Source organism: Bactrocera neohumeralis, chromosome 3 (assembly GCF_024586455.1).
Source record: "Bactrocera neohumeralis isolate Rockhampton chromosome 3, APGP_CSIRO_Bneo_wtdbg2-racon-allhic-juicebox.fasta_v2, whole genome shotgun sequence".
Classification (NCBI taxonomy): Eukaryota; Metazoa; Arthropoda; class Insecta; order Diptera; family Tephritidae; genus Bactrocera; species Bactrocera neohumeralis.
In genome coordinates, this window is record NC_065920.1 from 5,099,023 (window position 1) to 5,343,759 (window position 244,737).

The 244,737-nt window shown below is 37.5% G+C and overlaps 3 protein-coding genes and 1 long non-coding RNA gene across 5 annotated transcripts; 1 reads left to right on the top strand and 3 right to left on the bottom strand.

Moving 5' to 3' along the window:
- Window positions 1–42,671: 42,671 nt before the first annotated feature.
- Window positions 42,672–164,400, top strand: LOC126754124 (uncharacterized). 2 transcript variants are annotated; one of them, XR_007666259.1, is made up of 7 exons: window positions 42,672–43,054; window positions 108,414–108,558; window positions 161,996–162,231; window positions 162,291–162,521; window positions 162,632–162,723; window positions 164,087–164,211; window positions 164,290–164,400. It is a non-coding gene; the product is annotated as an uncharacterized LOC126754124 (long non-coding RNA). The 2 variants fall into 2 exon arrangements; XR_007666258.1 differs by lacking the exon at window positions 164,290–164,400 and having other exon boundaries at window positions 164,087–164,254.
- Window positions 100,706–103,116, bottom strand: LOC126754094 (protein escargot). The gene has a single exon (XM_050465993.1). The coding sequence runs from the start codon at window positions 102,800–102,802 to the stop codon at window positions 101,180–101,182; it is 1,623 nt and encodes a 540-aa protein (XP_050321950.1). The 5' UTR covers window positions 102,803–103,116; the 3' UTR covers window positions 100,706–101,179.
- On the bottom strand, window positions 160,508–161,661 carry LOC126754117 (putative odorant-binding protein A5). Its single transcript, XM_050466028.1, has 2 exons — window positions 161,490–161,661; window positions 160,508–161,335 (listed from the first exon to the last, which is right to left on the bottom strand). Exons 1-2 carry the CDS (start codon window positions 161,622–161,624, stop codon window positions 160,856–160,858), a joined length of 615 nt encoding a protein of 204 aa, XP_050321985.1. The 5' UTR covers window positions 161,625–161,661; the 3' UTR covers window positions 160,508–160,855.
- Window positions 164,401–165,939: 1,539 nt separating the features above from the next.
- Window positions 165,940–167,583, bottom strand: LOC126754116 (putative odorant-binding protein A5). Its single transcript, XM_050466027.1, has 2 exons — window positions 167,414–167,583; window positions 165,940–166,666 (listed from the first exon to the last, which is right to left on the bottom strand). The coding sequence occupies exons 1-2, from the start codon at window positions 167,555–167,557 to the stop codon at window positions 166,187–166,189; spliced, it is 624 nt and encodes a 207-aa protein (XP_050321984.1). The 5' UTR covers window positions 167,558–167,583; the 3' UTR covers window positions 165,940–166,186.
- Window positions 167,584–244,737: the final 77,154 nt, after the last annotated feature.

The window sequence follows — 244,737 nt, forward strand, 5'->3', positions numbered from 1 at the left end:
ACTCCTGGCTTAGTTAATTTAAATCCAATGTTTTTTTTTTAATTTCCATTAACTATTTTTGCAGGTAGCAGAGCTCTTTAGCAGTGAATACAGTGTTAGAGTTCGGTTCGAATGGGTTAGGTTCGGTTCAACAACTGATCACGAAGACAAGGATCGCAGTTGTACTACTATATATAGTCTCTTGAAAAGCCAGAGAATAGAACTGCTTAAATCAGATCTTATAGTTAGTTGAGTTGAGTAATAAAAATCTGTTAAGGCGTTTTCTATCTGCTCCTACCAGCTCAAGGGGAATTTTTTTTGGTTTGAATAAATTTAATTTTAAATTTTGAGAATTCGAAAGTCTCCAAAAACCTAGCTTAATCAATAGTACAAACTGCTTTTATAAAGTCTACCACTTCTCTGGGCGGAAGTGGCACACCTTTTCGTGAGATTCGATTTAATTCCAACCTACTTCTAATCTAACCTAACCTATGTTTTAAATTTAGCTGCTGTTATTTTATTGTACAGTTGCTATATTAAGAGAGAGAACTTCAGCGGACACCTCATACTCCTGAGAACTCACTTCAAAAAAGCCATGTTAAAAAAGTTCGACGTTTTTCCTTCAGGAAAGCGTTGAAATGCAAAAAAAAGTAGCCGGCTTAGTCTAGAACTTCAAAATTCTCAAAGAGATCTTTTACTTTTTAATTGTTAAAGAGCAAATTCATTATTAAACATCTCAAAGACAGTTTTCCTAAAATACACTAAGAATGTTAATCCCTTAATTTCTAAGCGTCAAAATTGTTCCAGTCTTGCCTTATTTGAAATGAGTTTTAATGCCTCAGTTTAGTGCGTGGTCACGTTCATTAAGGTATGCCGAGGCAACACATATACCAACACTATAAAAATTGAGCCAACTGGGGACAGCAGAGGCGAGCATCCTGCGCTTGAGCTTCATTCGAAAATTGCCGCAGAGCAAAAATCAAATTAAAACAGACCAGAAAACCAAAAAATAAAACGAAGGAACACAAGCAACAACAACAACTGCTAAGGCCACTAGGCGAGTAACGAAGTGGAACTCAACACAAACCAATGCAGGCAACAACAAAAACCAAAGCAGCAGCGAAGCGAAATAAGCTTTCAAAACCAAAAATGGCATAGCCGCAACACAGCAACAATAAAAACAACAAACAAAAATAAAATAACAAAGAGTCCGCAGACACTTTATGCAACGACGACGATCGGCGACAACGACGACAGGCAGCCAGCAATGGACGTGGCAGCGAGCAAATGAAGTGCGTGGGCGCAGGCGCAGGTGATTTTAATCGGTTGCCAGGAATCTGACGCAAACAGGTGAATAACCAACTTGGGCTGCATGCAAAGCAGTGAACAAACAACAGACCGGCAAAGCACAACAACAAAAACAAAAATAATAACAATGATAATGAAGCTGCGCACAAAATTAAATCAAGCAAACGAAAGAGCCGCGAGGCTGCCGAGCAGCCAAGTACGGCATGCGAAAGATGAGCCATAGCCAATGATCTTTAAAGAAATTAATAAACAAAAAAAGCGGAAAAAATCCAAATAAAGTGTAGAATCACGAATTTCGCTGCGAGATATGCAAAAAAGCACATTGCAGCAAATTGAATTTGCGGCAAGCACACTGCGTTGCAACAGCAGCCAGTCCACAGCGGCAGCAAAAGAGTCAGCATAAGGGTAATATTATGGATAAGGATGAGCTTGCTTGTTAAGTATGGTAGCAGCCACAGCAACAACAACAGCAATAGCAGCAGCAGCGGCAGTATGAGCTTAGCACGGTCCGACATTGAAGAGGATCTCAGCGGCAACGTTGTGGTATGTAGTTGGTGAAGAAAGAAAAAAAAAGAAAACTTCGCAGTTTCGCATAAATTTCAAGAATTTTTTGAACCTGTCGTAGTGGCGATGGCGATATGAGCATTTGCCCAAACGAAGCTGCAGGCTGCTGGCTAAATCGGACTTTTAGTTGGCGTCGAAACTCGTGCGAAGCGCTTAATCTGCATATACAAGCCATAAAACAATTTCCATATGCGCATGCGCAAAAGCGAGCGCGTAACAACGCGTCAGAATACAGGCGTATAACAAGCATAGCGCGAGACCAACTATCCGGCAATGCGAAGAACTTGCTCAACTATGATTCTAGTGTGGTATGCATTCACATTCGGATTCGTATTCGTTTTTGCATTCGTATTCGGTCGGAGCTGCGCTGGCTCTTAGCGATGATCTACTACATGGTGGGATAAAATCGTAAGGAGTGAGGTCCACGGCCGGCTTGCAATAAATCGTAAGGAGTTAGATCCACGTCTGCAGCTAGATACCTTCCAATTTTAATCTGTCATTCTAGGTGGTAAAGTTAAATTGGAAAAGTTACTTGGAAGATAGTATCATCTCAACATTTCTATTCTAACTGTCCCCACCTTAGCAAAAATGTAGGTTATAATACATCCAGGTGTATTAGCAAGAATAGAGGTATATCGCCATAATAGATTTTGTTGGGTTCAAATAGAATTATCGAAACACGTACTTATACTTATACTTATACTTATACTTATACTTATACTTATACTTATACTTATACTTATACTTATACTTATACTTATACTTATACTTATACTTATACTTATACTTATACTTATACTTATACTTATACTTATACTTATACTTATACTTATACTTATACTTATACTTATACCTATACTTATACTTATACTTATACTTATACTTATACTTATACTTATACTTATACTTATACTTATACTTATACTTATACTTATACTTATACTTATACTTATACTTATACTTACTTATACTTATACTTATACTTATACTTATACTTATACTTATACTATACTTATACTTATTATACTTATACTTATACTTATACTTATACTTATACTTATACTTATACTTATACTTATACTTATACTTATACTTATACTTATACTTATACTTATACTTATACTTATACTTATACTTATACTTATACTTATATATACTTATACTTATACTTATAACTTATACTTATACTTATACTTATACTTATATATATACTTATATACTTATACTTATACTTATACTTATACTTATACTTATACTTATACTTATACTTATACTTATACTTATACTTATACTTACACTTATATTTATACTTATACTTATACTTATACTTATACTTATACTTATACTTATACTTATACTTATACTTACTTATACTTATACTTATATACTTATATACTTATACTTATACTTATACTTATACTTATACTTATACTTATACTTATACTTATACTTATAATTATACTAAACCGATAACCACATACACATCTACATCCCCATCTACATATATCCAGTTCAATTGAAATATCCATACCTAAATCTATACGCATCATCCACATGATATCCACCTCCTACACCCACGCATTCGCTGCATCACTAGCAATATTTTCACCAACTCGTGCTCGTATATATTAAGAATTCCGGCAGCCTACAATATAAACAAATTCACCATTTAGCCACCGCCGATACTACGGCCACAATCAGCACTCGGCCGTTCGGTCGACGGTTGGAGAGAGACAGTGCGGCGGCTTAACTGCTACGCCACGCAGTAACCTTGATCCTTGTCAAGTGCAACGAAAACATAATAAGTTCGCTCGTGCAATGGCAGCAATTGCTGCTACCCGCACTGCCAATTGCGGTTGCTGGTTACGCTTTGTTCGTTCGTCGTCAATAGCCGTTTCGCCTCATTTACTCAGGCGCGTCCGCTTTTATTTTTCGCTTTTCCTTCAATTTCTGCTTCTGCCTACTTAGCCGTGCCGTAAGATTTTTCCAAAGGCTGTGCCTGCATTGCTGACTGCGTTGGCTTTGTTGGCCATCATCGACTGTCGGTTCAGCTTGCCGTTGCATCTTCTGTTCTGCTGCTTGCTCCGATTTAGCTGGTGATTGCTGATTCTAAACTTAGCGTTGGCGCGTAGACAGCCAAAGAAACGCTGCGTGGCTTACGCACTATTTTTATGCAAATTTTTAATTTGTGATTTTCGATGGGTTTTCTAGTTTGTGTTTGTTTTGGCATTTGCATCATTAAATTTAGCATTTTTGGAAAAACAAGTGTAACCACACTCATCAATTGCGATTAGTATTGCTGCAGGTAGCTGTTTGGAGACATATTTTTGCTTCGTATGTTATATTTAAAAGAAATTCTAGGAATGCATCTAGCTTTTTAGAAGCACGAGGCAGTTCTATTAAGTTCATATATCCATCTCATTGGATTGTTGGTATTGAATTGAAAATCAAAAAACAATTAAATTAGAGTCACATTCAAATGTTCTGAAAATTGCTGCCACGGAGGATATCAAGACTAAACTCTTCTGTGTTGTATTGGCAGTTTGGAGGTTGAAGATGAAGGTATTTAAACGCAGTTCGGAGAGTTTATGCGTTGTTTTTCTAACTGTCGACAAACATAGAATCCCTGGCGCTGACTAGAGACCACGAAAAAGCCAAAACTGTGGCCCTCATTCAGCAATCCCACTCCGAAGGGCGCGAAGACTGTCTAACATTCCATAAAGCTGGTCATGGTTTTTGGAATTCACAAGCTACTCCTGCACATGCAGAAGCATTGAAAAGCACATATACATAATACAGGAAGTTTGCACCTCGACCTAAGGTATATTGTGCCCTCCCTCAGTCCCTGCGACTCACATAACCCCAGCACATTGATTATTTCCAATATATTTCTGGGTATCATTGAGGCGATAAGATCCCTCTTTAGAAAAATGGATCCAAGGCATTAATCTTGCTCCGAGCTGCTCCCCATGGAAGAGAGAGTGGAGAAGGACCGGCATTGGCAGCAGGAAGCAGGAATGCGCCATGCCAAGCTGATTCTAGGAGGTGCAACCTCTCAAGGCTTAAGGAAATAATCAACCTTCCGTGACAAATTCTGTCTCCTCGTCGCGCTCTACACAGAGTACTGCAGGCTCAGAAAGCACTTGTCTAACATGGGCATAATCTCTTGCGTAAACTGCCGGGTCTGCGACATGGAACAGGAAACCCCAGTACACCTGATTCTGGATTGTCCAGCAATTTGCAGAAGCTGGCTTAAGGCCCTAGGTCCCATCCACGTGGACAGGGACCACATCACTTCAGTAGCGCTCAGCAGGCTTCTGGAATTATTCCGAATGCTGGACCTTGTTGATCATATGTGATATAGGAAAGGGCACAATAGACCCTAGGTCGCAGTGCAATACCTCATTATTAACTATCTATCTATCTAACAGACTCAAATCTCTACTGTACTCTACTACTTAGGACCGATTATATTAGGTATGTCAAATATTTTCCAAATATTTCTCAAGTATATTCCATAAATCTGTAATAGGATATGTTAGATAAGGAGGCCGATCCTAAAGGAGATCTCAATAGGACAGGTTAGAACGCCGTTCACTTTTGGTACCTGTAAACTCCTATAAACTGGATCATAAGACCCTTACGAAACGACAAAGCACTTTGAGCCTTTCAGTGAGTCAATGGAGGAGAAAGGGCCTGGATGTTTCAAACAATTTGCTTAGCCTTAGCACATAAATACTTATTGGACAGTGTCCAGCAGGAGCTCTTACGATTGCGGCAAGATGAACTTAACTAGCATATATTTCGTCCGAGTTGACTTTTGCTTTCACTTTTTTTTAACTTTTCAGGGCATATCACTTTACCGATATCATTCTTAAAGGGTATTGCATATAAAGTGGCGTTTTCAGCGGCAAATTGCGAACTCTTCAAGAAAGAAGCTTCACTGCAACGGCATTCTCAGCTATCTTCAGTTTTGAAGGTCTTCTTCTTACAGTATGAAACACTGCTCCTTTTGACTTTACCCCTCAATTATGATTTTTTGCAGTGACGCTATAAGATAATTAAACTTTATACGTGTAAATTAATTAAACAAACACTCAAAATTCTCAACTTCTTCAAAGAAGTTACAAAAAACGTGAGGAGAGAAAAAAACAAAAAAAAAAAGAACGTTGGAATTCCTCAAAAACGCTGGACAGCGGTAACATGTCAAATTTACTCATTTCTCCAGAAAACTGTAAACTGACCGCCGACCAAGCCGACCAACGCCGACATGACGTTCACACACACAAACACACATTCATGCGTAACGAAAATTGTAGCGAAGATCTGCCAAAGTGGCGATGCATTGCATTATGCATGCGTGTCAGCTACACGCATGCGCGCTTGTAACAAGTCACGCCTTTTATTGTTTCAACGAAAAAATGTACCACCAACACAGCAGCCAGCAACACAAAAATTATGGTGAAATATAAATAAAAGCAACAAAAACCACTATTGTACTTATGAAAAAGAACAAGCTAATAAGAATAAGCTCACAGAAGACTGCCGAAAATATGCTGAGACAGTTGGTTGCCAGCGCTCGCCGTCGCCCCCGCGCAAGTCACACACTCACAGGCCGAGCGGTGAATGCGCATTGTGTCCTTTGCGTATTTTAGCTGCAATGTTGCTAAGGAGGCGTATTGTCTTCGGCATCTGCGCCGGTGATGATGCGCCTGAGTGTGCGCATGCGCAGAAAATGTTGTTAAAATGCAAATTAAATTATACGCGTACGAAAAGAATGCAGTGCCAAAACCCACAATGGCAAACGCACACAAAGCGACGGACAGACAGGCGGACGCTGCGGCTGGCTCGGCGTAGCCTGCGATGAGTAAGTAAGAATCGAAAGCGTTCAGGCTGTTGCAAGGCGGTAGAACATCGCTAGCAGGTAGATTGTTAGTTGGACGACGACAACAACAACAACAACAGCTTACGGATGCTGTTGCCGGTGAAATCGCCAAATTTGGTACAGCTGATAAATCAGTGCAACAAAAGCTTGCTACACCAAATTGAAACGCCAATGCGCAACAAAAGACTTAAGCAACGAACGTGTTATGGAAAAATCCGTTTACTAGTTGGTCATATGTTTTCGGCTGCTAGTTGGATTTAAATCACCAAAATGCGAGCAACGCTCCTATTTCTCACTGTTAACTGTATACAACTATTTTTGTTGTTATTTCATTATTCTTTGTTTTGTTTGCTTGTTGTAGTTGTTGCCGGTGACTTATCAGCCGCAAATTTGCATGGAACAAAGCACAGCCAAGTGCCAGCTCATTGAGCCGGCACAAACACACAACACAATGCCAATTGAAATCAACTTGTTGTACGTGAGAGCAATTGCCGGCGATTGTGTTGCACCGGGCTGACAGCAGGAAAGGTTTCACATGCAAACACACACATCAACTGCACACATACTAAGCACCTACAAACACACCTCTGCCTGCTTATTTTTGTATGAAAGTTTGTATGCTTATTCATGAGTTGCATATTGTTGCTATAGTTGTTGTTGTACCACCTGCAAAGCGTTTGTAAAAATTCAATTAATTGACGACAACATGCGCTTGCTCGAAATTATTTGGCAAAATTTTGCGCACGCGCGCACGTTTACCGCTCGCAAGCCAGCGGAACGATTGCTTCAAAGGCAAAATAAAATATTTTGAAGTTTAGAGATGGACAATGCATATCGGGATCGAGCAGTTAGTGATAATAATGCAGAATTTTCTTTAAAAATTTGAAAGAATTCATGTTGACTTTAGAGAAAGAACCCTTTGAAAATGAACAAGAAAATTGGGAAACCAAAGATTTGTATATTGAAGGGTTACACGGGTTTACGGGTTTCAAAAAATCGAACTTTTTTATTGTCTTACTAAATTTTACAATGCCTCTAGAATATTGGCCTAAAATTTCAAGCCTTGAGAACTTATACGTTCGAGGCTAGCCAGGCTTAGTGTCCCGTCTTTAACGCGTTTTTCTCGAAACTGTGTTTTTGAAGTCGGTTGGTAAGATTTCTCGAGCACTACTCAACCGGATTTCATGAAATTTACATAGGTCTTTGAGATACAATTGTTAAAAAACTTAGACGAAGATTCTTTTTCGATTACAACTATTTGAATAAAAATGTCTTCCAAAAATACAATTTTCAGTTTTTTTCTTCAGCCAAGTTCTAAGTTAAGGTTTTAACAAAAACACGTATATTTTCACTTTAGATGATCCTGTAAGGAGTTATCCTGCCAATGCGGGCGCATCTTTTTTCCGAGGGGTCACCAGAAATGGCGTCGCAATGGCCGCCTTTAAAATATTTCTTTAAAAAATTTCAGAATTTCATTGTTAATGTTGAATGGTTGTAACAATAAAAAATTCTAGTAAATTTTTTCATTTTTTCTTATATGAGAAAAAAATTACTTTCCTACACTAGAGGTTTTTTGTTTGAATATTAAGGTTTTTTCAATATAAGAGGAAAATAAATAGTTTCACATGTAAATGTGTAGTGTGTGGCAAGTAAGAAGGCAAGTTTCTACCAAATTTCGTGAAAGAATGTATACGAAAAAAAAACTTGAATTTTTCACATCAATTTTGAGGTTATGTGACAATGATATATAAACTGAAGCTACCACAATGCCATATAACATTTTTCTATAGGACTGGCAGTTGTGATGGAAATCGATATAAGCCCTCCTTAACTGTTAAGAATTCAACTGCACCCCTCTCCTTTCTTTTCCCAACCTTAGATCGCCCTTAAACCAGTTTTACGTTAATGTCTGTTATTTCACCTTTCTATACCGATGGGTTTTATGATTTTTTTTCAAAAATGATTCACACTGGCCTAAAAAACTTTATATACAAAAAAAATATCCAAAAATTGCTCCCACAGCTAATTTAAACCAAGAAGGAAGGGTTCAATAAAGTCAAGTGCCATGCCATTATCGAATTTTTGAACTAATGTAAGCCTGTTAAGTTATGAAAATGATTAGATCTAATGTTTCGAAAGTTAGTCTTTAGACATTTTCCGGGCTTCATAAACGAAGCTTCGAATATAACCGTAATCATTGACCTAAGATCAATTGTGCCCATCATGCATAATAGCAGGCAGCTGAAAAGTCAAGCCATCATTTCGTTTCAATCAAAACATTACAAAACCAAGTGATTTCGGGATTTCTAATCGAATATATAATAGCAGCAATATCTTTTACAGAATCATACAAATAGCAGTATCGTGTAACGGTGCCCAAATGCAGTTCAACTAAGAAATCAACTAGTCAACGGCAGTGAATGAAATCGAAACGAGCAACGCTTGTTTAAAGCAATTTGCTTGCTAGCAACATCTAAGCGCTAGTATACATATGTATGTGCATGCAACTGTACCAGATGCACATATGTATGTATGTGTGCGCGGCACACATCAGCGCCGTTTGTCTAATCAACGAAACTCAGTCAATAAATCGTAATTAATTAACGATTTCGACGCGCGCTGCGATTTCATTTCGATTTTCGCCCGCGAATTGGGGATTTGCATTACAGCTGCATTGTTTTTGTTTTCTCCAACTTAAATATATACGTATATATTTTTACATATATGTATGTATGTATTTATGTAGCTGTAAGTGTCTTTTCTTTTTGCTTTTTGGTGAAAAGTTGTGAAACATTTTGAATGGATATGTTGTAAATGAAATCATATCACACTGTGTGGCGGCAACAACAGCAACAAACATTTGGCATGTGGCTAAAGCTAGTTAAATACATACAAGCGTATATACAGACGTGCTTTTACAATTTAAATGCTCTGTGGTTGGCTCTGTTTGTGACTGCGCTGGTTTGTAGGTTAGTGCCAAGCCCCCGAAAAATTCAAACTGTAAACACAAAAACACGTAACGGCCCACTGAGTGAAATATGTAAAAGTCTGCTAATCTATGTATGGGTATACATACATATGTACATACATACATATATGAATTAGTATATAAGTACATATAAGCTAAACCATTTTTCATACCTGCCGGCGCTTATTCTCCTTAAACATATTTAGCTTTAGCAGTTGCGTTTAAACACGTTTGCCGATTCGATATAAATTAATCACAAATCAGCAGAGTGTCAATGAATTTTGCAATTTCTTATTTTGTTGTTGAATTCGGTGACACTACATTTAGTTTATGTGATTTTCTGGAACAACTGCACAAGTAAATGTTGTATCTAATCCAGTTTCCCACGACTAGTTATCAATTCATATTGAGACTTGTGGTTTATTTCGATACTTAAATACAAAAAATAGAGATTCACTGTAATGAATTCTGAAATCTCAAATTTGAAGTGGCTGAAATATAAATTTACAACATACTTAAGGGGGTATTGTGGTCTAGAAATTTAAAAAAATCGATTTTTTTTTCAAAGTTTCAACTATTCAAGAATATGTTACAAGAGGATTTTTCAAAAATAAATTATTTTCGGAGATATATGCATTTTCTGACCCGACATCCAAACTGAACGATATATAGTTTTGAAATCGCTTTTTCACTACAAAAGTTATTTTTGTCGTTTCGAATAATGCCACGAGAGCTCAGGTTCTACTGAACGCAATTTTTACAGAGTCTTCTTTAGAGGCTTAGTCTATAAAAAGTAGTCCCATCCCAAATTTTTATTTTTAATCTTTAAAAAATTCAGAAATAGCCATAAAATTGATCCAAAAAAACTTTTTTCAGGCAGTCGCCATTTTGTGAAAAAAATTTTTCCCACTTTTCCATAGTTCCGGCCATTGCGACATTCTAGATTAATCATCTTTTTTTTTGTTTCAGATAACTAGGAGGGTTGAAATCATGGGTATTTCACGAGAAATTTTTCAAATCAGAGAGACCAGATTTCTCACTCTTAATTTTTGATAATATTTTAACTATTTTTAGGGCAAATTTTTTTCTGTGACTCTTCTAAAATTAACAAATAACTAGTAAAAAATGGATGTTAAAAATATTAATTAAAAATATCAAGTTCAGGCATATTCAGTTCTATTTGGAAATGATCTATAATCGATATGACAATAGATATATAGTTTTGAAATCGCTCACACTACAAAAGTTATTTTTGTCTCCGTTTCTGAGTCAACGAATGAGCAAATCAGAGGGAATGAACCATTTCGTAGGAAATGAGAGTTAGTCGAAAAAAATATGACCGCGACAAGATCATTTCAAGAAGCTTTCAAGAAATATTTGTAAAAACATACACTGCTAAGCATAGTTTGACATTAGAAAAAATTAGAAGCTGAAGGGCGGCCGAAAATCAAACAAGATATGTCGTATGTAGGAAAAACCTATTATTACTTAAATGGTTACATTTGCATGTGAGAGCTAACGAAACCCGTGAACCGATTTCATCTAGATCCAGTATTTTTAAATCAAGAGAGCCAGATTTCTCGAAAATAATATTAATAACATTTTCGGCAAAAATAGTAGTATGACTGTCATGACTTCTGTCCAAATTTCGCATTAAAATAATTATTAGCGTTTAATACATACTCGTCTTTCTGAAGTATTCGGTGCATTCTGTGATTTTTACGAATAGAAAATTTATTCAACAAAGAAGTTACATTCAATTTTGACGGAATCAAATTTCTGGTACCAAAGCTTTCAGTATATGGGAAAAGGCTTTCGGTGATAATTGTTTCTCCTGACTTCACCTGACTTAGCTCCGTGTCACTTCTGGCTATTCAGCAAACTCAAAAGATCGTTCCAAGGAACACATTAAACATGGATCGATAAGCACTACGCATTGAAGGCTTTTCCGGAAATTCGGGGTGTTGCTAGGTTGTAAAAAAAACGTTAGCACAAGTGGGATTACTTTGCAGGGGACGATAGTGATTTTGAGAAATAATAACAATAATAACAATTTTAAGTTTATGAGGAAATGTACTATTTTTTGTCCAAAGTAGTATATAGTTTCTAAATGTTTTTAATTTTATGCCGAAAAATATTTAAAATTAATTTGTATATAATTTTCCGTCATTCAATGCCTTTGTTTTTTTAGCTTTATCTAGTGATTATACTGAGGTATCGATCAGTCTGCTTTCTTAAATTTATAGCGAAATCAAAACAATTAAAAATTTTAAGCCACAAAATACTATATTATTTATGAAATAAAACGATCAGTATTTATACAAAAACTGCAATTAATTCTTCATACCTGCAATTAGCAGCTTTTGCGCATCTCCTTCTAAGAATTTTTGATATAATCAAAACAATCTTCCAATAATTGCCTGCTTTGTGCTCTTCACTTAAATAATTGTATTCGCCAAATTGCCGCAATAAATAATTTTGAAATTCTGCTCATAATCACCCCATTCTTGCCAATCAATCAACCTAACCACAAAACAAGGCGCTTATCAAAATGAATATTGCACAACAATGAGCAATATGCAAATAAGGTAGCAAATATTTATTGCTTGTGTAATTATTATACAAAAACAAAAAATTAGATACAAATAAAATAAGTGCTTAAAGGTGAACAGGTAACAATGCATAATATTTGGTTGGTCACGGTATGCCACATAGAAATGGACACTAAATTAGTGACGTGAAGCAAAATTGAATTTTTATTGATTTGTGGGAAATAATTTGCATAAATTAAAAACGATTTACTAAAAAAATGCGTATCTGCAAATTAACTTATTTTATCAGCTTTTACTTAAATACTTGAGATATTATTATTTTTTTACAAAATTAAAAATTGTTGCCTACAATTAGGCGCACTCACTATTTTATCATAGACACACACCCAATTGTAATTCGAAATTTGCAATTTATATTACTAATATTGTTACGTTACATATATCACTTAGTCTGGCTATAATGCCTTCCTACGAGGTGTAATAGAAAAATATAAGCTTTAATATCGCTCGCAATATTCGCGCTTAATTTCAATCAGATATTTTTTTTAAATACCCCACTGAGCAAAGATTTACACCATAAAACGAGTTCAAGCGGCACGTAGAAGCAATCTGGTTGGTTAAACTGAGATTTATCGAGCTTTTTATGCAATTGAGACAGTAAATATTTTGTTAAAAACAATTTTAAATATTTCAAATAGAATTATTTTTTTTATTAATGACTTCTATGTAAAATTTATATGTTGTGGAAAAGATGTGAACAAAATTTCTGTTTAAAACTAAATTTTTAGAATATTTTGGAATTATTGGGATTTAAGAATGTTTTATATTTTAGTAAAAAAAAAAAGTGCAGACCTAAAATTTTTCAACCGTTTTATTCTAAAGTAATAGACATTTCTTAAATTTATTCAATAAATTCTTAATATTTTTGGATAAAAATGAAAATATAGTAAGGGTTCTTTAATAGAAAAAATAATATCACCCAGCCCAACAAAAATGTTGCACTGTGTCGTCTCTAACATTTCCTGCCACTTTGGGTATCAAAATAAATATTTTGAATTTGAAATGGCTTTCAAATGACTATAATACAACAAACTCTGAATGTTCAGCGGTGCAGGGAGCGGGTGAGCTGAACATGGATTATGGCAAGCAAACCGAATAGCGACATATAAATTTTGTTATGAATATTCTTGGAAGTGCAAAACGATACAAAGCAAAAAAAGGCGAAAAGAGGAAGTGCTAATATGTGTGCGCGGCGAATCTATGTGAACACACATGACACATAATAGCATATGTATATAACCATATATGTATATAAGTATATATATGTATCGCTTGTATCTCTGCGGCTTGGCAGCCGAAAAAGCGAACGGCGGACAATAAATGAAATTTGCCACAGCGCACATAAATCACGGCGATTGCATGAATCGGGCAGCCAGCGCATTGTTTCAAAAAGATTTCTTGGTATTTCGGCTGCTGCTGCTGCAGAGCACAAAAAACACCAGCAAATGACAGAGCGCAAACAAAAAACGAAAATGTCGACAGCAATGTGCTCCAGCGGCAGCCAAGTGGCGATGCGCGCGCAATTTTTAAACTTTGCCAATCGTTTCAGTTGCTGTCAATATGAATATACAAATACATGCACATGTGTTTGTTTTAGCAAAACTCGTATGTGTTTGTTGGCAGCTCCAGCCGCTGCTTGCCACCGTTTGCCCGGCTTTAAGTGTTGCTGCTGATTATCGCCCAGCAAAAGGGTTTTGCGAAGGTGCAACAAGTGTTGCATGGTGCGCTTTGCTATCTCCATATTTGTTGCTGCTTGTTTGTTTTCGTATAAATTTCCAAGCAGATTCACTTGCCGCCAAATTGGCACGTTTAAGTACACATACACACATACAGGTGTGTGTATAAAAATAGTAGCAGCTAGCAACTCGCCAGAGTCGGAGGCATCTGTTGCATAAATTGTGGTATTTGAATATGGTATTTATTGGTATGTGTGCATGTGTGTAGGTGTTTATTATACAATGTGAAGCGCTCGCTACTTTCAAATTTTCGCATACGAAATAGTCGGCGAGGAGACTAGAATAAAAAGTAAAACATATAATATTTACATATATGTACGTCATCGCTTTCTATTATAAGAGTTATGTAAGAGGTATTGTTTATAATAAAGTTGGGAAACTTAGAAAACAACATACTATATACTTCAATTAAAGAAAAGTTGCATAATGTACATATATTAAAACAATTTTATTTAATAAATTAAAATTAATATAAATTAAACTTATTTAATTATTAAAATTTATAAATTAAACTAATTAAATATTTTTAATTTTTTATAGTTTTAATTAACTTTTACTTAAAATTTAAAAATATTTAAAAAAATAATTTTTAAACCAAAAAAATATATTTTTTTTTTAATTATAATTATTAATAATTAAAGAATAAAATTTTTATAAAGTAACCATTGAGAATTCTTTGAAACAATATATATAGTTATATATGTACTTTTATGAAAGAAAAAAATATAAAACACTTTAGTAAAAAAAGTAAAATTTAGTTAAGAAATTTAATTTTTTTTGTAATTTGCACTAATTAAAAGCTTACATGTTTTTTAAATTTTGGTTTATTTTTTTTTTTTTAATTTTAGAACACAAAAAAATTATGAATAATTTTAAATTAAAATATTTTATTAATTTATTTCAGTTAAAATTGTAATTCATTAAAAAATAATTATTAATTAAGTTTTTTTTTATTTAAAAATTAAAATTTTATAAACTAAAATTAATTTAATTAAAAGTTTTTAATTTATATAATTTAAAAAAATTATTATGACTACAAAAACCTTAACAAATTAATTTATAGTAAACAAAAATTTTAAATTAATAATACTTAAATATTTTATAAAGTAAATATCGAGAATGCTTTGAAACAATATATGTACATATGTATGTATGTAGTTTAATTAAGAATTTGAAATTTATTATAATTTTTACTAATTAAATACTTATTTTTTTTAGTAAATAATTATTTAAAGAAAAAAGCAAAAAATTTTAATAATATTAATTAAAATATTTAATTAGTTTATATAATAATTTTAAATAAAATAATTTATTTTAATTAAAACTAAATTAATTTTTGAAATTAATTAGTTTAATTTATTTAATTATTAATTATTATTATTATTAAAATTAAATTAATTAATTTAAATGTCTTAATTAATATTATTACAATTGTTTGCTTTTTTCTTTAGATAATTATGTATTAAAAAAATAAACATTTAATTAGTAAAATTATAATAAATTTCGAATTCTTAATTTAATTAATTTAATAAATTATTAATTAATTTTTTAAATTTATTTTTTAGTTTTAGCAATTGAAAATTTCATTAAATATCAAATCACACTTGAATTTTAGGAAATATAATCTTTCCATTTCATATAATTTCTTAATAAATCAATATATCTCATCTTAAAATTATATAGACCGGCTATTATAGATAAGCAAATACTTATTTAGAAATTTAACAAAAAATAGTCTAAAGGCGTTAGATTTGACATTTTCTTGAGAGAGTTAGTTTTCAGCCATAGAATCGCGAGCTGTGTGGCATCAAACCACATGACAGACTTAAAAAAGTTAAGAGTTTTAATTTTTATGCGTTTTTTTAGCAATTTTTTACTTATTTAGAAATTATTAAACAAAAATACAACTTAAGTATATTTTAATATATCTTATATATTATTTTTTAAATATCTTATATTTTTTCATCAAAAGTTGCACTAAGTTCTGCCTCAGAGTAGATTAGGTTATATTAGGTCGTGGATAAGATCTTCGTACCAAATGTAACACAGCCTACTTGGACTACTTTGAATGCGAGTATTCTGTGGCTTATCATAATATTAATTTCTATAGGAAAGAGTCGCGAAATCAATCTGGTAAGCCATACTGAGTGTAGTTTCGTAGACCACTCTTCGAAATTATGTATCTTTTAACCTAAAAGCATCTCAGGTGCTATTGAGATGATTTGTGCACATCAGCTTGGTTTGAGGATTGCTATCGTGACCTTCGCTTTTTAAGTAATATCAAAGGATATTAAATGTGTGGAAGAAGGTTGCCTGAGTCCCCTTTTTTAAACATGAGAAGTCCAAAGAATTTTCGAAGAACCAGTCTAAGACATGTAATGTCGATATTAGTTTGGGATTCACCGATAATAATAAAAATGATGGTTATAACTTAACCTCGCTATTATGTCTTCACTATAGACCCTTCAGAGAAACAGCCTAACTAAATGAAACGATGTTATCGCTGGGAAAATGTTAACATCCCCGTAATCTTCTCGGAAAGGTCTAAACGACTCTTACCACCATTTTTTACACCAAATTATGCTCCCATAATTTCAATATGTCACCTTTAAAATATATTATACTAATGTACGAATAAAAGTATGGAGGAATAAGAAAAATGGCTGCTCTTCGCCCCAAATGCGGCAATTTTGCTTATCTAGACACCCATTGAGCCAGAAATAAGTCTCATCGCTGAACAAAATTTGGCTAGAAAACTTTGAATCTTCTTGGAAGCTTTCGAAGATTGAGCGGCTTCCATTCTGGCACAAGCTGTATTTTGTTAGTTATAGACATCAGAATATATATACTTTATCTATTTCTTAGTTAAATGCATACGTTTTTTCCTATAACAAAGCTCTGCTGGCGGTTGATGGAACATTCAATTAGTCAATTTTCAACGCAACCCCAGGCAATTCTTTAAAAATCTCTAAGGCATTTGAAAATGTTATTCAGTTTCGAGGAATGTTTATAGGAGATGAATGGTACATTTTCTAGTAATTAATTACTCAATACCATATATACATATAAACCCTGAACAATATATTAAAAAGGGGCAATATGCAATATGTATCAAAATCAAACGAGCATTTCTTTAGCAGCTGAGCTTTGTTTGTATTTGTTTTATTTTGTTTTTTTTTTCTTTTGTTTTCGTTTTAGGTTTTTAATTTGTTTGTTGCACCCAGTTATGTGCTGCGGGCGTTGCACTGGTCCGCTTGGCTCCAGTCAAGTTGAGTTGTCTGCCAACGCGGGTGGAAAAAGCTCAAGCAAACCATTAGTAAGGTTCAGGTGCACAGTTTCATAAACATTTCGACACAAATATGTATTTATTTCTCCAACTTTTTTGACCACTTAGTTTCAGCTCGCGGCAAAGAAAAGTGTGGGAAATTTTTGAAACTAGTTCATAAACTGTTGAAACATTTTCAAAACTATTTATTACATTTAACAGCATTAGTTAAAAAAGAAAAAAATATTATTTTTGGATATCATTTATTCATTAAGAACTTTGAAATGGTGAAAATAATAATAATAATATAATAATGCAGAATTGTTTTCTTTGGTTGAATGGAAACTTATTCTCAAATCAAATCAAAATTATATTGAACAATATATTATTATTAAATATTGTTACCATACCAAAGTCATTTCGAGTGCACTAAGCTTAACAACAGCTCACTGTGCCACGCACTTGCCGCTTGTCTGCCACGCCTGCGCAGTGAGTCGCGAGTCGCCCTCAACTGCCGGTGCAACAAATAAATTGCGCGCATTACTGGTGCCAACAGCAATATTCAGCAAACAACAAAAACATATGTTCAACACTTAGAAAAAAACTATGCACCAACAAAAAACACTCACGCTCGTGTGTGTGTATGTGTGCGTGTACGTTGTTGCACTTGTCCATATGCGTTAGAATGCCACTAATCGATGCGTCGATGTAGCGCTATTACCGTGATTGCTGCAACGAACTGTAAACTTTGTTGCAAAATATTGCTTTCGATTTTGTTGTTTTCGCCTAGTTTTTGTTGTCGTTGATTTCATTATTATCGTTGTTGTTATGGCCACTAATAGCGGCGAGAAGCATTGCTTTAGCCGAACACCGAACTTTGTTGCTGCATTTTGTTTTGTTGCTGTTTTTGTTTTTGCTAGCGCGCTTGTTGCTGCGGGTGTTGCAGTAATTTTCGCATTGACGTGCTGCACCAATCCAACTTGCTGATTATCGTTTCATTTCTTTGGCGTTGCCTGCACTTGCTTGCTCGCTGGCACGTTTTTAACCCTGTCGCAAGTTTATTCCATAGAAGGTAAATATTTTGTAAAACATTAGACCCTTCAACGGTCTCTCTGAGTAAGAATTAATACCTATACTATTCGATCGGAGTGAAATAATACAGATTTCCATTTTTTGTCTACCGACCTAAACTACTATCGATCTATGAGAGCAGAACCCAGACCTAGAGACAGAAGCCGAGAAGACAGAGACAGCTTGATTGAAATACTACTTTGGTGACTCCGATAAGACCTTCGTGTTCTAGCTAGTTCATCTACTTCACAGCTCCCAGGGATATCACTATGTCCTGGAATCCATTGCGAGTTTATCGTGAAATAAGATTTTAGATCCACTAAAAGATCAAGGAATTGTAACGAAACCATAAGATACTCTTGTGATCTCAAAGCCGCCTCGTTAACTGTATATAATACTAGATCCCGCGAATGTCACAAACATGATCGACACTAACACATTCCCAATCGAACTTCAGACTTCCTTACTTTTCAGCCTTACTGTTGCTTTAGTTGCCGTTTGCCCCTTGGGCATTGCAGCATATTGAAAAGTGGAAGATGGCTGGATAAGCCAAAATAAATAAAAGGCGCATGGAATGAAACGCGCATGAGCAACGAAAATCTAAACGATTTTGAGAAAATCACATCGGCGCGGTCACGCGGCCGCACAAAATAAATGCGCTGCGCAGGTGTATTTGTATCCGTAGGTGTGTGTGTGTGTGTGTTAGGGTGTGCGTGCGACATGTGTGTGCATGAAAGTGTTCTTATAATATTGTTGTAGCTGCTGATGATCGCCGCGCTGACGTTCAGGTTTATCATTGCATCGTTGCATTGCGTCGGTGTCGGCCTCGGCGGTCAATTGAGTGCTTACCTTCGCTGCAAGTCGCTTTATTGGTGTTATTTTTTCCATTCTTTAATTTTTATATGTTTGTTGATAAATTTGCTGCCGGCACTTGAGGCGTTGGCAACATCATGGTATCCACCTGTTGCATCGAGCTCATTTTTTATGGGTTTTACTGTTGCCCGTGGCGCAGCAATTGCCTGTGTGTGTGTAGATATTTAACTGTGCTCAAGCGCGTTATGATTTTTCTGAACACAATATTGTTCACATATAGTTTCTTATATGTTGACCAGAAAGAGTCGTAAGGTAAAATAAGTGAAATTCAGAATACAGATTTATTATAAGCGATCCAACAAAATTTTCTCGAAAAGAAAAAATAATAATAAAAATAACACATGCTTGCATGTTCTCTTTTGAATTATATAGTAAGGTGATAGAAGTATTTTTGATTTCGAGAGATTAGCGTATTACCCCTTCAAAGGTCTCCTTTAGGTTTTTAATAATAACAGACAGATTATTTAGATTTTCAGATGCAATTTTGAGCTTAACATCGTTACAAAGAGATTTTGTAAATTTTTCTATATAATTCTCTCGAAACTGTAGACTTTTGTTTATATCTGATAAAAATCTGTGCCTTAGAAAATATTTATGGCAGAGATGCTTGGTGGTTGGAGAATGTAGACTAGAAAATATTCGCTTGGTGGTTGGAGCCTTGGATTACACTACGAAATTCTGCTTTCGTAGAAACCATCTCGGCAGAGAAGCCATAAAAACTTTCACTGACTTTGTCTCACTCCATATACTATTTGGATTCAATTCTTCAAACATTGCAAACGCAGAGCTAGAGTTATCCCGAGAATCTAAAGTGATCCTTGGGCAACTATGTTCTGGATATTGTAGCAGGTTAAGCTCCTACTTATCCAGAATCAATCCCGAGATACCAAATATATGTTTTCTTGACTCTAACCATCTGCTGGCAGGCCCAGCGAAGTCCAGTTATCTAACTTCCCTATCTCTAAGGTACGATCTCTTCGAAACAGCTCGTTCCTAGGACCGTCGTTGTATGATTTTGATGCCAAGCTACCTGAACCTTACCACCTAAGCGGGAACTAGATAACCGCCACACCAAAAACAACAACAACTACTAAGAAAACTATAGTGATCATGGAAAGAATTTTTGCATAGTACTCGGTTATTATCGGTTAAACAATTCATTCAGAAAATCATTGAAGACGGTTACTTGATATCTGATCTGGAACTCTGAATTAGTAAGGAAGATTCAGTATGCCTGCAGTTCCAATACAACAGATGGATGGTGTTTTGGTTCGAGCTCGAAGCTATCGAGACAACGTAGGAAGAAAGAACCCGAACTTTTAAGAACCCAAACTAAATAAGTTGCATTATTGACAGCCAATCTCACATATTTTATAAACTTTTCATGAAAACTTTAGACCTCGCTGAAAGGTTAGTATTTTCGTTGACCAATAGCTGCCAGCCTTGAAGTGAGAAGGAGAAAGATTAGGAGCAGCGAGAAGCACGAAACCGGCGGAACAGTTGGCGTGCAGAAGACATTAAAAGCAGATGCTTGCCAAGCAAATTGCCGACGAAATATGCAACGCATACCAATGTTCAATGCGGAATAATAATGAAGTGACGGACGGCCAGTGCCACGCTGCACAGGGAATCGAATGAATTGACTGAATGTTGCAACAGCAACAGGTCGCATGATTGAATCGAAGAGAATTGGACAGCGCAGTTGTCAGAGTGGACAGAGAAGGAGATGATGGGCGGCTGGCGCGACTCTATGTGTGCATGTGTATGTGTGTGTGTTTTGGGGCTGTAAAGCACTTAAATGCCGCCTGTGTATGGCGTAGTTAACAGCCATAATAACAACAACAATAGCAATAATTTGGAGGCAAGTAAAGTGGCAACAATACACCGGCAGCGTGCAACGCTTTATCGCCGCCCAGCAATGCAGTCAATCAGCGGCAATTCAATGTGATTGTGGCAGGTTGAGCCGCGGCATGTGATTGCCAATGAAATGCGCCGTTTTTTGCTGCTTCTTCTTACAAACGCATGCCATTGATGTTGTGCTGTAGTGCATTGCTGTTGTTGCCGGTGTGTAGCATAATGCACAAAAGCGCGAAATAACAACAATACGAACAACAATAGACACAACACTCACTCATGCTCATGCCAATCAATCAGTCACTCACTTTAACGCGCGCGCGCACACGCACGGACACACTCGCGCGGTACGCGCATAAGCAATGTTGCAGGTACATTGCAGCGCTTGGCATTGCAACATGGGAATTTCTCGCCGCTATGTTGACGTTGATGCTGTGCTGCTTTTGTGAAGATGGTCAAGTGTAATGGTTTTTTCATGATATTGCACTTAAGTGCATGGATAATAACAATAGCACAACAAAAACAACAAAGATTGGTTGGTAGCTTGACGCAGCACGCTTGCGGCGGGCGAAATTTCAAACGTTGACTTCAGCTTGCAACAAGTTGCGTAGGTTTTCATTTAATTGTTGCGCCGTAACAAAAACAAAAATCAGCCAACAACAACGAAAACAATACAACCTAACACCGACGTTCCACCAAACAACGCTTGTTGCTTACGGCTCGCTTCCACTGCCCCTCTTCCCTCACCTTCCGGCAAGAGTCAATTTCAATAATGCGCGGACCAGCAGGCAAACTACCGTCCAAACGCGCGGCCAATCAGCTTGACTGCGCTGCTCAGCTGACCATTGAGCCCGCTAAGGCTGCTGTCAGCATGCAACACAGGCATTCCAAGATTTCACTAATAAAAGCAATTAAGCGAATTGTTAGCATTCTTCAATGCCTATTACATAGCAATGTGCATTGCACGCTGCACCGGCTTCGGCTGCTGCTGCCAACCGGCATTGCAGCATGGCCAGCGCTTTGTAAGCTTCCTCGGGCTGCGCGTTCGTTGCTGAAGTCTTTTGTTGTGCCTCCTCTGCGGCGGCGGCAGCGATGGCTGCTTAGGCAATGCCGCGCATAATATAGCCGCAATTAAGGGCAGCAAAACGTGAGCAAAGTTTGTATTGAAACTGTCCGAAAGAAAAAAGTATCTGCAATTGCATAGGAAACAAAAGAATTTCTACAATATTTTATATGGCGGATTAGCGGCATTCGCTGCGGTGAACTTCGTGAGAAATTATGTCATTCTGAATTAGTGGAACGTCTCGTCTATTATAACGTCGTTTATTATTATTTCTTTCATAAACGAGAAAAATATGTGATTATTATGAGCGCTTAAGAAAACAAAGTATATATTGGGAATATAAGCGTTAAAATACGTTTTTGAGTTTAAGGTATATATTTTTACCCTGAACAGGTATATTAAGTTTACCATGAAATTTGTAAAACACAGAAGAAAACGTCTAAGGAGTATATACATATATAAATTGCACATATCCTTTTCTCATACATAGACGACCTTATTGTTGAAGTTGTGGCTAAACACCTAGAAGACCTCCGGAGCAAATGCAATGAGATGCACCCTGGATGTATGATGCCCACTGACATCCAGGGTGACGAATACGGGCGAGTATACAAAATATCAGAGTCGTCTATAGGGGCCAAAAATAGAACGGAAAGTAAACAAATTAACAATATGGGAGGAGCGGTAGCACACATCACTCAAAGGACGGTGGAGTTAAAGACTGATACCGGACATCCTGGATTTCCACCTAACTCTAATACTAAATGGACATGGGTACTTTAGAAGCTACTTTTTCAGATTCCACAATGATATTAGTCCGAACTGTCCTGAATACTACACTCTGTTGTTGTTTTACGGTGGAAAATTTGACTACATTCTTGCGTCAGTCGACTGAGAACTGGAAAACTGTCAGCGAAGCGGCAACCACATTCATGACAAAACTGAGACATATATAGCAGAGTAGGCGTCCGTCAGTTCGTGCCATTGGGAGTAGATTAGGTTTAGCGGATTGAAGTTCCGCCCTCCAGCTTTTGATTTTCTACTTAAAAAAAGGGCAAGGGCATAATTTTCGAACAAATTGTTCACATGGGATCACTATAGGATATAGCTGTCATACAAAATTGCCGACAAAAATGAAATTTCTAATATGAAATTTTTGTATGGAAATCTCTTTTATTTGTTAAATTATTGCGTAAGTAAAGATCGTTGATGGATATTACAGCCTTAGTGCAGTCGAATAAGACCAAAGATTCAGCGCTAAGAAGTTGTTTGTGCTATACATATATATATATATATATACAGCTCCAACATTCAGTTGTCATATGGCAACTGATATTCATCATACTAAGTATTCTGCCTCTGACTTTGCTTTATCTAAGCTTTAACGAAAGCTCAATAAAGTTGAGTGAAGCAAGCTCTCATTCAGGAGATATCTCTCCATATTTTAGTATAGTTTCGTTTGTTGTCAATATAGACGATATTAAAGAATTTTATTTATAGTACCACTTAGAAATATTCTATACTTCTCTACTAAAGTCTTCACTCTGCTAGAATTATATAATTTCGGAATCTGCTTTGGAAAAATTCAACGGTATGGAAATTTGTCGTACTGATCGGTTAAACGATGAGAATATTTCAATAACCGACAACTGAAAAAGGATTTTTCAAGTTAACGGATAACAAACGGGTTCGTCGTATCTTAGCTGAGACTTTTAATGTATATACTAAATTAGAATTATAAGCATTTCTTCAGAGTAGATAAGAATTGGGAACCCTACGACCTTCGGACTGATGAAGTTGACAAAATCCTTTAGCGGATTCGTCATTGTGATTACCTCGCTACTTCATCTTGCTTTTGCCAGCATTTTAAGAAGTAGATGCTGCGCTGTCTCCACCGCAGAACCGATAATTTTCAATCAACCATTTTTTCATTTTATTCATGTTTAAACTCAATCTCCAATATAGACGATAGATATCACTACTAGCTGTCTTAATTTGTCACTGGTAATTCTGATATTCTGCTTAAAACTTTTAAGGCTGAATTTTTTTGGAAGGAGCTACACTCAGCAAAGTCAATGTATTTGTAGTTCATACCGATCTATTTCGTCTTCCTTCCTAGCTTTGCTTTATTTTTATGCGCACTTCCAACAAAAATTGGCTCAGGTATTATCAGCTTGGCTGTTGCCGCTTTCCCAACCAGGTAGTCGGTTCTTCGTTTTCAACTATACCCTTTGATCGCAAACAGCTAACAGAAATTATCGGAACTAGATGAAATTCGTACCAAATATGGACCCAACTAAGTCTGCCAAGCAACTCGAAACTGTCTGTACCTCTGTGCTCTTACATCCTCTGAGCTAGAGTCGGACGAGTGTCTTGATTTCAACAATAATTCGTATGACAGATTTTTGTAAAGTTTTGGGGCATCCTGCACATCCATGAATATCTCACTAGGTTGGAAGTTTTATCTAGCAACAAGCTCTAAATATCGATTTACTCTGAGAAATAAAGGTTATTTTTCGTCGAAGAAGCTAAAAGTCATGTTTGTGCCTATGGAATTGTGACAGAAATGAAGGTGACATGATTCGCAATGACTCGGGTTGGATTCGGATAGGCAGTTATGAGGTTTAAGTCCCCAACTTTCAATTTAGATGAGAAAATATTATATTAAGTTTAAAATTTAGTATTATATCCAACATTTCCAACATTCAACATTTAGGTATCAGTTCAGAAACAGAGTCAGCGTCGTATTGAAAGTTCAGCAACGCGGTCATATAAAAGTTGAAAAATGTCAAATTGCCAAAGTTTGCGCATTTTTCAAGCGATGACAATCTTTTGTTTTCACTTCTTGTGAATTTCGCGCGCATAGCCACCAGCCACCCCACCGCCAAGCGGCAGCCGCCAGCTAAGAAATTGGCCGATATTTAATGTTAAGTGCCCGTGGCAACCTCGCAGCAGTGCCACTGTGGCAATATCTCTGCCGCCGACGTGGCATTGTAATTGTTATTTTTGTTGCTGTCGCTGTTGCTGCTGCCGCTGCTGTGGTACATTTTGGCTTAAACAAGTGCACAGCAGGAAGTCTTTCATTGTTTCATTGTGCCACATTAAATACATTTGTTGTGTGCCACCGCTTGTTGCCACAGTTGCGCACACAGTTGCCGCAATAAAACGCACAGCCATTTATAATTTACGTTTGCGCTTATTTATGCGCATGCGCGGACTCACTGCCTGCGCCTGCGCTTGCGCTTTCGTCCGCTATCAGATCGGGGTAGCCGCTCGACGACATGTCCAACATATTAATACAGACTCATATAAATTCCGCCGATTTAACGCGCCACATTGTTGGCATTGAATTCAAGTGCAGTGCTACAACAATAACAACTGCGAAATTTGCATATTTAACTTTGCTGCGCGAGATGTAAAGCGATTAAGCGTAAGGGCTAACTATAAGGGGAGTACTATCGCATTGGATGAAGATCAGCGGCATATAAATGTAGGTTATGCTTTGTATGCTATGCTGAAGAAGTGGCATATTGAAGCGTCTTCATACATACATGCATTGATTTTTATGTCTCGAAGAACAAACGAAACGTGACTGTGCTCATTTACTTTGTATTTGTATTGTTGTAGTTGTAGTTACTTTTGAGTTTTCCTATAGATAACACAAAAAGTGATAATACTAAGGAATCTACTTGCCTTGACGCCCTCATGTAGTACTGTGCTGTGAACAGAAGGGGACTTAGTAGGCTTTGTTCTGCAGTTTCAAGTTTCTAGAAATCCTTTGGTTTTGAGGGCTCATTATCGAGCATATCGGAGGATGAAGTCATGTGTAGAAGTTCATGCATTCTTTTACATATGGCTCAAGCAGCTCACGACTTCCGGTCCTAGACCAAGTATTCTCTGGGTAGCCAAAAAACATCCGTTTGAAGGCGAGTTAAAGTAAAAAGACACGCCATTTGAGAAACGGCCCCAATGAAAAATTACCAACTGCCTCGGATGGGAGACCCCCCTTTTGATGACGACCATGGCAGACGAATTAAAGATTATGATTTGAGGGCAAGAACGTCCGGTTTCTTAATTGAGAAGGTGCCGCTATCCAGCTGCTTGATGTCCTCGTTAGAGTCACCATCGTACAAGAATGCGATGGATGGGACAAGGACTGAAGCAAGTAAATCCTTGTGGCATTTACTACAGTGGCCATATAAAGGAGCGCCAATTCGGTGTGAAATTCGTGGTGGGAGAGAGACTCCGTCGCTAAGTTCTGGCATTCTTCTCGTTGGATGACCGTCTAGCCACAATCCGCATCAAAGCGAAGTTCTTCAACATATCGCTGATTTGCGCTCACGCCCCAACGGAAGAGAACGATGAAGTGATGAGCACTTGGAGCGCACCTACGTGCGCTGCCACCGCCACTATGTCAAAATCGTCCTAGGTGACGTTAACGTCAATATGGGAAAGGAAGTTATCTTTGGCACAACGGCAGGTATATTCAGCCTCAATGATGAAACATCCCCAAATGGGTGGAGGCTGATCGACTTCGCCGGAGCCCGAAAAATGGCTATCTGTAGTACTAGATTCCAGCATAGAAAAATTCACCAAGCTACCTAGCTGTCTCCGCATCGAAACACCACCAACCCGATCGAACATGTTGTGACCTACTCGACTTGCACTTCTGCTCTCCGAGAGCACTCGTCAAAAACTCGGTATAAGGGAACTGTGAGACGGCATTTCAAGCTCCTTACGTACAGCTGCAACCAAAACCATTTAGTTTTCGGAAAATGCAAAAGTACGATGAGAAAAAGAGAGAGGCCCAAATGCGTGAGTATGAAGAGCTTGACAAGCTGGCCGACAGGGGTAATGCTCGAAGATTCTACGAAAATATGTGGCGACTAACAGAAGGTTTCAAGATCGGAGCATACTCTTGTATAACCCCTAACAGAGATCTAGCGACTGATGCCCAAAAAAAAACTAAAATTATGGAGAGAACACTTCTCCAGCCTGCTGAATGACAGTGAAAATATAGCGCCAGGAAAAGGCGACCCCGATTCCCCAATCGATGACGATGAACCAGGTTGAATGATTCCAAGTTAGAAATTCCCTAACTATACGTCAATACATTGAGAAAAACATGGATTGTATATACGACGACCTGGATAGAAGCATGGTAAAGGGTCATGTACAAAACGGTAGATGAAGTACATAAAATTCCTACTGGTGGTCGATAGATGAGACTGTAAGAGCATGATCAGAATACTAACTGACGCAGAATAGGGCTGATAGATCGGGAAGATTGCAGGAAATGTCCACAGCAGGGCACCAAGGAAGCAAAAATCTATTATAAGGCCAGTGTTTTAAATAGTACTTTACAAACACTGATCTGCAATTCTTGAAAGTACTTTAAAAAAATATAGCAAGAAAAAATCTTCAAAACCACGCAATCAATCTAAAATGCCTAAACTTATTTTATATTCCTGCATTATCAACAATTGACCTTCTGGCGTTTTGAGGTTATGTAGCTATGCCTCAATATACATATTTGTACTTGTAGACATACTTTTTGCACAAAGTGTAGCATTGAACTAGTAAGATTTATGGCAAATATGATAAGCCACACAATTAACTAGGTCGTTGCGACAAGCAAGTGTGCATGCCACGAAGCACATTGAATGCCGCAGAGAGGTACCTTTCGCAAGTATTTTGCATAAATACATTTTTATTGCTGCAATCCCCCGCAATAAGTGGCGCAGACGCAGCAACAAATGAAGGCCACGAGGCAGCAAGCAGACATTTTACTTATTTATTTATTTACGTCTTTAATTTTCTCTGCTGTTTTGCCGCATGCCACAACAGCGCCTTGGCGTGGCTTTTCTTTCACCGTTGCTGTTGCAAGAGCAGATCTGAGCGGCGGCAATCATTTGTTGGCATCATTTCAATGCATTCTTAGCATTTTTATGATTTTATTAAGTGAGCGCTTTCAATGCTGCGCACACACACATACAAACGTTGGCGCGCGTGCGCAATGAGTTAACTATGCAAAGCGATAATAAAGCTGAATTTGTATGAAGAAATGTATGTGTGTATGTAAGTATGTGTGTGTGAGTACTTTTCCTCAGCGCATTGCTGGCATTTTATTGCTTTTCTGCTTCAAATTCGAAAGCAATAATGAAAATAATATCTAAAGCACTGCAACAACAAGCTACTTTATATTGACTTTTGTTGTTGTTCTTGTTGTTATGTGTATTTTCTCCATCGCTTTTGATTGATTGATTATAATTTTCTCCATGCAGGCAACCAGCTCATATGACTATATCGCTTATATTATAGTTTATTGCTGTAGTTGTTGGCGTATGTCAAAAATATTCAGAGTGCGGGCGCGTTGCAAGCATTGAAGCTGCGCTTGGGTTGGCGGAGGGCGTACAAGCTGACAAAAATATTTTTTCCACTTTTTTGTTGCTTTATGGAATTATGCTGCGCAGCTGCAGCTTGGCAATTCTGCGCTCCATAACGCCACTTTCTTTGTGTGTGAGTATCGCATTGCTTCTGGTTCAATTATTCTTCGATTTCGTGGCGGAGCGCTTTCACAGTTTGACAATCAGCCAGTTAGAAAGCAATTACCCGGTGCTTGAATATGTAGATTGCGGAGCTTGTGTGTTTGGTTGCACCAAAATGTGCATATAAACTGTTTTTAATCGAGAGAGGTTTAAAAATAAATTAATTGAAGAAAAATAATAGAATGGTGTGGACTAATTGGAATATATATGCGTAATTTTAAGGTATATTTGGCTTTTGTTGGAGCTCCGCCGAGCAATCAATTATTTTGGATCAATATATTTGATACAAAATAACAGTAAATATTACTAATTTATTTGAAGTTAACCACGAAACCGTAAAGACAACTTTAATACCAAAACTCAATGATAACATAATTGATAAGAAGATGTTAATAAATTTCAGGACCAAATTTATGAGTGTTTTCTTGTTTCCCAGTTTCGACAAAATCTTCAAATCCTCATTGCAAGATTTATGATGTAAAGAGATCTTAGAAGAATCCTACCGACAACGCACGAACTTCCTCCTAGAAAAAAGTCATGCTGAGCTTTTAAACGACTTTAAACCATTTCTAGACCCCTGAGTTTACAAAAGCTCTTTTGTGACCACCTCTTGGACCTGAAAGCTTTCTCATTAATAGTGAGTTGAACAAAACAAGATCTTCAGAGAAATGAATTTAATTAGTGACGAATAAGATTTTAAACAAGGTTTTAAAACAACAACAACTGAAGAATATTACTACCAAAAAGTCATGATGAGCTTGAAAAAGACTTGAAACCATTTTTTGGCCCGAAAGCTTACAAAAACTTTTTTGTGACCACTTCTTGAACTTTAAAGTTTTCTCGTTGGTACAGTGGGTTGAACAAAATGGGATCTTAAGAGAAGTTAATTAGTGATTAACAAGTTTTTAAAAAAGCTTTTGAAATAACAACAATAACCAAAGAATATTAATAGCAAGAAGAATGAGCTTTCAAACGGCTTTAAACCCTCCCTAGACCTGAGAGTTTAGAAAAGCTCTTTTGTGCCCAACCCTTGGACTTGAAAACTTTCTTGTTAGTACTGTGAATTGAAAAAACGAGATCTTCAGAGAATTAAATTACTGACGAATAAGCTTTTAAACAAGCTTTTAAAACAACAACAACTAAAGAATATAACTACCAAAAAGTCATGATGAGCTTTCAAAAGACTTTAAACCCTTTCTAGAAGTGAGAGTTTATAAAAGCTCTTTTGTAACCACCCTTTGGACTTGAAAACTTTCTCGTTAGTGCAGTTAGTTGAACAAAATTAGATCTTCAGAGAAGTTAATTTGTAATGAATAAGTTTTTCCACAAGCTTTTATTAAGCTATCCAAAAAAAGCACAACAAACTTTTAATGAAAACAATGTTGAAAAAACGCTTTCTTGGAGGTTTTTCGTTAACAATATACATCTCCAGACCATTGACCAGGGATTCTACAATATATCCAACTAAAAGTAAAAAAGAAACCATTGACATCAATTCCAGTTTTATTTAGCGTCACAGTTGCCTTACCTCTCTCAATTCCTTCGAAAACAAATTCGAACTTCAGACGGGCTTAGGTTCCTATTTTTGTCGAACCGATTACAGCTTGATAGCTTTTTCTTCAAAACATTTTAGATATCGGTTATTATGGGTTAGGCTTTGAGGCGCTTTGTTATAGTCGAAGGAAGCAAAGCCGGGATCCGGAAGTTTACTCTGCTAAACGTATCTTACTCCCAACTCAAGATTTGGTTAAGAAGCCCCTTAGCTCCTTATTTTTGTCGAGCTGATAACTGTCTGATAGCTTTTCTTTCAACATATTTTAGATATCCGTTATCATGGGTTATGTTTTGAGACGCTTTTCTCTATAATAAGATGAAGCATGAAAAGTTAGGTTCCAGAACTCGCTAAGCTTAACTTACTTCCAACTAAGGACTCTCCCACGGTTCGGTTAAGAATTACTTCATGAAACAGTCTTACTCCTGAGGCTGATAAAATCATCTCGTTATCCTACTATGGACTGTACAATTTTCTATGACAAATAACGTTTCATTCTTTCATTCTTCTGTGTAAATCGGCTGGAGGTGAAATTAGCACTTCCGCAGATTTGGGAGAAGCTTAAAGCGCTTTATCGATACCTCAGGATAGTTTGATCCATATTAAAAACTTTTTTCGTGTTAAATGGTCAGCAGTTACAGTAGTCCGATTGTGTTCCTCGTAATCTATATTGCCGTATTTTTAACCTAACACACATGCGTATTTGTCAAAGACCGTTAAAATTGGGACAAGAAGAACTCCGCTAAAAACAAGTAGTTCTATTTTTGTCAAACTGATCTCGCAGTCGCACAAGTTTTTGCCGTTGATCAGCGCATTATTTATTGAATTGAGCTGGATTCTGTTAATTTTTAAAAATTTTGGGTCTTGTTTAGCTTTACTAAGTATTGATAAACTCGATTTGGCACTCAGGGGTAATCTGAAAAGCCTTTGTCTAATGATGTGGATGTAAGAGCTTGAAATGTAGTAAGGGCTAATAAAAAACTGTCATCTTTTTAGTATCCTAAAGCTTTTAGCTACTTACAAGAAAGCTTTCAAGTCCAAGAGGAAGACTCAAAATCCTCCTTTGGTAAACTCTTTGTGTCTGAAAATGGTTTAAAGTCTTACTAATGCTCACCAATCGCCATCGTTACTAACGATAACTAGGTCACTTACAAAAAAGTGTACGACTTTTGCCTAAAACTATATGACTCCATATACTATTTTTTAAATATTTTAAAACAAAATTCACATAGCCATATTAATCACCGACCAATTAGTGTCAGTGCAGTTTAATGAGCCTCCGCAACAACAAAAAACACAAAAATAATTATTTAAGATAAATTGCCTGCGAGTTAACGTGCTTACAATTTTTGCTTACAACAACAACAATACGTAATAACATAAATATTTCCTACACTTGATCAACAAAATTTATGAAAAAAAACTGCAATTGGGATGAAAGCGGTTTGTCAAAAACAAATATGCAACAGCGCAATCAATCAAAATGCCAAAAACAAATCACCACACGCCCCAAACGCCGACGCCGCCGCCCAACACACAGTCACGACTTGCTGTGCAGTATCATGCAAGCACCTATATAGGTTCCACACACTGTGTGTACATATGTATATGTAAGTGTTGCAAAGCACAATACAGAACGTGTGTCGGCTGCTGCGCATGCGCTCGCGCTTGTTTACATTGCCGCTGCGCCAGCAACAAGTTGACAACGTAGCGGCAATGAACTGCACAAAGTTGAATGGGAAGTGCAGTTGCTGCCCACTGACCATGCAAAAAAATAATAAATACAACAACAAAAAGAACTGCATTGTTAAAAGTGTAGTAGTCGTTCCGGCAACTGTCATTGACACACGAGAGCCGAGCGTCATTTGGCAAAACGGCATGGAATGAAACGCGCGGCGCGCTTGGCAGACACCTGTGCCGATCAAGGAACGCGACAAGGCATTGTGGTGCGGAAAAAATGACAAACTAGCAGAAACAAATAATTAACGAGAATGCATAATATAGAACAAAAATAAAATAACAAAGATAAAAATAAGCTAAAAAGTTTTAAAAAATTGAAATGTTCTGAAAACGTGTTCTACCGGCGATGCAAACCGTAGGCTCGGTTCAAAAATCAATTGTATAAAAAGCCAAATCCAATACAGCTGCAGTGAGAACTCTTTTAGTCAGGCCGCCAACGGTGGCTCTGAACTTTGCAGCCGCACCGCTTTGACTTGGTGTGGTGCCGCGCGAGTGGCATGCAACAAACTTGCAAAATTATGCCAATTATTGGCAACTAACAAATAAGACGGCTGCGTAGCAAGTGATGCTTGGAGGGAGTAAGAATTAGCTTACCATACTTCATAGATCTGTTACCGTGGTCTGGCTTGCCATAGTGAATGTAAATATCAACGCCACATTTTGTCAACAAATATAAATATATATATTTTTTTGCACTTCTTACCAGCATTCAAAATGTATACACAATATCAATGAAACCCTGAGCGAGTGGCGGTTACGGTAGTTTTCTTTGCGTAAAATTCTTTAAACCCAACGTTCAATCCGGTTGAAAGTTATTTTCAAACGACGAAGAGCCGTAAAAATAAACTTATGAAACACTCTGGCTTACTCTCTCCGAGGTGCCGAAGAGCCATAAAACTGAACTTGTGAAACACTTTGATTTACTCTCTCCGAGTTAACTCTCTTTAAAGCAAATAAATGAGCTTTGTTTTTAAAAAATTCTGCAGTTTAATTAGATCTTCGAACACCTACATTGAGTTTGATTAGAGGAATTTTAAATCGTAAGAAGTAATGTAAAAAGAATGTATATATATTGTAGATTTTATTGACCAGATGTTTAGCATTAATTCCTTTTCGCTAGTTCCTAGAATAGCATTCTGGTTTCGAACTCGTAGCGAGGTGCCTGTACGTAGAGTACTCCGTTTTCATTGCTGTCGGCTATTCGTACCCAAAATGAACCCAAATATTTATCGGGATAAGGACTTTAGGCTAAATTTCTCTGAAAAATCATTCCAAAGTATAAATTGATAGGAGGAACTGAGAAGAAAACGAGGGCAACTGGCAGAAGATCTAGTTTGTTAGAAAATTATCTAACGTCATGAACCAGATTCATTAATTGACCTCCGCACTGCTTTCCGATTCAAAACCCTTATGAAATCAGCTTATCAAAACATCAATTTAAACACAAAGCCTCAAATGCCCCCAATTAGCACATGCGTTGGGCATAAATTGTCACCCTGTTCACAAAATGAATAAAATAAGAATTAAGTCGAGAATATCGCAAATGTTGTTGTATCACCAGGAGCGCCACCGTAAGTCATCAATGGAACGACTGCTAGCTGCAAATCTCCAACTGCCGATTGCCGACAAGAACACCGCACTGCAATACCACCCCACTAGCCCCACTACTTGTGCTACGCCCCTGCATCACTGCCACAACTATTGGCAAGCTAATGTCACAGCAGTGACGGTGGCGTAGACTGTTGTGCGGTTTCGCCTTGATTTCGCAGTGATTTAACGGTTACAGTTGTCAAATTAATGACATTCATTTGTGGTGCGGCTGGCAAGTTGCAAGATGAAATGCAAACGGTAGTTTTATTGGCAAATTATTGTTGTTGCTGTGTGCAGTCAATTAGCAAGGCGGACGCAAAAACCGAGAACTGTACGGAAAAACTATATTTTTTGTTGCTATCTATGTAAATAGGCGCATGGCAGTTAGCAACTGTAAGGCAAAGCAAAAAAAAACAAAAAGAGGTAAATTTGCTATAATTTTAGCTAGAACAAAGTGCCACGGAAAGCCTTACTGCAATGTGACAAACACACATATACACACACCCAATGAGGGGGGCACAAATATCCACCTTACTGCGCCGCACGCTCTGACACACCTCGGTGTCTGGTGGCGCGGTCGCAGCCGCCGCTAATCTCCGTGACTGCGTCAGTGGCTGCCAGTTAAGACAGTGGCAGTCAGTCAATTAGACTGTTGGCCAACAAAAGGTTAAAGGTGCGGCATGCGACTAACTGCTGCCTGCCTACCTGCTCGAGTGCCATTCGTTAGGTGCACTATCGGCGCTGCGGCTTGGCAGCGGCAACAATCACGGTAGCGGCAGCATGCGATCTGCGGGTGCAGAGTGTAGCAAAATTGCGAAAGTTTGCAGGTTACTAAGGCCGATTGCAGTCAGCTTTGCAAATAAGTGGTCCGTAAGTTATGTCGATTGAGTGAAATATTCTAGAGAAAGAAGAAGCATGAATTTACGTTTGGTTGCAAGGAATTTATTGCCGATGCTTAATTGCAGCAATAATTATTTCTTATAATTTTGTGGGTATTTCGTGTTTGCTTCTTTTTCACAGAAATCATGTCTAGTTATGGCTTCCACTGAAATATTAATTATAAAGATTGAAAAATATTGCAAAATATTATCTCATCTCAGGTCACCAAAACGCTCCTATAAAATCTAGTCTAAAGGCTGTCTTCGATTCACCAAGCGTTAAAGAACAAACTATATCAGCTGTTAAAACAAACTTAGCATCATAACCTTAATTTGGAATAGCTTAGGTAAATATGTTGATCTCTCTTGAGGCCACCAGAATAGCTTTAAACGTTTTTCCGTTGTGAAGCATATAACTCTAAGCTATTGATCAAAAAGACCGCCGTGCATCGACTAAGCGCCTAAACCCAATTCGCAGGGTTTATTAAAAGTATGCCAACCGAGCTCAAAAATGACTGCGAAATTTTTTAGATGTTTCCACTTCATCATCCTCAGTGCACAGATTCCAGTTAGAGCGCCTAACATTGCGGCGATGAGAGCCCTGCCAAGAGCTACCAATTCAATTTCGTTCGCACCTTAGGTTAGGTTAAAAGGTCGATCCTGACAGGGATCTCACTTGGAAAGTTTAGAGCGCTGGTCCGTTTTGATAGTTAAAACTCCTATATAATAAATCATAAGACCCTTACGAACAAAGCACATTGAGCCTATTTTGGTTCGGCGAAGGAAAATCTGCCAAGATGCTTCATTCTCAGTCTTGTAAATGCTCGACAATTGAACAAAAAGCACCTGGATGTTTCCTCCGTCAAGATTTTAACCTATCCATGATGCAGTAGTTTGATGCTATGTCTGGTGAAGGCAGGATGTTGTTTACATGCTTTGAGCGCACAGTTAGTGAGCTCAGCGCCAGTATTGCCGTTTTGCAGTCGGATTGAATGCTCACCTTCCTGAAAGAGGCTTCACTTAGTAGAAGTACATCTGCCTACACCTCAGTAGTAGTCTGAAAACCACTATAGTGGCCCAGTAGCCTAAAGATAAGATTGACGGAAAGCTGCTTACAGAAAACGCCCTCTCCAATCTTCCCTCCTAGCTTAAAATAATCGTGAAAAAGCTCACAACGTGTATTCTTCAGTGATTTCTTTCAATCCACATACATATCTCCCGTCAGTATGTGAGCAGCGAAGAAGCTGCCCAAAGTGGCCTCGGCGACGCAGTGATCCAAGTTTTCGGAAATGTAGTTATAATGAGAGAATTTTTATTTTATATATAATATCTAAGATTTATTTGGATAGAAAAGCACCATCAAGAACTTATTCCCGAACTAACGTACTTTGACGTTTTATCGTCTTTTACACGCAGAATAAAAGAAAAGTAACCATAAATCAATCGTTGTTTAGCACAGCGTCCCAATCTAACCCACAAATATCTGGAATATCACTAATATCAAAATTAAGCATCCTTTATAGATCTCTAACTCCTCTTTTTGGAATTTTTCTACACAATTATAAATATTCACACTTTAGTAGGGAATTGTTTTCGAGCGAAAGATAAAGCTACAATACTAATATATCAAAGATGAAAGCTTTCAAAAATATGAAAGCGCTTCCGAAAGCTATCCTTAGGTATAACATCTAAATAAGCACAGTTGGAAGAGTGTTAGGCTTTTTTGTTGTCAAAAGTCAATATAGCCAAGAAATATAAAGTTAAAATAAATATTTGCTACTATACTACGCACACACACAACTAAGTTTCGATAGTTCCACATATGTATGTACTTTGCAAAAATTCACATGCAAAGAAAATCATAATTTAATTGGTTTAAAATATTGCAGATCATTTACGAATTATTTCCGCGTACCTGTTGGTGGTCCTTAGCCAAAAAAGTACCAGACCAAAAATAAGAAAAGCATAAGCTAAAAATTGGCAAAATATTATTCTTTCATATCGTTCAAGACTTCTCAAGCAAATCATTAAATTACTTTCACAGCATTTCGCGCTAAAACAATTTTCTGTTATTAAAGCCATACTAACACCAATGTAAGCCTTTCAACGTTTTAATATTGCTTATGCGAGCTATTGTTTCGTTAAGTATCGGCAAAAAAAAACGTGAACAAAATAAAAACAGTGACTCGAAAGTTGTAAAGAGTAATGAAATCGATATACAAAAGGTTAGGTGCTGCTGAGTGATGAGGTCATAGCCGGAGCTATCACCTGTGACGTTTGGGGAGGAGAAAAAAATATATGCACACACCTGCATATGTATGTATATACATATGTACATATGTATTGGTTTTGTGGTTAAAGTAATGAATATGTGTAAATTTGGCAAAAGAATTTTAGAAATAGAAAAAAAAAACAAAACAGAAATTAAAATATTAAAAATAAAAGAAAAAAATTAAAAATAAATTAAAAAACCAAAAAATAAGTAAAAGTATATTAGAAAAAAAAATTTTTAAAAAAATTAAAAAAAAACTAAAAAAATAATTTAAAAAAAAGTAAACAAAATTTTCGAAACTAGTTTCTGTTCACATACGTATATAGATTTTGTCTCTCGATTTTTTTACTTTTTTCTATAAAACTGAGCTTTTTAATAATAAAATATATGCTTGCTTGTTACATACATATTACCTGAAATTTGTAGCTATTTTTGGAATATATTTTAAAAATATATAATATCGATTTTTTATATGCATTATTTTTCCAGATTTCGCATGAGGTGAGTATCTTTCAAGCCACGCGGTATGATTGTAAACAACATTAAGCGCACAGTTGGTGGTTGGCCCACTGACTGAATGGCGCACTGACGAATTAGCCGACTGAGACTCGCCGCTACACCAGCTGACTGATTATGGCTGGTGTTAATTTCTGGGAGTTCCCATTTCAACTGTCTTACGAGTGCAAATGATACAATGATGCCACATACATATGTACATACATACATACATATATAATTATATACCCATACTGTTTTCCGTGCTCATATATGCCACTCAAAACAACAAATACTAATAAATAAATAAATGAAAAGAAAAAGGTTCACCAAAATGGTACGAATTGCCGTTGACTTATTGTTGAGAGGTTAAGGAACTCTGACGCTGATTGAATGTTGAACTCACTAAATGACTGACTGACTGCTGTACTGACTGACTAATTGTCTATACAATGCTAAACGTTGCAGCGACAGGCTGACTGACATATTGAAAAAAATCTCAAAGGCCAGTTTTTTTTAATTTTTTCTGCTCTCCAGCAGTGCTTACGGCACCACACTCCCCTCGCCGTTGAATGCGCCATATTTTATTGCTTTGGTTTTTGTTTCAAATTTCGTATTATTATTTTTGTAAATTACTTTGGCTTGCCTTATGCTTCAGCTTTCTTCGCCGCACTTGATCGATTGTTTTTTTACGCTGTCATGTTGTTATGCGGGTGGCAGCAGCTGGACATTTGCGGAGCAACGCTTCATTTGAATGAAAGCGCGGCATTCCAACGGTCAGTGCAATGGCAGTGGTGATGAGTCAGGCGTGTGGCAGTGTATACAGCCAGGCATTTGTGTGGCTTTGAATCGGAGTTTATTTAATAGGCCTTTCGTTTGTGTTTTTAATATTGATAGAAGGGAAGAGTCTTTCATTTTTATACTCTTGCAACATGTTGCTACAGAGTATAATAGTTTTGTTCACCTAACGGTTGTATGGATCATCTAAAAGTAATAGAGACAGATATAGGGTTATACATATATAAATGATCTGGATGACGAGATGAGTTGAAATGAAAGTCACTGCCTGTCTATCCATCCGTCCTTCCGTCCCTTCATGCACGCTGTAACATGATTAAGAAACATGTAACATGAAGAAGAATGAAACTTGGTATACGAGTTCATTGACAAAAAAAGTCCATAAAAACCATAGTGACCGGTAATCGGACCTCTGCCACGCCAACAAAACGTCGTTAACCCAAAACGTATAAAGAAGGAATAAATCAAGATATAAATCTCAAATTTGGCACAAGGAAGATGTGGGCGTGGCTAAGATATCCACTTGGGCAGCTGTGAACGCTGATGTAAAACAGTTATAAATGGTGGGACGAATCGACGAACCGCTTTGAGCTTATCACTAGTTACTTAAAACAGTTAATATGGGTTCCAATTAACTCATTAGGTTCCGTTTAAGTATGCTTATAAAGGTGTTTCGACTTCAGTGGGAAGAAAATGGATAGTGGAACCGAAAGATTCCAGATGTTTCCACCTTAAATTCCTCGATATAACTTTAGAAACTAGAATCCGACACGACAAGATTCTTAAGCTCATCACATGGATGGCTTTTCGACAGTATCCAAGCAAGTAGTTCAGAGAAACTCTTACGTTCTACTCTAAGAAAAACCACACAGTAGTAGTTGTAGATTCTATCGGGATTCGACCAAAATCAAATGTTCCAATATCATCTCTCAACATTGCACCAATGAATTTCTTGCATCTATTCCTATTTATTTCCCTTAAATGCTACACCAGATAGTAATCCTAATAAAAACCTGTTAGCTCCCTCTTGAGACCCTGCGTGACTACATGCTGACTTAGCATGTTGATGCTGCAGTGCTTGCAACAACCTGATGCCGCGCAAGCATTTAACTACTGCAAACGATACCATGTATTACTGTAAGCTAGATTACATTGATCTGCTGCAAACGCCATATGTGCAGCGCTCACTGGTCGCTTGTAATCTAAATGCTCATATCAAAAACGCATGTTTACGACTTACAACAACGTCTGCGAGTCGCATTAAAAACGCCAAATAAGCACGCAAGTGCAAACACGTCAATGCTGCGACTGGAAGAAGCTCCAATGTTTAATAAAGGAATATGCAAGTGATAAAAAAGTCAATGCTGCGCTATCCGGTCCAAAGCAGCAAAATCTCAGTCTACGAAGTGCATCGTGTAAAGGGGGTACAAGTGTAGCGGTTTCTTGTTTTTGTTTTTTATGCGACATCAAAGTTGTTGTGAGTAAATTAAGCGGCAGTAACTCAATATATTGGCCACTTACACGTTAATTTAAGCACAAATTGAATTAATAAACCATGTTTAACATAGCCGAGTGTGCGGTCTGTTGTTGCAAGTTGCACCGTCCGATGGCCGAAAACGCGAAACGATTTATTAATTTATGCACGAATCGCCTGGCAAATGCCGACAAATACGAAGTTTTTATGGTCATGGCTATGTGTGAAAGAGAGCAGTGTTGCCAGATTTGTAAAGAGATAAAATCGAGATTAATGTTTGAATAATCTTTGAATATGGAATGTCCGTAATACTTAACGACAGGGCCTTAATCATGAAAAATGCGGATTATTTCCGATTCTCACACCGGATTCCGCCTATCGGGGAACAAGCTGGCGAAATTCGCTCATGGCATGCAAACGCTTTGCCGGAAAATTTTAAGGCTATAAGCCAAGATTAACTAGATGGGTGGGTCTGAAGCCGATAGTTACTTATGCAAGGATCGCGTGGCAAAAAGAGCCTGAGAATCACACTTGACAGTAAAATCCAGTGGTGGAACTCTGCAGTTAACCTCAAAAAAGTAGCTAGTCATTTAAATATGTCCACGCACAACTCTTTCGTACCCATGAGAGTATTCTTTAAACAGAGATCTTTGCAATAAGTCGATGTTCAGAAGTAAACTATTCTCAACGATAGTCAAACGGCACCCAAAGCGATCTTACCACACTAGATTAAATCGCCACTGGTTCAGAAGTGTTAGAAAAGCTCTTAGAAGTGAGTGGTAATGGACAGATGCAGTATTAAGACCCTTGGATCCACATATCCAAGTACGGAGCACACCGCCTGTATGGCGTCTAGTAAGATTCTGTAAATAATTAGAGCGCTGGGCTTATGTGAATCCGTGTGAAGGAAGAGTACAATATACCTTAGGTCAGAGTACACTCCCTAATTTAATTCTATTAAATTTTAGGTTTGGCTCGTACTTCCAGGTTTTGAGTTATTTTTTGATACCATTCAAAACAAACTTCGAATATCAGTTAATTTCCACCCACCGATTTCCAAACGGGTGGCAACTCAATGTTCTAAGAAAACGCAAAGAGCGGGAGAGTACAGCGCGACGTGTGTTAATCGAACAAATGTGCTCGTTAAAATATGCCAACGCACGAACACATACACACACACTCACGAAGGAAAGACCAAACAAAAGTCACCTTCTGGAGTAAGATTTACATGCACTCCCCCTGCCCTACGCCCGACACGCAGATGCAAATTTGAATTTACAAGCACGTAATATGAAAACCTGTGCAACAAACTTATACCAAAAGCATAACAACAACGTCAACAAAGCGAGCGGCCAAAAGGCGATACAATTTCACAGTCGCCCTACAAATTGTGGCAGCATGTTGCAAACTTTCTTGTTGCATGTGCGCACAATGTACATTGTTGTGCGCCTGTAATTAATGTTACTCCTCTTATTTTAATTTACTTTTTACTTTTTTTTTTTGGTTTTATGCCTTGCCCTGTGTGTGATGTGTGGCCGAAGCCAAAGCAAACAGAAAATTGTGCGTTGTGTGTGCAAAAATGACGTGATTGAGTTGAATGAATTTTGGCGGCGGTGCTGCTTTTGTAAAATCAAAAGCCGCACATGCAACATGTACGAGTGGCAAGACTGAAGCGGCCAAAACAAGCAGAAAATGACCAGATGCCAGCGGCATAGGCAGTGCGGTAGATATTAAACAAAAACTTTATGAACAACGAAAAATTAGAACATGTTCAATGCGCTGGACAAAATTTACATGAACATGTCGCGATTGGCGGGCACTGTGTTGCTGTTTGCGGGACTGGGCCAACAGAGCTCTGGGCTAACGCTTTGCGTACCTGATGATTGCGTAAGGCCCTCTGCACGACTTTGGAAGTGAAACAATAAATATAAAAAAAGAAATAGTACATATTTTCTCTTTATCTCGAACTATTATGGATTTTTTAAGTATGAATATAAATTTTTTTAATTAAAAATTCGAAATTTGTGACGATCAGCCAGTCTGGAATTATCAGAAATTGAGTTTTTCGTACACTTTGTGACTCCTCTAACGATATGCAATTGATGGAGTTGAGAAAAAAGTTGCTTATTAATTTTAAACTAGGTTTACCCCATAAATTCAGATAGTGTGTTTAATGTACATAATTATTTTAAGACAAACATATAAATTTTACATACCGCCTTAAACATTGTTCCTATCCATTGTTGACATTCCGGCTGCAGCAAAACAAAATTTAATTTTCTTCTACCAAACACAGGAAATTTAACAAAGCCATTGAAATCTACTGCACTTTTTTACACACACACTTCTTTCACCATTTAAGCATACATTTATATTTCTCACTAACACCACGTCACACATTGCACTTTTTTACACACACATTTTTCACCATTTATTTAAGCACACATTTATTTTTTTGCAAAAACACTACATCACACAAAGCACCAGAAACATAAACGGGACTTTAGTGATGAAAATGTTCAAAAAAAATTATTACGAGACGGATATTAAATTACTCGTGTTATTATTATTGAAACACTTTCCGAATATTTTACGCCTAACTTATACTCCATTAAATTATTTATTAAAACAATAAATCACAGAACATTTCTCACTTTAACACATGTCTGTTCAATTTACTCACACTTTTCAGTGACAACACCTGTTAACTTCCACAACAATGCACAAACTGAGAATGTCATTCACTCATCGTTTTTCTTTAAACACCCACACTCTACACTACATCATCACCAAAACATTAAATTTGTTGTTTTTAAGTTTCTCACGCGCTCTTAAATCCATACAAAAGCAGTGCATATGATTGTACAAACAAATACATATAAATACATACAAACATATTTACACTAAATGCATGCAAACGCAGCAGTGGCACTCGGTTTTTCGCGAGCACACGCAAATGAAAGTGACGAAAAGTAAAGGCAAATATTCTTTGTTATATTGCTGTGCAAAGCTACTTACATATGTACTTATGTAAGTATATTGTGCTGTGAAAAAGTGAATATTTAATATTTAGTGTAATTTTAAATCAATTGGCTATTGCAAAAGAAGTTAATAATAAATATATTTAACAAATAAATATAATATAGTATAACTTCATAGTTCACAAAATGAAAATATGTGCAGTGACATAAAAGAAAAAAATCGCGTAAATGTTGTTTTCGTTGTTGACTCGGTTCGGTTCTCAGTGCTCGGTAAACGTCAGTGATGCGAAGCTTGCAATGCATTGTTGTTCTTTTATGTTAAATCAATGTTGCTTGTAAATAAACCAGCAAACATGCTGTGGCATGTTAAAATAGCATGATTTTTATTGTTTTAAGTGAACTAAAATGTTTGTGATTAAATTTTGATACATACACTATGTAGTGTATGTGTTTCAAAAGGTTTATGAGTGCAAATGAAGAAAGTGAGTGCTGTTAAAAGTATATTCGATAAAATTGCATTAAAATGTGACAACATAATAACATTACTGGTAAGTTATTTAATTTTTATACAATGTAAATACGAATTATGTTCCTTTTTTACATAAGAATTTATATAAAACGTCATATTCGAATACTGATTTTAGTAATATATGGCGTATTATGTTTTTTTGCAAATTTATTTAATTTAATTTTATTTTATTTTATTTATACATACATATGTATGTATGTATATAATTGTTGTTGATTAAATACATACTTATGTACATATATATGTAGGTATGCATTCAAATATGATATCTTCAGTTTGATTATGACAATGATTTTAAAAACAATTAAGTTTCAACGCATGAACCACAACATTACATAAATATTATGAGTTTGATACCGATAAGCAAAAAATCATTTCCATTAAAATTTATTCCATTAAATTTTATTAAAAGGTGGCAACAATTTTATCACATTAAATTTGTAAATCAGATGGAAAACCTACCTTATAATTATTGACCAGTTTAGTTTTCTTGTTCTAGTAATTTTTTTTATTTAGTTGACTACTTCTCAATATTTTCTCTTACATTAAAAAAAGGGTATCCGAACATGTGGCTTAAATTTTTTGATTTTTTTTAAATTAGTCCAGTCTATTTTTAAAATTAATTTTTAAAAGCAGTCGTAAACTTGGTTGCTTGAATTCATTGTGGCTTAAATACAATTGACTAAACCCCTAATCGATTTGTAAATACACGAGTACAAAATAAATTGTGCGTGGTCGTTCTCTTAGGAGTAAATATCCCACAACTACACAATTTTAAATGTCATTTATTGCTTGCAACAAATGTAATTGACATAAGCGGCGATACCCTATCGACCTGTATTAGCCAAACAAAATGCCACACTAATGCGTGGCCAAGCAAAACAACAACTCTTTCGCAGGAGCAAAGTGCAGAAATAAACCCACAACATAAACAGTTAAATGGGCCATTTTCGAAGCCTAGAAAAAATAACAAGGGTAAGACAACTTGGCTAACAAGGCGGCGCATAAAGTTAGACTGACTGTCTTGCTTGAATGCGTCGCAGAAAAGTGTTGGAAAAACAATAAAAAAACTAGAGGCATCAAATCGCTGCCACAAATCGCCACAAACTACAAATTGTGGCAGTGGCAGTGGACGTTGCTAGTTTACAGTTAACAGCATTTATTTACTAGACTGAGTTGGCCGCATGCAACGCACAATTTAAACATATTAAATGCATGTTGAGATAAATTTCTGCTCAAACTTGAAGAAAAATACATAAACGAAAAAAAACTTCGAACTAATGGCAAGCAACAACAAATAATACAGACTTGATCGCATTGTGCGTGCGCAAAACGCACCTCTTGTGAGCTTTTTGCTTCAATTTCGAGCGCTCGAGGCACAGCAAAATTGTTTATGCCGCGCCATTAACTGCATAAATACGCGCAAATAAATGCGGTTGCATGCAACAAAATACATTTTTTGTATTTCTTACTATTTTATTCTGCTTAGTTTGGCGCTGATTTTCTGCGCTGATTTTTCATGCCGCCTTATGTGGCAAACAGCAAGTTGCGCACACGATTTTTTTTTGGTGCGCAAAAATTAAATGAAAAATTTGTCACAATTTATGTCATAACGATTGCGTGTCCATAATAATAGTTGAAAGAGTGCGGACATGGCGGCCGAAAACTCGACGAAGGCGATAAATTATAAAATTGATCATGTCAGTAATAAGCGCAAACAGGATCAGCGTCGGCCACAGGCAGCACGCAGACAGCGCCGGCGCAGGTGCGGGGCGACACAAGAATACTCGTGCATATGCGCCACATCGCGACCGCCCGGTGGCGTCAAGCAGGAAGGCAGTGGCAGGCAGAATTTGTTTATTGATTGTGGCGGTGATTTGCTGCTGGCGGCACGCACATGTTGCAAGGATTTGTCGTAGACAAGAGTGGAAAAAATAAATAGGCACACATTACTTCATTTATGTATGTATGTATGTGTGTATGAGTAACGGAAATTCAATTAGTCAAAGCATAAGTCTTTTCACACTTCGCCACATATGCCACTAATACACATACACGTAAATAAGGCTCCACCGCTTTCCGTTTAGACATTGGCGCTTATCGTACCCTGCTCCCACCACTCCGCTAGCAGCAAGTACACGAGCAAACAAATGACCGGATTTGAAATGTGAAAAGGTGCGAGGATTATTACCGTTGGGGCGCTGATAGCGTTCGTGCGCTGCATACCGGGATTAGTGGGCGTATCGGAAAGAGGCGCAAGCTTTGATGTTCTCATTAGGTCTGCGTCTACGTTTGCGTTGTTCCCGTTGCTTGCGTTTGGAGCCAACCATAAGCTCTACCTGCATCTGTTTGAATTTCATTGGCGCTGGTGGCACTGAGCACTCAATTATCGGCATTGATAAAGCACTTGCGAATATTTGAGTGGGACAAATAGAGGCACACATGTGTGTTGCGTATGCAACCCTGCCATGTCGTTGTCCAAATTGGCATTCTCAGCGGAACGCACAAATGACACGTTAAGCTCCGCTTGATGGCTCAAAGGCACCTTGAAAGCCTTTTGGGGTTATTAGCATTTAAATGGTTTTCACTTTTTCCCCTTTTTCGGTCGATGCGATTCTGTTCATGCTTGCCACCGTTGCTCTATATGCGGTTAATACGTGCAGGATTTTCTTTACAGCTTTTAATTACAAAATAAATAAAATTCAGGTTAATTATAATGGTGGGCTTCGGAGACGCCTTTCACTGATGAAATTTCGAAAAAAGAAGAAGTCGCTTTGATAAGAGTTATTAAAAGGAATAAGTTTATTAACGTAAATTGCCATGTTTCGCGCCATTGGCGGTGTCAAGAACTAAAAAACAAAAAAAAAAAAAACTTTTGAAAAATTATTAAAAAATGTAAATACGAAGCACTTTTGGTACTGATTGTTGGAAAAAAAGTATTTTTGTTCGAAATCGCCTGAAGCTGCTGTTATACTAAAATGCAGTGGCTTTGGTTATTAGTCGCCAAACTGAGATTTGCTTATATAAAATAAACAAGAGTAATAAAATTATGTACATCTTGTCATAAAAACAAAAAAAGTTAACTTCAGCTGCATCGAAGCTAAAGTACACTTCACTACCGCTATACATATGTACGTATAACTAAAACTGAAAACGTAACTGGTCAACGGTAATTAATGCATTCCAAATTTCGTGAAGATAAGAAGCTCTCTTACGGAGAAAAGGATGTGTGCAAAATTTCAGATCAACATCTCATAAACTGAGGCACTTGTTTGCGTATTCATGCCTATAGATGGGTAGATAGACAGCCGAACATGGATAAATCGACTCAGTTCAACACGCTGATCGTTTATATATACTTATATACTTATAAGTTAGGCTCTCCGACTTTACCTTCTGAGAGTAACTAACTTTGTGTACCCTGTTCTTCTGCTTTACTGACACAATAGGAAACCTCCTTGTGTAAAGACTCGCTTGGTATCGAATGGCGAGGAGAGGTCTTTACCATTCTGACACACACTTAGTGTGTTGACGGTGGGCTTCAGTCTTTCACACACTACTATCGATAAAACCTTACCACATCTTCCTTTTTGTGGATTGGGCAGAGCACACTTAGGTTCCGATCGTCGCGCATGCTTTCATCCGACCATATCTTGCAAAGAAGTTGAAGCAGGCACCTTGTCAGCTTTTCGCCGTCGTATTTGAGTAGCTCGGCCGGTCACCTCTGCCTCTCTGTTGTTCTTTAAGCAAGTAATTGCTGTTCGAATTTCATCAATTTCGGGAAATGAAAAATCTATTCCATCAGCATCTATTGGGTAATCGGTTTCGCCATCTCCAGATATCACACTTTCACTGCCGTTCAGCAGAATGTTCCCTTCATAACTTCAGTTAGACCCTGTTCAATTATTACAGATATTTCATTAAAAATTCTAAGTTTCTATCGACTCGAGCTGTACTAGTTTGACTTTTGAATGTCATAGGAAGTTTCAAACTTTGCCCAAATTTTTTGTCAAACAATGCAACAAGAGCCGTTGTCTTTGCTTTCGTCGCTTGTTCGTGATTTATTTAACAATTTTTGCCATGCCAGATTATAAAACAATTGCTACTGTTCACTTATTTCCCAACACTTCAGAAAATATATAAAATGTGCTTAGACTGATTTACGAGGCAGCAGGTTGTTTGCTAGGCTAAAAAGGGTGCTTCAATATGTTTGAGAGCGGTTTAAGTGATATTTATAAGAGAATAGTTAGACTGTGAAGACAGCTGTTGAGAGTTTTATAAAGGGGAAGTTTTACTCACTCTTATGTCTGCCGAATTTTGAGATCCAATAGTGAAGAGTACGATTGAATAGATTGAAGTTATGGAGAGAAAATCAATAGCAAGTAATTTCTATTAGTTTTATGTGTCCAAATAAAACTTGTAGGTTGGTTCTAATTTTGCAATTTATAGTCTGTCGAGTTTACCTCAAATGTAATCCCGAAATGATCGAAAAAGCATCATATCGCACAACAATCTGGCTTGAATCCGAGAGTGAGCATAGAAAATCGTCGCCTTCCAAATGGATCCTAATATATGCTCTTTTGTTTAGGAATTATGGGTACATATTTTTATGGCTTTATAACAAGGAAGAGGTACTAAATTGCCTCGTTCTGTAGAGTTTAGTCTTGCCATATTTTCAATAGCTTCTAACACTTCATATTTCAAAAATGTGTATGTATGTTAATCCTAGTGAATCGCTAGATAGTTAGCTTTGAAAAAACTGCATCTATAGAAACTCCTACTGGTTGACCCTGTGCATTCTTGGAGACACTTTGATACACTCAAACGTTTACATATATGTACATATATACATTATATACGCTATATATAGAGGAATTTACTCAATCTGCTCAAATTCTTTTTGGCAGTTGCAAGTTCAAGCTGCAAGCCGGTCAGGAGGCACGGTTAGCCGGCCACCAAAAAGCGCATGCTTGTTGAATGAATCACGGCGGCACATAAAATAATGTGTATGTGTATGCGTGTGTTTGTAAAATTTGCATAAATCGATATGTTTGCACTGAAACCGTTTGTGATTTTTGTTTTTGTTCTATATAACACTTGGTGGGGTCCGTTGCGTGTTATTTCGAACGTTCGACATTTGCTCGCAAGTGTTTGGCTTTGCAGTTTTGACATTTTGCTTTACTTTTGTTTGCTCATATCTCTTTGATTTTTGTGGCATTTCGGTCGCATTAGCGCGTTTAAATTTTTATGATTATTAGTCATAATTTGGTGTGAAAACTGGTTGTCGAGAATGCTTTGAAAGGTGGTGTGTGCTACTTGCATATAAATATTTTGAATAAATAATTCTTTAGAGTTTTTTTTGTTTTTTTTTTTCGTTTACATATGAAGATTCTAACTGCTACCTGCCGAAAAAATTCTTAATTATCCTTTGTTTCATCTAAATAGCAGCTTCAAGTGCCACAAATTTATGATATCATTTGGCCTGCACTTAATATGCTTATTGCAAAGCTCTTCTTAATGAACTTGAATTTGGAATAATTCAGCTTTAAAAATAACACCAATTTGGCTTTATGTTGCCGTCAAATAAAATTGTATATATGTATGTGCATATACATATGTTTGTTTAAAAATTCAAAAATAAAACTTAATCAAGCGAAATCACATTTAATGGACTTGTCAGTGCCACAGACATGTCCATTAATTATTTTTAATCCCATTTATGTGCACCGATTCCCGAGAACTACAAACACATATATACAAAAGTAAATATGTATGCATAAGCTTGTACACTTACAACTGCATGTGTTCTAAATAATCGAAAAAATCTTCAAAGGAATGTCAGATATTCTAGTTACGTACAGTTGGCAACGCTGTAACGAGCGCTGTGAGCGCCTGAAAGCATTAACCTGTTGCACAAAGCACACACGCAGCGCTACCTGACCAGCTCTGCCACTATATATACATCCATCCATACATTCATATGGAGTAGGTGTGTACACAAAATTTTTATTTTTCAAGTGACATGCCGCAATCCAATTGAATTCCGCTTGACTTACTTTACTCTACTTTTATTGTCTATCCATTTTTTTACTCTACATATGCCTTATGTCTTCAATAAATTCAATAAAGTGTGTACTTTTGTTTATATGCCGCTAATAAAAACATATCAGTCAAAATAAAATATTAAAAATTAAAAATAATATTTAAATCCTCTTTGAAATGCGTGGCGAAATCGTTTGATGTGGGAAACGTCAAAACCTCGACAAGTGTCGGACTAAACAACATCACCAATAAGTGAACACCAATCAGAATGTCTTCTAAAAAAATATTGCTTATCTGATTTGAATCGAGTAACCCAGCAAATAAATACAATTACCACCTAAAAAATGTTTTTGTTTGGCAATGAGAAAGTTTGAGAGTTAAAGTTACACTTTGCCGTCAGCATGTTAGTTGAGCATTTGCGTCGATCTTCTACACTGGATAAAAATATTAAACACATTCAGTCGTAGAAAGTTTGTTCTGCCGAAGAGTAAAATCAAAATTAATGTTCATAAGACCGCATCAGTCCGAAATACTACCATTTTTCTTTTTCTACCTTTGGTATTTATCTCTGCTCTGGAGCTCTGCTTCATCCGTTATCACAAGTCTTGGTATATTGGCATGCCTAGATACCTGTTCTTAGAAAACGTCTGCGGGATTTACAATAAAAATACAATGCTGGAATGACTTGACTAAATAGAACTCAGTCGTCTGTAGAAAAAAACGTAGATCATAGTATAGGTTGGCTTAGATTAGGTTACGTTATGAGGTCGGCCCTAACTGGGAACTTTTGCTATGTCTTGCACATTCTAAACAATGGAGTAGAGTCTGGATGTTTCCAACTCACCCTCCCTCATACAATTTTGACAACTTGCGTCCGACATGACAAGCCATATCGTATGAATGCTTATTGAACAATATCCAGTCAGAATCCCTACTATTGCGGCAAGATGAACTTTGCTAAAGGCAGATGGTTCGGAAGATCTCCTGCGTTCTACTCTAGACCAAAGAATTTTGCAGACGAACATAAACGGTTCGGGTAGATCATAGAATTGAAAAGAGCAAATCAGTCAAAAGTAATGAAACGGTTGCCAAATTACTCCTAATATCCCATAGGGCATGGCAAGTAAATTTGGAAGACTTATTTCCTTAAAGAAGGCTCTATCGTTGAGTCAGCAATATTTTGGAACTTCTACTGACAAATTCATGAAACCCAACTAGACTTATCTACGTTTAATTTTATGTTTGCTGGGTAACACTTTTGGTCCAATCCACCTATCTCTACGTTCGTGTAAACATACCCACAGGTTCAATTTACTTCAAACGGTCCGAAGTAAGATTAGCTTGCAGCAAAATGGAAAACAAAAGCTTTTGCACTGTGCTTTACTAGATTTTAATCCTTTTATTGATTTCTCTGTCATTTGAGACCTTTTCTTGTTACGTTTTGAACGTGTTTCTAAACACCGGTCTGTCATGAACCAAATCTTTCATACTGTCTAGTAATGTGAATTTTTTCAGCTTATCAAATTTCATAAACTTTTGCTTGATGGTCATTTATGAAGTATATTTTTACCACACAATTTTTCTGCTCTATTTATTCCTCCTATTTTGGAGATTGCAGTGACCTGCTATTTGTTGTTAATTGGCGGCGACATGTGTAAAATAATGTTGCATTGTTCGTTTGACATAATCATTCTGTTTATTTTCGTTTGCCTGCTTACCAATCGTAGAAAACTTGTTGCATTAAAAACAACATTGTCGCCAAACTTCAAAGAGAGATTAAAAGTGATGTTTTCGAGAGAAACATCTAAACCTTTTTTGCTCTTTAACTCCGTGTTGTGGACTTGTGGTCAGTGAAGTGAACATATGATAGAAAGTTTTGAATAACTGTGTTTTTGGATTAGGCGTCACCCAGCTGTCCGACCAACGTTGTATATATTCATTGATGGAATTATCAGTTACCTGTATCTCAAATTTTGTCAGGTGATGAAGCTTAATATTTTCTTGATAATCACAACAGAGTCAATAACAAATCTCTCAATACCCAACAAATGCGTGTGCTACGGCATTAGTGCTGTGGCATTAGAAAGGATGATGAAGCTTTCAAATGTCGTGGTAATGTCTGAAATTCGAAGAGCTATATGTTCGTTTCACAAGCTTTCGTTCTGAGTAAAGTTGCTTCATATCTTTGTTCGTAGTTTGTTTTGTAAGTATACATGATGAAGTTCCCCCTGATGCTCATTACCGTCTTCATCAACTTCATTAATTTTATTGTAGTTTACTTTAATTTTTTTTTTTTTTACAAAATATTACATTTTGTTTTGACATTTTGTGCTTTCACGTTTTGATGAGGATTTACAATTTTCAAAGCTTTTAAAATTTTTATCCCAGCTGGATTAACGGTTAATGACGAAGTTTTTTACAGTGGAGATGCTTATATCTGGTTAAAATTGGTTTACTAAACAAATATGTTGTTTCTTTGTTTCATGACTTGAAGGCCTCATTTCGGGAGACCAACCACTGCAATCTACAGTCTTGTTTGATTCGCAGTAGGCCAGCGCAAAGAATGTCTTTTTTTTGTGTTTCTTTTTTTATTGAATTGGCACTTTTTATGCGGTCCTGTATTCTTTACAAATGGATCGAATGGAGGTGAAGAAGAAATATTGTGGTTCATCAGAACAACGCCAGGCCGCACACATCAATAGCAATTCGACATAAGCTCTATGATTTTTGTTGGGAGGCATCAACCTTATAGTCCGGACCTGTCACTATTTGCTTACTTTCTTTTACGGTCAATTGGGAATGATTTTACTGGTAAAATATTCGCCTCAAGGGAAGCTTGGACTGTCTCAGTTTTCCGGTAATAAGAACGAGAGTATCTACGTATATGAGAAAAGTATTAGGAAATTACTTCTAAATGGCAACCCAATATTGAACAAAACGATATGTATTTGAAATTGGATCACTGCAGCTGTGAACTTGTTGAACATGTTGAGAGGCAAAAATATTCCAAAGAACGCCGACGATGGAGGCAGAAGTTCCCGACCAGTCAGAGCAATTTTTCGAATTTTCGATTTTCGAAACCCAGATTTAAATCATAATCCTTGTTTTTATGTTGAAAAAAATTAAATTAGGTTGCTTGTATATGACTAAGTATAGTCCAGTGCATTTGAAACTAATTATGGTTCCAGACAGGTCCACATATTATAATAAAGTGATATCGTCATCATTTTAGACGATCTATTGATATTTGGAATTTTTATATTAGGAGCTATAGTTATTATATTCTTCGATGAATTCTACACATGTTAACTTAATGAGATTCCATAGACCTATAAAGTGTTGTGGAGAGCTTTAGACGGCATATTGGTCGGTATATTGATAACTTAAAAACAAAATCGCGTAAATACTGTAATATTTTACAAGCCAGCCTCCATTTCAATCTATGTGCAGCAATATTGTTTCCTAAGCCTGTTCCAGAAACCAAATATATGTATAATAAAAAATTTTTAGAAGTAACAAAATATTTCTAAACCTTTGGATGTTTCGTTATTGCGCAATATTCGTGGAACTTTTACTGGATTTCTTTTTATTCTTTTTTTCTCATTTCTCTATTTTTTGTATATTCTCTCAGACAGCTTCCCCTTTAAGTTCGCTTGATTTATTGTCATCTCAACTCAAGAATTTACCGGCAAAGCAATAAATTTCGATTGTTGTTATTGTTTAGTCTTAATATATTCGTACTTACACAGGTCGGTAGAACTCAGCAGTCACTTTTTTCTTTCCACCTTTCCATTCAGTACCTGCGAGACTTCTGCCAAGTGCTTAAAAGAAAAAGGTTTAGCTTATAAACTCATCATGAAAACGTAAGGAAAAAGTTTCGCTTCTCTTTCCTTTTTTTGATTCCGCTTTTTATTTCACTTGCAAAACTTTAACACACATTTATACAAACAGATACACCGCCGCATAAACGAAAAGTTGAAAGGTTAAAATGTGGGAGTCACGATTTCCCCACACATTTCACACTCTACTCCCCCCGCTGGCATGCGCTCTGCCGGCTTGCGCTTTAAATGAAGTTACTAACCAAATGGAAATGTGTGTTTGCCGCTCTGCATGGATATTTTTGGCAGGTAGTACTTGAAAGTATGCGCCTTTGGCCGCAGGTACCGTTGGCATTGTGCCGTCACTGCTGCCTCCTTGCCTTAACTTGTCAGCGCCGAACTGTTGTTCAATGGTCAAAGTGCTTGGTGACCAACGGCAGTGCATCAAGCCGGTGAAATTTCTGGGCGGGAAGTGGTGATGGGCGCGGAAATGTCTACCTTATGCCCGCAGTAGTCGATTGCCTTCGCGGGCAATTTCGCTGCACTTGGCTGTCCACTACGGCTGCTTATCGATAAATAATTTAGCCATTATTACAATATTATTATTGTATTATTATTATTATTGCTATTCCATTACTACAAATTCTATGCGCGTTCGTGAAGGTCCTCTTGCCGTTTGTTCTTGCGGTGGACTTTTTATTTATTTTTATTTTGTTGTGATTTTTGATTTATTATCAAGGAATTCAGTTTATGTATGTACATATATTAGATAGAAATTGTAGTTTGTAGTTTACGTTGTAGATTTTTATATTTCTTTGATCAACATAGAGCTTGTGACATACTAATATTTCTAAAATTTATGACCCTATATGCTTTTAACTACTCTCGAACGTTTAATTTGTTTGATTTGAACCTTTCCACCAAATTTGAAGTTAATCCAGCACTCTTCATTGATTTTCCAGAGAAGATTTAGATCTCTCTAAGAGTTCGAGCTGTATAAGGAATTATATATGTTGATAATTATCATACTTTTTCCAATTATTCAAACAACGTGTAAGTCCTATGAAACTCATTTTTCAAGGTAAATTTCCAAACAAGTGGCAATCTTTCATTTTTTTTTTGTTTTCAACAAAACGTTTTAAAGCACCTGCGCTTGTTAAAACTATTACTTAGTAATGTTATTTGTAAAAAAGAAAAATTCAAACAGGTGGCAACATCCAAAAAACTCAAACAAGTGGCAATCCTCAAAATATTTTTTGTTTTAAATCGCACATTTTGTATGATTTTTTATTTAATAAATTTTTAAATAATTTAGTCGAACAGGTGGCAACTCTATTTTTTGGTAAAGGAAAATTTCGATCAGTTTTTAAACCTAAAGAAGTTTCATTTCAAAATGTGTTTTCCGGAATTTTAAAATATTCATAAGAAATGCTTAGATGTACTATGTAACTTGAAGAATTCACACTATGTCAAACTTCAAACAGGTGCCAACCTTCAAAACCTTTTTTGTTTCAAATCGTCCATTTTGTATGATTTTTTTATTTAATACATTTTTCAATAATTTAGTGTAGCAAGTGGCAACTCTATTTTTGGCACAGGTATTATTTCAGAACTATTCAAATCGATAAGTTTTTATGCCTAAAGAAGTTTCTCTCTCTCTCTGACGAGTCCCCACTATGTCGATTAAGATCATCATACACCCCAACCTATGTAAAAGAAACCGGATAAAAAAGTAACGGACAAAATATAGCAATAGGAAATAAAGCTCCGTATGAGCTTGGTTTGGGTGCTTTCAACGTAAATACTGCTCAGCATATCTCAATTCGGTTAGGAAGAGCTATTCTTTCAACGATCAGTGATATAAAAATATCAATAGAATTTCGGAGATGTGAAACCTTCTATGAAAAGTCGAACCTGTTTCATTAAGAGTCTTTTGCACAAGCTGCTTGTCTGTGTCCCTAGCAATTAAAATACTACCGTTAGCAAATATACGTATCATGCGACTGCTTCTGCTTGAACTTCGTATCCATCGCCGCAGCATGAAAATAATTCACTGTCAAGGCAATTTGTAGTGTTAAATTGGCAATCGCAGGCACAAACAGCAGCGGCTACCTCGCATGTGCAGTTAGATGACTTACCCTTTTCGCCGCTCTTTTGTTGTTTTTGCACAGGCACCACCAACACGCCAAGTAATTTCTACGCTGTTTACTCTAATGCGCGTGTGTCGGCGTTTTCGTTTTTATTATTTCGGTGATTAGGTGAACAAGATAAACGCTTGAAACGAAGCCGACATCACGACTACACCGAACGGCCAACCGACCAATAACCAAACACACATCGGTAGGACACTTCCACTAAGTGTCGGCCACAAGAGGATGAGCAGCAGCAAAGCTACTAACTGCTCTGGCTAGGATGATGATGATGATTCGCCGTTACGACTACAGCTTAAATGTTGTTGTTGTTGCTGCTGACGATTACAGCCAGTAGCTGGCAACAACAGTCAGCTCTAACAAATCGCACTTTTATTGGTTACAACTCACTTAAAGTGGCCACCGCGGCCGAGACGTCAAGGCGACGTCGAGACGCGCGGCATAGTGCCACATTTCTCTTGCCACCCCGAAGCGCAGTGAGATTTATGAACAAACAAAAAAGACTCTAGCTTTTCTCGCTCTTTCACTAAATTAGCTACAACGCCAATAAATACAACAAATAAGACAAAATTAAAGTTTTATCCAAAGAAACAAAAACAAATATTTAACTTTTTTCTACTTCGTCTTACTCGCATTGCCGCCAACATTTTATCGATCTGCAAGTGTTCTTCCCGGCTGCACTTTGAGTTAGTAGGCAAGTATGTGGCGTGCAGCAGTCGCCGTTGCATGCAGCGTGTCCCAATATCAAAGCTCAGCCGAACTGCTGAACTGGCGAACTTACCCGCCGCTGCCCGCGCGACCTTAAAGCAAACACAGCGCGCTGATCTCAATTTGAAGATTTCTCGCCGCTCTACTGACATTGAGATATTCAGCCGTTGCTTTTACCTTTGCTACCTGCATTTTAGCGTTTTTGTGGGGTTGTAGGTTGCGGTAGAAATCTTTATTTCGTTTTCGGTTTAATTTGTTGCTATTTTGCTCCTGATTCTAAATAGGCTGAGTTAAGAAGTCGAAATGATTAGCGGCTTGATTGTGACTTTCGTTATGTTGCATGCTACACATGTAGTCTATAATGCAAGACACGCCATTTTTAGTCATGGAAACTCAGTAGTTTCGTTAGAATAAAGAATAAAGGTGTCAATTTTTGATGATCTTCTGAGAGTGTAGCGAGTTTATAAGAACGTTCCTTATAAAGTCTGTCTACTGCATTATCAATTAAACTTGGTCTTGGCCTCGCAAATGCGGTACAGTCAAGAAGGAAGTGTCATCTTATTCCATATAGCTTCTGCAGATGGCCAGAATTCTCAGCCTTAAGGCCTAACTTCTGCTTCTGCGACAGCGCATGTACCGATGGTGGCCCAACGCTGGCCAAGCCTGGCTCAGCTATTTAGTAAAAGAAGACAAGAAGATACATGAGCACCGACCTTCTTGCTAGATTATCAGCTTTACAGCTTTCTGCAATTCCGCTGTGATCTAGCACCGATACCAGTCTTATCACAAAAACACTAGATCCTATTGATAGCGGGGTTAGTCACTCTTTGGCCAACCCTAAACGCACTGTTAATGAATTCAAGGATAGTGTCGTCGCTCTATAATCTGAGTAGATGGCCACTTCTCTGAAGTCTCTGAAGGAGGCTGTAGTCTGAAGCAGTAAATTTACTGCTACTAAACACCTCTACCAACCATCCAACCAAGCTTTGACCCAACCGTAATGAAGCACTCTTCCCCTCTACTCCAGCTGCTTCTTCCCAGCCACAACTCCCTCGCCTATATATGGGTCGAGAAGGAGCCGACAGAGTTCGGTTTGGCACCATGATCCAAGTGATCGGGTATGAAGTCAAAGTGAGTGAGGATTACCGAGTGTTCAGAGAAGTGTTATTTCCTCTATGATGCTATGAGTCTGATGGCAACTTTCACAGCCATACACCTTCCAACGATGCCTGCAAGCAATACGAGTATGCGCAAGCTGGCGTTAAGTGCTATGTTTGGAGTGGCCTTTAGTGCATCATACATGCTTTTGAACACCGCCCGTTGGACGCCCTCGAGTTTTTTCGCTAGTGCGGTCTTTTCCAGAGTCCTCCACCACAGAAAGACTCCATAGACTATAATGAGTTTAACTATTGTGTCGTAGAGCATGAGGACCACTTTTTGATGAAGAAAAGGTATGACCTAGGATTTTTTGCCTATTCTGACCTCTTTGGATCAACTTATACACTATTGAAATTGGCGGCATCATTCCGCTATACCTATCTTGAGATCTTGTTTGAAGAAAGGTGTTAATAACTCTTTCCTCACGTTTGTTTACCAAGTATATTAGTTGTCCTAGTCTAATCACCGTATAATTAATTTCATAACAGTCAACAATTTTGCTGCCTAATTCGAAGTACCAACAGCATTAATCGAAATTCAGATATTTTCTTAGCTTATCTCGTACGTAAGGTCTGGACGTAAAATATCTGGGTAATTTTTTAAGAATATCGTTTCTAGTGCTTTCGTTGTCACATTGTGAGCGAAAAAGAGAACTAACTAATGTTTTGAAAAAAGCATTTGTCTCCTTCAACTCCGAAGAGACTTAATTGTCTAAGATAAAGAGACAAAGATCGCAGAAGTATTTCGCGCGCCGCTCGAAACCAGTCCAACAGCTGGTATGGTTTGTTCGTTTCGTGACTCTGTAACTCTTTTTGAACTGGTTGAATACCTCATATACTGTATTGTGTACCAAAGTTCTTTGTGTCGGTTTTGATTTTGAAGCACTCGTCCTCACTTAATATACGTTAAGGGGGTATTCTTGTCTGGGATTTTGAAAAAATCGATTTTGTTTTTGCATATCTTGCAAGTTTGGACCTTCAAAAATATGATATTGGAAGGATTTTTCAAAATTCGACTTATTTTCGGAAATACAGCCGATTTTGGGACGTGGCGTCCGTGTTCACTAGAATTGTCTCCTAAACTTTAAACGCGTTTTTCTCAAAACTGACTTTTTCGGAACGATACCCACGATTTCTCAGGTTCTACTGGACCGATTTACTTGAAATTTTTATAGAGTTTTCTTTATAGGCTTGTCTATGGTTGGAACTAGCCCCATCCCATATTTTTGTTATTTTTAATTGCCTTTTTTTACGACACTTTAAAAATTACCTGAAATTCATGCTTCTAGACCAGAATACTCCCTCAACTATAGAGAAACCTTCAAAAATTGAAAAACATTGTCACGCCAGATCCTTTAGGTGTCGAAACCATAGCATGTGTGTGTTGTTGTTGATCTGTAGCTTTTCCTTTATGGCAGGCTCATTACAAATCTTACCAAAGCTCAACTCAGTGAAAATATTTGAGAAAACTTTATATATTTTAAACTTTCACACGCTTTTGCAGTATTTTCTCTGTCATAATTATGTTAAGTATATATTGTTCACAGATACAGTATACATATACAAATGTAAATAGTGCAAACTAGAGTAAATAATTTCTGAAATTGATGTGTGTAAATTTGTAGGTGCCTTTGTGCAGGTTTTTGTTAAAGAAGAGCATTATTGTGAGGGTTAACTACTGGAAATCTGACGAAATTGCCATCGCACGACATGATTATCATTTTTGATTGGTACGTGCAACTGTTGGAGGGACAGACATATATATATACAAATGTGTGTACTTATGTGTGCAAACAGTGGAATGCATGCAACGCGACGAATGTGACGCTGGAGCAAAGTAAACAGAGCATAATTCTCTGTGTTTGCTGTTGTTGTTGTGTGAACATGACATTGACAATGGGCAACAAAGGATTACTTTTCCACTTTTGCTGCAAAAATAGAGACAAAAAATGCAGTGCTGCCAACAAATATTGCAATATGAGCGTTGCTGCTACTGCCAAGCGATTGGCGCGAAAAAACTCGAACGAAAAAATGTGAAAAAAATACAATCGATTTTTCGGCAGCGATAAAATGCAGACACCAAACGATGGGAACCGGCATTTGCATAGCGCAAGCGCAAGTTGTTGACGTGCAACCAACGTGTTGACAGGCCGCTAGTTGGCGGCTGATCGTGGTGGTGGTGGGTGCAACAGGGCACTGGCATAGCCACTGACAAGCCGTCCACTTTATATGGAAATGAGCCTGCGAATGTGGCAGCCGTCGACAAGTGTCAGGCTTGAGAAAATCGTTAGCGCTAACTCAGCAGGATAAGCAGCGCAACAACAATGCCAACACTTTTTTTTGTGCTTTTCGAGCGTCAACTGAGGCCTGAAGTGCCCATTGAAGATCATGTTAAGTTGTCAGTTGGCGTGCAACATGACCTCTGCGCCTTTAATATGCAAAAGAAAATACAAAAAAGTATTTAAAAAACATTCACATAAAGTTTGGCACTAAAATAAACAGTTATCACAAAACAAAAAAAAAACAAAGAGTGTCATTCCTTCGTTCATTGGTTTGTCAGTGCGGCGCGTTTATTTCGGCGCCTGTGACTTATGCATTCCATTAACGTAAAGTCGTGTCCTAACGCTTAGTAAATATTCATCTTTCCTTTATGTTACATATAGCAAGCCGTGTGCGTGTGTATGCAACAGCTGCAGCGAAATGTTGCACGTTTGAAAAATGCCGTTTACATGCTGTTTATTGCATGTTTTTCGCTTGTAAATGTCCTTTTCGATGTTCACTTCCATGGCTCTTCCTCCCACCTGCAACACACCAGCATTTCTTATACCCTCTCCACTCACCTCCACTTCCTCTGTTGAGTTGGTCACCTTTCTTATTTGCTTGTCTCGTTCTGCTTTGTTTTTGTGCATTTTCACAAAAATCTCACATTAACGCTGCTTGTGGCAAGTTGCTGGTGCTTGCAACAACGCAATATTCGCATTATGACATAAGTTGCACGTTTTTGTTCGTACACCATATTGTCAAAGCACGTCGTCAAAGTGTGATTTCAGCCATAACGCGACAACAGCAACACCTAGCAGCAAAGCACATCAACACTTTGACAACGCGTGAAAAAGACCGTGAAATGTCTGATATTGGTTGTTTGAAAATGTAAAAAGAGTAAATAAATAGCTGGTCTCGATTGACACTTAACGCTCACAATAAGTTGCCTGCGCACTGTGGTGTGTTTCTGATACGAGTTTCACAAACAATTTTTTCTTCAATAAAATCTAAAACCTGCGATAAACTCTTCCAGAAAGTTGTACATAAGTAGAAATCTATGATGATATAAATATTTGATGGAGATCAAATTCCCCGAAATCAGATCTGACGCCTATGTTACTTCAAGGCCACATCAAAATGGTTTGGTAATGAACTAAAATGTATCTTGATTTGTTGTTGTAGCAGTAGGTGGTTGACAAACCTTGGACAGATAAAAAAATCTCGGCCGATTGTCGTCGGAACGGTCTTTCTTTGTTCAGTCCATATCTCGTAACTTAAGCCGAGTGATTATCCTCGCATCGCAGCCAATAGATCCCACGTGAAATGTTGAATCTCCAGTTCATTATGATGCCGAAATCTTCTTAATATTCTCTTGTTTCGATGACTAATTTATTGAGATGGCTAATAACGAACACAGCTAGTTCGTCCGGTTCTCCAAAGGCATAACAGTCGAGATACTTTAAGCTGAGCCTAGCAAAAACTAGACAGTAGAAATGAAGTTATCGAGATAGGAGTGCTTCTTTCTCCAGACAACTTTGACCCTTAAAATTATAAGCTTCAATGCGACAATATGAAGATTTGCTCTATGCTTTGACTATGAAGATCTCACAGCTGGCCAAAATGCTGTGTTTTTAGCTACCGTATATCGAACTCGCACAAAGCAGAGCCATCATGCGCTAGACCGTAAGAGGATAGAGTAACTCCAACTAATTCCCAATCTGATGATATTGTGCGAAAGTTTTCGTCAATTTAGCTAAGGTCTGATATCCAATCAAGTCTTAACTTTGACTAGTCTTTAGCGCACAGTCAGCGAGCTTGAAGCTTACGTTGCCGCTCAATTATTCCCGACCCTTGCGTCATAGAAATCGGTCTGTAAATTTCTCCACCTTTTTAATATTTTTAAATATATGAAATCTTAATTTAGTGATCCAAATGAAAGGCCGTTCCTTTATTAATGTTTCATAAATAACTTTGAAGACACATTTCCTCAAAAAGGCTGTCATATTGTCTTACCTTATAAGCAAGAATTTTGGCTTTATTGTAAAAACTCTAGGGGCTATGAAGTAACAGACTTGATTCTTTATGAAATTCAGTTAACCTTCCAAACAATATAAACACAAATTAACGATATGGATAATGTGTGCTACACTGCGTATGAGTTATATCGCGATCGATTTTGAACTTTACTTGCTAAGAGAGTTGTTTCTAAGAAATTTAATCCACCAAAGCTTAACTCGTAATCCTTTTGACATCTAGCCAAGGACAGCGGTCTAAGGGTTATCTCACCACCATAAGACAGGATGCATCTAAGCGGAGACATCTGGCATTCATCTGTCAAGAGCAATTTGTCACTTGATACATTTGACACCTGTCAACCAGGAGCCATTTGACAATAGAAATTTGACAACTGTCTGACAGATATCACTTACAACATATATATGACCATTTTGATTTGATCTACAGCCATTTTGATAATCGTGTTCATATTTATAACATAAACTGCATAAACTTTTGAAATATATCGCAGGTGATTGTAAAGGAGCCCATAAAGAGTAAAACTTGTATCATTTACAACTTTCGACAGCCGGATTACTGTGATATGTACCGCCAGTATAGTTTAATTAAGCTTAATATGAATCAGTTTACGTATACGAAATTTGTTCCCATATCCAAAACGATGCCTAGTGTCGCTAGCGCTTTGATACTAGTTTCTGTCAATACCTTATTATACTGGAACCGAGTTTTTTTCGGCCAATATCGGCGATGTTTTCGGTAAGCTTCCTCTTCTAAGCGTTTGTAATAAGAAACGATGCCATTTTAGTTAAAGAAAAGGAATCAAAAACGGTTATTAAAACCACTGTATCAAATGGCTCCTTGCGCGCTGCCATCGTGACTTAGCCACTTGAAAGCTGAACTGCGGCTGTGGTGCAATAAAGAGGCGACACAATGGCTATGTTTACACAGCTTGCATCAAAATGCGTTACAAAGCGACAGTTGTAGCTATTAATATTTCTTCTCGCTGCTGCGCTTGTTGTAGTTAAGGCTGCTGTTGTTGGCAACGCATCCCTGCTGTTAAAGCCGCTGGTCGCGTTGCACGTTGCGCATGTCCGCAGGACCAACAGCACTATTCCGTAGAGTAAGAAAGCAGTGAGATGCGGCTTAACTGCGCCGTCGCCGACTTAAATAAACAGTTTTGGCAACTCTGTGTTTTTTTATTTCACTTCGGCTTAGCGCGGCCGCGTGAGTCAAGTTATGAGTGCAATAGTAAATGTATACATTTCATACAATAACAAATATGAGTTTTGGCTAATGGTTTCCTTTACTCTTGTTGGTGTTGTTGTGAGTATCTTAAAATCGTGTAAAGTCAGTGTTAATATTAAAATTCGTTGTTCATGTGTTTTATCTTATTTGCAGCTTGTGAGCTTTTTGTAAGCATTTATTGTGTTGCGCTTGCCGTTGCCTACCAATATAACTGTTGTCTCAGTTTTTCTTTTTTTATAATTTTTTGACTTTTTTGGAAAAAAAAAATATTTTTTTTTTGTTTTTCCCTTTTTTTGGGTTTTTGTTTGCTTTGATCTGTTTATTACGCTGTGAATTTTCAATGCTCACTCAGCGCGCACATTGCCATGAAATAATATCGCGTTCAATTGCCCGATTCGTTCGATTTGTTTTATTGTCTTTGCGTGTCGTGGTGAAAGTGCACGTTTTCCTTGTTAAACTCATCGACCCGTCCATGCGGACCAAGCGTGCCGGCAGCCGTCCTACCAAATCGACCGTCAAAACGAAAAACAACCTGTTAATCTAAATATCTCACTCACAGAAATACAATAATTTGAAAAATATTTCACTCTAACTACACTTCAATGATTCCAATTGCCGCGCTAACGATGCAGAAAACCCACAAAAACAACAACAAAAGACAAAAAAAAAAAAAAAAAAATAAAGCTAACAGTGCCTAACCACGTTAGTAGCCAGAAGATGAGGGCGAAGCGTGATCGGAAATATTCACTATAAAAGTAGAAAATAATAAGAAAACTGTAACAAATTGCAATGATTCGACAATTGTAGTTGGGCAATAATAACAATAATCAAGTGGAACTGTTTGTTGTCTCGATAGGGTTGCCTCCGCACGCCCGGTTGTTCGGATATGATCTTTTGAATTACTTCAGAAATGAAATGAAGTTTGTGCGGCATTAAAAGCATGCTCATGTGGGCTGACTTGCTGGTTATATAAGTATATATGTACATATATATAGAATAAATAGATATTTACTGGCAGGTGGACCACTTATAGAAGCAGAGAGTGCGCTTAATAAGCTCTTTCGAGTTCACAAAGTTGTTAGATTTTTTTGTATTGTATTTTCCGGAAGATGTCTGAAAATTATTTCTTCAAGTATGCTCATGACTATTAGGAACAAATTGTTTTACATAAAGCTTTTAAGCCGATAAAAGCTCGAAAGCGTTTAAGCTAGTTTTACAGGACGTCAAATAAGTCAAAACATGTTTCATTCTTTTAAATAATCTGATCTATATAAGATCTTTCGATCGGGTATATCCATAAGTGATATTAACAAACTTCGATTTCCCGAAAACTAGAGGGTACATTAGGTTATGATATTGTGGTGATCCAATAAGCCGCACATAGACCAGTTTTGGTTCTTTGCGATACCAGATGGATTTTAGTAGATCCAGAGGTGTAGTCGTCCGACAGGATCCCTGCGCTTGACGCGAATTTTATCAGTCCTTCAGTGTATCATACCATAGGGACCCCAGATGCTTACAGTGCAGTCTTTCCAATGCGAGCCAAGTGCACATGTATACTCCCGGGTGGCCTGGTCGATCTGTGAGCCCTTCGCGCGGTGTGTCGCCACTATACAGTGACCAATTAGTATTCCATTCATGTTCCTACCATCTCTTCTATCGAGGCACCCAGGTAACTCGTTCCATCGGGTGTTGATTTTCTTTACCATGCTTCTGTCGAGATCGTCGTATAGACAATGCATGGGTTTCCTAGTGTTGATCACGTTTCGAATGTTAGCTGTACACTATACTTGGAAATCTCGTCCACTATTTCATTACCCACGATGCCTTTGTGGCCTGGCACCCAGTAGAAGTGAAGTTGCTTACTTCTGGGAAACTAGAGAGGGGCGATTCGAACAAACTAAACCAGCTAGTTTATCAGACTGGTTAATCTTAAGGTATAATCTTGCGCTAACACGCTTAAACGGTTAACAGAGCCCAAGCTCATCCATATAATATCATTCTACAGTACAGTAAGGCCTGATCCACATTTCCGAGTTCTGGGCATTACTACGGACCGTCGTTTCTAGCTATCCTAGTGAGATTCTTTCCGGCCTGATTCCCTAACCTAAACTAAGGATTAATTCAGCTTTAGAATTATTAATGTACACTTTGTAATATGTATGTAAAAATGTAGAGTGGGTGACTGAAGTGCCTTAAAGAGAAGAAGAAGAGGTACTGTTTTCAATAGCATTTTTTTGGTAGAATACGCGTGAGTCGTACCAAGCATATTATGTTCAAATATTCTGTGTAGGGAACCCAGAAAAGGATCACCCTTTATAAAAATTCGCTTATCTGACAGATTTTCAACATGTGTACATCTGTTGTTCTTTTGAAAATGCTTTCCGCTTCTTAAGGACTTAGTCTATATATTATAAAATATATTATAATTCCTTGAATTTCGTAAGGAACCTTTTATGACCACTATACTGTAATTTTAGCGAACTTGGTTCTCTCAAACATTCTCCATCATACTACAAAACAAACACACACATGTCGTCGGTGAGCTTTCAAATTACCTTCCCCAAGCTGAACCAATTTACGACTCACAGTCTCACTCACATATATCAAAATGCTATTTGTACCTGTCAATGGCAAACGGTTTCACTTCGATTTTCTTTATGAGCCGCAGCAATTGCAGCACATGGAATTTCTTTTATTTGCCAGACAACTTTTACTTTATTACAATTTCTTATTATTTTCTACTCCCAATTCCACTTAAATGAAGCATTTCATTTTATTTTATAGCATATTTCTTGACTGTCATTTCTAAATTAGAATAATAAAAACAAATACCCCCATCAACTGAAAAAAATAAAAAAAAGTACCGTACAACGGTTCCCAAGGTGTTCGCCAGCCAAACTTGCCGACCGTCTGACGCGGCTCGCCTGTCCGGCTGGCTTGGCTGGCTGCTTGGTTGGCCCACCGGTTAACTGAAAAATGCTACCAAAATGCGGGCATTTCACTTTACACAACAGCCAATTCACCAATTATTGCCATGTCATACCGCCAACAACAACAATAATAGGCACCGACCGCCAGTCAAGACGCTCGCGACGGTACTCGAATGCTAAACGCAGGTGCTGCTGTTCCAATATCGCTTAACAACCGGCAGTCGGTGGATACGATGAGCGTGCCGCATAGTAACCTAAAAGCAACAACAACAACCAGCAGCATTTGCTAGTTGCGACCATACAGGCAACCGCCGCGCCGAACCACTTTAGCCGTCGCTCTATTGGACATATTCAAAATAATCGAAATCGCTCTAATGAAGATGAAGATCACTGCTACTGTCAGCGTAATTGAAGTCATAATTGTGATCTATGGGTTTGCGGCCGCCACAGACGCTCCACGAACTCCGACTCAACCACAGCCATGAAATGTGCTGTGTGCTTACCCCCACCTCCACCTCCACCGCTGTAGTAGTGTACGCGCAAGCGCTATCGGTCAGCAGTTTAATGGAGAAATCAGCTTGGAGTGTTTGTTTATTGTGTGTGAGTGCGTCTTTTTTTTCATTAGAAATCTTTTATATTTCACTTTTTATTGTGTGTGGTGTTTTACTGAAATGGAGCATTTGCCTGCTGGCGGCGGAAAACACAAACAACCACACATTGCGCTGTGAAGTGCTTACAGACGTACATATTTACATACACATATATGATCCACATCGCAAGCGACGCAGCTCTGCATGGCTGTTGCTGACTTTTACTGCTGCTCACACCGCCGCCATATGACAGTCACCGGGGTGGGTGGTGGTGGTGTTGCAGTCGCTCGCTTCATGCCGCTTTGCGTCGCTTTGAGTGTACTTAATGTAGCACAAAAATCATTTCATTGGCATCAGGTTACTGTTATTTTTTCAAAGTGTTTGTGATGAGTGCATTGTTTGTGTTGCTTTTGTTTTTGTTGCTGTTACTCAAGTTATTATCGAAAATATCGAAATTTCTTAAGTCAATAAGTAGGTATGGTAATTTTGTGGCACACTTTTAATATTTCCATAAATTCGTAAAAATGCCGAGGAATTCTACGAATTGCCTTCAGGCAACACTTGCTTGGATTTACCGCTTTTTCTAATATTTCAATTAATGAGACGCCGTCGATTATGGAAAATTTTTGATTTGTTGTATAATTTTTAAATTTCTTTGTATATCAAAGCATCTTTTAGACCAAAATAGTAGTCAGCGAGTAGTCAAAGAGCGTCATTCAAATAAGGCTTTCCACAAAGCCACCTTTTATATATATAAGATTAAGGCAAACAACAAATCTTTAAGAGCAGTCATAATTACAGTCATAATTCAATATAGTGTATTCATGACACTCAACGATTTAAAACGAGAAATTTTTCAGAGAACTATTTTGAAGACGCTTTGTAACGAAGTTTCACTGATTAAAGTAACTTGAGCTGCGCGCTATCACTACACACGGCCTAATATCGATCGATTTGTGTTCATTTTCCTTTTTTCTCTTTCAGCAGAATTTTTTGTAAAATACTTAACCCCACCACCGTTGGGAAGAAACTCCTTATAAAATTTATTAGTTGTCCAGAATCGACTTAAAACTCTAGAACATTACGGCGGAAAAAGTCATCTAAAAGAGGTATAGCCCGTTCCATCTCCACCGGATCTTTCTAACAGAGTGAAGGTCTTTTTCTTTCTTTGCTTCCCCCGGCGGGTTTGCGTCGAACACTCTCAGAGCTGGTGTGTATTCATCCATTAACTAGCTTAAAGACGATAAATTAGCGAACTTTTATCATTATTTAGATAATAGAGAAGGCGAACTATTATTTCTTCTATATGAAGCTAACACGTAGTATCATAAAAGATATATTTTATTATTTGACAAACAAGATACAAACTTGAAACTGCCTAATTTCTCATAAAGTTGTTACCGTCTCAACTCTGCAGCTCATGTAGGCATATCCTTTATAATACACTACCGAAAAGCATCCCATAATCCAACTTACCCATAAGTTAACTCAAATATAGGTAGCTCGCAGCATCAAAATTATATCGTTTTGCCAAAGATCCCATCGTTTTGATTTGAAATCCATATGCTTGAAGCTGGATAGTAACCACGGAGAGATTCCACCATGTTGTGAGCTTGATAACATGTGCGAAGAGATTTCTCCATGAAAGGGTTCTGTTGAGAGAAAGAGGGAGAGAATAGATCTAAGAGTTGTTTTAAGTTACAATTACTCAGCATACAATTTTGCCGATATTTTATTTACACTAACCGATAACACTCATACGCTTCTAAGCATTCTTATTTTCCTTTATATCCCATTTCTATCCTTACCTCAAACTGCCCATCCATTTTGGTATACGAGTATCAGAAAAAAAATCATTCTTCCGAGCAAAATATTACATATTTATAACTCTTTATATTTCATTATTTCCCAAAATGCCTCGCTTTTTTCAGCCAAATTAATTTAGAGATATAAATATATATAAACCTTGTAGCTACTTATGGATGTATGCGTATGTTTGTGCATTGGCCATGTTATTTCATTTCGTACGACAGGTAACCTAATCTGGCGCCATTCCATACTTCAAACCGATTTCGCTGCTTGCAACAGCGAGAGATGATAATAGAAAAGACAGCAAAGAAAGCGAAATGGGTATGCAGAAACGCTAAGCTCCATAGAGTTAGGCTAATAGCGAAAATAAAGCAGATGAACGTACAGCTGGTATATATACATACATATGTGTATATATATGTATATACATTACCAATCGCAAAAAAATCGAAGGCAGTGACTGTGAAACTGTTATGCAAAAGTCACAACTAATGAGGAGACATTTGCTATTGACTCACAGTGACGCACAAAATACAATAGAGAAGCGGCGCTTGGTGAAGCTTTATGTGGAAAAGTAGTGTGGTAGACGTATAAAGACCAAGCTCAGGTATGTGTACATTGTGCAAGGATGAAGTTGAAATATATGCGCTAGTGTGCGGGTGGTTAAAAGAGATGGTTTGAGAGAGATCTTCGAGCAACAAAATCTTTAAGTGACGAATACAAAAAGTTTTAATACTAGGAGACTTGTAAGCTTGACAAAAATCTGCTTTACAGGTTGATCAGATTTCGAGGGATGCCGAAAAGTTTGTAAATTCGCTTAATTTTGTTTTAGTCCTGGATAAATTATGTATGTATGAAGCTCAGCAAAAGTTAGACTAACATTAAACCGCGCAAGCTCCCAAGGCCTCTTTAGTCGTGCATCGTGGTGTCCAGAGGGACTTTTTAGTCCAATATCCGTATACTTCGAAGCAAGTAAAATTTATCAAGGGTTACGGTCTCACCGATTCTGGACGAATCTCACTTGAACAGATATTTCTCTTTTGTGTCACGCATAAGCTCCTAAAACTGGATCACCAGATCCTCATAGATCGACGAAGCGTTTTGAGCTTACTCTTTACTTAAAAATTGAGTATATTCGACTATATGTTTACTCTTCTAGTTCAAACTTTACATTTTATTTAAGTCTGAGGATGAAGTTTACGTTGGATAAGTCAAAGCCTCAGTATGAGAAATATTAATAATTATTAATCAAAATGAAGATTGAGAGAAAGATGAACACCTATGTTTCTTTGTTTATGTGTATGAGGAAACATCTTTTCAGTTCGGTTTGTTCTAACCTTATTTATAGATCATTATTAAGGACAGTCTTCTTGTTGCAGCGATCTTCCAGGTTTCTATTACCTCTTTTGCTTCTAAAAGGCCTCAAGTTCGCAGACTATTTCTTCTCTTACTCTAAATTTCCTTCCAGCGAAAGTTTTTTAGAAGTCTGAGTACAAGAAACATTCATTGGAGGCTAGAACCGTCGAATAGAAAAAAGGTTCTTAGGGTTTTACTGATCTATGGCATGGTGAATTCATTTACTTTGAGTTTTAGTGGCCTCTACTTTGTACATAGATTTCGAATATACTTGGACGCCAGTGCGACCATTTTCTTCAGTGGTCTTTGTGGAAACTTACGGATAATTACGGCGACCATCGCAAAACTGGGTAACACACATCAAGCCATTTTATGGACCAATTTTTTGGTTTTGGCAGCTTTGAATTTATAAAATTTATAAAAAGTTTCACTTTCATCGTAATTTTATAAAGCCACACACTCTTATTTTTTTCAAATATCCACACTTGTGTCCTTCGAAATAGCTTCTTTTTAAGGTTAACTCCAATGACAAAACATATATATATGTGACCTGGTCTACGGAAATGGGGCTTAGGTGTCAAAAAAAAGGAGAACAATTAATGAGATAACAAGAAACTGACGATGTTTTTATAAGCTGTTTCCCAGAAAACTAGTTTTCGCACGTTAGCTCCCTTTTCGTAGACCAGGTCACATATATTAAATTGTAATATTTCCCTCTCATGAAAACTCATCGAACTTTTCAGTCTGCTCGCTTCTTTGGCTGTTTTTCCCTACAAAGTGTGAGTCAAACTTTCTTTTAAGCAATGAGATGAAAATATACAAAGAAAGATGCTGTTGCATACATATATAAAAACAACAACAAAAAATATTGTAGGTAACGAGTTATTAAGATGAGACATACTTGTATGTACCTGGCAGCTTCTGTGCTTCAACAGGAATCTGCTTAAATTAATTAAACCGCCTTTCATCGATGTTGCCAGCCATTTCATCATAAAAGTTAGAAATTAATAATTAAATTTCAATAAAATAAAAATGAATAGCGGAGAGTCTTTTATGTGGCTATATTGTATGCTGTTCAGTTTTAATTATCGCTGAATACATTTGCTTACATGCAAGGCAGTCACCTACATATCATACACAACCAGATATCAGGCAGTTACTATTTTTTCATTGGCTTAACGGTCAATTGCGCTTCTTCAAGAAAGTGCTGCTAAACTCTTAAAGACCTGGCAAGTTCCAAAGAGCTTTATCATATAAATACATATATATTTATATACATATGTATATATATCGTATATGTATTTATGTGTATTTGCGGCTGCGTGAACGCGCCAAACAAATGCTGATTTATGATTTAGCAATTTTCATTGAAATTGTCCGCAGCTTCGCTTTGTGCTCGGCTTTTATTTCGCAAATACTTTGCGGTGAATTATGGTTTTTTCCTACGCTTTTTCTATTGCTAATTTTATTATTTTGCAGCGCTATAACAGCTTTTTCCTTAAGTAAAAACCGCACGCTGTATGTCAATTCTTTGAAGAAATTATTTTTATTTTGTGATTTTTTTTTTTTTGCATTTGCAAATTTTCTGCTAATATTTTTCTTTTTTGCTTCGCAAAGTTTGCAAATTTCTTTTCTTCATTGAAGTTTGCTGTTGTTGTTGCCCGTATTCTTTGCTTTGTCGCTTGACGTCTGACCTATTCACCCACAATTGTACACAATGTGCTATCACTTCATTCCATTTCGTTACCTTATTGTTATAGCGACTTAAAGTTTTATTAGTTTTTTTTTTGTTGCTTTTCAACGATTTTGTTGTATCACTTCGGCACACTCTGCCACACTACGTGCAGCTAGTGTGTGGCACTCGCTCAGGCGGCCGTGCTTTGTTGGCCAACAAGTGAATAAGGAAATACTTTGCCACAAATGGACATTTGTCGACATTTCCTTAAATGCCAAGTGAAATTTGCCTGCATTGTACAAGATGTAAAGCTTCAAAAGGTGCGCATGCGCATACAACAACACAACACAAACATTGCGCTATGGCCCAGCTGTTGCTGTCGGGATGAAACGCTGCGCTCGCTGGACACACGCCTCATTTGGTTAGGTGAGGCGCACATATGTTGCGAAGATTTCCAATTGGCTGTGATTTTTTTCCTTATAGAAACCTAAAGATGCTACATGCTTTAGTGGTGTATGAAAATTGATAAATTTCGAGGGAGTGGAGACTTTTTTATTGATTAGGTAACTATGGAATTTGAAGAAAGATTTTTTGTAGTATTTAATGTAATATTAAATGATGGCTTTATACAAAGAGAACAATCAAAACTTACACCTAACGCATTCAAAAGCGCTCACTATGAGGTTTATATATGAAAAGGGATCCTCTTCCCTATCTTTATCCGACATTCAGTTGCTTAAAAGTGCCCTTTTTCATAGAACTACTTTCATGTATATACATATATTCGCAGTTAGTACTAGGTCATATGAGAGAAAGGATACGAGTATTTGGAGTAGCTGAATTTCTAACTATCGAATCGATCTCGACAAATAACTGTCTCCAAAAATATTTTTTCAACACGATGGATGGTAGCAGTCGAAGCCGAGGGTTTGTATACTTTTATTGGAAATAAAATAGAGTGGCTGCCTAACGAGGCACCTAGGCCTTTAGGAGGCCCATTATAGTACCACCAGGTCTAATACTATTCCCGCGTGTATTGTCTCTTTTCTGAACCATCCCCTGCTTCAGCAATTTTGGTAGGATTCTCTTCATGTATAGAGCCATGCATTCGCATAGAATATGTCTTTCACTATCCTTTTCCCCTACCTCCTATCAGCTACTGCAAGAGTTCCTAGTCATTATATGGTGTTCCTAGTCTGCTACCATATTTGACAATTAAACAGTGACCGTTCAGAACTCCTACTAGAGTTCTTATGTCTTTCTTTTTGAATATTAATAGTCGGCACGTGCAGCCCATATTCCATTCATGCCACGTTTGCCTGCTTGTTGAGCAAGTCAGGAATTAACTTGCCCGAGACTCAGCTAAATTTATAATGTGTTCGTCAATTATAGTCTAATAGCTGGGTGGTGCCTGTTGTGGGTAGTTTATCTGCTTCAGAATGTCCACAGATATTAACATTCCTTGGAACTCGTTGCAGTTTTTTCGTGAATTAGGTTGTTAAATCCACTACGATCTTCGGTTTACGCGATTATAACCGAGTTTACAACAGCAGGTCGTTTTTCCTTTTCATTGTTTGGCGCCAAGGTCTTTCTCCATCTTTCCAATGGAGCGTGGTCTGCTGTTCAGACGCGGGTGCGTTTCTTCACTGCAACAGGATAGAGCTCCGAGTCTATGCTATGACCTCGAAGCGTACGCACGTCTAAAACACCGGAGACGTGTCTTCCGTCTATCACAACATGAACGATGATGATGGTAGCTCTCATAGATGCGCTCCAAGCGCTCATAAAAGACATCTTTGATCACATCGTCCTTCTCTTCCCTCGGGGTGTGGGCGAAATCAGCGATATGTTGAAGAACTTTGATGTGGATTGTGGCTAGACGTGCATCCACCGAGGTGAATGTCAGAACTCGGCAACAGAGTCTCTCTGCCATGAATCTTTCATCGAATTTGCGCTCCTGTATATCGCGACTGTAGTAAATGCCACAAGAACCTACTCGTCTCAGTCCTTGTACCATCCTACGGTACCTTTCCAATTAAAGGACCGGACATTTCAGGTGCATGCCCTTAAATCGTAATCCTTAATACGTTTGCAGTAGTCATCATCAAAAGGGGGTCTCTTATCCGAGGTTATTGTGTCCTTTTTATTGAGGGTGTTTTTTTTTTAAGTGGTGAGGGACAATTCGACTTCTCACTTTAGCTCGGATGTTTTTGACTGCTTGGGTCATATGTAAAAGAATCATTTCTGGTCAGTCCAAAGTGAATTTCCTCACTTGCGTTAACTCTACTAAGAAATCAAGGCATTATTTCACTATCTTTGACGAAAAAAAAAGTTTACTCACACGATAATTGGAAAGAAAGCACTTTAGTCCTGATGAGTGGACAAATTCGCTTTCGTATCCTTTCATAAAAATATTAAACAAGTTCTAAATTAGTACTCCCAAAGATTCGAGTGAGAACCAATTGAAAACAGGAAACAGTCTCATACTGAAATTTCCTGCTACAAACGATCTCGTCCTGAAAAAAAATCAGCCTTCAGTTTATAATGGAGTTGAAAATTTTCTCCTTAGCTTCAACCCGTCATGAAGCTGAATGATCAGCGTAACCACTAATAACGGAGAACTACAAGATAATAGCTGCCATAGAAACTGACCGATTAAAATCAATTCTTTGTTTGGAAAACTTCTTTTGTAAAGGGTCTTATAGTTTCAGTTCAGCCGACGTCAACATTTATGAAGTTGGCCCAAATCGGCAAGATATTGTTAAACTCATTTCTGAGGAGAATATGAAGAAGATCCTTCAACATCCTTTCGCTGTATTTTTACAAAGACCAAAGTTGATTGACTCACTTTGTAGATGAACAGTGAAGTACCCTTAGTACCACGCTTAAGCTGGTGGATGAAATTTTGCCATTAATTTTGAATTAAACTTCATTAGACTTCCTTACTTATCTATGTATCATACCTTTCAGTACTTTACATAAACTGGAGATGCTGTATTTCCTTGAACCAAACTTTTTTCGGGGTTAAAATGCAGCTATTTCGTAGCAAATTTTGTTAATTTAATTAGCTGTCAGTTATTACTTGAATTATAACAATTCTCTGCATTGTTCCTTATCTAAATATATATATACAGAAGCTAAAAATAGCTGTAATAGTTTGCATCCTTTTCATTGAGAGTCATTCTTCATAGTGCCAGACGCCTTCAGCAATGACCGGAAATTCTAGAAAAATGTTTTTTGATCTACTTTTCGAACTTTCGAAATTCACAGTCAAATCCAATATCAAATCGTTGAAAGGTGAAACGCGTACTAAGCTCGACCGTGTTGCAAGTGCGCGCCATCATTGTCTGCGAATGCATTTGCCTACACATTTGTGCGGCAACAGCGCGTCAATGGCAATGAATTATGTGCAACCTCTAACCATCTATCAAAGTGCATACAAAGATTAGCAACATTTTGCTCTACAAATAGTTTCAACACCAGCCAAAATGCAAGCGAACAACAAAAACAACGCTACAATGTAAGCCAAGCAACGCCATTCGCCAAAAAAACAAATAACAAAGAGAATTTCATAGTACAGTAACAAATTCGGCAAACAAATGGTCGAGTGAATAAACAGCAACAACAATAACAACAGCGCATATAAATAACCATAAATTGCGGCCAATGTGAAGGCGAATCATCAACAATAATGGGCAACTTGTTGGCGCGCAGCGCAGCTTATTGACTGCCTTCGTTTGCGCGGTGAATTATGGGAATTTCAACGCCAATTTTTGATCCTTTCGCCCAGTCAAACTATAACAAACAGCAAAACGACAACACTGAAAATCGTTCGAAAGTACAAACATACATACCAAAACATTTGTTTGCGGATAGGCTTGTTGCCAGCAACGGTCTTTGAGCGACTTTGTGCTGACTGATCTGCCGGTCCGCTTGCGCGCTGTTCCGCTTGCCAATGCTTGCAGCCCGCGCGCCGTTTCACACTTCCCGCAACAAGGCTGCGCCCACGCGTGCACTGGCGCATACCACCAATAACAACAACACACATATATACGCGCCTCATATATGCGCGGCAGCAACATTCATAAATCTCGGCCGCTGTGCGCAAAAATATGCCCGGCAACGCAATGCATAATTTCTCTAGCGGCCTGCGCAAATTTCATTTCAATAATAATTTTTCATATGCAAAAACAATAAATTTATTGCGGCATTGATTTTTGCTGCTTTATTTCAAACTTTTCGCAGCAACAAGTTGCAGAGACTGCGCCTATTGCCTTTTTTCATAGCTCAGCGCCATTTATCACGGCGCGTTAATGCCTTTGTCGATTATTCTAAGCGCGCTGATGTAGTTCCTGAAACTCTTGGTGCGCGTCTAGCCCGCAACTGCTTGCGGTTTTCAGCCCTAACCTCATACAAATGTTTGCAGTTCAGCACTTCTCAATTCCTTCAAATTTGTCTCTGGTTCTATTTGATTAGTGGTTTTGTTTTCCTTGCTTCTTCCGCCAATTGCTGTTTGTTTATTTTGGATTTAGTGGTACTTTGGCGAGCCCACTCACAGTTTCTTATTGAAAACAAATCGTCGAGTCGATTTCGCATTAACGGCAAAACCGACGAGTGCTTTATATACGCACATCATGCCGTCTCCTCTTTGCCGCGCAGAAAATCAAAACATTAGGACTTGCTTACAAACGTATGAGTTCATATGTGGCTAACATGGAACTCACGGTTTCCGCCGATAAATTTACTTGCACTGTGTTTGTTTTCGACTACTACAGCAACAAAATAGATTCGTGAGAGCTGAGAGATTGTGTGTTTTAACAGGTGGCGCTATGATGGCTATCACGATTTTATATAGCGAAGTATTCATTCCCGGAGACCGTTTTTTGGAAGACTATACAGGTTTTGTCCGGAAAGTAATAGAACTGCGTCGATACAGCGATGACAGCACGATTGCTAAGCATTGCAGGCCCCATGGAAGGCATTCTCCGGAATAGCATTGAGAGCCGAGATGCATGCTGCTTGGATCCCCTCTGTCATCTCAAAATGCTTGCCTTTCAGCGGCCTTTTCAGGCAAGAAAACAAAAATGTTCGGAGGGCCACATCTAAGCTCTATGGCGGCTGCGGAAGCGTTAGAATGCCGGGGCGTTGTCGTGGTGTAACTTCCAATCGGCTGAGATGTTTTGTCGGACTCGATTGACCTTTCGTTTGAGTTTCTTGAAGATTTCCACGTAAAACTGGGCGTTGATGGTTTGACCAGTAGGAACAAATTCATGGTGGACCGATGCCTTTGATGTCAAAAAAAAAACAATGAGCGTCGTTTTCACTTTGGATTTACTCATTATTCCCTTTAACGAACGCTGTGTTTTTGAATTGCACCACTCACATAAACACGTCGTGCAAAAATGATTGGCCTGACTCTCCAGCCGCTCGTTCGCTAGCTGGGAACGCCCTCTACCGAATCCAGTCGGTGCGCGCAGGCTCCAAAGTCCAGTCGCGGCGGAAGAAAATCAGTTCTATTACTTTCTGGACAAACCCTGTACTATATAGGGAGAAGCACAGCTTTTCAATGACCTTTTTTCTGGAGTCAAAAGGCCTGAATCTCATCGGGTTTTTTCGAGATGAAAGAAATATAAGTCCTTAGATGTCATTCCTGTCTTCGAATGACAAATGAGTTATATAATCCGGTTGACAGTGCCGATGTGAAATGCCTCCTTTCATTAAATTTTGCAGTGAGTAAAGTGTTATTCTATATGGTTCTTCTTCTGAAAAGTATGTTTCCATCGATCTGGTCTTCTTAAAGTGTAAAATGTAAAGGGTATCCAATTCCCACTCACAGATATTTCAACCAACAATCACCTCCTGCAATTCGACAGCCAATTGTTTTCTACTCTATATAGCAAGAAATAATGCACTGTTCAACACTTCCCGAAATGCTCAAAACAAACCACTAGAACGCGCCGTCAAATACTTAGAACAACGATCCATATATCATTACCAAAACAAATTTGCATTTGCAACATAATCGTTAAAGTATTAAAAAAGTAACAAAAGGCACTTGGCTGGAGCATAAGAATTATTATGTTTCTAGAAAAAAATAAAAAGCCAAAAAACCACTAAGCACATCTCCTCTAAACACATTCTCTCTCCCTCTCAGAACTCACGCATATGTGTGTGCCTTCGACCGACGCCGAACTACGTTGGACGCAGTTCATATGTAAGCATATTCCATTTAGTCAGTCCATATTTTGATGGACTCCACCAGTCAAAGTCAAGATGTTGCAAGCTTTATGCGTCACAGCATACAAGTTGAAGCTGAACTCCGTCCGTCCATATATTTATTTGCACACTCACTCGCCTCAACTCGACCGTACTCAACTCAACTCCACTCAACTTCTATACTTCATTTCACTTCGCACACTTATTGGGGAGATCTAACTCATCAGCCGGCCGGCAATCGATTCCGTTGCGGTTTCATATCGGCCGCAACGCTGTGCGCTGAGCCCCTACAAACCAACGCATATTTATGTTCTGACGCTGGAATTTCTTTGCCGTGCTTTCGGACCATAGTTATTGGCTGATTTGCTTGCATAAAGCTCGCGGTCGCGAGCAATTCATTCGCATTCACTTATGGATTTATTGTAGTTGTGTTGCCGTTGTGGCAGGTACATGTTTGGGGTGATTGTTCTTGAAATTGCTACGCCAATAGGCGGCATAATATATGCACATAGCCATATGTATGTGTAAGTGTGTGTGGCTGTGCTGGTGCCGCTTGAACTCGTGTGCGCTCATGTCGATCGTTTCTTGCAACATTATTGATTTGGCTATGAAATATGCATTGAGTGGGTGATAAATTTTATTATGTTGATGATTTGATGAGGTCGTTTATATTCATCACTTTAGTTTTGTTTTGAATTTTTTTCTCTTTTATACTTTCTCGTTGGCTTTTTATAAGTGCGAGAGACTGTATCCAATTAGCATTGCTGATTTCGCTGGTTAAGTGTACGACTTTGCATCAATATACACTCCATAGACATAGATATGTTTATACCCATTGATATTAATGAAAAGTATATTGAAAATACATATAGTCGTATTAACATTTCAAATAAACCAGTAGAAAAAGAAAAAACATTAACTTCACTTCTAATACCTTTCATATGACCACTTTTGATAACATAAAAGCGTATTAGATCTTCATCTTGTTCGGTTTGTTGGTATCTTTTCGTAGATTATGTGGTTTTGTTGGACAATAATCCATTCCAATTTTCGTGAAAATATCTTGTGAAATAAAAAAGTGCAGACTGGGACTTGATTTTGACCGATCACTTTTTAGGCAAATATATCTTATAAAGGCCTGATATATACGGTTTTGAGAGAGGTCAATGAACCTGTCGTTTACACTTAGTCAAGTTCCCAAATATTTTGTTTAAATTTAGCCAAGTCCTTAACCTTTGTTTGCTTTTAGCAAATTCAACAACCTTTGTTTACATTTGGGGTTAATGACCATTGTGTTTACATATAATGAGATCAGTAACTCATTTGTTTATATATACTGAGATCAATGACTCCTTTGTTAACATTTTATGAGGTCAATGGCCCTTTTGGTGGCGTTCATTCAAATCCACAATCTTTATTTATATTTAGCCAAGTCAACAACATTTTTTTACATTGGAGGTCAATGACTCTTTTGTTTACATGTTAAGAGGTCAATGACCCTTTTGTTAACATTATGAGATCAATGACCTTTTTCAAATTTATCCACAATTTTTGTTTATATTTAGCCAAGTCAACAACCTTTGTTAACACTGGAAGTCTATGAGCCTTTTGCTTTCCTTTAAGAAGTTCAATGACCTCTTTGATTACATTTTATTAGGTCAAGGAAACTTTTGTTTATATTTAGTCAAGTCCACAACCTTTGTTCACATTTAGCTAAGACAACAACTTTGTTTACATTTTATGGGATCAATGATCTCTTCGTTAACATTATGTGGTCAAGGACCCTTTTATTTACATATTTACGAGGTAAAAGACCCCTTTGTTTACATTATAAGGTCAATGACTCTTTTATTTATCTTTAACCAAGTCAACAACCTTCAGCAATAAATGAAACTTATTAGAATTGAGACAAAAAGTGAAATGCTCGTCAGCCAATATATATATGGAAACGTTTTTTAGTTAAAGCTCACTAAAACGATGATAGCGATAAAATCAAAAAAGAAAAGTTATGCTTACGATTTTGGTAAAATTTATTTTTTTGGAACAACTTCCACAAAAAAAAAAATATTTCAGAAGAAACTCTCTTCCGTGGCATTATCCACCCCATTTCACTTTATTACTGGTTTTTTATAAACCCACTTAAAAGATTTATTGAACTTTCAACAGCGAATAAAGAATCTGACACAATGCACCTTACACAAAGCATGAGTCGACCGTTAGCTGGGTATGTTGCACTTGGGGTCATCCATCACAGGCTTCACAATGTATGTACAAGTGTCTAGAAGAATGTGCCCAAAACAAATTTGTTCATTGAACTATTCAAATTCTACTCAATTAAAGAAAATGTAATTTCAAATAAAGAAAGACTTTCTTTACGAACACAAACGAATTAAAAACGCTTCGTAAAAAAATGTTACCAATTAAAACCGAAAAAAGGCCCGATCAAGCAGCTAAACAATCAAAATTAAACGAAACGAAACAAACACGAATGCAAAGTGAAATGTGCGTACAAATCGTGAATTGATCATCACCGCAACAAGGCCCTTGCCGACGTCATTGACATTTAAATGAATTCGAACGAAATGAGCCAAATCAAATTGCAGCCAACAACAGCAACAGCAGGCGGCTGTGTGTGTGTCTGCATGCGTTGTTGTAGCTGGTGCGGATCAGCTGCTTTGGAGGGCCAATTGAAGTAAGTGAATAAAAAAACGGAGTAAATAAAAAGCTTTGAAAAAGAACACCATCGAGAAATCAGATGAAATGAAAATAGCTGAAAGACTTTTAAACGAACGCACTTTGCGGTCTTTCGTTACGCTTGTTCCAATTTCATTGTTAGCCGACTTCATGTGTGCGCTTATGTGTATGTGTGTGTGTGTGCCAGTCTGCGTTTGTTCGAGCTTTGGAATGTTCTTAATTGTTTGAGTGCGTTAAACGAGCCGTAGGGCTAACACCAGACAACACCAATCACCAAATCTCATTACTTGCCGGCACACATGCATGTGTTTGTACATTTCTGTGTATGTGTGCTTTTGTGTAGTATCTTTAAATCGCTCGCGCTGGTTTGCGCATGCGTGCGCTTTCACAGGAATTTCTAAGGAATGCGAAAGTAGCGGCAGGTTCACTTGTAGACTGAATGTGGAGAATGGTCCAATTTCGATATTGGCTCAGGTTTTAAAGCATTTCGTGTACAAATACTCGTTCGGAGCTGTAAAATCATTTGGATTTGTATAGAAATATGCCAGAAAACTTGGCTTAGCAAAATTCGGAAGTTTTTCAGAACAAAAAAGTGATAAGTTTTTTATGGAGAACTATATGCAGAATGTGCAGAAAAGAATTTCTTTAACTCCTATTAATCACACAAGCAAATTGAAAAATTTAGTTTTGAAAAGAGAAAACTCTTTTAGAGATACATAAACTCAAAAACTATTTGAGATATCCAAAGAAACAGACAATTAGATAAACTCAGAAGAATCTCCTGACTTTGCTTATTTCATTTTATAAAAAAAATGGTTTCCGATATCAATGAAATTCTTTATTCCTGTGAAAGTACATTCCAACCCATTATGTATCGAACTCGATTACTTTTGCCACACGGACTCGTTTGCAAAAGTCCAGACGCTGAACCCAATTTTCGACGGTTTTCAAGCATAAATCGCGGATACTGCTGCAATTTCACGATCGAAATTAGTACTAACTTCATCAATCGACGCTGGCTTATTAGCATAGACTATAGACTTAACGGAGCCCCACAGGAAATAGTCCAACGGCGTCAAAACGCTTGACCGAGGCGGCCAATTGTTTAGGCCATTTAGTGACTTAACACGTTCACCAAACTTGGTTTTCAATAAATCGATTCAAACATTCACTGTGTGATTTGTGGCGCCGTCCTGTCGGAACCACATATTGTCCAAGTCCATATCATCCAATTCGGGTAAAAAATATTCGGTTATCATTGAGCGGTAGCGATTCCCCTTCACAGTAACGTGACGGTCTTGATCATCACGGAAGAAGTACGGCCCAATGACGCCGCCGGTCATAAACCGCACCAGACCGTAATTTTTTCGGGATGCAGTGGTGTCTCAGGAAGTACATGCGGATTGCTGCCTGACACATAATGCATATTTTGCTTATTGACAAAGCCATTCACACAGAAATGAACCTCATCGCTGAAGATGATTTTTCGATAAAAATCCAAAAGAATGTAGACCAAGATCTTTTCGCAAAATTCGCCACAATGACGTCACAGAGATGTCCAACGCTTGAGAACGGCGTGTAAGAGGCTGATTTGAGTCTTCCTCAATTGATGCGCTAGCGGCAGCAATATTCTCGACACTACGGACACTTCGAACAATTTGTACTGTACTTGTGTGTGTTTTCCACTAGATTGTTGATCTGAAAGGACGATTATGATGATCATAAATTGAACGTTGCGCTCTTAAAGTTGAGTTCACTGACTCCGAATTTCGGTAGTAAATTTTAATAATTTCGACACATTGTTAGAACGTATAGTAGATAGAGTTTCGGTTATATTTCTTGGGGTATTCTATTCTAGCATGAATATAGTATACAATTTAGAATCATTACTCATGATCATGTCGAACAAAATGAAGGCTATAACCTGTATCCCATGATTTGACTATACTATCGTTAAATTAAACGTCATCTTAGCTCTTGTCACTTGTCGCAACTCCACTTTAAGCTTTCGCCCTCTCCATGATCTGACGCTGTTTCGACAAATTTGCGGTCATTTATTTACTTATTATGTTGTTGTTGATTTTTTCGTCATTGAGGTCACCTGTGAGGCTATGAAAAACACTTGAAATGTTTAAGCTCTTTTTGTTTTCATACTATTAGCAGTGTCTCTCTGCTTTTCTTCCCCAGGCGCTTAGTCGCTTATGAGCTATATTTGTATGTATGTATATATGTATGAGCATACACACATACGTAATTATTGTTTGTTGGAATATGTGCTTTCAATTGCCTCAAAGCTTTTTTTCCATCGCCACCGAGTTGCGCCAATAAATTTATCATTTCTGTGGCAGCTTCAGGAGGCAAATTAAGCACAATGAATAAGGTGTGAAATTTGCGATTTTGTGCACTGCACGAAAGAAAGTTCAGCGCACACACACACACGCACCGCTCATTCCCTTTGTGCTTTTGTTAGAGTCGGCGGATCATAATTATATAGATATTTACATATTAAGCTTTATCTGCATACATATGTCTGTTTGTAAGTGCTTGTGTGTGTGCGTTATTTGTGGTTAGAAAAAATATGCCGGACCTGGCAGCTACGTGCGTAACGCCGGTTGTTGCTGATCGTAATAAATGAAGCTACTTGACTTTTGTTCATTAACTTAAGTTGATTTTGAAAAGCGAAACCAGGCAGCGCTTTTTTGCAGTTTATGTATATACAGGGTGGGAGGTTATGTAAAAATGCGGTGGGTAATTAAATGAGTATTATTGTGTAAACAAAAAATTTTTAGAGAAATGTGCTTAGGTGGGGCATATTTGGTGGCAAATGAAAGATATAACTAGCTTGTTATGCTTACTGATCTAGGAAAGCCTCAATAATGGCTCACTAGTTTTGGTGGTTCAGACCTAACCAGATATAGTATGTTATGGATTACAGGTTGTTCTCTTTTCTCAACTACTCAGTTTAGTCTTAAATTTCGACCTGCGACTTCGACAAATACCGACAATGTGACTCGAGTTCGCTAAGTTTTGAACTCAGACCATCGACTAAGTATTCGTTTTACATGGAAGTCCTCAATAGACTCTGACAGGACATCGCAGCCGATTGGAAGTTGCACCACGACAACGCCCCGGCTCACACCGCCTTTCTTGTGAACAGCTACCTAACCAAGGCCGGCATCCCAACGCATCCGCAGCCGCTCTACAACCTAGATGTGGCCCCCGGACTTTTTGTTTCCTTGCCTGAAAAAGCCGATGAAAGGCAAGCATTTTGAGGCGACAGAGGGGATCCAAGCATAAATACACCACGGCTCTCAAGGCTACTCCGAAGAATGCCTTCCGTGACGCCTTCAATGCTTGGAAATCGCGCTGGCAGCGCTGCATCGTTGCAAAAAGAGCCTATTTTGAAATTTTTTAAAGAATTGTACTATTTGTTCAATAAATTTGTTTAAATGGACTCAGTCCTATTACTTTCCGGACAAACCCTGTACTTAAAAATATTCGAAGTTTTGTTTTTATCGGGTACCTCAGACTAAAATTTTGTTTTATAAAAGGATTTCCACACTTTTTCCGTGGTAGTCAGGTTGGCATAGCCGGAACACCCACATATTTATCCAAGCAAGATCTAACAGTTTGCCAGTATTTCATAAAAATAAATGGAAAAGGCATTACACCGATACGGCAATAAAAATAACTGTAAAAATTCGTATAGAAACTAGATTTAGGTCATCAAGGTCCTCACTATCCGTAACAAATACCAAAAAGAGAATGTTTCCGCATAAATAATAATAGAGTTTGTGGCCATAATGTTCTTTATGTTTCATTCGAAATTCACCACATTTCAAATATTACTTTGTTAAGTCACTCCTTAAACGATCTGCCAATTAAGCAAATTTAAATGCCATATTTACGCACCAGCTGCTGCGCATGCGCCTAGTGCGCGTACTTTTCCGCTACGAACATATACACTCATTCATGCAGGCACTCAGTTTGTACTCACCAACCATTCATTCACTCACCCACCCATTGAATTGCACACAGCCCCCCCCGCCACTGCCTGCCACTGACCGCAGACTAACGTTTCATTTGTGACAACGAAATTGCTACGGCGATTGCCGACCCGCCAGCCAGTCACTGAGTGAGTAGGTAAATACGATTGTCAAGCAGTCAGAGAGCACTCGGCCGATTGGACCACTTAGCATTTTTCATAAATACAAACGCATAAATAAATGAAATCTATGGCAGAAAAACTGGAAGTAAATTGATACCCTGGGGTATTGCGAGGAGGCATATAATTCAGCGGCAGCTACAACAACAACAACAGAAATAACAACAAACACTAGTAACAATGTCTAATGCCAACAAAAGTAACTGCTGTGGTATTAGTGTATGGTCAACAACAACAACATATACAAATCACAACTACAACAACAACAATAACAAAACTTTAAAAGTAATAGCATCAGCAATACGGTAGCTAAGAAAAGCAATCGAACATTTGATATAAGAAAAGCACCACCAACAAAAAGAACAACAATAATACTTAAACAACAACAACAGCAACAACAATAGCTACAATCAAAACAACAGCAAGTAACTTTTGTGTTGTCAAAATGTTTCCATTAAAAGACGTACATTGTTGCAATATGGTTGTTATTGTTGTTGTTGCTATTTGTGTGTTTATCCAGTAAATTTAAAATTGTTATGATCCATAAATGTCAACATGTTAAAAAGTGCACTGTTGTTGTTGTTCATTCAAATTTTATTTTTTTTTTCATTTTTACTTTTCGAATTCGAATTCGCATTCAATTTACTGTTATTGCTGTAGTATCCGTTATTGCTCTAAGCCCTCTCATACATATACATCTGTTATGCTGAGTATGCAATTTTTATTTAATTGTTGCCATATTGGAATTTAATTTGGCGTATTTGGCCTATGAGGCAGCCATAGAATGATGACCGTACATTTTTCTGGGTTCCGCAAAGGGAATTTAAATGAAAAATTTGTTAGACTTCTATAATATTTTATAATAGCACTTGGTTTATTATTATTTACGGAACAAAATTTCGGTTGTCTCTACAGTGGCGCAAAAGTCTACTGGCGCCAAATCATCCAAGTTATTAGAGGATAATAGTAGACCTGGTTGTTACATGTTTTGCTCGGGTTTTCTTGTTATTCCATTGAAATTAAAGATGTTGCAAGCCCAAAATATTTGGTTTGATTAACTGTTGCTATTGTTTATTCATTAGAGTAATATGTGGTAAATGAAAATACTTTTTTAGTGGTCCTACCTCTCGGTCTCTAACATTAACTATATCTATATCTCAGACTTTCTATGTAAAACTAAAGCCTTTACTGATCCAAAATAGGTAGAAAATATTATAATCTACCCATTCGAAGGTAGAATAATTCTTTCTTGGAACCTCTTGCTCAAGAGCCGGCATTTGGTAATTGTCACCTCTTCTAGTTCGGCATCATGTCTTATAACCACTTCATATGGTCCTTTTTTCATCCTTCTCAAACGCCCATAAGAACATAAGATTCTGCTTCTGTTGAGGAGTCTGCTGTTACTTATTGTATCTTTGGCAATTTCCAGTCTCGTAACATGTTTTTAATATCCTCTGTCACGAAACTATAAAGAAATTTACACATAAATTTAATCCATATGTTCTTTAGCACGCTTTTAAAATAACAGTGTGAAAAGTCCTAAGCCGTCTGACAATTAGTTCGAGAAATAATGCAGGAGTTGAAAAGTTTTTGCTCCTGAAATTAAAGAAAAGTTTTTTATATATATTTTTCGACAAAATCTCCATCTACAGTAATGCATTTGTTGTAATGACGGTCTTCCACCATTTCGATATCGTTTCGGCTATATAAATTTTAAGGTATTGAAATGAGGTCAACATTTGTGTGAACTATTTCTCCTACTTTCTGAGTTTAAGAAAGAGAAAATAATGACTGGGGGCCAAATTTGGACTATGCATTCTATTATAAAGCAAACTAAATTTCATTCTACGGTTTCCAATTAAATTTTATGAATTTTTGTGACGTTTTCTTGGCGTAAGTGCCTCCGGTAGTCTTCCTGAATAAGTTGGTGTTTTGGAACAACGACTAAGAATTTTTGTTTTCGGCATTCTTAGATGAATCGGTTCTTATTACCACTTCATATACATATATTGAATCTGGTGTACGAGATACTTTTCGGCTTCGTGAAATAGATTTGACGCCTCCTATTAGTTGGTCTTTCTTCCTAAAAGGTCTATATTTGGTGTATTGTAATACATAGAAATCTAAGATAAAAATTTAATCAAAAAAGTTACATGGAACACAAGATATTAAATCAGTTCCTACTTGAGGTAGTTAAATAAAAACAGGCAAGTTGGCCGTTTTTTAAGTCCTGGTGACCTTGTTCCTCTGAATTTAATGGATTATGGCAATCAGAAGAGGAAATGCTATAATCTTTATTATTATTTTCATATAACAAGTATGCTCTAAATGAAACAAAATAAAACTGTTGCAATAAAAGGTAAGCAGAGGCTGGAAACCCTAGTGAAAATTGCTCAGATCAAATTTTTAGTATGTCAGTTTAGGACCAACAGTGAAAGTAGATTATACTGTTATTTTTATCAGCTGATTAGACATACTTCGAATGAGATCAAAATCCCTAGTCTCCGAAATATGTATACGCCAGTATAATGGTACATACTACTATGAGCAAAAGTAGTAGTTTGTAATCTTCAAAATCTACTATGTCTATGTCTATGTCGTCCCAATCAAGTCACACAGAGCTAAATCAAGGGAATTCGGCACAATATTAGTTGAAAATTTGCGAAAAACTTACGAAGAATCGATGCAGTATGCCACGGTGCATTATGATTGATGCATAAACCAGGAGTTGTCGGCCCATAATTTCGGCCTCTTTTTACGAATAGCTTCGCGCAAACGATGTATAGAACTCAAATAGTATTCCCTGTTGACAGTTTGACCAGTCGAAAGGTGTTCGAACTCCACCACTACTCGATAATCGAAAAAAACTGTCAACATAACCTGGACTTCTCTTTCCAGTCTTACTTGATTGAGATTGCCAATTTTACTTTATTAGAAATAATAAAATGGCATTGATTGATTTGCTGGCTATAAGGTTACTCTAATCTTGGTATTATTTTCGAATAATATTTTTCTACATTTGTATTTTATTTCTATTCAAAAAACTCAAATATGTGAACTTGTTTTATTTGAAGTAAAATTTCACACGATATGGACGCCGCTTTCTTAAACTCGGGCACATTAATACCTACATACATTCATACGCATATATTTATATAAATACTATAAGCCTGGGAAATCAGAGCAGAAACATAACAAATTTATAAATTAGAATATATATGTGCATGGAAACGCTAATCAATAGCCACAACTGGTGAGGATCATCACCAACCAAGCGCTCTCCCACACGTGTAACACAATACCTAAGATTCAACAACTAATGACGTCTAATATTCATGAATTATGAATTAACATAAATAAATATCATCGCAGCAGCAAAGCATACAAACCACAAAACAACAAACAATTTTCTAAATACTCTCATAATACCCACATGCCAGTAATGAAAATCACCCTCAAGCATCAACGCGAGCATGAAGATCGTCAGATCACCTTCATCAAATATCCTCCTCACCACTATGAAGCGGCTGCTGTTCAGTGTCTGCTGCTGCTGACGGCGACGCTGATGAGCCGCAAGGTGTGTTGCGTTCATCAAAATATTGTTAGGGGTAGATCAATGGACGGCTTGTTGAACGCTCCCACAGAAATTCAAATTAGATCACGAAGAAGCAAAGAGATTGTGTTGAAATAGCGGTCACAACCTTAGCCTTAACAATTAGAGCAAACGGCGGGAATTTCAACAGATATCCTGTGCCTCTGCCGTTTGATATTGCTCGAGACATTGCAACACGTAGGCACTTCCGATCTCGGCTGTGATGATGAGTCGCGAATCGACAGCTATTTGCTCCTTTTTTTGCCGCATTCAATAAAATTCTAATCACATTCCCCTTAATAAGCGCTGCTTTAGTTCTCATGTGACCCAGAAGATATGAAGGTGTGTCCGCGATAGAGCAACGCTGCCTACAAGCGTAGGAAATAGTGCTGTTCACATATTGAGAAGGTTAGAAGTGACATAAAAAACGGAAAAGAATGCTGCGGAACACCTGTGGGAATTTTCTACTGTGTGGCACTCTCAACATTCGGCACGATGAACGCTTGTTTTGACGAGGAGAGCAACAATTGATGTGATCCTGTCAGCATAAAAGCAACGCCGTGAGCGAACGTGAGTAAGCAAAGAGGGAGTGTAAAGTAAAAAATGGGAAGAAATGTAAAGGAATCAAAAAGTGTCTAATGAATATTTATGCGCACGCACACATACATACACATACATACGAATAGAGTTGATGCGAACAGGTTCATTTGAGGAAAAAACGACTGTGAGACATAGCTATAGTCGTTTCTGAGATATCAAAAAACTTAGAAATGTGAGACGCCGGGACGGACGTGAGAATCTGTGAAGGACATCCGGTTGTTATAAATACACAGATTTCTGGTAGGCAAAAAAAGGCAGAAGTGAATCACGCATTGCCGTGTGAAAGGTGAATGTCCTTAGAGAAAATTTTGATAAAACAGACATGCTAGAACAAATCATAGCACATTAGGTTGGTTTAGAAGAAATGCTGAGAATCTTGTAAAACGTGCGCGCAGACGCTTAGCGGTGCTTAGTTGTGGTGTGCTCGCCACTTTTGGTGCTTAACGATGTCACTAATTCCACACTTCCGTATTGGCATGGCGACGGACATTTACATATCTTTTTATGCCCACCACAATTGAGTGGCTATTTTAAAGAAATGTGAAAGTTTGGGGTTGTATAAAAATTATTTTTACTTTTGGTCTCTCATTACCATACTTATACTCGTACATATAAAATTTGATTAGATCTTTTTGATTTTTACTCTCAGTTTGTTCATGACAGATACCGCCAACGATTTTTCGTTTGTGCTCATCTCTAATCTCCGTTAGCTCCGATGTCCACCAAAGAGGTTTCCCTTTAAATTTTTTATTATTCAGAGAATAGGAGCTTTCAAGTGTAGTCCTACTCGGCAATCACACCCGGAAGGATCGAGTCCATTTTGGGCAGGGTTGGGAGAGCTTCCTGCAAAACAGCTCTCAATTGATATTCCTGACTTTCCCAGACTGTGTTCCTGGAATTGCCATCAGAGGCTATTATTACTCTTCTTCCAAACTCTTCTCCAGCAGTGGCAGTTCCGGACGGATCTATGAACTGACTATCCGCCCTCCAAGCTCACCGCGTCCCAAAGGTTAGAATCTATGTCCATTTTTGATTGGATCTTCTTCTTATTTCATTCGTCCCACTGGATACAGCGGATTCTTCACGCTGGGTTATATCGGGGGTAACCTGAGAACCACCCTCTCGAAGTTATAGCTTATGGACGCCTTTGCAACACTCAGGGGTCAGGGGCTCCTTGTTTATAAGTATCAGCGCCTGTCGATATGGATCCTCGATCCTCTCTAACCTAGTAACTGGACCGTTCGATGTTGTTGCTAGTATTATAGCGGCACAAATCTACCAAGCTGACAGTCTTTGGCCGGACAAAAATCCGGGTCTCTTCCGGTTACGTAGACCCGACTATCATGGGAACCGTTCGTCGGCATACCTTAGTAATTAACTTAGCCGGTGGGTCAGTGTTTCTCTTGTTCACCTAAGTAGAATAGAAACCTTTATCTTTCAAGAAAGATTTAAATGAGAATATCAGCTTTTATTTAGTGTGGACCGTATTTTACACCTAATATCTTTCAAAAGTCTTATAGTAACACTAAAATCGATAGTAAATGTAGAGGGTATAGAAATATTTCTACCTGCCTTTTTATTGCTGTTCACCTAATTGTAGTTTTGCGCTGCTGATTGCTCACATTGTTGTTGCTTGTTGTACGACCAGTCGTGTTGGTACGCACTTTTTCCACGCTGGCAACCCAACGGCAAGCAATCCGGCAACCACCCACAATAGCGGTTATCAGAGCATGTGCATCTGCAGCTTCGTTGGCAAAAAAATATGCACCGTTTGAAAAAAGGTGGAAGAAATATAAAAAGCGGCGAAGCAACGTTTTTCTCTACGCCGGGAAGGCATTTCATTTTTTCTTCACACAAAACGTGCAAATAATAACACCATCTTTGTTAATGATCTACGCCATGTTTGTGCGCGCATTACGACTAGTTAGTACAGCTATAGCATCGCAACAACTTTTAGCACACTAATAGTAATGGTAATCGCTGTTGTTGCAATGTGTTGTTGACATCGACGGCAACAACAGGAATTGCGAGGCCAGCGGCTCCAGCTATGCGAGTGACTCTAGCAGTTCCAGCAAGTCTAGCGGCACTAGCTAGTGTAGCGGCGAGCAGCTGCCCATATTGTGCACTCGCAACTAATTGGCGAAACAATTTTCTCAAACGCAGCAACAACGGCAGCTCCCAGCCGCTGCTATCACCCACTGCAAGTGCACGCGTGCGCGTCTGAAGTCTGAAATTGGCATTGGCGATGCTCTCGGCCAGCCAGCAGTCCGACGGTAATCATTACACACATACACTCACATATGTCACTTGCATGTGTGTGTGTGTTTGCCAGATGATATCAACGCTTTTATGGTGGCTTCAGTTTATTGGCCACTGTTAGCGCGCTTTAGTGACGCGTCGCTGGAATCTAGTGCCAAAGCGTAGTTAGCGGCAATGCGACGTTGTGGCAGTGAGTGGTTGTTGTTGCTGCTACCGAAGCGAATTTTGCACGTCCACTTCAGCGCTTTGCCATTTCTTTTGTTCGGTGCCTGTGACTCGTTTCGCACTTTCGTTGCTTTAACTGCTTTGACATTGCACGCATGCGCACACTTGCTACAATCGCAACAACAACAATAATGCGCGTAATTGTCTTGCGTTCGCATTGGTGTATGCCATTAGGTTGCCGCTTTGAAGCACGTTGCAACGGTGCATTGCGTTCGTCGTTCGCTCGCAAATTAGCGAATTGTCATTGCGGCAAATAAAAGTTTTGGACGATTAAATGCGTGCGCAAACATCTTTTAACAAAATTGTTGAAATTAAAGCGGACGGCTTGTTGTTTTGTTGAATTTCTAGCACACGTTTTTCGCACAATTGCGCATTGGCAGCGAAAGCTTTCAACGGCAGCGTTGCACGGCGAGAAAAATTGTGTTTGTTGTGGTTTAAGCCCAAAGTTTGCGATCCAAACGTCTGCTCTATCTCCTTTGGTTGATAAGTATGACACAAAGCGAAAATTTTAGTTCTATTGGTATCATTTTAGTTCTTTATAATTAACCTATCTATACACCAATTTCTTTAATCCGTCTGAAGTCCTCTAAAATGGGGCTTCCGTGGCGGTGATAACCTCTCGAGTAAAGTGTAAGCTGGTTTAAAGATTAAAAATAATAACCATCATCTTTCCAACCGATTGCCCCATTATCTTCCACAGTAACTATTTCCGGGGCATTTGCTGGTACCTCATATAAAACGTTCGAACGTAAACCTATTTTCTGAAATCCGAAATCCCACCCTATATCATAAAGGGTCAAAATAAATATGCCAGTCCAATTCGACTGAAATTTTGATACAAGCGTCAACAAGAATATAATATCTTATGTCAGGACCATAATCGGGTGGAGAGGACCGACTTTGCAAGCCCTTTTGTCTGCGTTTTTCTAATTTTTTTTATTATCTTGGGTAGTATAGCCTTGACTTCGATGCAAGTATAGGCTTCAAGCTCGCCAGTGGTCCAAAGATTGCTTCCGTTTATATTACCTTTTAGTAGTATTAGTATTTAACGATGAAAATCTGAGAGACCAGCCACTGCCATCTCTGTCTGATAAAACAGCCAAGAGTCACTCTCTAATTAAATGAAGTTAGCTGAGCAAAGATCGCACATGGACTGCTATATGTAGTCCTCTGCGAAGCCATAGAAACGAAAAACTCCTTTGTTCGAACTTATAAATTAGCAAAATGCTAAGTAGCCAATATAAATTTGTAAGCATTTCATTTCCATTCCCGTCCGCTTGGTGGGATGTCTGAAGGTATACACTCCCAAGTGCTTAAGTCTTGGTCTACCAAACGCGTGACTTTCAAGAAGGAAGGGTGCTGAGTTGTATCAACCTCGTATTCTTTCATACAGATTCTGCCGATGGCGTCTGGCAGGACAGCCTTACTGCGTGGACGCCAATAGGGCAATGGCCTGTTAAAAGGCCCACAACTAGATCTCTTGCGATCGATCTTGGGCCAAAAGGCTTTTGCGACGGCGCATGTACCGGTGGTGGTCCATCGCTGCCCAAACTTCAGAGAAGCTCAGCTATCTAGTAGTAAACAACAGGATACGGGAGCACCAACCCGCTCCTATTCTACCGATAGCGGTTATAGGTTGCCTTATCTTGCTAGATCATCAGCTTCACAACTTCCTGCGATTCTGCTGTGGCCTAGCACCGATAGCAGTCTTATCACAAAAGCACTCGATACTATTGATAGCCAGGTTAGGAACTCTTTGACCAGCCTTGGGCCGACCGGCTCCCATTTTACCGATAGCGGTTCTAGGGTGCCTTTTCTTGCTAGCTCACCAGCTTTGCAGTTTCCTGCTGTGGCCTGGCATCCATACCAGTCTTTTCACAAAGACACTCGATGCTATTAATAGCGAGGTTAGGAACTCTTTGACCAGCCCTTAACGCACTGTTAATGAGTTCTGAGCTAGCGTCGCCGCTCTGTTATCTCATTGGATGGACACTTTTCTGAAGGAGGCTGCATTCCGGAGCAGTAAATCAGCTACTTACTACCTTAATGGCTGCTCTCTCGGCCTGAAGGACACTGAAATAATCAGTAAGTCTGAAGCTGGAGTTGATAGAGAGCTTCTGACAGTAATCCTATTCACCAACCTTTTTAGTTACCATTAATAAAAATATGTTTCGGAAACTTCGTAGACCTCTTCATCGTACGACAGTTTTCAATATTGCCACCTACAAACAGGATATTAAATATATTTTGTTGGGTATCCCAGTCATTTGTTGCAACTTCATGCAGCATATTTTTAACTTAGCAGACTTTAGCCACAAAACAACAAATTAAAAGTCAATGTGAATTGTTAGGGAATTAGAGCGCACAGGTCCATGCCGCTTAAGAAAGTTTCTACGCACGTCAGTAAAGAGCTTGCAACATGAAGCCAAACAACAATAACAGCGTGCAACCAATATATAACAACAACAGCTGTCAACGACAATGTGCCAAGTTCAATAATAACCTATCGAAGATCAAGCAGTTTTCCACAATTTCTACAATGTTGCCGCTAAGCCGAGCACAGACTCTCGCTGCCAGAGCCTATCTATATCTACACATGTACGAAGTCATACTTAAACGACTAGCATGCATATTATGGCTTATTAGTAGCGCGCATTTAGCTTTGAAAGCAATGCAAGTGCGTAATAAAGTTTCAGAAGACGATGAAGAAGAAAACGATGAGGTGCCACAGCGTCTAAGCGCTCGCAGATGAACCACAAAACTTACTTGCCGCGGTGTTGGATTACAGAAATATTGCTCGGCTTAAGAGCGGGCGCACAACGCTCAACGGCACCGTTTGCGAACGGGAACGCGGAGCTGTGTTTTTATCTCGGGCAAACCGCAAAAGAAATGGCAGCCGTAAGTGGGTACTTAAGGGGTGCCCACTCAGTGCAGCCAAATGCAGCTTAGCTGTAAGTAAGTGCGGCAGCTAACTGTAAGTAGGAGGAAAGTAGCAACCTAGCGAAGTGGCAAAGCTTTTCTTTATTACTTTTCTTTTCGCCGTTTATTTGCTCATGCTCGACGCGCAGCGAGACCAAAGCGAACGCCACAATCTGCTGATGATCATAGCGCGCATAACAAATGCGTTGACGGCTCGGCAGCAGTGGCAGACTACAAATGGTGAGCGCTAGAAATTTGAAACCTTATTTTTTCCTGCACTCACTCATTATAAACAACACTACGCGGCTTATTTATTTATGTAAACACCGTATTTGCTGTGCGGCTGCCCTTGCCGCATCATATTCGCTTGTAATTGCACGAGTGTGGGTATTTGTAGTGAAATTAGTGCGCGTGATGATGGTGTTTAGATAGTCGCATTACGCAAAAATTGGCAGACGCAAGGCTTGACTTAACAGCTATATAGGTGATACACTGAAAAAAAAAAATATTAAATAGATAATACGAGAAGTACTATAGAATCTTTTAACGCATTAGGCAAGCTAGCTAAATATAATGCAACCTTGGTACCCTAATTAGAACTCAGAAGAGTTATTTGTCACAGTGAGGGTTTAAATGAACACAAGCGGGAAGTTGTAAGTTTCGGTCTTTCTTGGTGCGCTCATAATTCAGTTTTCCACTGCTAAGTAAAATTGTCGTCCCATCATCACTTTAGAAATGAAGATTTAAGGGTGCAGTATCGCTGTTATCTAATTACTTTTTTGAATATCCAAATATTGAACTGAACTTTAACTTGAGACTCTTTTCTTGATATAATTACGCCGAGTACGACTAACAATTCTCAATAGATTTTGAGACCACATCCTACCCTTTAAAAAGTTGAAGGAGAAAACATAGCCTATCCGGTGTAGAGTCTTACAAGCTCAATCCATTTCGTCAACAGTGTTGACATGGATTTCGTAAGTTGGAAGGATATTGCTAGTTGAGTTCACAGTACTTATTAGCCCGATAAAGATTAATCAAATATTTCGATAATTGCCAATTCCGGGAAGCATAAAAATTACATAACTCAAGTATCCCTGTGAAAACCCATTTTGTAATTTCAGCTTTAGCGTAATCGATAAAAATCTTAAGTACCTCTAAGCTACTTCTAAGTTAAGACATCGATGCGAGATACCGCGATAACAGCAAGGTGGCTTGTCATAGGACTGGTCGACAATAACGATCCATTCGCCAATGAATACTAGTAAGGGCGCACTTAATCGACCGGATCAAATATTAGTCAGAAAGAGTAAGTTTTAAATTAAGGTTAGTTTGGGCTTAAGGCGGGTGAGGCAAAATTTCCTAGTCACTGTTTCTCTCTTACGCCCTCTTGGTCCCACCAAATACAGGGTATTACATTGGTGTCAAGAATATTCGGCTGGTTGACCACCTTTCTGATATTAGTTTTTGCATTTAGTGTTGCCGTAATGGATAAATTTTTCATCACCGGTCAAAATCCAGTACAAAAGTTATTTCTTTTGTAGCGTTTAGGTAGCATTTTTAGCATGCAGAATCGTCTTTCAATGTCTCTTGGCTTCAATTCGTATAACACTCAATGTCAATGACTGTCCGGATATTTTCAAATGCTTGAGTGACTTCCAATGCTTTTGCGAGCTCTTTCTGTTCATTTCCTGATCTTCGAACTTTTTTTAAGTTTTCTCCTGCGCCCAGAAAGTTCTTCGTTTTTCGAGGCAAAATAACCGCTTGCAAATTTTGAAAACCACTTTGTCACATTCGCTCAGCTAGAGTGTGTTCACCATAAACTTTTTCCAAATATTATGACTTTCGGCTGAGAATTTCTTGATACCAAAGTAACGAAGAAGAAATCCCACAAAAAACATTTTTTTCGGCTTAAAGCTGGACTTATGGGGTTACATGGGTTTTCTGGGGTAAAAAACAGCCTTTTTTAAAAAAATTTTTCTCATATAAAAATTAAATATTTTATTAGAATTTTTTAATCTTAGAAACGTCTGAAATTTTTGGAAAATAATATTTAAATTCGGCCATTTCGACGCCATTTCCCCTTACAGGATTATCTAAAATGATAAAAGATACCTCGTTTAGTTAAAACTTAGAACTTGGAAAAGAAAAAAATTGGATTTTTGGCAGACATTTTTACAAAAAAATCAAAATTTCTGTGAAAATTTCTAACCATTGCTTTCAATACTATATAACTTTCAGCAACAGGAGGTCTGAACCGCCATACTTGCCAACTGCCTCATTGAAGAACACTGCTTCTACTCTGCATGTCTTTGCGCCTGCGATTTATACCTTATGAATATGCAAATATCTAAGCCTATAAAATATACCGTTTCACATGTTCATGTAAGCATTTCTGTAAACACTGCCTGCCACTCGGTTGTGATCTCCTTTAATGATTTCCTTTTTTTTTTGTTGTCGCAATCACAACGTTTTAATTTTAATTTTATTTATTTACTTTTATATACCCATAAATATATATATATATTTTGCAATTGTTATTGTTGTGCATGTTGCCTACCATTACACCAACGCGGTGAAAAACTTTCCAAAAACCCATTGCATAGATCAGCTGGTGATAAAAGTCGGTGCAAAGCAAATGCGAACCGCAGCGCCGGCGCAAGTGAACTCGTTCGCACACAATTCATGCTTCTTTCGTCACGAAAAAGTTTCCAAAGCACAAAAAGCAAGCACAACAACAACAATAAAGTTTAACAAAAAGGTTTAAAAATATCGAAAAATATTCAGAAAAAAATCGAAGTCAAAATGCTAACTAAACAGCAAAATGAGCAAAAGAAAATTCGTGTTAAATTCGCTATACTACCTACTAGTCGCCTTAAAGAGGGCCCTCTAAAATAAGACTGTAGGTAGGCAGTCAGCTTGCGCGCACCAGCCCCCGTTCCTGCCCTAGCTGTGGCTGAAGCTTACGTACTCTGGCGCTGCCAAATTACGAGCAAATCGCTTGTTTGCGCAAGCAGCCCGTAAGCGACAGCAAGCGATGCGTGCATTTTAATGGCGCCGTGGCCCATTTGAAGCGCCGCCTCCTGCTCCTACACCTCGCTTGGGGCTGCCGGCTGCTTCTACTCGACTGATGTGTCGTCAACACGTGAATTTTGCATTATTTGCTTTGATTTTCAGCCAGCCTTTTTCGGTGCTGATGATCTAATTTGGCAACAATTGTCGTCGTGGCGCACACCGCCGCTCAGCGCCACACTCCTGCCGCGACCGCGCACCAGCTCGGCTCCACCTAGCTGTTGTTTGTGCACTGTTGATCTTCCCTATTGAGATTTGTGATCTGAAACACATGTGCCGATTTTTATGTGTAATATTTGATCTTTTTGTACACCTCACATTTATGTGTGTTTATTTTTATGTTACTTTATTCCTTTTTCCTAAATATTTTTCGATAATCCTCGCATACGTTTCGATAATGAGTTTAGCGCACCTCTTTTACGAGTATTTATGAGTATTTCAATAACATTTATATCACTCATTTGCGTATGTCTACACAATGGCGTACCGGATTTAGGGGTACTATGAAGAATGAAAGAAATAGACATTACGAGAGCTTCAACCCTCTACTTTTCTTTCAAACTTTCATTAAAAGAGGGGATTTTTATGCATTTACTATAAAAAAAAAACATTTCGTTTTAAGTAAATTGTTGCCTACATTTAGGATTGGATTGGATGAAGTAACAATCCAACCCCGACAAATACGACAAACGCGAGTTTCGATATTTTTTATCCTTATATCTCTTAAGTATTCTATACGAAAACAAGCTAATATAAAGGGAGGAGACATATTTTTTTCACGAGATAGTAATGATGTACTACAGACACGATATCGTAATTCCACTGAAAAACTATTTACTCACATCTTCAAGTGATGTCGATCTATTCTCCACTTAAGCTTTCATGTAAAGAAGCTTCCGATTGAAATCTGTAGAAAAGTCAAAGATCTTGTATCTTTGTCTATTGAGAAACATTATCCCGTTTTCGATTTTACGTAAAAACTTTGAATGCATTCGAGGACCTTTGCAAGAACTTCTACAACTTTGAATACATTCGACGATCTTTACAAGAACTTCTACATAAATTTTTATTTTTATTCGAGAGAAGATCTAGTCCGAAAGTCGTTTTCTCGTTCTAAAAAAATGTCATGGGTGACTTAAAAATGTTCCGAGAATTGTCCTTACATATCCGTATGTCAGAACTGCAAAACCTCTTGTATGGGAGGATCAATATCCATTTATTAGATACTTACATATATGTATCCAAGAATAATTAAACTGAATATTCGACAATTTCGTTCTCAAACTTTTGTCGGAGTGCATTTCGCAGAAAACAAAGTTATTTTGTCTAGGTCGTGGCTTCGTCTTGTGCTCCATAATTCTTACAATACACCCTAAAATCGTAGAAATATGATATGATAATAACTTAATGCGGGACATGACGTCAGAAATGATAGCAACGAATGACTAAGAAATTTTGATAGTTTCTTCCATTGGAGACGTATGTAGCTTGTCGCAATTCTGTTATTACATACAACTGACATCTTAAATCTAGAAATGTTACCCATTCCCTTGGTTGCCTGTCAGTCTAAAGCCGCACAGCTGGTGTGTGTTGTATTTTCTTACTCACTGTTGACTGATCGCAGCGGTTGTCACGCATGATCAAGCTCTGCGCTCAGCGTTGTAGTTGTAAATAGAAGTAAGCCTAATTTTCGGTTTCAGCAGCCAAGTGTATTGAACCGTAATTTACGCTATTTGCATGACAGTATTTCATAATAAACAAATTTGCATGAACTCTTATGAATATTTTGGTTTGCTATAAAGTATGTGGGTGAGTTCGGCAACAAATGTCCCTGAATTCCAGAGACGCGTGTGGAATACAGGCATGTTGGTGTAAAGGTTTCTTATTAGAACAAGGACATAATTGTTTTGTCTGGAGAACAAGAAATAATCGATATACATATTAAAAAGTATGAACATCTATAAAGTTGAATTAATTTCTAACAATAGAGATGTACAGCTTCTGACGTATCGTATGAATAAGGAATCGAAGTATATGGGTCTGGTTGCGGGTGAGGTCAAGACGAAACATATTCTGTCATCAAACAAATAGTCATCGCTCTCGTCACTTAGCTCACACGTCACTGTTGGCAGTCATAACCTTGAAGTCGTAGATAATTTTATTTATCTTGAAACTAGCATTAACACCAACAACAACATCTGCTTTGAAATCCAACTCAGAACCAAAGTGAAGTTGTAATAGTGAAGTTTGCTCTCGGCGAACAAAGACGAAATTCTACAAGTCCCTCATTTTTCCCGTTTTTATAGAATGTGCGAAGGCATAGATAATGGCACAATCAGACAAGTCGATGGAACGATGAGCTGTGTGAGATATACGCCGCCATTGACATATTTCAGCGAATCAAGAGACAGCGGCTAAGTGAGGTCTGGGTCATGTTGTCCGAATGTATGAGAACACTTTACCATTGAAAGTAATCGATTCGGTACATGCCGGTGGAAGCGAGGAAGAAGAAGACCTTTACTCCGTTGGACCTCCACGCCGTTCAAAAGGTCAGTTGGAAAAGAACCTGGCTGCACAGGATAAACATTTAAACGTTAAAATTACGAATATCGCAACATTGATATATTACGACGACGACATTAGACTCTCTACAATATATTAAAGTATCTTAGTTTGGATTTAATTATCGGGAATATTTAAATAAATAAAGTTTACAGGTAGAACGCAAAAATGGCTGATTCAGCTCCAGTCGGCTTAAGTTTCTTTAGAATGGGCACGCAAACTCTGAACAACATACTTAAGTATGTCCACAAATTTGTTTGCATATAATACTTCCGACATCTAAGCATCTCATAGATTTTTGTTTGCCTCTGGAGCATGAGTCACCCAATGTAACGTTTGGATGAATGTGTGTGACCTCAACACCAAATGTGCCGTTATATGCGCTATCATATAAACATGCAATACATGTATTAGAACGTTTTAGCAGCAGAAAGAAATACTTAAGGAGGCTCTTGTGAATGTTGTAGTAGAAAAGTATATTATATTACATTTTACATATAGTCACCTAAAATGCAAAACAAAGTTTCATCAAAAAAATTACAATTGAGTTTTATATTGCTTTGGATTCGCTTCATATTACATATACATACATATGTAGAATAAAATTTTCAGCTTTTGCTGTCAGATATAACCAAAATGTAACTAATGTCTAACCAATGTATAACCATTTTATAACCAAAACTTAAATTTTGTTTCAATGTGAGTGGTCTCCATATTTTATAAAGATAAAAATCTAATAGACATTATAAACTAGGCTTAATCTTCAATGTTGTATGATTTTCAGTTGTCTGATATGGAACTTATTATAAAAAAAAAACCAAAAAAATTTAGTTATTTACAATTCTTGTCATATAACTTTTCCTTATAGGACTTGTAGTTTGCCAGAAATCGAAATAAACCGTTTTTAACTCAAGAAAATTCAACCCACACTCCTCACTTTCCTTTCTTCGAACACAGATTGCCCGTATATAATTTTTCCTTTAATTTGATCATTTTATATTTCGATTCATATCACTTTCAACCTCTGAATTTCTTTTTTTATGATTTTGAAAAGTTTCTGCACCAGTATAATACAAAATATTAATAAAGATGATGAAGCTGCTTTCATACAGAATCGAAGAAGCTAAAATTCCAAACTAACGAAAACCAGAAAACCAATTAAAGCAAGACATCCCAAAGTCTGCTTGAATAAAAACTCATGTTTTTTTTCAATAATATTTTCTTGTGTATTTTTTAAATATTTGCTTAATCCGCTTCAACCCTTCTTCAATAAATAATTTGTTTGCGTTTTTTCACTAAAAATATTTCTTATAAAAATAATTATTGCTTAAATGCAACTAATTGCTAACTACTAGGTATGTATATGTAATTACGTAGGTGTATAGGTATGAATAAAAGTTTTTACAAAAATCTATATATAGTTGTAAATATATATAAAAAATATTTATGCTTATTTTATAAACTTTTTTTCTGCAAAATGCTGCCCATTTGAGAAAATTTTTAACATTTTTTGACTAAAACTAGAAAATAGCTAAGACTACTAATTACAAGTTCTTACTATTACTAATATATTTTTTACAAAATATACACACCATATAAAGGTATTTAATTTTTTTTATAAAAAAGTAGTTTCGAGCTTTTAGAATTGAGCTTACATACATGTGTATGCGTGTAGTGTATAAAATAGTAGTTGAGATTGTGTTTGTGGTAAATGCAAGGCCTGTTTACAATAGTTTCTGGTTTTGTTAACTGTTAGTAGTAAATTTGTTATTGTTTTTTTAACAAAGTTAGTTATATTTTTTGAGCTGACTAGAGGCATTGAAATGTGTGTTTCCGTTTTAAATATTTGTGCTAAACTTTTGGGCTAACAACGCGCACACTGGGACCTATATACTTATATATCTGCAAGGTACTCATTTTGAATGAAGATTGCTTAGACGCGCTGGATGTAAAAAGAGCAGTAGCTATTTTGTCTCTCGGTTGTTTGCTGATGGTTGGTGGGTTTCGAACTAGGAACTAATTTTTGGTGGTACATGGCAAACTCGGCTTGGCCGCGCAGCTTTCACATTACTCGGCGCTTTAGTGCTCGACGTACACTGGATAATTGTGCAGCTCATGCGCCGATGCGACCGAATCGGAGGCCACCGCGCTGGCACAACTGCTGCCGCTACTGCTGTTGACGCCCGGACAGCCGCCTTCCGAGTGTTTCGTCAGCAACGACATGCGTGAGAAGGTCTTCGAGCAATTGCCACAGGAGTACTTCTTGATGTCGGAGTGTGTCTGCAGGTGAGCGCGCAGATTCGAGCGATCGGCAAAGGCGCGATGACAATGCTGGCAGCTGAAGGGCTTCTCGCCGGTGTGTGTGCGTATGTGACCCTGTAGTAGCCAGGGACGTGAGAATGCCTTGCCGCAGATGTTGCACTTGCAGGGGAGCGTGTGTGTGCGTATGTGCATTTTGAGCGCGCCCAGCGAGACGTAAGTCTTGTCGCAGTCCTTGCAGCTGAAGGATTTCTTCACTTGATTGCCCTCGGCGGCGGGACAATGGAATTGCTGGTGCTTGGTGAGACCGGAGAAGGTGGAGTAGGACTTTTGACAATCGGGACACTGATAGCGCGGCGGCGCAGACTTATCCTTCTTTGTGGTGGGCGTGCTGGGCGCAGAGCTACTTTGGCTGGCGCACAAGTCACGCTTTTCACCATTCATCGTAGGCTTTTGTGGCGTCTTCTGTAGCGCGCTGTGCTTGAGCGACAAATCCTCAGGCAGCGAGGAGCAGTGCGGTTCGGGTGTCATGGAGCGCATGGAGTAGTACGAGGATTCGGAGTAGGTGGGCGATATGGGCGCATGTGGATGATGATGATAGCTGAGCGCGGGAGGATATGCGGGCGTTTGATGCGGTGTGTGCGGCGCATGATAGGCAGCCGGCAGCGGATAGGGCATGAAGCGATGCGTGTGCTGTGTGGGTGATTGTGGCAGCTGGCGCACACCAATCGGCCGATGTATGATTTCGGAGCGCACTGGTGGCGAAACGGAATTGGCGCGTCCATGCAGGTAATGTGGTGGTGGCGATAGCGAACCCAGCGAATCGGCTGAAGGTGAACTGGGCGATAGCAGATCACCACGTAGCGGTGAGATCTGTTGCGCCAAGTGCGGGTGATTGATTGTGCGGTAGAACTCAGCGGTGTATGGCGACATGTGGAAATTCCATGGCTGCAAGCCATACTTGGCATATGTGGGTTTAGGCACAACAACGGCGGCAGCAGCAACAGCTGCAGCGGCTGCCAATGCAGCGGCTTGTGTGGTATTTGTGGTCGCATCAGTTTGTTCTTCAATTTCAACACAATCAATGATTTCTTCCTCATCATCCTCGTCCAACATGTCCATGGACGCATCGTCGTCGGTATGATCAACATCGACGCCCTCATCCTCACAGCTATCGCTGACATTAATTAGCTCGTCGTGTGTGTTGCGCTCGGCTGTGGCACTGCTGTGGGATACAAACTCGTCCATGTCGTAGGCGCGTTTTTTGAGACTCAAATTTTCGGGTTGATCTGTGAGATCGTCGGCGCCGAGTGTGGCTGCAGACATTTTTGCATCCACAATATCTGTGGAGTTGTCCTCTTCGAACTGATAGTTGATGGGACGTTTCTTCAAAGGACATTTACTGTAGTTTTTCTCGCCCAACATGTCTTCGACTGTATGCATTTTGTTGGTTTTCTTGAACTTGCTTTGTAACTTCACTTTAGTTTTGCACTTTACAGTGTATATAAGTTTATTTTTTATTTCTGAGTTTTAGTTTTTGTTTTTGTGATTAAATTTACACATTTCCCAAGGAATTTTGTTTTATTTGCTTGCTAACACTTCAGCGCGCTTACGCGTCTTCACTTCGGTTGTACGCAGTATTTACTAACACTCAATATACGTTGCGATCGTTTACCGAACACCGACCGATCACGGTTTGACTTGTTTTTTCTAAGTCAGTTTTTGTTTTTGCTTTCCAATTAAGTACCAAAACGTGGTATGCCAGGCGTTCAGTGGAACACAAACAAACTCTAGCAGCAGCAACGAAGAACTGTGCTGAGCCGCCGCGTATCCTCGCTTTTATACGCAGCACGCTCAATCCACTCTCATCGCAGCCTGCGCCGTCCAATAGTGGTGGCTGCAAGCGCTCTCTAGTTTTCGAGCTGGGCTCCGCGCTCAAGCAGCGCCAGCAGAGTAGAATTCGGTGCGCGCTCACAGAACTGAGCTGAGCGCATATGCATGCGGACCAAGCTGAGCGCACATCCAACTGGAGTATAGTGACTGGTGTAAGTAACTGGCTCTCCGCAATGTTTCACACCACCAGCCATCCAACTAAACTCACAACGCACACAAGCGTTCACACCACTAATAGCACCATCGTTAGCTGATAGCTGGCAGCCAACAGACGGCAGCAACAACAATTGACTAAGCAGCCGCGCAACCACCAATCGTCGCCGCTTCTAAAGCCGTTATGTGAAAACCTGTTTTCGACAAACTGTATACCCGGCTAGCCAGCGCTATTGAAGCATTGGCTGTGTTTACCAGCACGTCTGGCTTGGGTGGCTCTGACTCTGGCCGCGTGCCGCATGGTCAGACAACAAAACAATTCACTAACACAACAACATGCGCGCTGCATTAGTAGATGACATGTGTGTTAGAGTGTGTGTGCGTCGGTTGCGCCAATCAGATTGTTAGACAATACATTAAAATTAATATGATACTTGTGCATTGTTGTTGCCGCCGCACGCATCCAGTTATGCACGAAGCCACGTACAGTGGTGGCCTGTATATAAACAAACGTTTTGACTCTTCTCAGCACTAAGCGCTCTTAAAAACTAATGACATGCATGCTACATTGTGTGCGCGCTCTTGCGGCAACGGCGCGCTCGCCAGCCAAAGCAACCCTCATTAGCGCGTCACTAACTTATGCACAGCACTAATTTACATATATTTACATAGTTGCTTTGTTTTTGTTTTGTTGCGCTTGAGCGCCTCTCGTAGGTGCTCTTTTGAAGCGTTTTGTGCTGCCAGGATCTGCGGTGAGCGGCTTAGTGCGTGTGTGCATGTCGGTGCAGAGGCGACAAGCAACTCGCGCATGCGACTCATTCAGCTGGCTGCTGGTGCTCATAGGCACCTGGGCGCTGGTGTAAAATTGCTTGTTGGAGCAGTCTAAAAATAACTGCGCATAGCGGCAGGCAGGTGTTGCTCAATGCGGTGCGGCATTCGTGCGCTGGCTGTTATTTGTTGCTGGCGTTCGTATTGTATGGCTGCGAGTTCAAACCGATTGTATGCGTTAGTGAAGGTGGAAAATGTTGAATTTTAAAATTTTTAAAAAATCTAAAATAAGTTTAAAAAAATTTTAATTTTTAACACCGTTATTTTTACTCATTATAATTGATTGTTATATGCATATATGTACTTATAGATATATCTTTCCGACATTTCAAGTGGTTTTTCTTTGTTAGGAACTTTAAATTTGAATACATTTTAATCCAGCCGTACTTAGTCATTTTTGAGTTGCGAACACAAACTGCAGAAGGTATTCAATTAACAGTAAAACCCAGTGGCGCATTAAAAAAGAATAGAAAATCTCCTTTCCTACTAAATTATTTATTTTTCACTACTAAAATAAATTCTTTTGGGTCGAGTAAATAATTTTTTTATTATGATTCAAAATCCTTAACCCATAATGTTAAAATTTATTTATTATCTAATAAATCAGCACTAATGTATATGTATATTATTATTTTGATGTATACTGGCACTTACAAACATATGTTCAATTTATTTATTTTTTTGGACAGCAGTACCATAAATATTTTTTATTATTTATATTGAATTTTTTTTTAATTTATCTTTTGCCTTTGAAAATTTCTGCTTATGTCGACCTAAAAGTTATTGAGAAAACTCTACAACCGCGTAAGGTGTCTACTCCAATAAAGGAGAATATCGAAAAAATCCCTAATTTCAATCAAAAAATCTCAAATCAAATTATAAGAAATTTTTAAAAAGTCAATAAGTTTTTGATCTCTGAAATATCTAGTTTCTGATGCTATAAAAATATATAATAGGGTGATTTTTCACATAAAAAGCAAATAAGACCCCACTAAACAGTTGAAAAACGCCTAAAATCTGCTTTATTCTTTCATCTACCTAGAAGCACCAGTTTAAATTAGTTAATTTAACATAGTTGGCTTTATTTGTTAACAAAATATTCAAAACTCTTACTTACTAAGAAATATTTTTTTCTTATTAAGCAACTGAAGTTTCCATAATATCAATTTTAACAACTTGTTTTGTACTTCTTTATTAAAATATTAGTAAACTCACAAATCATAATAATAATATCATAGTTTATTATCTACTTCTGTATTATATACTAAATATGTACATAGTATTTACATCTTCTCTTTTACTTTATAAACTTTTCTCTTCCCACAATCAGAACTTGTTCGAATTCCACTGTTCCCGATATGAAAACTCTTTGTAAACACATTTCCAGTGAATCTTCTCTCTTTATAAATCCATTCTCTTGACTATCCATAACTTAACTCTTTGATTGTGGCTCTTCATTTACTCGCCGTACCATGGAGCTTGCTATATACTAAAGTATATAAAATAGCATATAATAATAAGTAGCAACTAATAATAAATTTTAATAAATTTTTAATTTTGTTTATTTAAACACTTTTTGCTTACATCTGGATACAATCTGTAAATCTTCACTAAAATATTGGAATATTATTTAAAGATGTCAGAATTATTAATGTTGCTTCTAAATGGATGATAGAGGCTTGAGCCTATTGCCTTAGTCATCATAGTCTTTGCTGAGTAGCGAATGAGTTATGTTTACATAAGCATGTATGTAATTAATTGTTCACGCGATTAATATTTCACAATATTGACAAATTCATTTCAATTAATTTTTTAATTGGCTAAGCAACTCTAAAGGCGATAGAGTACAAGTTGTAATCATATTGGTACTCTATTTCCAAATGGTTTTGACACTTTCTTTAAAATAAAAGTTCGGGCTTATGATCAAGTTGATCAAACAAATTCAGTTCTCAATCGAAATACCGCTGCAAAAGTATATAAAACTTCCCATTTTCATGAGAGTACTTCGACGTTTTTTATATACCCATCCCATTGAAAAAGTGACCGAAACCTAAGGCACAATTTCATTAGCTTTAGAGAAAAAAGTATAGGTTTTTTATATTTACTATGATTTGCGTCAAGCTTATGAATTCCGGCTTCTTTAATAACACCGGTCAACAGAACTTTTGAGGCACATATCTTATTTTTGTTGCTTTTATACACACATTTAGAATTCATTCTTACAATAGATATTGAAAGGTTGACTACAAATGTTTCAAAATGAAAAATTTTGCTTTTCCTGTCATGTTCTGAAGAAGTTTCTCTTATTAATCCCCAAATATAGTCTCCCATCATGCTTTCAGCTATCTCTCAGATTTTCTTCTATATTTATGAAAGCGTTCGTCCTGTTCTTCCTATATAAATGGTAACATGTGCATCTTTAGAGAGCTAGAAACAAACAGATCCTAGAGGAAACAAATCTTCCTTCCATTCAATCGGCAGCTATTTCCTACGCTGCAAATCTCCGGGCGTCAGTAGCATCCCACGCAAACCCCAGCATCAACTGTCTTGCCACTCTCAGCTGCAAGAAAACCGACCGTTTCAGAAGACCATGTATCCTGACAAATCCTTCCGCACCCACCTAACAATAAAAACAAAAACTCGTGCTTCACTTTTTAGCATCAGATTCTTTTGAGAGCCACTCACAACTGAATCTTCCTCCTTTCTTCCACAAAATTACATTCTCGGTTCATAACCATATGGTTGGCAACCGGTGTGGGGGGGTTTTAGTCGGTAGGCGCATCAGGCGAATCCGACACTACCCGCCAGGGTATCTTTAGAAGATTTCCCCTCACATCTCTTCAAAAAAAAAAAAATCTTTAGAGACATTCAACATCCGATGATGGAGAAATTCGTAATCATGTCAATAGCTCGTCATAATTGTCAGGCCTATGGTTTCCAAGAAACTATACACTACTGCTATAAATAACTATAACTATAAAAAGGAGTCAACAACCGCCGACAACTTCTAGAAAACATTTTATACTGGTTGTTACAGAAAATAGAATTATGAAACACTTTATTCCTCTCCAATTTGCTACATTTTGTGTTGACATGTGTAATCTGCCAAAGCATATACATTTTTTTCAAAACTAATACCGCATAAAGTTTGTAAGAACCTTGTCGCCTTCAGAATAATTTCGGAATCTAAAAGTATCACTCCGCGCTGAGATGATGAAAAATACTTTTAAGAAAGCGAATGTATAGTGGAAAACTCGATGTCAGCACACTATTCAAAAAAGATAAAGCAAATTTATTTATATCTTTTTAAACTTGATTTTACATTGGTAAGCGAAAACACCGCCTGCTTGTTAAGAATTTTTCATGCTAGCTTCTGCTGATATAAAATTTTGCCAAAACTCATTTTTCAATAATATGTGACCTGGTCTACGAAAAGGGGGCTTAGGTGTCAAAAAAAAGGAGAACAATTAATGAGATAACGAGAAACTGAGGATTATTTATAGAAAACGTGACGCTCACTATTTATAAAATCGTTAGATAGTTGACATGTGACTGTCGTGACGCTCACTACTTATTCATACTTTGTCAAGATTTTCTAAAATAGTATAGATTGCGTGGACTTCTCAACATGACTCCATCCTCCTGTAGCGGAATAGCATAATATTTAAAAACACTTTCCCTCACATTTATATGTAATTATCATTCTATCACGTTTACTTTCTTTGAAAAGCTACAAGTACGGTGGACCACTTTAAACTGACATTACGTTATATTGTTGAATTTTGTCTAGTGAATGTCCTAAGTAATAAAAATTAATATAAACTAGATCTTCTTCAAACTTCCTTGCAGTGATATTGTAAGCGGCCAAAGTTTAGGCGATATTATGCTATATTCTGAACTCAAATACACATATACTTAAGGATCCTAACCTAAAATGTATTTCATTTTTCATTTACAGTTATCCGGTTACTCTAACCAAATTATCAAGTATATATCAGTTTTTGTGTGTTTATGTATACGTACATATGTATGTATTTTTATATAATTTTCATATTTCACTTTTTTCATCTGTTAAATTCCTCATCTTTGCCCTCCAATGCATAACTTGCACCCGCTTACACCGGCCAATTGAAAAAAAAAACCTAAAATTGAAATTTTATTTCCTCACTTTCCGTTGCAGTTGTTCCGTTTTCCAACGCACAACAAACACACATTCAATGTGGCACCTTCACAGCCACTTCTGCAGAGCTGCTCATCTAAGGTTACACAACAAATAGGAAGAAGAATAACAAATAATAACGAACGCAGAATTGCTGTTGTTGTTGGTAAGTACATATTCAAATTTTACAGTTATACACGAATATGGTTATTTCATTAGAATGCACTGCATTTTATTGCTTACTTTCGGTAATTCAATATCAGCATGTCCTGCCGGCGCAGGATAACGCACTTTTCACTTTTATGCGAGTTCGAATTCTTACAAACCTATCTTTGTGTGTGTGTAGGTGTGCATGTATGTGGGTGCTTGCGTTTGTGGAAAAACTCAGCTGGTGCACGCTACACTGTTGTTTTTGGGGGGTTGTTGCCACTCGAGGGGATATCCTGTCTATCATTAACTACGCATGCCTCACCATACAACAACAACACACTAACACTTGCAAGCGTGTGGGTGCAGCAACTGTAAAATTTTCTGTTCGTAAGCAAATACTTTGCGTAATGCACCGGTCATGTGACGTATCGTGTCAGCTGTGCCGTTACTTGCCACCAGCCGATAATACGCACACACACACACACTTACACACGAAGTCAAAATTTCCAAACGGACCAGAAATTGTAATATCCGCATTTGTTTTTAGGTGTAAGTTTATGGATTTTTTATAGTGGGGTCATTTGAGATTACAGCCAGCTGTTGCTGGCGATTTTGGGAAACCGTTATATTGGGTTTAGATGGGATGCGCTGAGTTCATTGGTCGCTGGAAAGGTGGAAATGGAGCAGGAAGCGAAAGCAGGATGATTTGGAGAAGAGGAAATGATCTGCTGGAGATATACATACTTATACGTAGACGACTTAGGATCTTCTTCGATGGTTTAACGAGTTACAAAGTCGGTTTTTTGATGAATTATAGCCAGGTGCCCGGAAACGAGCTATCAGAGAGGTAAACATAACAAAACCCAAAGATCTGTCATTGATGGACTGTCAGACGGTATTTATATCAAAAGACGGCGTGGGCCCTCCTGCAAGAAATATTGAGAAAAAGGTGGACTTTTGAAGTCAGCGGAAAATACGTGTAAGCGTAAAACCTTTTCACAACAGTATTTGGCGCTGTTTAAGCGCAGACTCTCTGCACCATTTCGTGACCGCCGTTGAAATATGGATCTACCAATTAAGGCGCAGTTGGAACAGTGGACTCTACCTTCCGAAACTACTCCGAAAAAGCGAGAACTATTTCATAAACGTCTATTTTCTGGTATTCTAAGCGAATAATCTGCATCGACTACCTAAAAAATGCCAAAACAGTCTCTAGGATATTTTTCTCTCATATAAGAGGCCAACGTAAATCTTGATTATTCACAGTTTTGCCGTCGCCATTAGCTCCCAAATACCTGCAAAATGTATTATCTCTTCGTTAACTGTGCTTAACTTTCCTTTCCTTCAAAAACCGTATCCGTTGAATACGAGCTCTTTAAAAATTCCACTAATTGAGAACCGTGAGAAAAACGTTAGTCCTTTAGTCAGATTTTCCACAGACACATTGCAGTCTCACGCCAATTTCTACAGCTAATTAAATTATGCGAACTTTTATTCAATCACAAAATATCTGTCAAAACATTTTCCTAAGAAAATGATATATGAGCTAGACCAAGCAGATCATTTTCACGGGTAAAGCACAGACTCGACGAAGTCATCCTCGTTTTCGGCGGCGCTGATGAGGCAGCTGTGGGTGAGGGCATGTCAAAATCTAAAACAGATTTGAATTTGAGAAGACACTACTTAAAATTCATGAAAACAAAAATATAATACGGTAGTGGGAAAAAAGGCGGTGGCACGTAAATATATATACGAGCGTTTTTATATACCCTACGCAATGGTACATAGAGGGATGTGTCGAAAGTGTAAGCACTCAGCGATTTGCTGCTATTTTTAGTGACAATTATTTGTGTACATACACAGAGCAAGTAACTTCGGTGGCTCGTAGTGTAAAGTGAACCCCCATTCAGTGACGCAATGCTGCGCCGAAAGGATATTTCACCGTTCCATTGTCGGCTGTCTGCCTTTTCGCCTAGTTGTCAGGCATTTATGCACTCAATCATCGGCTAACTTGCAACAATGCATGTTGCGTAAGTGGCACAGTGGCTGGTGGTGGTGTGGTGCTAAAGCAGCGACTACGACAGACGCGTGTCATGTGCGCATGCGCCGCCACTTAGTGCATTGCAGCACACACGGCACAGCAGGGCAATGTTGTTGCATATTTGAGAGGGTTTTCGACTAATTTAAAAAGTGGAAATAGACAACGAAAGGGGCGGTCTACAACGCGCGTTGTGTGCTTAGCGTCAGCTGGTTGCGTGCCGCTATCTGCTGGCGATGAATTTAAATAGCAATTTTTTTACAAAATGAAAATATAAATTTGCTTAATAGAGGGTGATTTATGTTACAATGCATCTTTACATGGCAAAAACAATTTGCAATTTGCGCATGCGCTGTTGGCGTTTTCAATTGATTTCAAAATTTCAAATTTTTCCCATTAGCGATTCCATGTTCGCAACAACTAATCGATGATTGACGAGTTTTCCTTCAAAAACGCTGTCTAGTCACCAATACACGCGCAACTCGCTCAGCATATGGTAGCCGTACTCATGCACGTGACCCTACTCGAATTGCAGTACTCACAAATTCCCTTGCGATTTTCGAGTATTTGAGGCTTCAAACTGTCAATCGGTTATTGAATGAGACATGTTAACCGTTTGCTGTATTGGAGTAGTTGCAATTATTGTTTAGTTCAGAAATGTGTTTTATTGGATAATTGCGCTTGGAATTAGTTACAAATTATTTTAAAAAAATATATATGCATATATATTTCAATATTTTTTAAGGGTTCTAATGTCAACTCATCTGAATTAAATTCGAGAGTCAGCTGTCATAGAATTATATATAAATAATTTTGGGGATGCTATTAGTTGAATAAAAATCATATATAATGCGTCTTTTACTCAAAATTATAATTTTACCGTTTGTTTTTGCTAAATAATATTTCTCATAAGTACCTTAAATCGAGGTTTCAGTGTTAATTCGTCTATGCAAATAAATATCCCATAATCACCCACGAAGTGTTGTAACATACTTTCCGAGACATCAATCTCAAATTTTGCACACTTCGTTTTCTCCTAAAAGAGCTGCTCATTTGTCGGAACGATCAGTCAAAATTAAGCCTTTCTTTGGAAAACTTTTTTATTTTACAAAATAGCTTTCTTGACTTCCTTGTCTCCTAACCTTGTTTCAATGATTTTAACTCACTCCCTAACTTCAAATTGAATGGGGAATATTTATTTTTATTCGAAAGAACATCCTTTGGCATTTATTTTTTGATTATTAGCTCTTTCAAATGTTGGCCGTGGCTACGTCTCAGATGGTCCATCCGTTGAGTGCAATTTTCGATGACTTCTTCAAGCATTTCGACTGGTAACAGGCAAATGACATGCGTGATGATTTGCTCCAAGGCCTGAATAGAAGCATAATTGTCCCCATTGACTTTAGACTTTACATATTCTCATAGGAAGAACTCTAACGGTGTGATATCACACGATTTTGGTGGCCAATCGACAGGCCCAAAACGTGAAATTATCTGTTCACCGAAGTCTTCTCTTAACAAATCTATTGGTTGTTGCGAAGTGTGGGAAGTGGCGCTGAAACCAAATGTCGCCGAGATCACGAGCTTCAATTCAGACATCAAACAGTCGGTTACTATGGCGCGATAACGGTCACCATTGACGGTTACGTTCTCACCGGCATCATTTTTGAAGAAATATGGACCAATAATTTCACCGGCCCACAAATCACACCAAACCGTTCTTTTTTGACAGCTCTTGAATCTCTTCAGGTTGCTCTTGGTCCCAAATGCATCATTTTTGTTTGTTTACATATTCATTAAGTCAGAAATGAGACTTATCGTTGAAATAATTTGGCTCGAAAACGTCGGATCTCCTTGGAACTTTTTAAGACCCCATTGAGCGAAGCACTTTCGCTAGAAAGTTCCAGCGGCTTCAGTTCAGTGAGCGAAGTTATTCCATACGTTAGCCCAAGTTGCTACGAACTTCGCCGAATCGACTCTCCACGGTCTTCATGTACACTCTCAACTACATTTTCTTCGCTGCGTGCTGGATGTGGTCTATTCAATCGAATATCATCCAATAATAAATTATGGCTCTCAAGATGGGTGATGGTGTTGGAACTAGAATACTTAGCAGGCCGATTATGTTTACCATGAGTTGAGTGGAGCGCACGAAGCATTTTCTTTAGAGAAGGTGAGATTTTCTAATAAAAACGAACGATTTGTAAAATTACTTGACACGACTCACGTATGATATGTCAATAAAAAGCTATTGAGAAAAGCACGTCTTTTTATATCACCCGCATCGAAAAAGTAGATTTCATTCTACGTTCAAACCGATATTCTTGAATTTCTGAAAGATAACAAAATAAGAAAAAAGAATTATAGTCTAATATTGCAGATTTTGTTGGTAGCAGGAACGGTTGATAAGGTAGCGGACCAAAATAGACCGCCTTAAGTCATCAAATCGAATAATGTCCTAATGAATACGAATTTTCTTGATATTCTAATTGCTAAAATATTTGGAATATTTTCCACTCAGACTGTAGAACCCTTAAGACATTATCCGTAACAATTGTATCCCTTTTTTTTTTTACTCAACGCCTGCTCAGCATACTGTAGATTCTGTCCGACCTATTCTTCAATGATAAAATCGGAAAAATTCTGTGATGTTTCATAGAACTTAATGCAACTTTATTCAAGCGAATAGTCTTTGGTATGGAATCCTCCTAAGACTGATAATGTTTACACAAGGATTCCTCAGAAGCCAAACTTTAAATTCAATCAGCTCAACTCAATTAGTCGTCATTTCATCTTGTCCACAATTTCTTTAATATAGACTTTTTTGTTGGGATTTGTACACACGATCAGAAAATTTCTTGTTGTACTATAAATGATTAAGAGGTCTCTTACATCTGACACAAAACTCATTGTTCTGATATTATAATAACACAAGATCATCCGAATTACATGCCATCTAAGGTGTGACGCCAATTAGCGGAGATTCAAAAAACAAGTTTAAAGAATTTTCTATGAAAACATGCATTTCAGCTTAAGCAGCTGAGACCAACTGCAGCGTTTCCTTGTAGAAATCTGCGCCGTCCTGTGGTTGCAAGCAAATACCGCAGGCGACAGATTCGCAAACATCAGGTGCTGTTATCAATGATCTGGCGCGACAAGGAAGCAGTTGGAACGCAACTCAAAGAGCTAAACGGAAAAAATTAAGAAAAATGTTGTTGTGTGGCATACAAACTGCACAAAAATGTGAGATGTTTTCTGGAGATAACCAAATCAGTCGGTAATTATCTCATTTTGATTCTTCTAACAAGCGATTTACCACATTTTGTGGCATGTCCGCGGCGTTGACGACCAAGCGCCGGTAATTTGTCTACAGGCACAACCTTAAATATTTGCTTAGAATAGTGGAAAATTAATCTTATCAATTTGTTGTTATGGTCGAAGCGCCACAGGAGCGCAACATGCAACACACGCTTGTTGGAAGGTGATTAGGACAAGCTGCCAAGAACATACCTGTGCACACACATGCAAACATATGCGATTTAATATATTTATAGCGCTGAAGTTGGCCAGCACGTGTTGCATGTGTTGCAAGAAAAAAAGTAGTGAGACACAATTTGAGAGCCAATCAATTAATTAATTTAAGTACCTGTGCAATTTTAATGTGGGCGAAAAGCAATTTTTTTTAGCAACGAACGACCACACACAAGTTAGACCGAAGTGTTGACTAGCAAAGAAGGTTAGTGCGAAGGTAGCGTTGAAAAAGAGCCAAAAAGTTGGCAGGGAACCGCTTATGCGCCAGGCAGGGTAGCACACCGAACTCCGCTGTCTCGGCACTACCGACACTTTCATTTAGCACTTGCCAACTTCAGTTACAGCATGCTGTGGCCGCCACTCCTCAAAACAGTGTTAGGTATGCCAATTTTATTCGAAATCTGTGGCTGTTGTGTGGTCGACTTTTATTAGTTTTGGTCTGTCGTAGCAGTTAAATTGAGTTGTGTAAAAATCTGTTACACTTTCACCAATTCTATCAGCCCCAGCAGCAGCAGCACCACTTCCGGCCAAGTGGAGCTGGAGAAAGCTGCTTGCAAAGAGGAAGAAGATGCGCAAGTACAGCGAAAGCCTAAATGACCGTTTAAATTAAAAATTTTACACCTCAAAGTCGTTTCAGAATTTTGGTGAATTTAAGAAACCGCAAAACGAAATCTCATTAAATATCCGAAAGTCCTTCGCACGAGTGCGGCAATAAAAAGTAAAGACATGAAAACGTAAAGCAGATTAAATACACCAAAACTGATAAATGGAAGCAATAAAGAATCTAAAAAAGTAAAACAACAAATAAAATAAAAATAATAAAAAAAACACAGCGAACAAAAACCCATAAAAATAAACACACTTCGAAAATTGTAAATAAACCACAAATTATAATGTTTTGGTAACTTTGGTAAATAGCCAACTCAACTTGCATTATTTGGCGTTTTCCAACTGACACGAATTACTTTATATGGTTACTTATATTTTAGTAAAACCTGTGAGATATGATGCAACAATTTTTCATCATTACAAAAATAATATCAGAAAACGAACACTCATGATTTCTTTGGCCAACAATTTCTGTTTTTGGTTTCCAAACTATCAACGAAACCGCCGCAATGCTTAATAGAACTCAAGGATACTATGATTAACTGCAAATTCAAAGTTTTATCAAGAATGTTTGTCTTCAGAAATAATATTCATCAAGACTCGTTCTAAGTGCCTTGTCACAGAAATCGCTTCAATGCAATTCCGATATTAGTTTCAGAGAGGATACCCTTTCCCATCCATCTCCATTGGCAACTTGCTTTCTAGAACCGGACTAATGGACCTTGCGTGCGCTTATAGTTGATCGACGACTAGTTCCTGTAATAACAGGTCTTCTGCGGGAAGAAGTACCACAAATCAAGATAAAGATCTGATGAACTTATTTAGATAGGTCAGAAAAAAGTAATCTTCGATCAATCAAATAACGACCTGAGGTTGTTCACAAAAGATTCATATTTTAAGCGTTCTAAAAGTCTTGTATGACATAGTTGTCACGGATGGGTCGCTTGAAGGAAGGGTGGGGTGGAAACATCCTCCGTCAATTTGGCTCTCCATTTTTTTTCAGGCAGAAGTTTGCTTTCAAGGTTACGGTTGACGTACTACCGTGTAGTTCATCCTCTTTTAGGGAGATGAGCATTCACTCTGACCTGAGCTCGCTAACTGTTTGACCTCACTAAAAATAGCATCAAGCATCAGACTCGTTTGGGTGCCTTGTCACAGGCTGAAATCGCGGAGTGTCTGAGATGGATCTCCAACTGGTCTTAAGATCCAGTAATATACCGCGCGTTTTGAACTACTTGCCCTGAACAAATATTATATCATGTTGCCGGAATCATAAGATCTTTTTTAGAATCGACCTCGATCAATTTGACCCGGAATGCGAACCGAGTCGATAAAAAAAAGGTTCCGAGGTTGGTACAAATATCCATTTGGGTTTAGTTATCAGTTGTTTGGTTATAACCACCAAAACTTTATTAGCTTTAATATATTGGGCTCAAAACGCTTGATCTCTAACGATCTAGATACCACAATAAATATTCCCAACTTGCAAATGAAATCGGTCCAAAGATCATCTTTTATCTTCTTGCACACACAAGATCTAATTTGAATAGATGAGTGGCATACCATAAAAGTCTTTGCAATAAAGTGACTCAAACCACATATTTCGACTATGCAACCAATTGTGCAACTGACAACTCGATCTGCGATACTGATTTGTTAGGAGCAGCCCTATTTTTTGTTAGACATAATATTATTAATTTCACTTTTCGCTGATCAACAGTTTAAAGTTGGTACTATTTTTGTCTTTTTTGTCAAAAATTGTGCTAGTGAGTCAACTGATACGAACGATGACCGCAGTTAGATAGTTCTTTTATTCTCCTATGATAGAGATTCATTTCCCTTATAATATACAATATACTTCATTTATAACAGTTATAATCAATTTAATCCACATATTATCCAAAGCTCGATAAGAACGATAATCAATTTGAAGTGTGCTATCTACAAAGTGGCGCCTTAGTTTACAAATATTTAGTACACTTTTGCTGTCACCGTAAGGATTGAAACCAATTGGGACTAAATACGAAAAAAGTGGAACATGCAACATAAAGACGGTAATAAACAAAATTTAAAACGCAGTGGACATTTTTGGGTCGCGCTTAATAACACTTAAGTAAAATGAAAACAGAACATAAAAAAAAAGTAAGGCGGCAGTATGGTGGTTAAGACCGAAAACTTTAAACCCATGAAGTTTGCAAGAATTGAAGAAATATTAAATAGTTTGATGTACTACAGATTTCGCGGGTTGTCGGCAGACCCGAACCGCATGATGTTTCATAGGAAGTGGGCGTGATTAGGCTTGTTTTGTTTCCATTTTTGGATTATAGGAATTTTCACCCCAAAGGGTCAGTGGAAAAACCCGTAGTCGAACTTTAAGACCAATTCGTATTAAATCTCAGCTCCAATAGCTAAATTCTATACTATATTTAACAGATTCTCCTATTTTCCAAAAGTTTCAACAAGTATCCACATTTTTGTGGAGATGTGATACTCACATTAAGTCTCCCAGGAACTGGTTACAAGCCCACCAATACAAATTTTGAAACGACATTCGTCACAGTAACCTTTTGTGGTAATTTTTAACTTCGATTCGTTTACTACAACAGATGTGTGAAAATATTGGGCTTGACAAGGGTCATCAAAGAATATAATATATGCCTTATCGTTCGATTTTTCGTCAAATTATCTCAATATTTCGAAAAATTTTGTACACATTTATAATATTCCATCTACTCCGACTACTTGTAGTCAGAAAACAACCGTTTGCGGAACAAAACAATTGTACTCTTATAACACATGTTGCGACAGCATTAAAATTATGCTGGAAAAAACTAGTATCCTCCTTAGTAACATATTGCGAGAGTATGAAAAGTAGCAGCAACCTAAGTACCGTTTACATAAATGTCCAACACAAGCTTAACGCCGCAGCGGGCAACAGCGCCAAGTCCAACTTAATTTTCGAAACCAAATTCCTTTGCTGTTGGACACTGCTGCTCGCCCGCTCATCAGTCATTGGAAAACTTAAATGAATTACTTAACAAGTGTGTTGCTGTTACCGTATTACTGTTATTTATGTCAGTCCAACCATTGTGGCAGTTGTTGTTGTTAGCGGTGGTAGCACTCGTAAAAATCGAAAATTAATTTTACACAATTCGTTTCCTTCAACTTGCCACTGCCAATAAACATGAGCAACCACAAACGAACAAAAACGCTACTAACCACAACGCGGGCCACCACAACAACAATTACAACAAAACACCGATTTGTACTCATTTCTTGCACACATTCAATCGAACAAATGTGCAAGTAAGTATAAATGTCAGTGGTGCCGCGCCACGCACCAGCCCAACTCCAGCCCCGACATTAATTTCGTATGTCGATTTTAGCCAACAGCGACAGCGTCATTTAACGGCATTACCGATGCCGCCACCATAAATGCCAACTTCGATTTCGATTTTATTTTCGATTTTCCTGCATTGTGGCTTGGCCCTGAAAGCGCTTGTAGCCCGGCGCAAGTACAAGTATTTGCAAATTTTTCCACAAATAAAAGGCACAAGAATGCTGCAAGATCTTTCGGTCCCGCTGTCTGGCTGTTTTGTGTAAAGCGCCTTCACTCATTGACCTCCGCTAAGGTCGCAAAAATTTAAATTAAAATACGAAAGAGTATTTTGTAGTGATTTGTATTTACAAGATTGTGTGCAATTTGATTTTTTCCCATTTTGTGTTCGAATTTTTTTGGAGTACAAAATTTGTACTTGAAATTTCGAGATTTCCAATTTTGCACTGTGCGCTTTATTTTAGGCTCAGTTAACAGATTTGTACGAGAAATTGTAAGTTTTGACTGAAATGATTCGAGTTTTTTGGAACCTGATACGGAAAAAGGCCTATAAGATTACATAATGGAACCCGTACTCGTAATTAAGAGCAATGAAAATCAAAGCCTTACAATTTTCGAAAAACGTAAAAATTATCGAAGCCTAGACCTGAGTTGAAGCGTAAGTAAAATCTTTTTGCAAGGAATGCTCCTACGGGACTATTAAAGCATATACTACAAATTAAAAGTCACGAAGTGTCTTCTTCTTTTTTACTGGCGTAAACCCGCTTACGCGTTTATAGCCGAGCTTACAACAGCGCGCCTGTCTTTCTTCCTTTTTGCTGATTAACGCCAATTGGATATTCCAAGCGAAGTCAAGTCCTCCTCTATCTGGTCTTCCCAACGGAGTTGAGGTCTTCCTCTTCCTCTGCTTCCCCCCGTGGGTACTACGTCGAATACTTTCAGAGCTGGAGTCTTTTCGTTTATTCGGACGGCATGGCTTAGCCAGCGTAGGCGCTGTCTTTTAATTCGCTGAACTATATCAATGTCGTCGTACATATATCTCATACAGCTCATCGTTCCATCCGCAAAGGACCATAAATCTTCCGCAGAACCTTTCTCTCGAAAACTTGTAACGTCGACTCATGAGATGTTGTCATTGTTCATGGTTCTGCAACATATAGCACGACGGGAATGATGAGTGACTTTTAGAGTTTGGTCTTTGCTCGTCGAGAGAGGACTTTACTATTCAATTGCCTACTCAGTTCGAAGTAGCACCTTTTGGATTTCGAGGCTGATATTGTTGTTCCAAAATAGACGAAATTAGCTACGACGTCGAAATTATGACTGTCAACAGTGACGTGGGAGCCTAGTTCAGATTACTGCTTCTTTATAGTCATTACTCATCATAGAAACCCTGAGGTCTACATACTAAGTACTTAATACTCTATGAGGTTCCATAATTAACAAGCCACCTCCTCCATATAATATTCATCTCCTCTCTAGAAAAGTTACACCATATTTATCAAAATCAAAATATCCCTTCACCAACCAAAACATACAAACATTTCAACTTGTCATTCGCCAAAGTGGCGCAATTGAAATTCCAACACCAACACCAACACAGCCATTCCACAATCGCAGCTTCAATTTCAGTTTCAACCTCAAGTGTCAGTAAGCACAAATTTTCGACACCTCTCAAGTATGTACCACAAGTAGCTTGGCATGAAGCTGAAACAAAGCAGGGGCACAATATTTCACCCTTCTCAATCTGCGCTAACAACACTTGCTGTGCTGCTTGTAACACTTTTGTGTTATCCCCTCCCTGCTTATCTTCGGAGCGCCTACATAATTTGCAGTAAGTTATGCTCAGCTTTATGTTGTACATAGTTTTGTTGGTATTGTATGGTAATCACCCGAAAAATGGAATGGTACGTGAGTGTGAAAAAAACAGCTACAATTTGTTGTCGACAACGTCAAGCCCCAGAGGTCAAGTCTTCGAATCAAACAGTTCTTTTCGGCTGGCATACTTATGTTGTTATTGCGCATGATCATGGAGATTGGCAATTTGGCTCATCTGCATTTCTTTCGCTGCGTCTGTCGCTTCCTTTTTGTTACTCTGTCTTTCACGAAAGGAAATATGAACCTGCTTGTCTGCTGCTGCTGTTGCTTGTTTGCAACTGACCTTTTCCTCTTAAGCCGAGCTTTTTGTCAAGGCTCAGGCGACAATTTCGTTGACAGTTGAGACGTTTGCTGACGGCTTCGTAAGTAATGGCTCGTGCTGGGTGATAAACAAATTTACACAAAGTGAGGGAGTCTTAAATTCAAGGTGGATAAGTTAGTCAGGTATGGTTACTTTTAACTGATATTTCATGAAATGTGCGGCTTATATTTTTGGCGTAGAATTTCCCTAAGATTCATTTTGTTCCACAAAAGTTTAGGTTCACCATTCTTAACCTGAAATTGTACTCGTATATCAAAATATAAAACCCTGGAGAGTCAAATTGTAAACAAAAACTTTTGTCATGAATATATTTGTAAATCTTAACACGTATCTTAAAGCTATTTTGTCTACTATTTAGGTCTATAACTATACACGAACAGATGACATAACTTGATTATGTTCTCATTGTTCCATTATTGAGAACAATCGTTGGAATTTGGATAATTGGAAAACATGACTAAGAAGCAGATACCTTTTGATTACTTAATAAAGGGTGGTACATTTCGAGGTTCCCTACTTCTGTAAAGAAAAAACACAGAAACTTCAAATTTAATGGGGAATGTTTTGAAGATTATGTCTTTCTAATATTGGCCGCAGCCTCGTCTCAGATGGTCCACCCGTTGAGTTCAATTTTCAATGACTCGTACGAACATTTCGACTGATAACTGGCAAATGATACGCGTAATGTTTTGCTCCAAGTCCTGAATCGAAGCGGGGTTGTGCGCATAGATTTTACACATATCCACAGGAGAAAGTCTAACGGTTTGATACCACACGATCTTGGTAGCCAATCAACCGGCCCAAAACGTGAAATTATCTGCTCACCGAAGTGTTCTCTCAATAAATCCATTGATTGAAGCGATGTGTAGAAAGTGGCACCATCTTGCTGAAACTAAATGTCGCCGAGATCACGAGCTTCAATTTCAGGAATCAAAAAGTCGGTTATCATGACGCAAAAATGGTCACCATTGACGGTTACGTTCCCACCACCATCAGTTCGGAAGAAATATGAATCGGTGATTCTACCTGCCCACAAACCATACCAAACTTGAATTTTCTGGGTGAAATATTTGCTCTCGAATCTCTTCAGGTATATATTGAGCGAGAAATGAGCCTCATCGCTAAACAAAATTTGGCTCGAAAACGTTGGATCTTCTTGGAACTTTTCAAAAGGCCATAGAGCTAAGCGTTTTCGCTTGGAAGTTCGAGCGACTTCAGTTCTACGTCTGCTATCTTTTATTCACGGCATACCGTGGTATATTCGGTCGATTATTGTCCAATAATGAATGCTAGATCTCAAGATGGGTGATGGTGTTGCGCATGGTATGATCAGTAGGCCGATTATGTTGATCATAAGTTGAGCGAAGCAAGCGAAACACATTCTTTACAGATCGTGAATTTTCGTAATAAAGTTGAAACGATTTGTAAAGGTTGCTTGTTAATTGTTATGTAGAATCTTAAGTTCTGATAGCAAAACATCATTGAAGTATTTGACACACATCATTGTGAAATGAATCCTCCGGCCGTAAAAACTCAACAACTGGTCTTCCAACAAAATTTAAAATTCCTAAGGCTCTGGTAAACAAAAATATGGCAATGGTTAATTTGTGGCACGTTACTTTTTACGCTCTTGATAACACCTGTGTTGTTGCTGCTTGCGCTGATGTTTGTGTAGCCGAAATATAGAAAATTACATGTTAGCCTTACTCTCATTAGAAACTTCAAGGGTTTCAGCAGCGGCGCTTTGGATTTTGTATTCCAGATCTTTCAAGCGAAGACACAACTACAAACAGACTTTGCTTTGGCCTACAACCGCTTATAGGTGCATTCTGTGTTCTGTGCCATATAATTGATGAGCTTTTAGTGTCTAAAACAGGAAACACAGCATAATAATTAAACGAAGGGAAAATATAGCAACGGTTTATACTGTTTTTGGGATTGCACTCGGCGCGAGCGGTTTGCTGGCGGCAAGAGAAAAGTCGAAAATTATGTAGGTTGTAAATGAAACATATGCAACAAATTGCAGGTACAAGTAGTACACACGAAAAAGGTGTTAAACACAGAAATCGTTGCGTCGTCAATAACGTCAAACAGCGAGAAGCGTCAAAAAGTGAAATAAATAAATCACATTTCATGGCTGAGCGAGCCCTTTTAGCGCCGAAAATGAAAGGGTTTCACGTCTACTCGCCTTTTTTTGCCGCACAATTTCTTTCTTTCTCTCCATAGCTTTTATCCACTGAGCGCAATTGTGTATATTTAACGAAATGATTAATCATTTGGCAGGTGGCAATAGCGCACCGTAGGCGCGTTAAAACGGTACTTGAGTGTTAAATGAAAACAATGTGAATAGTGTGTACAAATAGAGTGAGTGAATCACAAATGATTGCTACACGATTGCATGTTTGGATCTTAAAATGTTTTGACTAATTAAAAATCGTTAAAGAGAAACAGGATTGGGAAGAGTTGTGGACTTAAGACACAATTCATTTTTATTTTGCCACCGATATCTAAAAATTGTGAGATTTTACTTTCTTTGAATATTGGTTTTTAATGGATTAAACTACGCACTGAATTACCCCCACTAAAATAACCTAAATTGATAAATAATGAACTCATTTCTTAACATAATCCGATAGTCAAAAGTTTATTTCAGTAAGCCAAGGGTTTAACGAGATGTATGGCCAGTTGCCTAACTGTAATCATATCTCTCAGACGATTGCTTTAAAAGGTATATCCAAAAGTTCTCGAATAATTTGACTGTGGCATCTATCAGATAGTTACGGTGGAGGTTACCCTTAATTTCTAAAATATGTCGTTTGTTCAAAATACACCATACAATTTTCCTGAATGAAGGGAGATCTATAAAATTTGACAGACAACTCCTTCTTCTTAATTGGCGTTCGAAATATAATCTCTTAGGAGATTCCATACCTTAAGTTTTACATTTCGCTAACTGATAAGGTAACCAATAGCGCTTATTGCTCCAGAATATATTCAAAACGTGCTGCTTTAAGTTTTTTTATTTTTATTTTGGTTAACTGATTTCGAAGAGTATTAGAAGACGGTTAGAAGACGGTTGCCGATGAATTTTAAGTCCATTCACCACATTGCTAAGAAGCATTTGTATATAAAAACGCCGTCATTATATAACACCCTCTACACATACCATAATTTGAGGTTTATGTCGGTACCCTTCTTGGCCACTGCTTTGAACTGCTTAGCACACGTTACCGTTTGCCTATATTTGTTGCATGCAACATAACTAGAAGGCGTGGCACTTCAAAGTAGTTCGTTGCATGAGCCTTTACCGTCTCGTACAAACCAGTTAGTTTGTTTGGCTGTTGTTTTGGTAATGAAGCATAAACGATGATGTGGCAAGTTTAGCGTTGAAATGAAGGTGTTTAGTTAGGTGATTGTTTAAATTGCTACAAGGTGCATACAAAGGAAGTGATTAGTTTGTGCATTGAATTATTGGGATGGCGTCTAACAAGCTGATTTTATGGAACTTTAAACGAGTTTCAGCTGCTTTGAGTATTTTAAAATTTTAATTTAAATTTTTTTGAGAATCCATTAAATATGTGGTTAGACAACTAACCGTATTATTCTACTATTAAAAATTCCTTTCATTTGAAAAGCAGTTTTTCAACATACTAACTCGGTTGTGATTTATAGGTAAACAAAATTTATTTATAAACAGCGAGAACCTCAAACTCTTTCAGAACAAAAGTTTTAAAGTATTATTTATACAAGTCGACAACTTCTTCTGAACTAGCTTCTAAGTCTCGAAAGATCATATTGAATGCTGCCGAATCGACAGTCTTTGAGCAAATATGAGTCTAGGTCTGTTCCGACTACGTTGACAGGTTTCTTGAAAACATAGCAATCCGGGAACCCATAGTAATCGATAAGCCAATTTGAAAAGTTGTTTAGACACTCAAAATTTTGTCATTATTTGCAAAGAGAGTTTAGGCGCTTTCTGTCCTTTGCTGATTCTTATACTGAATTCTGTAACCAGATCAAGTATTTGAGGTCATTCTTATTCTATTTAAATCATCAAAAAATTCTACGACATTCGTATTTCGTTATTCACTCATAAACACATCTCCTGCAACCTTGGGCTGCATTAATTGATTTTCATACGCACTATGAACTTCCCAGTGAATTTCGGTTACTTTTTTTTAACAGTAAGCTATCGCAGTCGCAGCCACCGCCCGAGCATATTTAATTCTCTACTTCAATACTCGCCGTAGCCTTACAAACGCCTCAATTTCATCAATACCACACCCTCTTTCGCCGAGTACCTTATCCACCCGCTTGGCTAAGCTGCCACTATCGACTCTGATCTTCTTCAAAACCCAACTTCACAAGCAGCCTCACAGCCAACGGAAGTGTTCATGGGCAACTAGCCGAATTGTGCCAGCCAGCGGTGTATCCCTGTTATTAATTGTCATAAATCTTGATAAGGTAATAAGCTGTCATTAGTGTTGCCCTCAATAAATATTCGTAAATGTGTGGCAAGCAGACACGCTCGTACGGTGAACGCTTGTATTTTGGTAATTAAATTGGAAAGAGATTAAAAGTACAGCTGATTTTGGTCTTACTGTTTTCTTTTTATACCCTAAACAGTGTTTATTAAGTTTGCCACGAAGTTTGTAACACCCAAAGAGAGGAAGCGTAGACCCCATAAAATATATTCATAAATGATAAAACTTTTCTATTTGACAAGATATATATATCCACGAAATTCGGCATGAATTATTTTCCGAAGCAAGATTATTATCTCCGAAAATACTTTTCAGTTCAGACCATTATAGTATGTAGCTGCCATACAAACTGATAAGCGAACAAAATAAAGTTCGTACATGAAAACTTTTTTATTTGTGAAGGGTATTATCTATTCGGATGCCGAAATTACTTTTTTTCTTATTTTGCTTTCTTGTATTTTGTTGAGCAGTATCAAATATGTTTTCTCCAAAAATTATGGAAGGCTTGTAGGATTAGAAGCAGCTGATAACCTGTCATTAAATCTCAATTTTTATTTGTGGGTAAAGAAAGCTTCGAATGAACAATTGATATGTTTGTGAATATTCAATTATTTGAATTGAATGAACCCTGTGTGTATAGTAATAATTATTGGGGAAATGGTAGAAAGCATTTGCAATAAGCCTATACAATGTAGACGAGAAACAAAGTTTTTGAATTATTGATTTTTGAGTAAAACAGATTTAAATGGAAATGTTGAAGATACAGGCTAAGAGAGCATATTCGAACTTCGAAATTAAACTTTCTTTAGTAGTAGTGGAACATCTTTTCGAAATTTTCAAATATTCGTCTATAATTGCCACAAGTCAGCGCTCCATACACTTACATATTAAATCCATATACACTAAACCAAGTTACTTCTAGTATATTGCCCATGGCAGGGGGATATAGCTTTAACGTCACTATTTTGAAAGTGTCTTCAAAGTAACACATACTGTTTCTTATTCTGGCCGAAGGACAGTATTACTAAATGGCTCTATATCTTTCTCTCAATAAATTTTCAGTTTAGATTTTGTCGGTGATCTCATATGATGCTGGGTTGATTCAAGTCAAATTCGAAACCTTATTATCCAAAGCAATTATTCTTACTAACTGATTTCAGGCGTCTTTTTTAAATACTATTGAAGAATCAAACATTTTCATGATGGATCTACTGATGTACACTAAGTCACAGAAATTTTAAAAGGAAGGTATAAGAATCTTTAGTTGGGCACTTTTGGAAAAATTTGAAAATCTTCGATGACTTCGGGGAGTCTCACTTTGGTACCATGCTTCACATAATCCTATGGTTGGAGTCACAGCTTTAGGAAACAAAAAATGTTCGAAAAATCCATGCAAAAAATCGAAATTTTCGCATTTATCGCTGAAACTCCTAGCTTCATGAAACACTTATTGAAGACGCGATTTTCAAACATAGTAAAGGTACAAATATCTTTTTAGTGGACCGGCCAGGTTTTAGTCGCTATCCGCAAGCCTTTAATACTTACAACAAATAGGTCAGGTTAGGTTAGGTTATAGGAAGTTACGAAGGTAATTCCGGTGACAGACGTCACGAGGATTCCACTTGGATAGTTGAAACAATCAGAACCCCGCAATATAAATCAAAATACCACCAAAAGTACAAAATTTTAACCAGAAAACTATAGGTTATTAAGCTAAACCCTTGAACTCTAGTGAAACTCTCATAACTGTGTTCAAAACTAACCTAACTTTTATATCCAAGTTCGTGGTAAACAAAATCATTGCAAGCATCTATTAACGAAATCACCTGCCGCTGCAGTAATTGTACGAAAATCCTGATAAAATATACGCCGCTACCTCGAGGAAGACATCTATCACCTGTCGTTGCAATACAATGCTTGCAATTTCATGTTTTTTTTCATATACTCGTATTCGCCAATTGGCATACCGCTTGTGGCATATCAAGATTTTAAATTTTTCATAAATCTCCACATTTTGTTTTTCTTTTGTATTCCTGCACGCACCCCAACGCCAATTTCGACCTGCTGCCACATTTCCATTGTCTATCTTTTTATCTCCAAACAACTTCAGTACTCGTACACACATACTGTAGTAGATGCATGTGTATGTATTTGCCATGTGCGGTGTCTTCTATTTCACTATTGCTGCGTTTTTTCCAATTACCTAGCGGTTTTTTGTTTGTTTTGTTTTGAAAGTAGGCAGGAGCAACGGCAGGCCATGACCGACACGTCTGAGAGGATTAGGATTTTTCCACTTTTATCTATCTCTATACGCTTGCGTGAGGATAACGTTGTTTGTGTCTGCGTTGGGACAGGTGGCATGCAGCAAAATTGAGTTGTAGCATTTTTTGCATACTCTTCAGAAGTTGTCTATGATTTGTCGGCCAATTGAGTCGTAGGTAAATCGACTTTTTTGATGGTCAGCGTAAGTGGCTTTGAAGCACGTGTACGGCACGGGAGTAATTTTGGAAATGAAACGCATATGAATATCACTCGCATATCTTTGTGGCTTGGTTATTGTTGTTATTCTTCTATGTGTGACTGTTTACAGATTTTAGATGTGCAATTTCAGAGGATTTCACTACTTCAAATACAATTTTTCGACGTCATCTTTATAAAGGTAGCTTTCGATCAGACAGGGGATCGCTGACTTCTCTATCTATGAAAGGATGTAAGGGCTAGTCAGTATCTGTAGATTAAATTTATGCTATGTTTATTTATGAATATTTTTTATATTGATTAAAAATATTTTTTTTAAGGCTTACTCAAATTTATTTATATATACAACGTATTCAATTTTGAGAAGCTATAGAAATTAAAATCCTCTATCTGTGAAGTCTACTACCTCCAAGGTTCTTAATACATTATACCGCTCCGCACATGATAAATAATTTTTATACAATAGTTGTCGCGACTCCACAGGACCACAACAAAACTGTGAGCGGATTTTCGTCAGAGTAGTACTTTCCTTTATTGATTAGCTGTCCGGAGTTGGGTTTAGCTGCCGCTCAAGATTTGACATCTCTCGAATTGTCGGAAAATATGAATGAGAGATGCGATGAAGATCTTTGATCTAGTGGTACTCCAGTATTTCGATACCGGTTCGATAATGTGAAGATTAGAGGCCTCAACATAGAAAAGGGATATAGTCGTTAGACGCTGAAAACTAGACCAAAGCGTAGTTCCATCATTGCATCACATGCTAAATTAGCCAAAAATCTTAAGTAAAATTGCTACATGGAACAAGATATTTTATTTTTGGCGCGTTCTCTCGACCAAAGACCTCACAGTCCATATTGTGATGGCTTCTGACTTCCTTATATACGGATATCTTCTTCGCATACTTTTTCATCTTCCTCAAACGCATGCATTATTTTGCGCCTTCAACTTGTTTTCTGCCCTTACTCATTACGGACACTACTACACTATACAAGTACCTACGAGTACATTACTCATAATACAAGCGCATACACATACATATATTCTTCAACTGTTTGTACCGATTCGTATTTCAGCAGACTTTTGTCGAAACAAAAGAGTTTCACATGTGCCAGGTGTCTTGATTTCTTGCTGTCGAACAAAAGCCGCAGCAACACAGGCACATGCAAATCCTTACACACATACCTATACAGATATACATGCCTCTGCACAGACTACAAGCTCACAGAATTCAATTGTAGAAGAATTCATTTAACCTGTAGCAACAAACCGTAAGACATGAATGAAAAGAGCACCGTGACAATGCGTTGAATGCCAGGATATAATGTGCGCAGGCACAGGACAATGTCAATAGGATCGCCTGTGCACATTCAACTCATGAGGAGAAGTACTATGCCAGAAGAGAGAAGAGTTCAATGGAGACAATACGTGTTGAGAATGATGGATTGCATACTGCTCTTAACGGTGGAAGAGCAGCAAACGTGCGTATACTTAAGTGGAAGCTAGAATTTGTATATTTACTAAGGTGGATTTTACATAATATGAATTTACTTTAATATAAAGATAAGCGCATTCTATTGACAACACTATACGCCGAAATCGACTTTTTGGTTTTTTAACAAACCAATATTTGTGGTGTATAACATTCTTCGAATAGGTAATTCGATGACTGAAGTAGTGTAGAGATTAGAAACATAGATAGGACTTATGGACAGTAGGCAATAGACAACCTTTGAATATAGTTCCGCCGAAAAAAGCTTCAAATTATTTGGAACTTAAAGCCATATCTCACACTTCATTAATATTAAGAAAAAAGGCTTAATATCTGAAGCTGGAGTTGATAGAGAGCTCCTGACCAACCTTCCTTCTAAGCCTTGACCCACTCACTGCCCCTCTCCTCCAACGACTTCTTCCCACGCCACAGCTCCCTCATCGGTATATTGGCAGAGAAGAAGCCCCCAGAATTCGGTTTTTTAACTCCATGATCTGTGTGATCGAGTATGAAGTCAAAGTGTGTGAGGATATCCGAGTATTCAGATATGTATTTTTAAGAGCCCGATTCTCTGAGTATGATATGTACCTTCCGATTATGTCTGTAGGTTCTATGTGCAAGATGGCGTTAAGTGCCATACTTAGAGTGGACCTTTGTTTACCACACATGTTGATGAGCGCCGCCCGTTGAACGCTCTCGAGTTTCTTTGCCAATGTGGTATTTTCTAAAGACCTCCACCACATAAAGACCCCGTAGAATATAATGGGCTACACTATAATGTCGTAGAGCCAGAGAACCACTTTCGGTGAGAGACAGCCTTTCGCGGTCTGCAATATTCTCAAATCCATAAAACTTCTCTACTAGGTGAATTCAGCCTTGTACCCAAACCGAACACATTTTCATCTCTATCTAGAAACAGTAAGTACATGCGGACAATTGGTACTTTGACAAAACCTAATACTAAGGCACAAGTGAATTCACTGCCGAAGTTGAAAATTTAGAACCTGCCAAACTGTAATCTCTTAGCCGAAAGTTTTATTAGAATTCTGGAACAAGTTCTGCACTCATTTCGTCTGCTATTTTTCGTTCAAGCGTATAGTTGACCACTATTATTGCTTGTCATTTCCATATATTCATGTAGACATTACCTTGTTGGCTTTCTTCATCGGCACGATTATTATGAAATTGCGTCAACTTGTTGGCCTGTTTCGTTTATTATACAGGTATGAGCATACAGTGCGCGCTCGTTTGCAATAAACAATGAAGAAGTAAAAATGTAAGCGTAAACTTTTATTGATGACCTTTGAAAATGACCCTAAAATGTTGAAAACATTAATGCTTTGAGGAATAAATATGATATTATATGTATGGTAAAGGCGGTGTGTAAAGAAATGAAATAAAAAATTCAAAAAAGTTTTTTTGAGTCATGACATGTTGCAAGAGACTTTTCACAGTTCAGGCGCAACAGTTGACACTTGATGATAACTTGGATGGATGGCTTCAGATGTACATACTATATATACGTATGTATATGTATGTATATGGCGACTGTGGTTGACTGATTTACCACGTGAAAGCCCAACTGACAACCTTACGCTTCTTTGGCGCTGGCGTTTAACATTTCTTGAGTTGCCTGAATTTGGCTGAACGACTGGTGGGTCGGTGGCGTACTCGGTGGCTGCGTCGATTAGTTGTTGTTTCACTTTGTGGGCTTTCATATTAGCAAAGCACTACACTAATATAAGCAACTTAGTAATGGAGCAGTAAAAACTCGACCGCAAGATTTTTTATTCATAAAAACTTGTATCATTTATGCGCCTCAGTCGCGTCAGCCTGAAACCTGCCGACCAACAAGAGTCGACAAATGTCTCTTGTTTTGTTTTTTTAAGGCAGAATGAAGTCACAGTTAATGTCAAATAAGAGTCGGTATGACACAGTCCAGTGGGTTGGCAAAAGTTCGGGCAAGTTGCAAAAAGATATTAAAGAAAATAGGTATGTAAGGCAGTTTTGCATACGGGTGGAAACCAAATTTCATAATAAATATGAATTTTTTGGTATCGCTAGCGTGATCTTTTATCAAAAATTTTACAAATTAAAGCAACAAAGAAGTTCGTGAATTCGAAGCGCAATACAACTCATCATACATCATACACCAGAAAAGATGCTAGCGGTGGGTTTGGTGAATCGTTAACAGCTGTTCTTTCTTATTTATATTCCTTCAAATTAATATCAAATGAAGTAATTATAAAGCATTTTAAGTCTGAATTTTTATAAATAATATTATTTTGAGTTTTATGTCAGCTGGTACCACGTGATTAGAACCACTTTAGCACTATCAAGATACCAAGGTTCCAAGATAAATCTGAAATTCCTTTTTAACCGAACGCTTTTTCATTTTTCTAAAAAATACATTCTTTCATGAAATTTCCTAACGGGCCAGAAATTGCTCTCGGCTAGAGTGAAATTAATAAAATCACCATATGCTTCTTATTGTGGCCATAGCTGACATTAAGCTCGTGCCACTCAGCGGCCGACTGCCGCGTGCGATTGCACAAACTGACAATAACTGTAGACGAGCTAGTTAGCTGGTTAGCATGAGTAAGCTTTTCAGCGCGCGGCATGTTGCAACTCTGTATGCTACATGGCATGAACTTCGTTGGCTGCTTGACTGGAGCGGCACACAGGTTCATGCCGCGCTACTTGCTCATTTTTTATTTATAAAATTAAAATTTCATGCAGCAACATATAAAATAATAAAAGTATGAGCTTAAAAAAATATATGTGAATAATAAAAAGAGACGCGTTGCTTATATAAATTGTGATATTTTTTTTTACATTTTTGCGTCTTATTATTGCTTGTTTTGTAAAAATTTGAGTTTTTCTCTTTTCCTGTAAATTTTTCTTCGCTTCTTAAGCATCATTTTCTGCTCCTTTTGTCACCATCCGCTACTCTGGTACTGATTTTCTTGCCGCCCACTGCCATTTTGCTTTTACAAAGCTCATGCCACAGTTTTGCATTCCCTGATGCTTGCTGATATAGTTGCTGTTGGAGGTGGCAGGTGCTGGCCTCTACGCTGCGGGTTGCCGGTATCCAGTGTGCCATTTTCGTGTACCAAATTTGCATAGCCAAATAAATATATAAATATACATACATTGAGGATGTATGTGTGCTGCGGCAGAGAGTAAACACCATCCATCTGCTGCTGACCTTGATTCCAATTACGAAATGCCACGAATTTCTCCATTAATATTATAATTTTTATTTCAAATATTTGGCCCAGTATTTTTTTTTTTATTTGTGAATATTTGCTGCATATTATTATAGGGCAAGCTTCTTCTTCCCTTTGTGATGTGTGACCAGAGCGACCACGCACTAGATTTGACTCTGTCTTGATAAGGACTGTGGTTCAAAAATAAGTCTCAGCTGGACTTGCAAGCTATTAGTCCGATTAATTAGACAGAAAAATTCCTTAAAAATTCCTAAAAATTATGGATGAAAAAGAACGAACATGTCTGTGACGAAAAAATCGATGTATATCGGAAAGAGTTTTGGAGATTCGCAACGGGCCAGCTAGTGTCGGAGAGAGAAAAGCGAGGTAAAGAAACAAAATGTTCACCAAAAATGTTACAAATGTTTGAATTGAATATTATTTTTATTTTTTTTTTTTTATTAAATTCAATGAAATCATATACATGCATATACATATTTAAAATGTTCACCAACCTCAGTTAAGGAGGTCCGAGCTTGGCTTGTCCTCTCCCATGGAATTATTTAAATCTCTGAATACAAAATTAATATAAGATATACATATATGCTCGAACTGCAGAAACTGTTCAAGCCTCTGAGGCACAGGTGTGCTACTTCTAATACACACAGGTATTACCCAGATGTTTAGTTTGAGTTCTTCAGTTGGTCAGATGTTCTAATTCTAATGCACCCAGATTACCACCTACTCTCACATACACTGCGCAAGACACCTGCTTAAGCCATTCAAATAGGCCACCGCTGCAAAGACGGCAAATTTGAGACATATTAACTCCTGTTTTTGCTATTGTCATTGCCGTTACAGCTATGTTAGTGCGGGTACACTATTTCCAACTGCTCGGCATTGTTCTTTTCAGTTGAAGGGAATCTCCTTAGCATAAGGTGCAACATTTCCAGACGCATTGTCGCCCAGGCGCTGTGTGAGGCGAGCATATGCAAACCTCCAGTGAAGGCGTGAAATTCCTGAACAATAGCAATTGCTTTTGAATGAGCCTTAGAAAGTTGTAGAATACGCCGAAACAATTGACGGTAGATGGAACAATGCTTTGAAGAACCACGAGACATCTGATTTGCGAAAACAAGTGCCTGCAGTCTACTGGCCAGTTAGTTTCTAAAAGTAGAGAGGATAAGAGAAACATTGTGCAAAAAAAAAATAGTATTGAATAAGTATATGGCAGTAACTTCGGTTTACCTACTAAATGTTTTCTTGCTGTCCGTTACAAAATATGGCTAACTTACATATATAAATGCATTGGAATATGACAATTTCTTTCATTATTAGCATTTTTTTAAATCGGGAATATTATAGTTTCGCTTAAATCAAAATATAATTTTATCAAGATTTATTTATTTTTTCGTTTTAATAAATTGCTTATAGCGCAGAGCCACTCATCCCTAAAAGTAATCGATCGATATGCAAACGATGTTGCATCCACCGTAACACACCTTGAAATATCAAAAGAATAATTTAATAAACTGACTTAATTCTAATTTAATGACTTAAAATGGCTTGCAGATCTTGTGGGAAGAGTTTCTCTTTTGAAATTTTGTATTATTTACAGTTACATAAAATATTCATATGGGCAAAAAAAAAAATGAAACAAAATCACAAAATATTTTTTACGATTTTCGACGCTCATTAACTTAGCAAGAGTTCATTGATGAACTTAAGGGGGAGCCTACTTTTTAGACTTCAAAAAATCGATTTTTTGAAGATTTTTTTGGTAGGAAAAGAAATAATTGAATAAAGCAAAATTTCTAATGTTTATGGTTGTATAGGTAAACTTCTTCTGAAAATTTTTTGGATACAAAATCGTTGAAATTCTGCCTTTGGAAAGCAATTGCATATGCTTTTGTCGGACGGCGGGCAGAATACAGGTCGCATTTTCTATCGAAAACAAAAAATTCAAAGATATTCATATTATTTAATAATATCTTCTAGTTAAACTAAGAAAATTCCAAAAAAAGTGTAAAACTCTACAACTTTTTTAAAATTGGAAAAAAGAGATTTTTAACCAAAAAAATTTTATTTTATGTTGTTTAAAAATATGTTAAAACTTAACTTTTCTTAGTTTTTTCAGTTTAAATCGAAGTTAGTTTAATGCCAAAGATAATGATTTTTGCCCCAATTCCATACGACGTTTGGTCTCATACTTGTGTATCTGTTAGACGTTCGGTCACTATTTCCCTTTTAGCTTCGACAATATTTCGAATTCCATAACATTGGGGACATATCCTTAGATAATTTTTAAAGAGACTTAAGTAGAGATTTAAGTACAAAATAAAAAATAGATTTTTAAAACTTCTAAAGCAGGGGGGACCCTTAGTTCAATTTTTTCAATAAAGCTCTGTCAGTGTTTATCTATAGTGAATTTAATCGTGATCGTAGATCTCACCAAAACTTCTGGCATATCCAGCTCGATTTTCGCCATTCACTTATTAAATTCAGTATCATTAACTACATACATACATACAAGACAGCAGGGACTAGCGAGCAGATAATAAACACCTCACAGCCTTTATGACAAAATAAATATGTAAAAGTCGAAGGGAAATTATATATTAAATTATAGACATACTACATATGTATGTATATTAGGGTGATTCAAAAAAAAAAAATTTTTTTCGTTTGGTACTCGGAAAAATAGGTTCCTAGACACCTCTAAGAAAGCCTCTCCAAACATGAGTTTTTAATTGTAACGGGAAGGTCCTCCTACATACAGTTTTCTATCGGGTGATTTTTTAAGAGCTTGATAACTTTTTTTTAAAAAAAAACGCATAAAATTTGCAAAATCTCATCGGTTCTTTATTTGAAACGTTAGATTGGTTCATGACATTTACTTTTTGAAGATAATTTCATTTAAATGTTGACCGCGGCTGCGTCTTAGGTGGTCCATTCGGAAAGTCCAATTTTGGGCAACTTTTTCGAGCATTTCGGCCGGAATAGCCCGAATTTCTTCGGAAATGTTGTCTTCCAAAGCTGAAATAGTTGCTGGCTTATTTCTGTAGACTTTAGACTTGACGTAGCCCCACAAAAAATAGTCTAACCGCATGATCTTGGTGACCAACTTACGGGTCCATTTCTTGAGATGAATTGTTCTCCGAAGTTTTCCCTCAAAATGGCCATAGAATCGCGAGCTGTGTGGCATGTAGCGCCATCTTGTTGAAACCACATGTCAACCAAGTTCAGTTCTTCCATTTTTGGCAACAAAAAGTTTGTTAGCATCGAACGATAGCGATCGCCATTCACCGTAACGTTGCGTCCAACAGCATCTTTGAAAAAATACGGTCCAATGATTCCACCAGCGTACAAACCACACCAAACAGTGCATTTTTCGGGATGCATGGGCAGTTGGCCACCAAGATCATGCGATTTAACGCCTTTAGACTATTTTTTGTGGGGCTACGTCAAGTCTAAAGTCTACAGAAATAAGCCAGCAACTATTCCAGCTTTGGAAGACAACATTTCCGAAGAAATTCGGGCTATTCCGGCCGAAATGCTCGAAAAAGTTGCCCAAAATTGGACTTTCCGAATGGACCACCCAAGACGCAGCCGCGGTCAACATTTAAATGAAATTATTTACAAAAAGTAAATGTCATGAACCAATCTAACGTTTCAAATAAAGAACCGATGAGATTTTGCAAATTTTATGCGTTTTTTTTTAAAAAAAAGTTATCAAGCTCTTAAAAAATCACCCGATATTTTTCCTTACTATCAGATAGAAAAATTTATATTTCGTTTACGAGATATTCATCGTCAAACATCAATGCATATTAAGGTGGATCAAAAAAAAAAATTTTTTTTTTTCGTTTGGTACTCTGAAAAATAGGTTCCTAGACACCTCTAAAAAAGCCTATAAGTTCCATCATTCATAATATTTTTTTTTCATTGAGTTATAAAATTCATAAGAAATAAAAAAAATTCCCAAGAATAATCAAACTTTAACTGTTAATATCTTTTAAACGTTTGGGTTTACGAAAAAATCATAAGAGACCTTTTTTGTAGAGCATTCAATTTCCTACAAAATCTAAGGAACAATATATTTTTTCATGTAGTTGGAAGCGAGATATAAATTTTCTATCTGATAATAAGAAAAAATAGAAAACTGTATGTAGGAGGACCTTCCCGTTACAATTAAAAACTCAAGTTTGGAGAGGCTTTCTTAGAGGTATCTAGGAACTTATTTTTCCGAGTACCAAACGAAAAAAAAAAAAATTTTTTTTGAATCACTCTAAGTATATTCTACCATAATCTTTCAAATACTAAATGCTTATCCATTTTATAAAGGATGAAGTCCATGATAGTCCGACAATCACTTGCTTATCAGTTTTTAGGTCAGAGAGAAATATAAGTCATCAAACAAACCTGACCATTTGCATTAAAAACAAATAACAAATAAACATACATATGTATGTATCTATCGTGGCGACATAAATAGCAATAGCAAATTTCGAAGCTAAAGTTGATAAAAATGGGAAAACACATTTTGGAAATCCTTAAACAAATTATTGAAAAAAAATATGGAGAAAACCAATCGGCGATGTCCAATAAAACCATTTTCCCAAATCAATTATTAACTCATATTTATGTACATATGTTTTTATTGACATATTTATTTTTGCTTTGTTGACGATACGTGTGCGACATTTCTGACACGGCACCTGAACTACTCAGCACACATCTCCGATCTAAAAAATGTAAATAAATAAAACTCATATATTATATATTTATGCATATGTATATACAAACATATGCCCATGCTTACCCTATAGACACGTTTTCGAACAAAATATCTCGTTTTTTTCACTAAGTACATAGTATTTTTATTGCGATATTTGTTTTTGTCTCCTATTTGTTGTTGTTTGCTTTTGAAATGTCCAGCACATGTTTGCATGTATAAACAATTTCACTCAGATCTAACACTTTGTTATGCGTAAATATTTGAACTTTTTCTAAGCAAACACAAGCGAGTTGAGTGTGAGAGTGTTTGCTGTTGTTGGCATGTGCACTTGCAACACATGTATGTATATGCGTGTGTGCGTCTATATGACACAGAAATATTTGCACAGATTTGTGGTGATGATAACACAGTCGACACCGCTAATCTAGGGTTATCTGCAATGGATACCTTCGGTAAGCAGGTGAAAACTTGTGAAATGAATTCGAAAATAAATATTTCGAAAATCTTTGTAAAATTTAAAGTAAATATGCGACTCATATTTTTATAGTTATACATGTACATATATACATACGTAACTTGACTAATATTTATCTTAGAATATTTAAAATTATTATTTTTTTAGCAAAAAGCACAACTTTCGTTTCAACACAATTCTCCAAACACTTGTTATAAGAAATTCTTAGGCATGGCTTTAGTCTTTTCATATAATTTTTTGGCTTCTTATGCCTTTAATCAATCAAATATTCCGCTTTCAGAACTCAAAAATTCAAAAACCAGCGATCCACGCAACTTACCGATTAATATTCTTTCCTTGTTATGAGTTAGAGTTTTTAGTAATTTTTTTTAATCTTTATATCACATCATATCTTTGAACATCATCTGCCTTTCTAGAAGAGATGTTGATATGCTTTTATATTACTCTATTGATATTCTGAAGAGGTTTCAGCACTAGTTGTTCACCAAAACGCACGACTTGATCAGCTTTCTTTGAGGCGAATATCGAATAAAGCTAATTTTTGACATCAACAACCGTGGCAAATAATATCTAATCCACGGCGGGAAAGTGAAAATACCTGATGCAATGGTACAAGCCCGATGTGAGACAGAACCGAACATGGTGAAAGATCAGGTTTCACGCTTTGAGAAGTTTTCCATTATCAGCTCATTTAATTTTTGGAAAATCCTGCTGATTATTTGATCTTTTCATCCCACCAAATTCATATAAATATCTGCTCTCAAAGACTCTCAACCGGTGCTATGAAAATTCGGGACCGCCATACTTAGCATATCTATATATGTTTATGGTATGGATCATTATAAAGAAAACAGTTGGATTGTTTAAGGGGTTACTTGAGTTTACGGGTTTCAAAAAACTTATTTTTTATTGACTAAATTTTCAAGTTGATCCGAGTAATAATTTCGGAGATAGAGCCTTGAGAACTTGTGCGCTCGAGGCTAAGTGCGCCGTCTTTAAACGCGTCTTTCTTGAAACTGTGTTTTTGAAATCGTTTGGCAAGATATCTCGAGAACTACTCAACTGATTTCCATGAATTTTTACACAGATCCTTGAGATACAATTCTTAAAGACGTGGGCGAAGAATATTTTTTCGATTACATCTATTTGAAAACAAAAATGTCGCGAAATTTTCATTTCATTGTAAAAATGTCTGCCAAAAATCTAATTTTAAGTTTTTTGTTTTCCTTTGTCAAATATAATTGTAACATATTTTAGCTAGTTTGCTAAAAACATTACATATTTTTGTTAGAAAACAAGCTACAGCACACCTGTCCAAGAGAAATAAATGACAATGGTTAGGTTAAGAGATCATTTCTACGAGGGATCTCACAATGGTTACTCGTAAACAGATGTACTTGTATTCTTAGATCATTTGTCTCATGGTCCTTCACCGCATTTGTCCTGCGCCTGCCTGCCTTTGTTTTAACTTATTCTACTACTTTCTGCTGCTCATTCAAAACCAATTTCTATTGTTTGCGAATTTCACGCCTTCACCACAGGTTTTGGCATATTCACCTCACACAGCGTCTGGGCGACTATGCGTCTGGAAATGTTGCAGCTTATGCTAACGATATTCCCTGTACTCGTAAGAACAATACAGAAGCGCTTAGGTGTTTCCTAATTGTATAGTTTGCATCGGCTTGAGATTACTGCTGTGTTGTAAGACAAGAGTTAATATGTTGCAAATACGCAGTCATTGTTGTCATCAACACAAAGTATAGCAGGTAAGTGGTCAAGATAACAGCATCGAATTAGAGCAGAAACATCTGTTCAAATGCGAGTGGACATGTGTCCAAAAAGAAGTATGTGACGCAGTTAACACATAGGCTTATTCTGCGTCCAATAGGAGAGCTTCCACTATATGTGACCTGGTCTACGAAAAGGGAGCTAACGTGCGAAAACTAGTTTTCTGGGAAACAGCTGTTAAAAATAAACAACTCGTTTCGTCAGTTTTTTTTGAAAATTGATTTTTTGACACCTAAGCCCCCTTTCCGTAGACCAGGTCACATATGTATATATATTATATATACTCACACAACAATCCACGCAATTCTGATATTTACTGCTTTATTTGTAATATTTCTGGGAGTGTTAACTGCTTCCATATGGTCAAACTCTTAATTTGGACCTATGTTGCCAACAACCAGACCGTCTGAAGGACGCAATTGTCCAGAAGCGGACTGTCTTGGCCGGCAGGAGAGAAATGATGTTTCATCAGGAAACCGCCAAGCAAAACAGATCATTAGTAACTTGCCAGAAACTCCAGGTGCTTGTTTGGAAGGTTCTTATGCAGTCACCTTATAGTCCGAACCTGACTGCAAGTGATTACTACCTATGGGTGGGTGAAAAATTCGCCACAAGAGAAGCTTGTGAAAATCGACTGTCCCAGTTTTTTTGCCAAAAGGCACGAGGTTCTCTATGAGAGCGAAATTATAAAATTTCAGTCAAAGCGAATGAGCCTATATTTATTTTCAGACAATCATGTCAAGATCAGATATGTACATTAGAGTAGGTCGGTTTTCCTTCTATAAAATCGCATATGCGGGAAATGTTTTATTTTGACCAACTTTACAAAAGACATTATGGGTCTAAAACCGGTTTCTAGCCAGCGATTTTTAAGGTGAAGTTTAAAAATCTGAATAATCAGTTGTATTGGAGATATGTGATGTAGTTATCCCATCTGGCCGATTCCAACAAATGATCTATAGACTTTCAAAAAGCACCTATGTAACAGATTTCGTGCAGATATCTCAAAAGCTGATGAAAAAAGTTTAGAATCTCAAAAATACTTCGACTTAAAAATCGCTGACTCGAAACCGGTTATAGACTCACAGTCACTTATGCAAAGTTTTTCAGAATGATCCGTAGAACATTTCCCGTATACGTGACATTTTTGCATTTTTGGCTCCCTGTAAATCGACCCGCTCTAATATTGTACATATACTATACACGGTTGAGAGTCTTCTAACCTTGTAAGACTTGCTCCCTGTAAATCGATCCGCTCTAATGTACCTATACACGGTTTAGAGGCTTCTAACCTTGTAGACTTGAATTTTGAAGCGGGCTGATAAGAGCTCGGCATTTTTGGAGGCGCGAAAATATCCGATTAAATTTTGAAGGTTTAGGACAGTTTATGTCAGTGGTGTAAGTTCCAGCAATGGGAATATCGAACTTACACCAAACGCCGAAGGTTTTTAACTTGATAATACAAATTTAGTTTCTTGCATGCCTTAGTTAAGGTCAAGAATTAACCTGACCACCAGCCAAGAGTAATATGATGGCTCAACTGGTAGCGATTTGGATACGTAACCTAACCTCATTCTGGTACTTTTCGTGTTACACTACTAGGTGAGGAACTCTTGGGTTTCACTTAAAACAGCTCATGTGATACGGCTCCTCGAGTAGTTTCAGAGTAGTTGCGGTTTGCAGTCAAACGCGAAAATAGTTGACCTTGAATTAGATCGATTTATACTCTTATTGTAACCATTTAGATATCCGTATCCTAGGATATATGTACGTACATATATACATTTTATATCAAAAGGTACACGAAGTAATAAGCCATTGCTCATCTCCTGTACACACGCCTTACTGCAAGAATCTACGCGCCTTAGTAGGTAAATATATATTTGTATGTATTTATGTATGAGTCGTAATTAAACGTATTAAGCACGCGCATGCGCACCAGCCGCCCATTTGATTGTCATGCGCGCTCCACGCCAAAGGCGCATTTTGTTTTCCTTTAAACTAATTCATTTCGACAATTGTAACAGCGACTTCCATTTAAACCACTGTCACCGTGCCGTCGCCACACGCACACACATACGCATCACTGTTTATGCGCAACGGCTGATTTATTACGCTCGACAACAAAACAAAGCTGCAGCAAAGTTGAAAACTACTACCAGATCCATTTAAGTGCCAACAATAACAACTGCGCAGACGCACAAACGCACTTTTGAACAACACGACAGAAGTTCAGTGTTGCCTGTAGCAGCAACAAAACGCGCGCTCGAGCCGCACGGGATGCGTACGTCGCCGTAGTTGCTGCGCATGCGCAATAAATTCCCATTTTATGACACCTGACAAAATATGCGCTTGCATTGCCACAGCAAAACGAAAACGCACGGTGGCTTTTATGCGTGCAACACAGCTCCATATGCATATTAAAAGGTGTGCGTGTGTGTGCTGTGCCGTTGATTTCTCACTTTGAATGAATTACATTTAACAAGAAGTAGAAAAATTAAATGTCTTGCATTGTTAAAAGCTAAACTCATACAAATATGGCACAATACACGCACACAGGTACATAATATGATACATATGTATATACATATGCGATTAAATGCTAAGCAGTTGCGCTGTTAGCGGCAGTTGTTGATGCTCCGGCGACTACCTATAACTGCTGTCGTTCCATTTTATTGCGCTCGCCTTGTCTATTTAAGATTAATTTCTTTCCTTGTACCGCTTTATTACATATGTGGTGTGTATGTATGTGTATGCCGTTAGCACAGTCTCCACACCTAAGGTGTTTAATTTTATTAGTTCAACACGTAAATGCTGTTTAAGCTGCTGTGCGCGGCGCGCATGCGCATCACTTTGAATTACTCTGAACTCCGTATGTATGTGTGTATTTGTGTGTCTAGCATTTTATAGCGCCCATGTGGTCTCATTGTTGTCGTTGTTGTTGCGCTTTAGTTTCAATTGCTACATTTATTGGCGTTTATGTTCTTGTTTAATAAAGTCATAAATCGTTGAAATGTGCTAAGCCGCCATTGAGTTAGATTTATATTTTTAATACTATTGTATTTTTGGGATCATTGAGGTTCATAAATGCTATTAGTTGGGCTGTTTATCAAATACATTTATTACGTTGTGTCTTTTGGTAAAATATTAATTGTATGTATGTGTGTATACAAACTTATTGTTGATTATTTTGCAACAAGAAGCGCTTAAAAACAGTTAGACCATCCCTTCTGAAAGCCGAAATGCTTAGATTGTGCAGCCCCATGGGAGATATTTGGTGTATATTAAGTTTTTTGCAAAGCGGTCAATATAGTATCTTCTGAAAAAAGCAACCGAAGCTATATATGTACATACGTAATATTGTATGTTTTAGTATAAAGAATATGAAACCGTCCTCATTTTGATCGGCCAGTTTGTATGACAGCTATATTTTATAATTTTCTGATCTTAACAATTTCTTCGTAGATTGAATAGTTGCCTTAGACAATACCTGCATACATTTCCAAACTTCTTAGTGTATCTTAAATATAAAGGATGATACATTTCGAGGTTCCCTACTTTTTTACTGAAAAAAAAACACAGAAACTCCAGCCGTTGAGTCCAATTTTCGATGACTCGTTCGATCAATTCGACTGGTAACTGGCGTTTGACACACGTGATGTTTCGACTCAAGATCTGAATCGAAGGGGGATTGTCCGCATAGACTTTATATTACGCATATCCCCACAGGAAAAAGTGTATAGATGTGATATCATACGAACATGGTGATGAATCGACCGCCTTGTTCAAACCGAGATCGCCGAGATCACAAGCTTCAATTTAGACATCAAATAGTCGGTTATCATGGTGCGCTAACGGCCATGGACGATTACATTCTTACCAGCATCATTTTTGAAGAAAACGAAGAAACGATGATTCCACCGGAACACAAATCACACCAAACCGTTGTTTTTCTGGATGGAATGGCAGTTCTTGCGGCAATTTTGCTTGTTTACATACCTATTGATCCACTGTGTGCTGGTTGTGGTCTATTCGGTAGAATATTATTCAATAATGAATGCTGAGTCTCAAGATAGCCTATGATGATGGTGAGTAACGGTTTGATACGACTCATGTGTGATCTATCGAAAAAATGCTATTGAAAAAAATACCTCTAACGGAATCATATTTTATTAGGTAATACCACTTTGTCTACAGATTCTACTAAGTATTCGAAGTCTTCATTGAATACGAGAGCCTTCGGTAGCGCCATTTCAGTTTATTGTCTTCTTAATCAGTATAAAAGACAAACTGGGTCATGATGAAGGACGTAAACTGCAGTTTGCTAGTTCGATAAAACTTTATGAATTTCGGGAATATCCTTCCAACTGTTTTATATCCCGTTTTTGGTGATATTTTTCTCAAGTTATTCATATACAGCCAAAAAACTGAATTTTATGGAACATTTTTTCTTTAAACAAAATATAATTAAATTTTTCCTGAGTTCATCTTTTCGTCGTTAGACAGCCACTCTCTATCTAGTATTTTTTATTTAGAAGAATCAACATTAAGAAATTTTATAGTTTCTGAGGAAATTATATAGTAAGTAGCCGTAAGTTGCATATTTATTATAATTGTTTGGAAAGCAATATTCAATCAAAGCAGGCACCACTAGGATACGGCGAACAATAGATGAAAAACTTTGGTACTAAATTAAATTATTATTTTGTTTTACTTTGGAAATATTTCGTATGTAGGCGGTCATCGTCATCAATAATTCTAAAGAGATTATCATCGCTATAAGGTAAAAGTTGATAGGAAGTACTTTACTTTCGCTTATAGGACTACTTGAGTAATTGTCTCGCTTAAGAAGCTCGCAGCGAATAAAATATGGAGACTACCGAAGATTGAGACTAAAAATAGATGTTTGTCCAAGCACCAAAAGCAAGTTCGAAGCACGATATAACTCTAATTTTTTGAAGGTCAAGTATGTGAAAGTGATGGAGCTTTAGATTAATATTGAAAATACTGTGATCTGACTTTAATTTATCAGCTTAAGCTGGCATATCCACCAATCTATTAAAACCTTACTTCTTTTTTTGGGTGATATGATAGCCTCTCTCTTAGAAGGACTACTGAATATACCTCTAAGACATGCATCCATTATGGGTTCTATTCGCCACCTATATAGACTCTAATGCTACCTACTTTTTCTTGCAAGGATAGTATTTTAAAACATATAAATATATCTAGAGGTGAAATCTGAAAAATTCGGACCATCGTAAAATTGTTGAAACTTCCTTTAAGGTAGTTACATTATAAATCCTTCATTTAGCAATACTTGCCGACTGGTTAGAATACAGATCACGCATAGAAACGCACACAAATATTGAAATTCTAAATGAAATTCTAATTGTCAAAAAGACAATGTGAAACGACAAACCCACCTCTAGCACCAGCAGTAATGAAAACACTTCTTAACCAAGCCAGCCATCCTTTATTGTTTTCTATTATATTACGGACATAACAATTTTCCTTACAAGCGACGTTACCCTCCTTACCTAAGTGGGATTCCTTGTTGTGTTGCGCCCCCGCTGAGCTGTGATGTGCATATTATTTGGTTTCCAAAATGCCAGTCATTCAGTCAGCCACAATTGTGAATTCCAAGAATTGGCAGTCACACATTCAACTCATTTAGTTTGCCCTGTTGCATTTGCCGAGTGTTACTAGCCTAGATTTAGCGCTTGTAGACTGCTAGACATGAGCGCGCCAAGTTGTCTGGCTTGTATAATGCGCCGTACTTACGGCATAACTGGGCCAGATGCTGTGTGTACTTGGCAAATAGATGTTCATGATGTATGTACCTTATATTGAATATTTTGGTATGTGTGTGTACTCACATACATGTTCTATGTTCTTGTTGTTTGAAGCTGTGTAAAGCGGCGTGATGCACGAATTAGTATTCACAGCGGCTTAATGGGTTTCGGCGAGTCCTTAAAACTCACGGATTAAAGACAACAAACAGAGCATTGAATTTGAAGAGAGTTTGCTGAAAGTAACAACAAATTCACAAATGTTTGGTGAGTGGTTCTCATAGTATCTGCAAAAACGAACTAGAGCACTACGCCTACAACTTCGACTAAGATATAATCCGGTAGCTGAAAATACGTGTGTTTTCCAGAACTACCATACAACCCATAACTTTTTATTTAGGGTCCTATGTTTGAGTAAGAATTAATTTACAGCTGAGCTTCGTTTTGACCCAAATACTAACTCATCAATCACCAAATAGCTTAGCTTAAGCCATGAAGGAGGTCAAATGAGACTTATATTTATGGCACGAGCAATAAAATTACTTGAATTTGGACATGTATGTGTATATGTACATATATTAATGTTGACTAACGGTTCATACATTTAAGGGATTAATATTAAAGGAGGGGAATCTCGTAATGTCTCTAAAATTTGTTGAATTCCCAAAATCTTAAATCATTCTTTTACGCAATACGAAAAGTCTTTCGCCATAAATCATCGATCATATTTGGTGAACACATCATTTAGCACCTGGATCCACAAAGGTATTGTGACACATCACCAAACAATGAACGTTATATCGAACAGCACACATACATACACACATAATTAGAAATTATATATATATTTATATGATGTTCGATTGAATTTATGAAGCATAAAGTGAATCAATTTTATTTATTAAATCATGACATGTGAAGTTATTTGCAGACTATATGACTAAATGTATATGTATATACATTAGGGTGATTCAAAAAAAAAAAATTTTTTTTTTTTTTTCAATTGGTACTCACAAAAATAGGTTCCTAGACACCTCTAAGAAAGCCTCTCCAAATATGAGTTTTTAATTGTAACGGGAAGGTCCTCCGCCTAACGGTTTTCTATTTTTTCTTATTATCAGATAGAAAAATTTATATCTCGCTTCCAACTACTTGAAAAAATATTTGTTAATTAGGTTTTGTAGGAAATTGAATGCTCTAAAATATGGTCTCTTATGATTTTTTCGTAAACCCAACCGTTTAAAAGATATTAACGGTTGAAATTTGACTATTTTTGGAAAAATTCTTTTTTTCTTATTAATTTTATAACTCAATGAAAAAAAATTATTGTGAATGATGATACACATAGTTTTGTAGGAAATTTACTGCTCTATAAAAATGGTCTACTACGATATTTCGATTAAGTTAAGCGTTTACGAGATATTCATCGCCAAACATCAATGCATATTAAGGTGGATCAAAAAAAAAAAAATTTTTTTTTTTTCGTTTGGTACTCTGAAAAATAGGTTCCTAGACACCTCTTAAGAAAGCCTATAAGTTTCATCATTCATAATAATTTTTTTTCATTGAGTTATAAAATTCATAAGAAATGAAAAATTTTCCCAAAAATAGTCAAATTTCAACCGTTAATATCTTTTAAACGGTTGGGTTTACGAAAAAATCATAAGAGACCATATTTTAGAGCATTCAATTTCCTACAAAACCCAATTAACAAGATATTTTTTCAAGTAGTTGGAAGCGAGATATAAATTTTTCTATCTGATAAAAGAAAAAATAGAAAACCGTTAGGCGGAGGACCTTCCCGTTACAATTAAAAACTCATATTTGGAGAGGCTTTCTTAGAGGTGTCTAGGAACCTATTTTTGCGAGTACCAATTGAAAAAAAAAAAAAAAAAATTTTTTTGAATCACCCTAATATACATATATACAATATTCATTTACATATGAGTACATATACATCCATTTGTGTGCACTTAAGTTTGTGTTGTCGTGGCTTGAAGTCAGGCTTTGAAAGCACCCACACCATTGACTGTCAGGCGATAAGAGTTGCGCTGGAATTGTTCACCCTAAACACCACTACGCAGGCATTCACTCAGTGACACCGCGTCGACACAACAAACACCCAACGTCAATGTAAACAATATCAAGGACAGGTGCTTAAACTGAAAAAGGTGAATACTGAAAGCCCCCTCAAGTGCTTGACGATGGCTTACTGCTGTGTGTAGAAGTTCTGAGGGCAGTGATCAGCATAACTTTCCTGTTGGTATTTAAATGACGAACATGTCAGTTGTTGTGATGAAATATACATACCAATTTAACCCATTGAGGGTTAGAATGGGTTTGTTTGTAATGTGTACTGTTGGAAGCTATATTTGAAGTTCATGACAAACGGTATATTTTTTAATGACAGTTTTTAGTATTCTACTTAGATATATTTCCGGAATGACTAACGCAGGAATAATGTTTATTCATAGAAACAAATATCTTAAATGAATACTTAAAACATCTCATCGATTGTTTTCAATTTCATGTAGAGACAAAATGAAGTGCTTGCATTTCTTCTACTATTTTTTCAATACAAAATTCCACAATTTTGAATGAAATCTAGCTAAGTTAGATTAGGATCTAAGGCCGATCACTAAAATAGTAGTACAAGTTGAGCAAAAACATAGCTTTGTGAAGCTAAAAAGCGCTTATATTGGATAGTCGAAAAAGTCTTTTCGTATTTCTAATAAAACTTCAACTAATTTTTTTTTTATTTTTAATGAACTTTAATGAACCACTTTTTGCCATTTTTCCGCTAGAAACATTTTTCCATCAGTGTAAAACTTTTCTGGTTTCGCGGCGAAAAATTGCGACAAGTAATTTTCACAGGCTTCTCTTGAAGCCAACTTTACTCTATTAAGGGAGTTCAGTATTGACCGAAAGAAATGATATTCCGTTGTTGGAACGTCACAGCTATGTATATGGGGGATGCATTAAAACTTCCCATCCAAGCTCTCCCAGTTTACTAGACTTTTTACAATTTATCTCGGACCAAAAGAAACTTGGGACTGCGCAAATAGTACTAGTATTTAACCAATAGTTGTCCAGGCTCACAAGAGACTCATTTATACAGTATAAAAACGTAAGAACCAGCGAAGATTTGACCTATCACCAAGCCATATAACAGGTTCTAGTAATTTTTTGATACATAAGGTCAGCATATGTATTTTCAAGAGTGTTTCTGTAACTGTCAACATCTTGAAGCGGTGAGATTTGCTCACGTTAGGACACGTCTTTGGGGCTAACATAACAAGAGCGCTGCTAAATTAAATGACCTAATCTGTGATTACTGATTTTGAACGGATTCTTAAATTGAGCACCGTTATCAGAATGTTAAATCGTATGTTCATAAAGACACTGAATGTGATTATTGAGGAATTTTGTTGCATTTTTAACTCCTGACTTCAGCAACAACTCGAAGTATCCATTTCGGCTTTTTCAAAACTCCATAGAATTTTATTCTACAAGCATCTAAAATCGATCTTAAATTGTAATTATACACTCGACATTACGCCATTGGCGGGTTAAGCGGCTGAATACCTGCGCACATGCGCAATACCTGTAATTACAACAATAGAGCACACAAGCTCAACAAATATAACGAACATCTGCACTTTGAAATTCAGGCGTCTAGTCGATCAATAAAAAGTACAACAACAACAAAACGGATAATGCAAATAAAAAGCGCTTTGAAGTAATAAATAAAATTTAAATAAACGACAAAGCACTTCTTCGATTGTGCCCGGCGCATATTTCCGCTGAAAACACCTTTTATAAGAACACAGATAATTTTCTTTAATAACCATATTTTCATGCAAACACACATACAAACATATTCTCCAGTTTATTGGTACAGTATGGCACAAGCCAACAATGGTCTACTTCAACTTGTTATCTATCAGCGACAGATCCGATCCGTTGGCACGCGTTCCCTTCGACTGATTTCCGCACATTAACATACACACATATATACGCCTAACCCACTCATTAATGTAAATACATACGTGTATATAGTAGGCATTTAGCTGTGTGTGTCGAAAAGTGTAACGAGGAGCTCTTGGAGTCGCACTTTTGTTGCTGCAAAGGAAAAGGTGTTTCCACACAATTTTATTAGCACAGCTGCCACTTTTTGTTGTAGTTGTTGCTTTCTGTGTGCGCGCAGCCGCGGCTTTGGGGAAGAAACCGTGAAGAAATATGCAAAAGGCAGCTCATCAATGAGCAACAACGTACAACAACCACTAAAACTACAACACCAAAGTAGTAGGGCATGTAAACATTTCAACACCGCACGAAATGTAAAAAGCAATAACAACAGCAACAAAAAATTAATAATAATAAGTCACAAGTTGAGCCTATCTTTGGGTGAATTCGAACAAGTAAAGTCGGCAGGAAAGCGAAGTGCAGGAAGCACCTAACGCGGAGTAAGCAGGTTTGAAGCCTACGTCACACACACACATGTAAATATATACAATCGTGTTCAATTATGTATCTAGGGTAGTTTTGCTAGCAAAGTATTCCTTATACATATGGCATCAAATTATGTACTTATATTATATATACTTATACATTTATACACATACATATATAGTATATGTACAATAAACTCATTCTTCTTCTTTTTTGAAGACAACTCTTTGTCTCCGCACAAATACATACTTCATATTCTAATACACTCGACAAATACATATCTACATATATACAAGTACATATGTACTCCTGCATGCTATATGCCAGAAATTTTAGCGCTTTTCTTTGTTTGGGATTTTGTTCTCAAATTCCAAATAGTTTTACACTATCGCTTCCCTCCGCTATCTAATAACGCTACTCCTTGCTCATACTTGCTGGCCGATGACTCGGTGAAGGCATTGGTGGTTGGCGTAACCAAGACATCTGCCACTTGTGCCCGGTATTGCACTTTGGTGTTGAAGTGCCGCTGACGAATATTGGGCACGAGTTTTTGGCAGCTGACTGCAAAGGCATTTAATATTGAAATTTTTTTATAGATACACCTTGTACTTTATGTTGAAATATGCGTTTGAGATCGTAAAGCACCCTTAATTACTTTAGTAGTTTAGAGAGCACAACTAGTCTGCATTAAAAAAAATGTTTTCTAACATATTTTTATAATTACACCTTTACAATTACTAGAATATTAATTAATTTGATATCGATATCCCAAAAAGTTTTTAAGCTACGGCTTTCCAAAATGTGGACACTTAGTTTTAGCAGCTCCATCACTTCATTCTTAAATGTCTTTTCCTCGAAACATATTTTTCAAATTTAGTTGAGTGATTACTTCAAGGCCAATCACCATAGAATCGTTTGAATATATTATAGTTCTATACACAATGACCCAACAGGTTTTTATCTGCTCAAAATTTGAATTTTGCCGATCAAAAAAGACCAAAATTTTATTTAAAATTTAACTTTTTCAAAAGCAACATTTTTTAAAATTTGTGTTTTTTTCGACCACTGATCATAATAAGGACAAGTACAATATGTTATAGTATAAATTTTTTTCAAGTTTCATCCACGGAGAAGGTCGGAAGCATTGTAAAATATGTACCAATATATGATACCGTCATTTTTTTACTCCCAAAAATCGCATTTTGTAGTCCAACATCACACCAGTTGCGCTATAACGCAGTGACACTCACTTCAAAGATCAGTAATGCTTTTTTTACGAAAAATAACCACTTAAAGTTCATTTTAACAGCGGCTTGTTTTTGACAGTTCTGACATCTGGACTTTTCCTGGTCAAGGCAACTAAAAGTCTTTGATAAGGGATTCTGCTGGTAAGGTAGATTAACCTCAGACCCTTGAATTTTCAAACTTCAATGCTTTTATCTTAAATGTTCCTGTAGGTGTTTTTCCTTAGCATATATTTGATCATATATTTGACCGACTAAATAGGAAATATGTACCGGAGGCATAAAATAATATACCAATTAAGGAGGAATATATTTCTATAATAAAACTTAGAGCATGAGTTCACACAAGATGTCATTAGCCTGAAAAATCTTGAAAACCTTAAATACATTTTACAAAAGAAGTCTCTCCAACAAATGACTTATCAAAACTGTTGCTTTTAATGAAAGGTCCTTCCGTTAGGTACCAATTTAAATAGCAATTTTAGATCAATGGAAAGGGAACTCTCACCGAAGAGCGAGGGAGAGTATTGTCAATCCCATTATAATGCACGAATCGAAAATGTGAATAAAGTAGACCAAATATGAGATCGGTTGAGTTAGGTTAAGAAGGCGATCCTAACAGGTATCCCATTTACCTCTGTTACCTAAACCCTCATGTCAAAGATCATAAGATCTTTATAAATCAACAAGGTAATTTTGAGTCTATCACAGATTTGTTGAGACGATTAATAGCAGTTTCGTCTTCGGGTTGGCCGAAAGTAAGACTGCCAAAAGCGGTTCATCGCGAGTCTTGCAAAGGCTAGGCTAGGAAGGAGAAAGTATCTGGATGTTTCCACCTCAGACTTCTCCATATAACTGTGACAACCTGCCTCCATCATGGTTTTTATCCTTACCGACTGAATGTCTGTTGGACTATATACAGTAAGAACTCTACCAGGGGGATGAACTTTGCTAACGGCTAGTAGTTCGAAAGGCCAAAAGTCGCACAGGAATGGGTCATCGAACAGTTCTTGCTAAGCGCATTCATTTCTTCTACGTTAAAAAATAGTCATAAATTTGTTCTGAATCTATTTTACAAAATGGAGTGTTATATCTCTTTCCTTTCACAAAAATAAACATTATGGAACTAAGCGCACCATAACAGTTAAATTAATTTCGAGGTGGGAACGTGACCTCTCTAGGATTATGCTTTATATGAAACTTCGCTACTTTTTGTTAAAATAAAATAACGCCCGAGCTCATGACTTCCATTTCTGAAAGCCGAAAGTTTTTTTCATGCTTTTGAAAATTTCACCTTTTACTAAAACTAGTTGTAGTGTTGTACATATCACACTTATCACTATTTTAAAGTTCTTGGCCTTCACATCAAAGGCTACCTATCCTCAAATATTTTTTTGCAAGAAAAATTTTACATGATTTTTTAAGGCATAAACCAAGGTTAGCAGAAATACTTGTATAATATTCGGTTCTCACAAATAACTGTTGAAGTCGCTTTGGTTTGTTTCGTGAACTGTTTTTTTGCTGAATGACCGTTAAATATGTTAGAATCGGATCGCATGTGCTCTTTAAAATCCGTTTACTTCAGAGAAGTCGAGGGAAGTTAGTATGCTCATTTCAACTAAGTCAGCTGACAAGAAAGGATAACGGTTATACATATAGTTTTTTCTCTTCTAGAGTCTAAGCATATAGATAATATAACATAAATGGAATACCTTCCGTCCGAAGCTCTTTAGTGAAACTAAACGAGCTCTTCATTGCTAAGGATATTTGTATATTATTTAAGGTACCGATCACAAAACGGTATCAACGCTAACATTATTTACGGTTGAGTGCAGCGCGGTGCGGGGCGAATTATACTGTCAGTTATTTTTATACGTTTTTGTGTCACATTGCATAAGTATTTTACAAATACAGAAGCGGGTTGATGACACAAGGCATGTGTGATGGCATTATCCTTGTCGCAGCACACATGTCTTTTATTGCAAGCGTGTTGCCTTCAACTACGCTGCCTGTTGCAAGCAGGCACAAGTATAGCACAAGTGCATAGCCATGCAGGTCCTTGTTGTTTTTCTTTTGTTAAATGAGGACATGTAACGGACTGTTGCACATGCGCGTTTCGTGCGTTCGTGAAAGTACATAAAAGTGCTTAAAAGTGGTGGCGCATGGCATTTAATTTTTGTTGTTGTTGTTTTTTTTTGTAAATGTGGAGGGTAAAAAATTTCAATATTAATTATTTCAAAATTTTCAATTGCAACGGAAACGCTAGCATACTAAAAATTGATATTAATATTAGAAAAGCACGCGCCGCCTGTCACTTTAGACATATTAGACTTATGTATACACACATAGTCACCTTTCTATAATTCTACTAATACTAGTTTTGTTATGCATTATGAGACGCGCGTCGTCTGCCATCGGCAGTCATTAATAGCGCACGCGGGACACATCAATTAAATGCCAATCAACGATGGCTGCCTGCTACGTCGCCGCCGCCACTAGCACCGCGCCGCATTGCGCGCCAACAGTGCTTACTACAGTAACAAGCATTTAACCGTAATGAGCCGATAAAATCACGACTTTTCGGGCACTCAATTGATTTCCATTCTGCTTTCCGTTAATTTATGCTATTTATGTGGCACCGATAAAATCATATGCCGCTACCGCGCGGCGGCCGCCTTTGAAGTCGCCATCGAATATCGAGATTCGGCAGCGATAATGTTCGCACTCGGAACTGAACAAATCACCGCGCTTACTCGCCATGGTGAGGCAAAAGTGCGGCTGTTCCTGTTGTCCTCAAAGCCAACAAAGGCGACATATGCTTCCTCCGCATGCGCGCCATTGCCGCCAGCCAGTCACTGAACTCGTCGCCAGCCGAAATCGGTGCGCATGCATACGAAACTCGGAGCAAGAAGCAAGCACGTCATTCATTTCAAATGCAGCACCGGAAATTCCTTTAAGTAATTCCTCAATGCGCGCGTGCACGCTTTTGAAATGCAAAGAAAAACACCTTTCCTTCCAATAAGTACACTGTACACTACCAAAATAATACAACATAAAAGCATGCGTCACGGCTTAAGCGTAGAAATCACAACAACATTGTGCACCGCTTCGCATTTAAATGCAATTCAAATTTTAAAGTAGAACTCATTCATGAATGGAGACGAAAATCCACTTCGCTTGAATTTATTGCAATGTGAGCATTGCACAGTGGTGTATTAGTGAAGAAATTGTGAGCGAGTCCTTTATGGTAAAAAATAGTGAGTTATTTTCAATATTAAACTCGTGTCTTTAATTCATACCGAATATTCTGAACCTTAATTCATCACGATAAGCTGAGCTTATAAAATTAGTTTGATATCCAGTTTGAAATATTGAAACCTAATCCTGATATAACAACTATAAATTTTTAGTAATCAAGTCTGACAAACAATTTTAAACCAAAGGTTGTTTAGAGATCTTTCTTTTAAGCAATATCTGATAAACAAATCAGCGGAAAGCACAATTTACAGAGTTGAAAGCCAACTATCGGTTAAGTAACCGGTTAATTGCCCTATAGCGCTAACAGATATTACCGTTAAAGTTTCTATGCGTCCCAATTCTAGTAAATAAAATGACAGCTGATATGTTAGTATGCCATTTCTTTAGTGTGAAAACTCTCTCGATAATGTTGTGAACACGAAGAAAAAGACATATAGAGTCCAAAAGTGGAACTCATTTTCTATTAAGGACAGTTCTTATAATGCGGGAGGCATTTACGCTATTTCTGCCCTGTGTGAGTCAGAATCATAATAAAAAAGTTGTAATGTTCGCTCATCTGAATTTTTCACCCAATATTCAAATATGCTTTTACCTGAAAGAAATATGTTTTTCTTAAAATTATTAAAAAAAAAATCCCACTGTGCCTTGGAGGCCAAGAAATTGTTACGACAACTGCTGCTTACAAAATCATTTACAGAATGAACTAAAATCGAGCATATGTAGAGTCCTCTAACTAAACCCATAAATTCAATAACTCCAACGCTTTGCTATTGAAATGCCAAAAACGTTGACCTCAATTCCTACAGATGTGCACCGATTTTTTGTTAGCATTTAAAACAACCAACACTCAGTCTACTTGTGAGCGTCCTCACGTATTTGTGTGGGTGTGACACCATCAGCACTGCCTCTAAGCCGCCTTTGTGTCGAACAAGTGCTCGCTCCTGCAAAGAAATAAGGAAGGAAAAAACGACGCAGACTCGTAAAAATTCGTTGCACTGCTTCACGTTCAAAGGACACACCTGTTTCCATTTCACTTTGCCGCAGTGCAGTGATTTCTTTAAATACTCCTGCGTTATTTTTTATATTCTTTTTTCAGCGTTTACTCACACTTGTGCTCTACTTGTACAACTCGTACAATATCCTGTCAGGAAGTTCATTGAACTATTGCTGGGGGGCAAAATTGAATAGCGCTCAAGAAACGACGAGCATATGTCTGCTACACATTCTTTTTAGTAGGTCTTTGCGCTAAACATAAGTAAAGTTTTGAGTTAATATTTTTAATGTAAGAGAATATCAGAGATTATTTTTTGGAGACCTTACTTGCCAGCTATCAATACTGACTGATTTTCTTATAACATAAAGGATTTTGTTCAGTTCATCTGCTCAGGAGAATCATAAGCTTTAGCTCTTACAAAATATTTTGACCAGAGTTTCCTCGTACCTAAGTAACAGCGCAGTCTTTTACCATATATTACAAATTTCGAAATAATGAGAATACAAATGTTAGAAATTGCACACCACTGTAAATATAACACTTTCAGCGACCTAAAAAAGTATATCGCTAAACATTTCGGCAGCCATCCCTTCAGCGAACCCGCAGACATATCCGAAATGTAAGAAATTTGTGATCGGCTCAAAACTGAGATTTATTACCCACGCCAGATGCCTTTTATAGAACTTACCTTGTAACCCTAACCTAAACCTAGATACTCTGGAGGTGACCTCGTCATGTCCTTACAATTTATGCGAACCAAAATTGTTGAGCGCAGACATATCCGTTGTAATGTTTTTACGTGAAGACGGTCCTAACCGTGCTTAAAAACTCATCGATTGATATGATCGGCTCAAAACCGATATTTCTGGTGGGAGGGACACCTTTTCCACCTTGGTCGGGTTCGATGCCGACCTAAAACCTCTGCCGTGATGTAGATCCGGCATCTGGCCGCAGTGCGACACCACACTGAACTGAATTTTCAATTCCAACTACTTTTAAATTTAAACCTCAGCCACCACGAATCTCTCCTAAGGGCCAAACCCAATTAGCAAATTGGTGCAAGCTCCAAGGGCTAACTGCTCCCCGTAGTATCACTAGGTTCAAGTTTCGGGTCAGATTTTTAGTTTTTGATACTACCAGTTCAGCACCCATCAACCTCAATGACTGGTGACATTTGTCGCTTGAACTTCAAATCGCTTTTCAATAGAAGAAAACAAATTCAGAATCTATAATATTGGTTCAAGCTCAATATTGTTGCACAATTTTTGACAAGACTATTCTGATATTTTGAGACAAGCCAAATAACAGACACCATACATATTGGATTTTAGTCGTCGCCTCTTACGAAAGGCATACCTTACCGCGGGCAAATTCTATTGGACAAATGGTTCGTGAGATAGAGTATTTTGAGGAGCTCAAATCTTAGAATTTGTTAATAAAATGCAATTTTCGATACTGATGCCAAAGCAAGGTATGATGAGAGCTGTGCCAAGTTTATATGATTTGAAGAGTATTTGAAGCCGAATTTTTGCGTCGATGAATGTGAACATAAGTTCATCCTTTATCTTTGAAGTCAAGTCGACTTTCATCTGAGTGGACAACACGCAGTGAGCCAAACAGAAAAATATTTAGATTATGGAGGTTATATGCGCTTTGAAATATTCACAGAATAAATTTCATAGACTGTAAAAAAGAGGAAAAACCATTTGGAACGAAATAGCCGTAAACAGTAATATTGAAGGAGAATAAGCAGAAAGTAAAACATACACTAAGCAATGCCAGGAATCAATGCAAACGTTGGAAAAATTGCACGCTCTGGATTTCGAATTGCTTCTATATCTGCCGTATCTTTATCCTATTCTCCAGCCTCATGCGAACCCACAAAAAAGTAAGGGAAAACACATCAGCGATAATAATTTGAGACAGTGGTAGTTTTATAGGGCGTTTTAATCGACATTTGTCTTAAGGGCCTTAATTGTAGACTAATTATTCTCAAAACAATGGCCTGCCCTAATAAAATGTAACGACGTCTAGTGATAATTCTGCCTTATTTGTAGCCTCTTGTTAGCGCGTATCATTTACCGAAAATCGTGTAGCAAAATTTGAGCTCAGATCGGCTCAAAATTTGTCTTTATCTCTCACGGAGGCTACATTAGCTTTTCAGCATTACCATAAAATCTCCAGTCGTTGTCATTTTGGTACTTGACTTAAGGGTTTTAGTACTTAATTTGAAAGAAATCGTGAAATACGTCATCAGAAGATACGATTTTTTGGGTGAATTAGTCTCCCTTTCATGCTATTCTCTAGTTCTAACTGAGGTTATGTGCCATAAATAGTAATGTATGTAAAGGTTTTCTTAGAAAGGTTGAAGCAGAAGAGAGTTCGATGAACTGAGGGCACTGAGAAATTATACCAAATACTGGAATGGGCTTTGGTTGATACATATATTACTGACCATCCTTTCCTGCTACTCCTCCTCCTTTGAGACAGAACAAAACTTATAATATTATTATATTGTTAGTATATTTCTTGATAGAAAAAAATCCAATAAGACAAACCTTACCACATTTAAACTTTACTTACGCTTTTTAAAAAACAATAAAGCTTCAGTTGTAGTTTTTTATACTCCCAATAAATATAAAATAAAATAAAAAGAAATTTCAAAATGAAAATTCAGGATAATAGGACTTTCAAAAGATACATACTTATTTATTTGTAAATTTGTATCTAAATTAATTTTAAATAATTCAGCCCATATAAGACAGCTGTGCTCACAGGGCTTGACTATCTAACGTCCTGAAATTTAAATATTCCAACTACGAAACGAGCGATCTATGCATATGCCACAAATACCCATACTGGACACGGCAACCAGCCAACCGACCGGTCAGGCGAAGAGAAAATGAAAACGATACTGACCCAAACACTTGTTTCACTCCAGTGAACGCATAAAATATTATGAATAAATAGCTGAGCTGCAGCCCACCTGCTTGCAACAACTAGCGCGAGTACGTGCAACAAACGGTGGTAATGCACACAATGCAAGTCCTGCGGGCAGGATATATTATGCAATGTGTTCATTACTCGAATTGCGATGAACTCCGTTTGTGTTATTCTGAATGGCAGGAGGAAAACTAGGCATTTGACCGGCGACCGGCACGAGCACTTTGTGAGCGTAATTATTAAAATTACAAGCAACATAGCGGAGAGTGATGGCATGTGACATGGCAAAGGGCGAATGCGTGAACGACGGACAGCCGCGCGTAGCTTACCTTTTGAAGAGTGCCTTCTTGCTTGTTTTTTCGCTTCTTTTTTGTGATAAGGCAGGCGGCAATTGCAGGAAAAACTAAGTGTCGCCTTCAATTGTTGTTGTTGGTTTCAACTTTCATGTGTCGTTACGGCAGCGTATTTGAATTCATAGTTCTATGTGAGTTTGTGTGCGCGTTGGCGCGCGACAGTCGCCTGCCAACAGCACTGCCACTGTCCGGCGCATTTCCGTGCAGCGCTGTCGGGAGGACACTTCAAAGCGAGTCCAGCCGGAACGTGCCCTGCAAGCGTGCCTAGACAGGTAAGCGGCTGCTTGTTGAAGGAGGTGTTGGTTGCTGTTGGTGGTGGTGGTGGCGGCAAACACACTTGCCCCGCGCGGTGTGCAGTGGTGCATACTAAGCGTGGCAGTGCAACAGCCGTCGACTTTGCACCGAAATTCGTGTGGTCATACCACCGATCGCACTTGTTTTGTGCTTATAATATTGTGTGTTGCACCAATTGTTGTTGTACGCGGTGTCGTCTGTCACCAGAACGTGCACAAGTTGCTGTTTATTTCCACAATTTTTTTAAATTATTTCCTCGTTGAAACTAAATATTGGCTCCCCCTTCACTTGCCGCAAGAAAAGCGCATTAGATATTCCATGCGGGCGCGAGCGGTTTGCTCCCGAACAGGTACATTAAGCGTGCCACAGTTTTTAATGAGCCCGCATGCCACCGTAACGTGCTTGTGCCACACCAAATTTACTCGTTCCGTAAATGCAACAACAATGCATGGCTTTCGCGGCACAAGTAGCTGCACATTTGTTGCAAAGTATTAATTGTTCTGTTTTCAGAAAGAATTACAATTTACAATACTAATGTGTAGCCACCACTTTGTTGCACACGTAAATGTAAGTTTGCAGCAAGTGTGGCATGCATCGCTATGCGCATGTGTTCGCCAAAGGTGCTTTGCACAAGCAAGTGTTTGTGGCAAGGTGCAAGGATACGTTTGGCATATTGATGCCACCACCAGCAGACCTGGTTGACTGTACTTTTTTGTTGTGTTCTTTGAAGTGATGTTATTTTTAATGACAGTTGCAAAGGTCAATTGGAGGGAAATTCTCACTATAAACATTTTGCAATTTGTTCGAGGTGGTCTTAATGGCCACAGATATGCGGGTTGGAAAATATATGAGGACGGTAATTTGGTTAAGCTGCGGTTAGATTAAGCGAAGCGCTACAAAGAAGAAGTTGCGCATAAAAATTAAGTTTCAATAAAGGTGCAACATTTTAGAGCGATTCGCTAATAACTGGATATTCTAATAAAAATAAAATAATTTATAGCTTTCTTTACAGGGGTATTTCTTATAGCGTAAAGAGGAAGAAGAATATCTGTTTGTGAACAATCATAATATATTCTTTGATAGACAAAACTCGAATAAGGCAAACCTTACCACGGTTAAACCTTACTTGATTCATACTTTTTGAAAAGGAATAAAGTCTTACTTTTTTATACTCCCAATAAATATAAAATTTAAAGAAGTAGAATTTCAAAATGAAAATTTGGGACGGGACAGTCAAGAAAGAAGTGAAGGAAGAGGATATGTTAACACCGACCTGCTCTCATTCCACCGATAGCGATTGTAGGGTGCCTTTCCTTGCTACCTCATCAGCTTTACAGTTTCTTGTGATTCCGCTGCGGTCTGGCACCCATTCCAGTCTTATCATAAAGACACACGATGCTATTGATAGCGAAGTTAGGCACTCTCTGACCAGCATTGAACGCACTGTTAATGAGTTCAAGGCTAGTATCGCCGCTCTGCTATCTGAGTGGATGGTCACTTCTCTGAAGTAGCAGATCTACTGCTACTTTAATGGCAGTAACTTCGGCTTGGAAGACACTGCAATATTTAGGAAGTCTGAAGCTGGAGTTGATAGAGAGCTCCTGACAGTAAACCCCTCCACCAACCTTACCACCAAGATTTGACTCTTCCGTAAGGAAACTCACTGTTCCTCTTCTTCAACGGCTTCTTCCAACTCCCTTACGGTATATGGGAAGAGAAGGAGCCACTAAATACAAGAGACTCTTAATACTTGTAATATAAAATATATCCAAATTTTAATAACTTTCCAAATCTACTTTATTCATTGCGTTATCCGGAAGGAACTCTATAGCAATAAACAAACATTTTAACAGTAAACCCACCTTTAAAGTTAGGCAATATAGACCGAAGAAGTTCGGTTTACTTAAAACCATAACTAAACGGCTAATCGAACCTTCAAGCGTTAGAGTTTAGAGCAATCTCTCTAAATCGGCTTCAGTAATTAAGAATAATCAGATATAGCTCGGATAATTATTTGACGGTGTGAAATTCGCTCTTTAAGAAATATGGGTTCCATAGCGATTACCGTTTATTACTTTGTCTTTCATCTAGAGAAGTAGTGAAATGAGGTTGAAACCGTTTTAGGACTTTTCAAAGGAACTCCGTTTATTTTATGAAATATTCAAATAATTTTATAGTCATCTGAGGATATGAATCTATGAAGATTACAATAAGGTCATGCTGCTTGAGAATTCAAACAGCACTGAATTTCACGTGTATTTTTGGAATGTTCGTCAAAGAGGCTAAGCATTTATTAAATAAAAATACAACTACAAATTAAATACGTATATAATAAATGTATATAAAAGACAATGATTAGGAACTTTCTGAAACAAACTTATGCTTTCACCCATATTCCAGCTAATTCCAAAACAAACCAAGTACAAGCTTCAAAAATTGACAAATGCCTAACTAAAATATATATTTTTTTAGCTTCTCCTTTACTAAAACACTGTTTATACTGCCACCTTTAATTACACTCTACAAAAACTCGATTATGCCAAGAAAAGAATCTGACGCATAATACGGACTATTTTTCAAATATTTTTCATGTGCTTTCACTTATTATAAACTTATACCAAATTGTTTATGCAAACTGGGCACAAGTTCATCCCAGCGCGCTTGAAACAAGTTGCCAGCCACCAGTTCCATGTTATATTTCCCAGCAAAGCCCATGGAAGAGAACTTCTCATGACCGGTAACATCGGTGTTGGTAATCTTGGCTTCATCGAACACTTGTTTACCGGGTTGCTTGTAAATAAGAAACACGTAACGTAGTACGCCACTCATTTTAGGTGCCATCGGCCCAATATAGGGATCTATGATATCACCCTTGGCGATGTCGACACCCGGTACATTGACAACCAACCAGTGTAGCCATTCGCGCAACAGCGGATTCTGACGCGTTGGTATATCCGGATTAACCATGATAACTGTATAGTATGCATCTGGCTCGGATGTCCAATACAGCTTGGGTTCGGCTTTGGTTTGAGTGGGTGTGAACTCCTCGCCGTTGCCCACGTCTAAGCCGTCATTATATTCAATCTGGAAAAGATATACAAACAATTTTTCTTTATGGATAGAGTGAATTCCTTCTTGCTTCTTCTGCTTCGTCTGATCGTAATAGTGATTATATACACAGCCTTCTATGGGATCGTTTAACGGAAGAATCAGCAAATTTTATAAATATTAAACCAACCTTCAACATCTCCTTGGGCGGTTCATCCAGTATATCAGACACTACCTCCATATCCCGGAAAAGCTTCTCCACATCATTGTCCACCGCGACTGCACAACGTGCCGCAAGAAAGAAACACAAAATGCGTTGCCACATTTTCCAAAACCTCAACACAGCACACTAACTGAGAAATCGTTCACAAACTCGGCATTTATACGGGTTTTCAATAAAGGCTTGTGAGTAATTGCGCTAATTTGAAAGTATTGCAAAAGCCTTTGATCTATATTTGCAATTCATTCGTGGCGATTAGCTGCATGCAACTTGCAATCAAAATATTTATTGTAAAAATTGGCTTGGAAATTAATGTCAATTCAAAGTTTTGCAGTTATTGTTATACTTCGCTAAAGTGATTCTTTAAATTGGGTAGTAATGCGTGTGCATTCACATCTCTATTGTTAGATTATTTGAATATCATAATCAAAATGTAATTGCATTTAGAACTCACCTCAGATTTTAGTTTTTTTTAGGTGTTTCCTTAGCAGAGTTTTCATGGAGACTAGTGGGTGGACAAAGCGTTGGATATAGCGGCATAAATCAAATCAAAGCAGTAAACGGAGGAAGCTTCTACTTTACTATATAGTACATATATTAAGGTATTTTGATATCAGAATGGGAGCTGATTGTAAGTTAATTTGATGCCTTAAGACTACTAGTATTAGTATCAGTAGTATCAAGATAATGACCAGCCCCTACTGTATCATTGGTAAGTCAAAAGTCCTGTGCAACTTAAAAACATTTTTATTTACAATATTTTGTTCACAGTATTTATCAGAATACTAATAACATTCTCCTGTCAACAATTATCTCTATTTTCTTTTCTGCTTGATGAAAGAGGACAACAATAGATCAACCATAAGCTAATCCAAGGCCATAAATATTCCTACAATGTTTTTTTGACATTCAAATCGGACAATATATTACGACGTTCGTGTGGCTACGACACTTATGTTTTTGAGAAGTGTTAAGTTTCAACGATGCAGTATTCGAAAAGTTGTAAGTTGCTTAATAATACATAATATTAAAGTATATTTCCAACAATAGATTCATACCAGATATTAAATTAATTAACTTGAAGCTCCTTTTACATAGATCCACTTTTTTAGGTTAGAAAATAAAAGGAAATTAATATTTTATTCAAACAACAAACAGCAAAGAATCAACTTAAGTGGGGATACCTCTAAAACCGTCAGAAAAGGTAATTTTTTCCACATTTATTTTTTATATATTAATAGGTATTCTTGAACTACAAAATAAAAACTATTTATGTCAAAAAAAAAACAAAATGGCGGGAATAACAACGATCCCGTTGATTGACATTTTGCGCGGCCGTTAACTTCCTGACGAGGCTTCAGGAAGCTTTAATAAAGTGCATAGTAGAGAGGTTTTGAGAATTTAGAAAAATTGGAGATGTAGGCTTGGATTTTGTAAAAAGTGCAATTTTTACCTGTAATTTTCGACTTCAAAATGGTTAAACAGCTGTCAAAATGCCATTTTTTTGCTCTATCACGAATTTGAGTTTAAAATTGTGTATAAAATACGCTTTAGTTCAAGTAAAACGGGTTAATAACCCACAATTTTGACGGCCGGATCAAAAAAGTTAACTTCGAGAAAACGAGCCTCAAAGTTTTGGTACCTATACAGCTGCATAAAGTGCAGTAGGTCTAGGGCCTATTTCTTCGAAATATTCGGAATAAACCAATGAAACTTCGGTACTATATTTTCGAATAGTTTTTCAATTGAGGTATATCCCCTCTTAAAGTGCGAGGCATACCTAACTGTCGTCAAATATAAAAAACTGTACAACATCCTTGGTTTATATTTATGACCATAGTTATATCGTAATGAAAAAATTAACGATGACAGCTGAAAATCATCCAGTTTAATAAATAGAAGTTCAAAATATGAATTGGAATTCGTTGATCATTTTGATCCGACTTTTCTGCCAAAGAAATTGTATATAACATTTAGCCAGCTTTGCCTGGATTACGATTGCAATCCCATAATTTTTAACACTGGAAAAGTATTAGATCTTCCATATAGAAAAAAAAGTTTTCATATACTAATTTTTTTTTTTTTTTCAATTAGCTTTAATTTGTTTCAGCCGTTTGGCAGAGTTCCAAATAAATCTCATGGTTACTTGAAAAGGGAGACGCAAGATCACCTGATCACTTGTTTTTCATATTTTTATAGTTCGTAAATTTAAAAATGACACACTGAAAACTTAAATCAATAACTCAAATAGTTTTTGAGGTAGAGTCTTCTAAAATAGAGCTGCTCTATTCAATCAGTTTATTTTGTACACGCGTTTTTCTCGAAACAGTATTTTTCGAATTTTCGAGCCATGACTCGAACACAAATGATCAGATCATCTTTAAATTTTTTAAGTGTTTTGCACATAAATCTACATACAATGTCCAATGTTTTTTATCTGTTCAAAAACTGAAATTGGCAGGCTGAAAATGACCAATATTTGGGGTAAAATTCAAATTATTTTGAGCGCCGCCATTTCGTCAATTAGTTTAATGAGAATTGTTACATTTTTTTGGTTTTATTCACAGAGAAAGCCTGAATTATTGCAGCAGTGGAGAACATTTTAGTTTTTGCTCCGTCGGAGATCTCATATAATTCAAAAAATATTTAATTTTCAATTAAAAAATTCGGTGTGTCATCTTGAAATATGTATGTATGTATAAATATATCCTGAAAATTTCAAAATTATCAATGGAGTTGTGGTCTCTCTTTTTAATTCCCAAAATTTAAGGCTTTTTAGGCTGTCCAAGAGCTATACTCCTGAAGATATTATTAAGACTATTGTGCTCCCAATAAAATTGCTTTTATATGTATATGTATGTATATAAAATTGAATGTATGTAGTTACATATATTATTATTAGTTGAAAAATAAAAAAAAAAAATACTAAATAAAGTAAAAAATAAAATTCCTTCTACATAATATAAAACAAATACATATATATTATGGTAATAAAATAAGGTAAGTTAATTTTTAATATTGTATACAATAAAAACACAACATGCTTTAACCACATAATTATCTTCATACACATTAGCAGCGCAAATATTTCAATATGATAACACCCTTATAAAAGCACACGCTCTTTTATAAGCTCTGTTATTGTAAATATTTCATACCAACAAAATCATACGTTTCTTGCTTTGTTTACTTCTTTTGGAATTCCAAGAACAATGCTTTGTTCCATTTTCCAAAGCATGCCAGTAAAATTGTAGTTGCTTTTGCACTGTTTTATTTAGGATGAAAATCAAAACAGGTGTTTGATGCTGTCCTTCTATTTTTATGTGCGCCTGATGCGCGGAAGGTAAATAAAATATATATTTTTGCTGATCGTGGCGTGGCTAAATCGAATCCGTCGCATACAGGTGCACAATATCCATACATATTACATATACGATACTCGATCGCAAAAATTACCTTACCCATTTTCAATTTGAATTTTAATACGCGATCATTGTTGTAATTACTAAGGTAGGCGATCTTCGTGTTTTTGTATTAGATGATATTGCTGTGACGTAACTTATTTATTTTAAATATATTAAGGACATCATCGAATAACGAGGCACACAAAGTCAGGCAGCAGGTGGCCTCGCAATAATTGAATGGCTTTACTTTGTAAATATTTCACATAACAACAATACTCTGTTTCAGTAACCAAGCGTTCCTAAGCTCTTTCCTATTTGACATTTTACAGCTGAACTTCAAAGTTGAGAAGGATCTGAGTAAAAGCAAAAATAAATTAACAAAAACAATACTTAAATATCAAATCTTTATATTTTGCCCTATTTTCTTTTATGTTCGCCTGGTGAATGTAAGCCAAAACTGTAGCTCTACAAATGAAAAGAAAATATTTTCTGCGTCCTTGGAGACCGGGTATTAGAAAAAATTTTATTTAATTGCCTAAAAATCAATAATTTTAAATATCGACTGACTAGGCGCCCATAAATGCAGCGAGAGCCACTAAACGTACTTATTTCTCTATTTTGTTATTTACTTTATTCTAAACCACGCAACAACACTTGTTCGTTCCAATTGCTTTTCTCAACATACGCATAATTTTCGGCTTGCGGTACATGCAAATGCAAAAGACAACAATGCAATGTCACCACTCATGAGTAGCTGATACCGTAAGAGAGGAATTTCTATTCCTTGAATTGTTTTGTTGTTAATTTTCGCTAGGTAAAAACAATATGTGTGTAGTAAAGAAAACATTATTTATTTTTTGTGTTTTTGCTATATTTTCGGCGCAAGCTTACTGTTTTTCTTGCTCTCCTAGTATTTCGTGGACATTGTAAATATTGTTTTCTGCAGGGTGATTCAGATGAAAACAAAAAATTGTTTAGTACTTACAGGGTCTCCAAAAACATTTAAATAAAATACATTGTTTCAGAAATAGCAACGAATTTATTTTACTGACTTTATGACAGACATTATTATTATAATAGCGAATATTTAGAATAATTTAATTTTAACCAATATTTAAGGTGCCTAAAGGACCGTGCTGAAATTACAAATACAATACGAAAATTTTTTAGGCATTCTGTAGTGAAGGGTAGGAATATGGTTCTAATATATTTATGAAAATATAGTGTACATTAGTATGTGAAAAGAATTTCTCAATTAACTTCTTACTTTGTAATACCAAATTGTTTATGCAATAGCGTAACATACTCGTCCCAACGTGATTGGAATATATTGCCAGCCACCAGCTCCATACCGTATTTTTTAGCAAAGCCCTTCGAAGAGAATCTCTCATGGCCAGCCACACTCGTATTATTGAGTATGGGTTCACCGAATTCTCGTTTGTCGAGTTGCTTGAAGACCAGAAAAACATTTCGCACCAAACCACTCTCCTTTGGATTCAATGGTCCGATGTAAGGGTCTAGCACGAAACCTTTAGCCAAATCTGTGCCCGGTATGTTAACCACCAACCAGTGTAGCCATTCGCGCGTCGCTGGGTTCTGTCGCGTCGGTATGTCCGGATTGGTCATTATAATTGTATAAAACGCATCTGGCTCGGCAGTCCAATCCAACTTCGGCTCATCTTTAGTTTGCGTGGGAGTGAACTCTTCACCTCTGCCAACATCCAAGCCGCCATCGTACTCAATCTGTAGAAAATAAATAAATGAGTGTTTATGTACATACAAGAATTAAATTAAAAGTAAGATCGCTGATGTTTCGAGAACAAGGTTCTTTAAATCTTTAAATCTATGCTGCAAAAGGGCCCTTAATGCTGTTAAATAATGTCAATAAATATATAATCCCCTCTACCCTTAAAAAAGTTCCAAGCAACTTGAGCTTTCCCAACAGATGAAGCCGGTGGCAACCAAATCTGATCTGATCCTCATCGACTAGCGATCATATGTAAATTATTAATATTACTTGTAAGTATCCGGTAGGAAGGAGGCCTTAGAGCCACATACTATATAATAATGAAAATACTTTGCAATGATAAAAAGGTGCTTTTTTTAAATCCCCCACCTATTGAAAGTTATTCGGTATTTCAACAATATGAGTACAGATTGGGAAGGCTTCGTTCATAAATGTGTCAGGATGTTACGTTATCGACAAAATATTTTGTATGTTAAGTAAAGGGACAGTTAATCGTTCTTGCCATGAAATATTAGCTATTGGAGGACATAGATATTGTCCGATTCAGTCAAAGCATTACATAAAATTTTAAAGGTTGGTCCCTGACTGACCGTTAAGCCTAATAAGCATCCATATGCTCAATCTTCGGGTATGGATTGTTGATTCCCTTCTGCTCCGCTTGATAAAACTTCTCCAAAATATTGAAACTTATTATACATTTCTTTAATTTTTTATTTCAATGGACTTTTTTACGAAAAATTTACCTTCAGCAATTCCTTGGGTGGTTCATCCAATATATCGGGCACAACTTCCAGTTCCCGAAACAGCTTTTCAGCCTCAGTATCCTCGGCTGACACACAATTTACTGCAAGATAGAAGATTACAATCCGTTTCACTTTGTGCCACATTTGTATAATTTATATAAAATATACTGAATTTCAAAACTGAAGTACAAGGCTTTTTATATAAAAAAATTTTCAATAAAATTAAAATGGCACAACTGTGCTAATTTGAGTAAAATTGCATGCTATTGACATAACACTATTATTTTAAATGACAAAAAATTACAAAAACAAGAAAAAACGTTAACTTCGGTTGCACCGAGGCTAAATACCCTTCACAGGTGCATTTCTGTTAGTAACTATGTGTTCAGTTTGTATGGAAGCTATATGCTATAGTTAACCGATCTGAACAAGTTTTTTAGAGATTACATTGTTGCCTTAAAAAATAACATATACCAAATTTTGTGAATATATCTTGTCAAATGTGAAAGTTTTCCATACAAGCATTTGATTCCGATCGTTCAGTTTGTATGGCGGCTATATGTTATAGTGGCCCGATATCGGCCGTTCCGACAAATGAGCAGCTTCTTGAAGAGAAAATGACGTTTGCAAAGTTTCAAAAAGATATCTTAAAAACTGAGAGACTAGTTCGTATATATACAGACAGACGGACAGACGGACATGGCTAAATCGACTCAGCTAGACATACTGATCATTTATATATATACTTTATTGGGTCTCCGACGATTCCTTCTGGGTGTTACAAACTTCGTGATAAACTTAATATACCCTGTTCAGGGTATAAAAAAATGTTGGTTGCATGCAATGGACGAACAATAAAAAGATTTTAAATTATAAAATTAATGTGTGGCAATTTTAACGGCTTTATATGGGTTTGTAAATATTATAATATATAAGCACATGTGTACAGAAGTGAAATGACAAAAGCTACTTACATATCGTCACCTGAAATGCAAAATAACTTAACATCACTTTTCACAAGTTTGCAGACGAAGAAAAATCCGCATAATAGAAACCACTAATATTGAAAAAATTTTAGTTTTGGTTATAAAATGGTTATACATTGGTTATATATTGGTTATATGTTGGTTATATCTGTCAGCGGAAGCCGAAAACTTTATGCTACATATAATATATCCAATATGATTTAGTGAATCGTAAGCAATAAAAATCTGAATTTAAATTTTTGTGATGCGTTGTTTTGCATTTTAGGTGACGATATATGGTATGTAGCCAGCGTGAAATTTTATGTTTAAAGTTAGTAAAAAGGTGCCTATTATTTTAACCACAGCCGTACTTTTAGTAACGCATTAATTTAGACGTTTCGCGTTATTTACAAAATATATTTTACTATTTTTCACCTAATTGAGTATTTCATAATTTCTACTTAAGCCCGTTTTCTTTCCTTATTTGTAGTTTTATACCAGTCTACTGCAACAAGTTGCACAAAACTCTATTTTTCCTGCATCCTTCTGCACACTTCCTTCAATGTAGCGAAAAAATCACAGCAGCGCACCTGCATATCCTCTTTTTACCGTAATTTGTTACGCTCCGTAAACATTATGCCGTGGGCATTTCGAGTGAAGACGATTTTTATCCCATTATCTATTCTTTTATGATTCCTTTGTAGGTTATTTTTTACCCTTACACATACAAACATTATTTTCAACACAAGCAAAATTAAATTCTTGTTAAAAAAATAATCGCTTGTTATTGTCACAGCACATTCCAAGAAACTGAAATCAGCAAATTGTGTTGCACTTCCTCGATTTCACAACGCTCCTTTTGTCACCTCTGCGAGCACACCCGTTTCACAAAAAAATGAGAAAATAGATAGCAACTGCCTACATTTGTAGGTGGGAAAGGAAATCATAGATAATACTACTTGTGCGCATTAAATATTTGCTAATGTGTAATGTATCATTTTGCTTCCGGTGCACACTGAAGAATGGAGGTGAACACTTGAAGGAGTAACGATTGAAATTGGATTGATTGCCTGTGTTGTAATTGGCGCATAGACATGATTTTGTACCTGAAAAATTGCGTAGGTAATCAAGAAGCTGTCACATACTTTAGGGTGGGTCAAATGAAACTAATTTTTTTCCGCTCGGTGCTTTGAAAAACAGGTTCTTAGACACCTCTACAAAAAGCTCTACAAGTATGAGTTCTTAATTGTAACGGGAAGGTCCTACGACTTGCAGTTTTCTTTTATTTTCTTATTAACAGAAAAAATCATTTCTCGTTTCAAAGAGATTGTTGGAAATGGAATAAGAGGTGCCTAAGAAGCTACTTTTCAGAGAAATAAGAAAAAAAATCGATTTTTGGCCCACCCTAATATTCTTAGTACATCATATATATAATTCTCCGTTATATATAGTAACTTAGGAACATTTCCCAAATTTTTTTTTCAAGGTTTCTTACATACCAAACTATTTTATAAGGAAATAGGAATAAAGATACCAGCTTTTTCGAAAGACATTATCTAAAGAAGAAAATTTGGAATAACAAATAGAAACCGAGAACTAAATACCAGGTAAGGGTATAATTCTGAAATCTATGACCAGTGTAATTCATCATTTCCTTTAGCATTGGCAAAATATGTTCAAACTTTGGAAAGGATTACGAAAAAAATTGTTGTTGTTGTCAAAATGTTGTAAAAAAACTTTACGATCGTATTGTTCCTTTCAAGAAATCATATCCGAAATCTTTTAGAAATTTCATTCGAGGTAGACACTCAAACCTCTTCTATTTTCTTCTCCTGCCTTATGAGCTCATGCAGGTAGTTATTTCCGGAGTCATTCCGGGGCATTTTAAGGTGATCTTAACAACGTTCTGGCGTACGCCGATGGCATCGATATCACTCGCCATAAAAATCGCGCTGTTAGTTCTGCTTTTCGCCAGGTTAGACAAAAAAGCGAAGCAAATGGGTATCGTAGGGCAAGACGAAATATCTTTTCTCATCTAACAAACAGTCGCCGCACTCGCAACTTGACTCCCACGTCACTGGAATTAACACCAACAACAACGTTAGCCTCGATATCTAACTAAGAATAACTCTTGCCAACAAATGTTACTTAGGACTGAATAGGCAATTGAGAAGTAAAGTCCTTTCTCGACGATCAAAGACCAAAATCTACAAGTCACTCATCATCCTCAACGATCATAGACGATGATAACAACTGATGAGTCAACGTTACGAGTTTTCGAGAGGAAGGTTCTGTGAAAGATTTATGTTCTTTTACGTGTCGGCCACGGCGAATATCGCATTCGATGGAACGAAGAGCTGTATGAGGTATACGACGACATTGCCATAGTTCAACGAATTAAGAGACAGTGGCTTTGCTGGCTAGGTCATGTCGTCCGTATGAAAATACTCCAGCTTTGAGTGTATTCGACGCAAAAGCCGCCGAGGGAAGCAGTGAAAGATCTCTGCTCCGTTAGAAAGATCAGGTAGAAGAAGGTCCAGCTGCCCTTGGAGTCTCCAATATACGTCAAATAGCGAAGCGAAAAGGAGGAACGACTGGTGTCCAGTATTAAAGAGGAGTAACAACGTTAATTCTTGGTTAGTATTTGTTGTTCTATAGCGCTCATTTGAACTCAACTCTGGAGTAAATTTAAAGGAAATATCTTTAAGGTTATATCATGCTGTGTTCCTGGTGCATTCAGCCTTATCAAGACCGCTAGTATATTATGTTAATATTGCTAAAGTCTTCTAATGCCTTTAGAGTTATTGATTTGAGGGATAATAAGACGTCACTTTTGTAGTTGTTTGTGCGCGGCTTTCTTTCAGATATTCTATAGTGTTCCTCTACATCAATTATTCTGGATTTTTTGTACCGGTTGATATTTTCGTGACATAAAGGCATTCTATAACTGTTCAGCATTTCCTCAAATATCATGAATTTAGTAAAAGGTGGCGACTTTTGCGAAAAGATGCCATAATCCCTAACAGTGAAAACTGAATTTGAATTTTCCATATAAGTTTCGCTGAAAAGCGCACTTCCTCCCACGCATAGCAAACACAATAACACCACGTGAGCTTACGCACACACACTTCAGTCTATTCATACAAAATATTGCAAAGCGTTCGGACAGACGCTTGGAGTACGAGACGCCGTAGTTCGAGTAAGTCAGGTGGGCCGAGCCGAAACTAAAGAGCACCACATAATGTAATCAAAACAACAATTCTGGTGAAATGCGAAAAAAAGTAAATGCAGACATTTCACTGATATTATTCTACACACTTACATACATATATGAGTGTGTGAGTGTGTGATCGATTTCGCTAAATGAAAATAACGACCACCCACGCATGCAAAATAGCTGGTGGCAGCATTGGCAAAGTGGCTGTGGCACACCGGTGGCTCAGTGTCAAAATCACATATCGATTCGCAGGAACTCGAAGCTAAAGCTCGATAAGCGTGTGTGCATGTATGTAAATACACGTTTGAATGTTTGCCAATAGCATGATATATGCATTTGTGAGTGTGTGTGTGCTTGTGGCCACGGATATGTGCAACAAAAATATTATCATATGGAAATTTCAGAGCAATTACGAATTCCGCTAAAACAATGATACGGCCAAACGGAGAGCCACCAGCAACGGCAGCATCGCCAAATAAAAGCTAGAAATAGTTGCAACAACAAAAACCACACAAGTGTCTATCTAATAGCTGCTGCGGCCGGTGCTAACGCGGTCTGCGCGCATATCGCTGTCTGCCACACACAGCCGCTGCATGCAAAGTGAGTGACCTTATGATTGAGCTGGTGATATACACCCACCGCCGTGGTGTCAGCCGCGAAAGATGCACCCATATGTGATGGCGAGGCATGCTGCTGTTGCAGCTAGTGCCATATTGTTTTTGTTGCAATGAAGCACTTGTGGCAGACAACATGTATGAATGAGGGGAATATATGGCAAATAAAATATATACAGTATACATATATACATACTTACATGTATGCACATAGCTAGGGCACTTGGTGTTTGGTTAGTTGATCGGCTGACTGTCTGGGTGGTGGCTTAGCAGTTATTTCGCTAGTTTCTAGCCAGCAGTCAGTCGTAAAAAAAGTTCGTCTTTAACTTGTGTCTCTCTAAATAGTCAATTTCGGCGCAATCTTACGCCTCCGCAGTTGCAGCGCTTGTTGGGCTTGCCGCAACCGTACATCACGTGCCACTTCAAATGTTTTGATTGATGTCAATGCACAAGGTGGAGTAGCTTTCCAAGAGAATACTTATTTTATATTTGGATGCATCCTTGTATGAGCCTCTTTACCAAGTTGCATGCAAATACGGTAGAAGAATATCTACATGTGTATATGTAGTTGGTGCTTTAGGTTAATATGTCATTAAATACATACATATATGTATACCGAACTGTACTTTTAATGCATTTCAGTGTTCTACACTCGCCGTATAACCATTTACAGCGAGTTATAAACTTTGGCGGAGATAATCCTTTCTTTTGGTGGCCTCAAACATACTATGATCTTTACCATGAACATAAAAAAAATTGTGACAAAAGAAGTATCTGGAATATCATCATATCATCAATATTTATTTTGCCGCCTTCGAAGTAATTCCCACCACTTATGCCAACGATTTTTCCAGTCCTCGAAACAACTTTCTTAAGAACTTTTTGGGACGACCTTCCTTCATCGAATTTTGTTTTATCTCTTCGATCGACTGGAAACGGGTTCTATACCTATGATTGTTGACTTCTTTGTATGTCAAACTCATAAACCCAGGTCTCATCGGCAGTTGTAATCCTCTCCATGAATATGGAATCGGAATTCGCGCGATCAAGCATGTCGAAAGGGACCTGTTTACGGTACTTTTTTTTTTTAAACATTCAACTTTATCGGTAGAAGTCAAACAAGAACGCTTTTCATACGCAAAATATCCATCAAAATCATTCGGCCAGACTAGCGGGAGATGTCGAGCTCTCTTACCATATCTCTAACACTTGCCAGATGATTTTCAAGTAACATATCTTTCACTTTTTAAATATTTTCATCAGTTGAAGAGGTCGAGGGTCATCCAGAATGGGGCATGTCGTCAATGATTATCTTGTCTGTGTCTCTTTGTGACCTTTATGCTACGTTTTGTTGGTTATAAGCGCCTTTATATTCAAACCAGATTTAGACTTTTTAGGTTGTAAAAACGAAGGATGGAAAACTACATAGTGTGACGTAATATTTTATAATCTGCGTTCGCTGAATGCTAAAATCCATTTTATATAAATAAAAGTAAAGGCTACCGAGATAACTCACCCTCAATCTTGCAATGGCGGGACAATTGAGCAGAAAGTTGAATGCCGATTGGACAGTGTTAATAATAACCTCCATGGTTCGGACAAGATCAACTTTGCACGCTACAAAATAGCGGAGACGCTGAAATCCAACAGCTGGGCTCCAATTTTAAACGTTCATATACTACACCCAGTAGTATATAACAATCAAATTTTACATGACGGTCAGAGAATTTCATATAATGAGCATCCTCAAAGCCTCATAAATTGCTTGGATGAAGTGGCATAAAATATGCAATTGTTATCCATTATCTTCGAAGATTGTTAAGTGATCATTAAACCCAACATTGCATACGTTTATGTCCAGAAAGAAGTATCTAAGCCAAAAGTAGCTCAGCTTCATACCTGAGAAATGTCTCTGCAATACTTGTATACTTCCTTTTGAGTAATAACTTCAATTTTATACCTATAACGGAGGTGATCTTGTTCACGCTTCATATAACTAATGTAGAATGCATTTCTGGAATCTTATCGAATTATACAGCCCTAATAAGCAATAAATCGAAATTAATTTTAAAAGTTTTTAAAATGATGTGATTTGTTTGTCAAATAGCTCTATAGCTTTGATTGAATAGCATGGTTAATAGGAATATACACCCTGACAAGAAAATATCGGGAATTCTTCATTTCCCCCTCTCATCTTCCGCTTATATGGAAGACAGGTAAATTTTTTTCCAAGGTTGATACAACTGTCTTTAATTACTTGTATGATGCCAAAAATTAGCGCGATCTGTCAACCAGTGTGTTTACAGCAGCTATTTACGTCAATCGACCTCAGTAGTGTTTGTCGAATTTTAAAATTTAAATCAACGTATTTGTGTTAAGTGTTGGCCAAACACCTGATATGGGCTCCTGTTACTTTAACCATTCTTCCATATCCATTTCGGGGAACACGCTTTGACTCAATTGAAGACATCGAAACAAATTCGACGTAAGAACTGAAGACCATCCCGGAAAGTGCCTATACAAAATGTGTTGACGATTGGAAGAAGCGTTGTCACATGTGTATCGCTTCAAATCGATGTTACTTTGAAGGCGAGAAAATAAATTTGAATGATGATTGAAACATTTTCGATTTATTTATAAATTCCCGATACTTTCTTGACTAGCTGAGTTAGTCATTCGTTCAACTACGGATCGATTTCACACCACGTTTACTCCAGTTCGCATACTCAGACACGCTATACCGTGCGCATCGAAGGCGCAACAATTGGAGTTCTGCCCATCCTCTTTATGGAAGTTTTTGCGAATCTTGGTTTGCGGGTTTTGTGAAACCGAATGACCATCAAGAGTGTAGCTCATTCGGTAAATGGGCCCTAACAGGATGGTCACCGACCCCGATTTCTATAAGAAAACATTGATCAGTGAAACAACTCACTTTTGAATGAATGTGTATGATAATAATCACTATTGTCGCATTTGGAAAGGTGATAATACACAAGCCATTGTTGAGACCCATTAAATCCTCAAAAATTCACTGCTTGATGCTCTCTACTCGTATGGGCAGAGGAAATCATTGATTCATATTTCTTCAAAAAAAAAGTCGGCCATAATATTGTAGTCAATGGGAAATGCTAAAGGGCCATTGATGTGGACGAATTTGGTTCAACAAGACGGCCTTCTGCCAACGAAATAATCAGTTTACTAAAAGAAACCTTCGTTGATATATAATATACTCGTATTAGTGGTCAAATATTAGAAGTAAACTCAGATAAAATATTGTACCATGAGAAATTGACAACATACTTAGGTATAACCTTAGAGAATGCCGGATTATTAGTAATAAGTAATTGATTTAGTTGAGAGATGAGGGAGCTTGTTTACGCCTCAAATATTTTACACTGAAGTTCTGCTGCCGATTTTATGTGGAGAAATAATGAAAGGTTTCTTTTTGTTTTCTTAATAAGGAAGGGGATTCAACAGAAGCTGTAAGAATAATACTTTTTGCAATTTGTAAGTATAGGTATGTATGTATATTCAAGATCGCATGGTTAAAAGTAATACCTCGACGACAACAGATAATCAATAACGAACAATGAAATCATCAAAAAATGTTTTGGTGAGTGCAAACTATTATAGATTACTAGAACAATAAGCTACTGCCGTGAACACTCTCGGGTACAACAAAACAGTACAATTTTTACAATGAGGAAAACTGAAGAAAACGTTAACTGCAAAGCTTGAAGGTAGAAAAAGTTAAATAGAAAACAGCTACTGTACTTTTCATCTTTTTTTTCTGACTTTTTCAGCTTTTTGTGAATCTACAGCTCTCTTGCAGTTATTTTTACTGTTATGTGTATTGTTTTAAGCGCTGTTTCCTCATTTTATTGTTGTTTTTCTTTTTCTTGAGCTTAGAAACGTTTTTCGATATTAACATTTCGCCGTTCTTGCCGTTGCGCAGCCATTAGACTACTGTGGGTGTGGCCGCACACACAGGCAGGGCGCACTTGCTGCTCACTCACCAGTCGAAACACTCGCTAAGGCTACCTTGCCACCGCACGTTGCACACTGCACGTTGCACGATGATCAATCTTTGCACTGCCGCTTAATGCAAACTGATGTTATATGTTAAATGATGATTTTCCGTGAAAAGTTTTTGCTGCTCGCTGCCCCTCCCGCTTCGCCTGCCCGCACAGTGAGCGTACCACTTACCCAGTTGGCGGTTAGAAATATGACTTAAAGCATTGTACTTTGTGGCTAGGTTTTGTGCACTGAGATTTTTTCATTGTTTTCCTCCTGACTTGTTGCTTGCCGTTTTTGTTCCTTAAGCGCTGCTTAGTTAGTTTTTACTAACCTGGCACGTTCGACTGCTACTGGTATTGAATTTGGCGGCCCAGCACACACACACGCACACACGTACAGAGGCGGAGGCATTGAGAGAAATGTATGGCAAACACACCCAGGAGCAGGCAGGCATCAGCGGGCTTTGATAGGTGGGCGTGAAGGTAGTAAATTTAATTTGACGATGATAAAAAAGTCAAGCATTTTAATGGGATAATAAATCTTCATAGGAAATGCATAATAATTTGGATAAATTGCTGTGCTGCCTCGTAAAGTGAGTGAAAAGCATAAGGAATTATGAAATGTATGAATGAATACGATTTCGATTTGTTCACAAGTTGGTTAAAAATGATTTTTGCTGGCCGCTATCTATCAGCGATATGGTGGCCAAGTATTAGCGAAGTGGGCGGATTTCATTTGTTTTTCGTTGTTAAGTAGTTTTGATTGAAATTGTTAGCTAACTCTAAATTTTTGAATCTCATTTTAATTATGCATTTTGTAATGTGGCATATAAGTAAGTAGATATGTTGTAAATATGAGGAGGGGGTCTGATTTAAAAGACTTATGCTACGAACCTGAGTAAAGTATGAATTTGTGGAAGGAAGTTGCAAATATTAAGAGAATAAAAATATACATATATAATTTCTATAAAAGAGGGCTTAGATACACTTTTTAAGCATCCTCACTCAATTAATATAAATTTTAATAGCAAAGTGCTTAAAGATAATGGCTAAATGAAATACTACGGGCAAAGCGAAAAAATCCTTAGTGAATTATACATGTATAAACTACTAGTGGATAGTGGATATTTTATATTATTATTCATATAAGAAACTATTCAATACAGTGGAAATTTTATTTGCGAATAAAGGCGAAAACGTTTTTGTCGGTATAAGAATCTAAGGGGTTGTAATTGAGGTTTAATTTTGAATATGTTCATACAAATAAATTTCATTGGAAAAGATAACAAATTTAAGGCAGCTTATCTGTGCAGTTAATAGACATGTCCGCTTAATAGAGCGAACAGTTTGCACACAGATTGCAGCCCTAAACAAAAATATGGGCCAATTTCGTAAAGCTATCTTGTCAAACAAAAAAGATTTTTCAAAAAAAAGACGTGATTTGGATCAGTATATGCCATAAGGGTATGCTATAAATATCAAGCGTATGCAAAATTTCAGATCGATATACTATGACTACTACTTCGGTATTCCAAGTACAGTTTCTAAATCTTTTCAGCTTAATGTTTACAACATCTTCAGGGACAGTTTCTCTTCTGTTAATTTTATACACCCTTTGATAAATTTTTAAATTTTAAAATAAATTGCTATTATATTCTAAAGAGTTAGACCTCAGTGTGCAAGACAAGATGTATAGTCGAAAATCGTGGTTAAATCTATTCGCTAAACACGCTAACTTATTCCAACTGGTTCCGTGTGCTCTTCAATAGTCACAACCTGTAGGTACTTCCCAAAAGTTAAAGGAAGCCTTCAACAAAAATTAATTGAAGAACATTGCCATATCAAAAAAATTTAACAAATTTGTGAAAAATTTAAAAAACTTGAAAGTAACGACAGTACTAGATAAACGAAACGACGAAATTTACAATCTCGGTTCTTCTGAGAGAGAAGTCACAGATAATTGAGAAGATGCTGAAATGTGAGAAACTCTGTCAACCACGAAGAAAGTTTAAATGAACTTGAACATGCTCTTAAATAGATTGAGAAATAGCCACTAATTTAGTTTAAGAAAAATTAATCTGTGTCTCGCGTTGTATAAGTTGTGATCAGGGTACCTTGTAATGATACGATTTCGTATCAAAATAACTTCCTTATGGTTTTGATAGCAGCCAATCACAAACAATTTTGATAAGCGAAAATGGTTGTGTTCGAATCGGGATAAGAAGGCGCAAGCTGTGACTAAGCCAAGATTGATAAATAGTGTTTGGTGGGATTGCCAGGTAATCATATACAATGAGCTCTCTCCTACGATCAAACTCTTAATTCGGTCCTCTACTCAGTAGCAATGGTCTAGAAGGGATCGACTTTGGGCAATAGGAGAGGAATTGCGTCCATTAGGACAAGGCCAAGTCACAGACGTCGATAGAAACTTAACAGAAGCTTCGAGACTTCGGTCTGTAGATTATTATGCATCCCCCTGGAACTACCTGCTTCCGTTTACGGCGAGTTAGTCGCAGTTTTTTTGCAATACCGAAGAAGTTTTCTATGAGGTTGCCATTTTTAATAGCCAAAAGTTGTTAAACAAAACGGTGCTTATTTGACTTAAAACGGATCATTCCTACTATACCAAAAACAAAAACTTCAATATAATGCAAAAATAATAATCTTTTTTAGACTTCTTAGTTATGTACATTTATTACCATTGAGGAATTTCAATCAGAATATAGACAAAAACACGCTGTACAACCATAAAAGAGTATATCTCCGCTTAGGGACGTGTGAATTTAACATTTTCTCAACCCCGCAATTATGCAGACACACACACACACCACAATTAAGCGAAAATGTATTCATTACGGCGTACAAAAATTTGGAATGCACTTGTTCATGGGAATATCGGGAATGGCTGTGAAAAAAGTGAAAACAACAATGTTTGTGCCAACACATGTATTCAAGTGCTCTGTCTGTCTGTCCGTCTGACTGTATGCATAATAGTATGTAGTATTCCCAATAATTCGCACGCTTCCCAGGCAGTCTTCGAAAGAAAAAAGGTTCCAGCGGCCGCTGCTGTGTGCGCATTGTACTGAATGAAGCGACGAGCAAATTGTTGCATGTGAAACTGGGCATGCCCCGAAATCAGCACAAATATTGCTGAGAAAAAGTGCGTGAAATAAACTAAAAATTACAAGAGCGAACGTGTATGTATGTATGTGTGCAGGCATGCATTGTGAATGCGTGTGTTTTGCTTTGGCAGACACAAGCAGGACGATTATCCTGTCATTCACTTGTTGCGTGCGGTAAAACCAACAACAACAATAACGTGGAGAAACCATAATCACATGAGAGCAAAGTGAAAAGGAGTGCAAAATGTGGCACAGCGTGATGGAGTTGCATACACACATAAATACTTAACTTATAGAAGTGCATTTGCAGTATTTTATTTTAGTTTTTGTTGTTGTCGTGCTCATCGATTGTTTTGGCATCACAGGATGTTTTTGGCTGCAGTTGGAAGAAAGTTGTTAATTTCTGGGAATCTGCTTGTGCATGGCTAAAGTAAAACAAGAGACTGCAAGCCAACTGCATCGAATTGATTTGTGTTCTGCTGGCAACAGGTACTTCAGCACTTTGCAAGCGAATTGTAATAACGCAACAAAAAACTTACATACATGCATATGTACATTATCTTTAAAGTAGTCGTCTGATTAGAAGTTAGTCATGCTAACAGCTGATTGGTTCTTGAAATGAATATGCAAACTATAATTTAATGAAAAATAAACCAATTCCGCTTGTCAGAGTGCCCACTTGGCGTAAATTTGTGCTATGGTAGAACTTCTCGTATACTCTGACCAATTTCTGATAAAACTAATATAGAAAAGAAGAAACAAGATTCAACTGGCGATATTAGGAACCAGAAAGAACCACCGAAAACTATTAAGAACCACCAAGAACCTGGAGAACCAGGAAGAGCCTTTGTGAATCAATGACAACTGGGGAGAACTAGTGAGAACCAGGTAGGATAACTGAAAACCAAAGAGAGCCAATGATAACTAAGGAGAACCGAGGACAGCCACTGAGGACCAGAGAGAATCACAGAGAACTGAGCAGATCCTGGCAATCAGAGAACAACCACCCTGACGACAAGTAAGATCTGAGAAGAACTAACGAAAATCAATGAAAAAAGGGAAATCCTCTGAGAAACAGTGAAAATCACTGAGAACCAAGGAGACCACTGAGAACTACCTTTGCAAACCAATGAGGATTACGAAGACCTAGGAAGAGCCGGAGAGAACCACTGAGAACCAATGAAACCAGAGGAAGCTACTGAGAACAAGGAAGAACCAAGGAGAACTAGTCAGAACAGGAAAGAATTAGGTCATCCATGGAGGGTCGCTAAGACGAGGAAGAGAAGCAATGAGAACCACTACATACCAAAAAGAATCACAGAGAGCTGAGCAGAGCCTGGAAACTAGAAGAGAACCACTTAAAATGAAGAAGAACTACTGAAAACAAGTTAGAACTGGCGAAAACCACTGGGATTAAATGAGAACCATTGAAACCCAGAAAGATTCCATGTGTGAGAATTAAGAGAACCAATGAGAACCAGGGAGAGCCACTAAGATTTGGAGAAAGCTACTAAGACCACTATAAACTAATGAAAATGACGGAGTACCGAGGAGATTCACTGAGAACGTGCCAGAGCCACTGAGAACCATAAGAACAAGACAACCAGAGAACCGGAATCAACTCGTAGGAACCAGGAATAAGTTGGATGAGCCAGTGAGAATAGAAGAAATCACCTACAGGCGCTGAGTATCAAGAACTATAGAGAGAACACTGAGAATCAAGAAAAAAAAAATGATCTGGATAAGACGACAGAAAAAGTCAGATATTTTATATGTATGTACATATTCACAGAAAGAAAATCTAATATATTCCTAGTCAAAAATTTCAATAATAAGTAATATCTATCATGTATGCCCTCAAATCAAATACTCAGGCTTTTGCCAAAAACTGCTTTCCGCCGACACTAGTCCGGCCTTTGCCACCTAAGTGCAGCCATTCATGAAATCGAACATTACATGCCCTTTTACTTACATACATACACACGTATATGTATTCTACTACCAACTTTGTTAACCGCCGTAATCCACACCAACAAAACGTTCGAGCACCCGTTCGTAGAGCTGCGTGTGAACCTGCACCGAAAAGGTAGCATCTTCACAACAAATCATTTATTTATTGTAGCGTTTCACTTTGGCATTTGCGGTGCTTTGTATGTTATTGCAATGCCTTATTGTTTATTTTTCAAGCATTTTTTTGTTCTTTTTTTACTTGTTTAGTGGAACACTGACCGTTTTCATTATCTGCTGTCTCATTTTTGGCAGTCCGTTTTTTTTCAGCAGGCAACTTATGCCAATAGTTCGCTCACTGCTTTTGTTTTTGCAATTTGAAATCTTCTTGCACCACCACAGCTTCCAAGAAATTAAGATGCCACACTCATTGTCAGCGGCGTGCTGCTGTGGTCGGCTCACTTCTATGATTACTTTGTTTGCCATTCCTTGTTGTTGTTGCTGTTGCTTGTTCCAGTTAGAGGCAACACTTTTTGCTCGTTTTCATTATAAACTAAGATCTTTGCTATTTTTAAATCCCACTGTGGCAATTTTTCCCGTTGTTAAAACCGTTTTTGATCAGGCGAAAAATAAAAAAGGTTTTCTTCGATTTTAATTTATTTGTTTGCGTTGTATGCCGTGTTGTTTGACAATTTATTACTATTGCCCAATAATCCGACGCTTAAGTTTGTAGTCTATTCGGCTTGTATCTTCGCCGCCGCATCGTGCTAATCTTTACAGCGCGTCCCCCGGTTTCATTTTCATTTTCAGTTTCGGTTTTAATTTCTAATCCCTCCGTGCAGCCGCGGCATTTTGCATTGCCTTCGAATGGGTATTAGTTCCACCGCCTGTCCGCCAATCGTCATAGCAAATAGTTGCTTACCTGCTCCGCAGCTTCACAAAAGCTTAAGGAGATCTGCTAAAATGAAAGCAAAACTTTTGAAGCTTGCTTTTGTTACGCTCGTTTTATTGCTAATTTCAAATAAAATATCTCCATGCTTGCCAAAATATCAAATACTGGAATAGTCTACGAAAAAAATACTTGAATTTATTTATTTTATCCACTGCACGCAAGTTGTATAATTCCCACGCAGTAAATTTGAAAAAAAGTGAATTTTATAAAAATCGTGATTTTCTCACTCCAATTCTTTAGCGCTATAAATTTAGCATAACGAAGGGCTGAACGCGAAATTTGCTTACCTTGGAAGGCAATGGAATCTGGCAAATTTTATAGCGTATGCAAATAACCAAGCTTATATAACCAAGGGGTAGACAAAATCCAACAAAAGTTCAAGTATATTTTGATCGAGAGACGATTTCTATATGTGGTTCAGGGGTGACGAAGAGTTTTGTAGCACAATTGTAGGCGCTCAACCCAAAGGGCACTAAAATCTATGTAGAAATAGAAGGAATAACTCTTGCCAAATCCGCGCTTGCCATTAGAAGAATTACAAATAGAAAGTATCACCGTTAATTGGCCAACTATGTTAAATTTATATTGTGTGTCAAATTTAGTACAACTTTTCCTGACTAAGAATTAAAATAGTATTCTGGAGAAAACTAGCGCTTTAAGAAGTCTTTAGGAAAATTTAAGTTGCAAGTGTATTGAAATATATTTTAGAACACAGAACCAAAGCTCGGCAGATACGAGCAGTATATATTGTACTATAAACTTGGCCTCCAAGATATAAATGCATTACTCAACGAAAGCAAGCCCTTACAATTGTTAAAATTGCGTTGATCTAACAATTGACGGCCTTCTTGCTTTCACTTAAAAGAGGTGATTAAATTGAGATAAAAAACTAATAGGATTAAACTTTCGCCCACACACAATAGAAATGTAAAGTTAAATATAGAAAACTTATTTCGACAAGCATAACTCAGATAAAAAGTAACCTGTTAAGTTAAATGAGAATGAATAAGCAAATAAATGTGAAAATAATTTGACTGACGTTAAAAATAAGTTAATGGAGTACAGGAAAGTCAGTTTTCATGCTTTTCTAAAAGTGTGGTTTCCTAATCAGAATAAATTGTATATTAAATATAATATAATGTTAAATATAATTATATTTTTGGTCTAATAACGTTGTGAAAGATATTTCATCAAGCCATTTCTGCAAGCAAGTGAATTGAACAAGTTCTATCGTTTCAATGGATAACTGTAAGAATAAATTTACCTTCATATCAAAATTGGTTCAGGTGGTAACCGATTTTGGACATACTTGAATAAAATTCTTTTGTACTCATATCTATTTTCTGTACCTGTTTTCATAAAGACATTTAAGTATTCAAAATTAATGTGGAATGCTGCGGCAACAATAGTAATAATAACGTCCTCATCCTGATGCAGATATAGCTTGAAAGTAGCAGCAAGCTCTGCTATAAAAATAAAGGAACTTTCAGGTTGGAATAATAAAGATTAAAAATAAATATTATTGAACCAAGGAACTTTAGTAAATCCGAATATATTCTCCAAAAGTTAGATTATATAGCCACTTTCGGGCGAGCATACCCTGTAGACGTGAATGAAGAAGAGTTTTAGTATGAGAGTATGATGCTGCCTTTAAAAGTACTGATGAGTCAAAAATAAATTGCGGAGTAGGGGTATATTCTGATGGTCTCAAAATCTCTCTCTATCCGACTACCAAACTCAGCCAACATCTTCCGAGCCGAAGTACTAGGTAAAAAGAGGCCCTATGGTGCTATATTGAATAAATACGATTGGATACAGAAAGCAAACATATACACGACTAGCCAGGCAGCAATGCTGGTCTTGTCGACGTCACTTAGCCAACAATTGCAGAAAAGCCTTAAGCTAACTGGCAGGTCAACTCCTTTCTCTTCTTTACTGAATTAGACACCGCTTACGCGATTACAGCAGAGTTATGCTTTTCATTGGGGGCGTTTTTAACGTGGCGGGTCCCAAACCCAGCGCACTACCCTAGGGAGGGTTGGGTTGCCTTCTCACTTTAGCTCGCCTTCAAACGGATGTTCTTTGGCTACCCAGATGATACTTGGTTTAAGACCAGAAGTCGTGAGCTGCTTGAGCCATTTGTAAAAGAATCGCTTCTGACCACTTCCAAGCAATCAGAGAACTTTCCTTACTTGCTGAGCTTTTGCACATGACTTCATCCTCCAGGTCAACTCCACTTGTCCTTGATTTGAGTTTCCTACCATATGAATATTTTCAGTAACGAAAAAGTAGACGAGTTGGCCAAATTAAGAGCCTCTTTAGATGAATTCCAAGCAGAGTTAATGTGATGTCCGCTGGGAATAATCAAAAGAGAGCTCACACAGAGCTTATACTCACTTTAAACAAATAGCTCAGTGCAAACCTCAATCAATAACCAGCTGCAATATAACGAAGCAGATATGGGCAAAGTATGATAATACCAGAATCAAGGACTTATTATATAGGTCTAGGAATATCACGTCAGGACTAACAGTTATTATAACGGGGCACTGGCGTTTTGGAGAACATTTACCAAAAATGGGTCAGTCTTACAAAAATATTTGCCGCTGCAAGCTAGATGGGAAGACGGATACAATTTTCCACTTTATCTATGAATGTCCAGCTCTAGCACAAACTTTTTAAACTAATAATAATTGGAACATATCAAGCACCAAACCTTGAATGACTGTCCACCAAATGCAGAGCGGACATAAGTACATAGTTTCATTGAAAGCACCAAATGAGCGCATAGATGAAATGAGATAGCAAGAACATAGGTGTCCGACGATAGTGGATCAAAATAGAGCATTCTGTGCTAATTGAGTCCGAAGGTGCTGTTCTCCTACCTACCTATCTATCTCGTTCAAAATTATCAAAAATTTTGGATTTAGAGTATAATCGTATACTATGACTAGCTCCTCTATATTTCGAGTTGTGCATTAGTTTGCATAGACGAGCGATTTCGGGAACCGAAGATGAGTAATTACAGTAAGGCGGAAACAAGTAATCTTCATCAAGAAATACAATTTTGGATGACAAAACAGTTCGTCGACAACTAAGGCGATTAATTGGATTGACTGAACCTGTTCGAGGAAGAGAGAGGGGGGAGGCTAGTGCAGCGCAGTATTGACAAAAGAGTCTCAAACGACCTCAGCATTTTTGCATTTTGATTTTATATTCATATAGAATGAAATTAACGCTAAGAAAATTGGCAACGGAATGTTTACGTTCGTAGGAAAATGGTCAAAACTTTTTTGAAGTCCAATGGCGATGTGAAAAAGACCTTAGATTGGTTAACCTGATTTAATCCCCTTAGATCTCTATTGCTTTAATGCCAAAAATCGTCGCTAGACCGCTTGTTATGCTCGAAAATGTTAGAGAAATACAGAATTATTTTATATTTTTCTTTTATTTTGCTGTGGCTTGATGATATTATATACTAATAGATTCGAAAATATTTCAAATAAATTGGAAATATGTTTTTTTTTTTTTATTTATGCAATACCTGCATACTGACACCCTGCCTGTGCTCATATGTATATTAAATTACGAGAGCTTTAATTACTTTTAAAGAGATATAATCAAAACTAATTCCTCAGAAGAACCAAAATTAGGCAGATTGAAATACAAAATGTCGTGTTTACAATGGAATAAATAAGTTTTAGATAATTTTTTGAAATAAAAAACCAATTTTTAATTGAGAACCAAGAACTTGCGCCGTTTTTCCACCTGTATCTCACAGCCAACATATCGAAATTAATATCGTCTAAAATTATCTATACTACCCAACGAGCAACAGAAACAAAAAACAAGAACAAACACACACATTGCAACAACAATATCAAAAGCAAAAACAATTCCACCGAATCGTAGGCTGGCCAGGTCAATTGTGTTGTGATGCTTCTGTTTCACAATCAACTCAACACACCGCAGCGACCCAGCAACAGCAGCAATCATTCACAAGATTATCTCCGAGCGATTTCTGCCTTCTAAACGAATTGTCCTTTGCATTCATGGATTCATAGAAATAGTTCGCTTATTGTCTTTTTGCTTTGTGCTCTGTTGTTGGCATTTCCGTTTAACAGGTTCATCAATTACAATGAAAGAAATACAATATCACACATCCATGCACACATTTCTTGTTGCACATAACAGTGCAAAATGTCTAATAGCCGTGGAGGAGTGGGAAAAAGCAGTGCGCAGCATGTGCATAGCGAATAATTGCATGCAACAATGTGTGGCAGCGGCAGTAGCAAGTGCAGTGCAACTTTTTGAGCATTTTTTCTCACATGTTGCACAAACACTTTTACATTTTGCACCTAGCGCACTAATTTATTCCAGTAGAATAGGTTTTTTATCTTTTAGGATTTTGTTGCATCCTCATTGTGTTTCGATTTTTTGAGAATTGTTGCGATTCTGGTGCCGCACTCTGTGTGTGGCATGAAGAATAATACGTTCTGCCTGGATTTGTTGGTAGTTATAGGTATGATGAGAGTTTGACTTAAGTTTTACTTGCAGTTGAGGTAGATCACAAATTTCCAGAGTTGCTTACCTTTAATCCGTTCATTTTAACATAAAATTCTGGGAATATTATTTGGTATCAGAGGATGAATTGATCAAAGCTTAGGTTCCTTGTAGTTCATCTTTCATGGAGAGAAGATTTTCTTCGAAAAAAAGCCACTATAATCGCGCATTCGTCAAAGCTAACGTTAGTGCAAGCTCTCACTAACCGCAAGATTTACCAATTTGTTCGATTCACTACTGTCTAACGCTTGAAGAAAGACCCTAAATTGTTGCAAGGAGTTATCATTGCACTTCAACTGTTATACAAGGTCTATCCAGCTTATTATTTGAATGGTTAAAGTCTCAGGGCACAAAATTATTATGATCAGTACGACTAGATAATTTTTCATCAGATAGTAACCCGTTAAATATCAAAAATAAATAAAAAAAAATAAGCGACATCATCACTAGAACTATGCTAATGATTACGAAGTCTGTATGCAATAACATCGGGGAACTTCACACAAGATAGATAGCTGGAGTTCAGGACTATAATTACTTCAAAGCTATCATGGTTTGGTGAATGAAATCGCTGAGTGTCTTATGTCCGATACATACCGAATGGAAAAATTCAGACACTTCAGCTAGAGTAGTATGAAGAGTATGAAAAAATACTTGTGTTCGATTGAGAGCCAGTAAAAGATATCAGTGTAAGGACACGACACATACTCTTCCGACTTTTTGGCAGAGTTTGTTAACTAAATTTGTTTGGATAAGTGGCATATTTCCGCTTATTAGAATCACCTTTCAACTTCTACCATTTCATGAATGATGAAGCCATCTTGCTGGTGAGTAAAACTGAAAGGAGTCGTCTACCAAATTTCTTGTGAAGAAGTCGACTTAATCTTTCTTACAGTGGAGCCTTCAAGGACGCAATAAAGGCAGAATTTTGTTGAACAAAAAAATATTTTTTTTTATTTCCAAGTTTATGAATTATTATAATTAATTTGTCTGTGCACTTCAATATTCTCCCATTTTGCAAAAACATTATTCTCAATAACAAGATATCTCTTTTAAATCATTAAATATTTATTTCACACACGAGACATTTCCTTAATGAAATTTTAATGTTGCAAATATTGAAAATCAAAAAATTATCCATTAACGACCAAAACAAGTTCGTCGCTTAAGTCTTTTGTTACATTTGCATAAAGAGCATATTATAACAAATAACTCCGCTTTCACCGCCACTCTGCAGATCATGCCTTGATTAACATACTGCGTAAAAGCACGAAATTAATTAAGAAGAGAAGCGCATAATTTGCACTGATGCCCCGAAAATGTAATTCTCGAGAATGGCTCAACACAAAAGCCTTGACGGCAAAATGACTTAAGCCGTTTAGGAAAGCCGCCGCCGCAAAAAAGAAATGTTGGCAGCGCGATGACATGTAACAATTAACCCAGTGCAGAGTGACGATACACAGCAGCCACAGCAACAACAGCCGTCAAGCAATGGTAGTGGCTGAGAAGGAGGAGCAGCGTTTGCCGCGTTGTTACCCCTGATTAAATCAAAGACATTGAAAGCCAGTGGACACCGCACAAATGAACGCCAAAAATGGCATAAAATGCTGCGCTCAGCGAGCGAGATGAAGACAATTTAAAAATGACAGCCGCAGCAACAAGAATAGCAAAACAATGCGAAGAAAAAAGATTGAAAATCACATGTTAGCCACGCATGACAAACGGCATATGCGCGGAGATTAAACATTTTTATTACACATCATTTAGGCGCTGTCCAAGTCTAAGTGTCCAGCTGTCCGGCTGACCTGCTACACGGCGTTTGTAAAGTTGGTCAGCGCCTGAAATGGACGTCAGTGGCGTTGTTGGGTTGGAGGTATGCCAGTGAGCAAATTTGAGAGCTTTTGAAGCACCGTGAAACAAAAGAAAGCGTCCATATAGAGAAATATAGTACAGTGTGTTAGTTTAAGAATGACGACGCTGCAGCAAGATCTGTTTATAAAACATTTTTTGGTATCCGTTTGGTGGTTCTTTGGATTGGATGTATCGGAAGCGCCTCTCTGAATCAGTGGAAATGAAAAATATTCATCCTTGATAAGTTGTGGTTCGATTCAAAATGTATAGGGAATTGAATTGATCCTTTACTAGGTACGAAAGAGAATATCATTTTGTGTTGTTCAGCTTTTTTTTATAGTCGAACTTTTGTCATTCATACATTCATATGTACAGGAGCGTGTTATCGGAAATGAATTACTTAGTACACGAGCTCCTTTCTGAGGAAATTGGTATTGTAGAAAGACGTAATCGGATAATTGCCTTGCCAACAAAATACCGTTAATCGAAAGAAATGCGAAATGATATAAACCTAAATAAGCCACCACATAAAGCTTTATCAACTAGATTTTATGGAAACATTTTTGTAAAGAATTTCATTATTAAGGGTTTTTCAATAGGGACGCTACGAAAGTAGATCGAACAGCAAACGACGCCACGCCATATTTTTGCACGCTCTTTTGACATTTTTCTTTAGTAAGGTTTGCCATTTCATCATGGAAAGATATACGATCCAAAAACGAGTAGAAATTATTAAAATTTACTACCGAAATTCGGAGTCAGTAGCCTCACCTATATTATAATTGTCTTGTCAGATCAAGAATTGAGCGTCTAGTGAAAAAATTTGAATCCATAGGCACAGTGCAAAGTTTTGCCATGGCAGTGAGACAAAGAAGTGACCGTATTGTTGAGAATATTGCTGCCGCTAGCGCATCAATTGAAGAAGACCCAAATCAGTCTCCTCCACGTCGTTCTCAAGCGTTGGACATCTCTGTGAAGTTGTTGTGACGAATTTTGCGAAAAGATCTTGGCCTACATCTTTACAAGATTAAATTGACACAAGAGCCGAAGCCGCTTGATCACTAGAGTCGTGGTATATTCGTGAATTAGGTTGAGCAACAACCTGAAAATGATCCGGACTTTCATCGAAAAATCATCTTCAGCGAAGGGGCTCACTTCTGGCTGAATGGCTACGTCATAAGCAAAATATGCATCATTGGTTATGCACCAATCCACACGTACTCTATGAGTCACCGTTGCTTTCCCAAAGAATTACGGTTTGGTGCGGTTTATGGGCCAGTGGCGTCATTGAGCCATACCACTTCCGTAATGATCAAGAAAGCCACGTTACTGTGAATGGAAATCGCTACCGCTCAATACTAACCGAATATTGCTGGCCCAAATTGGATGAGAGGCTTAAACAATATGTGGTTTCAAGAGGACGTTAGACTCTTCCTGTAGGGCTACGTCAATTCTATAGACTATGCCAACAAGCCAACGACGATTGATGAACTTCTTACGACTATCGAAAGTGAAGTTGCAGCATTATCGGCCGATTTATGCTTGAAAACCGTCGAAAATTGGGTTCAGCGTCTGGACTCTTGCAAGCGTGCCAAGTTCCTTACATAATGACATCGAATGTACTTTCGTAAGGATAAAGAATTTCATTGATCCCATTTTTGTTTGGTAAAAAAGCGCTTTTAATGAAAAACCATGCTTCATGCATCCCTTTTTTCAATTTCTTAGACTGCTTCTGGGTTACAGGATGCCACTTTTAAGCTATCAGGGACTTAAAATCAACGAGTGAAGTAATGAGGGATAGCCAAGAAAAGTGGACCTAATTTGGTGAGACACCATATAGAAAGCTTTATATTATTTCATATTAGTTGCTACGCATTTGCCATCAAATTCGCAGATGATGCCGTTGACAGTGCTGTCGCTGTTGTCAGTGCTGTCAGGGGATGGATGGTGTTGTATATCCGGGCGCTCGTTGGTTTGGTTGTTGTCAATGCTATCAAAGTAGCGACAAGAATGGCGGCGACTTTTGTTGTAAATTAAACCATAAAAGGCAACAAATCGTCAAACTTAGCTGTGGGACAACAACAAAAACACTAACAACGCAAAAAAACAATGACAGCACATTAACAACAATAATAGCAACAAATAGCAAGCACAACAATGCTCATCAAATTTAGTTAACCCCGACTTGAGTGAAGCGCAAAACAGCGCTTTCGCGGCGCATGAAAATCAAAGCAGCGACCAGACACACACACACATACATATAAGAGGCTGTATGTGTGTGCGTGCATGTAAAAGTAGTCGATCGCATACTAAACGACTTCGCTGTAAATAATAAAAATGTGAAGAATGGTGGTCATCTTACGAAGAGGGAAAAAGAAAAATGAGAAAAGAAACGAAATGACACGCAGCGACGCTGGCGACGCAGCAAGCGTTGCGGCCGGCACTCGGGCTAAAATGACAAGCGTAATAAAAAGCGATATTCACAATATTTTTGAGTTGTCATGGCTGTCATGATGATCTTGTGATGTAAAACTCAAGTGCCCACAGTGATCAGCTCAATTGGCGAGTGCGCCAAGTGGCTCGTACGTGTCCGCTGGCAAATGGTCGACAGTGGTTTTTTGGTTTTTTTGTCGCTGCTTGTCATTTTTTCTCTGCTTGTGTTTGTTGTTTGCTTTTGTATTGTTGCCATTTGTGCTTGTCAGCGCTTTTAACAAGTGTATTGTAGTTGCTCACCCGCTCACAATATATATGGTGTTTCTCATTGCTGTTGTTGCTGCACCAAAAACTGTTGCTGTTGCTGTCAGTGTCATTGTCAGCGTTTGTGGCAACAGCATCAGCTAACAGCTAAGAGCCATCATTGTGGCAGCATCATCATTGCTTGAGACAGCGCGTCGTCTTATTTAGACAAAACAAGCCGTTGGCATTCAGCGCACAACGCTCGGTGTCATATGCTTCACGAAGCGCTGAGTGGCATCTCATAGACATTTTCAAATGGTTTGCTTGGCTTGCTGTTGCCCGTTTGTCTGCGCATGTGCGCTAAGGTTGGTACTTGTCATTATTACTTGCAATTACCGCGCTCGCGAACAGGTGAGTTTTTAGTTCGGCTGGTTCGTGTGGTTAATGATGACGACGTGTGTAAGACAAGTGGCTACAATGAGCAATGAGTGTTGAGTGGGTTAATGAAAGTGGCAACCTTTGTATGGACTAGACAAGTCGGTTATCATAACTATAGAATTTCCAAGGTAAGCTGGGGCGCGTTACTTTCGTTTAGATGAAGGTATCTTCTACATAGAAATGCTTTTACGTCTATCTTCTTTTGCGCAACAAAAGCAGTAGTATAAATGGTTCGAAAATGAATTTGATTTTGTATTTTATAACTTCAAAAGGGTATTTAAGTTTGCGCGAATTGTACTACACAGAAGGAAACGTCAGAGACCTTAAGAAGTATACATTGTCACCTAAAATGCAAAAAAAACTTAACATCGCTTTTGATAAGTTTGCAGGTCTAAAAAAAACGATGTAATAGAAATCACTCACATGGAAACAAAATTTGCGTTTTGGTTATAAAGTGGTTATATATTGGTTATATAGTGGTTATATATTGGTTATATATTGGTTATATATTGGTTATATCTGAGAGCGGAAGCTGAAAACTTTATGCTACATATGTACATATATGTAACATGACGTAGTGAATGATACGTTGCTTTGAATTTCAGGCGACGATATGTATGTAAATATCACCGTGACGAGCTGACTCGGTTTATCCATAAACGTCCGTCTGATACGATACAATTTCTGAACAAGCTGTACAAATCAGTCCACTATAGCATATAGCTGATCTACAGAGTAACATAATTCTCTGATCCGCATTCCGATCCCAGTAAAATTTCTAAAAAGTACCTCATCTTTTGTATGAACTAAATTTTCGTTGCGTGCAAATATTTCTCAGTTCAAATTCGAGTACATAAAAGAAATATAATTTCTGTACCTTACAACTATAGTTTATGCTAATACAACGGTATTCGTGCGCACGAGTCCTCTATCATATTCAAAGCAGTTTTGCTCATAAGAAATACACACGAATATGTTAAGCAATTAGCACACAACCTTGTTCAATGCCAAATTTCCTTCAAAAAAAAGTACCGCTCTCCTACCATTAGCCATCAATTGCTTTCCATTTAGTTGACTATCAAATTTATGTCGATAATTTTGCATAAGTTAATTTCACCAATTGTACCTTTCTATTTCGTACGTTCTCTTTCACCACGCCAAACGGCGCAATCGTAATTTTCACTCACTTTGGTATGTGACCTAGTCGAAATGTTAGACGCGCCCAAGTCGATCATGTTGCTGCCGCAGAGTTGAAATTATCACAGAATGGCATGCAACAGTGATGATTAACAAATGGCCAGACATGGCAGATTGTGCAAATATATAGCATAACTATAAGCATGTATTCATTAGTGTTTAAGGATTGGAAGGTACTTTGTTTTGTGGCTAATTGTTGTATATAGAAATGTATACGTGTATCTATGTGCTGATTTAGCGTGTAAAACAATTTTAAATATTTAAAAATATCTAAATAAATTTTAGTGGAAGTACATTTTTAAACTGTTTAAAGATTGCTATAGCTGAAGTAACTATTGGTTGGATCATAGATAGATAGAAAATAATTGAGACTTTGCACTGCGACTTATGGTCATTGCGCTCCTATATCATACATGGTCGCAAAGATCCCGCACTCTGAACAATTCCAGGAGCTTGTTGGATGCGACTGAAGTTATGTAAGCCCTGTCCACGTAGATGGAACCCAGGGCCTTGAGCCTGCATTTACAAATTGCTGGGAAATCAAGTGTCTTGGAGTTTCCTGTTCTATGTCTCTAAATCGGCAGTTTGCGCAAGAGACTATGCCCATGCTAGACAAGTGCTTCTTGAGCACTTGGGTCATATAATAAATAGATTATTTTGAAGGCAAAAAAAAAAAGAAAAATAAAAGCTTACAAATTAATACTTAACGTTATAATATAATTTATTATATCCTAAGTAAACCTTAATGAAAGTGCATAGAAGAGCTTTCGAAGCAGGCATCTAGATGAAATAATTACTAGGAGGATTATGATAATTCCAGAAACAAACTCAAATTCCTCAAAACAACAAAACAAAATTTTAAAGGTTACGATCTACAAAAATTAAAGGAGAAAGAAAAATCCACCAACGAATTCCTTTAGCGAGTTCCATCGTCTCTTGATTAAGAGAAAAATAGTTCAAAAAAAGTAAAAATTTTTCGTGCGTATTTGGTCGTAAATACTGTTTGGAATCTTTAGAATCCAACTAATTCGGCTGAGGTCCCCGAGCTCAACTCGTTAACAAAATGCTCAAAAGTGTATTACAGGAACAATTCATCTTTGGCCCGCCATAAAGGAGTAACACAAAAATACGTAGGCTACGTACTCAGAACATTGTGACATGCGAGCGCTGTTTGTGCTTTTTACAGTCACTTAAAATATTCATCTCAACGAAAATATAGAACTGAATGGAGATCATTTTTGCGCCATTTTATTTTACATCTTGGGACGTGTATAAACTCGGCAATAGTGCATTGATGAACTCAGCTCATTTAGCGATAAAGCTTTATCAAAGACTTGTGCTTATCGATGTTATGGTGAATTTAGTCGAGGTCGTACATCACTCTGAGATTAATTGCGTGAAGGTTGTCCAAAATCAGTTGTTGATCCGAAAACTATTAATGCGGAAACTGATATTACAAGATCCTGATGTGACCTATAGTGAGATTAAGACAACTTTAAGTAATATTGCGACGAGCGTACAATGAATACTGCATAAATTTGACTGTACAATTTTTTGACGTTGAATCCCACATAATTTTCCGATCGCTCAAAAACAATTGGTCGAGAGAAATGTTAACATGATACGATAGCGGTGCTTCGAAATAGATCTATGATATCGGAAGAGGTGATGCATAGTGGACTTATGCGTATGAGCCTGAAAGTAGACAGCAATCGATACAGGTGTTTCTGCTTGTAAATGAGCCAAATCCCAAAAAATTAGTTCGCATACGGAGGACTTTCAAGCAGATGGTTGCCTATCTATTTGGAAAAACTGGATATGTCGCAACCATAACACTTGAATAACGAAGAACAGTAAATTCTGAGTGGTATACGATCATTAGTTTGCAAGTTGTCTTTCAAGTCATCAGATGAAACCAAACGCCGAAGACGGATCACTCTTTAACACGAAAATTCTAGCTCTCACACATCGAATGAAACAACTGCATTTTTGAACCTTCAAAACATCGTTATGATGACTCATCCACTGTATTGTCCTGACAAAGCAACGATTGACTTCAATTTATTATCAAAAAATTAACTGAAAGGTCCACGTTTCACCTAAACGCATGTTAATTTTGTTCAGTATTGGTTGGCACCTAAACAAACCGTTCAACTTTATTAAAAGTTTGTTGTGGTTTGTGAGAAGACGGAATCATCGGTAATGCCGGTGAGAACGTATACCTTGGACAGTTATCAAAACATCATTTTGTGCCTTAAATTCGCCATTTACTAACAAGACGACGCCACTCCCACACATGCATCAATCAATGGATTTATTGACAAAACCCTTCGGTGAGTAGATAAATTCACGTTTTGGGCCGGTCAGATTTTTTCCTGTGGGGATATGTAAAGTCTAAAGTCTATGCGGATAATCAGACTTCGATTTAGGCCTTGGAGCAAAACATCATAATTCGCCATTTACTAGTCAAAATGATCGACAAGTCATCGAAAATTGAGCTCAAAGAATTAACCATCTGAGTCGTAGCCAACAGACAACCTTCAAAAAATAAATGCCAATGAATGCTCTTTCGAATGATAATAAAAATTCCACACCACATTTGAGGTTTCTGTGTTTTTTCTTTAAAAAAGTAGGGAACCTTAAAATGGATCACCCTGCAGATTTTAATGAAAAATGTTTTGAAATATTTTTTTGTTATCTAATCCCAAAATATAAAAATCAACCCTTGAGGTTTTATGAATGGCGGGTTGACTAACAACAATTTTGCGACAACAGGGAGTTCAGTAGGTATTATGAAAGTGGCCAGCATTTATCCCTGAGATCTCATCTATTATGAATATAATGAATTAGCTTAGAAAAAGGCAGCATAATTTCCAGTGGGCATTAAGTCTGATAAAGCATTAGAGCATTATTTCTTCGAATTCATAAATTTCTAACGGTTAGGAGGATATACTCTATACATATAGCGCCTAAAGCTCTGAGTTGAGTAAACGCAGCCCTACAAAACCCATGAGACCGGAAATTATATACCAATCGCTTTATAAATATTACTTATTCCCGGCTCATTTATTATAAAATTTTTTAATTAAATTTTTGTTATTTTCCAAAAATTTGTTTAATTGTAGGACATTCCACCGGCAATCGCTTTCATCGTTTTCCCTCACATCCAGCAAATATATTTCTGGTTATCAGCTTGAGCCACTTTCTAAAAACCATAAAGCCATATTTGACTGACTATAAATTGGCCAATTTCTTTGTGGCCAACAAAATTGCCGCCAACACTCATTAATTAATTTGTACAGCATTTTATGCCTTCACCAATACAAATAAGCATAAAAATTGCATGCCAAATAGAAGTCACATGACCAGCTATACATATGTATATATTTTCTACATACAAACACAAACGCACATTAGATAAAGATAAGTGCATTTGTGCAGCAACAATTATGCATACAATTACCGCAATGGTCGTTTTTGTTTTTGCGCTTATGCAACATGCTGCATGCCGTATGCCGCATGCTTCATGGTGCCGCAAACACCAAAACCATAGCAAAAGCTAATAAATTTGCTGACCGCCGGAGTAAAAGTTGCAGCTGCAGGTGCAGCAAACACAATAGCATGACTGCTCACATGCGGCAAATGAAAAGCAACAACATGCAACAACCACACACCGTGGTATTTATGGCTTCGCCGCAACTGTGCGACAATTGTGTGCACTGGCGCTTGCAACATGTTGCTACAATGCTACAGACAAGCTTGGCTATTCATATTTACAAATGTCAAGCCATAAAATATGTTACCATATATTGCCATTAAGCTCACTGTGAGTGTGTGTGGGTGCGCGGGGGAGGCGTGCTCGCCGCTGCAATAGAGTTGTTTGTGTATTTAATGTGTGGCGCTTGGCGACACGAGCGCAGCGCGGCGGTTATACATATATCAACGCAAATATGGACATTATTTCAAACGCTGGTTGTTGTTATAGTTGTTGTTGTAGTGTTGGTACGTTACACAGACGGCAACACGGAACGTGAGAATAAACACAATCGGCATAACGCTCGCATTTACAAATGTTTGCTGACGTATTCGTTGCTGCGCTGGTGTTCATATTGTTGTTGTTGCATTTTCTACATGCTGTTGGCTTACGCTTATTTGTATATATGTATACGCTTATGAATATATACACATATGTATGCATGTTGTTGCCTTATGCCGGAAGTGTTTGGCCATAAATGTTGATGCTGCCAAGCGGCATAGCTGCATTGTTGCAAGCATCCAAACCGTCAGCAATGTTTATGCACATGCATACACACATACATATGTTTGTGGTGTTATGCAACCATGCTCTCGTTCAGTGCAATGAATTTGTGGTTATATGAGGAAAATATGACACAGAAATGGACACACGAGCTCAAGACCTAAAGACATAAAGAATTTTAAAATTGACTTGCATAATTAATGCTCTGCAAGTGCCGTCTTGCTCTATTAAGTTTATTCGAAAAACTTTCAACATTTCGGAACATTTTTCAGTTTGGTAAGCAATGCGTAATTTTTTTTTTTTTTGATGAATTGCTCACTCTCATAGGTATCAAATAATTAGTTCTGCTATCTGTATGGTGAGATCAGCATGAAATTATCTACTATAATCGCTGCTGCCCTTCTGTGGACACACCCTTAATTCTGCACTGTACTCTCAAAAGCTTGACTGTTTCAGGGAAGCGATTGCGTATATTTGGCCAAAGCTTTGACCAATATAAGAAGAACTGCACTCACTCAAAACAACGCAAGGCCCCAGAGATATATCAATAGTGTCTCCACAAGCTTTGTTGGAATGTTCCTATGCATCCACCATGCTATATATGTATGTAGTTCGGATTTCGGGCAAAGTGATTACTACCGTTTCCTTTCTATGGCGGATGATTTTACTGATGAAAAATTCATCTCAAGAGAAAATTTGAGAAAATCGGCTGTCACAGTTTTTTGCAAATAGAGACATGAGTTTAGCCGAGATGCATTTGAGGTAAATCGGATGACTCTAACTATGCTAAATAAAGCCTTCAATTTAATATAAAATAAGTTTTTTTACTAAGTAAATATACAAAAATTTCAAAATATAGCGAATTTCTTCATTATTTTCACTCATTTTTAAATAGCTTCAACTTTTTTTCATGTTCCCCGAATTTAATTTTTTTGGTTGAATGAAGCCTAAAATTTCACCTTTCCAACACTATATGGTATGACACAATGTGATTGCTAGCACTGGAGATGTACGATTGCAACAACATCCATTGACAAAATACGAAAAGACCAATTCCAATAGTTATTATTATTTACAAATTCTGTTCGGCTTTATATCGTTTATATCGGATAAAACGAATTATTTCTTCTTTTTATAGCTTTATGTCTAAATGATTGAAATCAGATGACTGAATTCAGTATACAAGCTCTCAAAAAAAAAAAGTTGTGAAAATATTTTCCTTAGCATATATCAGTTTCGTTCCAAGTTAAATTTATTCCAAGTCTTCTGCCAAGACCATAAAGTGGTTTCGATCTTGGTTGAATTCAGCCTTTTACGAATATATTGGTTAATATGTAAGATATTTCAATAAAATTGAGTGCAATAGTTTTATTGATCGCTATTTGGTTTGGCACAAAGTATGAATCGAAATTCAGATCTTGGTTTAACGAATATACTACTACGAACAAAAAACAGTAAAACTTTGTTCTCAATTTTAAAATTCTTTACTTTACTGTTCAAAATCTAAGTCGTGTCCCTTAAAGTTATCTTCCTTGACCTTATACACTTGTGTCAATGTTTTGAAAGACAATTTCAGAAATTGCCTTCAATGCGCTTAGCGATGCACGTTTCTTGTCTTCAATTGACTCAAAACGGTTTCCCCGCAGCGATCGTTTGAGTTTACTGGGTAGCCAGAAGTCACAGGGAGCTAAATCAGGTAAATACGATGGTTGCGGCACGATCTTGGTTGAAAATTTGGCGAAAAACGCCCGAAGAATCAATGTGGTATTAGCATTGTATACATTATCATGATGCAAAAACTAAGAGCTCTCGGTCCATAATCCCAGCCTCTTTTTATGAATTCATTCGCACAAAGGGCGCATAAATAATATTATTTGCTGAATACTTATGATCAAAAAGAATCCCGAGTGCACCACATCTGGATAATCGTAGAAAACTGTAGGCATAACCTTGATTTTTTCCCTTCCTGGATGGGGGTCTTTCGGCTGCAGCTCGCCTTTTCTACAATATTCGGCCGATTGATCGTCTGTTTCCGTGACGTAAGCATAGATTGAAAACTCATCGCCAGTAATAATACGTTTCATGACATCCTGGTTGTAGGAAAGCATTTTTTCACAGACGTTAACCTGAAGCAGTCGTTCAGTGATTTTGGAACCAATGCTTTCACTTTGCTAAGGCCTAATTGATCTATCGAAATGGTGTTCACTAAACCTTCTGATATTCCAGCGGTGATCAGTAAGATCTCATGTTGATCATCAGTTGACGTTGATGGCCATCCCAGATGTGGTTCGTTGTCAGCGCGTTCTCGACCATCTTTGAATAATTTGTAAAAATCAATAATTATCACCGAAGGCCTTTTCCAACATTCTGAACGTTTCGGTACCAGGAATTTGATTTTGCACACAAAATTTAATGGAACTTCTTTGTTAATTGCCTTACTATTTTTTTCCCATGGTAGTATGTCTTACACATTGAATAGGTGTGTAATATTCGATCGTTCCTTAGCCCTTAATTTAACTTACTTTATAAATTTTATCATTGATAATCGTTCATATTTAACATATCACTATATTTTCATGTATAATTAACTAATATATATTCTAAACAATGCTTCCGTAGTCATAGCATTTCCAGCTAAACTTTAATTAAAACACTTCGAAAAACAGAAGACAAAGAAATTTAGAGTTCTTCGCGCTGCATTTCTCCACTCGCGGTTTCTGCGTAATTTGTTAAGAAAGACATTATTCCGATTACAACATCGGGCAATTGATTAAAGCGAAAAGCTCCGAGCGACACAGCGAACGTGCTGTCATTCAGCTACACAAAATCTACAACAACAGCAAAGCAGCAAAACAGCGGAACGTCCACTTGTTACTCCAGTTACAAATTCACACGAATTATGATTAGAATCTCTCCAAGCGGAGCACAATAAAAATTCATTAAAACCAAAAATAAAGTCATATACAAATACATACAGATATACACACACACATGCATGCATAACAGAGCAAGCAATTTGGGAAAGGTAGTCGAAAAAACGCGAAAACACTGAAAATTAAATCAAATTAAAAATGAGCTGGAGCAGTTTGAGAAACAAACGGTGCAAACCATAAAAAGTTGATTTATCAGCGGCAACAAATTTAGCCGTAAAACGCCGGCGACAAACGCAAGTGCAAAGCGTCTGCGTATCTGGGCATCTTGCTCTTCGCCGGTTTATATGTTTCTACGCGGAATTGAGCGCGCGCAGATTGAATTGTTAAAACGGCCAGCACCGCCAACAACAATAACATCATCATCATCAGCAACAGCGCATCAGTGGTGGAAGCGCGCAGCAGACACTTGTGTTCGCGCTGCGTTGGATAAGTGGTGTTTATGATGTCCACAACAACAGCAAAGCGCGCACTCAAATCAAGACGCACTAAACACACGCTTGGCCGCGTTATCGGCGGCTACACATTGCGCGCTGACCTGGCGTGACAGTGGCAAGTGCTTTAGAGATAAACAGAAGAGTGTATGTGTGTGTGTGTGTGTGCGGAGTGATGTTGGTGACCACAAGCGACGAATTTAAATGAATGAAAAAACAGTGTTGTGCTATAAATGTGTAGCAAATGTTGGAAAATGTAGATTGGTTGAGGCGAAGGGGGTAAGTCCATTGGCGGTTGTAGAAAGAAGCGGAGCGGTGACTGCCAACTGGGCGACATGCAAGTGAAATGTGGTGGCAAGTGGTATCTTAGCATTGTTGGCGGTCATAAATCTGTAGTGTTGGTTGGAGTGTCGTAATTGAGGCAGGCCGCGCATTGGCTAACAGGTAATCGCGTACAATTTCTATTTTTTTTCTCTAAAAATTTTTAGTTTTTTTCGTTTTTACACATTTTCTCCACTTGTTATGGCAGTAATCAACACTGCTACTGCTACCGCTAATGTTACTTGCTACCTTTAGTTTCAGCTATGGTGCTTGTGTTTGCGTTGATGATGATGAAGACGATTATACACTAGCCACTAACTGAGCACACAAATAGACATACATATATTTTTATGTTTTTTGATACTTTTACAATGCGCTAATTTAACATACTGACTTAGTAGAAATAATAAAAACATATTTTTTTGTGAAAACAGCAACTGGCATAGCAAGTGATTTCAAAATTTTTATGCTACATACTTGCAAGGTGGCAAGAAGTGACATTATTTCGTTGAATAAGAAGTGTATTTGAAATATAGTTCAACAGTAACTGGATTGAGATCAAAAGAAAAGAATGTTAAGAAATCATGTGACGAATATCATGTGATAAAGGATCATGTGATGTAAGATCATGTGATTGGAAACGGCATACAATATGGATTTTCAATTTCTATACGATCTGTGAAATCACTTAAAACATGCAAATTGTCTTTCACTAAGAACCACCTGTTCGAACCACGTATTGTCCAAGTCCGTATCATCCAATTCGGACCGAAAATATTCGGTTATCATTAAGCGGTAGCAATTCGCATTCATAGTAACGAGCCGGTCTTGATCATTACGGAAGAAGTACGGCTCAATGACGCTGCCGGCTCATAAACCGTAATTTTTTTGGGATGCAATGGTGACTCATGGATTTTTTTTTTGCTTATTGACGAAGCCATTCAACCAGAAATGAGTCTCGTCGCTGAAGATGATTTTTCGATGAAAATTCGGAACATTTTCAAGTTGTTGTTCAACCGGCTTCAGTTCTTGTGTCAATTTGATCTTGTAAAGATATAGGCCAAGACCTTTTTGCAAAATTCGCTAAAACGACGTCACAGAGATGCCCAACGCTTGATAATGACGCGTGATAGACTGATTTGGGTTTTCCTCAATTGATGCGCTAGCGGAAGAAATATTCTTGACACTACGGCACTTCTTTGTCTCACGGCACGGGAACATTTTGTACTGTACCTGTGGATTCAAACTTTTCTACTGGACGCTCAATTGTTGATCAGATAGGACGATTAGGACCATAAATTGAACGTAGCACCCTTAAAGTTGAGGCCACTGTCTCCGAATTTCGGTAGTAAATTTTAATAATTTCGACTCGTTGTTGGCTCGTATATCTTTCCATGATAAAATGGCAAACATTACTGAAGAGAAATATCTAAAATGTGGGGAAAAACATAGTGTCGTTTGCTGTCCCTATCGCTCTACTTTTGTAGCGTCCCTATTGAAAAACCCGTTAGTAGTAGCTTTATAACTGAAGTCTGAAGAGGTTAAGCCAAAAATGCTAGATTGAATAGTTTCGAAGGGCAGGTTGCAATAGTTCCTCTTTTAAAATTAGCTAAGAGGTTTCCAGAGTCAATCAGTCTTGGCGGTCTTACCTTTAACGAACCAGGAGACATAACTGAAGCTGACATTGGAAGTCTCAACAAATTTATGATAGGCTCAACGCACTTTGTCAATGCTCTGTTGGAGTCTCAGGTGAGTCTAATCTTTCCAAGTGCCATCCTTGTTAGGTTCGTCCTCTTAAGTTAAAAAAGCTTCTAGGAAGGCCCGCGTATGTAAGATATGTAGTAGAAAAAGCAATGTCTTAAGTCGAAGAAATAAACAGAAGTTTCAATACACGCTTTGAGCAACAGTTGTAATAATAAGCCTTCACTTCACATCATCAAATATATTCTAACGCCACCTGTCGGCATCGAAACTTGAAGAATAATTAACTAATTAAAAAATTTTAGTACCCAGATTTGATGGCAAACTATGAACTTAAATTAACGAAGAAGTTTCTAAATAATTTGCAAAACTTAACCAGTAGATTGGCAAATATTAAATCGCAACCGAAAAGTAGTGCAACCTACATTGCTCCCTAAGCACCATTTGGATTTCGTTTCTACTTTCAACGCGCTACGTTCTTATTTATTATTGCTCATGCTTTATTGTGTGCGTGTTGCCAGCGGGTTAAACGTGCGGCGCGTTTCCTTTTGTGATTTGTAAAGACAACTGTTTCTTATATCTCTGTGCGTTTGTGTGTGAGCAGCGGCACTTGATTGCGGGTCTTCTGCTGAATTCGTTAGGTGCTTTATGGCTTTTACTTGGTTTGTACCGCAAGTTTTTACTGCGTTTAGGTCTTTTTCCAGTGACATTTAACTTGAGATTTTTTTTAACTGCATTTTTTCCAGATTGTCGCTTGACTTTGGCCCTACAAGTTGTCGTCGCTTTCCGGTTGGTCTAACCGTAATAATTAAACCGAGTTGATCGTGATTGTCAACATTTCCTAGAACTCACGTTAGGTGTTCAGCGCGTTGTTTGCGTTTTGACTTCGAAACACTTGGTGTAGCTGTTGTTATTGCGTTTGGTGTTGTTGCGCTTGGTGCTGTTGCTGCGGCAATTTGCCGTTTCCTCTCAACACGCGTTGACCTTACAACACGCGCTTCAGCGGGTTTTACAATGCGCCATGCAGCAAAATACTGCTTCAAGTTGTATGTAGTAAAAGCAAGTGATGATTGTCTGGCGCTTTTCTGTTTATAAACATGTGAATAGAACACACATGCGTACACGTTTGACAATTAAGTTGGTGGTGTCATAAGCGAATTTATGGAGCACAATTAAAATATGTAGCTTACTATTAAAATTGTTGTAAATTGGTGTCAGAAGACGGAGGAACAAGGAAAAATGGAAGCACTTGTAGTTAGACACAAAATTTTGTAGTCTTTTGCTAATCTACTTTTTTTCTATGGAGTGTTCCTTGGCATTTCGATATAACTGCAAAACTAACCTCTTGCAACACTGAATTAAGTAGGCTTACTTTGACATATTTGGATTAATTTTGCTAGCTGACTCTAGTGTCTTTCATGCTTTGGTTTTGAATCAAGACCTATAATAGCTCTAAGCACTGCTAACTCGAACAGCACCCTTTCTGCGCAGAGCTTTCGGATATTCAAATATTCATGAACGATCAGTCTAACACGCTCTTTTGATATCTTTTTATATATTTTTTTAAGTTTTCAGCCGTTCTATCCTCAACTGGCTGCCTACTCCGTTCATCGCTACCGAATAGAACACCATATAGCTTTTTCGTAATTTAACAAGACACATTGGGATGATTAGCCAAATGTTGGCCAAGTCAATATGTTACAAGTATATCTCACTTGAAATTTATATACGTGATGGTTTTAATTCTAGTGACGTCCTCCTCCATAAGCGATACAAACTTGTTGGTATAGAACATGGATCAACATGTCTTCTTTGGATTGAAAATTGGTTATAAAATCGATTACGTTATCGTTGATGGCAGATGGTAACAAACTTGAAATGTTTTCCTCATTTCTATATCATAAACTGATTATAGCGACCCTCCTACTTTTTCATATTATTTTTGTAGTACGTTTTTCCTTAGCTTCAAACTAGGCCTCAGTTTTGGCAATCGCCTGTTCATTCGAAGAAAATTTCTTCCCAGCGCGCTTTCTTTTGAGATCTAAGAATATGCAATATTCGCTGAGGATCAGATCTGGAGAATACCTTGAATTCGGAAGCAATTCGAAGCCCAATTCATGGATTTTTTGCAGTCGTTTTCACACATTTGTGATATGGTGCATTGTGTTGGTGAAACAGAACTTTCTCTGTCTTCAAATGCGCTCGTTTTTCGGCGATTTCGTCCTTTAAACTATCTAATAACGCTAGTAGTAGTCGCTGTTGATGGTCCTTCCTTTTTAAAATTAGTCGATAAAAATTATCCATGCGCATCCCACAATGCAAACGCCATATTCGGATGACTGCCGCTAGCACTTGAAATGATGGAGCCATGTTTCTTCCACTGTCACATATCGGTGCAAAAACTCAGGTTTATTAAAGTGAGCTCGCGCGGTACCTATTTCTACAGAGCTTTCTCGTACTCAAAAATTCTTGAATGATATGATGTACACGTTCAGCTCACAGCTTTAGAGTGGCTGCTATTTTAAACAACTTAACTTTAGGGTCATACAAAATTATTTTGTGGACTTTATTGATGCTTTCGTCGGTAGCAATCTCTTTTGGGCGTGCACTGCGTTCACCGTATTCGGTGCTTATTTCACCACCTCAAAACTTAGCATACGAATCCTTAATCTTTGAGTTTCCTGGGACAGTGTCCGAAAACTCGTCATCAAGCGAAGGTTTTACTTGAACTGTATTTTTCCCTTCAAAAAGCAATATTTTGTTAACACGCGAAGTTCCTTTTTATACATTTTTTTTACAATAACAAAAGCTTTTTAACGCAAAATTTTTTCACAAACTAGTGATCCGCGCCTTTTGAAGGTTAAGGCTAATCAAAAATGATACGAATTTAGCGCCTTCTATGTGTCAGGCAGGGCACTTTTCAATTGACCTGTTATGTCCCACTTAAGGATCATCTCAAATCTGGGTTTAGCAATAAATTGAGTTATGTAACCCTTAAACCGAAAATTGTTTTGTACAGCTTGATGCCATTATTTTAAAAAAGTTTTTTCGGAAAGGAAAATTGACCAACAGTTTTAAAAGGATTGAACAGGCGTGGAATATGATGACAATTATTTAAGAAATTATGACTTTAAGAAAGAAAATTGTAATAGCGCAAGTCTTCTTCTTCTTAATTGGCGTAGAAACCGCTTAAGCGATTATAGCCGAGTTAACAACAGCGCGCCAGTCGTTTCTTCTTTTCTCTACGTGGCGCCAATTGGATATTCCAAGCGAAGCCAGGTCCTTCTCCACTTGGTCCTTCCAGCGGAGTGGAGGTCTTCCTCTTCCTCTGCTTCCCCTCGGCTCCGGAGAGTTTTAACGAGAATTCTATTCTTAATATGTATACTCTCTAAAGATTCAGATTACCTGCAGAAGATTCTCCAATATTGAAAAAATATGTTATTAAATAAAAAAGGATAATAACATACCACCCACGTTTCTCTAACCTTTCTTAAGGAGTAGGGCACAGATATTTTTATCCACACGCTTCTAAGTTGCCACAAACCTTCATGCAATAAAGACCTATCACATACATCGACATATACCCTCAATATTAAATGTTAAGCAGCGCATACATAGAACTTTTTTGTTTGCTTTATTCAACGCTCTATCAAAGCATATTAACATCATTCATTGTCTAATACACGCTGCCATAACAAATCGTTAAATGTTCGGCACGCACCAGCGGACGGTGAGCGTGAGTCGCCACACGACAAGCTGGAACTTAATAGGCGCAACTAAATCGATACCTCGACGGTGTAATCTTAATGAAGTGGTGACAATGCGATTTGGGCAATAATATAGAATGAGGAGAAGCACATAGACAAATATACAAACATATATATACATTTATACTTATGTGTGCAGCCTGAAGTTGGCAACAAAGCGACACCTAATAATTCAGTTTAAAATAAATAATTCAAATATATCAAGCAGTCGACAAAATTGATTATAATTCAAAATCTTATTACAATCCACTTAGATAGTTGGACCCACGGCGCGCCGGACCATTGTTATGCTAAGCAAGGTACGATTTAAGCCTAAAGTATGTTTCCGAATTGGTTATACTTATGCAGATAAAAAAGTTGATTTATGCAAAGAGACCAGTGTGTGAGGCCGAAAGCGTATCGTGTTGTACGTGTGTGGCAACTTGCGGCACAGCGCCACAAATGGATAGGCATAGGTACCTGCGGCTGACGCGTGGCCCAAAGCGCTTGTTACAATTGTTTGGCTGACAGATAGCGGTGATGACCAAATTTATGAGTAACTTTTGGTATTTATTTTTGTTTTATCAACAATTTTGAGAATTGTGGAGCGCTCAAGTTGGAGCAAGTGTAAGTAATCGGTATTCATTTAAAGGTAATCGGAACAGGCTTGTTGTTTATTGGAATTAAAATTCGCTAAGTGCATACGATTGTTTAGAATTATAAAATTCCTCATCTTCAGCGATTAAATTTTTTAAGGACAGGCTGTGTTTGCAAGGTACTTCGATTAAAAATTCTCAAGACACTTTTAGTGTAGTTTGTAGGCTTCAGTCATTTATGAATCACTTTGCAAAAGAGACCTTATCAAAGTTTTCTAACAACATCTTTCGGGTAGAATTCTTTGCGGTAAAGAAAAATGCTGATATATACTCTGTTCCAGGCCGCAAGAGCGTTCCGGGAAACGAAATATCCGATAAGATTGCCAAGAGTAACTTGACTACTGAACCATCTCAAAAAAATGCACAAATCGTAAAAAAAAAATTAAAATTTGAAAGGAGCTAACAGACAAATCAAGGTGAAATGAAATGCCTTAGAGGCTTGCGGTATCACCAAAAACATGTGTAAGGTAGCCGAAGTGAAACGCGCAAGTTCTCTGCTCACACGGTCTTGAAAAGACTATAGGACGGTAGCAAGCCCTATATAGAGTATAAGTAATGACGACCATGCAGAAATTGCAGATAAGAAGACACGAGAAAGACGCTGGAACACCTCACCACCAGCCATTTCTAGAACTCGCTTTAGATATCTAGGAGGGAGCTTCATAGCTCAAGCGACTGGAGGAAGTATCAAATTAGATATCAAGAACCTGTAGGTCTATGAAGAACGTAAAAACCAGCCTGCGGATCTCAACCTAACCTAACTTTCTAACATATTACCTCCTCCATCAAATAAGCTCATTCAGCAAAGCGCAACACCTCTTGGTTAAATAAATGTAGACCATATGAGCACCGAATGAAGAATAGACAAATAATGAAACATGATGGAGTAAGTTTCATCGACTATGTTAAAGAGAAAAAAACTCCAAAAAACACATCATTCAAAAACTGAAAAGCTATGACAAAATAGCTCGAATTGGACTCTAAATTGCTTCTGTTTTCACTATTCTCCAGGTTCTTCAGTGAGTTTTCTCGACCTTAAACCTCAAGCAAATATAATACATATTTATCTAGACCAAATTGAGGTACGCACATTTGCGGCGGCGAAGAAGTTTGCAGCGCCAACCCCACCTCTCGATCGTGATTTGCTCGAGCGAAAGCTGCAATAAAAGCCATTTTGCCATTTTAAAGCTAAATAAAGCGGGTGAGAGCGCAGTGATTAGATCAACCTGCGTGCCAGCAATGAATATTCATAAATTATTCCACTTCACGAACAACGAAATATTCGTAGATATTATTTTACACTCGCATCATGCGAACAATATTGGAGTGCGCAACGAACTATAATCAATAACATTTAAGCGGCAACCTAGTTAATGCTGCGCACCGAGCACAAAAACAACTGCAATAAAACAAAAACTGCGAACAAACAGCAATAAAAAACAACAGAAACGCGGCAGTCACCAAGAATATCAACAGAATGCGGCAGAAATAATGGCAATTGGAGCGAACAATAGCCGCACTAATGGCAACAAACTGCCGCCGCCAGTACGGATTCTGGGTCATCAAAGTCACGAGACTGCCACAACAGCAAGCAGCAGCCATAATACTTAGAGCAGCAATAATAACAACAAAAAAGCAGCAACAACAGCACAACAGCAGCAGTTGAATAGAGTCGCTGAGCCAGCGGCAAAGCAGTGCCACAACCGTTGTCGCGAATTATTTGATTTTATTGCTGGTAGTGGTGTGCTTTTCCAGCAATTTACTACAACAAAATATTTCTCGGTTTTGTTCTACCACTTAGCGATCATTACACATTGTTGTTGCGATGCAATGCGATAATGTAATTGTTGCCAATTGGCAGTATTCGTAGGCACTCAACCGCACATACATACATACATACAAACATACTAGGAATACCACGATTCTGGATGCGAATAGAAAGCGATGTGGCATTGTATTGCTGCCGCCACCGCCACCGCAACCGCGGTCGTAACTCCATCAGTTGCAGTCGCAGCTGGTGTAGTGGCTGGCAGTGGGTGAGTGAATGAGTGACGAAAATGGGTGAGCAAATATGCCAAGTGTAACTGAATACTGACTTATTATTGTAGCCAAATTAAGGGTTTGAAAATTTCTCATGTATGACCTCAATTCATCAGGGATTGCAACCAGAATATAAAAGTGCTCCCGAACTTTATCTTTTCGTTGGATTTTTCATTGACTTAAAGCTGGTAGATGTTTAAAAAACAAGCTCTTTAGCACTACTATTAATTTAAGCATGCTCCTAGGATGTCGATTTGAGGGTCAGCTGACTTCGGCGTCATGACGAAATACAGTTGGTTTAGTTAAGTAGGTATTCTTTTCTGCGAATCAGTAGACGGTTTCAACAACCGAGAAACGTCGAGAGCGTTTGAGTCGACTGAACGGTTTCTAAACTCTTTGCTAGTGATCTCGTAGGATCCTCGGAGCTTTCGAGATGCTTTTTAAAGGAAGGTGAACCCAAAGTATATGAACCATACCCAGACACAGTAACTAACCCTATCCGCTTAGGTTTTAGTTGAGTCGACTGAATGTTTTCTGGAATCTGTACTCGGAACCATGTATCATCAGAGCTGTCCAAATATTTTTTGAGGGAAGGATAAATTTATTTAAATCCAAAGTATATGAAGCATACCTAGTAGTCAACACTATCCACTTATATTTTCAAAACGGGGATTTAAGGGAAGTAAAACACGAACCAGTTACGGCAAGAATTAAGAGAAAAGGATGTTTTGTTATGGAATTAAAAGATGTGGATTTGAGGGGCTGCTACGAAAAATATTCAATGACATGTTAAAACTCGTTCGGCATAAATAAGTTCTCCGTGCTGTAAACATTGAAAGTCGGGCTGGAAAGCCTTCTAGTGATCCGGTAGCCTAAAGCTAAAACTAACGGAGAGTTTCCTACAGAAGACTACCTTCCAACCTATCCTCTTAGCTTCCACCCATCCATGAAAGAGCTCACTCCGCCTCTTCTCCAGCGACTTCTCGCCATCCGCATCTTCCTAGTTGGTATTTGAGCAGAGAAAACACCGCTCCAAGTTTTCAGGACTGCAATTGAAAGAATAGAGAATCTCAACGTGTACTTGTTCGGACCCCTTCGCATTCAAAACATCCTTCGAAGCAATACATCTGCGGGCCATGTTCATGGCTTCTGCAATTAAAACAGCATTAAGTGCTATTGTCGGTGTAGTCCGTAGTGCACCGGAGATGACGACAGAAGCCGCTCTTTCGACACGCACACCACAGAACATAATTGGTTTGAGCACGGTTTCGTAAAGCCAAAAGTGTTAAATTCCCCATCTTATCTCCAAAGCTGCTCCACAGCAATATAAGGCAACTGATGCCTTCCTCAATCTCTCCGAAGAACTTGACTTCCATGAAAGCTTTCCATCAAGGGTAAGCCCTAGGTAATTCTGCTTCTCAACAGGTTGAAGACGTGATTGAATTAACAATTTTAGAGATATTTTACCTAGTTTTAACTGTTTTACTTGGGTTGAAGCTGCTTCAATTCGCCCAGTTGGATAACCAGTTTGAGGTACCCTTCGGATAGCTCGTAGATGATATTTAGAAATTTTCCTCGACCGACCTGCTATAGTTAAGCACTTTTTAGGGTATTTTCATCCGTATTTAAGGCAGTAAACATGATATCATACAGAAATCACTCACCACTTTGAATTTGACACCAGAAACTGTTGATGATTTTATGATTTATTTTTTAATCAAAAAATGTCTTCATAAACTCGTCACATTTTTCTTTCTAAATTTAGCTCATATCTTCAGATTTAAAAACCAGAACTCCGCAACAATGGTCCGCATATCGGTAAACTGAAACTATTGTAATTTTCCCACAAAGTTTTGGATCAGCCACCATATGCCTGATTTAACTCCTTAAAGCTCTGCTCTTTCCTTCAAATTTAAAAGCAGTTTTGATGGTAGCTCTTTAATGCTATCCCAAACAACTACTTTACATACAGTTAGTGAACTTGTGAAACAGTCCACTAGCCCGAAACCGCATTGTTTACAAGCTATTAATTTTTGGACAAATCCGCTTCATATATTATCGGCGTAAATTAATTTAAATTAGCAGTAAAATAAATGACAAGATACATTTGCTGATTTCAGCCAAAAACAAAACACAACCATGTCTTAACTGTAGACGTAAAAAGAGCGTTAACAATGAATTTAAGTACGAACAATTCGAATGCTGAGTTCAAGGAGCTTTCAGCCGCTATCCGATGCGGATCACAGTAGGCAAATAACTTACATTTTCCAACAAACGAAATAACTACATGGCTACCCGGCACAAATGTGGTTAAAAAATATGCAAATTGCGCTCGAGCAATTGTTGTCAAGTCTTGTTGTCAGCAACAAGTGCCAGCAATTCGACAAATTAACTAAGCAGCAGCCAAACAAGACGCAAAAGTCAAAAGTCACAGCAGCAGATGCAGAGATGTGAAAAACAATCAAGCAAATGCTTGCAGTTTATTGAGAAAATACGAAAATTCTGTGCGCAGAAAAACAATTTCCCATGCGACAACAGAAATCACCCGAGAGACACACCGACTGCGACGACGAGCTGCCGTTAGTGACAGCGCCACCGCCATACCAATAGCCATAGCAATTGCCATTGTGGCACTGTTGCAGCAACATGTCAAAATAAATCAATTGATTGATCTTGTTTTATTTATGTCCAATGCAATTTCGATCAAACGAGCTGCAAACCGGCAAACTAGCGAACCAACAAAGTGGAAAAGTGGCCGCGGTGCCTGAGTTGGCCGAGGCAGAGGAGGAGAAAGGGAGCGGTGGTTAGCAGTGCGGCGGATGCGCGTGCGCGCTGCGACGCGCAACAAACAAATTGCGTTTAATTGAAAACTCAACAACATGGCAAAATGGCAGCAAACTGCAGACTGCACACACTCACACGCACACACATGCGCGCCGCCAGCCGCGACAAGTGAGTTGCTACGCGGAGCGCAGACAAAAAAGCATGCGGCGATGGCGGTGGAATTCCGTCATGTCGCTGACACGCAGTGGATGCACGCAGCGTGGCAAACGCTGCTGGTTTACAGTTTTGTGGCAAGGCAAAGGCAGCGACCGCGACGAGCGCAAGTGTACTGCAACACTTTTTCCTTGATTTTGTTGCATGCGCTTTGTAGTTTTTGTTTCGGCACTGTTGATTGGCTACTTTGCTGTTGGGGGTCCACTTATCCACACACACACACATACATGTAAACACTCGTGAATTGGTTTGTGTGTGGCTCTTTAGGCGCGCTGATTGCCAGCGCCACGTTGCGGCGGCTCGACGCAATGACCTTTTTTGGTAGCCATGTGAACTATTTGCCAATTTAAACATAATTGCCTGATTGCCGCGAACTGCGGCAAGAAATGTCACAAAAAGTGGGCAAAGTGCTGACGATGGTGACCGATAGACGAGCTGCGCGTTTGGCGGGCCGGTAGTCAGTAGTCCGATCGCCCTAGTGCAGGAAATGGATAAACTTGAAAGCCTGCCGTGTAGGCTTGCGCTTAATGCGAATGTCAGCGAAGAGCGCGGTCTATATTGATTAAGTGCAATCATATTGCAATTTAATTAAGAGAAAGAGAACTCACACATCATGCGAAACTGTTTATCCAAATAATGTTTTCCATTTCGACTGAAAGATCTTGAGTAATATTATATTTGTTCATTTGAGCTTAGAAAAAGGCAATATATCGCTAGATAATCAGTTAACATTTTCAAATGATGATGCTGAGCAGGAAGCATTGAGATCTGAGATCACACCTTTATATATGGGCAAAAAAGAAATAAAATGCTCAAGTTCCCCGCACAACAGGGGCACGGTTCTACATAACCAGAACGGATCTGAATTTTAATTCATTTGAGCAAGAAATAATCTTCAAACAATGTGGCCTGTTGGTGACACTTTGGCTTGCTGATGAAAGGTACCAAACATTCGCTAAGTATTTTGGCGTATTCAGTTTGTGGTTCCATTGGAAATTTGGATAAGTAGATCTGCTACCCCGAAATAATAATTTCTACCATAAGAGGTTGGACATTGTAGGCGAGAAGACAACTTTCGGACTATACGGGAGTTATAGGAATTTATAGAGTGCTCGTGAACGTTATCTACAATAAAACAATAAAAAGTACGTGACACGTGGTTTGTCCGCGATGTACTCCTAAACTACTGAACCGATTTTAGTAAAATTTGGCACCATGTGTCCAGTTCGAACCAACTTAGAAGATAGGATAGTAAAAACAATTCATAATTAAAGAATACAGTGAAAGCTCTGTTAAATGGACGCTCTATTAAGCGGACATCTCCATTAACCATGCACATTGTTGTTGTTTATTAAGTGCAAGCTATTACGCGAACGACTGTATTAACTGGACAGAAAGGCTGGTAACCAGACATAAATTCGTTATTTTTTCTAATGAAATTTATTTGTATGAACATATTCAAAATTAAACCTTAAATACAATCCCTTGGATTCTTATACCGGCAAAAACGTGTTCGCCTCTATTCGTAAAATGTCCACTGTATTGAATAGTTTATTATATGAATAATTGTATAAAATGTATACCACAGCAAAGTGTGGCCGGATTCCCTTGTAAATATATAAGAAATAATTATGATTGGATTGAGAATTTCGTCATATGGGCAGAGTGTTTAAAAAGTCATTGGAGGAAGATATCACCGAGAAAAAAAGACTGAGATCTCGCTTCATTACTTGAATAAGTATTAAAAAGTCCTTGTTGCAATGAACCAACTATGGAAAAACAAATATGCGTAAGTCTGTTTGGACATGAGAAGGCAAGTCTTCATTAAATTTCCTGAAAAAAAAAATTATACTGGATAAAAATAAAAAACCCAAAAAATAGATTTTTTTGAATTTTTCACCTAAATTTTGAGGTTATGTGAAAAATGTCCTTATTCAGGAGTTATAGATCTTTTTATTACCTACAATATTGTTATATAACTTTTTTCCATAGGTGTCGTAGCTCCGTTGGAAATCGGGATAAGCCATTCTTAACCCTTAAAAATTAAAACACACCCCTCCCCTTCTTTTTACTGACCTCAGAGCGCCCATAATTATTGTTTCTTTTCGATTTATTATTTGATCTTTCGTTTTCTATTTTTTTTAATTTCTTTCTTTTCAAAGCATTCTGCACTGATCTATAGAGCATAGAACAACTCAGTATAGAAACATTTCGGCAAAAGTCCTCAGGAATCTTGTGTTAAATTTTAGGGAAAATAATTATGGCAGATGAAAACATCTCTAGCCAAAAAACGGTCGGAGTTGAATTGTAGTGAGCTGGTGCAATCGGTAGCTAAAGGTTTTGCTATATGTTTGGTGGGTTCATCTACTATGCGATCCTCCCATATGATCAAGCTCTTAATTCTGACTTGTGCCTTTATCAATTGGAATGTTTCTTGGAAGTATTCGCCCAAAAGTTGTCAGATTTGACCAATAGGAAAGGAATAGGAAGAAGTTCTTGAAAACAACGCCAGCCCACACACACACATCAATAGAGACCTGCAAGTTTCCCCGGTAGCTTTGTAGTTCACCTTATAGTCCCAACCTGGAAACAAGGATTATTTCTTATTCCTGTCTATGGCGAATGATTTGTCTGCTGAAAACTTTACCTCAAGAGAAGCTTGTGAAAATCGACTATTCCATTTTTTTGCCAATAGGAACGAGGGTTTCTAAGACATTGGCATTCTCAAACAAAATGGTGCATCTTTGAGCTAATCGCATAGTTCCAACTATGCTAAATAAAACCTTCAAACAAAGCAAATATATTGGATTTCTATTTACTAGACTTTAAATATTTATTTCCAACCATCTAAGACACAAACCATTTTTTCTGAAATTTGCTTTTGTTGATTATAAAATATTATTATAAAATACAATTTACTTATACATATGTCCATTTATAATTAATTTACACAACTTATGTATACACTACTTTCAACTGCCGACAATTATTGTTGCATTTATGCGAACTTAATGATATGAAATTGTACAGAACAATTTATGATTTCAAAGCAGAAAATTGCGCCGATTAATGTGCATAATTTCAAAAGTGTGAGTAAAGAAAAAAATGTACACAAAAAATAGAATATCGGTGAGCAAAGCAAGCGGTCTTACGCACGCACGCGCTGAATATCAGAGGCGCCGCCACAGGCAACAACACTGTCACAGCCACCATCGCCGTCGGTGTCGCCGACAGTGCCGTTAATTGATGTCAAACGTGATTTTCCGCCAAATTAAAAGCGAAAACCCATTTTTGGCAGCTCATTAATTTTTATCAAATCAATGCAATAACGGAACGGACCGCGTGCTTATGCTTGATAATTGTCCGCGCGGTAGTTGACAACACCCGCCGGCGCCGCGACAATCACTTGCGGCACACACACACACACTGTCAAAGTGCGCGCGCAGCCGTAAAGTTATTAATTTTCATTGCAGATACGTTTTTTCTCAATTTTGCGGAAAGTCAATGGCGAAAAAATGAAAGGTTTTCCGATTTTCCACGTGAACGCCTAACAAAGTCAATAATTTGGCAGCGATTTAGTGGCGCGGCTCTAACACAGCGGCCGGGCTGCACCGGTGGCGCTGAGCTATTGATATTTATTTGTAAAATCTAACGCCAGCTGTTGGCTGTCTAACTCGCCGTTTTTCTTGCTAGCATGTTGCCGTAGCAATTGCCACAGTCATGTGGCAGCTTCAAAATATATAGTATATGTGTACGAGTATATCGGCTGCGTTGATAGCGTAATTTATTGTCTGTACACTTTGATTGAAGTGATTTGCTCGCAAAATTGACAACTCACTGAGTTTTTACAATGCAAGCAGGCTAATATGTACGAGTTTGTAGGTAGAGCGCATGCGCTGGTTGCCTTTTGATTAGCTCTACCACCCGTTCGATCGGCGATCACAGGTTTGACTGACTAACTAACCGGCCGTGTGACTAACGGACTGTGCGCAATTGTGGCATGAATCATGGTATGACAGTTAGCAATTGCTGCCGCGCCGCTTAGACTTTTGAACTCGACCAAAGTGCGATTTAAATCCTTGCCGAGGCTGGGTGAACATGTGTGCGTTCATTTTGCATACATGTGCCCTGTCGGAAAATATAGTGCTGTGCTTAGAAGCGTGGAAGTTATTGGATTTTTGAATGGTTTAATGGCTTTCAAGAAGTTTTTGAATGTAAATTGGCAGTTTAATAACCTTGAGCACAGCAATTGGCTATATAAAATACCCTTTAATAAACTTTAATGAACCAATTATGTACCATTTTAGTCGACCACATTTTAACATTTGTCCGCTAGAGACATTATTCCATTAGTGTAAAACTCTTCTGGTTTCTCGGTGAAAAACTGCGACAAGTAATTTTCACAGGCTTCTCTTTTACTCCATTAAGGGAGTTCTGCATTGACCCAAACAAATGGTAGTCCGATGGTGCAAGGTCAGGGATATGGTGGATGCATCAAAACTTCCCAGCCAAGCTCTTTCAGTTTTTACAGAGTCATCAAAGATGTGTGTGGTCTGGCGTTGTCCTGATGGAAGACGAAGCCTTTCTGTTGATTAGTTTGGCCGTTTTTTCGTTTGCTTGTTTCAATCTCATCAGTTGTTGACAGTAAAATGTATAATCAATCGTACCTCGAAACACTCAGCAAAACCTTTCGAGGCGTTAATCCTGGCTTTGCGACCATTTGTTGAGCTTCACTAGGATTAGACCATGATCCTTTTCGCACAATATTGTCGTATTTGATACACTTTTCGTCTCCTGTTACCATTTGCTTCAGAAATGGTTCGATTTCATTTCGTTTCTGCAAGGAATCTCAGATGTTAATTGGGTCCATTAAATTTTTCACAGACAATTCATGTGGCACCCAAACATCGAACTCCCTTTTGTAGCCAGCCTTTTTTAAATGGTTCAAAGGATTTGATGATAAAAGTTAAGTTCCTTAGCGATATCATGGCAGCTTATGCGAGGGTCCTGATCAATATTTTCTATAATTTCATCGACTTTTTCAACGATAGGTCGACCAGAGCGAGGTGCTTTTTTCACATCGAAATTTCCAGAACGGAAGGGAGTGAACCATTGTTGTGCTACACGACCTGATACAGCATCGTCTCCGTAAACTTCACAAATATCATTGGTAGCTTGCGTGGCATTCTTCCTTTTTTAAACAAAAATTTGAAAATATAGCGAATTTCATCAAAATCTCACGACGCATCAGTTTCGCTAATTCCGGCAAGGTGCTCACTCACGTATAAAAAGTAGATACAATATACACTTACACTTGCATTGTCTACGTTGATTCCTACCGACTTTTCTAGCCACTTACTTTTCAATATTTTATAATTTATAATTAAATTGCAATGCTGCAGCCACCCACGCACCCAAACAGCGGAGATTTCTGCTCTGTCCTGAATTTGCTTTATAATTTTGCTGCCTCGCACAGCGTAGTCCTATCATAATATTAATTCAGTATGACATATATTTTTGGTCTTGTTGCTATTGCATTCACTGCACCACATTTACTTTTGACTTTTGCGTTTCTGACGCAAGCACGCAATTTAATTGAAGTCACGAACCCTTAGGAGCGAAGAAAGTTGAATTTATCTCAAACGCGGATATTCGGTACAGAAAAAATGTCGAAGCGATCAACAATAAACTCTCGACAGTATAGATAAGTGATTGAAAGAAGGGATAGGGTCTCCAACAAAATTATGGCTAACTTTAAATAGAAAAGTATCCGTTTTGTATAAGAAGCGAAGTTGAAAAACAGTTATCGTGGATTTTTGAGGCTAAGATTATGAGACTGAGAAGTTTCGTTATGTCATTTTAGAGAAATAAACAAAACTCCGACTTTTTGGGATCGTAACTGGTTTCTGTGCTACATTATTCGAGGCTCACTAGATTACGCACAAGTTTAGAAAATCGTAATTGGATTTAATGACTTATGTATATTGTTGAGGAAGTAGAGTACTTACAGGGAGAAATCTACATATAAGGGGGTCATATTATGCATGAGAAGTAGCGCTACTATACTAGCCGCTATCTAACCGAATACCACAATTTTCATTATGCATGACAACCAACTACTCATCAAAAGTAACAAAAAGTTTGTTCACTTAGCAATATGCAAAAAAAGGTTGTGGACTTGGCTAAATGTATAAGTATAATTTTTTTTTTGCTCAAATAAATTTCTCAAACAACTTTAGATCTATCATGAACGGTATAAAACCACTCGCCTGGCAATAACTGCTTGATAAATTCGAAAAATAAATTTTACAAACATGTATGACTGCCTGTGCAGATACCCCCACAGTAAACCCCTACGCAAGCGCCAAACTTAATAAAGTAATTTACGCACTAATAACCCAGTCAAGTGTTGAAAACTGCCTCGGCGACCACAGAATTATGGCAATTTGTGACTAAAAGCCTAACAAGCTGCCGCCGCCGACGATTGATAGTTGATGGTAATGGTGATGGTGTGGCCGCCCGATCGACTTCCGTACAAATTGTTGGTCTTTAGCCAATATAACGAATGCGTTTAATTTGTGGCAAACTCTATGTAATTTTTTGCATATAAGTGCAACATTTATAAGTATGCAACGAGTAATATATATGAACATAAATTAGTGAAACAAAATACATAAACAAATTTTTGGTAGGCAAGCAAATTGACAATTTCTGTCAGCATCAACAACGCCTAGGCTCAGGTTGAAGCTGCATGACTAGTTGACTGGCAATTGAATGGTGTGGTGGGTACTTGAAGATTGAAGGGGTGGTGGCATGCAGCTTAGACAGACCGTTAGCGCAAACGCAGCGTTAGCGTTTAGCAAGCGCAGCAGGAGTTAAATTTTGGAAAATTTGCATTTTAATTGAAATGGCACGCACGCTGGTGTATCTGTGGAATAGGCCGTGCCGCAGACGTGCAACGGCGCAGGCGCCCCCTTTTGCTTAATTACGCATGTGCATAGGCTTACATTGTGGCCGCGCGCAACTTTTGCGGTGGTGATATTGTGGCAATTGCCTGCATTGTTAGTCATCAACTCTGCTTAATGGTTAGCATTTGTTAATTTTCTCTTAACATTTTTATATTACATTTTTATTTTATCGGTCTACTACATATATAGCTCCCATACAAACTGAAATCAAATTCAAGTGCTTAAAAGGAATTTTTTTTACTTTGAGGAGACATCTTCAAGCTATTAAGCATGTATTATTGCTCAAGGTAACGGAGCAATTGTCGAAGAAATTGTTCTGGTCGGACCACTATAAAATACTCGTATAGCTGCCATAGAAACTGAAAGATTGGAATACAGCCGTTTTAGCAGGTAGCGCGCGGTCGAGGGGCTCGATGAATGGATGCCGTTGATGAAAAACAAAAACTATCCATCCGAATAACTTGAAATTTTAATATAGTGTTTATAAGATCAATATCTATCGCTGGAAGCACGATCAAATTTTAATTTTAAGAACTTCTATTTTTTCGATCTAAAACTTGTCCAAAAATAGCTGTTTTCAGAATCTGAATTTTAAAAGGGCCAAATTTGTTTAATTTTCAATTTTTTTTTTTTGGTTGTAGTCCATGCACTCCTACTCATTAATCATTTATTTGGTTTTTATGTTTCAGATGTTCAGAAGAGTCAAAATCAACGGCACCAGGAGTCATCTTTTAAGATAGCTTGTTTTGGACGCCATTTTTAATATTGTTAAAAGTTTTTTTATTTAACAAAAAAATATTTTTGTACTTTTCATAAGTGTATAAATAAGCTGTAAAAATTTTAAATTGATTGCTCTTTTTTTAAACCTTAAAAAAAATCCAGAAAACACCTTTGAGGGTTCTAGACCACCGGGGACCTCCTTAAAAATTTTCAGATGCAATTAGTACATAGTAAACAACAAGGTCATTGACCCCACAATATAGACAAGGGTTGTTTTCTTTGCTAAATGGAAACAAAGATTGTGGAATGGGCTAAATATAAACTAAAGGGTCATTAACTTAATAAAATGTAAACAAGGGGGTCATGGACCTCAGTAAAATGTAAACAGAATAGTCATTGACCTCATAATATTAACAAAGGGTTCACTGACCCCATAACATGTTAAAAAAGAATCCTTGTTCACTAATGTAAACAAAGGTTTTTGACTTGGCTGGATTGGACTTGGATTAGATTATCATAATGTCTTTTTGAAATACAGGTTTAGATAAAAGTGCCCTAGAGATGGAGAATTTAAGGAGTTTAGGCCTTTATATTTCATATGCGATGCATGAAATTAGTTCTAGTATAGGCTATAGGATTAGTGTATGGTATAAAAATAAAACTTGCGCAGACTACATGAACGAAACGACAGTTTGGGTACCGCAAAAGTCCACGTTTCGACCTGTTTTTGGATTTGCAACTACAATATTGCATCCCCTAATTCATAGAACTAAACTATTCAGCCCAGATAATGATATTCAAACAATATGGGTTTCTTTCTTGAAATGAACATTTTTCCAGTCGTATTTTGGATACTATTCTGTTTTTGGTAAAACGCCTATTTAAGGGGCGATCTGGGATTTTAAAATATTTTTTAATTGGTTTAATAGAGGAAAAAATTATCCTGTTTTATTTAAAAGTCATATTCGGGCACTTTGCTGACATTTCTACACAAAATTTAGACTGAAACTTCGAAAAAATATTTTCTATTAACCACACAGATATTTTTTACCATTGTAACTTCTTTTATTTTATGGACTTAACTCGCCATTTCTTCGGTAAAAACTTTAACCCATTTTTTTACATCCGTCATTTGAGGGAAAATCGCCTTAAAGCTAAAATCTTAAATTTTTTACTAGCAATTTTTGTGTGAATTAAAATTACGTCTCTTTCTGGTTTTAATTATCGTCAGTTTCTAGAATCACTGTCATCCCAAAAGGCCCTCTTGAAAAGGTGAAACCGAAGGTTGGATCGACAACCACCATTTTGTATCAAAATGTCAATGTATAAACATATTCTCTCTTTACTCCTAGAATATGTGATTAAAGGACTTTTTAACACAACTGTATTAACCTACGTTTTTAAATTATAGCAGAGAAGTTTCCCCATTAAGCATTGAATTTGGAGTTAAAACGGAAATTATGTGAAATAAAGCCAGTGCCTAATTTCATTTGTAAACATACAAAATCTCAGAAACAAGACTGTCATATTTTCTAATTAAACAAACTTCAAATTAACTAATTAGAAAAAACAAATTCATTTAGATTTGAGAGACATTTGCACTCCAAACCCAAACTAATCAGATATTTTCCCACGCAACAGTCAACCCAGAAATACTTGCTTGCCTCTGGTACTCATTAGAAAATCAATAGGTTTATTGGGAATCATAATTATTCCAATTGGATTACAAACACTCACTTCCACTTGGCCTGAATGTATTTTCTTTTTGAGTAAATAATAATTTCACCAATCCCTAAACTCTAGCAAACGAACGGAAAACAGAAAGTTGCCGGCATACCTTCACGCAGTCAAACCAATTCGTAGGAAAGTAAGACAATATCGGCTTTCATATTTCAATATGAGTGGAAATAAATTGGTGGCAGGCAGTGGCAGCAGGCAGAAACATAATCGAATTTGAGTTGACAATCCTGAGAAAGAAACAAATTAGAAAATATTTGGTGCCCACGCTGCAGCGTGTCGCTTAAGGTGCGCGGGGACACCTAGAGAGTAGTCGGTATAATGACAAAAAGCAGATGCACCAACCAACCACCGACAAAAGTGAGTGGCACTAAGTCATATGTTGCATGTGCATGCTACTGGCGTTGTCACTCAATCATGCACCCATGCATCCAGCAAAATACATTCACAGTTAGTGGTGCGGCGGCTGTCGCATTTGTTTTCACTTGTGTGCATTTACTTTGTTCCCCTCGAAGGAGTTTCTTTCATTTTTCAGCGTAGCATCTTCGAGCTCAATCATAATTATAATGATTATTTATAGTACAAGTACTATAGGTATATACATACATACATACATGCATACATATATACACACCATGTAGTAAAACATACTACCAATCAGGGAAAAATACAAAAAGGAAATTTAATTAATCAGAAAAACAATCTAATCTAACAAGAATTTCGAAGTAAAAATAAACTAGTTCGATTAACTAACTAAGAAATCTTGGTTTGTGCATCATATGATATTGAAGTTGGGTTAAATAAGAACTAATTTCTATACTTTTGCCACATGTTGCCACAATGTATAATATTACTGCTTACCACCTAATAGTTGTTTGTAACACCCAAAGCTTCAAGACATGTATATGTATATAGAATTACATGCACCAAACCGACCAGCATATCGAGAGAAATTGAATTCCGAATGTCCGTCCTACCGACCGTCTATCTATTAGTTGAATCCTTGCGTGTAACAAAGGTTTAAGGCATAACAAAAACTACGAACTACTACTAAATTTCACCCAAAATATTGTATGATAGAAATCCAAAGAAATTTTTTTCTTGATAATAATCTTGATACTCTTGTAACCAAAACGAATAAAACCGGATCAATACTTCCCCTAGCCTCCCTCTCTCTTTTTGCCGAAGTATTAAGTTTTCGGTTACATCGAAACTCTGCCCTTCCTTCTTCTAGACTTAGATACAATATGTTTTGCTTTAAAAAACTCTTCTTAGGAATTAGCGTGAAATGATATAATTGTTGAAGAGCCAATATCTGAATGGTGGCTCGAATGTTATTGCGACCTAAGGAAGAATGTGAAAAAGAAAATAGCTTTCAGGCTATCTTAGATCGTATGACAAGAACAAATTGCCAACCAATTTCATTAGGATAAAATATTGTCACATGTAGATCTTCAGAAAAAAATATGTTTATCTCTTAACACAGCCATAAAGTAATGGTTCTGGGCCTTGTTGCCAAACATGAATAGATACAGTTTACTGTATTGGGTCAATTTAATTGATAAAAGCGTAGTCATATCTGACTACCCCGTAAAGGGTTGTTGACCTTGCTGAAGATAAACAAGGGGTCACTGATCTCAGGAAAGGTTGATGACATCGCTAAAGAAGGGCCAAAAGGGCATATATAAAGTTTAAAGTTAAACGGAAGGCATAAAATCTTTATAGTGGGTATATGATTATGCGAAGCCAAACTCTATTACTTGCTAGATAGGAAACCTATTTAATTTCATAAATGTGTCACAAGATGACCAACACTTACAGATATATGGAAATACTTCAATACTTACGCCTAATTCAAGTAAGTAAGAACCGATGATTACTATCACATCATGAGATATGATGAAAAGCAAAATAAGCTGATGATATTAAAAATGGGAAATTATTGAAATATTATGAACAAAATGTGGTTCAAATTGATCAAGTTACCGCCTTTTCGAAATATTCCTTTTCTTTCCGTCATTTTGATAATATCTACTACGATAGGTTTCAGCTGTTACAAGCAAATTTTACTACTCATCGTCGTCTTTTTTGCTCTTTTACAAAAAATCATTACTCTAACCCCTTAACCAGAAAACATTTGATCTCTTGAAAGGTAATAAATAATAATAATTTTAATTTAATTTTTGGTGTTTATAGTTTTATTCGCAATCATAATTTCAGCGAAAAGGCAAGTAGCTTCTCATATCTTCGAGCTGCCAATGGATTCAGAAAGCCAACTAGTCGGCACCTGAAAATAAGAGTAAGATTTGAGTTCAGCAACTGTAACCATATTTTATTACTTTATAACAACTAATTCTCTTAGTTCGTACATTCTAGTTAAAACTAAATGACCTGAGGCTTTCACGGCATACACAGGCCGTGAGTAGGTTTAGTTCTATGGGATTTGGTAGAACCCTGGGCTGGTTGTTGCGGCATTCTGATACCATGACGAGGCGACACTCATCAGAAATGGCTGACGGGCTAATGTCACAATCGCTTCCGAAAGGTAGAATGAGACAAGAGAGGAGCAATATACAGTTAAAAACATCCAACTATCAAATAGCTAAATTATCATAAAACGGCCGTAGAAGTCTTTTAGCAAATTTTCGGCCAAGCAGTTATTGAACTCGTTGGCAATGGTGAATAAGTTGCAGTATTGGCAAGTTGCTCGAATATAGCTTACAAAATCAAAACGTAGGTTTCAATTTAAGCTATTCTTGGCTAACAAAATAAAATGAAAATTGATTTAGCTTAACTTAGTGTTTCGGATTATCGCCTACTCTGAAAAAAGATACAACTTTTGAGGATTCGTTCAAATACGAAGGAAAAGTGAACATACTATACGAATCCAGTCATATCTACCATTTTTTTGGTCTTGTTTTTTGCTTAAACTTAGAAAAATAACTGTATTCTTACTATATTATGTAAGAGAGAACTCTCTCCATTAGTGCGAACATGGAAATTCTAATGAAGTGTAATTTTATTGTTCAAATAAATATTTAGTAGTTATAATTCACCATTTACATGAAATTAGTGTGCGAAGATGCGCCTTTTTCTTTCGAACAGCGTTGGTTGCATGTTGCAGCTAATTTGATGGCATTTCCGCATGTTGCAAATGGTTTGCAAACTACAAATTTGTATTTCTTATGACTGCCTTTGCTGCTATAGCGGTTCATTTCACTTAAATATATGTTTATATGTATAGCAACGACAAAAACTATAATACGCTTAAATGTTGCGGAAGGTTAGGTCGCTGAAATGTTACTTTTGTTGTCGTTGTTGTTGTTGGCTGAGAATGTGGGCAACATTTGAATATGTATGTATGTCATTGCAATAATGTGCATACATACACACATATTTGTGCAGAAAATTTACATATGATTGCCGGTTCGCCGTTGTCTCCGCGCCTTGCACTGAAGCTTCGCCTGCACTCCTCCCAGTGCCTCGTGCAACGACGACAGCACTGGCTGCCACATCGATGTGATAAATAAATTCTGGCATTAACTTGCCATATATTTTCATTATGGACGACACCGAAAGTCGTGTTTTATTTCGTCACAAGTGGATTTTCATAATAAAATGTGTCTAATATCAGGCAACATGTTGCTGGCCGCGCGGCAATGTTGCCTATGTGCCAGAATGAGTGTGTAGTGGTAATAACCTGCACGCTTGCTGCAAATGAAATTGCTGCCAGCAGCTGTAGTGACAGCAACAATAATAGCAATAACAACAAGAGAACCAACAACAATATAAGCAACGACAATGTGCGGTTGTATGCGACAATCTCAGTGTGCAAAGACTCTGATTGTCGAGTCCACGAGTTAACAACAACAATAAGGCCGCCACCACCAACAGCGTGTCAGCAACAACTCTTTTGGCATGCGTTGGTGAAATTATTGTCATCAGCTCTTTGGCATTTTCTTGTTTTTTTTTTTTTGCGCTTGTGTCCACCTTTCTCGCCGCGCTCGTTGACTTTGACACCTTTGCATTTCTGTTTTTCCTGATCTTTTTTTTATTTTTGAATGATTTCTACTTTTAGCTGCAAGCCGCGGATATGAGCAGCAGAGTCGCAGCTGCAACAACAACACCAGCAACAGCAACAGCCAATGTAGCAACAACAATGCGTGCGTGGCAGTTGTTGAACAACAGGTCCACCTCGAGTCCAAGCACCGTTTGTCGCCACCACTGCTATTGGCTGGTTGTACCGTTGTTTTTGTTGCCCACTGTTGCTCCGCCTGATCCCGGTTGTTGGTTGGTTGGTTGATGAGTTGCCAGGTTGCTTTTGGTTTTGTTCCCGTGCTGGGTGTCAATGCTTCATTTCTCTTGTCATCTTAAGTTGATTGCAAATTACGAGCGTGTGTCAACTCAACGCTGTGACACGCGCCTGTGTGTGCGTGCGTGCGTGTTTTGTGGTGTAGGCAACATGTTGCTGCTACTGCACCATTGTCATCGTTGTCAGCAATCATTTGCTCACCGCGGCTATTGTTATTGCTGTTGTTGTCGTGCTTTCTTGTCATTGTGGTAGGAATTTCATACAATGGCCACTCAGCTGCCGGTGCAACATGGGCGACTTCTGCGACTGAGCACACGTTTGCTCAGTTGCATTGCAGGCTTTGGAAGTTGTTGTTGTTTTTTCCGGTGAATTTATTCGTACAACTTAACATGCTAGTAGAAATTTGTACATTTCGACATGGGGTTAAGCGTTCATTAAGCGCACACGTAGAAGGTTACTGGGTTGGGTTGCGGCGCAAATTGGTGTGCTTTATGTATATAACTGCATATGTAATGACTCGTGTAGGCTTATTATATATACATATATATGCACGTATGCTTCCCTATACACATACATATGTAAGTATATGAAAACAAGATGATACACTTCAACAGATTTTAGAAATCTTTTTGTCTTTGTATTAAAATAATACCTTTTCAAGCTTTTTTTCTTTGCCCTAACATCACAGAAAACAGAAAAAGCTTTCAACGAGTAATGTCTTTTTTAAGAAAAGAGTTGAATAAAAATAACAAATTCGATTTGACTTTTCATTTGCAGCTTATAATGAAGTTTCAAATGTTAATATACATATAAGCCTATTAGCTTTCCGAAAGCTCATTATAAAAATCTTCAAAGCTTTCAAAGCTTGCAATTAATTTTATGTTTTGATGGATCAACTTTTCCAGAACTAATTTTCTCACAGCTGCGATACAAGACTAAGCCGTCCTAAGAGCTTTCATCAAAAGCTTCAAATTTCTCATAGTTTGCAATTAAAACAAATTTACTTTAAGGAGAATATATTTATATACTACATTTCTTTTTGTACATGTGATATAAACCCAAGCAAGACTACAAAAGCTTTGCTCAAAGCTTTCAAAGCTTGCAATTAATGTTTTTTTGATGAAGCAACATTTTCAGAACTAATTTTTTCACAGCTGTAATACGGAACTAAGCCATTTTGAGAGCTTTCATCAAAAGCTTCAAATTTTTCACAGTTTGCAATTAAAATTACTTTAAAAAAATCATATTTTTATAATACATGTTTTTTATACCCGATATATAAATCCCTAGTACGACTCCAAAAGCTCTCCCTCAAAGCTTCCAAAGTAACACTTTCAGAACTTACTTTTTCAAAGCTGCGATACAAGACTAAGCTTTTCTAAGTGCTTTTATCAAAAGCTTCACAAATATAAACCCAAGCAAGATTCCAAAAGCTCTCCCTCAAAGCTTACTAATAGAAGAAAAAATAATTTATTGTAGATTTTGGAAAGAGTATTTGTTCGCTTTTGAAAATTTGAGTAAATGTTGGTTGTCCCTTTTTAATACTAATTAATTTTTGAGGAACGTTTCTAGAACGTTTGATTTATGGCCATTATCTTTAGCAAAATTCCCTTTCTGAGTTTTGGAAATAATATTTTCTTCGCTATACATATATGTGTAAGTGGTTAGTTTTCGCAAAAACGAGATGTTTTTTCTATTCGAAGATTAAGAATTTATCAATTTAGATTCTGGATCCGTAAAAATATTGATTCAGCCTTTTTTTTCTTCAAAGTTGAAGGGTTTGAAAATAATTTCGCTTAAAATCACTTTGAAAGAATTCAACAATATGATATACTGAGTACAAGAAAACGAGACTAGTCCATAAAACGATCAGTGAGTAGGGGATATTCTCGTTATAAAGTTATCCAAAAAGTGATTAACCTTCAAACATCATCGCTGACACATTTTGTGTAATCAATTTTTCCGAAAGTTCATTTAATATTTTTTCCACAAATTGAATTCCAAGAACGAAATCTTTTCTATATTCAAATGTGAATATCGAAAAACACATATTTACCGTTAAAAACTTGAATTCCAAGAACAACATTTTTTCTATATAAAAAAATATATATTTGCCGTCCAAGAAACTGCGGCGCCTTCGCCACCTACACACAAACAAAAAGAACAAATGTTGCATAAATCAATTCAGTTCAAATAAACAAACAGGAAATAAATTCTCTTGCAGATCAGCCCAAGCAAACCGACTGCTGAAGCCGTCTGCTGTCGAAAGTAACGAAAATCCCGCAATCACATGAGATCGATGCCAAGGTACGCATGCACCTGAGAGCGCAATGAACTCGCTCGTCGTACTGATACGCGGAGCACGAGTAGAACCGTGCAGACAAGCAGACGACAGACAGGCTGGTCAATAGCCCGCCTACACGCTGGAAACATGAAAACTGACTTTATTTATCATTTTGTTCCTTTTTTCCCAGCGGTGGCAATGAACGGACGGAGGCCACAAGTGTCTCCGAGACTTGGGTTAGCAACCTGGAAGGTAGCCAGCCAACGAAAAAATAAAAAAAAGAATTAAAATAAAAAAGTAAAGTAACTGCAGCGTTAGTAACGGGAAAATGCAATATATATGTATATCTAAGAAGAGGACGATAACTAAACGGTACATGAAACGTAAAAGTGGAAGAGTATTTTAGGAAATGAGCACAATTAGGTTTGCCTATTAAGTGGCGAGAGTAGCTTGCAGCTTCTTTTAAAAGAGTTTGGCTGCAATTGAATTGGGATATTATAAAGCGGAATATTTAATTCAAGTTTAATGAATAATTTTTAGGGTTTGCTTAATGGATAGATAGAACTTTAGTAGACGTAAGCCCGATAAGAGTTCTCCTTATGTCCCTTATAAAACTTGAAAATCTATCGAGAGACTTCAGTTTGATTACGAAATCCGTTGTCGAACTGAGCATGGCAAACTGTAGGCTCAGAGAATGAGAATCGTGCGAATCAAAATATAATAATTTCCAAAATGATTGAAAAAACAGTTTTCAGATTTTTTGCCAACCGTTTGAATGAAGATAAATTAGAGAAATATGAACCAGTGTTCCCTTCTAATCCCTCCGAAGGAGTTAGTTAACTGAATCATAGCAATCGTAAAGAGCAAAGAACAAGAATGCGAATGGTGGTCTCTCATTTCAACATATAATGAGTAAATATACTTATATACCATACTGCCGAGTTCCACTAATTTGATCACTCAAGCTACCTCTCGATACCGTTGTAAAATTTGTACCTTCGTCGATAAGCGGAATAGGAGACCTGTAGAATAAACCAAAGAAGTTTTACGAAAATAATGCAATAATTAGTTTTACTGAAGTCTCTCTTATCATAATATTAGAAAGCTCAGACAAACTTATCATCAGCTCTAACAAATCTCAAACTGTCAATGGATCGAATTCTCATCTTTGCTGATGTTTAGTAAGCCACTTCTGGTAAGAAAAACTTTACGATGTCTGAGCTAGGTTCCATCAAAATCTATCAATTCAATTCATTATTTCGATCATCGACCTATTAAGCTTCGTGAATGCGACCAGAAGTGTAGTCATCTTTGAGCCCATCTCGAACATTTCACCAAATAAGGAAACAAGGATGCAGAAAATAGAGAAGAGGAAATGAAAAAAAGAGGGAAATAAATAAAAAGACAAAAACGAACGAAAAAGAAGCAAACAAAAAAAAAAATAAAAAAAGGGAGGAAGAAAATATTCGCAAAAAGATTTGAGGTATAATCCTTTCGATACGAATAGTATGTCTTATATCGCTAGAGTGACCTCTCTAGTCGAATAAGAGTATAAACTATCAAGTTCAAAGGGTCCATAGAGAGAGCTGCATTTTTCCTTTAAAAATGCTTTAGTTGCAGTCAAATACTATGGCAAAAAATATATATATTTTATAAGAACGAACTTCATTCAAGCTCCCAACATACATTCGTACAACATTAAGAGTTCTTCAAGAATGCTTATTAATTCATTTTTTATTTCACTCCTACAGTTTTCTTGCCTTTTTGTCACTCATTGTCCATCATGTGTTCGCCAGCAATTAGCATGATAAGGAAATTAAGCGTTGCACTTCAACTGACTTTGCTCATTTGCAATTTCGAGGCTTGCACGATGATGCATTACGGGCCGTTGTGAACGCCGCTCAAAGGTCAATGCTTGCTGTGTGAAATCCTTGAGTTTATACCTTACGATCGGACATTGCCATCTCATACTTTCGCTTCGGATTCCCAAGAATTTGTTGCAATGCTGAAAGTGCAGTGCACCTTAGAAGTCTGAGACGATTTGGTGTTGTTGCCAAGGAGGTTGGCGCATCACATCCACCAGAGTTGCCGCGTTACCGTTTTAAGCTTACGCATATGACACACGTGCTGATGGATCAGACATGATGCAGAGGCCATTGCCATCGTTGCAACGCCAGTGGCAAGTCAATTTCTCGACATGTAAATCAATTGTGAAGAAGATACCCCCAAGTTTACGCCTTGGGCCATTCAACTTTGGTGGAAAGTGGATGTGAACGTACTGTGTTTGGTGTGATTACGTCGATCGAGCACACGCAACAGCTGATGATGTGTACGTGCAACGGGTCATGTATTGCAGATACAGCAGCTGAGCGTGATGCACTCGAACAACCAAACATATAAGCCTCCGAGAATGATAATTTAGGCGACTGCAAAGCCTTAAGGAATGATTAAATGCGATCGATGCACTCAGCTCACTTTCTTAGAGAAATTTCTACCATTATTTTCAACAACGCCAACAACAATATAACTGTGGCACATAACACCAACGCAACGCTGGTGACATGTTCGTACTTTGGTTTGTCTACTTGGCACTGAATGTGTTTCGGATGACGGTTTGCGGGTCGTCAAACATGAGGCATACAGCGCGTGCAGGCGTTTTGCTTAGACAGTCATTTCATGGTTGTTGTTTTTATTTTTTTTTTGTTTTTGCTTTGTCGTTGTCACATTGAATTGCAAAGTGAGCTGCAAATCACTGCTTAGCTGTGTGCACCTTGGAAAGCGCGAGGAGGCGGGCAAGCCAATCACAGCAATAGTCGCGATCACTCTCGAGCCACAGATGCCTCACACAATTATACATAGCATATTAAGCCGGCAGACAGACAGACAGGCAGAGTGAAAGATTTTTATTGCTTATGCTAATCATTTTCGGGATGCTGGGAAGGCACCAAACAGTTTGTTGTTGTTCGAGTTCAAAGTTTCTTATCGCTGCTTAGCATCAAACATATCCAACTCAGCTGGCGAAGTGGCTGAGCTGAGTGGCTTGTGGAAGGCGGGCTGGCATGCAGACAAATCACATTGCTTTTCAATTATGTTTTGACTCGACAATGATTGATTACTGTCACTTTCGATTTTCACTTCGATTTCTCAGTTTTCTAAATTTTGTTTTTATGGAAATCTACTTTCATGGTATGCAACAATGATACACTACCTTCCACTTTGATTGTGAAGAATATATCTTTGGCTTCACATAAGCAGATATTATCGGTTTGAAGGCAGTCAAAGATGGAACCATACTGTTTTTAGTGAGTTTCAAACACCTTTTCTTCATTTCCATCCTTTAAAAGTAGCAAAAATTAAGATTGTTGAAGTTATTGAAGACTATTATTAAATTTAACGACCTTTGGACCGCAGTAAAGCTGCTACGAGCGTATTATCAAGACAGTTTGACTTTTTTGCCATAATGAGTGGAGATCCACACATATCTATAGCAAATCTGTTGAGACGATTTATTCAGTACTTCAACCTATTGGCCAAATAGCTGAATATGTAAAGTTCAAGATGTTTTAATCTTATTATGACGAAAGAACTAAACAACTTTTTCGCCTTGCCACATGGATTTATTTTGAGCAATGTTGGGATACAAGGTCAAGTTGAATACTGCCGAGATCAAGTGGTTCACTGATTTTCCTCCCTTCAGCTCATAGGGTTCATGCGAAGCCCAGCCGACCAGACCTGTCAAGAGAATAATGAGGTTCTAATCCATCTCGGGGATAACAACAAGAAACAAGGGGAAAGAGTGGGTGCTTCTTCTTGAAAACTCGACATATTTAAACTTCCCAACAATTCACGAAAGACGCTCCTCTAAGTCATATAATGACGTAGCTCCATGCACTTAATAATGAAGCTAAACACACCTGGGAAAAATTTGAACGCACTGTCGGCGATCTTAAGGCCAATGTTTGCCATTTTGCTATAGAACTCAATTGCTACTATGATGACAGTCGCCTCTAGTTGAAAGGGATCCAGAGAAGGCTAGTTATAAGTTCGATTCCATTTAGCAAAAGGATGAATTACATGCTGTTTTCTATAATAATAACAATACCCAACGATTACCCTCCTTCCGCCCAACCGACACGAGGTTTTAACAGCCAAAATTAAGAATTAGGTTAAAGCAAGTTTATTATTTTTAAGTGTTATTTGTTAAATGTAGATAAGTAGATAGTAGATAATTTTTTTAATGGAAATGAGTGAGTCAGTTAGATAAAATGTGCTGCAATGAGAATTGAAATCGTGACATATACGGCGGAATGCTGTGTTTAACACAAAATTTGTTACAGAAAATTATAAAGGTAGAGGTCTAAACTGCCCGGTTTTGCGAAAGAGAACGTTAAAATTAATACCAGAAAACAGAGATGGGCTATAGCAATTTTGTAAACTATAATACCCTTCGCACGTGCATTTCTTATAGCATCTTTGGGTATAATTATATCTGAAAATATAACCGGCCGACGGCTGGCATTCACCGGAAAATATATTGCTAATTCCTACAAGGGACTATATTTGATTAAAACAACCTTCAAGGACTTCTTATGAAAATTTTTATCTTGATTTTGAAGGATCAGTTAGTATGACCGCTATAGCTTATAGTGGTCCGACATTGGTGGATAATTGAGCAGCTTTTTGGAGAAGAACAAGAAAATTTCGGAAGAATATCTCAAAAACTGAGGAATTAGCTGGCGTATATACATATAGAAAGACATACGGAGATGACTAAAACAACTCAGCTCGTTACGAAGATCAGTTATCTTTATACTTTATAGCGTTCCTGGCGTTTTTTTCTGGGTTTGACAAACTTTCTTTACCAAAAATATTAATTTTGAATATAAAAAATCCTAACTATTATTTAACTAAAACACTTTAGTGTGGAAGAGGAAAAAATGGAAATAAATAAAATACATGTAATGAACAACAATACTTCAAAATACACGAAAATAAGAAATGCATTCCTGTAATTGTATGAAAACATATCTGCTCGTTGTGTTTGCTTACGAGCGTATTTTCAAAGTATTTGCCAAAAGCGATTGAACTTTTAGTGGCACAACAAACGAAAGTGCACTTTAGAATTAACATACGTAGTGGCAGTTGTCGTTGTTATTGTTATTCTGAGTGCCGCGCAGTGTTGTTTGTTGACGTTGCATTTCATTCAAATGCCTTCAATTTAACAAGCAGCAAGCGATGTCTGCGCGTTTGTGTGTACTTGCATGTGTGTGTGTGTGTGTGTGTGTATGTGAACCGGGCGAAATAAATCGCACTAATTCATTCTGATGATATAAGGCGTTAGGTTAGGCGTGAAAGCGTTTTCACCACAATGCGTTTCGTCGAGATTTCCCAATTGCAGGCCATTGCCTTTTCGACGATCTTTTCGCTGGCAAGGCGCATGGCGAAGGTACTACATACGACGCCGCACGATATTGTTTTCATACGTAACGAGTACTTTGAGATACATTGCTTTGGGTGTGTCGTCAATTGTTATTTGCCGCTAACTGTTGTTGCTTCGCTGAAATACATACATATGTACATATGCATTGGTGTTATTGTTGTTGGACGTATGTATGGTGCTTGCATACGTTACAATAGATACAATAGACAAGAGTGAAACATGAGTGTATGTGTGTATATGTGTGTGTGGCGCTCACATGTTCGTCGGGATGTGCCGCGCATAGATGTATGTGTGTGAGTGTATGTGCTGGCATGTGTGTGAATTTATATGATTTCTGTTACTGTTGTTTGAACTATTGAGCCAATTTCGTTTTACAGCTTCGCCTGTTTGCTTGCATGTGACTAGGCGCGAAGCGTGCATTTGCTGTTCTTTTTCCATGCTCGTGTATGTGGAAATTGCAACTGCGGCAACAGCAGCCGCCGCCGCCGTGGCAAAAAATGGCAAATGCTAAAATTTCTTTAATGTAGTTTGCCAAAATAATTTGCATACATTTGAGCCGCGCTTAAACGAATCTCATTTTATGGCCCATGGATTGCGGGGGATGTTTCCACGTAACACTTGGTTTTGCAACAGGATTTAATTCCCAGTCGTTATGAGCGCTCGTTGGCCGCATTTGCGATAGAAACGCGATCGACGCGCAATGGGTGAGGCATTTCATTTTGTTCACGGATCAGGCTTTGAGGGAGTGCTTGCCAGTTGCAGCTTATCGGTATTTAATGAAATTAGTGCAAAAGTAATCAGCAATAATCCATAATATTTGATAAGCGAAAATATTTAATGTTCCCAGTTAATGTTTCCCATGATCTTGAATTTACTCAGCGATTTATAAGAGGATAAGCATGCATTAGGGCCAGTTTAAAGCAGCCTGCTGGCTGCTAGAAGGCGAAATAGTCGATGGTTTGAGCTTTCACATAGAGACACTTTTAATTTGAGTTCTTATCACGCTCAAAATCTACAGCCATGATATATGAAGTACTAGTCTAAATGTGACATAATATTAACTTACGAATACTGAGAGCCCAGATTTTAGCTTTTAAGAAGATATTTTAAGAAAATATTTTTTAAAGAAGTTTCAGCTTTTAGAGTTTGATTCAATCCTGAGCTTCTCTAACTTCCATTAAGTATAAGACTTAGTTGTTCGATGTTTAAAGACGTGAACTATATTCCAAGTGAGCTGAAAAGCTTACCCAGGAAGGGAATTGAAAGCATCTGTTTGTAGTTAGACCTCTGTGGATGCTCGACACGATTGGTAAAGTGTAGGAAAGAATTGGAAGTTAGCAATCCAAAAAGCCGGCGGAATATCAGAGAGACAATAGGGCTTTATAAAAAAGAGGTTCACTATTGACACACTAAGAAAAGTAGTTGATACTACGGAGTGTGTAGTAAGTGGGAAAAGGTGGAGAGGTGAAACAAAAAAATACTGCGCTCTAATAACCCTGGATATGAAGAATGCGTTCAACTCCGCAAAGTGGATTGCTGACAAGAACGAGGGCATTCAATAATCTCCAGTGGGGACCACAAGAAGAATTAGACTGTGCTACAACGATGCACGACGGGGTGCTAAGAATACCGCAACCAAATAATTTGAAAACAATCGCATATGCCGATGACTTGATAGTGGTGGTGACTGCATAAATACTTTTCGACGATGGTTTGCTACCATGTGTCTAGAGCTGGCTGAGCAGAAAACAGAAGTATTGCTCATAAGTTCCAGGAAAATTGAAGAAAAGATATCGTTTACCATAGAAGAAAGTGAGATTACTTCACAGCCACAGTTGAAGTAGCTTTCTGCAATACGCGTGATAAGTGCTTTCCGAACCGCTGCTGAGGTGTTAGTCAGTATAGCACCGATATACATCCAGGCAGACGAATCTGCGTGAATGTATAATTTATCAGAGACGTCTACCGCAGCAAAAGAAGAGAAGAGCGAATCAAAAGCATCGCAATGTGGCAGCAACGGTGGCAAAATTCATCGAAAAGACGGTGGACGGTGGACGGTGATTCCGGACATACACTCGTGGACAGAAAGACAACATGGGGACCAGGATTTCTACCTAACCCAAATACTTAGTAGCCATGGGTGCTTTACAAGCTAGCTATACAAATATCGCCATGACTTTAGTCCATATTGTCTGACGAGTACAGAGTGTTTAGAAAACTCTCTATCATTGCCCTCGGTTTTCAAATATGTATATGTAAATATAAGAGCTGAAAACCAGACTTGGAGGTAGTCTCACGGTGGAAAATTTGACTAGACCTACATATGTGCGAATTCTCTGTAAAATGGAAAGCTGACACCGAAGCGGCAGCTCTAATTATGACAAGATTGAGACATTTACAACAGATAAGGCGTCAGTCAGTCCGTACAATAGAGGAGACTTAAATTTCTTATTCTCTCCCATGAAGTAATACTTTGTCCAGTGGTCCCATGGGAGAGACATGAGATGGGAATAGGTTAGGCTTAGCGGATTAACGTCCCGCACTCCGACTTTCCTCTTATTATAAAAAAATACCCTTCTTTCATAGACATCTTTATAAATCTCATTGCTGTCGGATAATGGTGCAAAAGATATAGCACGCCTAGTGACAAAAGTTTTAACATTTTGGAAAAAGTTGTTAAAGAAAAATCCCTGTTCATACCATAAAGGAGCTGATGTGGATTTTAGGGCTCGGCGCTGGGCTCTAGCAACGCAAAAGGCGATATTTCCGACACTTTCAGGATATCAAATGAATATGTAAGATGCGTATATCCTTCTTGAATTTTGGGGGACAAGAAAGATCTATGCAAAGTAAGTATGGTCTTCTGAACAATTAACCGAAATAACTGTTAATGAATCTATAGCTAAGTATATTCAGAAACATTGGGTTCAAGGTTAAATTGTGCACCGCAGAAAAACACGATTGACACGAACCATCGCTGCTCTCCATGCCATTATATTTAGGTAACTGCTTCTAATATATTTAGATGAAAAGTTGATGTACCTGATTATGTATGAGTAATGAATACTTACACTTTGCTGCCTTCGTAACAAACTTTTTGTGGCGATGTATACGGTAGATCACTTGATGGTCCAGTTCCCACATCTCAAAATCATACAACTATAAAATAACTGCAACTCCACAGCGAGCGAGCTCCAGGATATAAATTAGAACACCAGTGCCGAACGCCTAGAGTTATTGCAAATTTGATGATCTTCTAAGAGAGCTTAGCGAGAATCGAAAGCGCATGCCGTTGCGCATTTTTACAAGTTGAAGAGAAATTTGTAAGCCATCAACGCGCGATATCGGCAATGAATTGTAGTGACTGAATGAATGTGTTGTTAATCAAAGCGATCAACATTAGAGTCGAACAAGTTCAACGGAATAAAATAGATCGTAAAATGTTTACAACAAACCAACAAACAGCGGCGGGTGGACGGGCCAAACGTTGTACTTGCAGTTAGCCAGACAGTTGGAAGAGAAACATAGTGCAAAAAAAAAAAACAAACAAAAAATGTGGAAACTATAACAAAAAAGTCAGAGATTTGCAAAGAATTTGTTTATAATAAAATTTGCTGAGCTTTTGTGCGCCATTTACAGAGCAGCGGCGCAGCGGCATAGACGAACATAAAGTGGAAAGCAGCGGTTTGGTGAGCCAACATTTTATTTCACAGCAACATCATTATCAACATGATGATCTTAATGATGGACATTATGCCGGTCATGATCATGGATCGAGCGCTTGTAGACTAACGACAAGATCGTTAATTTGACTCTGTCTCATTGCAATTTCAGCGTCTTTGCCGTCCTCAACCTCAACCTTAGCTTATGCACACAAACATACAAGTGTATGTAAGCACAGCGTCATCGGCAAGTCATTGCTCATAAATGTTTATATGCCAAGTGTATGAGCCGAATGCTGCATACTTCCTATTGTTGGTGTTATTTGCTTTCCACGTTGTTATTTTGCTGCTTGTTGCTGTGGCTATGGCTGTGACTGTGTTTGTTGCGCGCAGTTCTTGTTACCGTTGTTGTGGGTTGAAGTTATTAGTTCGCTGTAATGCCAGCGTATTTGCAGTTCATGCAACATCAACGGCGTGATGGCAGAGTGGTTGTTGCTGCCCAACCCAGTGCCTCGAGAAATCGCGTTGCACTTGAAAATCTGTGCCCGCACCACACAAAGCCAAGTCAAGTCAACGGAGTCGGCGGCGCAGAGGTGGATCGCCGCAATGTTGGAGCACGAAAAAGATTTATGTATCGTTGGTGTCATTTGAAGTTAATGGGTTATTTGCCGATTTATTCCTACCCGCCAATAAGACTATGCCTCAAGCAGCGCTGCGCTTGCCATTTACGTACACAAAGCTTCGCAAAAAAACGGAAAAAAAAACGCGAAGCACGGTGTCTTCACCACCTTATATAACTATAATGCAGTCAGTTTGCATATGCTTGCCACCAACCGCCAACCGCCAACCGCCGGCCACAAGCCAACAGCAACCACTTGCCATAAGTTTAGCAAACCTTAATTTATTATTGATCACTCTGACAGGCCAATGGCCAGGTACAAACAACGCGCGGCCAGCAATAAGAACACTTTGTCCAAGCACTTGGCATTTCGCCGCATTTGCATTTCCTACAGTTGCACAGGTGTATTTTATTGTGCTATGTAAGTTGCATGCTAGTGACTAGGTCTAGTTGCTCGTATGTTTGTGCTATAAATGCCGGCTTTGTCCTCGGGTATGGCCGCCTTCTCGCACTTTCTTATGCTTCGCGCGCCTTTCGTCCTCCCACTAGTCTCGCTCAGACCACCTTTGTATGGTGTGGCAGGATGTCGTGATGGCAGCGCTACAAAATTTATGATCTCGTACTGAAATTACCAACTTTGGTATGTATTGATGACTATTTGTGGCTACAAGTTTTTAGTTTATTACTTGCCAATAAACAAATGAGATTTTCTCCGACTGCCTCTTTGTCGAGTTAACTGTCTGTCCGCTGCCTTCCCACCTGTCGCTTGATTTGGCGGCGTTTAAATGCTTGGATCTATTTGAGTGCACAATTTTATTTACTTGTAACTAGGTGTCTCTATATGTAGAAGTGGTTCCATAAAAGCCGCTAGGTTGGCCAGCGGTATATTCTCAAGAGTTTAAAAAGCGCTAGTGACCGCGTAGGTTTTTCATTAGAACGATAGTTGAGACTTATATTGTTATGAAGGAAAGTTAAATAGTAAAAAGTTTTTTATGCTTTAAAAGAGACCTTTTTTCAGTTTTGGTGAAAATTTGAGGGCGATCGAAAATATCCAAAACATGGGTTATAACGAAATAAATAAATCGTCTCTCAGTACCCAAGACGCAAGCATACTTTATTTCATCAAAGTTTATAAGTTGGTCCCTCTAGATTTACTTTCGTAAATAAAAACTTAAATTTTTTCCAAATAGTAAGTGTTTTCTAAAACAGATCCAAAAATGTCAATTTTGCAGAAACAACGCTTTTCGTAGTATTGTATTAAATGTTTCACTTAATTAGTGCTCTCTTAGAATACCTACTGATTTCTTTCATAATTTGAGATGAAATACATTGTATGTATTTTTTAGATCCTCTTTTTATTTTTTCTTTAAAAAATTAAATTTGAATATCCAAAAATATTTTTGTATATTAATATTAAAATTTATCATTATCAGGTTCTTTTCATATGTCAGACATTTGGGCTTACACTTATTTAATGTTGTCATATGCGAATATTTCCCACCAATTCTTATTTGAAGGTTATAATTACACTCGGTTCGTTTACTAAAAGAAAGTCAGTAAGTTTATAATTTGCTCGTTTCAAATTGAGTTTCCATGGGACTTTGTCCTTATAACCAGAGTTCCGATATTCCCTTAAAGAGAGATATCGGCATACGTAGGTTGCCGATTGCGTTTAAGAATAAAACGGTATAGTGAAAACAAAAACTTTAATTTCGAAAATCGTTTTATTATTTTACCAAATATTTTAATTCTTTATATCTATACAATTTCGATAAAAATGTATGTAACGCATAATGTTAGTTTATTTATTTATTGTAACCTGTTGTGGATTATGATTCCTTTCTATGCAGTGTTTTGAAGGTGTGATGTTTCCGTCTCTTGTATCTGTTCACTTGTTTTCACTTGTAATGTTACTTGAAAGACATCTGACAAACCATAATATTGTTAAGAAAACGCGGGAAAATTATTCTGTTCTGCTCTTCTTTCGTCTGCTGAGTGAAGTTATGGCGGTTGATATTCCTCTGCATTACACCTCTATTACTTTATGTAATTTGTGGGAGTAATGCAGAGGAGTACTTGTTTGTATTAAACAGAGAGCACTACAAGAAGTCAAGGATTTAGGTATATAGTATATGCCTTCTATCTTTCGCGATATGAGAACAACAACAAATTTTAATCTTCGAAAATTCAAGACATGTGTTCTGAACGTATCACTATCGTTTTGGTTCAAAAAAGGTTGAAGTCATTTTTTTTAAGTCAGACCAAAAACTCATCAAAACGATTTTTTCAGCGATCGAGAAATTCTGTGGAGAAATCCAACCACTCAACAAGTTTACTGTTCTGCGTTGTTCAGTGGTATTCACATGTACGCTTTTCCAAAAAAAAAACAGGAAACTATTTGCCTGGAAGTGCTTCGTGCACGAAGAACTTTTCATTCGGCTCATCTTAAAACACCCATACAGTCGATTGCTGTTTAATTTCGAGCTCATACGCATAAATACTACATAAATACGATTCTTCATTTGTCACGATCTCATAGACGTGTTTCGAAGCACGGCTATCGTATTTCATTAACATTTTTCTCTACCAATCGATACTTGACCTTTTGAGCGATGAACAAATTATGCGGGATTCAATGTGAACAATTTTTTTTACAGTCTAATATTCCTGCAATTTTGAACATATGCGACCAGCACTACTAAAATTTACTATATAATTGTCTCAATCTCACGTTAGATCACATGACGATCTTGCAATATCAGTTTGCTCACAGCATCCATTTTTTAGTCGAAAATATTATTTTAAATTACTGTGAACATCACAAACTGCGCTCGTATGTAAAAACATCCTGAGCATGCACCCCACCGAAAATGTCAAACTTTACTTTAAAGTTATGAGTTTCTATTTGCAACACTAGTATTGCTAAAACCCGAAATATAACAGGTAACATATGTACGTAACCTTGTATAAACTGTGTTATCGTTTGATCTCTAAGGTTAGGATTAAAGAACTTACTTTAACTAGACTTAGATATTAGGTGCCTTCGATTCGACTAGCGTTACTCTCCAGCGAATCGAACAAACTATACCAGATGATTAAACAAAATAACAATAGTTTGTGGTGCAAGCCTCTGATAACATGTCTTCTGACGCACGCAGAAATTATATTTTCGGATGCAAAAACGTAAAGTAACCCTTTTCTTGGGTTTCTATAAATTACCATAATTGATCTTAAGTCTTATGTTTTGAAAATACAATAAAAAAAAACAACAAAATAATAAAACTGTGCTAAAATAGGCAAAACTAAACTTGATAGCGGTTATACCACTCTGAGGTTTTATGATTTGAAAACACAAATACAGTATCGAATTCGTTCGATAACTTTGTTGTTGCTTTTATATGTATTTTTTTTACAAGGAACTGAAGCGAGCAAAGAAAAGGCAAATCGAAGTCATCTATTCCCTCATTATATTGTGGATGTCTTTAATTTTATAGGAAATATTCACACAAATTCTCCGCAAAAATTTCCGTTTACAATAACAACACCTAAACCTTCAGAAAGCAAACAGATTCAGTTCTAGAAAAATGCATTTAAGTAAACACGCACTTCGTAACGCAAAAAATACACACAAACTCGCAACAGAATTTAAACGCCACTAAATTGTTGCATTTCGAGAAGTCAATACACGAGCTTTAGGGTGAATGTCCGCGGCAGCCTATTGAGTCCACCTTAAAATTTCAAAATATTTGCAATTCTATTTAGCAAACAATGACAAATAGCTGCGAAGCTGCGAGTGCAACTTATGAGAGCGCTGACGGCGGTGCGTAAGCGCTGCAAAACACTAACGGTACGCAAATACAAAAGGATACTGAACTCTGGCAGCCCCAAAAAGACTAACGTAAAAACAACAACAACCGAATTGCAACTCAATTCCAAAGCAAACGAAAATATTGCTCGCATGTGTAAATGTCTATGTGTTAGTATGTGTTTTAAGGGAGCTCCAGGCGGCCACGAAGGCAGCCAGCGCACGGCAACAGCAACAGCAACAACACCCACAACAACAAGCGTTGTCAATGCATAAAAACATCAGAATTTCTAGTTGATCGCATTGGCGCGATAAAACCGCTGCATCCACATATGAGCATGCCTCAATGGTTATGGCAACAGTGTGCGCTCACACGCGCATACTCCCTCACTGCTATAGAGATGTAGATATGTAGATCGATATGGCAGCAGTTAGTCAGTCGGACGGACACACTCAGCTTGTCAATTGGAGTCAGCGTGGAGCTAGTCAATCAGCGTGCGATCGCTGATAGCTGCCTGCAACAACAAGTATATCAGCGCAGATGCAAATGCAGTCAGCTTGTGGAAGTGCATAAGCGAGTGACTTACTTAAGCTGCGGGGAAAGGTGGCTTTATGAGAGAGGTGACTGTCGAGTGGCTGCTTACTGTGTTGCGCGAGTGACCGCGGGAAAGGTGTTGCACAGGGGCGTACGCTGACCGCGCGCATGCGCACTATTGAACTGTGCTGACGCATGTAGAACAACAACAATACACATATATGTATTTGTAATATACAAGTATATAAATAATATTTAGAAGTATATATTGTCAGGCGCTCGACGTTTCTCATGCCGGTTTATAGACGCAGCGCCGTCGTCGGTAGCAGCGCCGCAGCAGCTACCGCGCGCAGCCGGCTTGCATTTGCATTTTTGCCGTGTCAATGTTATCTAACATGTGAGCTAAATATTGTTTTGCTCGAGTTTTCTAATTTATCATTGCCTTGCATTGCATTTCAAATTTTCTACTTATTTCTGCGCCGCTTCGCTTTTTTCTAACATATTCCAGAAATACCGATTATTTATTTACCGCAGAAACGATTTGTGGCTGTGTTTTGTCGCCTATCTAGCTTTTTCGAGTAATCAAATATCACTTAGTTTTTATTGTTGTCCGCGCTGTTGCACGAAGCCTTGTCGCGCATGCAAGGGTTTAAGGAAATTAGCGCCGCCACCCGCTCGCCCAGACGCCCAACGCATGCGTCTAGTTGCGATTATGTAAGTGCATTTGCATAAAAGTGATTGATCTCGAGAATAATTTTATTGTTATTGAATGAATGTGTGGAGAAACATGGAAAAACGCGGCGTTGAACTCTGTCAAGGTACGTCAAGAGGTGATTGGCATACATAGACTTATATATGTATGCATCTGCATGTCTTTTGTTGAAATATTAGTGGGGGCAGAGGAGTCGGAAGAAAAACTAAAAATTCGACAGAAAATGAGAATTTGAAAAAATTTTTAATAAATATTTATTAGTTTACACGTGCAGTAGTGTGGAGGAATTCAAGCAGATGCAAGCCTAACACAAAATTTGTTGAGGAAGGGTCCAGAGCTGCATACGAAATTTGTTGAGGAAGGTCTGATTACTGAAAATTATGTTAGAGTTTTATATAGCACACAGACCAGACTGAAGGTTGCTTGTTGTTTTTGTGATTAGCTCGGAAAAATGCATTTATTTTCGATAGATTTATGTTAATGGGGAAGAACTTATGGCAAAGAGAGACAAGATGACTTCGAGATTCGATGAAATTATTATATGCTCAACTGATTAATATCAACCAAAGATATAAACGCAAATTGTGGTATAAAATTTCGAAGCAATACCATAACTATTTACTATCCACCCTTAAGATTGTCTACTAACCTCAATCCAAAGCTTGGTGATTCCAAATAAGCTTAACACAAATCAACGTTTTCCTCTCGGTAATTTTACTAATGATCCGCTTATATTTTGAAGATCTCATAAACTCCGGCCACCATTATTTTTATATATTACTAAAGCGGCATTAGTCTATTTTAGATGTTGCCTGGACACAATGGTACAAAAAACATAAATAAGAAATATTCGTCTACCACAACCAATAGTATCCCTTTCCGAATGATAGAAACAAAAGCTTCTCGGAAATGTAAACAAAAGCATCAAGGGAATATCTCCAAAATTTTCATGAAATTGCAATGGTTATGCTTAGCTTTCATAAAAAACCACTGCATGTAGCTGTTTCAAAATCTTCAATGGAACGACAACCAAGATAAATAGATAGAGCTTTCGGAAAGCTTTTTAGGAGATTACGAAGCTTTCACAACGGTTGGGCTAAGCTTTCATAGAAAGACGACTATGTGTAGCTTCTTTAAAATCTTCAGTAGAGTGATAAACAATTAAAAATCGATTTTATTTCTGCATATTTCACAAACTCATACTGAAATTACCATAAAAAGCTTTTGAAGGGCGTGCATATACGTTGTGCTTTTGTAAGTTTCACAAAAATTTTATATGCGCTTTAGCTTTAGTTTTACGCCGAACTTTCATTAAGAGCCTAAAATCAGGTTTCCTCTAAGTAGTGATGTCTTTAATAAAAGGACGTTCCGTTTCAATATTAAAATATATAATCATATGCTTTCTGTTTAGTGTTTTTTGTATCTCAGTGATTTATCATATCAAAAAAGTGAAACTACTCGCTGGCGTAAAGATTATTTTTGCTTCATCATTAAAAATCAGTCTTATTTGCATAAATAGCTTCGCTTTAAGGTTCAACAACCTTGTAAAGATCGACCTTTGTTTTACGCAGGTAGACACTTCCATTCCCAAATTTAACATATTTTTTAAAATACTTGCCGCAGCTTACGGAAAAATATGTTGGCGTAGGTCGGAACTAATTGAAGAAAAGCTGAACACAAGCATTTCAAACCCACATATAGAGTTTCATATGTATGTCCATATTTTTGACATTTTTTGACTTTCTTCAATAAACTTTTCAAAAGTGCTATTGACTCTCTTACAAAAGTATACACGCGTGTTTGCATAATTGAGCTCTCAAAAATGCATCTTGCATCTTTCCACCTTTTCAACTGCCGTAGAGGGCGCATGAGTGCAGCGTGTTGCATTT

Bases quoted from the DNA above. Each gene is read 5' to 3' on its own strand.
- LOC126754117 (XM_050466028.1), bottom strand. From the start codon at position 161,624: ATGTGGCAACGCATTTTGTGTTTCTTTCTTGCGGCACGTTGTGCAGTC. The intron at 161,336-161,489 runs GTTGGTTTAATA...TATCTTTTCCAG, and splicing joins CGCCCAAGGAGATGTTGAAG to ATTGAATATAATGACGGCTT.
- LOC126754094 (XM_050465993.1), bottom strand. From the start codon at position 102,802: ATGCATACAGTCGAAGACATGTTGGGCGAGAAAAACTACAGTAAATGT.
- LOC126754116 (XM_050466027.1), bottom strand. From the start codon at position 167,557: ATGTGGCACAAAGTGAAACGGATTGTAATCTTCTATCTTGCAGTAAAT. The intron at 166,667-167,413 runs GTAAATTTTTCG...TATTTTCTACAG, and splicing joins CACCCAAGGAATTGCTGAAG to ATTGAGTACGATGGCGGCTT.